Source organism: Crassostrea angulata, chromosome 4, assembly GCF_025612915.1.
Source record: "Crassostrea angulata isolate pt1a10 chromosome 4, ASM2561291v2, whole genome shotgun sequence".
Lineage (NCBI taxonomy): Eukaryota > Metazoa > Mollusca > Bivalvia > Ostreida > Ostreidae > Magallana > Magallana angulata.
This window is the reverse complement of record NC_069114.1, coordinates 27,083,933-27,325,680: the sequence shown is the minus strand read 5'-3', so window position 1 is coordinate 27,325,680 and position 241,748 is coordinate 27,083,933. Positions and strand designations below refer to the sequence as shown.

Here is a 241,748-nt window from a genome sequence, read left to right as displayed (position 1 = left end):
CCTCTCCATGATAAAAGTTATAGAATTTTTCTATAACAGACCTAACATAATGAAAATTGAAGAAAACCGTCCAATTATTTTAAATTGTTCATACCGAAAGCACCTTTTATCTTAGATTTTTCTCAGCTCTTCTATTGTTATATTTAGTTTCAGGGTTTTAAAAACAAGAGCATTAAAAAGGAAACGCAAACACTGTAAAAAAAATGCTCTAGATTCGAACTGATATCCACTCTATATATGTATGACCCCCCTTTTTTAATATATAGGAACAATATTAATAACCTATAGAAAGCCTTAGTATAATAATGTGTATTTGACAGACTCCCGCTGATGCGTGTGTTTCCGTTCCCTCGCTGACGGACCATCTGACGAGCGATTTCGATGAGAGAGTGGAAAAGGTCAAGGCCATTCATCGATGGATCACAACTAATATAAGGTTAGTCAAAATATACCATAGCTATACTATGTACTAGTATGAACTAACATGTAGGTCTGATATATTTTTATTAAATTAATGTCGTGGTTTGAGTTGTTGGTTTTTTTTTTGGCAGGTTTGATGTTCAAGGTTTTCAAACGCGAGAGTTTGGGAAATCCTCCGCAGAAGATGTTCTGAGAAAGAAATGTACTGGTTACCTTGGTTATTGTAACTTATTTGCAGCTATGTGTAGGTGAGTTTCACAAATGCAATACTAGCAACTCAACGAGAAATTGTATAATATTAAGTATGACGTCCAGTAATGTGCATTGTAAAACCCGTAGTATGGTCATTTTTATCCTTATTTTAAAGATCCATTGGAATACCAGTAAGAACTATAGAGGGTTATGGGAAAGATGACACAAATATTGAGGAGGTGGCGTTCGATTTGCAGTCTTCGGAAATCAACCATGCGTGGAATGTGGTTCACATTGGAGACGAGTGGCGTTTCGTGGACTGCACGTGGGATGCAGGCTACATAGACGACACCGGGAAGTTCCAATGGTTATGTAACGACTTCTATTTCTTGACAAATCCGGACTTTTTTGGTGTAAAGCATTTCCCTTACATGAACGACGATTTGGAAACTAGTAAACAATGGCAGCTGGTAGACGAAACGATGGATCTGGAAACATTTTCCAGGAGAGCGATTATTCACGAATATGCCATGGAGAACGGAATTGGTCTAGTCACACACGGAGAGACCCTGATAGAAGTCATCGGCGAAACGACCATTATCATTAGTGGACCGAGTATTCCAATCGAAGACGTTTCGTGTGAAATGGAAGAAATATACCAGTTTGACAACGTAGTTCAAGATCAGTACACGATGGCGGAACGTATGGGGCATGACGGGGTCAAAATAAAACTAAGGCTACCAACTATCGCTACCTACATTCTTCGAATATTTGCCAAAATGTATTCGAAGGATAACGAATTCGGAAAAGTGGCTACGTATATTGTGAAATGTTTGCAAGTGTCCAAAGACATGGAATTGTTTCCTTCTCACGGTATTTGGGGCCCAGAGCTCTATTATCAGGATATAGGTTTCGAGAAAGCAATCGTATACCAGTGGTGGTACGAGGCTGCATGTGGGGAGATAGACCTGTACGTGCCAGTGTGGGAGGCGATGGAGATAGTTCCCAGACTGCAGTCTTCAGAAGACGTAGACGAGGTGGCCAATAGCGTCCTCATCCAAACTGACTCAAGGTCTATCGTTGCCATAGCGCGCTTACCAAAAAGAGGAAATTACAAACTAACTATTTCGAAGAAAATGCCCAATGGGTCTGTCGTTCCAGCCATTCATTATCTTATCACGTGTAAACACGGTTACGTGCCTTTTATGCCATTCCCGATCGCGTTTCCAGTGGTTCAACAGTTCATGATTACTCTCGTGGAGCCCAAGAAACGATTCCTTCCTGCACGAAGTTACGTCAGATTTCGCATTATTTCACCGCTGTTACACAGCCTTCGACTAGGGGAGCAGACATTTTCCAAACGACTAGGAGACAAGTGGGATTTCACTATTGTGACCCCTGGTCCGGATGAGGATCTCTTAATGTACGGGGGTACATCTGACTTCCGGACGAGTATTCTCTGCTTCCGGACTGTTCTATTTGTACCGGAACCACATGTTTGTGAGCGATTAATAAGGACATCACAATCACGGCGGAGCATTAATAAAATCTAAGACGTATATTTGATCTCGTTACATGTACCTTTGTTAATACATTTACAGAAAAATATATAAATGATGGGATAATCTGACTAATTTGTACATGTATAAAATGAAAGATCAAGAACACTAAGCATCATCTGAAGTTTCATTCTGTACTAATTCATTTAGCTTGAATGAAAAAGGTTCTGCTTGATCTGTTTGTCCTGTGTAGATTTGTTTGTTAATGAATTGTAAAAAAAAAAAAACTAGTAAATTTTATATATAATACCCGATATTGAATTACAGCTATGGCTTGATTCTATAATGGTTATCTTTATGAACAAATTTGTGATTTCCGTGATTATAAAACATTAAAATGTGAAAATGGGAACACGGTTCCCACAAAACTTAATAAAGAAGAGGAAGATTACAAAAGTGGCCGGATGCTAAAATAGCTTTGTTATACAACTAATGATTTCTTCTATTACAAGTACATATGCAGTACACTATTCATAATCAGGTATAGTAAATTTCATAATCATAGCAAAAGGGGACAAAATGTTATTTTTACAAACCATCAGTCGGAGACATTTACAAGCGTCAGCTGCTTCTTTCGATCTACATTTAATGATTTAATTTAAAATGAAATACTTATATTATAATTATAAATGTTTGGATTAAAACCATCCCTCTTATCTCAAAATCATGGTTTAAAACAATTTATTTAATGACTATTAAAACAGATTTAATATACTAACACATGTCAAAACCTTAAGTTCAACGTCTGTCATTTTACTGTTTGAGTTCGATTATGTGTTGGCTCATTTCACAAACATCATAATGATTAATTTATCTAAATTGTCAAAAATAGTTTATACACTACAGATTGAGAACTCAGTAAAAAACGGAATCTTTTTAATTAATTATTGTGATAAGATAATAAACTTAAAACTAATATACATCCTTAATTTCATAATTCTAACTGGTGTATGATTTATTAATATGGAAACGTGCATTATTTGGAAGGGGGGGGGGTAATCTCTGCAAACTGATTTTATAATCAGTGCAAAAGATATAAACATCTACGATTATGAAGTGATTTTAAAAAATTGTGCACGCATTTATTAACGGATATACATAGCAAATTACAATGTGGATCTAGGTTCATGGATCACATTCACATTCATGACTAGGAAATCTTCCAATTGGAAACCAGGACAGAACTCATATTGGGGGGAAATCCAGGATTCATGCTTGATGACTAAAAAATCAAAGTACTAAAAAGAACTGAATGGTGTACTTTTGTTTAGTATTATATAACAGCTATTCATATTATTTGTGGTTATAAATTACAATACATCAAAGTGTATGACGTCGACATTCTTTTTACTAATTGTGCATATTCGTTTAAATAGATTAATTCGTTTACAAATTTATTTTTATTATTGACATATATTTTTTGGATTTGTATGAGGTATCTTGATGTTTCTAAAACTGGTTCAGTACAGTTACATGCAAACTCATAATAAGTGATTGGCGGAATCAAGAGGTAAAAACATAAAGGGGAAATATACTAATTTTATCCGTTTGGAACAATTTGGATTTTAAATTGTGGCAAATTTAGACGATACGTTATGTCAAACGAATTCATTCGAAATTTAACTAGGTTTGACAATTTTCAGTTTACAAACTTTGAAGCGAACGTATCAGCTCCATGGATTAAAATTTCGATCAACCGGTACAGTTGCACTTAGTACATGTATATAGTAAATAATGCACGTCTGTTGATTTGTGAGCTCTGTATATCGGTTATAACTCTACAATTAATTTGCATTTAGATCGATATTTAGATTTTAACATAATTTAGCATTGCAAACACGAAAAATAGACTGACAAATCTACGATAGAATTTTTGGATTTTATATAGAAAAAATATGGGTCAGGAAGGATTAGATAAAAAAAATCCTTTAACACTTTTCGTACAGAACTGAAACGATACATCGTGTGAAATTATTGTAGAGACAAGCTTGTACAAACATGAACCCGTTAAAAAGATACCACATGAAGAGTTCAAGTTTTAGCATAAAACAAACAACAGAAGGATTTTTTATTTGATAATTAGAATGTTTGATTTCCAAAAAATGGCATAGAGTTTGACGAATTTTGTCATTCAGTAACATTTTGGGGTCACAAAAAGAACACGATTTGAGGAGAGGCTCCTATTTTGCATAGATTTCTGATGCAATCTTGGCTGAGTGAGAAAATATGGAGAAATCGCATTAAACTAAAAAACTGTCATCATTTGACATCTTCATCAATGGGCCAGAGAAAAAGAGAGACTGTATTTACTACAAAAAAATAAAGTTGATAAGGTATTGGTTCGATATTTATTGTATGAAATTGAATAATTTTCTTTTTGATTATTTTTGTTCCAAAACACCTTTGTCCAGAAAGGGAACACAGTTGGAAGAATTGGTTTTAGATCTTCATAAAATATGGGGGAAATATTCTTTGTAGAATTTGAAATATCATCTGCAAAGTCGTCAGCTTGAAAATTTTGATCGGGTTCGGGCTGTAAAGAAACAAATCGAAACTTGATTTTATTCTTTGAAATGCACTTTTGATTTGATTATCATGGCAACATCAGAGACACCAGAACAGGATTTAAACCCTGAGGTATCCTTATGTTCGATTTGCTTAGAACAATATAAATCACCAGTGAGTTTACATTGTTCACACTCCTTCTGTCAAACGTGTCTATCAACCCACATTAAATCGTCATGTGGAGACTGTGACACGCCCCTCGGATTTCCGTGTCCTCTGTGTCGCGTCTTTATTCCGGCACCAGGAGAAATAAATCAGTATTCTGTTGACGAATGGGCAACGAAATTTCCAGTAAACAAGTTCCTTACATCTGTAGTAGGTGTTCCGGTTATTTTGTGCAAACCTTGCCAAGAAGACGGAGAAGAGGTAAAAGCACATAGCTGGTGCAAGGATTGTTCCGAGGCGCTTTGTGAAGAGTGTACAAAGTGTCACAAAAAATATCGTCCTTCTCGCCAGCATGAAGTGATTTCTATCACCGAATTGTCAGGCATATCTCAAATTCCAGATACGCTGGATATATGCGAGAACCACGGTCGTAAATTTGAATTATTTTGTAGAAAACATTTCCTCCCATGTTGCTCTGTTTGTGTAACCAAAGAGCATAGCAGTTGTACAAGTTTCTGTCAACTCGAGGAAATTGGGAGGGATTTCATAGAACCTGAAAAAGTAAAACTTTTGCAGAGCGGAATGGAGAAATTCGGTTTGAAATTAAAAGGCATTATTGGAGAAGAAAGAACAAACATGAAACGAAATGACGACATAGTTGACACATTTACAAAAGAATTATTGGAATTTACCACAAATATTGTTCAATTCGTAAAAAAACTGGAGGAAGACCATTTGAACGAACTCTCCAAATTATCAAAAGAAAGCAATTCCAAACTTCAAAAGTCTGTGGAATCTTTCGAGCAAAGGTTTCTCTATCTTGAATATTGGAAAGAAATATTGTTAAAGAATCTGTCGAATGAGACAGCATCAGAAACCAAAAGAGTATTATCATACATCAAACTGAAAAACATTCATGAAAATCTACAAAGATTGAAATACACGAAGTTAGAGATTTGTATTAAAACTAAAATATTAGACGATGTAAAAAAGCTAATTGAATTGCCTTGTCTTGCTGATGTGTCTGCGGATGAGATTGTAGATCAAGTTTCTTTAAACATGGAGAATATTGACTATACACGTGCGAAAGGGAATAAAATTTCTGAATTTGAAATAGCAGGAACTCGTATAATGGGTGTGAGTTTCTTGGGTAATGGTAATCTGTTCTTAGCCGATAATATAGGGAAAAGATGCATCCTTTGTGACACAAATGGAGTTATTTTACAGGAAACAAGATTACCGGGATCGCCTTGGGGCATATGTACAAGCGGGGTTGATATTCTCCTGACGCTTCCTACTAAAAAGTCGATTTTTAAGTTTGACTCAACTTCATTTGAAACTATAGAAACTGTTCCTGTTGATTGTCACTGCTACGGGATAGCTGCATCTGGAAACACAATCGTCATTGGTACAGATAGATCTGTTGACATTATAACTGATGGTTTTCTTACTACAAAACGAAAATCACTTTTATCTGGCCTTAGAAGTATGAGTGATGTAGCAATAGACAATGAAAATTATGTGATTTGTAGTACTTACTCTGAACACATTGTCCGAAAACTAGATTTAAGGGGAAATGTGTTGTTCACTTACAATCATGAAAAACTAAGAGCCCCATACAGATTAACTACAGACAGTAAAGGAAATATATTCGTATATGGTGCCGGCAGTAGCAATATCCATATCTTGTCAAGGGATGGCAAACTTTTACAAATTATGGAAGGAATGACAGATGTAGCGTGCCTTAAATTCCAAGATACCACACACAAATTATTTGTCAGCAGTTCAAATGGCAGTGTTACAGTCTTTAAATTCAATGAGAGTTAACATTTGTTTCAGCCAAGTGTGTGAGTGCTTATGATGCTTTTATGTGTCTTAAAACAGTTTGTAAATCTCAATATTTTGTGTCTTTAGTGTTTTTCCTCTTAAGGGTATCACGGTATGGAAAGAGCTAATTGATAATATACAGTCAAAACTGCCGTAGCGGTCACCCCTATTAAGCAGTCACCTTTCGTATGCGGTCATTTTATTTCCACCCGATGAAAAATCCTATATAATTGCCCTCTAAAGAGCGGTCACCTGTCTAACGCGGTCAGCGGTCATCGTATTTTGATCCGAAACTGTACAGTCGACATGCATTAGGCGGCCATTTTGGCCGGTCACATGATTTACACCCGGGGATTTTAAACATGGCTTCCGAATGTCGGGTATAAAATGTAAACAATAATTATACGCTTGAGGCGAGAGAAACCAAATTAATCGATGTATTTATAATACATAATTGGCAGATCAGATACGAATGGGAATCAAGTGAATTGTTTGAACAAGAATTAACAAATGTCCGCGGCGAGGCAAGAGAAAATTGCTTAATTGATTTAATATGAATTTGAGTTCAGATACGGTCGGTTAAAAACGTGATTGTTGATTTGTATTAAAAGTGTTTGTTTTCTATATATACGGTACTCATGAATATAGTGTTAGTGTTACAATTGTGAAAATGTCGGCGACAAGATTTTCACGTAATGACTTTTTTGAATAATTTAAAGAAATATAAAAACTGCATGCACAATGCATTGTAATGTATTTCTACTTATTTGTAAATATAATAGATACTATAAAAACATCAAATCAATTACTTTATCTATCATTTTGATACATTATGCTAAATATTAAGTATATAATTGAAATAAAATTGAATAATTGTTCTAAAAATGGATTTGATGTTGGGAAATTCACAAGTCTCTATTCAAAGGTCACCTCTGTTAAGAGGTCACTTTGGGTGCCTCCCGCAGGTGACTGCTTAATACAAGTTTGACTGTACTTGATTTGGATCAACAGCAATATTGATTGGGGTACTCTTTCGGAAGTTTCAAAATGCATTCTGATAAATTTAAAGGGAATTAGGAAATTTACACCGGTACACCTGCATGTGATAATAAAAGGAACCACAGTTGAAACCGTGTTGGAAGGTTATGGGGGATATATCTTATCTTCTGCTTATATATGCATTGATTTTTGCTCATGAATAATTTGCGTTTGCTCATGTATCCTTTGCGTTTATGTTATATTTTTCATGCAATGATAGAAGCATGTAAACACTGCGACATCAGCTGTCAGCGCTGATAAAATATTAATTCTTGCTTCCTGCTCCAGCCATAGTCTCATAGGGCAGTATAGCCACATTAATAAATATATTTTGTCATGATTTTATTTTCAATCGTAATTAAATGTATCTCAATGTATCTAGTTTGGACAAATCAGTAAACAGAGTTAAAGTGGGTTCAATTCCTACCTGTTTTGGTTAAATTCATCTTTTTTATTTTAGTTTTTAATATCATAATGGCATCTGGCATAATTGTAAAGCTCCAAAACTCATGTCTTGACAAATTAGTTTTCTTATAAGTATCTCCACAATAAGCATACATGTACTACCTTTTATAATAATGGTCTTCATATAAATTCCATTTTCCCGTTAGTTATAAATTGTGTAATCAAAAATATTTGTAAATTATTAATACATTACAGTTGTTATTTCATTTATCAACTAATATAAAAGATGTCTTTTGAGGAAAGAATATCGAATTTAAGTTTCATTGACCTCCTATTTTTTTTTGACGGATATATAGATAAATAATTTTTAAAAAATGATTTCAATCAGGGTATTATAAATCTTAAAACTTAGGCTTAGTTGATAATGATGTGGAATTTAATTTTGAACAAATATATGCAAAGATGGTCTGGTCAACAAATTAATTTTTTAATTTAAAAATATTTCTGAAAAATAAAATTCGTTTATATATTTTCAATCAATGGATAAAATTTAAAAAATAACAAATAGTCATATAAAGCACTCATCATACAAAAATATTTTACTCTGAGTAATTGATATGCATTAAAAGATCAGTAAATGAAAAAATTAACTGCTAAACAACCTGCATGGACATTTTATAAAATTGTCATATATTCCAATTTTATATTGTTTTGTTCGGAATCAGTTAAATTACGATCGGGATCTGTCGAATTTTTAGATTTTCTGATTTTTCTTGCCTTTCACTATTTTGTCTTAATTTCTTGTTGAAATATGATTGTATAGCAATTGTTTAATGAGAATGACAGTTGATTTTCAGATTTTATCCGCAGGTTTAAAATTATCTACAGTTCTTGATTTCCAAAATCATAAAGTTTACTTGGTCGTCTTTGACATGCGTTTATTGATGATTGTATTGTGTATCTATTGATGGCAAATATTTAGCTCTAAAATAGCCTGTTCGCAGCCAAAGCTATGTTTTCTGTTTCTATTTTTAAAAAAAATCATGTCGAATACTTGAAAGCCGACACTGGTCTCATTTATGTAAAATCATATCTCAAGAGTAGTTCTTTATCGATCTATCAAATAATTTAAAGGTGTGTCGAGACACCTTTAAATTAAAATTCGACTTAACGAGGCCGAGTACAGAACGAGTACGCACGCTTTCGCGCAGCGTTTCATTTGTATTGTGACGTCATCTTTTTGCTTTGTTGACGCCATGGCGTGATAGTTTCAAATGCAGATATTCAGCGAAATTTGTTGAAAATAGCTCGATGGATGCGTAAAATTTATATTATATTGTGGAATAAACATAAATATCTCGAAGTATAAGCTATATTTGGGCTCGGTTCGAAGACGTGAAGAGGGTTCAGCAAGCCTAGTATTCCACCATCTTCGCTAGCCAAGGGTTTACGATCCACTCAACGCCAAGGGTTGTGGAGGATCGTTAACCCTTGGTTAGCGAAGATAGCACATGAATTTCAAAGAAATAAACTACTCTCACGACGTTTAAATCATACAGTACCATAGCGGGTTTTAAATCTCCATGGACCCACCAAGCCAAGCATTTCGTTGATTACCTGGTGGTAGTATTAACACAAGAAGACTAATTAACTTTATGTAACTATATAAAAGGCAGATTTATTATAAGAATATAAAAAAAACACCAATCAGGATGATTTAGAGTTATTAAACATGGCTGAGGATCGGAGATCGCTAATTTACATTTTAAATTTTACAATTCATAAGTAAAATTCTTAATCCTACAGAACAATCGTTTGTCATGCAATTGAATTGTTATTGTTATTACCGATATAGTATGTATAATTACAAACAGTTCACACCTCCTAACTTTTTAGCTTGCTTATACAAAATTATGTGTCATCAATTTAATCGAAATGTAAAATAATTAAAATGCTTGTTTATTTGTTTTTGTAAATAAAATAACTGTAAACTATATAAACTTGTTTCAACGTAAACTGTTATTTTTATATAAACTTCTTTTAAGGTAGTAATGGACATCTATCGATATTAATGTAGATTAATGTGCATTATAATAAAATTACTTTCAACGGGTTAGAATTTATAAATTTTACAACATTTGACCAAAAATATGGTTCAATTTTTTTTTTGGGAGGGGGGGGGGGGGGTGGTGAAAATTTAAAAAGCCCCTCTATCGCTTTAGCTTTCAATACACATCCAAAAATAGAAAGTCTACGAAGATTTTGCATTGCATCAGCCATTAATAAGCCCGGATGATTACGTTGAAAAATTGCGCGAGGTATCCCGAGTAATTCCGAATGGAGAAAAGATGTAAACATTTCCCATTATAAATCTCCGTAAGAAATTTATTTTGGTTCCTGTGTACTTTTATGAGTGAAAAATGATAATTGTTCAATGGAGATATCTTGGATATATATTATCTTTTATCGATTTCAACCGTATTTCTTTCACAGGTATGTGTATTGTTATTAAAAAACATCAAACAGTGATTGAAGCAATTACTTGGGACATACTATAGAGAAGGATCTAACCTATTGCGTTATATGATAATTTTGGGAAAGAAAATTCATGTACTTACAAAATTATACTTGATTTTATTGTTTATTTTGATGTGAAGTACTTCACAATATGAAGGTGTCCCATACAACCTTATAATGTAAGGATAATCATTAACATTATTCATATTTTGCAAAACATGCAAAATACTGTTTACTTGCCTTGCGCAAATATTTCTTTATTCAAGCGTCGACGCAACAAAAATTATTATCACTTGATCAGAACATACCTATATTATGATATGTTAACTATCAGAAGTACATGAATGAAGTCTGCTTTGTAAATAGGATAAGAGATCATAAGGAATCAACATAACTATTGTACATTTACTGTAATCAAGAGACGAATAATTTGGTTACTTTAAGTGTAGGTCAATGTGTAAATTTCTCACAGGCATTGTTTAATATTTAAGTATCAGATTTCGTATAAAGACGATTTAAAATCATACAAGTAAAAAGATATGTTTTAAAATTTTACCTGCACTGCGACCCGGTTAACTCATTTACATGATAGATAAATCAACAAATAATAAGTGACAGATTGACGCGTAATGATCTATCCATGAATAATTATTTCACTCATTGCTTGCAGTTCTCATCTTTAATTTGTACAAATATGCAAAAATGCGTAAAATTTCGGCTTCTGAAGTTACAACTCAATAGAAATATCTTTGGAGGCGATGGAGATAGTTCCCAGACTGCATGCAGTCTTCAGAAGACATAGATTAAGTGGCCAATAGCGTCCTCATCCAAAATGACTCAAGGTCTATAGTTGCCAAAGCGCGCTTACCAAAACTAACTAATTAGAAGAAAATGCCCAACGGGTCTTTGGTTCCAGCCATTCATTATCTCATCACGTATAAACAAGGCTACATCCCTTTTATGCCGTTCACGATCACCGCTGTTACAAAGCCTTCAACTTGGGGAGCAGACGTTTTTCAAACGACTAGGAGACAATTGGGATTTCACTATTGTGACCCCTGGTCCGGATGAGGATCTCTTAATAATGTACGGCGGTACATCTGACTTCCAAACGAGCATTTTTTGCTTCCGGACTGTTCTATTTGTACCGGAACCACATTTTTGTGAGAGATTGATACGGACATCACAATCACGGCGGGGCATTTATAAGATCTAAGATGTATATTTGGTCTCATTACTTTCTGTGAATACAGTTACAGAAACAAATAGATACAGGTACATGTATTATATTAATTGAAAATTGATGAAGAGGACACGAGGCACCACCTGGAGTTTACTTATGTACTGATTCATTTAGGTGGTATGAAAAGTTTCCCTTTGGTATTCCTTTCCTGTATAGTTTTATCAAGGAATCGTAAAAAATTAGTAACTTTTATATACATGTATAATACCCGGTATTGAATACCATGGTTTGATTATATATTGGTTATCCTGTTAACAGATTTGTTCATTCCGTGATAGTAAACCATATTAAATATAAACAAGAGGCCCAGGGGCCACATCGCTCACCTGAGCAACAATTGCCTCAATTCTGATCAAATTAGCATTACAGTATCAAAATATCTTGACAACTGAGTACAGTAGATCTTGCTAAAAAAAAAAATTGAAAATCTGCCAATTTTTATCAACCTCTTATTTTTTGGTAAATACCAAGCCCCTTTTGTTGTTGTACCTGTAAGAAGATTTGTCTCTATTCCTATATACCCCCCCCCCTCCCCCCATTTCATGGCCCCATTTTTCTCTAGGGAATCATGGTTTCATCAGACTTAAATCTGCATAACCTTTGCTTTCACACTAAGTACTGAGTTTTGAACCGAACACTTTCCCAGAATAGTTTTAAAGATTTTCTCTTCATATTCCTATGTAAAAATTCAAACCGCCATCACGGTCGCCCTACCACTAGGGACTGTGATTTTGCAAACTTGAATTTACAGTACCCGAGGATGCCTCTACACAAGTTTAAACCCTTTCTGGCCAAAAATTCTTTAAAAAGAAGATTTTTAAAGATTTTCTCTATATATTCCTAAGTAAAAATTCATCCCCCATTGTGGCCTCACCCTACCCCTGGACTATTATTTAAACAAACTTGAATCTATACGATCTGGGGATGCTTCCACTCAAATTTGGGCTTTCCTGGCCTAATAATTTTGAGAAGAAGACTTTTAAAGATTTTCTCTATCTATAAAAATTCGTCCCCCATTGTGACCCCGCCCTACCCCCAGGGACCATGATTTGAACAAACTTGAATCTACACTTCCTAAGGATGGTTACATGCCAATTTGAGATTTCTTGGCCAAATATTTTTGAGAAGAAGATTTTTAAAAGATTTTCTCGATATATTCCTATGTAAAACTTGATCTCCCAATTGTGGCCCCACCCTACCCCCGGGGATCATGATTTGAACAAACTTGAATCTACACTACCTGAGGATGCTTTCATTTCAATTTGAACTTTTCTGGCCTAATAGTTTTTGAGAAGATTTTTAAAGATTTTCTCTATATATTCTTATGTAAAACATGATCCCCCTATTGTGGCCCCACCCTACCCCCGGGAACCATGATTTGAACAAACTTGAATCTACACTATCTGAGGATGCTTCCACTCAAATTTGAGCTTTCCTGGCCTAATAGTTTTTGAGAAGACTTTGGCTCAGGTGAGCTAAAAAAGGTTAAGTTTACAATGCAATAAGTTGTTAAAGTTGGTTTCTGGAAGAAGAGACTTTGAAAATTTTCTTAATAAATATTGAAATTTTTCTTAGTTTTTTAATCTTTAGTTTTTAAGATCTGTGTACAAACATAGAATTGTGAGCAAATCTCTGTATCTTGCTTATAATTCGAAGCTTAACACTCAAATATGGTTAGTAAATAGAAATTGTAAACAATTATATAAAACACAAGAAACATGCACTATAACAAATAAAGAACACAATTTATTTTTTCGAAATGAATCATATATATACATGTACATGTATATACCTACATATTTCCGACAGCGATATCAAACTCTATTTAAACTGAATAAACTCGAGAAAATGCCGAGCATCTCAACAAAACCTATTGCATTAATATACCATTACGCAAAATATAATGCCGAATTACCGATAGAATGAATTGTATTTCAGTACTTTTTTGATACATCAGATTTTGCTTAATTTGCGCAGGTAAACAGTTAACTGTTTGATTTACCGAAGTCTCTGTTTGATTTGATACGTAAAAATCACGAAATACAGACGATAGTTCCCAGATTACAAAGCATAAATAATGAAAACGAAACGAAAATCAGAACAAGCTAACACCAACGTCATGTGTGAAAACTGTCAACGCATTGAAATATTTAGCCTCAATTTACTTCACAAAATCGGCACAAATACATTTTGCATGTTTCAAAACTCTCCCTTCTTTCGCGAACTGTTGCACAACAAGCAAATTCATCATAGTCAGATCGACCCTTTTTCGTATAATGTCATGGCTGCTTTAAACAAAGAACCTCGTTTTAGATGTATGGAATACGAGTCTTGGTAAAATGGGTACGCAAACCTGGGCCGTGGCAAAATAAAAGCCGGGGCAGATCGGCAATCGTCAATTCCAAATACGCATTATTTTGCAGCAATATTTACAGCAAATACAAATATACTGGTCCATCAAATATCCTGAAATTTTAATGAGATTGGCAGATTAATAACTGCCAATCTTTTGTTTTGCCCAGGCCAAGTCTTGTCTACCCATTTTACCGAATGCCGAATCCGAAGCTATTAAACTGATTGAAACACGCCTTTCCTTTATCATTATTTTCGTAATAACTCAGATTTGAAACATAATTAGACCTTAATTTTTGCAATTTATATTTTCCTTCCCATAAGGATAATTTATGCTAAACAACGTTGAATTGGAATCAGTAGTTCTTGAGAAGAAGATTTTTTAAAATGCACCCCCCTTTTTTTACAGTTTCAAGGTTTTCTCCGCTTTGAATACAGATCTGACTTTTATTTCTGCAATTTATATTCGCCCTCCCATAAGGATGCTTTGTGCCAAATTTGGTTGAAATTGGATAAGCGGTTTTAGAGAAGAAGTTCAAAATGTAAAAAGTTTACAGACGGACAGACAGACGGACAGACGGACGGACAGACGGACGGACGGACGGACGACGGACAAAAAGTGATCAGAATAGCTCACTTGAGCTTTCAGCTCAGGTGAGCTAAAAAGCTTGATTTATGTTTTTTACTAGTAATTGCATTCGGTTCCCCCAAAACTTACTAAAGGAAAGTAGGATTACATTTTTTAGAGTGGCCGGATGCTAAGATAAGCCTTTCTTATACTATGTATGATTTTATACCAAGTACTTTGTACACACTAGTATTCATAATCAAGCATAGTAAATTTCTTAAAAGGGGAAAAATGTTGTTTTTACAAACCATCATTCAGAGACATTTACAAGCGCCAGCCGCTTCATTCGCTTCTTATCTTAAGATTTAATTTGGAAAAGAAATACTTATATTATACAGGTTTTGATTAAAATTACCCCTTAATCTCCAAAACATTGCTTAAAACAATTTAATTAATGACTATTATAACAGATTTAATTCACTAACACGTCATAACCCTTTTAAAAGTTCAACGTCAGTCATTTCACTGTTTGAATTCAATTGTGTGTTAGCTCATTTCACAAACATCATAATGATTAATTTATCTAAACTGTCAAAAATATTTTATACCATTAAAAGACAAGTTTTTTGACTTTTCTGCATTTTATGCGGATCGAGGTTCATGGACTACATTCCCATTCATGATTTTGAAATCTCCCCAATGGAAAACAGAACAGAACTCATATTGGGGAAAAATCCAGGATTCATCCTAGATGACTAAAAAAATCAAAGTACTAAAAGAACTGAATGGTGTACCTTTGTTGAATATTATATAGCAGCTATATATATTATTTGTGGTTATATATTACAATACAGCAAAGTGTATGACGTCGACATTCTTTTACTAATTGTGTATATTTGTTTAAATAGATTCATTCGTTTACATCTGATTGCTTTGCAAATTAATGTTTATTAATGACATACATTTTTGGGGATTTGTATGAGGTATCTTGATGATTTTGAAACTAGTTTTGTAACATGCAAAATTGTAAAAACTAATTAGCAGAATCAAGAGGTAAAACATGAAGGGGAAATATTATAATACTAATTTCATCCGTATGGAATACTTTGGGTTTTAAATTGTGGCAAATTTAGACGATATGTAATGTCAAATGAATTCATTCGAAATTAAACTAGGTTTGACAACTTTCAGTTTACAAACTTTGAAGCAAACGTATTGGCTCCATGGAGTAAAATTTCGATCAACCGGTACAGTTGCACTTAGTATATAGTATATAATGCACGTCTGTTGATTTGTGAGCACTGTATATTGGTTAAACCTCTACAATTAAATTGCAAATTTACATGTAGGTTTGATATTTAATATCGTAATTTAGCATTGTAAACAATTAAAAAGAAACCGAAAATAGACTGACAAACCTACGATAGAATTTTTTGGATTTTATATCGAAAAAAATATGGGTCAGGAAGGATAAAAAAAATCTTTTAACACCTTTTTTTACAGAACTGAAATGAAACATCGTGTGAAATTATTGTGGAGACATAATTATAATATATGTTTTTATGCTGGTTTGAACCCGTTAAAAAGATACCACATGAAGAGTTCAAATTTTAGCATAAAATAAACAACAAAAGGATTTTTTATTTGATAATCAGAATGTTTGATTTCCAAAAAATGGCATAGAGTTAAAAGCATTTTGTCATTCAGTAACATTTCGGGGTCACAAAAGGAACACAATTTGATGAGGGGCTATTATTTTGCATAGATTTCTGTTGTTTTTGGCTCAGTGAGAAAATATGGAAAAATCGAATTAAACTTTTGAAAAATGGGCCAGAGAAAAAAAGACACTGTATTTACTACAAAAAAATAAGGTTGATAAGGTATTGGTTCGATATTTCATGTATGAATTGAATAATATTCATTTTGATTATGTTTGTGCCAAAACACCTTTGTCCAGAAAGGGAACACAGTTGGAAGAATTGTTCTTAGATCTTCATAAAATATGGGGGAAACATTCTTTGAAGAATTTGAAATATCATCTGCAAAGAATAGTCAGCTTGAAAATTTTGATCGGGTTCGGGCTGTAAAGAAACAAATCGAAACTTGATTTAATTCTTTGAAATGCACTTTTGATTTGATTATTATGGCAACATCAGAGACACAAGACCGGGATATTACCCCTGAAGAATCCTTATGTTCGATTTGCTTAGAACAATTTAAATCCCCAGTGAGTTTTCATTGTTCACACGCGTTTTGCCAAACGTGTCTGTCAACACATATTATATCGTCATGTAAGGACTATGACCAACCCATTGGATTTCCTTGTCCATTGTGTCGCGTCTTTATTCCGGCACCAGGAGAAATAGGACAGTATTCTGTGGACGAATGGGCAACGAAATTTCCAGTAAACAAGTTCCTTACATCTGTAGTAGGTGTTGAGGTTATTTTGTGCAAACCATGCCAAGAAGACGGAGAAGAGGTAAAAGCACATAGCTGGTGCAAGGATTGTTCCGAGGCGCTTTGTGAAGAGTGTACAAAGTGTCACAATAAACCTCGACCTTCTCGCCATCATGTAGTGATATCTTTCACCGAATGGTCAAGTATTCCTCAAATTCCAGATTCGCTGGAAATATGCGAGGCCCACGGTGGTCGTAAATTTGAACTGTTTTGTAGAAAACATTTCCTCCCATGTTGCTCTGTTTGTGTAATCAAAGAGCATAGCAGTTGTACAAGTTTCTGTGAATTACAGGAAATTGGTAGGGATTTCATGGAACCTGAAAAAGTAACAGTTTTGCAGAGCGGAATGGAGGAATTTAGTACGAAATTAAAAGGCATTATTGGAGAAGAAAGAACAAACATGACGCGTAATGACGACAAAGTTGACAAATTTACAAAAGAATTATTGGAATTTACCACAAATATTATTCAAGTCGTAAAAAAACTGGAGGAAGAACATTTGAATGAACTCTCCAGATTATCAAAAGAAAGCAATTCCAAACTTAAAAAAATCTGTGGAATCTTTTGAGCAAAGGCTTCTTTATCTCGAATATTGGAAAGAAATATTATTAACGAATCTGTCGAATGAGACAGCATCAGAAACCAAAAGGGTCTTATCATACATCAAACTTAAGAACATTCATGAAAATCTACAAAGATTGAAATACACGAAGTTAGATATTTGCATTAAAACAAAACTATTAGAAGATGCGACAGAGCTAATAAAATTGCCTTGTCTTGCGGATGTGTGTGTAGACGAGAGTTTAGATCAAGTTTCTTTTAATATAGAGAATGTAGATTATACATGTGCGAAAGGGAATAAAATTTCTGAATTTACAATAGAAGGTACTGAGATTAGGGGTGTGAGTTTTTTGAGCAATGGTAATCTGTTCTTAGCCGACAATAGAGGGAAAAAATGTATACTGTGTGACACTAATGGAGTTATTTTACAGGAAGCAAAAATACTAGGATCGCCTTGGGGCGTATGTACAAGCGGGATGGATATTCTCATGACGCTTCCTAATGAAAAGTCGATTTTAAAATTTGACTCAACTTCATTTGAAACGATAGAAACTGTTCCTATTGGTTGTGTCTGTTTTGGGATAGTACATCTGGAAACACAATCGTCATTGGTACAAATAAATCTGTTGACATTATAACTGATGGTTTTCTTACTACAAAACAAACAACACTTTTATCTGGCCTTAGTAGTATGAGTGATGTAGTAATTGATAATGAAAATTGTGTGATTTGTAGTACTAATTTTGAACACATTGTCCTAAAACTAGATTTAAGGGGAAATGTGTTGTTTACTTACAACCACGAAAAACTAAAGAACCCGTACAGACTAACCACAGACGGTAGCGGAAATATATTCGTATCTGGTCTTGGCAGTAGAAATATCCATATATTGTCAAGGGATGGCAAACTTTTACAAATTATGGAAGGAATGACAGATGTAATGTGCCTTAAATTCCAAGATACCACAAACAGATTATTTGTCGGCAGTTCAAAGGGAAGTGTTACAGTCTTTGAATTCACAGAGAGTTAAAACCAATAAGGGCACTTGCATGATTAAAACTTCTTGTTAGTAATTTTAATGCGTTTAAATTGGATGTATATAATATGTATACATAAATAAAATTGATCAGCAGATTTTTAAGAATAGACTAGAAACACGTATTACTATATGTTGTAATACAATATCATATTTAATAAGACCCTTGACATTGTAATTTAACGCAAATAACACAATTTTGTATCTCATGTTCATGTGTATTTTAATGGTTTGAGAGAACAAACAAATTGAAATTGAGAAGCATTTTATGGCCAATATTTTACAGAATCAAAAGCCTGAAAATTATGAGTTCTTAATTGTTTATGGACTGTTAGTTGAAAGACATAAGAAATCAAAATGCACAATCTTTAGGTGCAAGTCAACTTTATGGAAAATGACAAAGGAAGATTTTATCTTCATAACTAATGATGTATTGATCATGCATCATACACCATTAAATTTGTGTTTTGTTAATTACATATTCTGTAGATCGGAATTAATCAAAATAATCATAAAACCAAAGAAAATTAAAAAAAAAAAAGAAAGAAAAATGATCCATATGATGTATAATTAAAATTTCAAACGTGATTCTTATAATTACAAAATTTTTACAATACAAAGTTTCAGTTAAGCCAGCTTATATAATTATCTCAATTTATGATGAAAATAGACAAACCATGATATTTGTACCCTAATTAGGGGCATGAATTATAGGGGAATATGTAAAAATTAATTTTTTTCATCTGAATTAATTAAATAAAATAAAGTACTGGGACAGAAGCTCAATTCATATGTTTTCTTCTGTATGCTAACAAATATACATTATTTCTCCTACTTTCATCTGAAAACAGACTATAGCTTACCTTTCATTAAATTCTTTTGTTCTCCACCTGCACCCCATTCCCACTAAGCCAACACAAATCTACCTGTATTCAATCTGTATATCTTCAAAATGTTGGTTAAGTGGGAAGACACCTCTGTGAGTGAGTGCTTGTGATGCCTTTATATGTCTTAGAACAGTTTGTAACATGGTCTTAATTGATGTGGAATACAATATATGCAAAGATGGTTTGATCAAGAAATTGAAGTTGATTAAAAATATTTCTGAAAAATAAAAATGTTATTCGTTTTATCTTTTAAATCAATGAATAAAATTTAAAGAATAACAAATAGTCATATAAAACACTAATAAAAAATAATACGATTACGATTCTTATTTTTCTTGCATTTCACTTTTTGGTGTTATTTTCTTGTTTAAAATATAATTGAATAGCAGTTGTTTAATGTGAGTGACAGTTGTTGTTCAGATTTTATCCATAGGTTTAAAATATCTACAGTTCTTGATTTTTATAATCATAAAGTTTACGTGGTTGTCTTTGATATGAATTTATTGAAGATCATTTTTTGTTAACAATTTCACATTTTTAACATCCTCTTGATTACCAGAAGGCCAATTGTTACTATTTTTGGTTTGAAGCATCTTTAGGTTAAGATGAATAGTAATTAAGAAGTTTATGACCTCATCAACCTAGGGCCTCATTGGCGGAACCAAATATGCAAAAAAAAAAGGCCAAGATGCATGGTTATGATGTTCATGAATACAATCTTGCATGTTAGTACTATCATGTACTAGTTTTCGCTAGCCAAGGGTTCACGATCCACTACGCCCAAGGGTTACGGAGGAGTGAAATGGAATGTTAGGTAGCAAGGGACAGTTTCGGATAAAATACCCGTCAATATTCTTGTAAAATTGAGAGTTGCTGTACATGAAGGCTTATGAGTGTTGTTAAAATTCATGAATGATTTTTAATGATTATCATTAGTTAGAGGGGTGTCTCCTGTTGAAATTGATATGCAATATGTAGGCCCCTTATGTAAGGTACATGAGAATCAGAAGTAAAATGCGAAACCTGCAGCTATGACTGTTGTGTTGACTTTACACAGTGAAATTGCAAGTTACAGACGGGAGGTAAAATAACACGAAAAGTAGGTGAATGGGACATTGTAAACTATACAGCGGTTAGTTTCTGACATGTGATAGTGCAACATGCACGCGGTACGGAAGGTCAACCCTCTGCAGGGAATTAGTTGGGGGAGATCTAAAAAGCTGAAAAATCATGAAAAATTTGCAAAATATGAAAGGGTCAAGATCTCATAAAAACCAGTATGTAGAGAATTTTACAGGTTTTGACTAGTAATTTTCTTCAGAAATTGGTGATTGGCCTTATATAGGGTGAATTAAAGGTATTTGTGCTGAATGTCAACAGAGGAAATTCTAGTTACAGAGTTCCAAAGACATGCATCCCTTGGCTACAATGAATTGCATCAAAAAACTATCCCCTGCCACCTTAACTCTTAGCTAGCGAAGATTGTTCATGTGTTTCAAAGAAATAAACTACTCTCAGGATGACTTTATCATACATTGGCATAATTGTTTGTAAATCTTCATGGACCCACCAAGCCAATCATTTCGTTGATTAACTGGTCGTAGTATTAACACAAGAAGACTAATTAACTTTACGGAACTATATAAAAGGCAGATTTATGGTATTAAGAATATTAAAAAAAAATCCGGATAATTAAGAATTATCGAACATGGCTGAGGATCGGAAATCGTTAAATTTTACAATTTATAAGTAAATTCTTAGTCCTACAAACAATCGTTTATCATACGATTTAATCATTATTGTTATTATCGGTGTTGTATGTATAATGACAAACAGTTCATATCTCTTAACTATTTAGCTTACTTCTACAAAATTGTGTGTCATCAATTTAGTCGAAAGTTAAAAAAAATTAAAAAGCTTGTTTTTGAAAGCTTGTTTTTAAATAAACTGTAACTATATAAACTTGATTCAACGTAAACTGTTATTTTGATATTAACTTCTTTTTAGGTAGTAATGGACGTCTATCGATATTAATATGGATAAATGTACAAAATTTCTTCTATCGGTTAGAATTTTATAATTCTACAATATTTGACCAAAAATATGGTTCGAATTTTTTTGGGGGGATGGTTAAATTATAAAAGCCCTTGTAGGATTCGAACTCATGCCCTACTGATTCCTAGGGAATGATCTAACCTTTTGCGTTATGCGGCAATTTTGTGGAAGAAATCATACTTGATTTTATTGTTTATTTTGATATGAAGTACGTCACAATATGGACGTGTCCCATACCATCTTATTAATGTAGGGATAATCATTAAAATTATTCATATCTTGCGAAACATGCAATATGCTTTTTACTTGTGCAAATATTTCTTTATTCACGCGTTGACCCAACAAAAATTATCAATTGATCCGATCATACCTATATTAGTACCGTCTTCCTTGGAAGACGGTATAAAGAGTTGAAATAATTTACAATCTCCGGGTAATCACTTCCTTTCCTTTGTGATTGGTAGAAAATACATGATGTGAAATTTTACATTTATTTCATTGGTTGAAATACTGTTCGGCGCAAGGGAGATAATTTTCTGATGATCTTTTTCATGTACGACTTAACAAATTTCGTAGATTTCAAATCTTAAAAAGAGAGAAAAAGAAAAAGCAATACAAATTGCTATGAATGAAATTCAGCCTTTGGTTTTCAGGTCCGACTAGTGAAAGTAACATTCTATAATATCTATTGAAACTATCTGGTTTTCTTTTAGCATTGTTTATTCAAATACTTATACAAAATAAAAAAAAATAATGCAGTATGCCTAATATCGGTAAAGTTATTTGCACCTGGTATAACTTTGATTTTATAAAAATAATACGAGTCTACGACCCTACCTAAGATCTCTTTTACCCTTCTCAATTTTAGACACGCAGGCTTAAACGACACATGACATAAAATGTTCCACTCGCCATGCTATGTAGAGGAAGGTGACATTTATATAAAAGAATTAAACTGTCTTTGATAACTAATTGCTGTTTAGGGTTTGTTCTAAAGACGGTAAGCTTTTTAAAAAAAGCTAAACTTGTGATATGTTAACTATCAGAAGTACATGAATGAAGTCTGCTTTGTAAATAGGATAAGAATATAAAGAATTAAACTAACTATTGTACATTTACTGTAATCAAAAGACGAATGATTTGGCTAGTTAAGTGTAGGTCAATGTATAATATTTCTCGAACGCATGGTTGAATATTTATGTGTCAGATTTCGTATAATGATGATTATAAGTAAAAAGATGTGTTATGTTGTTAAATTCTGTATGCACTGCGATCCTGTAAACTCATTTACATGACAGATACATTTAAATCACAAAATAATAAGTGATAGATTGACGCGTAATGGTATATCCATGAATTATCATGTCAATTATTGCTTGCAGGTCTCATCTATAATTTGCACAGATAGTTTAAAAACATTTCGGCTTCTGAAGTTACAACTCAATTGAAATATCTTGAGCATTTTCGACTGCCGGAAAAAATCTTCGATGTTTTTTCCGACATCTACCATAGAAGTCCCTGTAAAGTTGCGATTAGAGGCAACAAGGTTCAGACGCAACATTTAATTTAAAGTCGTTTACATTTAGTTTTACCGTCTTCCCTGTTTTTACCATATCCTTGGTAGACGATATAAAGAGTTGAAATAATATACAGTCACCGGGTTGTGCACTTCCTCTACTTTGTAATTGGTAGAAAATACATGATGTGAATACATGTTTTTATATTTATTCAATAAGTTGAAATACATTTCGATGCAAGGGAGTTAATTTTCTGATGATCATTTTTACGTTTTAACAATTTTCGTAGATTTGAAATCTTAAAAAGTGAGAAAACGGAAAAAAAACGATAAAAATTGCTATGAATGAAATTTACGCTTTAAATTTTCAGTTTAACTAGCTGAAAGCAATTTTCTATAATCTCTGTTAAATTTTTTGCTGTTGGTTTTTTGTATTGTTTATGCAAATACAAAAATTGTGAAAATTTAATAAGGAATGACTAATATCTGTAAACAAGATATGTTTGAATGCTTTGGTATTAATTTGATTTTGTTATAATAATACGACCCTTCCTAAGATTTTTTTTCTAAACTATCGATTTCAACTAACCAGCACGTTTTTTGGCACATATAAAAAAGAAATACGTTTTCTTTGATAACTTATTGCTGTTTAGAGTTTGCTCTTAAGACGGCAAGCTTGTTCTTTTATTTCCTAAACAACCGAATTTTAACAAATGTCATAATATATTTATTCATCTGCTAGAGTCACTAGTAGGGATAGCCATCCTCTAAATTAAACAACAATAATAATGTTACCTTTATGATGTCATGTGTTCAAAGTATTTCGTATCAATTACTTAAATGCGTTCACAAAATTTTTCTGCTAGAAATACGTGTGCAAAAGTTTAATTGCCTTTCATAAGACTTAGGAACATATTTTATAAGCATCAACAAAAGCAGATAAAAATAAGTTCTTGTGTTGATCATCCACCAGTTTTCACACAATTCTGCAAGTTTTTGTCGCTAGAAGTACCACTATGCATAAAAAATAATTTCATTGAAGAAATGTGTAAAAGGAGTGTGTCGCAAACGTGAAGACTTTCTAGTTTTCGTCGCTAGAAGTACCACTATGCATACAAAATAATTTCATTGAAGAAATGTGTAAAAGGAGTGTATCGCAAACGTGAAGACCTTATTTAGAAATTATTAATATCCTGCTTGTACAACAAATGTGTTCTAGAAGGGGCGATACATCAAAGTAAATCAGTTGTGATTCAGTTTTAAGTTTTAATTATGAATTCATTATTGAAGAATTTATATTGTTTACTCTAGTATTTTGTTCTTACAAATCAAAAGTATAATTCGTTTGGGTCATTACAAGTCTGTCTTCCAATTAAATTTTAAAGATCGAATACAGAGCATGTGCAAAACCATGCATGATAGTGAAAAGGATAAAAGAAAATGTTCCATCTTTTAATGTAAAAGCCATCCAGAAAATGTCGATCTTCCTTCTGCAATACTGAATATGTAGTTGATTGCTGTGTGTCGGATTCTGACATACACGTGGTCTCCAGCTACCAAGTCTGCTATAGCTACACCCGTGGCGCTCTGTAATCCATCATCCGCGTGACTGTCAGTGACCCCCGAACTGATGACGTTGCCATTTGCCACTAACTCTGTCGGAATATATCCTCTTGGGTGAGTGTATATGGTCCAAAAGAAGACGTACGTTCCTGGCCGAGGTGCTTCGAATATACCGTTGTCATGGTGGTAGCCATTTCCTTTGTTGATTGGGATTGCATCAAAGGTTATGACGTGATGAGTGCTGAGGTTTGGCGGACTGTTACTGGACAAATAACTGTGAAATATGACAGGTTCCTGCCTTGGTTCTGAGGTTCCTTGTACTGCAACATTGTTTGATAATTATACGACTTATGGATAGAACCAAACTGTAGCTAAATATAATTGGAGAATATTTACATCTACAAAGTATTATTCCCTCTATTTCTTACGGAAACCTAAAGTAAATTCATAACTCTATAGAAACAGCCAGACTGAAATCTACACGTCCCGTTTATCGATTGGTCGAAATCTACAGTCGCTGAACTGATAAGAAACTGACAGGACATATATAGATACGCCCTATTTATCGATTGGTCCAAACCAACAGCGACCTAGAAAAAATCACGGACTGCACGAAATAATCATGACGATGTCAGACTCAAAGCTTAAGTCTCACAGGAGACGATTCGGCTGTTTCTTTGAGCTAACGTACTTATGAACATTGACAGTAATTTAGTGAATTTTACTTACTTTTCATAATTAATTTATCAATTAGCTAAAAGAATGATGTTAATATAAACAATAAAATGCTTTCTTTGGTGATTCATTCGGGTTATGAAGGTAGCAATCAATGCAGAAAAAATTTACATAACCCGCTAACGCGGGTTATGTATTTTTTCTGCAATGTCGCTACCTTCATATCCCGAATGAATCACCGAAGAAAGCATTTTATTGTATAATTAAATATACTAGCATACACTTTATACTATTATATCTCAATGCGATTTTTCTATGTAACACAACATCTGATTGGTCTAGAAAGTCACGGGACAGGGCAAACAAAATTGTCATGTCCCCTCACGGGGAAATGAATGTCATACCGGTATATTCCTCTTCTTCGGAAATCTCGAGACTTTTCATTCCAAAGGAATAAAAACGCTGATGAGAGCATTCAATGTAGAAAAATGATTAAATCAAAATTATTTAATCATTTTAAATCTCTTTGTAACACAAACCCAATTTTACTATTCAATCTAATTATTATTTATGCTAATAAAAAAGAGAGACGATAACATTGAAAATCAAACAACCACGACGTTATTGCTTTCAAAGATTGAAAAAAATGACTGGAAATCGACATAGTTTGTATAATCAGGTGTGGTATAATAATGGTTTATTAAATGAATGCTCGGAAAATATAAAGATTTATTTTCCCAAAAAATTAAAGTCCCATCGGACGAAGCCCTCGGGAAACATGATTTTTCTTAGGTGAATAAATCTTCATTGTTCCCTCACCAACATACAATAAATGTATATTGTACTATCTTATGTCTAAATGGTTGCCAAATATCTATATCTATATATTTTCCTACTTATTCTCTGAACTTTCCGTCCCTCGTTTCTATCGCCATCTGTTCTTCGTTCGAGCAATATAGGATCAGCTCCTTCTTTCTTTAATTCATTTCGATTGTCATCTTTTTTGTGAAGATTACGTAGCTCTTCGTTCTGACATTCAATAATCTCCGACATCTTATTTCTGTCTGCTTCCATCTCTATCACTTTATCTTCTAGACGTCCTACTTTGGTGGAGAGGATTTTATTGGTCTCTCTAATCTCCATGTTTTCTTTTTGAAGGCTTGAAATTTGGTGTTCAATTTCGGCTTTCCATGCGGCTAACTCGTCGGTACTGATATTTATTTCAGCAGAAGTACACAACACCAAGAGACACCCAGTTAACCATCCAATATGAAGAATGAGGCGATTGGGGGGTGACGCCATGATATCTATTTAGGAAAACCCCAAAAAATGTTGATGATACATTATATGATGTGTAAATATATATTTTTAACATTTTGCAAATTTTATTAGCTGTTTAACCAAACGTTAATCATATGATTTAAGCAATATCGTTGATACTGGTATCATAAGCAAAATGACAAACATTTTTATGCGTACTAGCTTTCAAGCTTCGTTTGATGAAATAGTAAGCCTTATTAATTTCGTCAAATAGTGAAGCATATTTTGTTGAATATCTCAACTTAAACTGTAAACAGTATATTTATGTCAAATACTGTGATTTCATAAATATTTGTTGGAATCAACTTTTGCGGTTTAAATGAAAATGAATTGTAAGTAAATGTTAATTGTGGCCAAAGCTTTTACTTTTAAAACTATGGTTTTGATATTGCACTTCAATGAACATAAAATTTCGGGAAAATCTCATCAACAAAAAAGTGTTCAACCAACATTGATGAAATCACAGTAGTAAATTTTGAATGTAGATGTACTTAATTTACAGTATTGTAAATGTATCTATACCCACAAAATAAATATAACATTTACAATATGACATATCTGCTTTTGAAATGGAATGAAAGCTGTTTCAAAAATATGTTTGGCGAAAACTTGAAACTGTATAGTCACTCAGATTTTTCATTTATTTCATGTGTTCAAAAAATATTGAATTTTCAGATGTAAACAATTTAGCGTATTCAACAAATCTATCAATTTATTTTTGTAACTATGAATTGATCAAAACCTACCTATATAATTATGTAAACTTCCAGAAGTACAAGAATTAGGTCTGTTTTATCAATAAGATAAGAACACATACAACCAGTCAAATACACATACTAAGTGTAATCATGCGACGATTTCTTTCTCTAGATAAATATAGGTCAATGTATGATATCCCTGATATGAGTGTTTTAAAAAATGTAATAATGTACATTTATGTATCAGATACGGTATATTTGCACAAAAAAGAATATTTTTCGAGGCTCTTTATGAGTTTGTGTGGAGCGTAAAGTAAGGGAGTGAATATAATCAGCTATATAAACCGTGTCATGCAATCTCAAAAATGATGCATAGATTTATAAAGAATATCCTGATGAAAGAAATATTTTCTAAGACTACATGCATGAAGGGAGCATGAAGACTACACACACATGTAGTCAGCTCTTGATGTTGCTAATGCAAAATTCTGAAAGACATGTTATTTAGAGATCTTGACCAAATTGTGATAAGTGTTTAGTTGATGGGGGTGTATATGACTTTGAGGAGTAGTAGTAAAAGTGTGTATATAAGATGTCACTTGAACGTGTGTTAAAGAGGTGTTCAATTAGATGTGTAACATTGGTGTTAATTTAGCAGGTGCCAAGTCAAAGTAACAAAATGTAAAAATTGCAACCGATAACGACAATCCTGAAACAAAAATGAGTTCACTGGTGTTTTTCGTTTATAATTTGATAATTTGAGTAACTGCATATGATAGTGTCCATTTGGAGGATGGGGAATGCAGGTGTTGGATTGGCATAATTTACATGTGTGTGTGGGGGGGGGGGGGGTGTTAAGGTACTTCAAAGTATATCAATTGTAATCAGTTGTAAATGTGAATTATAAATTCATGATTTGAGAATTTATATTAATTATTTTGTTCTTATAAATGAAAAGTATAATTCATTTAGGCCAAGTCTTTCTTGCAATAAAATTTTCAAGACCCAATAAAGCATATGCATTATCAGGCACAATAAAGAATACGATAGAAAGTGTTTCATCTTTTAATGCAAAAGCCATCCAGAAAATGTCGATCTCCCTTCTGCATTACTGTATATGTAGTTGATTGCTGTGTGTCGGAGTCTGACATACACGTGGTCTCCAGTCACCAAGTCTGCTATAGCTACATTCGTGCCACTCATTATTCCATCATCCGCGTGACTGTCAGTGACCCCAGAACTGATGACGTTGCCATTAACCACTAGTTCTGTTCGAATATATCCTCTAGGGTAAGTGTTTATGGTCCAAAGGAAGACGTAAGTTCCTGGCCGAGGTGCTTCGAATATACCGTTGTCATGGTGGTAACCATTTCCTTTGTTGATCGGAATGGCATCAAAGGCTATGACGTGATGAGTGCCAAGGTTTGGCGGACTGTTACTGGACAAATAACTGTGAAATATGACAGGTTCCTGCAATGATTCCGAGGTCCCTGGTACTGCAATATTGTTGATAAGTATACGACACATGGATGGAACCAAACTGTAGCTTGAATATTAGTGAAATGAAATATACTAGTATAAATATTATAAATTATTATACCTCATTATAAAAATTCCCTATGATATTTTATCTGATTTGTTCTACACAATCACATGTTAGGACAATAAAACTTAATATATTCTTGTAACGTGATATTTTTTTTTATCATATTCATCCCCTATGGTAAGCACATGAATTTTCATTTCATGCGTATGAAAAACCCTGTGGATGAGCATGTAATGTAAAATGGTTAATTCTATAATTTTATAGAATTATATCAACATTTCTTTTCACTCTATATCAAAAAAGTAATTAGGTCGAAAAATTGAAAAATGAGATTAAATTCCCATAGAAAGAAACCGGTTTTAAAATCGATTATAAATCTGAATACCGTTCGTAAACAGGCACCGTCACACAGTTTTATCTAAACCATATGTATTCTTTACACCCGATTGCACGCCTGAAACTCGTGGCGGACGTGTATTGTTCCTTTCATTCTTTTGGGATTTTATGCATCTTTTCTCATCATATGTGCATATTCTGTTTTAAATTAGGCATCGACCTGTTTATAAAGTATATAAATTTTGATTATTGCATAGCGACCGAGTAACACGGCTAGGCAAGATGTACGTCCACTCAGGTGAGACCTCTGCAGCGAAATACTTGGTCTGCGGCTTACATGTATATAGGGGTTGTACGGTAATCGATGATGAAAGAGAAATATGACGGAGTGCCTATATTCATGAGCGGTATTCATCTTCAACCCGATGAATTCTATATTTTCACCTGTCGATGTGTCGTTCGGCGTTAATAAACGATTAACTGAATAATCGTTCGGGAAATATAAAGTGTTACCCCCCCCCCCCCCCCCCGAAAAAATATATTTTCCTCGAGAAATAGGATTTCGCCTGGGGAATAAATCTTTATACCATGTATCCCCCTAACTATCTTGCAATTAATGTATAAATTTACATGTATGTTGTACTGTGAAAGTCAAAATAGTTACCTAATGGCTCTTTCTACATATTTTCTTACTTATTCTAGATATCTGAGCTCCCTGTCCCTCGTTTCTATCATCATTTGTTCGTCGGTCAAGCATTTTAGGATCGTTCTCGTTCTCTTCTTTTTTGACGTCATCTCGATTGTCGACATTTTTGTGAAGATTACGTAGCTCTTCGTTCTGACATTCAATAATCTTCGACATCCTATTTCTGTCTGCTTCCATCTCTTTCATTTTATCTTCCAGACGTCCTACTTTGGTGGAAAAGATTTTATTTGTCTCTCTAATCTCCATGTTTTCTTTTTGAAGGCTTATAATTTGGTGTTCAATTTCGGCTTTCCATGCGGCAAACTCGTCAGTACTGATGTTTATTTCAGCAGAAGTACACAACACCAATAGAGACCCAGTTAACCATAAAACATTAGGCGTAAGGCGACAATATGGAAAGGTATGCATGGTCTCTATTAAGTAATATAGTATTTGATCTTTTAAAGATTGAACGTAATGTATGGTCCAATACATTTTATCATTGACTATATTGCTGACAATTACAGATGTGTAACTAATAAGGAATCATTCTTTGAATATTATGTGTAAAATAGTATTTGATCTTTTGAAGATTGTACGTAATTTATGTTAAAAAACCACTTCAACTATTATACACAATTCAATTATATTAAATAGATGGGAAAATTAACATAGAAAGTCAAATATTCGCAATGTTTTTGCTTTTAAGTTGGAAAACCTATAAGAACTCGGCGTGTTTTGAATAAAATGTTTTATTTCTCCCAAAAATCCTAATTTTTCTCGGGCGATGCCCTCGGTAAATATTATTTTCCTTGAGTGAATGAAATTTTTGTATATCTTCAACATTCATGCAATGTATAGTATCATCAATGTATATTGTCATCAATAGTGTCATCAATATTAAATAGAAAGATAAAAGATGTTAGAAAGTTTACATTATGAACCATAAAAGAATGTTTTTTAAAACTTCTTTCGAAATGAAATGATAATCATGACAACAAATTATTTATTTTCTTGTAAAGACTTAATGTGCAGCTGTTTAGTCGCTCAAATCTTTTTTTGTTTTTTTTGGGAGTTGATTTTAATCAACTCTCCTATGCAGTCACTCAGACAAACCGAAAGTGAAACGGTGTTTGGACCTCAGCACAAACCATCGCTGCTTACAAGACTTAGTTCTTGAAAATGATTGATGAATTCGATGTAATGTATGCTAAAGCATTGTTTTTCAAGGAAACTTATTTATAAATACCTTGAAAATAGTCAGATTTAAAATGGTACGAACAATTTAAATATTTTTTGTAGTCGTATGTATTCCTACGCCAGAGTTCAATATAATCTCGTTCAACTCGACGCTCGGCTGTCTCCGTAAATGCTTGTCGGAGATTTACGGTGTCAGCCGAGCGTATGGTTGAACGAGACTAGAGTTCAACATTGCTTGGATCCATACAATTTTCGAGAAATATTTTGTATTACTGATATATAGTTTAATTGAATTAATTTTACTCTAAATATTATTTACCATGATTCATATGGGGGTTTCTCGACATTCTTGTCGAAAAAGTCCAAAAATTCATATTAATATAAAAATGTGCGTAATTCAAATGCAAATTAGAAACTACATGTACTTGTCATGCAAAATAACATATCATTGATTTTAAGATAAACAAACATCGACAAAATCAACTCCCGTCAGTTCTTCAGTACTTTGATTGTTTTTTTGTTTTTGTTTCTGATTTGTTAATTATAAAAGAGTTTGTATAATTTATATATAATTGATAAATGATTATGCGTCAATGCAACAAATTTGAACATACCTATGATGTTAACTTCCAGAAGTACTAGAATTACACGTATGTGTACAAGATCGATAAGATAAGAACGAGACTAAGTAACATATAATCTGTCAAACATTAACATAACCCATAAGCAAGAGACGATTGCTATGAATATTATATAAGCCAATGTATTTTATTGTATTTCAGTGTGATAATTCAATACAACGCGTCATCCGATTGGTCTAGACAGTCATGTGACGGGCTAAACAAAACGTCAGGTCGCCAGAGGAATAAATAGCATATTCCACTGACTTCTTCCGAAATCTCAGGATTTTTTTATTCAAAAGGTATCAAAAAGGCGATCTTAGCATACACTTGTACGTAAACAAATATGAATAAATCAAAAATACCTACTCATTTTAATTCTCTTAATATAAAAAAACCAATTTAACTATCTATGATTTGAATTTATGAAAGGAAAGAGAGACAATAACAGAAAAATCAAACAATCACAACGTTATTGCTACTGAAAAGTCATTAGAAATCGACGTACTTTGCATAATCATATGTAGTTCAGTATGTTTAAACGATGATTGCAGGAATGTCTGGAAAATATGAAAATTTACTTCCCAAAAAAACAAAACTGTCTATAGGTGATGCCCTAGCTCACTATCATGCGATAAATGTATGATATCTTTTGCATGAGTGGCATTATAAGTTTGTATCAGATTTCATATTATGATAAAGAATAAAATAACGAATAAAATCTTAAGACCATTTGTGTTCAATAATGATGATTGTTTAAAACTATACATGCAGTATGAGAACCCAAATTATAAAAAAAACCTGAAAAAACTGAAATAACATGCTGTCACATCTGAGAATAAAAAGTTCAATCTTTATCCTTAATTTTTTATTTCAAATATTCAATACTATACTACATGTAGTATTTATATCAAAACAGTTCTATCGAACGTATGGTCAGAATATAATGAGCTTAATTTTTTTTTTACAAAAAAAAATCTTAAATTTAGGTTATGGTAGATGTTGACAGAGTATAATTGATCATTTCACTGATTGTTTGTGATAAGTACAACAATGTGTAGACATGGGCCAAAATATTCTGAAATTTCGGTTTCAAACGTTACAGAACTATCGGAAATTCACTGGCCTTCCAACGAACTTGGGGGAAACAATTTGGCGCGTGTTTGGAGCGCTCTGCCGCACAAACCTCCAGGGGTTACGATAGGATTCCATAAAGTTTAGGTTTCAAATGAAATATCTAGTGACAAAAATAAACTGGTTTCATATTTTCATTTACGTCCACGTTCATTCATCGTCTAAACCACATACAGTCCCGAGTCCGCATATAGCTTTCTTTATGGACTCACAAAAAAATAAATGCACGATACATGTAACAGTTCTCATATTTGCATCAATGTCAAGGTCGAAGTTAAAATTAATCTGACCAAAGTTGGCACATGGTACTACTTAAAAGGATTTTTTTTTGTTTTATATATATGATTGTACCAAATTTCAATTTCTTTTGTAAAAGTTTTAGAAACATAATTATTAGTATCAACAAATGCAAATGATAAAAGGGGTTAGAACAAAATCAATCAGTTATTCAGTAGTTATTGTTTATAATGATTATATTCATAATGAAGTTAGTATTGCGTATTTAATATTGATCTTGAGATATAGTTTGTTTGAGTGATTCATGACCAGAATAAATACTGTAAAGAGTCTTTATTATGACAGAATTTATTCTATATACTCAAATTGAATTATTCATCCCTTTATTGTCTTGTTTATCCAATCAAGGTATGCCGATACACGTGTGAACACAGCTGGGTAGCTGCCGGGTTTATCCCGACTGGAAAAAGATGCCACGCCCACTTGGATCCACCGTCCGTCATTGTCCCGACATGTTAGCGGTCCTCCACTGTCACCCTAAGAAAAAACATAACATAAAATCTCTTAACTCGTTCATGTTTTGATGTGTTTTTTGCAATTGAATGGGTTTAGAAACTTACCTTGCAAATGCCCTTGCCGTTATGAAGATATCCAGCACATATTCTTTTGCCTATATCGGAAGTTCCATATATCTGCGCACAGGATTTCCTGTCATAAACAGGAAGTGAAACACTGTGAGCAACAAAGGACAACTTGGCACCTGTAACAAAATGAATCCGATAAGTAAAAGGTATACAATTAATGTTCTGCATTGGTTGTACCAAAATCACCAAATTACCAACAAAAATGATAACATCCAAAGTGTATGTACATGTATATAAGAATATCAATGCGCCATTTTGAGAAAAAAAAGTAAACGGAACTTTAAAAATATGCTACAAATGCATAGAATTCCAAAATGTTCACCTCCAGACTTGCATCCCCAGCCTTTCATGACGCAGTCGTCTCCAATGCCCGGAAATGACACATTGTCGACAGAGGGCAGGATGATGCGCTTTATTTTGTCGTATTTAGGACCAGAGGGCACGCTCCGAGACAAGCGCACCAGTGCTAGGTCATGCTCCCATAAATCTGGAGTTAGAAGAAAAAAATGATTATTATAATTAACTTTCAAAGATACCGACGTTTATATCGCAATTTCTCCTCTTGGAAAAATATTGTTTGGTTTGGCTAAAACATTCATAACTGGATATTTCCCGTCCGAGTAAAATTTCATTAAAAATTGATTGAAGCTCATATTGTTTTACCATGCCAAAAAATGATTGATTTTGGATTAATAAGTCGATTGAATTTTATGTTTTTTGTTAACACATTTGACCTAAAAACTTACAATAAGTTACATACAACTCCCAAGCATAATTGTCAGTTTTTAAAAAAGAAGCATCCTGCATATGATCTTTAGCTGTTAACTATGATATCATAAATATATTTTGGTAAAGAAAAAAACCCCACACAATTTAGCTTAAAAAATTGAATATAATAACTTCTTTTCATCTTCATACAGAACTCTCAAGGAGATCAGTATGGTCTATAAATGGTCACGACCATCCAGCCCTCTTTAGATACTAAAAAAGTAAAAGCTCTTCACTGTTATCGCTGTACTGGGGGTGCAGCACTATCCGGTCAACATCCACCTCCCAGTATCGCCACGATTCCTTGTCAAACAGCTTCCCCAGGAAATTCTTGATCTTTTCCAGGGGATTGGACTTCAAGGACGCGGACGCAAGTTTGGCCTCCCAGTTCGATGGGTTCCTTTTTTCTGATCCACCATTTCTATAAATTAAAGTAGGAACACATTACTTACCAGCAAAAGCTGTAGCAAAGCTAGAATTGTTTGTCAATTCTTGCGATATTTTTTTTTGGTTTGTCTCTTAAAATAAATCATTGTACAAGTATGCTTGCATAAATGTAATATTGAATGTGTTGCATATAACTGTGCAAATTGGGATTTGACCTGTCGTGGAAACAGTGCGCGGCAGTGAGGATCCATCTATCATTCAGCACAGATCCGCCACATACAAAATGCTTGTGGGCGATAGGAATAGGAATAAACCAAAAGAGTTTCTTGGTGACAACTTCTCCATGCAAACTGACCAACCACGGCCATTCTCCATCTCCCGCCATTTTCCCGCCAATCACGCGTTTTTGTCTTGACAGGCCATCGCCTAACACAACACAGGGAGAGATAAAGTCCGATGTTTACATGTGTTCATAATGTTAATACATCATTCAGATGATACAACTGTTAAAAATTTGTTTTTGTCCATGAAATGTGATAGAAGACAGAACTTGGGTTTGTTACCTTGTTGTGCCATCCACAGAGAAAGCAGAGCGAGGATAATCGAATGCTTGAACATCGTGCCCTGTGAATAAGGAGAAAACATCATCTATCATGACTAGTAAAAAAAACGTTTTCTATGTGTAGCAATGGACAAATATTAATGTATTTGTTCCCAAGCAAAGCTGGATTAGAACAATACACCTAAAGTTATTTACATGGACTGTTGTACTACAAATGATTCTCAAGAAAAATGTTATTTAATGTCTTTCTCCCACTGTCTTCTTCCTCGTTATACATTGTAGAAAATGTTAAGATAGGTGAGTGTGCAGCATAATTACCTGATGGGTTATACACAAAGAAACGTGCGTCTTACCTGTAATTATGCTCCCATTATCAGATGATGTAAACGATCGGACTTTGACAGGCGACATGGCAGAGCATCGTATGCGCATCGGGTTTAACCTGCGTGTCGGAGACAGGACGACCTCAACTTTTTTAATCACTAAAATAGGTTACATGTATATTAGGTTGATTTTAAACAGAAATATATATTCAAGTAAACACAAAATGGGCAAGGATCCCAAATCATGTGTATGATAAAAAAAAATATGTGAAAGTACAGCAGTATGAATAGAGGTGGATCCAGCAATATAGAAATATAGATAAGCGATGAGAATCAAAACGCGTAAAATTCAGTGTTAAATAAATAAATAAATAAATAAATTAATAAATAAACCAAAAACTATTTTATCGTTGTCCAAGGGTAAATTGAGCAAACATTTATCTCGTAAAAATCTATTTCAACATCAGGGAGTGCACATGTATGCATTAAGTCATCTCCTGCCATTTTATATTCACCCATTGTTGAGCCTTTTGGTGTTGGTAAGAATGGAGTACATGTAACTACAGCCACTTGGAGGTCTGGCCGTGGAGTAAGTACATGTAACTACAGCCACTTGGAGGTCTGGCCGTGGAGTAAGTACATGTAACTACAGCCACTTGGAGGTCTGGCCGTGGAGTAAGTACATGTAAATACAACCACTTGGATGTCGGGCCGTGGAGTTAGTACATGTAACTACAACCAATTGGAGGTCTGGCCGTGGAGTAAGTACGTGTAACTACAACCAATTGGAGGTCTGGCCGTGGAGTAAGTACACTGTACGTGTAACTACAACCACATGGAGGTCTGGCCGTGGAGTAAGTACATGTAACTACAACCAATTGGAGGTCTGGCCGTGGAGTAAGTACGTGTAACTACAACCAATTGGAGGTCTGGCCGTGGAGTAAGTACGTGTAACTACAACCACTTGGAGGTCTGGCTGTGGAGTAAGTACGTGTAACTACAACCAATTGGAGGTCTGGCCGTGGAGTAAGTACGTGTAACTACAACCACTTGGAGGTCTGGCCGTGGAGTAAGTACATGTAACTACAACCAATTGGAGGTCTGGCCGTGGAGTAAGTACGTGTAACTACAACCACTTGGAGGTCTGGCCGTGGAGTAAGTACGTGTAACTACAACCACTTGGAGGTCTGGCCGTGGAGTAAGTACATGTAACTACAGCCACTTGGAGGTCTGGCCGTGGAGTAAGTACGTGTAACTACAACCACTTGGAGGTCTGGCCGTGGAGTAAGTACATGTAACTACAGCCACTTGGAGGTCTGGCCGTGGAGTAAGTACGTGTAACTACAACCACTTGGAGGTCTGGCCGTGGAGTAAGTACGTGTAACTACAACCACATGAATGTCTGGCCGTGGAGTAAGTACGTGTAACCACAACCACTTGGAGGTCGGGCCTTGGAGTAAGTGCGTGTAACTACAACGACATGGAGGTCTGGCCGTGGAGTAAGTACGTGTAACTACAACCACTTGGAGGTCTGGCCGTGGAGTAAGTACATGTAACTACAACCAATTGGAGGTCTGGCCGTGGAGTAAGTACGTGTAACTACAACCACCTGGAGGTCTAGCCGTGGAGTAAGTACGTGTAACTACAACTACCTGGAGGTCTGGCAGTGGAGTAAGTACATGTAACTACAACCACTTGGAGGTCTGGCCGTGGAGTTAGTACATGTAACTACAACCAATTGGAGGTCTGGCCGTGGAGTAAGTACGTGTAACTACAACCACCTGGAGGTCTAGCCGTGGAGTAAGTACGTGTAACTACAACCACATGGAGGTCTGGCCGTGGAGTAAGTACGTGTAACTACAACCACTTGGAGGTCTGGCCGTGGAGTCGATCGGTGGAATTTTTGCTCTGAATGTAACATGTAGCTTGCAACTGAGTTTTGATCGATCGAGAAATAATCCATACAGAGTCAACAAAAAGCACTAAACATTTGAAAGCAGCTTCTAAGAGTAAAACTAATACGAGTACTCATTTTACTGAATCGGGTAGATTTTTGGCTTGTTCGTTCCAAACTTGCACTACAAGTAGAATCGTTTTTCTTAAGAAATAGAGACGAAAATACCGCGTGGATATGGCGTGTAAAACTTTGCTTTATTAAAAATCTTGTGATGTATATTCAAAATCTTGTTGTGTACGTTCGAAATCTTGTGATGTATATTCAAGATCTTGTAATTTATGTTCAAAATCTTGTGATGTATTTTTGAATTACATGTATTGTGAAGTATATTCTATAATGTTGTAATGTATGTTCAATATCTTATGATGTATATTCTATATCTTGTGATCTATAATCTTGTGATGTATGTTCTATAAATCTTGATACTATCAAGTTTTTTCCGGCAGATCTACTGGGGGTCGTTTACGCATGGGCAAATCCAGGAATTGTTAGAAGGTCCGAAAGATCATTTTATTTGCCCGGAAATGGGGTGGTGGTTCCGATATCTACTTTTGGTAATTTTATAGTCTGAATTTATAAAGTTTGAATTTTCTAGCCCACCCTTCCTTCAAAAACCCTCCTCTAGATTCACGCATTTAAAGTGCATCCCCCAGCAAAACATACAGATGATATTGTTGTTAAAATGACAGGTAAATTTGCATATATATATATTTTTAAATTATGCTTGGAATGATTTGCTTTATTTGTTTCTGGAAAATGTTCTGGACGTTGAACAGTAATATTTTCAAATCGAGAGGAAATTGACTTGGTTTGAACAATGAAATTATAACACATTTTGCCCGATCAAGATCGAACAAGCGGACTAAATCTGACGTCATCAAATTCCTTCAATAACAATTAAATTTTTCACAGGTTTTACCAATTTACATCGCTTTGCTTCGCAGGGGAACACTGTAGTCGTGTTTATGCAAGATAACCCGTTTCTAAATACAGAGGTATCTTAAAAAGCATATTACAATGAATTGCATTTTTCATAATCGGTGACGTCAGAAGAAATTATAAAATGACATAATAAACAAAGCTACATAAGAAGATGGGGGAATAAGCTGGCGCAACTGCCCATCTGGTTAAGTCGTAAAAATACAATCCTTTTATTTCAAATTTAATTTTTTGTTTAATTGAAAATATTTGATATGTTATAATACAAGTTTACAAAAGGGTAATTTCTAACTATATTCAGTCTGAAATATTTTAAAAAGGATAAGAAAAAAAATAAATCCTAAAGTTTTGGTCGTATCGAACCCACAAGTGTTATAATGTTACCTATTGACTGGTGCTCTAACCACTAAGCCATTTCATCCCCAAGACAGTGCGTTGTTTAAATGCTATATGAGACGTTGGCCACGAATTTACGGACTTGCATTATTTTTCTAAAACGTTCAATTGTTGGGCCACAAAATGACATTTTTAAAGGATAGTGGGTCATCTCTCCACATTTTTGTTGAATGAAATCGGTTTAAATTCCATTTAGGCTATGAAAAAAAATATGGAGCTCAGACCTACTCTATAAAAGAAAAGGGATTGAAGTTATAAAAATGACACTATTTGAAGATTTTGACACGCATACCGAGTTTAAATCAACCTATTACACGTATCTAAAATATTTAAGGGTCACAAACCGATGTTACGTTAAATATATATTGTTTTAATTATTAAAGAATTATCAGATTTAGTGAAACCTTAATTCCTCATATGGGCAAGTTACACGCCCTATTCACCCACTTTCTTTTCTTTAAGATATTTTAGGGTTAAAATTGGTACATTCACTAAGCAGTGGCAAGATTCTCTCAAAATAGCACGTATAGCCGTTTTACATCCTTAATTCCTTGCATATTACTCCGATAAAAAACATATTGTCACTTTGCTATGTATACAATGTACATGCGTTTGATATTTGTATTTGGTAATTTCTATGTACATGTCCATGTAATATCTATATAAAACTTGTTCCTATTAGACATCTCATCTCTCTGTTCTTAATCATACATGTATTCCAACTTCTTAAATGCTGCAACAACGTGTTTCATATCATATTATGAACTTATTATATTCTGTACTTATAATTCTTGTATAATTCAAATGTAGCTGATATATCAGTTGTAACTTTGATACTTGGGGAGAGGACTAATATAGGCATAGCCTGATTTCCGATCTTATTATGATTTCATTTGCATAATAAAATATTTGTTAAAATTAAATCTCATCTAATGCATATAGTGTTATTATCAAAAGAGACATATTCTGGAAGCAGTTATTTTTTCTATATAATCCCAGATAAGTATGAATATGTACATGTAACAATCTGTGGTAATCAGTTATGGTCCCATTACATGCGCTGATCTAGAAAAATTTCCAAATTGGGGGGGGGGGGGGGGTGTTGTTTCCAATGGATGATTGTGTTTGCCAAGTAGATCCAATGCCTATAGCTATTTTTTTGGTAAATTTACTACGTTGATTTAATAAGTTTAACGTTTTCGCGGGGGAGGGCGGGGGTCACCTCCTTTCTAGATCCGCGAATCTAATATTTGTTCAGATTGGTCCAATTGAGTTAACATACAATGTATTCCCTTTCAATAAACAAAATATTTAGCGTTTGGTTGCAAACTTTTTTCGGAAACTTTTATTTTAATTATTTAAGATGGGAGAAAGGGAAAATAATTTGGTAAATTTTAGTACAATAAAAAACTAAATTTAAGGAAACCGTATGGATCACTTATTTCAACATGTTTACATCTGACCACTGATGGAAATAATATGCTAATATGCAATCAAGATAAAACCATTTCACAAATTATTAGAACTTTTCATTGCAAATATTGACATATAAGCCTCTAACACATGCAACATTCAGCATACAACTCCATTGCTTATTTTTGTGCAGATTTACTTGGAACCGTATTGCACCAAAACGGGTTTGTATTTTCCAAGCAATGGCCGCAGCAAAATAAATTTCTGTACATTATAGATGACATTTGAAAACTACGCTGGAGATATTTTTCTTCTAAATGTTCTGGATATTGGACAAAATTACGTATATTAATATCTTGAGAAATAAAACAAAACTATTTACTTCGTCATTTGCTTCAATCAAGAGCAAGTATCCTGATAAATGACGTCATCAATGTCCTTAAATAATAATATTTTTCACAGATCTTACCTAATCACATTACTATGCTTTGCAGGGGAGAGTCGGTGTTTATGCAAAATTATCCAAATTTTAAGTACAGGGTTACTTGTGTATATAATTAGAACCAATTAATAGTTTGCATTTCCCAACATCTTCAGAGCAAGTGGTAAAAACCTTTGACTAAGGTGTACTAATCAGTGGCAGGAAAATAACTAAATGTCCAATATTCAACAAAAAACATATATCTATTCAAATCATTTTACTCACATAACTTGCATCAAAAACAGATAAAACCTCAGCTTGTGCTATCACATTAACCCCCGCCCCTTAACTGTTTGATGATTCAAAGAGAGAGAGAGAGAGAGAGAGAGAGAGAGAGAGAGAGAGAGAGAGAGAGAGAGAGAGAGATTTTGTGAATTCACAGGTTTTATGGTAGGCATAAAAAAATAATGTTTAATGACCCCTCTCATCGTATAACCGTCTAAAAAGGAATATGCGTCCATCTTGTACAGTTGGGAATATAAATGTAAACATTTATTAAACTGGCTAAACTAAATAAAATAAAAAAGAGAGCAATAAATATGACGTTCTACGCGTTGTTTTGTATGCAAATTACGCATACAAGTGCAAAGCAATGCCTTTTTCAATCACTTAGAACTGCGCATCTACAGACTTTTAACTTCTAAATTTTACAATCTGAAAAAATATGTAAGGAGGTAATAAATGTCCACTCTCAACCATTTGTTTAGAAAAAGGTCAAAGCTTGATTATTTACGTTGTAAATGTGGCTCAAAAGAGTGTACGCTATTTTTAAGATGGGTCTCAAATACCTTCAATTCGCATCGGATATTTTTGTCTCTGCCCATGGTAGTACATTGAAGTTACATTTTCATTGAAATATATATGTACATGTATATTTTTTATTTAAGACAACTATTTGGACCCCTTCCCTATTCTAAAAAGAATCAAAATAGTTTACACTTATAAAACTTACAAAACAGAACAATGAAACAGGTTTCGAGATGGCTGTCACATTCAACACAGATTGTTTTTAAATGACATGTATGTTTTTCGATGAAAATATAACGCCAATGTGCTTCCATAGACACAGGAGTTTTATGTATAGACTGGAATTTTCTTGTTCTAAAAACAAATCCCATACCGACTGATAAAAATAAGATACCCTATTTTATGGCAAAGTTACTATATTATTGTGCAAGATTTAACCTTTTCTCAACAAATAGCTGTAGACAGGACACCAATGAACTCTTTTTTTTTATTAATTCAGATTTTTAAATCTTAAAAATAAATCTGCGCAGTTCTACAGCTGTTTTATATGATTAAAAAGACAATGTTGTTCTGGTATGAATAACTTGCATACAAAACAACAAGTAGACCCTAATATCCATTGCTTTTTTCATCTTTTGACATCAGTTTTGTATTTGACAGACACAAGCCAGAAATGAATTTTTATTCTGAAATGAACAAGATGGCCGCACAGCCGCTTAAAATTTTTCAAGAGGTAGATGAGAAAAATTGAATCAAACCTTCAATGTTAAAGGAGCTCTGTGCAAATTCTTTTTTTAAAAATCTTATTTAATGGTCCTATCTGCCCTTTTCTAAATCTATAGAGTGCTTGTTGGATAAATAATGGGCAATAATCTTGTAACAAATTTAAGGGGGATGTGTGGACATCTTTTAAATTTAAGGATAAGGATGTAAACATTTCTTGAACTTGCTCGTTTCTGTCCGAAACTGACCAAAACTGTTACCAAAAGATATAAAATCAATGAATATGAGATTCTACATGTTCATTTGTATGATCTTATATTTAACAAAAACAGGACAACGCATTTTAATCACTTTAAACAGCTGTCGAACTGTGCAGCTTACTTATTTTGAAGATTTAAAAATCTGGAAAATATGAAGGGGGTTCATTGGTGTCTTCTCTACATCCATTTGTTGAGAAAAAGGTTGAATTTTGCACATTAATGTAAAAACTTTGCCTCAAAATAGGGCACCCTATTTATATCAGTCAGCATGGGATCATTTGTTAGAACAAGAAAATCCCAGGCTATACTTAGAACTCCCATGTCTATGGAGGCACATTAACGTTATATTTTTATCGATAAGAATAAATGTCAATTCAAAACAATCTGGACTTAATGTGACAGACATCTCTATACCAGTTCCAATTGTATTGTTTATGGGCATAAATTCAGTTAAATTCTTTTTAGAAGTAGGATAGGGGTTAAAAAATATAATTGCCTTAAAGAAAAAAATTACATATATTTTTCAATGAAAATAAAATTCTAATATGTACATCCATAGACAGAGACAAAAATATCTCCTGCAAAATGGTTTTTGAGATTCACTTTATCACTTTAAGAATAGAGTACCCTCTTTTGAGACAAAGTTACAACTTTGATAAGCAAGCTTCGACCTTTTTCTCAACAAAAGTTGTAGAGTGGACACTAATGACTTTTTTTCATATTTTTAAATCTTAGATTTAAGTCTGTAGCTGCGCAGTTCAAAGGGATTTAAAAATGCATTGTTCTGCCCTTGTATACGAAATTTGCATAAAAAACAACATGTTGAACGTCATATTTATTGCTTTTGTATCTTTTGACAACAGTTTTAGCAAGTTTTGGACATTAAGAAATGTTTACATTTTTCTTCTTAAATGTAAAAGATGGCCGCACATGTCCCTTAAGTCAGGTCACTAAGGCTAAAACTACTATAATTAAAATGATAATTATTTTTTGTGAAATTTTTAAAAGCCCGTCTTTTTAAGTAAGTCACCATCTCAACGATGCCTAGTTACATGAAGCTTGACTCGAAATATGATACCTGCCAATTCATACTGCCATAAATGTAAAAAGTGTGATATATATCGTTGAGTTTTGGGAATCGGTCAACTTTCTTTGTCTTTGCATGCAGGTGTATAAAAAGGAACATCTACTTTATAATTAAGTATAACCAGAACAAAGCTTATAAAATTGTAAAAAAAAAAAAAAAAAAAAAAAAAAAAATTGTCTCATCCTGAAAGTCAACACCTTCTTGATTGAAAAAGAAACTTCTCATATTTTTATTTTCTTTATTACAATGCGTAGTATATTTCTCAAGATTACATGTGCTATAAAGAACCGGCCATAGAACACACAGGGGATACTTTCCCCTTAATGACCTTGACCTCAGTCAGTGACATTGCACCTATCCTTGACCTGTCCCTCCACCAATTTTATGCCTCTGACCTCCTGGCTCCGCTGCCCTGTATAATGCTGACTACAAAGTACACTAGTATATGCATATGTAAACCCATTTCTAACTTGGTTTGTATTCTACAGCTGCCACAAATGCTGCTCCCTGACCACTCCCATCTTTTACCATTATCATTGTACACTGCAAATAAAGAGCAAATATTCACAAAAAGCTTCAATGTAGAAAAAACAATTTGAGATTGAAATCATTTTTGAGTAAATCCTATATCTAAGCCTTGCTTTGGCACTGAAATTGGATATTAAATAAAAAAAAAAAAGAACAATGCAAACAATGCTTGCTTCTTTGAATCTTCAGAGAATAATTTGGTTTAGTATGTAAATAAGAAAAATAAAATCATCTTAGCCGTACCTTGGTAGTTGGAACTAGTTTGGCCAAGAGGTCAGCAATGTGGATGCGAAATTTGGGATGTTTTTCATACACAGATCCATCAAAGGCAATGGTGACTTCCGGAAGATTGATGTGTTGTAGAAGAACAGCTAAAGCTACAACACAATACGGGATTAAATTAATAATAAGGTTAGTCATAATTTAATCTGTGTATAAAAGCCACATAGAATTAAAATAACAGTTCTCATGAAAAAAAATTGTATGCAATTGTGTGTGTTTGTTATAATCACATCATCTAGTTTTTTGGGGGACAGAGAATGAATGTCAAACCTCAAATTCAATATCCAATTCAAATTTCAAAAATTTCACACTTTCGTAAATGGCCATGGAAAGTACAACCCTCCTAGTACCCTTCTATTATTGTCAACAACAAAATAAATTTCGCTCCTTTAAAATACTTATAAAAACTACAGGCATGGTTTAGTTTCAATTCTCTCACCAGAGGTCATGTTAGACAAACTTTGCTTACGCCTACGTCAACTGCCGATGAACTGAAATGATGGGCAAAATGTATTCAAAATCAATGTATTTACTTGTTTTATCCAAATATATGCTTATTTGTAATTCAATTTAAATCTTCAATACTTTTATTCATTTTTATTTCAAAGATACCGGGAGAAGGTAAATATTAAAATCTGATCACATGATCTACAGTCAAACTTTTTTATTTCAAACTAGATGGGACTGTTTAAATAGTTCGAGGTATCCGAGTATTCGAGATATCGAGGGTAAAATACTTACAATATAAGTGGTTGCGACTTACAAATAACTTCGACATATCCAACATATTCGAGATATCAGTGTTCGAGATATTGAAGTTTAACTTTAGTGTGACAAATGTTTGAGAGTTGTGAAAAATCAAATTTTTCATGCTCCCGATTCGTTGATTTTAAACAAATCAGCTGCAATGTCATCCCCTGTGATAGTCTCAAACTTGCCCACTAAGTCTTTGCCCATTAATATACTCCCCTCAATCTGATTGTACAGAAAAAACATATCAACAATGCCATGTGCTACACATGCTTGTTTTGATCATGTGACAAACTACTAGTATTTTTCTGGTAAAAGCAAAGCTTGTGTAGCACTACCTCTGGTGAGATAATAGTTTGGTTTTATACTAATCATATCGTCAGATTTTACTGTGCATGACAAGGGCTAGAGAAAGTGAAAGTACATGTGATATTGCTATTTCTTTATTTACCTGCTGCCACTATTTTTGCTCCTCTTTCTGACACAACGGCACAGGTTTCTCTCACAATCGCAACATCTTCTTCTGTGGCAACATCTGCTAAATCGAGTGCCTTCAAGACAGACCAAGTGTTTTTGGATGTGTCTGTATCTCTATAAATTAAAATAAATACCGCTAAATAAATGGAACATTAAACTTTGTCTTTGGAGATTAAAATACCTGTAGTAGATATATCTTAATCTAGTCATAAATACATGAATCTTTATCACTGACTTTAAACATGTAGATGCAGCTTTTAAAATAGTTTTGAAAGAAAACAGAATTTTTTATGTACGTAAGATATTGAGGTAAATTGCATTTTTTTTCAAATGTGCTACATTTATTTCACGTACAGAAGTTGTGTATCACCCGAAATATTTTCTCATAATATGTGAAACCAAAATGCTTAAAAACTTTAAAACTATTTTCAATGCTCAAATTTTTAAACAAGAAATCAACTATTCTTGTTATTCCTTCTACGTGTCCGGTGTGAGAAAATAAATTCCAATCATCGCTCCTTTATTCATTTAGTTTGTACACCCTCAACAGATGTATTTTCTATACACTCTTAAAAGGGCTGGGTCAAGGCGCTGCCATTTTTTGGCTAAATCAACCTCTTTCAAACAGAGAGTTCTGTAGAAAGATTTAGGGAAATGTTCAAAATACCAGTATTAGCTATGATTAAAACTTTAATACTTGTATTTCTAAAACTTTAACTAAAGGTAAATCCAATTACCATTCTGGACTCTTTCTCAGTTATGTGAGTAATTTTAAAGCTCATTGAATCATTAAAGTTGAATGAACTACCCACACCTGCCATATGAAATATATCTATATTGCTAAACTCTGCAGGTGTGTGTAGGAAGATCCTCATAAACTTTTGCTGAACCCAATTAATTCTCTTTATCAAAGTTTACTTTGAGAAATCAATCACACTCCTCAAAAGACTTAAATTGATAATAAGTCTACTCATATGTAGAGCAACTTTTAACAGTACTGAAACTTAATATATGTACTTATATACTACTACTACTACGTATAGGTGGAAATGTCAAATTCACTGGGCCCTTTCTTATTCCAAACCAATGTATTTGATCATAAAAGGTTTATTCATAGTGGGCTTCCTTACTCTTCTATTGAGGTCACATATGATGTGGGGAATTCCCAGCGCTTCTTCAACTCCGGACAGGGGTTTCCTTTGAACAGACACCCTTCATCTACCAGCTTCACCAGAACTAAACGCACTAATTCTCCAAGGTACATTCCTGAAAATGACTTCTCAAATCTACAAACAAACAAACAATTGACAAAACATCATAAGAAGCTCCTAGACAAAAAGACAAAAATGAGTACATCAGCCTACTACAGGTATATATACATGTACTACTAATGTTTTTTTTTCACTTTAACATTTCACCTTTAATTAATTTTTCAAAATGTCTTATAATTGGTCTTAAAAATTGTTGAACAACTCTCTCTCTCCTAGCAAAGAAGCGTTGCATATCATGAAGCAAATGACAATCTGGCGGCCAGTAATGAAAAGATCATGACTGTTTAAACATTAATAAATCATATTTAATGTAACTTTCAAAACCAATTATTCCACAAACAGGTGCCCCTCACTTAAATCTTAAAGTTGCATAATGATGTACATGTAGTTTCTAATTAATCTGCAACTAATGTTGATTTCATTAGGGGGATGTGTTGCCATCTTGTACACTTGAGAATAAAAATGAAACATTTCTTAAACTGAATGATATGTACATACTTTTTTTTTTTACTACAAAACCATTGGAACTGGTAAGAGATGTCTGTCAAATTCAAGTGTTTTCAGTTGACATTTCTTTTCTCAATGACAATATAATGCCAATGTGCCTCCATAGACACAGGAGTTCTAAGCATAGACTGGAATTTTATTGTTCTAAAAATACATTCCATGCCGACTGATAAAAATAGCTAGGGTACCCTATTTTGACAAAGGTACTAAATTAATATGCAAGATTCAATCTTTTACTCAACAAATGGCTGTAGAGAGAACAATAATAAACGGTGCCCCTCTCTTATTATTTCAGTTTTTTAAATCTTCAAAATAAATCTGCAGCTGCACAGTTCTACAGCTGCTCTTAGTGATAATAAACCATTGTTCTGTCATTATAAGTGTATTTTGCATACAAAAACCAACATGAAGAATTGCTTTTTCATCTCTAGACTACAGTTTTGGGAAAAAACAAGTAAGTTCAAGAAACTTTTATTCTCAAATGTACAAGATGGTTGCACATACCCCTTAACCAGTTGTTAACCCTTGTCTAAATAACTCTTAGAATATTGTTTTAACATTTCATTAATTTACCTGATCATATATTTCAAATATTAAGACATTGTTCTAGAAAAACCTATACTATTAAAAAGCAAGTAATGATGTGTTGAAAACTTCCTGATACTTACGTAAAAGAATTGACGTGATTGGAGTATTTGTCAACCTCTCTCTCAAAGTCATTTCTGTAGAAATCACAGCAGCCATTGTCACCAAAGGCACCCCACTCTGTGTTCACGATTATCTACACAGAAATATTTTAAAGAGATTATGAATAACAACTGTTATTCTAGGTGGCAAATTTTTTTTTTTAGAACTTTCTTGAGAGCATTTTGTGGTAACCAATAATATCTCACAGTAAATCAGTACTTTACTGCTCTATATCATATACCTAGTGGTGTATCAGCCCTGATACACATGTTTTGGACTAGGTGAGACAGCAACCGAAAGCTAGGGCCGTATCGCCCTCATGGCCATACATGTCCAAGACCAACTTGGCTGTTGATATCGACCAACTCCTGTGGAATCACTTAAATTCGTGGGGGTCAATTTTCATGGATTGTGAATTTTTTGCTTATTTATGGGAATGTAATTTCGTGGATTCGCCGGTTTTCAATTTCAGTAACAAAGATAACTCTTTCTAAATTTGTTTTCCTTGAGGATGTAAATGTGGGGGAGGGCTACCCACGAATACCACGAAAATTGAGCCACCACAAATTCTAATGATTCTACAGTATGTGTCAATATCGACGATATTGTAAGAACTTGACGATATTGACATACACTGATGAAGTTGCAAAATCAATTATATTGCCGATATCGACTATATCGTACACAAAATGACGATATCGAAATCGATATCAACACTAATTAGTTTCAAGACTAACTATGTATAGGTCATTTTGATGACTTATATGTTACATCTTTTTGTCCTTATAAAGTATTTATCTTCATCCGTGTATATGCATACTTGCCAACCTCCAACATGTTAAAATCTGGTCATGACCAGATTTGGAAAGTAAAAAATCTGGTCATAGCGTGTAACGACATTCACGACATATTTATCATGCATTTCATAGGTATATACAATAGAAATACATGTATGTGTTAAAACTTATGTGTAATACTTTATTGCAAAGAAGCATTTTAACTAACAGTTGCTGATTTTGAATTTTGTAAAGTGATCTGACAGAGAAAATGGTAGGTTGTGTTCAGCTAAAAAAAAAATGCAAAAAGAGTTTCTGCTACATTTACCTTGCTTTTGAACTCTGTAAATGATGGCATGAAAGTTGTAAGTGACTTGGAAGACTTTTGTGTATTAAAAAGCATTCTATACACGAGTGACGACTTAGCGTTTTTTAATGTTTAGTCAGATCATTTTGGGCACAAAATCCAATATTCAAATGTGCGTTACATAGAACGCAAAAGCTTCGTTTTGTACTCGATTACTTTGTTTTACCTATGGGAATTCATTTTCCCAGATATGTTGATAGGTACAAAAATATCATTTTCTTTTTGTTGGTTTTGATTCCGCTGGCCCCAATGACCTTTTCTTATTGGAAGCCATCACACTTAATGATTTAAACCTTCACTTAGTCAAAACAACTCACGATAATAATTACACTTAATGTGTCTGTTATAACCAACCAAATTCACACAAACACGCACACAGGATCACCAGTGGGTGCTGCATGGTAAAAACAATGACTGATCAACACGCTTTTTTAAATTCTGGTTGCATACCTGTTTCGTGTCAGGATCTTTGCCTTCAAACTTGTTGTAGTTTTCAATCCTCTCCACAAAGGCAGCATTGGATCCAGTACCTAATATACACATTAAGAGTAAAACCTGAACTTCTAAAAAAAAAATCAATCTGCTAATATTACAATATTATGAGAGAAAATGCTAGCTGCGCATTAAATGTTACTATTAATTTAATACCAAGAATGACTCCAATACGGCATTTTTTGTCGGCATAATTCCCAGCCATAAGAGCCCCAGTAGTGTCGCTGATTCTTGCCATTACATCAAGCTTCACGGGCATGTCCTGAAAGAGGGGATATCAAACAGATTTATTATTAAAGTAATATTAGTCTGTTGAAAAACCAAAAAATCACTGTATTATCTAGTAGAGTGACTGTCAGTTTCATAATTTGGTATAATTTCTAATATTCTGTACATTACACTTTACATTCTCCCCACATATTGATTGTCGTCAAATTGTCTGTTGAATTAAAATAACATGTATAGTGTGTGTTTTATGTTGAAAATGAAACCATTGTACCCAAAGTATACATCTTAATGTGAAATTATTTTCTCAATCATGGTTTTTTTCATTAATTTTAAGGAATGATTCTGAAACAAATGAATTCAAAAGTTTCCCAGTTTATACAAGTATGAATTGGGTTGGAGCAGTTTATGCTTTATATATAAACATAAAAAAGGTGTAAACTGTCTCAACCCAATTTATATGAATATAAATCAGTTGTAGAATGAAAAGGTCATTTGATCATTAAATTATACAAAATTTTAATGTAAGTCAGAAGGATTAATATATTTTTGACATTAGTTTAACTGTGATAGGCAACATTCTTCCTTTGATATAAACTAAAGTCAGCCAATCAGAAAGTAGGTTACAAACAAATTAAATTATTGTGAAATAGAAGAATCCGGGTGGTTTCGCTCCGATCGCTTGTTCGCGCTGAGTGGTTTCGCTCCGAATACATGTTCGCCCCGGGTGGATTCGCCCGGATAGTACTACAATAAACACTGCTTTTTGCATTTGTTTTTAAATACGTAATTTAAATTATTTCTATCTATACATAAGTGGTAAATTAAATGTGTTAGAAGATAATTTAGTTTAATTAGACAAATTTTATACACATGCACGAACATCGCCTGAGCAGTTTAATTAGTCGGCAATTAATCCACCATCAATGAAACCGTTAAATAAACAGCTTTGACTGCGATCTAATTTGGAGAACTAAATGATGGGTATCTCAAGAATTCGTTAGCACGTTTTTTTGGAACCAGTATTCTGAAAGAGTATACTGAGCAAAGAAATGGTTCGTGAATGCTGCCTCTACTGCCATAAGTTGATGAGTAACTAAAATATAATGCATTATATGATAGATAATAAAATGAATTAAATAATGCCCAAAATTCCATAACATGCTTGCATATACATGTTAAATTAATGAATTATTAAATATATTTTCAATCAGACTTGGAATATTTCCTATTGTGCAAGCTATATAATATTTTTTTATGTCCATTTGGCCAATGCATATATATTATCAATGTCATATTTTGTATACTGTTTTTAATGACGGAAAATTGGCTAAAAATGCCTTCACTTCACAAATGTTTATAAAAGGCATTAATTAAGACAACTCGATTAGGTGAAATCACGATAAATTTAAATTATTTCATAAAACACAACGTTAGCAATTATTTGGGGTTTGCTTAGATCGATAAATACAGGTAATCCTTGATCGTTAATAATATTTATATATTATATTGAAAAGGGGCGAAACCACTCGGCGCGAAACCTCTCAGCGCGAACAAGCGATCGGAGCGAAACCACTCGTTACCAAATAGAATAAGCACTTCCTCATAAAAATTTATCAGCTTTATTCAGCTAATTCTCAACCAGCCCTTCACAAATAAAATCTGGTTTATCCAATTTATAGTTTTTAGTATAATATCAATTAAAGTAAACTTCTAACAAAATGTAAGTGAGTGTCTTTGCTTTGAAGGTTTTAAAACAAAATGCGAAGTCATTTTTCTCTCACACCTTTCTCCTTGCAATGGCTTCCTCCAACATAACACAGGCGTCCTGTCCAACGCCATCAGGACACTTAAATGATTTAGTCCATGTAACCAGAATGCTGTTCTTTAAACTCTTCTGATCAGATGGGAATGAGAAAGTAAAACCTGCACATACATAATAGAAAAGTAAAACATGTCGATTATAACAAAGTGCCAGGGATGAGCAATTTAATTCATTATAAGTAAATGTAGTTTGTTATATCTGATAAGTTTTTTATATACAATTTAGGACCAAGCAATGACAATTTCAATATATCTAAGGATTTAAGATATAAATTAGTTTATATATAAATATAAACAGTAGTTTGGACCTTCTACTCAGATTGATATATCAATGTGATTAGAAATATTGATTTAATTTCAATATCTCAAGAACTGACTGTATTTCTATTGGTCCATTAAAATGGACTTAAAATTCTCGGTTCACATTAAGGAAAAATTCCAGTGGAAAGTCCAAGTGCATGAGCAATGTAGCCTTGCATTTGAGCAAAAATGTTAATTTAACTAGAGGTACTGTGAGCACGCTCACAATTGATACCCCCCCGCTAAGAAAAAAATCATAACGCGTGTATTTTTGCTATTATAGAAAATATTGGATGAATCTATTTCACTGTCCATTTTCTATAAATAACAACTGCTTTATTTTTGAAAACTGTTAATTTTTAGCTTCTAATATTTCCATTAATACAAGACATGACACAGACAGAATTTAGCTTTTTTGAAACAATGACCTTGAACTTTCTCAATTGACCTTGGGCCAAGGTCATGACACACCCTTTCATCATAAGCAATCTTTGTGTGAAATAAGAACTGCCAATGTTTCCCCATAAGAAAGATATGGACCGGACACAAATTTTGCATTTTTTCTGCCAGTGACCTTGACCTTGCCCAAATGACCTTGGGTCAAGGTCATGACACACCCCTAGGTCATAAGCAATCTTTGTGTGAAGTAAGAACTTCCAATGTTTCCCCATAAGAAAGATACGGACCGGACACGAATTTTGCACTTTTTCTGCCAGTGACCTTGACCTTGCCCGAATGACCTTGGGTCAAGGTCATGACACACCCTTAGGTCATAAGCAATCTTTGTGTGAAGTAAGAACTTCCAATGTTTCTCCATAAGAAAGATATGGACCGGACACGAATTTTGCACTTTTTCTGCCAGTGACCTTGACCTTGCCTGAATGACCTTGGGTCAAGGTCATGACACACCCTTAGGTCATAAGCAATCTTTGTGTGAAGTAAGAACTTCCAATGTTTCTCCATAAGAAAGATATGGACCGGACACGATTGCACAGACGGACGGACAGACAGACAGACAGACGGACAGACGGACGGACAGACAAGGTGATTCCTATATACCCCCCCAAACTTTGTTTGCGGGGGGTATAATAATGAATTAATTTTAAAATTATCTATTATTTTCTACAAATACTTGTCTATATATTGTTCTGTGAATGCATGTCTACTGATTCAAGTAATGGCAGTGAATGGTGGGCTAGAAGTATACCCAACATCACAGACTCTATAGAATTAATACCCATGTACCAGCTAGTACAATATGGGACATCTCTCAATAAAATTACTTACCAACTGGTAGACAAGATGCTGTAATGTTTTCTTCTTTAAGAAAACTTTCTAGACTCTCAGCAATATGATCAAATATCTGTCAAAATAACATAAAAAGTTTTAATTATAAGTACATGGTAACCCCATATAGGTGTGTTTAATTTTTTATCTCCTCTTTTGCTTTCCACTAGCTGATCTGCAGATCTGAAGCTGAGCCTACAGGTTGTCATATGGCATGTCAACCTGAAATTCCCCATACTGTAGCTTTACAGATCAGCACCTCATCTTTTTTGCCCACATTTTCAATTGGTAGATTTTACACTGAGCTAAGTTAATTATCATGGCGCCGCAGAGTTGTCCTTCATAACACACAACAAAGTAAGGTAACTGGTCGACAGGTACAGTAATTCATTGAATGATCGAAGTAAAACCCTCAGACATGAAAATTCAAAGAGTGACAACTCTTTCATGAAAAAAACTCATCTGTCAGTTAATTGTTGCATCTATAAGTAGTCCATTCTATTTTGTTGTTTCGATCAATAATTGTCTTGTTGGTGAAAAGTTTCAATGAGTTTATTTTTCAATTAATTGTCATAATGTTGTTGCATGCTGTAGTTGCTCAAAATTTCAACAACTTACATGATGCACAGATTTACTGAGGAATCATAGTCATTTTTATTTGTGGGGGTTAATGTTAGCGGGTTGCCAAAACTTAATATTCCTGGTTTGTAGTGATGTAATTCATTGGTAGCAAGTTCAGGATAGTTTGAATAAATATTAAACAAATGCTTGTACCGGTATATACATTTGTGGGGATGTAAATTCGAGGTTAAGGGTTTACCCATTAAAGCCATGGACATTGATCCCCCAGTGAACAGTGATGATTCTACAGTAAATGTTGACAAGTAGCACAAGTGACTTACATGCTGGCAAGGCCCGGAGAGGATTTTGTCATCCAGATTGTAGTACTTTGTTGTGGTGGTGGCTTCTCCATCTTTCATCACGACCCGAACCACACGGAAGTTTGTGCCTCCAAGGTCAAGGCCAAGATATTCACCATTCTCTATGAAAAATGAAATCGAGACCAAGTTAAGTATAGCATGGTATGATAAATCCACCAATTTTTTAAGGATTCACTTTGAGCAAATGTACAAATGTCTGATCAAGTTTTCATAGATATCATTTATACAAAAACTTAGGAAAGTCCATACTTTTGTTCTTTTTAAAATCACATACTGGATGCCGTTCTCCTAGAGAAGCAATTCAAAAATTTATCCATTTTTTCATTATGGGGACTTTATATTCAGTATTATTTTCATGAACTCTTTTTGTAGATTTTTCACTCGTGTATGTATATGTGGGGGTTTTTAAAGACCACAAAAAGTTTGTGTGTGTGTGTGTTTGTGTGTTTGGGGGGGGGTGTTCCAACCCCCTTTTCCATCCTATAAATCTAGTCAGACCAACTTGACCTTCCGTCCAAGATAGACCAGTTGGTAGAAACCGGCGAGAGATTCAGGTAGACCAGGCCAGGGTTTCAATCACATCAGGTCATCATTATTTTTCCCCCCAAATGATGTTTTAATTCTTTGCTGACTCTTTAATTTGATTACTACATGACGTAAATCTTAAAATTTTTGCATGTGTTAACAATTGACTCATGAAGAAAAAAGGAACATGCATCTCTGCAGTGCCTGTACATGTTTATCACCTGTCAAGATAGATAATGAAGCCCATGCACTCATTATGACACTGGATAGCTTTATAGAGTCCTTGGCTATATACTTTTCGAGTGGGTGCTTATTGAACAGACTGATAATCTTTATCAACACCGTAAACTTAATGCTTGGTAATCTGACTATGCACTTTTAAAAAAAAAATTGCTTATCCTCCATACTGTATGATGTATACTGTATATGATATGATAAGTACTGCTGTATTTGTTTTATTAATCAAATGCTACATCACTATTTTTACCATTCAGGCAAGAAAAAATTCAGAATCTGGCAATATTGCACATTATAAAGTCAATTCTTATTAATCATACATGTACCCAGTATTTGTTTGCTCCAATATTACATGTCAATAAGTGACCCTGTTGTTTTTTTGGGTTTTTTTTTGACAGTACACATGTAGTTTGGAATTTTTCTTGAACCGGATCCAATGTTTCAAACCAAATAGGCAGATTCCATACATTGGCATAGAGGGCACAAGGTAAAAGGCAGCAATTTTGGCCATGTCTCACTCACCAGGAGTCTGCATTTGGAAGCCAAAACTACCCAAAACCAAACCGACAGAAACATGTCAGTTTGTTGATTCATGTAAACTGTTGCCATTGTTGAGGCTTGACCAGTATAAGTATACATGTATATGGAACCCCACATCACTTTCAATTGTTATATTTCTCTGAAATTGCATTTTGGTGAAGCCTCAGGAAGAGCTAGGGCACACCTATTCTTTGTTATAACCTTATATAGCTATGTCATAGCACAACTCATCTATACCCTCTTTGCCAACACCCCCTCACCCTAAGGCTTAAATTCCCCGTACACTCTGCAAAAAACTAATGCAGTACTAAAGAAGTTCCCGAGTACCATCCAAAACAATGGAGTCATAATTACTGTATATCTGATTATTTTCCCATAAATACAACACATAGTAATAATGTGTGGTATTGTTTGCTATCAAAAACTTTTCAAGGTGCAAAAATGATTCAACAATGCTCAATGTCTGACTCTCAAATGTCTCAAATTTTGGGACATGAGGAAAAACCCATGGATATGTGTATGCTCCTTAATCATTATTGATTAATCATAATTGACGAAAGTATAATCTCACCCTTTCCTGTTAACAAATTCCGTACATATGTACATTCCCATAGCAGATTAGACTTTTTCCTTTTCTCTGGGTCCAAAGTATTAGCAAGATTGATCTGGTCCTCAAAGACATCCATAATTTTCTTGATAGTTGCATCATCCAAGACACAAGAATTTAATATTTCTTCTACCTAAAATGAACAGTTTTTTGGGGATAAAATAGAGACAGTATTTATATTTATTGGATCATAATTAAATCTGAAATCAAACGAGACATTTCACTTGCGTGCACAGATCCAAACCCCCTCCCCCTCCATATCCACACTTGACAATACATGGGTGGTAACGTTAACAATTTACTATTGATATGAACATATCATAATTTTTAGGCCGTCATTTATATATGTATTCAACATATCATATTAATATGGTGAAGGAAATGCATTAATGGCAATATCAAATACTACTTGTGACTAGCTACTAATATATGAATTACTATAGCTATATTAATGTGAGCGGATCAATTTAAGGATCGTATTCAAGATAGGACGCTTAAATTATGCCACAGTCACTTTATTTTTTAATCTTAATTGTGATGTCAACTACATTGTATTTGTCCTTAATTTTTTAGATCAATTTAAATATGTTCATCGGCAACTGCATTGATCAATCTTATAGATGGCAAGGTAAAGCTGCGAGATTGATCAACACGATATATTTCTGTTAAATGAGTCGATCAGGAACAAACCTTAAAAGTGTTTTGTTTTCCCAAGGACTATCAAGTGAGACATTTATTCCCAAAAAGCAATGATCTACGCAACCCCATGCACAAGTTGCCTAACATCTCGTCCAATTTAACAACTCATTTAAACTCTTCAAAACTATCAATCTCACCTTTCAATGTACATATAACCAGTTTAAATCATTTTCAACTTACTTTGCAGTCCACATAATATGACACATTTTCAATCTAAGCAAGATTTGTTCAGACCGAGAATTAAATATTTTACAGAAGCCTCTAAATTTTTTTCAGTCTTGCTGAGATTAACACACTCCAAAAAAAGTTCTTTAATTAACACAGAGAGAAGTTATTGTTGAGGTGGTTCATTAGGTAATGAAGGCAGTGGTCATCAGTGTATTGCAATGCTTGCTGCCTTCATAACCACATAAACCACCAAAAAGAGAATTTTATAGTTAATTGGGCACTGATCGCTAGGCCTATAGGTAATTTTAGCTATAATGGTCTACCGTACTGTTTTGGGTGCGTTGCTTTTCGACAAAAAGAATTACCTTCTTTCGTGTGGCTTCGTCCTTAATGTTCCGGACTGCGCTTCGACTACCAGCGGGTTCCATTGTCTGTCAACCTGCAAAAATGCAAAATTTAATGGTGTCACATCCTCATATAGGTCAACAGGTCAAGGGTCGTGTGTCCACTCGTGGCCAAAGGAAGCCCACCGGTGACACTCGAAGCTTGCGCTTGGACATAGGACCGTTGACACATTTTTTTCTTTCTAAGTACGATCTATATTCAATGCACATACAAATCTTAGTGCGGCAAAAATCTGAAGGAGGCCTTACTTCCACACAAAACGTCGGTCGTTGTAATTGATCAATATAAAGTACGGAGCGTCGTTTAGGCTATTAAAGTTACGTTATTTATAAAAAAAAGTACGGAAGCCTGTGTATACCTATGGCCGAGAGTAAATCAAGACATACTATACTGCATACCTAATATACATGTATCAAATTAAAAAATATAATACATAATGTATAATTATAACATAAAAAATCCAATTTAAGCACCCGTGGCGATACAGTCATGTATTATAGACTACAGCATTCATTTTAATTTAGAAAAGCCAGACTGAAATCAACCAAAGAAAGCGCGACAGGGCCTGTCATGCAATATATAAAACTTTATCTTATTTCCGTAATCTAATACCATATGTTTGGTGTATTGTTTTTTATTTGTTTAATTTTTAAATTGACTGCTTCATTTCTCATTGTTTTGAATCTGATGAAGTTCCCGCATATAGAAACAGGGAAGATTTATTTTCGATTGTTACTTGTGTTTAATTAATTCCTTAAGCTATTTTTTAACGACACCTTTAAACTGATAAAAGATACTCTATTTGTATGTGTCAGACGAGATCGCGCGATTTTTATTATCAAAGAAATGAAAAAGGTCGATGAAATATTACGCATGCTACAAAACATGTAAGCAAGAACATTTCTCTCTCAGCTGTCGATTATTTTACATGTATTCTTAATTTAAAAAAAAAAACTAACAATAGAATGGAGGTGTCCGTGCCCAGAGTTTCTGTTAAATTGTCGTGGTTTGTTTATTAAAGGGACTTGGACAAGATTTTATATCAAAATTTTATAATATCCTATTTTTTGTGTATAAAATGGTTAACTTGCACATTTTTAAAGATTGACCAAAATTTGAATGTTAGATGTCGAGTTATAAGAGAGATACAGAGGTGAGAATTCAGTCTTATGTAAACAAAGCTGGAGTCTTACATTTGTTTACAAATAATGTAAAGTGCAGAACTATATACAATTTCTTTGACAAAATGATTTGTGGTAGACAAGGTTAACTGATTAAATGTGTTCTTAATTAATATTATCAACAGAAGAAAGCAACATTTGATTAAAACTAAAAACCAATAAAACGCATTTGCAAACAATAACAAGGCTCGAGCTTTGTTTACAAAGCATAGAATTTCAAACTCTGTATCTTGCTTAAAACTCAATATTTGAATTTTGTCAAAACATTAATTATACCTATACTTACCATTCTACACATTAAGAATAGAAAAATAAAATTTAAAATTTTGAGCTCAAATAAATCGTGTCAAAGTCCCTTTGATTGTTTCTTTTTTTTGAGGGGGTGTTCTTTTTTGTGCACCTTTGATAAAATATATAATCTTTAATGCAATCAAACGCAAATAAATAAATATATCAGAGAGAGAGAGAGAGAGAGAGAGAGAGAGAGAGAGAGAGAGATATTTATGAGCATTCCCAGGTTCACAATTTTAAAATACAGTTGAATTTCGATATCTCAAACACTGATATCTCGAGTACAATGGATATGTCGAAGTAATTTGTAACTCCCAACTACTCATTTTTTTAAAAAAACTTTTGTTACCCTCAATATCTCGAATACTCGGCTATCTCGAGGTTTTTAATCAGTCTTATCTACTTCGAATTAACAAAGTTTGACTGTAGTTGACAATTAACAAGTTGATTAAAAAATTGATGAGGTACGTGGAGTTAATTACGATTTCAATTCAGGATCATACATGTAAGGAGCCACTTTGAAAAAAGCGGTTAAAAGGTGCTGGAGCTCGGCAACGCATCTGTTGAAAAACAAGTTAATTGTGTCTTATATAAACTATACATCGCAGCATGCAATTTAGACACAGGTAGGTTCATGCAAGGATTTAGAGGGACCATCATAGAAAAATTAAACTTACTATAATAAGTCACATAGAAAAGTTACAAAAAATTCGCCTCTACGGACACCCACCCTCACCCCCGGGGAAATTTTTGGATCTGTGCATGAGGTAGGTTGTATATATGCTATCCCCAAAATGACTAGAATTTTATCATAACAAAGGCATAAAAATTAATTTTCGTTCTTTCAATTCATATCAATGGCAAACTCTTTAACAAGTTGTAGAGCACCAGTATTTCAATTTTCCCCTAAATTATGATTATTTACATGTACATGTACAAGTAACTGCTATACAATACCTTATCAATAAATGATAATGATATGTGTTAATTTAAAATATACTACCGTAAATGAAATGCAATAATTAAAAATAAAATTCTATCTTTGGTGATTCATGCAGGATATGAAGGTGAAGGGTAGCGACATTGCAGAAAAAATACAAAACCCACCTTATATATATAGCAGGTTATGTTAATTTTTTCTCCAGTGATCACTACCTTCATAACCCACATGAATCATCAAAAAAAGCATTTTATTGATTATATTTACATCTTTCTTCTATCAAATTGATAAATCGTAAAAGTAAGAAAAATTAACTAAATTATTGTTAATGCACATCAGTATGTTAGAAAAAAGAAACAGCTAAATCTTCTTCTATAGGAATTTGAGTCGGACATCAGCGTAATTATTTTGTGCAGTCCGTGAATTTTCTTAATGGGTTGCTGAAGGTTTCAACTTATCGATAAAAGGGGCATGAAGATTTCAGTCCTGTCAGTTTCCACAGAGCTATGAATGTACAATCATATTTCTGTAAGAAATGGAAGGAATCATACTTCATGGATTTCAATGAAAAAAGACTGCACTGTAAATCAACTAATTCAAGAATAAATGTTTATTTACTAGATTATATATAGTTCATTAAAACATATGTAAATTATTTCTCTAAATTATTAACAGAAATAGGTGATATATCTGGGACATAATATTCATAATCACTCCATAACAAGAACAAAATCTTCAGTAAAATATATATCATATGTAGAATGTTGACTAAAATTATCATCTTCAACAGAAAATGGTCATGCATGGACATGTAAAAATGCAGTTAAGGTATCATTTCACAATTTTACCTATGAAAAACAATTTCATCATTCTATATACAATGCAAATATATAAAAGTTGAATATATTAATATAAACACAGGTAAACAAAACAATACACAAAATAGATATGTCACAAAGGCAAGTTGAAAAAAATGCACAAGGCTATATTTCGGCACAAACCAAAAAACTTTGATTTAAGTGAGCTTCCTTTATCTATTCAATCAATTAATCTTTATTACAAGTGATGATGGCAGAACAATTTAACTTAAGACATCACTCCATACTGTTAAACAAGAGGACTGACAATGATTATGAAAAATCTAAAATATTTACACATTCAACAACATACTGTAAAGATATTATATTTTAACTTGAATGTTCATTGGTGATTTTTAACAATTTTGAAAAGTGTAGATTATGTACTCACCCTATTTCTGAGAGTATTTGAGTTTATGTATACATGTAAATTTTGGGATCTGATTAAATACTGGTAAGTGGAAGTTAATTAGCACTGTCTTTTACCGAAAATCATGCAAAACAGAATATATACATAGCCAAATTTAATACATTTACAGTATATTCTAACGGTATATAATATATCTTCAACACACAAATCATATTGTTAAACATGTATAATGGATCCATTAATTAACAATGAGAAAATATATGAATATATATATCTTCAAAAAAAATATATATCATACCAATTAAAAAGTTCCTCTGAATACAATGTATATATGCTAGTACTCAATATATATTGCAATATTTTCTGTTCACTTAGTACTAGAAATCTTCGCCTCACTAGGAAAACCTCTGGTGAGATTTGGCGTGCTCTAAAGCTTGTCTAGCCCTCTGAACAGCTCCCTGGCATTTCTCTCTCTTCATGAGTTTGTTCCCCTCAAAGTACCCCTCGTTCCGTGGAAGTCCGTGACTGCCGTCAGCAAAAGTCACTAATCCTGTTAAAAAAATATTATTCAATAATTACAATATCAGGTATATGTCTGATAAACAAGTGATGAATCACTTGGGTTTTTAAGGTGATTCATAATCATTTCACCACGGCAATATTGGGTAACAGTTAGCTCGTGCTGGACCAATAAGTAATAAATATTCTAATTTGTTAGTCTGTAGTTTATATAATGAATATACTTTTAAAAAATATGTGGTTTTCTCTAGTATAAGTAAAACTTTTGTCTATTTCAAATTTTATTCCCAGATAACAAAAGATATATTAATATATATATCATTAATGAATATATGATAACAATATTCTTAGTACCATATACTATCACAACTTAATCCTTGAGCCTTTCCAAGAACTATAAGAAAAACAACCTCAAATGTATTAAGTATAGGCATCCATCATCTGTTGAGATGTGAGCTAATTAAACTTCGATATCATTAAATTCAATGATATACAGTAAAACACGGTTAAAGCAAACACACTTATAATGAATTGACACTTACAGCAAAGTGATATTCATTCCTCATACATGTTGTAAATTTGACTGATATAACGAATTACGCTTATAACGAAGCAAAATTGCCCCTCCATGGCGCTTCATTATAACCATGTTTTACTGTATCCTAAATGAACTACAGTTCCTATAGGGCCATCTAGACTAACCTTGAATTGATGGAGAGCAACTCTATGTAGTATAAAATTTTAACATTAGGTGCCGTTATTAACATAAACGTTTAAGGCGTTTATCCGAGCTCTGCCAGAAAGACCTGCGAAGTTGCAATTGAGAACTATATTTACTTTATTCACAAATCACACCCCCCTCCCCTCCTCCCAGCAGCAAATTGGCTGCTTTATAAACTAATGATTAATATAGTGTTATACTATTCAAACCCAGTTTCTATAACTTTCTATGAAATTATTACATGTATAAGCTATGGTGTTTGTATGTATTTGTATATATTTTTTCATTAAAATTTTTATCAATAAGTGCAGCAATTAATATAAAGACAAATCAGGGTCCTGAAATTAAAAAGAGCTTTAAACAAAATGTCATGTGGATTCAATAATACATCATTATCATTGTTACAATATAATAAATAAAATTAAGAAGTTTTCATGATAAATGTAAAATCATACATAATACTCTGAACCAATTAGATATATTTTAAAAGTGTAGTCAAACACAGATAGAAAGATCATTATGATTTCTGCAGTAAAACAATATTTGCTGATTAATTTTTTCATAAATTAATATAAGTATAATAAATTATACATATTTTCTCACCATATCCACATATTTGACCACTTTTAAACTCTCCCTCATACTTCATCCCATCAGATCGAGTGAACACACCATATCCATTGAATTTTCCATTTTGGAATTCACCCTCATACCTGTAAGAAAGAATTATGATTGGTCACTATAGTTAACATAAAAACGTGATTTGTTTCAGGAGGACATGCAGGCAATAACAGATTTTTGTATAAATCTTAATTGACTGAATTAAAATACATGAAATCAAGAAAATTGAATTTTGATCGATTCATTTATAATATTTGTATATACATATATTAGAGACATAATTTATATATTACATGTATTATAAGTGACACAGGACTAAAAATTATATTTTAGTTTTATCAATTAATACAAGCTAGCTCAGAGAAGCGCGGAAAACATTAAAAACAGTTACCTAGACTTGTCGTTAAAAATCATGACCCCTGTTCCTTGACAAAGTCCATTGTCGAATATGCCAAAATACTGGGATCCATCGGGGAACTTCATCACTCCATACCCGTGTCGCTGTCCCTCCATCCAGTCCCCTGTGTATTCACTGCCATCTGGATACCTGTATGCTCCTTTCATTGTTTTCTAAATTCCTTGAATGTACATCTGATATGAGACAAAATAAATATATCTGCGTTATTCTTCTTGTAAAACTAGCTGATCGAGGCTAATTAATACAAGTTACTTTACACATGTTTATAAATGTTATGTTTATATATATTTATATATCTATATATATATAATACATGTAATATACTGTACAGAAGTGTTTAATGTGTGGATGTGTTTTTCTTCTTTCTACATTTCAGGGATATAAAATACAATCTACAAAAAGTTTTAATTCCTCTAAAAATATCTTAAAACACTTCCCCATTCAGACTTTTATGTTAATATTTTATATGTATACATCTATAATCTATAAATAACATACATGTTCGTGTTTATTTTACAGCATATAAAGACACTGGCTGCTATTCAAATAACCGAATCGAAATAGAACCGCCACACCCAAACATATATTTAACCCCATCTGATATCAAACAGATCAAGAACCGGGGAAGGTTTTTCTTTTCCTTGTTTATTTTGAACATCCACAAAGTGAAAGTAAAGCCGGGTGATAAAGAAACCAAAACACAAAAACATTATCTGCCACAATTAGTGTGGGGTATTACATGTACAATTACTACTGCTTCTGCTTTTGTCTCACCTGAGGATACCTGTTTTGTTTTCACCTGTGTACCGACTACGTCACAGTTTCGCTTCCTCAATGCGTACTACGTCACATTATATACAATGAAACATGGTTGACTGTGGGAACTCGAGATGCAGCCAAGAAAGACGGGCTTTTAGAAAAGAACTGCTGTCATGGAGCAAGAAAATACCAATAGCTGTCGGTATGTATAACTTTCTTTGTATTTAGATGTGTTTATGAGTCATACGAACCCCCAGAACCTAAATATACGATAAGACAGAGGTTGCTTCAGTCAAAATTCAGACTCTCCGGCTGTTCCGTGATATGAGCACACCCCTTCCACACGGATACAATTTTGTACATTGATGTTACATATATTCTAATTAAACTTCACCGAAATGCTAAAGTAGATTTCTTTCTCGCGATTTAGTTGCTATTTTGTGAAACAGGGAAAAGGAGATTGAAAAAAGCATGCAATTTAATAGACAGGTAAATCATCTATCGATCGTCTCCCAAAATTCGGCTGATGATGATACTTGTGTGACGTTGACAATGGATGGCATGGACCGAGCTTTTGACAGGGAAGGAAATAAATATTTTTTGTACAAAAAAACCCCCCAAAACTCGAATTTTCTAGACACATTTTTCACAGTTTTAATACTTATTTAATTAAACATCAACAGGTGATAATTTGAATTTACGTTTCACAACGTCTTGATGTGACATTTTTAATTTTGGTTGTGGGGATTATTGATTTTTTTTTCGTTGCTGTGGTGACTCTTGGCATTGAGTCTTATCCTTCTGTTCATATGTTAATTCTGTTCTCAACAGGTTTGGATCCCTGTTATTGATTAGGCAGTGTTGACACTCAAAATCATGTCCTCTAAACTGACATTGAATATTTCCTTCTTTACAAAAAATTCTCTCGAATAGAGACATATCAAAATTGTCTTACCAAAGTCTTTACATATTTTAAATTTCTGTAGTTAAAATGAATTTGTTAAAAAATCTTAAGTGTTAATGAATTAAAAATATTCTCTTAATTACATGTACCTTATTTTAATATCAAGTATTTTAATTTCATTGTTTAATTTCATTAGCATATTTGATGGTATTTCATTTCATACATGCTAAAGATGCTTTAAATAGAAAAAAAAACTTTTGCTCAAACTGCCTAATATAACTTAATTAGATATTTGATTTAAAATTTAGAAAAGAACATTTTTAAGGCTGCTACCAATAATTTTCATGCAAAGCTTCGATATGCAAACATTGGTTGATTTATTTAGCTGAACATAATTTCAAAAAAAAGATAAGTTTTGGCACACCAATGCCTTTCTCTCCAAAAGATTTTTCCATTAAGCGTTAAATTCAACTTTATGGGTGAAGACCATGGAAGAGAGTGCCACTCTCCTGGATTAGATGATCTCCACACCCCCACCCCATGTTTTTTTCATTTGCTTTAAATTAGTTATTTTGTGCGGACATGGGATATTTTCTTAAATCTCTCTCTTTTTTCTTTCTTTTTTACCTCTTTGCATCACAATTCAAGACACAATTAATTATAATTTTTGATATTTGAGATAATGCAACAGCATGATCGAGACATGACTTTTTTTTATTACCTGTTGCATTTGATGCCCAACTTTCTAAACCCATGGTCATAAGATTCCAATACAGAACTAGTAAACTAATTGTTCTCGAACAATCAGAGGTCTTAATTACCATCTTATCATGTTTTATGTTTGCATCATTTCTGTTTCGATAGAATTGATATAATGCTTTCTCTGCATTACTTCATGTAAAAATAATGTCAAAAGATTTTGTATCACTATGGTTTTTAAAAAATGACCTCTACCTTTGACCATAACATCATTTTGATTGACAAAGATCAACTTTTCATTTTCAAGTGGTCCGATGTCGGACATATGGTTCAAAAGTTTTAGGTGCATGTTTTTACAAAATTAAGAAACTTTCAGGGGTAATAACTACTTTAAGGCGACATCAGATCCTTTTGATATGAATAGATTGAAAGATTTTTATCCAGATGAAGTCAACTTAAGACATTGGTAAAAGTTTCAAGTCTCTATCTCTTACAATTTACGAGGAGTAGAGATCACAAGGTTTTTGTACAATAACTCTTTAACTGTATCTTTTATTGACAATAGTTATTAGTACTCCAAAACTCTATAACTGTACCATCAGTGTATACAACATTTTTAGATGGATATTTCTCAAATTGATATGGGCTGGGATATGTTGATTGAATAATTAAGTGCCCGCATACATTTTGTGCATGCATGTATTTGTATTTGAAATTGTCATTTTGTTTTCAACAGGGCTGGAAAGAATTGCAGAGGAATTTGGAGGGAAGGAAAACATCACAGAACTGTTGTTGCCATTTAATTGTAAGAGCCCTGCATTTATACCTACCCTGTATCCCGAACCCTTGCTTCATTAAAAAAATATAGTAATGCATTGAGAATTATGAATCTGTCGACGTGAAAGCAAAAATGTACTCAAAACCATTAAATCCAATAACTGCTGATTACTTTAATTAAGACTAAATATAGCAGCACCTACATGTAGCTATCTGAATACAAGTTTCCAACTGTGTACAAAATACCATGTATAGCCAATCAGTACATAATTTTAGAATAAATCATGAAACATAATCTTATTGACTTTGGGAGTGCTCTTCATGCATTAGCTAATGGTAGCGTTAATTCCTTCAAGCATTGCGTCATAATTGTCTGAGGGTGTGTCTGTAAGGTGTTATTATAAGGAAGGTGTGTCAGTAAGGTGTTATTATAAGGAAGGTGTGTCAGTAAGGTGTTATTATAAGGAAGGTGTGTCAGTAAGGTGTTATTATTAGGAAGGTGTGTCTGTAAGGTGTTATTATAAGGAAAGTGTCAGTAAGTGTTATTATAAGGAAGGTGTGTCTGTAAGGTGTTATTATTAGGAAGGTGTGTCTGTATTAATGTTTTATTATAAGGAAGGTGTGTCTGTAAGGTGTTATTATTAGGAAGGTGTGTCTGTAAGGTGTTATTATAAGGAAAATGTCAGTAAGTGTTATTATAAGGAAGGTGTGTCAGTGAGGTGTTATTATAAGGAAAGTGTCAGTAAGTGTTATTATAAGGAAGGTGTGTCAGTGAGGTGTTATTATAAGGAAGGTGTGTCAGTAAGGGTTATTATAAGGAAGGTGTGTCAGTAAGTGTTATTATAAGGAAGGTGTGTCAGTGAGGTGTTATTATAAGGAAAGTGTGTCAGTAAGTGTTAATATAAGGAAGGTGTGTCAGTAAGGTGCTATTATAAGGAAGGTGTGTCAGTAAGGTGTTGATATTCGGAAGACTTATAATTTTTTAATTACTATTGGTATACAGTGGTATAAATAGCTATTAGTAATTATATTAAGTACTTCCTGTTACCAAAACTGTATAGCTGTCTAAGCTGGCCACTCTTAGTGTTTCATGAACTCAGAAGTCCAATTTCATTCTACTAAATTGGAAAGATTTGAATTATTTCAGCATTAGAAAGCTGTATTTAACCATTTATTTCAGCAAAAGTTACAAAATAATGTAAAGTATTCTTAAATAAGGTATCAGCATTTTTTATTTTAATTATTACTTTTGGTACAGCTCTGGAGGATGGAATAACGAGGGATTGGAAGCAGGAACAGACATGTTTTTTTTGTGAATCTCGGCTGCAGAACTTGTTCGTGAGTAGCCTTTTAAAAAAATGTAACAGTTAAATGTACATAAACAAAGTGCTGATAAATATGTTTTGCAGATGCTTTCATCTAAAGCATGTTTCAAAGCTAAAAGAATTATAATGAAATGATATCAACTATCGCCTAATGCTCACTTGCCTGTTTGAAAGTAGAGGATTAATTACTGTAACAGTGCATGAAGACATTTTACTCTTGTCTACACTCCTAGATTTTAGGTTTGCAGTTCATAAATACTAACTGTTAAAAAGACACTTAAATATGTTTTATGAATACATACAAGGAAATCAATGTCAGGAAATTTTAGGCTTTTAACCAAATTCAGCCATGCACAGTGCGTTCTGTGTAGGTAGATTTTTTCAATCTGATTAAAATCAATATTGAAATATTAATAGTTAAAATTATTTTTTTATCGGCGCTACACGAGGGTGTAGCAATAATTAAAGAAAAAAAGGAGCGGATCAAGGATCTGGTTTTAATCAGATTGGTAGTTTTTCACAAATATGATCTGTTTTTACATCACATGCAAAAAGGAGAAGCCAAATCTTATAATATTGTATTTTTATCAAGCATATGATTGTTGGATAGCTGTAAATAAATTCTGTTATAGACCTTACTATACTCAACATAGAAAATGTATATACCTTACTATGCTAAAAATAGATTTTCATGACAAAAAACTGGTTTTTGTACGCGCAACATATGACGTAACAATAGCAAAATCAACGCCTTTACATTTTGATAAAAATATTTTACTGTTAAACTTTTGAAGAGAATTAGTATGAAAACCATGTATTGACCTCATCAGAAGGCTATAACTATATATAATAATGTTTCTTCTAGTAAATGTTAGTAAACTGAGATAAGAAGGAGTGTACATTTAGAGGCAAATGATGAATCGGATGATGTTTTCATAACCACAATTTATTTCTATGTTTTATTATGTAATAATGGGTCTGACTTAGTCAAAGATGAAAAGCACTATTTACTAGTATTTAATTGCTAACGTAACATCATTGACACTCTTTTTCATATCATAAGTTTGAACACAATTAAATGTAGATGTATCTAACAATTAAGAAATTCCTGAATATATATTTTAGTAAAACAAAATTAATTCGGTAGTTGGTACAAATCAAAGAACTTTAATGTGCCTCATCTACTGTAATTGGATATACCGGTACAAGTAAACATTGTATATTTAAAGTATATGAATTGTATAATTTTAGACTAGGAAATAGTGTTTTTCTCTAATTTTTTAACTAAAATTATTTATTAATATAGATTCTCTCTCTCCCCCCTCTCTCTCTCTCTCTCTCTCTCTCTCTCTCTCTCACACACTCTCTCTTTCTCTCTCTGATTCTACTGCATTGTTCATGTTCATTTTGTTCATTTAATTTGCTAGCTGTCTCATGGGGAAAAAATCAAATAAAAAGTCACATTTGGTACATTTAGGTGTTGAGAAAAAGAAAGATAACTCTAAATGCTACAAAAGAAATGTTCATTTAATAGAATTCAATACATGTATATATTTTTGTCACTTTTAAAAGACAGAAGACTTATTGTTAATGTTGTTATGTGATATTCTTAGAAAAATGTTAGAGAGTTATGTATTCAAAGAACTGCCATCCCAAATTTAGAATGGGTTATATAATCTCTGCATAAGAATTTGATAATACATATGGATTTTTCTCATGAATGTGTTGTTTTTGAAAGGTTAGCAATTATAATTTTTTGCTATTATTATATTTTAATGATGTGAGTGATTTTATTTCATAACAGGAGGCTGTGTCGCAGTTGATGAAAGAAGCAAAAGATGGCAAAAGTTTACAAGACAACCCTAGTAAGTCTGTTCACATGGGAACTATCACATCTGTCCCCCACAAGATTTCTAGCTATGTTCATGTAATCAAAACATTCAAGTATGAATGTTTAATTGTCCCCCGCTGCAACGCGGAGCGGGGACATAGAAATGCCGGGCGTCTGTCCCTGGGTCTGTGTGTCTGTGGGTCCGTGTGTCGGTGCGTCCGTGTGTCCGTCCGCCACACTTTTTTGTAAGCGCTCTCATGCCTACAAATTTCGACGGATTTTCATTAAATTTATACCAAATATTTATACCACTATTACCTTGGTCAAGTTCGAAAATCAGCATTGGTCGATATTTTTTGTTGGAGTTATGGGACTTTTACCACAATAATGACTCCGTTTTATCCAAAAATTGACCTTGTAAGCGCTCTCATGCCTACAAATTTTGACAGATTTTCATTAAATTTATACCAAATGTTTATACCACTAATACCTTGGTCAAGTTTGAAAATCAGCATTGGTCGGTACTTTTTGTTGGAGTTATGGGACTTTGACCACGATAATGACTCCGTTTTATCCAAAAATTGACCTTGTAAGCACTATCATGCCTTCAAATTTTGACGGATTTTCAATAAATTTATACCAAATGTTTATACCACTAATACTTTGGTAAAGTTTCGAAAATCAGCATTGGTCGATACTTTTTGTTGGAGTTATGGGACTTTGACCACAATAATGACTTTGACCACAATAATGACTCAGTTTTATCCAAAAATTGACCTTGTAAGCGCTCTCATGCCTACAAATTTTGACGGATTTTCATTAAATTTATACCAAATGTTTATACCACTAATACCTTGGTCAAGTTCCTAAATCAGCCTTGGTCGATAGACTCGATACTAGTATACTGCTTGACCGGCGGGGGACCCAGGAATTCTATTCTTGGTTATGTTTTGTTTCACTGGCACCAGGCGCACCACATTAAGTCTCCCACACTTATAAATTTCATTTGCCTTTAATATTGAAAAGTGGAATAACTCTGACAGTTTTTCATTTTTTAAATTAGAAAAAATGGAGTTATTTCCCTTTTCAATTTGTGCAGTGAAAACCTGCCTGTTTGAATTTTAAATTGGCCTGGGAAACTTTTTTTTTGTAAATTTTACTAGAAGTGAGGGAGTGTAATATTTATCAAATATTTACAGCAATCTATAATTTAATTACTAGTGTGTACATTTGCATGTTAAACAATTATAATATCCATACTGGCACTGTACCAGTTATCGGCTAAAATTTAATGTTTTCTTTTCGTAATTCCTTATTTCTTGATATTTTTGGATAAAAATTGACATACTTTAAAAAGTGAACTCCTTATTTATCAATCTGTTAGTTTATATCATTATTTAGAACCCAAAACATCTTGTTTTGTGCTTTTAAGCACGCCCCGAATTTGCCGAGTTTTTACGATTTACTGTACCAGTTATCGGCTTCGTGATAGTACATGTAACATAGTAAAAATCTGTGTTCATGTTGATTTTATACTCTGCTAAATGTATTTTGAATTATGCCCCTTGTGAGGTCAGACTCAATTATTCGGGGTGATGATACATTATAAACAAAACTCATAAAATAATTCGTTTATTATCATACGGTAATACACCAAATCGTATACTTTTCAATACATAATTGTGCAATCAGGCATTCAATTGCGCTACAAATCTCTCGGAAATTCGTGAATTCCTTTTTGTTTATACATGTTAAATGTATTGATTTTATATGTCAAATCAAAGAAGGGATATAATAACGTATCACAAAGAGGTAATATTCTATTTTTAACTTATTACTTCACTTCCCCCACTGCTGAAAGTGCAAAGATGTAAAATCAGCGGTAAACAATGATCGTTTAAGCTCATGTATAAAACATATTCAAGAAAGTTTTCAAGCAAACTTACTTTTCTTTATTCGAAAAAGACGACTGAATTAAAAAATCTTGGATTGTCGCGTGCTATAAACCCGAACTCTCAGTTTAGCCGATAACTGGTCTTAGCCGATAACTGGTACAGTACCAGTATGCATGTATCTAGTCTTTGAGTACCCTTTTATAAAATCCTTTTGGCTCTACCATTTGACATGACTATTCCATTGCTGTTGTAAAAATTATATTTTTTTTAAAAGTTCAAACCCAAAATTCAAGCAAAATATTGAATTTTATTTGATTAAGCATTTGTATTGAATGGTTTTGAAATTTCAGTGAATGGATTACCAGTATTCCTAAAGAATGAACTATGACATCATTTTTTCTTCTTTTGTAATAAAAGCTGGTCATAAGCTGAATTGGTTCCAGTCATTTTGTACTGTAACTTCATATCAACATTAACCAATTTATTCCATTTCTGGCACCTTCTCCATCAGATGAATGAAAAGAGTCAAAGTTGCAAAATTTCAAAAGATTGAAGATGGCTCAATCAAATTAAATTAGAACTTCTACTCCCTGGTTTTCAATATGTGGTGACAAATTTTGGATGAAAATAGCTCGACTTCTTTCAGGTTTTAGATATCTCCAGGAGTTGCTACCATACTGCCCCCAGTTTTACACAGACCATGTTGGTAGGGAGCTGCTGGCAGAACTTAGATCCACCACCACTCAGTCGCTGGAAAACATGGAGACGGAGGCTGCTGCAAGTAGAGATGCACAGGACCCCATAGAACTCAAGATCCCACACATAGTGGCTCAGACGTGGTAAGAAGTTAAAGCGGTGTATGCTGCATGATACCAATAGTTTATAATTCTGAGGTAGGAAGAAAGAACTGATTTGAACTAAAATGCCTTAGAACGATGCTCTTTTGATTCACTTTACGAAATGAATTATGTTTTTGAGTTGTTTGATGTTTTATCAAGAATATTTAAATTTCAATAAAGTCATCTATGCATGTATTAAAAGCTTCAGATTTAGGTCTTGACCATTATATTTAACAATTAAAATCTTTGATTTTCGAAAGGCCCTTTGCAAATTATTATTTTTTAAGTCTCATCTTTTTTATTATTTATTGCATTGTACTTATATTGAGTATAAGAAAGAAATTGAATTCCTAATTATCATTATTTTCCATCTTATTTTCAAGCTCAACCCTGCCCAAGAAAAAGGAATCAACAAGTGTCAATTGTAAAAAGTCTTATACAGATGAGGAACTGCTAGCAGCTGTGTCGGAGATTCAGAGCGGAAAACTAGGAACTCGTCGTGCTTCCGTCTTGTACGGAATTCCGAGATCCACGCTTCGTAACAAAATTTTTAAAATGGGCATTGACAAACAAGAACCTGTAGCTCCAGTAAGCTTATTTCTCCTGCTTTTTGCAATAATTCATTCACAGTTAAATTCATGCAAATTGATATGAAAATTAAAATGAAGTAGATAGAAGTTAAATAGAATAATTTGCCTAAAATTTAATTTTGGTATCTTGTGTACATCAGGAATGAATGTTTGTGTTATGAAAGTTAATAGTTTAAATAGATTTTAAAAAGTAAGAAATTTGTTATTTTACCACATATTTAACTAATTTTTAAAAATATTAGGTGAAGAGTGAGTTATAAATATATTTAGACAATACAAGTAAAAGTTTATTCAAATCAAAGCTATAATAATGATGTCACATTGATATGACAGATATCCTCAATGACATTTACTCTAGAAGAAAACAAGCTGTTGGCTTCGAATATATGAAATTTCTTAGTTGATGATTAATTTCTGAAAATGTCCCATGCAATTAACTTTGTCGTTTAATTTGTAGGCAGCTGAGATTGAGGAACCTACAGAACTTGCGTTGAAATGGACAGATCTTATACCTGGGGCCAGCATGGCACTTCTGCCATTTTCTCTACCTTACGCCATAGACTGGAGTGCTGAATTAGAAAATCAATATGAGACTCAAGAGAAGAAGTTAGAATACCTGCGAAAGAAGCATAATCTAAATCGTAGAAAGGAGGAATATTTTGCTCATTACTCCCACGACCTAAAACTACCAATTCTGAAGAATATTATTAAAAAGCTGGCTGAAGAGAGAATAGAGATGGAGCGAAATGCCTTTCGAGTTCGCCAGCAAGATGATTTTGCAGGAAAACGCATACTCTCTCCACGGATGTCCCCAAGAAATGGTAATGTAGAAGTTCCCTCCCCTGAGAGTTCATCAGACATTATAATACCGTCCTTTCAGCCCATGCACCATAAGGTAGAGAGCAAGGTTGAAAATCATTATCAAAGTTCATTAGACAAGATAGAAAATGCAGCTGTTGGAGAAACCTTGAAAGACATCATCGTGAAGACAATCTCAGAGAAAGTCAAATTTAAATCTCAAGCTCTTTCAGAGCTCTGCCAGGGCCTAGCTCGAAGCATGGAGACGGAAAATTTCACTCATTCCAATTCCCCATCACCTGCCAAAAGAATTCGCCATGATGATGGTGACAAGAAAAAATCCACCGATAATCCGACAAAGAAAACTCGCCCAAAACGTGGACAGTACAGAAAATACAACAGTCAGTTGTTGATGGAAGCAGTAAAAGCTGTTCAGAGAGGGGAAATGAGTGTACATAGGGCAGGCAGTTACTATGGGGTGCCACACTCAACATTAGAGTACAAGGTCAAAGAGAGACATCTCCTCAGGCAGAAGAAAATAAAAGAGCAGAGAGAACAGAGAGAAGCTGAGCAAGGCCCATCTTCTACAACTCCTAGTAAGAAGTCCAGTGAACATGGGAAAGCTGGTTCAGAGAAGAAGGAATCTAATTCCAAGAAGCTGGAAGCAAAAGAAGAAAAAGAGAGCAGTAAGAAGACCAGTGTAGGGGGTTCAGGGTGGATTGCCCCATTTCTCCCTGGGGGGCCAGGGCTTGCTGGTCTGGGAGGCCTGTACAACTCTTCTGGGTTTGCTTTAAACACCCCTGCATCAGAGCTTTTGAGAAAGCTGCAACATAAAGTACAGAACAAAGCTGGGAGCGATCAGGAAAGTTTTGAGCAGCTTGTAAAGCCAGGAGCACTCTCAGAGAGATTCCTTTATCTTCATTAAAATAATGAAAATTAGGAAAACAGAAATTACTCATAGATTTAGAAATACAAAAGTTTATTTAGTAAAAAAAGTAGTAGATGGGAATAAACTATTTCCTTAAAGGTTTATATGAAACAAAGTTATTCTCTTGCCATAGTGTTTTTTATCCATATGGTTTAAGTGCCTATCAGAATTTTGACAGCTGTGTGTGATGGCATTCACTAGTTAAGAATAGGAAGGTTCTAGACATTTCTGTGGTTTGATATATTTTTTACTCGACATTCCATATACTTTGATATAATGCCTCACACAATATTCCATTGAAATTGTAAAATGGTTAGAGATGAACTAGTGATAAGTTACATGTACTTTTGGCGTGGTCAGGATTTTGTTTTTCTTAGTGTATTATCTCACATACATGAATGTGTGATAATTTCGTGTGAATATTTTTCTATGATGCTGGACCAATTCAGGTGACACATAATGTGCTTTGGTTAGTTTATAGCAACAGGATAACGTAGTGGAAACATTAGAAGATTTACCGAAACATATACCTCTATTTAAGATGTAGAACATATAAAAATAATCTGGAAACTTGAGTTACTTAAATGAATAATGCTAATTAAATGTATTCCTAATGGTGCTTTTTTGCTGCGAATAATTATTACAGTTTCATTTGTAGTTTAATTGTATCGTTTTAGCTGTTGTCTCGGTTTAGAGCTGTTGATTATGACCTATAAGTCCTATACCTAATTAATGTTATATTGTTCAGAAAAAAAGTCAGCTTCTTTCAATTTATACATTGTTTTTTTTATTGATTTTTTAAAAGTGATTGCTCAACTGTGAATTGTCTACAATTTGATTTGGTTTTTGTAAATGTAAGTTAACTGTAGTAACTGAAACTTTTATACATTAGTGTAGATGTAAGATAAACACTAGCATTTTCTTCAAATGTTTACTGTTACTAAAAAATACAGCTATTTTTAGTGTAAAACTTTGGTCACCAGCAACCACTGGACAAATGTACTATTTTTATTATTTATGAAATTGAATATATGTAACGGGAAACTAACAGTAATTATGAGATCCAGTGCCTTTGAAATTAAGGTTATACTTACGCGAAATATTAACTGTAAACTATTATCTTTCATTATATTTATGACTTTGAAATATCTTTTTCTATATGAGTTTTATCTCGAAGTCTAATTTTCAAAAAGAAAAAAAGAGATATTTTCTAGGGGTATTTTATTATTTGATGTTTTTTTTTGTTTCATAAGTAGATATTTGTTAAGATATTCTTTTTTAACAAAAAAAAAATGTAGTTCTTTTTCCAATAAGTTCTAGTCAGTTTGTTTTTCATTTAAAAGCAGTGCAATATTTTTTTCTGTTATTGTCGTTCATGAGAATTATGTTGTTATTCTTGTTTTGTTTATTTATTTATTGTTTTGATCTGTGTTTTTTGTAAAGTTATTTACAATGTAATTTAATATATAGTTTAATAACTGCATATAGACAAACTGCGTAATGGTTCATTCTTTAGAATTGATGGTTCATTCTTTAGAATTGAATTCAAATTGTGTTCAAATCGGGTTTATATTCAGTAATTTAGATATCTGGAATATTGCTCATCAGCCTGTAGTGTTCTACAACAGTTGTTTAGAGGCTTTTTCAATAGCTTGTTTGTTATCAAAATATTTTCTTTTAAATTTAAGAATAGCTGTATAAATTGGAGAAATTTTCACGCCTAATGATTTTATGTAAAAAGGACTAAATGGGTCCCAAATTAATATCCCCATATTGTGGGATATTTGTGTTAATTTCTTACCTCTTTACTAGCATTGATTAATTCTGCTTATTACTAGTTCCAGTATACTGCCCAAGGGAGAGAAACTAATTTCAATATATTTGTTAATTTAAGTATCGTACCTGGCAAGTATCTATCAGATTCTATTTGTATAATTTTTGAGATTACCAAGTCTTGAACTGAAATTTTTGATTGAAAGGCAATCATGCTAAAAATCCTATGTTTACCACAAGAGAAATCCATTTTTTATCCATCATTGAAATTCCTTTTTACGTATATGACGTGTGCTTCAGCAAGTCTTTAATTGATAACACAACTTCTGTCTCTGGCCCACCCCTCTCATAATTCCGTGATTTTGTTATTATTTTTTGTAAATGTGCCTTTTATTGTTTCATATACATGTCTCGTACATTCCTTACTTCTGTTTGATGTGAAGATATTTAATGAAAGTTTATGTCTCTAATAAAAGAAGAGAAAACTAAACCACAATTGGATTTCTTATTTGATGGGAATGTTTTTTCTTTGATAAAAAGAAAGATACAATGTATTTGTATTTTATTCTTGTACATGTAATGTGTCTTCATTTTATGCAAATATCAGAGGGATGAAGCTTGAAAAGTTAAACAACTGTATTTAAGGTGGAATAACACACCTGGAAAAAGTCATTCAAATTAACAGGAAAATTTTTGATAATGAAAGATATAATGATAAATAAACTGTGCAAATGCCAAATAAGCGAAAAATTTGCAGTTTGGGGACAAACGATGAATAATATAATTATTCCAGTGAGTAACAACAAAAGCTCCTGCAGGATTCGAACTCGGGATGTACGGATCACAAGTCGGACACTTTATCCACTCTGCTATGGAGTAAGTTACATGTTTCAGTCCATAAAATCCTTTTAATAAAACGAAATGTCGTTTCGATCAGCGGTCAACCATTTTGTGATGATGTGTTATTCGACCTTAAAGAGGGAACCCAGATTGACAGTTGTTACAGTGCTTTAATATCGCAAAACATAGTGGAATATATTTTTAATAAAATAAGTTTTATTGAAATACATGGCATTCACAAGTGTATTTATAGTATATTGGCAAATACATAGTTATAAAATGGCGAACAATAAAAGTAGCACATATATTTATGGATATTGATAAACATTATATTTACATTGAATATGAAGAGTAAAACCACCGTGTAAGTGCCCAAACATTCAAGTTCCAAAAGTTTGTTTTCGCCCGCAAAAACAAACAACAACAAAAATACAAATATCAGAACACTCTAAACAAAACAATACAAAAAAAACTCCAAACTATTATAATAAACATGTAATTAAAAATGTATACATACATGAAACAAGCTATACTTATATCAATTGAAACTCAATGCTTGGGGAACCCCATAGCAAATGATATATTGATGAAACTTTTATTAGTTTACTCTGTAAAGTTTAAGGGAAAAAAGGATATTTCCAAAGGATAAATAAATACTAAGATCAGAATGTTATAATTTCTGTTCATATTCATAACACATAAAAAAACATAAATGATTTTTATTTTATTATTTTCTGCTGATCAAAAGTAAATTAATAAAAAATGAACAAATTAATCTGAAAACGCTACACAGTGTACTGTATTATGATATTCCCTAATGAATATTTCAATTTTGAATGTTTTGTGTTTTTAGCATTGGTTTTTGATACAAATCGTACAAGAATTTAACAATGTCTAGGATTTGTCCATAAATAGTATTTACTGTCTTGGCGTGGTTGTCATTTCTTCTGAATCTAAAAGAAAAAATGGATAAAAGAATTCGACGAATAACATATATCTATTCTCTATGGATACCAAAATTCATTTTATTCAAAATTTAATGAACTGAAATTTAGCATATATAATGCGTGTACATTTAACGGATGATATTTTTGAACAAGTTTCTCTGGTTCATATCATATTAAAATAACAGTAGTTTACGAAGTTTTAGGAACAGAACAGTGTACATTAAGCGTACACATAAACATTTAATGACATTACCTGCTTCTTGGCACGTGTGCCCACACCCGTTGAAGCAACATTTCTGATTAACTGTACAGTCGGAGTCCATCTGACATTCCTCTGAGCATATAGCACTAGAATTTCTATCGGGAACAGGACACATTCCACCCTTTAGTTCTGTCAACGAAAACAACACAATCACAACTTTCATATTGCATACATTTGCCAATCTCTTACAAAATAAAACAAGAGGCCCATGGGCCACATCGCTCACCTGAGGAACAATAGGTATGATAAAGTCAGCTTAATGGAGTCATAATACAAGCAATTGGACAATATACAATAATACATGTAGATCTTGTATAAATAAAATCCATTTTTACCCTTGGAACTCGGATAGCCCTGATTGCTGCCAATATTTACAAGAGCAGACTTTAGTCACCGCTTCTGCACATATATAGGGACTCAGCGTTACGCAGGCATGAATGACCGCACACCTACGCAACTCAACAGGTACCAACGTTAACGCAAGCAGGGATTACCGCTCACTTGCGCCAACAGCTCAACCTAACGCAAGCAGGGAGTGCCACACACGCGCTAGAGAGGCCAGAACACCAGCAGGGATGACCATACACTAATGCTCCGCCGCAACCACCACCAATACAAGCACGTATGGCCGCACACTTGTATTAATGGGATACATGGCAGGAATGACCGCACACTCTGTATCGTAGGTTAGAAAACACGAAGATTAAACAGAGCACACACTCAATCTATCCGTAACTGTTCAAGTTTAACCCCAAACAGACGCTCATCGTAATGCAATGGACACTGTCCCTATATATGTGCCGGCCTAAAATAATTCATAGTATCTAAAAATTGGAAATCAAAAATAAACAAACTAATCCTGCCTTACCCAGAACTACTTATGCAGAACAACTTATATACATTGAATATTTATTATTGTATAAAAATAATCATCACAATAATTGGTTAACAGTGGATGCATTAATTAAAATAATCAAAAATCAATAAATCAAGGGCAATAACTCAATACAGTAATACAAAAAGATTCTAATGAAAAAATAGCTGCCTGCTTCAATTTTATAGTCATATCACATGTTGAGTATTGCAGTTCTCAAAAAGATCCTTTACAATTGTTTATACATGTATATGGGATATTTAGCTACATCAAACTCTGAACCTTCTTGTGAGGCCGAAGAATTGTCCTGGAGCCAAAGTCTTTAACAATTATAAAGAATTATCTTGCTGATAATTTCTGAGAAGAAGATTTTTAAAGATTTACTTTATATATTCCTATGTAAAATTTTAACACCCCCCCCCCAATGTGGCCTCACCCTACCCCCAGGGATCATGATTTTCACAACTTTGAATCTACACTACATGAGGATACTTCCACACAAGTTTCAGCTTTCCTGGCTGATTAGTTTCTGAGAAGAAGATTTTTAAAGATTTACTCTATATTTTCCTATGTAAAACTTCGACCCCCCATTGTGGTCCCACCCTACCCAGGGGGTCATGAATTTCACAACTTTGAATCTACACTACCTGAGGATGCTTCCACACAAGTTTCAGCTTTCCTGGCCGATTAGTTTCTGAGAAGAAGATTTTTAAAGATTTACTCAATATATTCCTATGTAAAACTTCGACCCCAATTGTGGCCCCACCCTACCCCCGGGGGTCATGAATTTCACAACTTTCAATCTTCACTACATGAGAATGCTTCCACAAAAGTTTTAGCTTTCCTGGCTGTTTAGTTTCTAAGAAGAAGAATTTTAAATATTTACTCTATATATTCCTATGTAAAACTTCGACCCCCCATTGTGGCCCCACCCTACCCCCCGGGGTCATGAATTTCACAACTTCGAATCTACACTACCTGAGGATGCTTCCACACAAGTTTCAGCTGTCCTGGCTGTTTAGTTTCTGAGAGGATTTTTAAAGATTTACTCAATATATTCCTATGTAAAACTTCGACCCCCCATTGTGGCCCCACCCTACCCCCGGGGGTCATGAATTTCATAACTTTGAATCTACACTACCTGAGGATGCTTCCACATAAGTTTCAGCTTTTCTGGCTTTCTGGTTCTTGAGAAGAAGATTTTTGAAAATTTCTCGAAATTTTTCATTAATTTCTAATTATCTCCCCTTGAAAATGGGTGTGGCCCTTAATTTTCACAACTTTGAATCCCCTTTGTCTAAGGATGATTTGTGCCAAGTTTGGTTGAAATTGGCCTTGTAGTTCTTGAGAAGATGTTGAAAATGTGAAAAGTTTACGGACAGACGGACGGACAGACGGACAGACGGACGACAGACAAAATGTGATCAGAATAGCTCACTTGAGCTTTCAGCTCAGGTGAGCTAAAAAGAAATGAAATATTTTCTGTACCCCCTCTGAACATGAAGTAGTCGTCCACTGGAAGCAAATGAACCAGGCCCGTTTTTGTGGCGTTTCGAACAGCGTCGATGGCGTCAGTAATGGAAATCAAGAGACTATCATATTTAAACTCCATATCTGCATACACACTTCCATTCCTATCAAAACAAATTGGATTCATGTAAAACTCTTTCACAAAACAAGCAGGGTAATAACAACATGCGTAAAAATGTAGAACAGTTGGCACCACTACATATATTACCTGAAATTAGTTACATTCAAGCCAAGGAATCCTGGATAGTGCCCAAAGACGGTAGTAAACTGAAGCAGACAAAGAAGAAAATTAAAAAATAACAGCGGCTTGCATTCAAAAACGTCTAAGGAAAATGGAAATGCCACTGACACTAAACAAATACATGAATCCGCAGATATTTACATATTTGAAAAAGAAGAGGGTATCCCATTTTCAAATAATCATTTTGAAAACTGACATGTGAATATGCATCAAATCGTCCTTGCAATAATCTTTCTTTCAGTCTCCAAAACCATAAATCTTAGACCTATGTTTTTGGAATATTCCAGTCTACTGAACACGTCCCATTTTTGCCTTTTTATAGTTTACCAGAAATGGTCAACATTAAAGCCGATATAAAATATCCACATACATGCAACATAACTATTCCTTAGAATTTGCTAGAACGCCATCGCTTAAACATATAACTCTGGTACATACATTTGTCACGATGGTGTGATTCCAACTCCTGAACATCGCTGATCTGTGATCAGATAATTCTTCAGTCCAGAGCACTGATGCCAGTCGAATGGTGAAGGCTGCTCTCTTGACTACAAATAAAATCAATTCATGAGTTAGATGTTGTAAACCTTACTTGATATATTTCTGACTTTCAACTGTAACCAAAGAGGCCCTAGGTTTTGCAACTCCATTTATAATTTGAAAACTACTTGACTTTTCACATACCCATTCTATCTTTCGATGTGTTGAGGCCTGAAAAGAACAAACATTTCCGAGTTAGGGAATGTTTCAGACGGTCCGGACGATTCAGAAACGTGTATGATGGACTCAAAAAATATTCAATTAGAAGAACGTCAAAACATAAATCAATATATATATATATATATATATATATATATATATATATATATATATATATATATATATATACTCACAAGCCACAGGATCATACAGAACATTCAGCTCCGCTTTAAGATTTGGACCCAAAGCTTTCATAGCTCGTTCAATCTGATCAGATGAACACTTTGCCCCTGTTTCCTTTGTAAGACTTTTCAAGATGCACATGGTGAAGTTGTGTATTACTCTGTAAAGAAAAGACACATCCGGAATAAGCATTTTCTATACAAAATAAAAACAGTTTGGAAATTGTTAGATATTCTTTAATGTTCCTCTTTGAAAAGAAAATGGTCGTGGCGACCAACCTGCAGAACGATCGCGAGTCTGGGGCTGTCGTCAAGTTCATGCCATATATTTTCAGACATTCTTCTCCTTTCTTTTCCAAGTATTCCATATCCTCACAAGGATCCTTTTTGGAGTACACTAATCAAGAAATCAATCAATTGGTGTACATTACGGTAACATCGAAGAGAAGTAGACCACTTCTCCATCCTCTTTTTCAACAAATACACAACTAGATGATTCGATTTTACCTGCTTCTTGGCACGTGTGCCCACACCCGTTGAAGCAACATTTCTGAGTTCCTGTACAGTTAGAGTCCATGTGACACTCCTCCAAGCATATAGCACTAGAATTTCTCTCGGGAACAGGACACATTCCACCCTTTAGTTCTGTAAACAAAATTATAACAATTGCCACTTTCATATTGCATACTAATCTCTTACAAAATAAAAAAAGAAATGAAATGTTTTCTGTACCCCCTCTGAACATGAAGTAGTCGTCCACTGGAAGCAAATGAATCAGGCCCGTTTTCGTGGCGTTTCGAACAGCGTCCATGGCGTCAGTAATGGAAATCAAGAAACTATCATATTTAAACTCCATATCAGCATAAACACTTCCACTCCTGTCAAAACAAATTGAGCTCAAGTAAAAATCTTTCACAAAACAAGCAGGGTAATAACAACATGCGTAAAAATTAAGATCAGTTGTCACCAACTCATATATTACCTGAAATTAGTTACGCTCAAGCCAAGGAATCCTGGATAATGACCAAACACGCTGGTAAACTGAAGCAGACAAAGAAGAAAATTCAAAAATAACAGCGGTTTACATTCAAAAAAGACTAGGGAAAATGGAAATGCCACTGACACTAAACAAATACATGAATCCGCCGCTATTTACATATTTGAAAAAGAAGAGGGTATCCCCTTTTCAAATAATCATTTTGAAAACTGACATGTGAATATGCATCAAATCGTCCTTGCAATAATCTTTCTTTCAGTCTCCAGAACCATAAATCTTAGACCTATGTTTTTGGAATATTCCAGTCAACTGAACACGTCCCATTTTTGCCTGTTTATGATTTATCAGAAATGGTTAACATAAAAGCCGATATAAATTTTTCACATACATGCAACATAACTACTCCTTGGCATTTGTTAGAACGCCACCGCTTAAACATATAACTCTGGTACATACATTTGACACGATGGTGTGATTCCAACTCCTGTACATCGCTGATCTGTGATCAGATAATTCTTCAGTCCAGAGCACTGATGCCAGTCGAATGGTGAAGGCTGCTCTCTTCACTATAAATGAAATTAATTCATGAGTAAGATGTTGTAAACCTTACTTGATATATATCGGACATTCAACTATAACCCAATAGGCACTAGGTTTTGCAACTCCATTTATCATTTGAAAACTACTTGACTCTTCACATACCCATTCTATCTTTCGATGTGTTGAGGCCTGAAAAGAACAAACATTTCCGAGTTAGGGAATGTTCAGACGGTCTGGACGATTCAGAAACGTGTATGATGGACTCAAAAAATATTCAATTAGAAGAACGTCAAATCATAAATCAATATATATATACTCACAAGCAACAGGATCATACGGAACATTCAGCTCCGCTTTAAGATTTGGACCCAAAGCTTTCATAGCTCGTTCAATCTGATCAGATGAACACTTTGCCCCTGTTTCCTTTGTAAGACTTTTCAAGATGCACATGGTGAAGTTGTGTATTACTCTGTAAAGAAAAGACACATCCGGAATAAGCATTTTCTATACAAAATAAAAACAGTTTGGAAATTGTTAGATATTCTTTAATGTTCCTCTTTGAAAAGAAAATGGTCGTGGCGACCAACCTGCAGAACGATCGCGAGTCTGGGGCTGTCGTCAAGTTCATGCCATATATTTTCAGACATTCTTCTCCTTTCTTTTCCAAGTATTCCATATCCTCACAAGGATCCTTTTTGGAGTACACTAATCAAGAAATCAATCAATTGGTGTACATTACGGTAACATCGAAGAGAAGTAGACCACTTCTCCATCCTCTTTTTCAACAAATACACAACTAGATGATTCGATTTTACCTGCTTCTTGGCACGTGTGCCCACACCCGTTGAAGCAACATTTCTGAGTTCCTGTACAGTTAGAGTCCATGTGACACTCCTCCAAGCATATAGCACTAGAATTTCTCTCGGGAACAGGACACATTCCACCCTTTAGTTCTGTAAACAAAATTATAACAATTGCCACTTTCATATTGCATACTAATCTCTTACAAAATAAAAAAAGAAATGAAATGTTTTCTGTACCCCCTCTGAACATGAAGTAGTCGTCCACTGGAAGCAAATGAATCAGGCCCGTTTTCGTGGCGTTTTGAACAGCGTCCATGGCGTCAGTAATGGAAATCAAGAAACTATCATATTTAAACTCCATATCAGCATAAACACTTCCACTCCTGTCAAAACAAATTGAGCTCAAGTAAAAATCTTTCACAAAACAAGCAGGGTAATAACAACATGCGTAAAAATTAAGATCAGTTGTCACCAACTCATATATTACCTGAAATTAGTTACGCTCAAGCCAAGGAATCCTGGATAATGACCAAACACGCTGGTAAACTGAAGCAGACAAAGAAGAAAATTCAAAAATAACAGCGGTTTGCATTCAAAAAAGACTAGGGAAAATGGAAATGCCACTGACACTAAACAAATACATGAATCCGCCGCTATTTACATATTTGAAAAAGAAGAGGGTATCCCCTTTTCAAATAATCATTTTGAAAACTGACATGTGAATATGCATCAAATCGTCCTTGCAATAATCTTTCTTTCAGTCTCCAGAACCATAAATCTTAGACCTATGTTTTTGGAATATTCCAGTCAACTGAACACGTCCCATTTTTGCCTGTTTATGATTTATCAGAAATGGTTTACATAAAAGCCGATATAAATTTTTCACATACATGCAACATAACTACTCCTTGGCATTTGTTAGAACGCCACCGCTTAAACATATAACTCTGGTACATACATTTGACACGATGGTGTGATTCCAACTCCTGTACATCGCTGATCTGTGATCAGATAATTCTTCAGTCCAGAGCACTGATGCCAGTCGAATGGTGAAGGCTGCTCTCTTCACTATAAATGAAATTAATTCATGAGTAAGATGTTGTAAACCTTACTTGATATATATCGGACATTCAACTATAACCCAATAGGCACTAGGTTTTGCAACTCCATTTATCATTTGAAAACTACTTGACTCTTCACATACCCATTCTATCTTTCGATGTGTTGAGGCCTGAAAAGAACAAACATTTCCGAGTTAGGGAATGTTCAGACGGTCTGGATGATTCAGAAACGTGTATGATGGACTCAAAAAATATTCAATTAGAAGAACGTCAAATCATAAATCAATATATATATACTCACAAGCAACAGGATCATACGGAACATTCAGCTCCGCTTTAAGATTTGGACCCAAAGCTTTCATAGCTCGTTCAATCTGATCAGATGAACACTTTGCCCCTGTTTCCTTTGTAAGACTTTTCAAGATGCACATGGTGAAGTTGTGTATTACTCTGTAAAGAAAAGACACATCCGGAATAAGCATTTTCTATACAAAATAAAAACAGTTTGGAAATCGTTAGATATTCTTTAATGTTCCTCTTTGAAAAGAAAATGGTCGTGGCGACCAACCTGCAGAACGATCGCGAGTCTGGGGCTGTCGTCAAGTTCATGCCATACATTTTCAGACATTCTTCTCCTTTCTTTTCCAAGTATTCCATATCCTCACATGGATCCTTTTTGGAGTACACTTATCAAGAAATCAATCAATTGGTGTACATTAAGGAAACATCGAAGAGAAGATAGACTCTTTCTCCATCCTCTTTTTCAACAAATACACAACTAGATGATTCGATTTTACCTGCTTCTTGGCACGTGTGCCCACACCCGTTGAAGCAACATTTCTGAGTTCCTGTACAGTTAGAGTCCACATGACACTCCTCCAAGCATATAGCACTAGAATTTCTCTCGGGAACAGGACACATTCCATCCTTTAGTTCTGTCAACAAAATTATAAAAATCACCACTTTCATATTGCATACATTTGCCAATCTCTTACAAAATAAAAAAAGAAATGGAATATTTTCTGTACCCCCTCTGAACATGAAGTAGTCGTCCACTGGAAGCAAATGAACCAGGCCCGTTTTTGTGGCGTTTCGAACAGCGTCGATGGCGTCAGTAATGGAAATCAAGAGACTATCATATTTAAACTCCATATCTGCATACACACTTCCATTCCTATCAAAACAAATTGGAAACATGTAAAACTCTTGCACCAAACAAGCAGGTTAATAACAGCATGCGTAAAAATGTAGAACAGTTGGCACCACTACATATATTACCTGAAATTAGTTACATTCAAGCTAAGGAATCCTGGATAGTGCCCAAAGACGGTAGTAAACTGAAGCAGAAAAAGAAGAAAATTAAAAAATAACAGCGGCTTGCATTCAAAAACGTCTAGGGAAAATGGAAATGCCACTGACACTAAACAAATACATGAATCCGCCGCTATTTACATATTTGAAAAAGAAGAGGGTATCCCATTTTCAAATAATCATTTTGAAAACTGACATGTGAATATGCATCAAATCGTCCTTGCAATAATCTTTCTTTCAGTCTCCAAAACCATAAATCTTAGACCTATGTTTTTGGAATATTCCAGTCTACTGAACACGTCCCATTTTTGCCTTTTTATAGTTTACCAGAAATGGTCAACATTAAAGCCGATATAAAATATCCACATACATGCAACATAACTATTCCTTAGAATTTGCTAGAACGCCATCGCTTAAACATATAACTCTGGTACATACATTTGTCACGATGGTGTGATTCCAACTCCTGAACATCGCTGATCTGTGATCAGATAATTCTTCAGTCCAGAGCACTGATGCCAGTCGAATGGTGAAGGCTGCTCTCTTGACTACAAATGAAATCAATTCATGAGTTAGATGTTGTAAACCTTACTTGATATATTTCTGACTTTCAACTGTAACCAAAGAGGCCCTAGGTTTTGCAACTCCATTTATAATTTGAAAACTATTTGACTTTTCACATACCCATTTTATCTTTCGATGGGTTGAGGCCTGAAAAGAACAAACATTTCCGAGTTAGGGAATGTTTCAGACGGTCCGGACAATTCAGAAACGTGTATGATGGACTCAAAAAATATTCAATTAGAAGAACGTCAAAACATAAATCAATATATATATATATATATATATATATATATATATATATATATATATATATACTCACAAGCCACAGGGTCATACGGAACATTCAGCTCCGCTTTAAGATTTGGACCCAAAGCTTTCATAGCTCGTTCAATCTGATCAGATGAACACTTTGCCCCTGTTTCCTTTGTAAGACTTTTCAAGATGCACATGGTGAAGTTGTGTATTACTCTGTAAAGAAAAGACACATCCGGAATAAGCATTTTCTATACAAAATAAAAACAGTTTGGAAATTGTTAGATATTCTTTAATGTTCCTCTTTGAAAAGAAAATGGTCGTGGCGACCAACCTGCAGAACGATCGCGAGTCTGGGGCTGTCGTCAAGTTCATGCCATATATTTTCAGACATTCTTCTCCTTTCTTTTCCAAGTATTCCATATCCTCACAAGGATCCTTTTTGGAGTACACTAATCAAGAAATCAATCAATTGGTGTACATTACGGTAACATCGAAGAGAAGTAGACCACTTCTCCATCCTCTTTTTCAACAAATACACAACTAGATGGTTCGATTTTACCTGCTTCTTGGCACGTGTGCCCACACCCGTTGAAGCAACATTTCTGAGTTCCTGTACAGTTAGAGTCCATGTGACACTCCTCCAAGCATATAGCACTAGAATTTCTCTCGGGAACAGGACACATTCCACCCTTTAGTTCTGTAAACAAAATTATAACAATTGCCACTTTCATATTGCATACTAATCTCTTACAAAATAAAAAAAGAAATGGAATGTTTTCTGTACCCCCTCTGAACATGAAGTAGTCGTCCACTGGAAGCAAATGAATCAGGCCCGTTTTCGTGGCGTTTCGAACAGCGTCCATGGCGTCAGTAATGGAAATCAAGAAACTATCATATTTAAACTCCATATCAGCATAAACACTTCCACTCCTGTCAAAACAAATTGAGCTCAAGTAAAAATCTTTCACAAAACAAGCAGGGTAATAACAGCATGCGTAAAAATGTAGAACAGTTGTCACCAACTCATATATTACCTGAAATTAGTTACGCTCAAGCCGAGGAATCCTGGATAATGACCAAACACGCTGGTAAACTGAAGCAGACAAAGAAGAACATAAAAAATAACAGCGGTTTGCATTCAAAAAAGTCTAGGGAAAATGGAAATGCCACTGACACTAAACAAATACATGAATCCGCCGCTATTTACATATTTGAAAAAGAAGAGGGTATCCCCTTTTCAAATAATCATTTTGAAAACTGACATGTGAATATGCATCAAATCGTCCTTGCAATTATCTTTCTTTCAGTCTCCAGAACCATAAATCTTAGACCTATGTTTTTGGAATATTCCAGTCAACTGAACACGTCCCATTTTTGCCTTTTTATGATTTATCAGAAAAGGTTAACATAAAAGCCGATATAAATTTTTCACATACATGCAACATAACTACTCCTTGGCATTTGTTAGAACGCCACCGCTTAAATATATAACTCTGGTACATACATTTGACACGATGGTGTGATTCCAACTCCTGTACATCGCTGATCTGTGATCAGATAATTCTTCAGTCCAGAGCACTGATGCCAGTCGAATGGTGAAGGCTGCTCTCTTCACTATAAATGAAATTAATTCATGAGTAAGATGTAAACCTTACTTGATATATATCGGACATTCAACTGTAACCCAATAGGCACTAGGTTTTGCAACTCCATTTATCATTTGAAAACTACTTGACTCTTCACTTACCCATTCTATCTTTCGATGTGTTGAGGCCTGAAAAGAACAAACATTTCCGAGTTAGGGAATGTTCAGACGGTCTGGACGATTCAGAAACGTCTGTGATGGACCCAAAAAATATTCAATTAGTAGAACGTCAAAACATAAATCAATATATATACTCACAAGCCACAGGGTCATACGGAACATTCAGCTCCGCTTTAAGATTAGGACCAAAAGCTTTCATAGCTCGTTCAATCTGATCAGATGAACACTTTGCCCCTGTTTCCTTTGTAAGACTTTTCAAGATGCACATGGTGAAGTTGTGTATTACTCTGTAAAGAAAAGACACATCCGGAATAAGCATTTTCTACACAAAATAAAACAAATTGGAAATCGTTAGATATTCTTTAATGTTCCTCTTTGAAAAGAAAATAGTCGTGGCGACCAACCTGCAGAACGATCGCGAGTCTGGGGCTGTCGTCAAGTTCATGCCATATATTTTCAGACATTCTTCTCCTTTCTTTTCCAAGTATTCCATATCCTCACAAGGATCCTTTTTGGGGTACACTAATCAAGAAATCAATCAATTGGTGTACATTACGGTAACATCGAAGAGAAGATGGACTCTTTCTCCATCCTCTTTTTCAACAAATACACAACTAGATGATTCGATTTTACCTGTTTCTTGGCACGTGTGCCCACACCCGTTGAAGCAACATTTCTGAGTTCCTGTACAGTTAGAGTCCATGTGACACTCCTCCAAGCATATAGCACTAGAATTTCTCTCGGGAACAGGACACATACCATCCTTTAGTTCTGTAAACAAAATTATAACAATTGCCACTTTCATATTGCATACTAATCTCTTACAAAATAAAAAAAGAAATGAAATGTTTTCTGTACCCCCTCTGAACATGAAGTAGTCGTCCACTGGAAGCAAATGAATCAGGCCCGTTTTCGTGGCGTTTCGAACAGCGTCCATGGCGTCAGTAATGGAAATCAAGAAACTATCATATTTAAACTCCATATCAGCATAAACACTTCCACTCCTGTCAAAACAAATTGAGCTCAAGTAAAAATCTTTCACAAAACAAGCAGGGTAATAACAGCATGCGTAAAAATTAAGATCAGTTGTCACCAACTCATATATTACCTGAAATTAGTTACGCTCAAGCCGAGGAATCCTGGATAATGACCAAAGACGGTAGTAAACTGAAGCAGACAAAGAAGAACATAATAAATAACAGCGGTTTGCATTCAAAAAAGTGTTGGGGGAATGGAAATGCCACTGACACTAAACAAATACATCAATTCGCTGCTATTAACATATTTGAAAAAGAAGAGGGTATCCCCTTTTCAAATAATCATTTTGAAAACTGACATGTGAATATGCATCAAATCGTCCTTGCAATAATCTTTCTTTCAGTCTCTAGAACCATAAATCTTAGACCTATGTTTTTGGAATATTCCAGTCTACTGAACACGTCCCATATTTGCCTTTTATGATTTACCAGAAATGATCAACATTAAAGCCGATATAAAATATCCACATACATGCAACATAACTACTCCTTGGCATTTGTTAGAACGCCACCGCTTAAATATATAACTCTGGTACATACATTTGACACGATGGTGTGATTCCAACTCCTGTACATAGCTGATCTGTGATCAGATAATTCTTCAGTCCAGAGCACTGATGCCAGTCGAATGGTGAAGGCTGCTCTCTTGACTACAAATGAAATCAATTCATGAGTTAGATGTTGTAAACCTTACTTGATTTATATCGAAAATTATGTTCTGACAAATTTGGCACTCTTTTTTTTATGTTCAATCCGTTTACATTTTGAAAACCATTTGACCATACATGTATCTGTCCAGTTCTTTACATACCTGTTGTTCTTTGTGAAACATTGAAGCCTGCAACCAACCAAAATTTTGAGTTATAAAATTTTTAGGACAATTGATTGCATTTATTGATATTTAATGATACGATCGATGCTTTTTCCTTATTCAATATTTTGATATACATAATTCGTAATAGAATTTAATATTTGCTACTTTACTCCTTTATTTTATTCATTATTGGAAAAAGTTTTGAAATAATTCTTCTCTTGAGTACCATGTATTCAACATACCTGATAAACACGTAGAAATCGTTTGACTTTGGCCAGGAAATTTGTCCTCATAAAAGGAAGTTGCATTCAACAGGATTTTATTAACAGATGGTTCTGAACAACTGAAGTAGACTTCTCTGGTAGCATTGTATGCGCATTCCATAAACTGCGTAGCACTGAAAAATAAAGAATGATATTAACCAGAAAGGAGATAAATTTCCATCATTTGTCTAGCAGGTATGAATTTTTTTTTAATTATTTGAATTTTTACATGAAAGTTATCTATTGATACTTACACAGTGCAGAAGTAAGGGATAGCATAAAAGTATTGAAAACATCTTCCATAAACTTGGAGGACAACAGCGTCTTCATCTTCACAAAAAGGCTTTGTGTGTTGCGAAACTGAAATAAAGGATTGATTTATCTATTATTGTTGCTTCTCAGTTCAATTTAATGATTCATGAATTGGGTAAAGGTTTAAATACACATACCTATACATTTATTGTCATAAGGGGTATTCGTTAGATTTGCAAACTCCAAATAAAAACTGATCAACTGTTGTACATCACCAGCTCGACAGTTCGGTAAACTTTTTTCAACACATTTGATGGAATGTTCGTATAATCTGTTGGAGAGAGATAAAACATAAAAATAAACTAGACACGATCTCGTTGCGAGCAACGAGGAGGTCTTCCGTGCGATTGTTTGAAGGTTATATGACCTTGACTTTGATATTTGGCGATTTTTTGAAGGTTATATGACATGGACTTTGATATTTGACCTTTTATCTCCTTATCGGGGCAACAACAAAATTTTCTGATGTTTGAATATTGTCATGAACATCATTCTTAGCATTTTTATTCTATATTGATTTTCAAAATGATGCTTTTTAAAATATTTGTTCTGTTTGAGATATGTTATCAAAGTTTTGGACTTTTGGCCCCTTAAAACCCCTTTAAAACCCTAATTACGGAACACATAATAAAATAATTATAATTTATTGTTAAATAAATGTGAGATGAACATTATTGCTTCATAAACATGTAACAAAATATTTTTCAGTAAAGTGCTATATAAACAGACTTCAGAGCCTTTATAGCCCCTAAAAATAAAAGGATAGGTTTTTTGATATTAAACATATTTTCTTCAACAAGTGTTTAGAAATTCGTTGCCGTTTTTTAGTTATTATGTAAAGACCGTTTTAGGGGCGAACCCCTTATCTCCTTATTGGGGCCATATGACAAAATTTCGATGGTTGAATATTGACACGCGTTTCATTCTAAGCATTTATTATTCAATATTGCTTTTCAAAATATTTCTCAGTAAAGTGCTATGGAAGAAAGACTTTAAAACCCTTTTGACCCCTAATTTGAGGGACCAGCCCCTTTTCTGGACATCAAACGAAATCTCTTGTAAATATAAAAAAAATTATTTGCCCTATATTTTATGTTGAAATTTTTTCAGGAAATGAGATAAAGAACGAAAACCATTCAAAATCACGTCGTTTTTTCAAACTCGATTTTCGGGTCCATGCGAGCTTCGGCGCCCTTGAAGCCAGACAACCATAAATGCCTTTAAGCACATCTACAATCTTTCATTTACAATCCCTGAAAATTTAAATTCAGTATCTTTTTTCGTTTAGGAGGAGATAGCAGGACAAACCGATCCTCTAAAAATCGCTAAAACGTCAATATCCTCCGACCGGAAACGAGGCCATCAAAATAAAAAAGTATATGTAAGGTTTTTATCAATATCTACAAGATCTGAATTTTTCACGAAAATCGGTCGAGTCGTTTTCAAGAAATCGCTTGTACAAACATAGGTAATCACAGATTACAATGCTCACCGAGACAAGACATCACCCTTTTGAGACTTCACCTTTATGAGACCACCTCTATCATATTAAATGAAAATCATACTTTATGATCTTGGATATTCATGGATTCTGTTTTGACACAATATCGTATATCATCTGTTAAAAAATTGTATGATAATCATATGTTCATATGTTCATCAATACAATAATATAAAATTAAATATTGCATTCTATCATTTTTACAACATATATCATATAATACAATAAAATACCATAATAAACAATGATGAGATATGATATTGTAACGTATGATATGACATTGTATTGTGTTATACGTTATTGTATTTGATCACATAATACAGTATCATAATATATAAAACAATATAGTATTATATTACAATATAATATTACATAATGCATCAAAACATTGAAACATATGATATTTTATTGTATAAAATAGTATGATATTGTTTGCTACTGTATCATTTTTGAAACATAAAATGATATTGTATCATATGATACAATATAATTTGATACAACATTGTATCATATCAAATGATACAATATTATGTGATAAAGTAAAATATATAATACAACATTATATTATACATATTGTATCATATGATACAATAATATATTTTACAATATCATACAATACATTTCATGTGATGTGATAATATATCATATTATAAAACCAATTTCATATTATACAATATCGTAGGATACGATATTACATAATATTACAGTATCATATTATACAATTTCATGTGATATAATTCTATATTACAGAAACTAATATCATATTATACAATATCGTATGAAACAATATTGTAGAATATACAATATTGTATCATAGGATACAATATTATATTTTGCAATATCTTATGTAATAGTATCATGTGATAAAATAATAAAATTATTAATACTATTACTTCGCCTCGCCATCTATGAGATTGATCAACCCAATATATTTCCGTAGTGAGTCAGTAACTAACCTTATAAGTGTTTTGTTTTCCCGAGGACTATCAAGCGACATATTCATTCAAAAATACTGCAGTAGCGGTGATCTACGCAAAGCCATGTACAAGATGCCTTACATCCCGTCCAACTCATTTAAACTCTTCAAAATTATCAATACCACCTTTCAAATACGCTTTAAAAAAGCTTTGCTTCACCCATATTACTTACAATGTTTTGTTGCTTTTCAATTTTAAACCTTTGCAGAGATTTGAGCAAATTTAGACGCTGCCATTTTCTTCTGCTCCAGACACAACAATGTGACGTCAATATTCAAAGGGCAACTACTCTAACTAAAAAATAATTCCAAAGGGCCACTACTCTAAATATTTTAATGACTTACTGAACACGATTTTTTGTGTTAAATAATATGAAATATCGAGATGAGTAGGTGAGGCGGCGGCCAATGACGGCCATATTGCCTAATATTAATCCTCACAGAACCTACATAGAGATATATGAGGCAATCACGTGCCATGTTTAATCCAATGAAAATGTGACATTTCAGTCTGAGGGAAAACAAAATATAATATTATACAATATTGTATCAAAATATACAATACTATACATAACGATATCATGTTACAATATCATAACATAAAATATCAAAAAAATTGATACAATATCATATTGTATCATATAACTTTTTATAATATTACATATGATATTATATTGTATCATATTAAACAATATTGTTTTATACCATACATTACTATATCATAGGAATCATGTTAAATCATTTATCAACAAACACATCTATCTATCGAGCAGGTTTGAGTGAGGTAGGAGATTTCTTTAGCATCCTTGATAATGGAGATCAGGCTCTGCATCTGAAGCTTCCTCTGCGTTTCATTTAAAATATAGTTAAATCAACTATGCAAGCTATCTTCTATAAAACATGTGACCTGATCCAAAAAAACTAAACCTCAACCAGCATCCGAAACCTATGGCTCAGATTCAGCATTCAAGCCTGTCAGGTGCATCAGTATACATAAGACGCATCTCCATGCAAGTTTGGTGAAGTTCAGACCAGTATTAACTAAGATATCATCATCAGAGGGCACTAGCAATTGAAACCTTAACCTGCTCCAGCATCCGCAACCTATGGCTCAGATTCAACATCCATGCCTGTCAGGTGCATCTGTATCATAAGACACACCATCCATTCAAGTTTGGTGAAGTTAGGACCTGTAATAACTAAGATATATTTTTTAGCATCCTTGATAATGGAGATCAAGCTCTGCATCTGAAGCTTCCTCTGTGATTCATTCATATTACAGTTTAATCAACTATGCAAGTTTGAAATAGTACTATTATCTATTAAACATGTGACCTGTTCCAAAAAACTTAACCATATCCAGCATCTGAAACCTATGGCTCAGACTCAGCATTCAAGCCCGTCAGGTGCATCAGTATCCATGGAAGTCTGGTGTAGTAAGGACAAGTAATAACTAAGATATAATCATCAGAGGGCACCTGTTACAAAAACTTTAACCAGCTCTAAAAACTTTAACCTCCTCCAGCATCCGAAACCTATGGCTCAGATTCAGCATTCAAGCCTGTCTGGTGCATCAGTATCATAAGATGCACCATCCATGGAAGTTTGTTGAAATACGGACCAGCAGTACTTTAGATATTGCTATCAAAGGGCACCTGCAACAAAAACTTTAACCTGCTCCAAAAACCTTAACCTCCTCCAGCATCCGAAACCTATTGCTCAGATTCAGCACTCAAGCCTGTCGGGTGCATCAGTATCATAAGACACACCATCCATGCAAGTTTGGTGAAGTACAGACCTGCAGTAACTTAGATATTGCTATCAAAGGGCACCTGCAACAAAAACTTTCACCTGGTCCAACAACCATAAACTCCTCCAGCATCTGAAATTTAGGACTCAGATTCAGCATCCAAGTCTTTCAAGTCCACAAGTAGGTCCAGATGCATCATCCATGCAAGTTTGATGAAGATGGGACAATTAATAGCTTAGATACAGGACCTGCAACAAAAACTTTAACCAGGTCCGGACGCCGACGCCGACGCCGAGGGTATAGCATAAGCTCCCCCTGACTTCGTGTCGGTGAGCTAAAAAAGCGTAAGAAAAGAAACAAAGCAATAACAAAAAGGTCTTCCGTTTCCGACGGAAAACCTTAAAAAAATTATATAAAAGATTTTCAAATTTATGTAACTCGTTCGGACCGATAAATCGTTTACTCATAACAAAATATTTCCTTTTTTTCATTTTATTAAATGTTATAAAAACCAAAAAGACTGTTTTACTCAAGTGTGAATCAGAATATGTTATAAAATTCACTTTATAGCAGTCGGTCCAACTTATACGTGTATCAAAAAACAAATGATTAACGAAGGTCAAATAAAAGTTTCCTAAATCATTTCCTTTCTGAAATAATTGTGCACATTGCAAGGTGGTTGCGTTTAATATATATAACAAACGCAATTAAGTTGTTATAAAGTTAGGTCGTGTAAAATAACTTTGGACTTGGTAAAAATTTAGCGAGTTTCCATATCATATTTTTTAACATTTTCTCGTCGTTTTCAAGTTTTGTTTAAACTATACATTTAATTTAAACTGGCTCATATTAACTTTTCTGACCTGTTTTGTCCGTCTCATTGTCTGCTTTGTAAAGCTTTAACAGTTCAAATTTCTCTTTAAAAGCTATGGTAAATTCAGCGATAAACACAACTGTGGCAATGCACTTTGAAAAAGTTACGCACTTTGAACTTTTTTTTCAAAATGCGTTAAATTTGGGACCAAATCAACGCACTTTGAAAAAAAAAATTTAAAGTGTGTTGAATTTGGGACCAAGTAAACATACTTGGAGAGAAAAATTCAAAGTGCGTTATGAAGGTACATCAACATTATTTCGTATCAAGACATTTACTGCACTTTGAAAATAATGTATAAACCACAAATTTTTGAAATAAATTTCTAATTTATTGATAGTATGATGATTTGATAACACTAATGAATATAATTTGCCGTCATTTTTAGAACGGGGATGGAGGTGAAGGTGGGGGTCAACCAAAGATACAGGTAAAATACCTGTACATCATTAAATTAATTAAATGGAGGCCCCCTACCCCTATTTTTTTTCCTTTCATGATATTCAGCAACTTGAAGTAAATGTTTAAGATCAAAAAGAGAAATACACTTTGTTGTAAATTAGATACAGTGACATTGCAAAAAACGAGCTGATCAAACAATAATTTCTCCAATGGTTTGCTAAAAAATCTAGAAATGTTTCAACATAAATCCTCTTTTCAAATTCTAATCAGATCTCTACATTATAAAATAATTAGATATACATTGACAAACATTAAATCATTTTAACTAAAAATTAGCATTAGGGTGAAAGGTTTATTTTTCTTCCATTGATCCCTAACATATCCTTATTTCACATCATGCTTGTTTATAAGCAGATGCAATTAACAAGCTGAAATATGTTATACATTTTCTCCCTAATTAATAAATAAATTAAAACATTTTCGTTTCTGACATAGCCCAATGTACCAGATGAAAAGTAAACTTGCTGCATACACAAAAAAGGAAAATGCAGTTGTTTAGGGATGCAGCATTTGGATAATTTAAATATCCCGAGTTGCCCTTTATGTAAATTGTCAAACTTCATAAGCTTATGAGAAAAGAAAAAAATCTAATCCCGAAACTGTTTATTAAGCTACATGTAGCTGAGAATGCATTGGGTTCTTTTTTAAATGTATCCCAATAAGCTAAACAATGTTAAAACAATCATCTATTTTATATAAAATTATATATTATTTCGACTAAACCCTGAACAATTTTTTTCAAATATCGACGATATCAAAGCACTTTGAATTCTTTTTTCAAAGTGCGTTGACTTGGTCCCAAAATTAACGCACTTTGAAAACATTTTTCAAAATGCATAATTTTTCAAATGCATTGTAACACACCACAACTCACCATTAGCTCATGGGAAGTTCTTCCTATGTTTCACCTCAGGTGCATTAAAGCAAATATTTTGAGAGTTTGTCAAAACGTGAACATACTTGCATGTCTCATAATGCGATGTCATATTCCCAAAAACCAAGATGGAATAGGTTCCAAAACATGTTGAATATTCTGGTGTCGAAAGTGTTGAAAACGAGAGGCATGTTTCATTGACAGGACTGATGGGCTCATCTGAAATTGTAAAGAATGAAATTTTTAAAATAAACCTTCAATATATGGCGGGTTTGAGCTTAAGTTCTAGAAACTTATAAGGGTGTTACACTGACGAACATCTAAACATGCAATTAATCAATGTCGGTATGCGTAAAGTCCCTTTCACAATTGGCTCACGAGCATTTTACAACACTTTGCGATCAGATTTTTTTTTAAATTTTAGATTTGCACGAGGGGCTCTCTCATACGTTGCACGAGCTCTCACATTTGTTTCAGCTCGCATCAAGTCTCCTCAAAATAGTGGACATGCACACAGACGCGACCGAATGCAATCCAAATCATCGCAGTGAAATGCACGAACATTAATACGAAGGTTTTACAACGTTTTGGGTACTCGCAAGAGTGACGCACGATTTTTAAAGGCCGTAAGATGAATCGCTGCTAAATATGGGTGTATGAGACTGTAGCTCAGCATGTCTCATGTAATCTTGCAATTTTTTACTATCATTGCACGACTTATCAGCCTTAATATGTCATGATTTGCCACTGTATTTATCCCCTGTATAAGCATCTCTGTTTTGAGACCACGATTCAACAATATTCATTTATTGCATGGTGGTGAGGGAAAATGTTTTTGGGGGGGAATAAATCTTCATATTCCCTGCACATTAATACAATAAACGTTTTATTATACCAAACAACATATGATTATACAAAATACGTTGATTTCTAAAAAATTCTTTGATTTTTCAATAGCAAGTGATTGTTTGATTTCCTATGTTACTGACTCACTTTTCTTTCATAATTTCGAATCATAGATAGTTAAAAAGTTGGTTTTGTGATATATAGAGTATCATAATGATTAAATATTTTTGATTTAATCATATTTGTCTATATCATATGCTCATATCGGCTTTTCGATTCTATGAAATCGCCTTGTCACGTGACTTTCTAGACTGTTCAAATATAATAGAATAATCATAGTGAGGTATAATAATAAATGCTGCTGCATCTCTGGTTCTTCTTGGGCGGCATGTTCTCTCGCTTTCAATATGTCTACTGTAGAGTGTCGGAAATGGGCGATATATAAATCCCCTCTGACTCGCACGAGCGTTCGTACCATGGAACGCATGATTACACGTTCAATCGCAATGGCGCACGTTCAATCGTCCGATCACCTGGTCTCTCGCGCAATCCTATCGCATTATCTTTTAACAGTCTCTTTCATTGTACAACAGTCACATATAGACGCTAAATCTATCGAAAGATTTAATGCGTTTAGATCGCACAACTCTCGCTTAGATCGTGCGAATTTCGTACGAATACTCTCTCAAATGCGATTATTATGGCAACAGTTTACGTTTCATAATCTACATGTATTTTTTGCGGTAGCACGAACATTTTGTCGCTTCTTCTCGTGCACCAATTGTAAAAAGGGCTCTATAATACCACTCTCACTTTTCTCTGTTTTTTTTTATCAACTTCACCATAAACAAACACAGGGAAAATTGTAACCAGAAAACACTCAAAATATTAGATAAGATTAACTAGCAATTAAAATAAGGTAATATAAACAAGTAATTACCCAGGCATGGACGAAGGTCTCTATCGAATATCTGTGAAATGGTCTCATTGTTCTGTTTGAAGGCCAACATTATTTGATTTTCTGTGCAAGACTCTTTCAATGATGCTCTTATTGTTGATTGTATACAGGGTATTACACCAATTTTCATCAATCTGTAAAATAAAGGCGATTGTTATGAATAACAACCACTTAATTTGGATTATTCATATTATCAAAAACAATTTTCTCTTTGCTTTATTATGTACACGTATATTCCATGATAAATAGTCAATTATACATGAGAGTTCCATTATTGATGTTTCAGTAAGAACTTAAAACTAAAACTAAAATCTTTTAATTTCACGACTAAATCATAAGCATTGATTATCAAAAGTCAAAATCCAAGTAATATGTACACTGATTTACATGTACATGTATGTATCATTAATCTACATAACAAAAACGTCCTACCATGAAAACAGTATGAGCTATTTGGTAGGAAAAAGTACCTACGAAAAACCTGCTGAATACTTGTAATTCAAAAAGGAATTTGTACAATATGTATGGATCAAATGTTGCGCAGTTCAACATATGATAATACAATACTTGTTTACATTGCGTAGAATTATATGAGCTTTTCCTCTTGAATGTAAATCGACGAATAAAGACCGGCACTCAAATTTGATTCTCCATTAGAAAACCACATTTAAACCTTATTTAAAACAATGTGGGCATTAAAAAAAATAACATTGAAAGTTTTTAGCTCAGAGAAGACAAATATGACAAAAATTGTTTTGCAAAACAAACCACATAACGTCCAAAAAGTAAGATTCACTTTACAGACAATTTCAACCTACTGCATGCGCTAGTTTATGATTAATTATATATCTACATCTATAGTATGTAATGTGTCAAACTTGATCTCGTTTATTCGATAAGTACATACATGTATTAAACATATGTATGGTTATGAACACTTATGAAATCATAATGCTTTATAGACTATTTACAGTTTATTATTAAATGATAACATTTACTCCTATCATTATCAATATTATTATTACTATATACCTGTAATTTTGTAATTACGAATAAAAACTTGCGAAAAACTTACGGACAATTATTGGAAACGGAAATGTGTTTGAAGTATTCAAGGCAAGTCAAACCAAAGAGCAACATCACGCTTGGTCTCTGGCAGGTAGAATTGTAGTTAAAATCAGGATCCGAAAGCGGTTTTGTGGCTTAAAACAAAAAGTATAGCTATGGTTGATTGTACATAAAAAAAATTTAACTTTTGCTAAAATGGTATTTACAAAATTTGCAATATAAAGTGTTACTGTTAATCAACAGGATTTTAAAACACCCGACGATTTCATTATACTTACGGGTGCATGAAGATAGCGCTTCCGTTGTCATTTGTTTAATGTTTAAAACATGGAAAAATGATTCTCCCCAAAATTTCAGAAATGATCTGGAACTTTCTGTGATGTCATTTTCAGAGCAAGTTGGATTTTTTCGCTTGGATGTGGCAACAAGACATTCGTATATTGACTCTATCGCTCTGTAAAATAAAGAGTTTATCTTGATTTCATTTTAGTATATTTCATCACAACAAAAATGCCATTCGCTCACATAGCTCACTTGAGCTCACCTGAGCAATTTTACTCAATGATAACCCTCCTGCCAAATAGGTCAAATTCAAAGTTTATCATATGCCAATAATGTTATATAAACACTGTGTTTTTTTTTTATTGCTTGTTTTTATTGTTATGTAAATATTGTGTATATGAATACTGTTTATTCATCTTTTCTGTTAATACCTTATCAAATAGAAGTATTACATGCTTGTCTATTTAAAGAATGGTATTGCTAGGCATCGTGGTAATTTAACATAAATAATTTGATTATTTCCTAAAACTATAATTGTTTAATTCATTACTCAAATGTAATTGTTTGATTTATTACTTACAGACACGTTGCTTTGGGATACATTCTTGCAATCCCTAAACCGGCCAATGAGCATCGCTCCATGATTGTTGGATCACTAAACAATGATGTTTCGCATACGGATTGACCTAAAAGTTTAACAATCAAATTAAAACCATGCTTAATATTCTTTTTTAAAATGTTATCTCAGTTTTAATTTGCTTTCTAAATAATTTAATAGAGTTGATATGATAACGGTATGTAAAATCAGAATGTATCTAATTTAAAATTATAGTTTAAATTTTATAAAGGTAACAATAATACCTGCTTGAAAACGTTTAAAAAGGATTTTAGGACAGTTAAAAATAATAAGCAATGATATTTCATAATCCATATGTGTAGCTTACCGTTACAAACAGAGTCGTTTAGCCTTGCGTCCAATTCAGGCAAAAGAATACTGCGATTGCTTGCAATTATACCTTCAGTGTATCTCGGGTCACAATTACCAAATTGTAGCAGGGCTCTATTGTGGTATTGTGTGCAAAACACTTTATAGTTGTACAAACTGAAAAATAACATCATATTGATATTAATGCAGCACAACAAACTTATCCTGATAATCAAAAAAGCATGCTTTTCTCCATATTTGGTGCTTCTTTCCATCTGTTAGAAAACTCAGTTTCTGATGTAAGATATGGCAGTGAGTAAGAGAGAAATTAAAGAGACACATTTAATTAAGTCTAGTTAAAAAGAAAATCATTCAACAATTATCTTTAATTATGTTTAAAATCGCCTGATATCAAACCTGCATATGTCGTTATCCGAATAGTTAACATAGTCTGTCGTGTTAACAATACAGTTGTATTTCAGTTGATAGGCGTATAATTCCTCATGTCTGCATAGATTATTAAGATCTATCTTTGGAATGTTTGCAATTTCATCTACAAACAAATGTTGTACTTAAGATACTAGTAACTTCAATTTTTATCTTGCGATTTTATTTCAAGGATGTTAAATCGAATAACAGCATCAATGTGTTATTACTGTTATATGGTTAAATAAAACTAGCGTCAGCATTCATCACGCGTGAATTTTTCAAAAGATTACATGTACTTACCAGAACATTGCAACCTATTAAATGTGAACTTCATTTCACCAAATATTTCACGCATATTTTTTCCAACAAGCATTTCAATGTCTTCTGTGGAACATGGATAGCCTCCTACTTGAATGTTGACAGTTGTGCACAGAATAAGATCTCGGTACGTTCTGTTGAAACAACAGAAATAGTGCTTAATGACTTGTAAGTACATTCCAGCACTTAAATATGACTTTAAAGTAATTTTATCAAATTTTACTTAAGGTCACTGGAAGTCAGGCTTTTTTTTGAAAAAAAATTTTCGAAAAGAATCTGGAAAATTCGCATATTTTAAGCCTAAATTACTAAAAGTTTTCTTTACAAAATAATCGTTTATGGCTTTAAATATCAGCCCTAAAAATTTACGGTAGATCTGATGGCGAATTTGTTGACAACCTAGCCTCCTTAAATATCCTTTTATTCTTACCTGCAGTTATCATCAAAAACGCCATTTATAAAGGCATAAAAGGCAGCATTACACTTTGTTGTGATCGTTTCTTTGACGTATGTAACATTGCTACAAATGTTGTATAGATCTACAATGAAAAAAAATAAAGAAAACATGACTTTCATCAAGTCAGCGAACAGACTTTAAAAAAAAAAGATCAAGAGAAAATCGGTAGATTTGTAAAAATGAATTGTTGTATTTATAATACTATTTTACTGGTCATGAGGAACAAAGCAAGTTTTTTGCCCCATTAGAAACAGCAACTGTTTCCTGAGGCTTCGCTCGTTGCTGTTTCAGGGGACAGTAGACTTTTTATCGTCCGAAAAGTCAATAATCAAATATTTTATTATACTAAAGGAAAATTAATTTTGTATGTTATGCAGTAATTATTGTAAAAAGAAAATTTTTGACTTTTTTAAAGCGACTCGGATAACACCAGATGCGCTGCGAAATTTAAAAAGAGCTAGGAAAGTCAACTGTCTAAATGTCTAAAAAATTTAGCATGTAAACAGTTTTTCGCTCGGATGAAAAATTAGTAGCATGTTTAATAGTTGCAATTTAACATTAGGCAAGTCTCAAAGGTATTATCAATAAATCATAATATCATGAGCAGAAAGTCGAACGGATAAAACAATTTGTATTTCAGTCTCTCTTGGTAGCTAAACACAGTTTCGTATAAAATCCAGGGGGGTTTTCTTTGGGGAAAAGCGTGATGGGTAGGGATTTTTGCTGCTATTTTTATGCAGTATACATGAAAATTATTTTTAAATGCTCAATTGCATAATATAGTGGATTATCTTTCGAATACATGAAAAAAGTATGTAACAATTTTTTAAAAACTAATTTTGTGAGACTCTACAATAAAGGGAGGTAACTCCAAAAACATCCGGATTTTAAACACGCAGAATTTCATGAATTTTTTAGCGGGTAACATAACTCTTTAAAAAGCTGGCAAATGTACCCTGAAAATACTATAAAATGATGCATAAGGAATTGTTCTTGAAATTACAGAAATTAAAATGGCTGATTTGGTAGCATTTTGCTTTTAGGGGTGCATGAGTGTACTGCATTTAGAGGCATCCTTTTGTCTATTTTCCGCATGTGTTGAGTGCCAAATAAATTCTAGCACTAAGTTACCTGTGCATTATTATTGAATATTTAAAAAGATTCACGATTTTATCTTTCTGTTGATATATAGATATATATGTAACATGTTTTACAATTTATTTTTATAGGGGTCAGTTTTGCTTGCCCCTAATCTGAAAAGGTCCTTATAACATTACATATAAAACTGTGTTTTGCACCTCTTATAACAAAAAGATATGTTTGCTGTAAACATAATATGGTTACCTATATCATAAACGAAATAGCTTGAGTCTGCAGTGAGTGAATGAATGCTGCCATTTTTTTCTAGCACATCCTTTATTTCGTTTCTCCAGGTGATAACATCAGCAGGCCGTGCAACACTGAGCCAGAAGTCTACTATCAAACTACCGTTTCTAGAATAGACAAGAGAATGATCAAATATACAGTTGTGTGTGTATTTTAACGTGTCCTTTAAAAATATCAATGTGTTAAATTGAATTATTTTTACAAACCTGAATCCAATTATTTTCAAATTACGAATATCGCTTAAGTTTATAAATTGAACGGTCATCTGCAATACAAAGAGAAAAGCAAAATGTATATTGATTTGATTTATCAAACTTTGTTGTTAATAATATATTTCCATGGCAAATTAAAGACACTTACATTTCCCATAACTATCTTTTCCATCATTAAATAATAATCAGAATTTTCATTCAGTAAAGCATCATTCCACTCCAAATCGACGAATTTCAAACTGAACTTAACACCCTCGCCTAAAATACAAAAAGAAATCATGCGAACCATGCAACTCCAAATGAATTAGACGATCGATTACAAACGACATATTGATCATGAATCATCATATATCTTGATGACAATAAATCAATTCAAAATATAACACCCTGTTTACCTAAAAAGACAGAGAACTAAGAAAATACAACAGCCATATTTAAAAGTCTGATAGAGCAAGATGCATTTAAGTAGATATGGAACGATCTGTTAATATTAATGTGAATTAAAGTACATTAAAATACAATACTTTCACTGGTTTAGAATTTTAACATTTTACAATATTTAACCAAAAAATACGTTTTATTTTTTTGAAAGGTAAAAAGTGTAAAAGCCCCAGCTGGATTTGAACTCATGACTTACAGATTCGTATTAAACACTCTAACTAACTGCGTTACGCTGTTTGGCGATAACTTTGGGAAAAAAACTTTTTATTAAATTACACCTTATGTTTTTGTTTATTTCGATAAATAGTACATCACAACATGAAAGTGTCCCATACCAACTAGAAGAAGATTACAAGTAATTCAAGGTAAGTTAGATTTATTGGATGATTGATTCGATCAATTTCATGACAAAAATAATAACTTTAAGATGAAGATGATTGCAAAGATTACCTTTTGTTTCGTTCCCTTCTCTCAAACCTAAGTGAAGAAAAAAACACATTTTGTAATCAAATACTCGATTGCTGCAAACTTATATAATTGTCATAACTTTTTATAATCCTTGATAACATTTTTTTCTTCAGATGAATTTTTTTCATTTTAATCTTATTTATCTTTAAAGTTTAGATTAAATAAAAAAAGATACCAAATGTAAAAAATGTTTTTATTCAGCCTTAATTTACGCTTAGTAAGTAAAACTGAACAGGAAAATAGTTTATGTTATGTTAAAGCACTTCATATCAAATCCATCATCAGTACATCATAAATGCATACACAGAGCTATGAATACGCTTTTAATTGACTAGGAAAATTAAGCCATCAGTATTTTTATGTTAGAACAACTTACAGTCTGCTGGGTTATATGGTAAAGCCAAGCCCCTCTGCATAACTGGACCAAGGTGATGAAGAACTCGCTCCACCTGGGCATCCGAACATCCAGACCCTTTTTCGGTTTGTGCAATTCCGTTCACGCATTCAATCATATCCCTTGTTACTCTAAATACAAGATAATTATATGTTTTAATTTTCGTGTGGTTTCTTCTTGAGTAATACTTGATCACGAGAACATTTTAAATGCTTTTTATCATATCTTTATATAAAACAGCAAAGTAATGGTTATTTCAGTCACTTGTTTACTTTCCTTCAAGATTTAATAAATCAAGTTTCCAAATCGTGAGACACTTACGTGCAAAACTCATTAAGATCTGATGCATTCTGAAATCGGGTCGTCAAGACAGGGATGCATTGTTCTCCCAAATATCCCATGTACGTTAGATTGTTGCAGTGATTAGCTGTTACAAAAAAACATGTAGTCAAATATTACAGTGCTCCCAAATACAGGGAATCAACTTTAAGAGGCCAACATTATCCTATTACCTAAACATCTTAGTTTATGATTCATGTATCATAGTATGAAAGAAGAAAATGCAAAGTTATGATTAAATGTTTTCCCAAATGCTCTAATCTAGATATATCATACAGTATTACACTATAAAGTAGTAGTATATTCAATCATAGGACCTTTGTTTTATATGATACAATTATATTTTATAACTAGATACGATCTCGTTACGAGTAACGAGTAGGTCTTCCGTTCAATTTTTAAACGATACGATTCAAATATCAATGAAATTTCAGAATTCTCCCTTAATCATTCCCATTTCGATAATGTATACGATTGTCAATATCCTTTAAAATGCTTAACAACGAGTTTTGGTTTTTAACATACAGCACATTAAAGATTTAAGATTTTAGTCCCCTAAAATCTCTAAATACGTCATCAATGGGTTTGGAAATGAGTTTTTACAAACTGATATTGCTGCGATCAACAACTTTGTTTCTATAATGCATTACAAAATCTTGATCATTTTTAACGTATGAGTAATAGAGTTTAGGAGTCTATTGGCCCCTAATTTAAGGGGCCAGCCCCTTTTTCTTGATTTAATACGAAAGGTCTCATGAATACTAACATGTTTTGTTGTTACATCCATCTAAAATTGATGATCACTTTTGAGATACAAATGATTGAATATTTTAGGGGCCAGCCCTCTAGATCCTTAATGGGGACAGAAATTCGTGTTTTGATAAGTAAAATCAATTTAAATCATTTAATCAAACATTTTCTCTTCTTTGAAGTCTAACAAAATATGTATACTTCTCTAGTTATTTTTCGTCAAAGTTTAAGTACTTTGGCCCCTAAAAATCCCTAATTACGTAATAAATGGGCGTGGCAATGATTTTTTCAAATAGATATTGGTACGATCAACAATTTTGCTTCTATAATGCATTACAAAATCTTTATCGTTTTTAAGTTATTTGTAATAGAGTTAACGAGTACCTTGGCCCCTAAAAAAAGGGGCAAGCCCCTTTTTTCTTGATTTCTTTGAAAAGGTCTTAAGAATACATACATTTTTTGTTCTTACACCCATGTAAAATTGTTGATCATTTTTTAGATACAAATGATTGAATATTTTAGGGGCCAGCCCTCTAGATCCTTAATGGGGACAGAAATTCGTGTTTTGATAAGTGGAATTGATTTCAATCATTTATTCAAACATTTTCTCTTCTATGATGTCTAACAAAATATGTATACTTTTCTAGTTATTTTTCGTCAAATTTTAAGTACTTTGGCCCCTAAAAATCCCTAATTACGTAACAAATGGGCGTGGCAATAACTTTTTCTAATTAATATTGGTACGATCAACAACTTTGCTTCTATAATGCATTACAAAATCTTTATCGTTTTTAAGTTATTTGTAATAGAGTTTACGAGTGCCTTGGCCCCTAAAAGAAGGGGCCAGCCCCTTTTTCCTGATTTCTTTGGAAATAACTTTTAATTCTCTACCACTTTTGTTATATATATCTTAACAAAATATCAACTGATAAAAAGATACAGATCAAAACGTTTGAAAATTTTGAATGAAAATTCGTACTCAATTTTCGTGCCCAGGCGAGCTCCAAGAAATGGCGCCACTGGCGTAAAACAACATAATAGTGCACAACTTCAAACTATAGACTACCTATCCTGAAAATTTTATACTCATATCTCTGATAGTTTCTGAGATCAGCTCTGCACAAAATAGGTCGTAAAAATGTACAAAATGGCCAATAAATCGGTACCGGAAGAGACGACAGGAAAAATCTCAAAAACGTATGAAGTTTACATCAAGTCCCATCTTCTGTGAAAAAATAGTTGAAATCGGTTAAACAGTTTTCGAGAAATCTCGGGCACAAAATTTGGAAAAAAAAAAAAATAAGAAACAGTACGAAAACTATAAGGTCTTCCGTTGGAAACGGAAGACCTTAATTATACTCAACAGCACATCGTTCAATTATAAAACGATGATGAAATATTAGAGGAAAATGAACTCGTTGAATATATTATATCAACCAAATTTGAGGCAGTTAGGAACAAGTTTTCTTAACATCCTTGATAATTAAGACCATTTAGCTCTGTAGCTGTTTCAAATTCATTGTTACATGAACCATGAACGATGTAGCTGGTTAGAACAAACATTTCATTTAATATTCAGATTTGTTCTGAGTTCGTAGGTAGCCAAAATTTCCCTGGTTCGTGGGGACGTAATTTCGTTGATAGTGTAATCGGAGTTAATTCAAAAAAAAAATTTAAACGTGTGATTTTGAAAAAGCTCGTGGGGATGTAAATTCGTGGGCAAGGGTTACCGACGAAAGCCAAGAACATTGGTCCCCCACGAAACAATGATGATGCTACAGTATGCATGCCTGAATGTCTTAGATTGTAGCACACTCTGAGTTGCGTTAAAAACTTAAACCTCACTAATCATCTAGACAATCAAGTTGTTGCCCTTCATCAAAAGCTAGTTCTGTTTTCATTTACTAGTATATATTTAAATCAACCATGCAAATTTCAATAAGTTGACTCTATCATTTATCTATACACTATAAAGTGGCCTGCTCTAGAAATTTTCACAAGAACCGTTTCCTATGGCTCAGTTTCTAATTCTAAGCCTTTCAAATGCATTACACAAGACATCAGTCACCTGATATTGTATCATAAAACAAAATATTTACACGATCAGCTTTCAACCAAGTTTGGTAATGATAAAGCTATAATTAATCAATTATGGCCATTAAAGAGCACCTGCTCTAAACAATTTAGCCTCTTTAAGCATTTAGACTTTACAGCTCAGATTTGGCATCTAGATGTGTTGTTCAGATATTTTGTACATGACTCCATACAGCTGATTTATCATGGATTTTGTTGCTCAGGTGAGCTATGTAGCACATAGGCCTCTTGTTTTATATCTTTTGCAGTTGTACAATTTATAGAGACACTGGCAAGTCCGACTAAAATCACAGATGATAACTGTTAAGCTTACCTATTGTTTTGTTTCCCGTTTCCAAACCTGAATTAAAATCAAAATATTCTTTTAGATATAAACAACTCAAGAATTTTAAAGGAAATTGTTTTTGATTTTTTTTTTACATGTTTTATCATTAAACATAAAAAAATGAGATATACGTTTGATCAATTAAAATATATTTCAATCAAAAGAACTTCAAAGAATGTACACTCACAAGCCTCAGGATGATATGGAACATTCAGCTCCTCCTTAAGATGTGGACCCAAAGCTTTCAAGGCTCGTTCAATCTGATCAGATGAACACTGTGCTCCTGCGTCATTTTTAAGCGTGTTCAAGGTACACATTGTAAAGTTGTGTATTGTTCTGAAAAGACAATTCTGATAAAAGCTTGTTTGTAATCACAAAATTAAACATGTTTTACAAGAGATGGATAACTGTAGTTGTGAAAGTATGAATTTCTGTTTACATACACATGCGATTGATCTGTTTAGAAATTTAACACTCTCTAAAAAATTTGAAACCTTCGTAAATTGTTTTTTTAAATAGAAATATGCAACAATTATCTTTACTGTTACTTCCTTTACAAATGGTTTTGCTTTAACAAACCTGCAGAACGAGTGATGGTCTGTAGCCGCTGTCAGATTCCTGTAATATGTTTTCAAACAATCTTCACCCATCTTTTTAATGTATTCTGTGTCTTCACATGGTTCATAAATGGAATGCACTAATAAAAAAAATTAAAAAGAAACTCGGTATCAGTACTCCTATACATCTCTTTATCAATATTGCATTTATAGATATTTAATGACACGATCGATGATTTTTCCTTATTCAATATTTTGATATACATAATTCGTAATAGAATTTTAAATTTGCCACTTTACTCTTGTATTTAATTCAGTACTGGAATAAGTTTTGAAATAATTCTTCTATAAAGTATCATGTATTCAACATACTTGATAAACACGTAGAAATTGTTTGACTTTGTCCAGGAAATTTGTCCTCATAAAAGGAAGTTGCATTCAACAGGATTTTATTAACAGATGGTTTCGGACAACTAAAGTATGCCTCTCTGGTAGCATTGTATGCGCATTCCATAAACTGCGTAGCACTGAATAATAAAGAATGATATTAACCAGAAAGGAGATAAATTTCCATCATTTGTCTAGCACGAATGAATTTCCTTTGAAATATTTGATTTTTTATATGACAGTTATCTATTAAATGTAAAACGATGATATATACTTACACAGTGCAGTAGGTTGGGATAGAATACAAATATTGAATACATCTTCCATAAACTTGGAGGACAACAGCCTCTTCATCTTCACAAAAAAGCTTTGTATGTTGCGAAACTGAAATAAAGGATTGATTTATCTATTAATGTTGCTTCTCAATTCAATTTAACGATACATAAATTGGGTAAAGGTTTAGATATACTTACCTTCACATTTATTGTCATAAGGAGTATTCGTTAGATTTGCAAACTCCAAATAAAAACTGATCAACTGTTGTACATCACCAGCTCGACAGTTCGGTAAACTTTTTTCAACACATTTGATGGAATGTTCGTATAATCTGTTGGAGAGAGATAAAATATAATAATAAAAAAATATTAAAAGATTTTAAAATTTATGAAACTCGTTCGCACAGATTAGTCGTTTACTCACTTCAAAATATTTCCTTTTTTCGTTTTATTAAATGTTATAAAAACCAAAGAAACTGTTTTGTTTTAATGGAAATCTTCAAATTGTGGAGATAGAAAAAAAACCGAAAAAATGAAAGATTGGTGGCGTCTGACCTTAAAATTTATTACGGGAAACCGAGCAAATAACCGTATAATTATTTACATATGTCACAATTTCGTAGTCGGTCCAACTTATACGTGTATTAAAAAAACAAATGACCAACTAAGATCGAATAAGAGTTTCCTTTATCATTTTCTTTCTGAAATAATTATGCACTTTGGACGTTGATTGTGTCTAATTTATATAACAAATGCAATTAATTTGTTATAAATTTAAGTTGTATAAAATAACTTTGGACTTTGTAAAAATTTAGCGAGTATCCATATTATATTTTCAAACATTTTCTCGTTGTTTTCAAGTTTTTTTAAACTATACATTAAATTGAAACTGGCTCATATAAACTTTTCTGACCTGTTTTTGTCCGTCTCATTGTCTGTTTTGGAAAGCTTTAACAGTTCAAATTTCGCTTTAAAAGTTATGGTAAATTCAGCGATTAACACCACTGTGGCAACTCACTTTGAAAAAATTACGCCCTTTGAATTTTTTTTCAAATTGCGTTAAAAATCGTGTTTGTTTATAAGCACATGCAATTAAAACCAATTGAAATATGTTATACATTATCTCCCTTATCAATAAATAAATTAAATCATTTTCGTTTTTGGCATAGCCCAATGTACTAGATAAGAAGTAAATTTGCTTCATACACAAAAAAGGAAAATGCAGTTGCTAAGCGATGCAGTTTATGTCATACTTGGATAATTTAAATTTCCTGAGTTGCTCTTTTACAATGTGTATGCAAATTGTCAAACTACATAAGCTTGTGAGAAAAGAAACAATTCTAATCGCGAAACTCTTTATCATGTTAGCTGAGAATGCATTGGCTTCTTTTTTAAATGTATCCCATTAAGCTAAACAAGGTTAAAACAATCAATGGTTGTATATAAAAGTAAATACAATTATTCTATATAAAATTATATATTATATCGACTAAACCCTGGACAATTTTTTCAAAGTGAGTTAATATCGACGATATCAACGCACTTAAAAAAAATTCAAAGTGCGATGACTTGGTTCCAAAATAAACGCACTTTGATAAAAAATTCAAAGTGCGTAATTTTTCAAAATGCGTTGTAATATACCACAACTCAACCTTGGTTTATGGGAAATTCTTCCTATGCTTCACCTTAGGAGCATAAAAACCAAAACATTGAGAGTTTGTCAAAATGTGAACATACCTGCATGTTTCATAATGTGATGTCAGATTCCAAATAGCTAAGATGGCATAGGTTCCAAAACATGTTGAATATTCCGGTGTCGAAAAAGTTGAAAAAGAAAGGCATGTTTCATTGGCAGGACTGATGGGCTCATCTGAAATTGTAAAGACTCTAGTATGAAATTTTTTTAATAACCCTTTAATATATGACGGGTTTGAACTTAAGTTCTAGAAACTTATTAGGGTGTTACACTGACGAACATCTTTGCATGCAATTCATCAATGTCGGTGTGCGTTATAATACCATGTGTGCTTTTCTCTGTCTTTTTTTTTTTAAATTTTACCATTCAGCATAAACAAACACAGAGAAAATTGTAACCAGTAAACACTAAAAATATTAGATAAGATTAACTAGCAATTAAAATTAGGTAATGTAAACATATAATTACCCAGGCATGGACGAAGGTCTCTATCTAATATCTGTGATATGGTCTCATTGTTCTGTTTGAAGGCCAACATTATTTGATTTTCTGTGCAAGACTCTTTCAATAATTCTCTTATTGATGATTGTATACAGGGTATTACACCAATTTTCATCAATCTGTAAAATAAAGGCGATTGTTATGAATAACAACCACTTAATTTGGATTATTCATATTATCAAAAGCAATTTTCTCTCTGCTTTATTATGTAAACGTATATTCAATGATAAATAGTCAATTATACATGAGAGTTCCATGATTGATGTTTCAGTAAGAACTTAAAACTAAAACTATAATCTTTTAATTTCACGACTTAATCATAAGCATTGATTATCAAAAGTCAAAATCCAAGTAATATGTACACTGATATACATGTATGTATCATTAATCTACACAACAAAAACGTTCTACCATGAAAACCGTCTGAGCTATTTGGTAGAAAAAAGTAACTACGAAAAACCTGGTTAATACTTGTAATTAAAAAAGGAATTCGTACAATATGTATGGATCAAATGTTGCGCAGTTCAACATAATACAATACCTGTTTACATTGCATAGAACTATATGAGCTTTTCCTCTCGAAAGTAAATCGACGAATAAAGACCGACACTCATATTTGATTCTCCATCAGAAAACCACATTTAAACCTTATTTAAAACATTGTGGGCATTAAAAAAATAATATTGAAACTTTTTAGCTGAGAGAAGACAAATATGACAAACAATTGTTTAGCATAAGAAATCACATAACGTCGAAAAAATAGGTTTAACTTTACAGACAATTTCAACTTACAGCATGCGCTAGTTTATGATTAATTATACATCTACATATATATACATATATACATCTATATAGTATGTAATATTTCAAACTTGATCTCGTTTACTCGATAAGTACATACATGTATTGAACATATGTATGGTTATGAACACTTACGAAATCATAATGCTTTATAGACTATATACAGTTTATTATTAAATGATAACATTTAATTCTATCATTATCAATATTATTATTAATATATATTTGTAATTTTGTAATTACGAATAAAAACTTGTAAAAAACTTACGGACAATTATTTGAAACGGAAATGTGTTTGAAGTATTCAAAGCAAGTCAAACCAAACAGCAATATCACGCTTGGTCTCTGGCAGGTAGAATTGTAGTTAAAATCAGGATCCGAAAGCGGTTTTGTGGCTTAAAACAAAAAGTATAGCTATGGTTGATTGTACATAATTTTTTGTATCTAAACTTTTGCAAAAATGGTATTTACAAAATTTGCAATATAAAGTGTTACTGTTAATCAACAGTATTAAAAAAACCCGAAGATTTCATCATACTTACGGGTGCATGAAGATAGCGCTTCTGTTGTCAGTTGTTTAATGTTTAAAACATGGAAAAATGATTCTCCCCAAAATTTCAAAAATGATCTGGCACTCTCTGTGATGTCATTTTCAGAGCAAGTTGGATTTTCCCGCTTGGATGTGGCAACAAGACATTCGTATATTGACTCTATCGCTCTGTAAAATATAGAGTTTATATTGATTTCATTTTAGTATATTTCATCACAACAAAAATGGCATTCGCTCAAATAGCTCACTTGAGCTCACCTGAGCAATTGGACTAAACAATAACCTTCCTGCCAAATGGTCAACTTCAAAGTTTATCATATGCCAATAATGTTATATAAACACTGTTTTTTTTCTTATTGTTTGTTTTTATTGTTATGTAATTATTGTGTTTATGTTTACTGTTTATTCATCTTTTCTGTGAATACCTTATCAAATAGAAGTATCACATGCTTGGCTATTTAAAGAATTGTATTGCTAGGCATCGTGGTAATTTTACATAAGTAATTGGATTATTACATAAAAATATAATTGTTTGATTTATTACTTAAAATTTAATGGTTTGATTTATTACTTACAAATGTTATTGTTTGATTTATTACTTACAGACATGTTGCTTTGGGATACATTCTTGCAACCCCTAAACCGGCCAATGAACATCGCTCCATGATTGTTGGATCACTAAACAATGATGTTTCGCATACGGATTGGCCTAGAAGTTTAACAATCAAATTAAAACCATGCTTAATATTTAAAAAAGGTTATCTAATAAGAAACAATGAAATTTATTACAAAGTTTCAATTTGCTTTCTACATAATTTAATAGAGTTGATATGACAACGGTATGTAAAATCAGAATATTTTTAATTTAAAATTATTGTTTATATTATATAAAGGTAACAATAATACCTGCTTGAAAACGTTTAAAATGGATTTTAGGACAGTTAAGAATAATAAGCAATGATATTTCATGATCCATACGTGTAGCTTACCGTTACAAACAGAGTCGTTTAGCCTTGCGTCCAATTCAGGCAAAAGAATACTGCGATTGCTTGCAATTATACCTTCAGTGTATCTCGGGTCACAATTACCAAATTGTAGCAGGGCTCTATTGTGGTATTGTGTGCAAAACACTTTATAGTTGTACAAACTGCAAAAATAACATCATACTGATATTAACGCAGCACAACAAACTTATCCTGATAATCAAAAAAGCATGTTTTTTCTCCATATTTGGTGCTTCTTTCCATCTGTTAGAAAACTCAGTTTCTGATGTAAGATATGGCAGTGAGTAAGAAGGAAATTAAAGAGACATATTTAATTAAGTCTAGGCAAAAAGAAAATCATCCAACAATTATTTTTAATTATGTTTAAAATCGCCTGATATCAAACCTGCATATTTCGTTATCCGAATAGTTAACATAGTCTGTCGTGTTAACAATACAGTTGTATTTCAGTTGATAGGCGTATAATTCCTCATGTCTGCATAGATTATTAAGATCTATCTTTGGAATGTTTGCAATTTCATCTACAAACAAATTTTGTACTTTGAATTACTTCAATTTTTATCTTGCGATTTTATTTCAATGATGTTAAATCAAATAACTGCATCAATGTGTTATTACTGTTATATAGTTATATAAAACTAGCGTCAGCATTCATCACGCGTGAATTTTTCAGATTTAAAAGATTACATGTACTTACCAGAACATTGCAACCTATTAAATGTGATTTTCATTTCACCAAATATTTCACGCATATTTTTTTCAACAAGCATTTCAATGTCTTCTGTAGAACATGGATAGCCTCCTACTTGAATGTTGACAGTTGTGCACAGAATAAGATCTCGGTACGTTCTGTTGAAACAACAAAAATAGTGCTTAATGACTTGTAAGTACTTGACAGCACTTAAATCTGACTTTAAAGTAATTTTGTCAAATTTCACTTAAGGTCGCTGGAAGTCAGGCTTTTTTTTGAAAAAAAAAAATTTCGAAAAGAATCTGGAAAATTCGCATATTTTTATGCCTAAATTATTAAAAGTTTTCTTTACTTAATAATCGTTTATGGCTTTAAATATCAGCCCTCAAAATTTACGGTAGATCTGATGGTGAATTTGTTGACAACCTAGCCTCCTTAAATATCCTTATATTCTTACCTGCAGTTATCATCAAAAACGCCATTTATAAAGGCATAAAAGGCAGCATTACACTTTGTTGTGATCGTTTCTTTGACGTATGTAACATTGCTACAAATGTTGTATAGATCTACAATGAAAAAAACAAATAAAACATGACTTTCATCAAGTCAGCGAACAGACTTTAAAAAAAAGATCAAGAGAAAATAGGTAGATTTGTAAAAATGAATTGTTCTATTAATAATACTATTTTACTGGTCATGAGGAACAAAGCAAGTTTTTTGCCCCATTAGAGACAGCAACTTTATTTCCTGAGGCTTCGCTCGTTGCTGTTTCGGGGGACAATAGACTTTTTATCGTCCGAAAAGTCAATAATCAAATATTTTATTATGCTAAAAGAAAAATTATTTTTGTATGTGATGCAGTAATTATTGTAAAAAGAAAATTAAATTATTTGAGTTTTTTAAAGCGACTCGGATGACACCAGACGCGCTGCGAAATTTAAAAAGAGCTAGGAAAGTCAAATGTCTAAATGTCTAAAAAAAAATCTAGCATATAAACAGTTTTTCGCTCGGATAAAAAATTAGTAGCATGTTTAATAGTTGCAATTTAACATTCAGCAAGTCTCAATGGTATTATCAATAAATCATAATATCATGAGCAGAAAGTTGAACGGATAAAACAATTTGTATTTTCAGTCTCTCTTGGTAGCTAAACACAGTTTCGTATAAAATCCAGGTGGTTTTTCTTTGGGGAAAAGCATGATGTGTAGGGATTTTCCTGCTATTTTTATGCAGTATATATGAAAATTAGTTTTTTAAATTCTCAGTTGCATAATATAGTGGATTATCTTTCAAATACATGAACAAAGTATGTAAAAAAAAAATTTAAAAATTAATTTTGTGAGACTCGAAAATAAAGGGAGGTAACTCCAAAAACACCTGGATTTTACGCACGCAGAATTTCAGGAATTTTTTAGAGGGTAACATAACTCTTTAAAAAGCAGGCGAATGTACCCGGAAAATACTATAAAATGATGCCTAAGGACTTGAAATTACAGAAATTAAAATGGCTGATTTGGTAGCATTTTGCTTTTAGGGGAGCTTAATATGCATGGGTGTATTGCATTAAAAGGCATCCTTTTGTCTATTTTCCGCATGTTTTGAGTGCCAAATAAATTCTAGCACTAAGTTACCTGTGCATTATTTTTAAATATTTAAAAAAAATCACGATTTTATCTTTCTATTGATATATAGATATATATGTAACATGTTTTACAATTTATTTTAATAGGGGTCAGTTTTGCTTGCCCCTAATCTGAAAACGTCCTTATAACATTACATATAAAACTGTGTTTTGCACCCCTTATAACAAAAAGATGTGTTTGCTGTAAACATAATACGGTTACCTGAATCATAAACGAAATAGCTTGGGTCTGCAGTGAGTGAATGAATGCTACCATTTTTCTCTAGCACATCCTTTATTTCATTTCTCCAGGTGACGACATCAGCAGGCCGTGCAACACTGAGCCAGAAGTCTACTATCAAACTACCGTTTCTAGAATAGACAAGAGAATGATCAAATATACAGTTGTGTGTGTATTTAACGTGTCCTATAAATATATCAATGTGTTAAGTTGAATTATTTTTACAAACCTGAATCCTATTATTTTCAAATTACGAATATCGCTTAAGTTTATAAATCGAACAGTCATCTGCAATACAAAGAGAAAAGCAAAAGGTATATTAATTTGATTATCAAACTTTGTTGTTAATAATATATTTCCGTGGCAAATTAAAGAAACTTACATTTCCCATAACTTTCCTTTCCATCATTAAATAATAATCAGAATTTTCATTCAGTAAAGCATCATTCCACTCCAAATCCAGGAATTTCAAACTGAACTTAACATCCTCGCCTAAAATACAAAAAAAATCATGCGAACCATGCAACTCCAAATGAATTAGACGATCGATTACGAACGATATATTGGTCTTGAATCATTATATATCTTGATGACAATAAATCAATTCAAAATACAACACCCTGTGCACCTAAAAAGGCAGAGAACTAAGAAAGTCTGATAGAGCAAGATGCATTTAAGGTGGAATGGGACGATCTCTCGATGTTAATGTGAATTAAAGTACATTACAATACAACACTTTCACCGGTTTAGAATTTAAACATTTTACAATATTTAACCAAAAATTACATTTCAATTTTTTGGGAAAGGTAAAAAGTTTAAAAGCCCCAGCTGGATTTGAACTTATGACTTACAGATTCGTATTAAACACTCTAACTAACTGCGGTACGCTTTTTGGCGATAACTTTGGGGGAAAAAAACTTTTTATTAAATTACACCTGATCTTATTGGTTATATCTATAAATAGTACATCACAACATGAAAGTGTCCCATACCACCTTTAAGAAGATTACGAGTTATTCAAGGTAAGTTAGATTTATTGGATCATTGATTTGATCAATTTCATGACAAAAATAATAACTTTAAGATGAAGATGATTGCAAAGATTACCTTTTGTTTCGTTCCCTACTCTCAAACCTAATGAAGAAAAAAATACATTTTGTAATCAAATACTCGATTGCTGCAAACTTATATAATTGTCATAACTTTTCATAATCCTTCATAACATTTTTTTCTTCAGATGATTTTTTTTTCATTTTAATCTTATTTATCTTTAAAGTTTAGATTAAATAAAAAAAATACCAAATGTACAAAATGTTTTTATTCAGCCTTAATTTACGCTTAGTAAGTAAAACTGAACAGGAAAATATTTCAGGTTATGTAAAAGCACTTCATATCAAATCCATCATCATTACATCATAAATGCGTTCACAGAGCTATGAATACGCTTTTAATTGAATAGGGAAATTAAGTCATCAGTATTTTTATGTTAGAAAAACTTACAGTCTGCTGGGTTATATGGTAAAGCCATGTCCCTCTGCAAAACTGGACCAAAGTGTTGAAGAAGTCGCTCCACCTGGGCATCCGAACATCCAGACCCTTTTTCGGTTTGTGCAATTCTGCTCACGCATTCAACCATATCCCTTGTTACTCTAAAAACAAAATGTCTTTGGTTTCTTTTCTTTTTTTCTGATTGAGAATTGGACATCGAATATTGATATATTGTGAATTCAATTCTTTCACATTTTAGAAATGAAAATTATGGCAATTTGAATCATTTGTTTATAAATCATTGTGCTTTATATTACTATTTTGAAAATATCCTTCATAAACAGACTTACGTGCAGAACTCTTTAAGATCTCGAGCATTCTTAAATCTGGTTTCCAAGGCAGGGATGCATTGTTCTCCCAAATATCCCATATACGTGATATTGTCGCAGTGATATGCTGTTAAAAAACCCATATGCATTCAAAGATTACAATGCTTACTCAGACAGAGAATCACCTTTATGACCCCACCATAATCATATCTGATTTGAAAATCACAGTTTATGATTTATTTAAAAAATAAACAGCAATTTAAGAAGTTCACTGGGATATAAACTTGGTTGGTCACGTGATCAAATCCTGTAAAGCCCGAAGGGCTTCTCAGAACATTTGATCACGTACCAACCAAGTTCATATCCCGGTAAACTTTAACATTCCTGTTTATTACTTATTTACGTTTGAGAATGGCAAACCGTTCAGAATCATTAGTATAACGGTGATTTTTTACGTTTATAAAATTGCAACCGTCAAGCAATAAGCGCGTGCGGTTATCAGTGTGACGTCACGAAAACGTTCATACACAGAATTGAACGTTTTCGGTTTTCTATAGGTTCATATAAGGAAGCATATTTGCAAATGTAAATATATCAGAATATGCTACAAGAAAATGAAAATGCAACGTTATGAAAAAATGATTCCTCATACGCCTAAATCTATAATATTAGTTACATGGTTTGTAGTTGACCTTATATGGTTTATACGTGGTCAATAAATTCCATAAGGGACGAGAACGAAGCACCCATCAATTTTTCACAGTAGCAATTGCAGTTAAGGAGTTTGTTACTTTGTCTTTCGACATTAAAAATTTGTTTCCATTGTGTATTGTGGTTGCCGCAAGATGGGGCAACCTAAAGATCGAAGGAAAATATTAAATTCAAAGAGATTTCATCACAACTATTTGGTTTCACAAAGAAGGGAACAATCGGTTATTTCCCTTCAGACCTTTGCGTTGACCCCGCAAAGGGAAACAATTTTTGCAAAGTGTGGATGGACTATACCAAGATTCTTGCAAGTTTGGTGAAGTGAAAACTGTAACACAACTGGTACAAGGGACCTGTTCCAAAACCTTCAACTGGACGCTGACGCCGAGGATAAAGCATATTAAGTTCTCTCAGCATTGTCACGGTAAGCCAAAAATTCATGTAAGTATTGGCATGTGTAAAAACTCAGTCATTTAAAGAAAAATACGGATTGATGTCTTATGAATGAGCATGATATTTTCAAATCTTTTGAACTTCGAAAAGAGAGATTCAGAATTATGATTTATAAATAACATATTCAAAAATATCATATCTTACCAGGTGATGGGGTAATCGTTGTCAGTTGTGGTGCTTCTAAAATTGGATGAAAAATAAGACATTCTAACAGGCGCAGACTACTGAACTACTGACTACTGGTTGCTGATAGAAAACATTATGTTTAAAAGATTTGAAAAGTTTTCAAAGGTTTTCATCACATTATCCATTAGATTGATTTGAAAAATTGTAGAGCTCGAGATAAGTTTTCCTGCCAGAAACTACATTTTCATTTCATGGCAATTCCATGAGTTCTAGCTTCAATTTCCACTCTTATTGAAATATTTTTCATCACATGAAAACATTCTTTTTTTTACAAGTTAAAATATTTGTAAGTTCATTGGTTTGATCGTCCTTGTAATGATGTAACACCATAAATATATGAATTGAAGGTCGACCAAACAAGCAAATTTAAATTTAATACACAAACTCAACTTTGCAACAATACCGTTATTGATCTATATGCTATATGTAATTTTGATTTGGTATGCTATCAAATAATTAGTACTTAAGCCACAAAAATAACTTACTTGTTGTCATTTGTAAACCTAAAAAAAACAAAAAAAATGTAAATAGACAACTCGTAAATATGTTATTTATCTTAAAGTGAAAAACTGTGACCCAAACTTCGTTAAGATGATTTCGGTATGACTAAGAAAATATAATCATTATGGTATTTCAAAATAAAATCTTAAACTATTGCAAGTCATAACATTTACATGTAGATAACTAATCCACAACATGTAACCTTGAAAACGGAGATGAAATTTTACTTACATTGATATGGGTCAAAAGGTAGCGATAGGCTGTCTTTCAAAACTGGTCCAAAATCCTCAAGAATCGTGTCTATTTGTTTTGGAGAACATTTTGCGTTTGTCTCTTTGTAAACATTTTCATTTACACACTTTATCAAGTCATGTGTGGCCCTTAAAATCAAAAATGAATTCAATTTGATGTTCATCTAGCCGTTAAAACAGAAACTGACGTTAAGGCTCAATTAAGTGCAACTTTTCATCTGCTCAAAATTAGGCGATTAATTACAACTACATGTATTAATTTAGCTAAATTCTGTTTCTTTATTTTTAAATGTGATGAATACCTTATCCTTTTTTTGCAAGTAAATGTTTTTAAATCAAAAAGAGTACATTCAAAATTATCATACTGGCAGAACTCCATTTGGTCCTTTGGAGACATCAGTTTGGCCAACACTGGTGTAGCACACTGAATTCCTATTGCTTCTATTAAAGTGTAGTTTTCACAAGGGTGTACTGTAACAATATAAACAGGTTGACAACACATCTCACGGAATACTATATAGGTAGCATTTTTGTAAAACATATTGTGCCCCACCCAAAACATTGGATATTCTTACGTTCATAATAACGTGTTTGCATTTAGTCCACCGACGTTTAACATAAAACACACAGAAATATGAATATGGATAGTCAAAAACTATTTGTTACACTGTGTTGGAATAATGTTTTCTTACATTCTGGCATTGGGGTTGTTGGGATTGCAGTGGTTGGTGGTTTAGTAGGCGCAATCGTGGTAGGTTTTTCCGGCGCTAAATTAAAATTCAAAATTGAAATATAATCTTCCTATTATGAGAACAATTGTTGCAATTATAATTTTATTGCAAAACTTAAAAGTGATAAGTTTGCACTCACGTGGTAACTGAACGACTTTGATGGACTCTGTGATAATGGAAGAGAAAATACTCGTTTGGGGTCCACTTTGATCGGGAGCTTCCTGTTTCTTCTTTACTTCCTCCCGAAAGACTTGAACTACGACGGACGCGTTCATTTGAAATCTGGTGGTATTTCCACTTTTGTCAGTTACTAGGAGTGTGGTCTCGATGAAGTATGAAATGTAATCCACCTCTATACTGCCGGGCCTGAGAAAGTTATGAAATCATAACTATGTTTCAAATGGTCGAATATCAATCCAATTTGTTCAAATAGTGCCATATCATCTTAAAATTGTCCATCACAATAATATTTTTTTAAATAGGTAATAATTATCTTTGTCGAATAAATGTTAATGTAGTAACTTCGGGTTATTTCCTATCTAAAATTAGATTTGAGAAATGATATTACTGGTAAAAACTATAAAATTGTATACACCATACTTAAATCCCGTGACTTTGCTGTAGTTGTAATTTTCTCCCAAACTGCTGTTTTTGAAAGTAGCGTCCAGCTGAAAAAAAAGACATCGTGAGAAAACAGCTTCCTCTACATGTATTGAATGTTTATTCTGCCTTTCAAATGTGTCCACTAACCTCTGCCTCAATATTGGTGGCCAAGGTCTGGTACTCCGTGGAATTCGTGTTGTTTAGACTTTCATCCCAGGTTTGATTCAGTTTAACTTCACCAACAAAAACCGGGGGAGCTGAAACATTCACTCTTTGTGTTGTTAACTGTTTCCATTAGTTTGTATATGACAATTTGTCAATGCGTCAGAAAAGATAAAAAAAAAGTTCTATTGGCTACATTACTCACCTGGTTCTTCCGTTGTCGTCGGGAGCTGCACTGTTGTTGTTAATTGCTCGGTTGTTGTGGACGTCATCATTTCTTGTGCTGTTGTTGTCAATGGTATCGTTGTAATGGGAATTGTTGTCATGGGGGTTGAGGCTTTCATGGATGGCTCTGTACCACTTACTGCTTGTTCTGTTGGAGTTATTGTACATGTATATATTGTTACTTGAATTTAGTTATAAGCAGTACACTTCTTTTTTTAAACGTAAGCAGTAGCATAGAATGAGCGATCAATTAAAATGCACATACTGTATTATTTACATATTTTAATTCACCTGTTGTTGTTGGTTCTTCTGTTGCTTTCTCTGTTGTCTTTTCCACTGTTGTCGTTAAATGCTCGATTGTTGTGGACGTCATCATTTCTTGTGCTGTTGTTGTCAATGGTATTGTTGTAATGGGAATTGTTGTCATGGGGGTTGAGGCTTTCATGGATGGCTCTGTACCACTTACTGCTTGTTCTGTTGGAGTTATTGTACATGTATATATTGTTACTTGAATTTAGTTATAAGCAGTACACTTCTTTTTTTTTAACGTAAACAATATAGCATAGAATGAGCGATCAATTTAAATGCACATACTGTATTATTTACATATTTTAATTTACCTGTTGTTGTTGGTTCTTCTGTTGCTTTCTCTGTTGTCTTTTCCACTGTTGTCGTTGGCGTTGTTGTTGTTTGTGCTTCAGTTGTCTGTTCTAGTGTGCTTGTTTCTTGTTCCTGCACTGCTGTTGTGGTTTCTGCTTGCGTTGTTTGTTGTGTTGAAGTAGTTGTTGATGCCTGTGTTGCTTGTTGCGTTGTGGCCGTTGTTGGTGCTTGTGTTGCTTGTTGCGTTGTGGTCGTTGTTGGTGCTTGTGTTGTTGAAGGTTCTTGTGTAGTTGTTATTTTAACTGTTGTTTTCTCTATTGTGGTTGTTGTTGTCGCTGCTGTTGTTGTTGGTAAAACTTCAGTTTAAAAAAAAATTTGTTACGTAAAATTTCAACGAGAGAAGTTGAAAATAAGTCTAATTACGTCAATATGCATGCGATTAAAATGTGACTGTACCTCCACCCTCTGCCAGTAATATTGAAGTCTCGTCCGCTTTACCCAACAGGCTGTTGGTGTTACTAGCTTGCTTCTTTGCTTTGATCTCGTCCACAATGACTTTAGTAATTGCCGCCATGTCAATCTGTTTTGGTTGTGTATTACCGTTGCTGTCTGCCACCGACACAGTGTTATGTATAAAGAAAGACCGGAACTGCACCACGACACTTCCGGGTCTGGAACAATAATACGGATAGTTTAAAGATAGTGTCATCGATGTCCATGTTTGATAAAATAATTACGTGTGATAATTAAATCAATGCCCAAAAGTTTACTTACAGAAACCCCGTCACTGTGCTATGGTTGTATATTGCAGACATGTCACTTTTTCTAAAGGTGCTGTCCAGCTTGAAAAGGAAAACAACATCATGCAGTTTGTGTAACTGATTTCATCAGACTGAGGTAATATTCTATCTAAAAGAATTGTAACTTCAACGGATGCAAAAAATAAGCAGAAATTACCTCCTGCTCCATGGAACTGGCCAGATTTTTATACTCTGTGGAAGATGCGTTTGATAGTTCTGGTGTAAAACTTTGCTGAAGCTTAACACTACCCGAGAAAGTGGTAGGCACTGAAATTCAAAACGTGAACAAAATGTTACCCAAAAAAAGGGATTTACTTCATTGCAATGTAGTAGAAATAATTTTAAAATAGATTGGTTATTTGGGGTGATTGTGACGTCATACCGCCAGGTGGGGCTGTTGTTGGTGGCATAGCTGTTGTTTTCATCATTGGGCTTTTGTCTGCAATAAAAATGAAACATAATAGATAGGTAAACCCTGACCGGAAGTTTGTATTGATAATGATATATCAAAAGTTGAATAATTATAATGACACATCTGAGATAAAATATGACTATTTCTTTCATTTTTTTTAATGTTCCATTCACTGTAGAATCGCTTCTGGTTTAATTTTAACCAAAGTCGCATAAGAATTTTCGTCATGTTTTCTAAAAGTCTAAATAAAATTTTTCGTAAGTGTAAAGGCGATCATTAAAAAGATTTTCTGTGTTTCCTTAAATGTGTGATTAATTTTGATGAAGTAGATATATTCCTCTTATTTGAGTCTTAGCTGCCAATCGCTGTATGAAAACATGTGTACCTGAAAAGTAGACTGCGATGCCGACGACCGCCCCAAGCGCCCCCAGGCAGAGGAGAACAGCGGTGACGATGATACACCGGCGGCACCCCCGGGAGGGACCAGATGACCGGCTACTTCCGGAATCGCTTCCTGTTTAAATATTCAAAGCTCAGATGTAAATACAAAGAAATTACAAATAAACTTTGATTTTTCTAAAGAGGACTGGCAGGTTGTGTCCATTTTTAGACTACATAAATCCTGTGTCCTTAATTAAGAGGGCTAAATGGCGGTGGCTATCTTTAGACTAAATTAATCACCTCGATCAAAAGAGCTTTGCATAAAGATAATGGAAACAACTGAAATTCAATGGATTATTATTATTATTATTATTATTATTATTATTATTATTTAGTAATTAATTATATAGGGTTGCAAAAATCCATATCTGATAATTAACGGTAACTCTGTTTGGTGATTTGTTGGGCATTCAGCCACCGTAATAAGACAAACTGTTTTGCTTGGATAGTTTTCAACAAATAAAGCTACATTATTGAGGCATGCGATATCTACATATGTGATGCATTTTCGAAAAAAAAACTTATAAATTATGTGTCTGTTCTCATATTAATATCTTCATTCCAAATTTTCGGTATAAAGCGTCAGCTATTTACATGTATCTGTAAGTCAGATAAATCTGAGTCCGAGCCCCGCTTCGGCTTTTGCACTTTTTTCACCTAAGAGTTTGTGAAGTATTGTTCAATTTAAAATTTAAAAAAAATGGTTATTATTTTTTTTTGGTGGGGGGGGGCATATTTATGATGCACTTTTTTCAACAATAATATCTTAAAGGCCAACACATTATCAGTCAAAACTACATGCAGTACCTTAAATATTTAGATATGAAATAGTTATCCCTAAACAATAATTATGAGTAAAGAAACAAATCAAGATTCTAGCTTCACTTATTTTTTTTTCAATTTTTCATGCAGTCATTTTTAATTAAAATTAAAATTTCTAATTTAAATTAACAAGTAGTTTAAATACGAGGACTCGACGGTCGACGTCGTTTTAAAAGTACGGCAAACTGTAAAACATGCATTGTAAATGATCTGAATTTATTATGACAATAGAATCATTTTACAAAACCTTGGACTTTCGGTAGGACGTTGCTATCTATTTCTTGCTTCAAAACAAGTTAAAAAATGACGCTGGTTTCGAGTGAACTATGCACAGACTGCTTTTAATCTTAGCTCAAAAGCCAGACAAATCTTTTTGATTTCAAAGAGCCATGGCTGAATAGCCTTCAATGAACTAGACAAGCCTACGTCATATTGCTGTTTGACACAACTACCCAAATTCCAAGTTCTTGTTAAAATGGTTCTAAAGTGATCACACCTTTAAGCCTGTACGACGAACTGTGATGGAACTTCCCCCACAGGCTCTGTCCGCTGATGACGGAGTTGTCGTACATGGTGTAATTGTCGTACGCAAGCGCGGGAGGGATACCCCGGTCCATGTACGTAGGGTCGTCAAAGGGATCCCTTTTCCTGTACGACATGATGGGAATCTATCGGACCACACCCAAAAATCTGGTTCTGAAAATAAGAAACAAGTCAATTAAATACCATTTTTCTTATGTTAAATCTCACTGTATTCAGTATTTATCATGAATATAATTTGAAACGGGTATTGTAATGAAATAATATTACCGAATAAGTTAATAAGATTATATAGCCGTACACAAATCTAAAAAGTTTATAAACTGATTAAATGAGATTTAAATCCAAATATATTAAAATTGCTATATTTTAAAGTATTGTGTAATGTTGAGTGTCACGATCAGACTATTTAAAGAGACATCAGTAACCCCAAGGATCGCCTGGCATGTATAGAAAGAATTTTTTAAACAGACATTTTATGAATGAGTGAATTATCTAACCGTTAAGAAGTGTCGTATGAATATATTTCACAGTTCTCTTATTTCGGATACAATGTACAAGCATTTTGCAATAAGGATGAGGTTTCATTGAAGAAAAGAAGTCTTTCCAAAAATATCATAGTCTGCATTTGATGGTGAAGCTTTTGCCTTTACCAAAACAAGAGAATCAGCGGTTGAGAATCGCAAAAATTTACTTTATTTCTACATCTAATGTGTAGCTTATTGACATTTTCCAATCCTACATCTAGGATCGTTCGTGCGAACAAAACAACAACAACACCAATATGGATTCTGTACTGCGGAATTGATTGAATCGCAGTTAAAGCAATATGAGCTGAATTTTTCATGTTGAATTTCTTTTGTACTAAAGTGTTCTTTTCTACTAAAATGACAAAAATATCATGGTTTTTAAATTTCTGTTCTCCATATTTCATGGAAAAGGCCGTTAAGAAGCCTTATTTGGAGCAAAATTGAATTATTGTCGTCCTGTACAAAAATTGGTTTACTTTAAATTCCTTAAAAGAGAAATATTTCCTTTGACAAAAATTAATGATTTTTTCAAATCTTATTTATCATAAAAGTGTCGTGAGGAAAAAGTTATATGCAGACTTATCATACTAGCAGGTTTTTGCAGCAAAATAAAATTCTAAAAAATACAGCTCAAAAGATTATTCAGCAACTATTTGATTCAATATTTTCAACAAATCGTGATTTCTTAATTGTGACGCATAAGCCCTGCATGTCATGTCAAAGGTTGTAATTTTGGTATCCTTACTTTTCGTTCTTACAATAAGAGCTGCACCAATAAGATTTTCATTGTAGATTCTCTAAATACAATGCCATTCATTTCTATACACTCATCAACATCTTCAGCATTTCGTCATCAAGATTTCTCAAGACATATTGCCGTTGTCTAAAATTTTTTATTTTCTACTACTAATATTCCCTTAAAAATGTTCTAAATCTTCGTGTAATTAATTTTTTCAAATTTACTCGGCCACATGGGACATACTGGGGACCGAGTTCTTTATACAAGATATGTTGAATCTCTTCATAAGATAAAAGATTTCTAGAGTGCACCTAGCTTATTGGGTTTTACAGGTAAAAAAAAAATCAGGTTTTTTATTGTATGCAAGTCATCATTGCCCTCGATTTCGCAATATGTACCTGTAAACTCTGGGTGACAATGTCACATTTTCGTTGATTTCATGATCAAGTTTAAAGGAAAATATTATACGGTATATCTCAGTGTGCCTTGGGTATTTCAATACTACATATATCCTTTTCATCACAACTTCTTCCATGTAAAGAATGCACTCTATGTATAAAGGAAGCCATAGACTGGGGGGTCAGCGCCTGAGCACAGATTAAATCTCTGTTCCCTTTTTACACATATATCAATGCCTCTGTTTGTTTTTTAGCTTTAATTCGTGACAAAATTTCAATAGAACGCTCCAGTGACAAATGTATAAGTAGAGAAAGTCTACATTTACCACATGGTTGAAAAAGATAATTTATGAGAGTATACACCCCCCCCCCTTCAAAGTTTTATGGGTGTGTCCAGGGTAAGAGCTTATCCTGTGGGGTTATAAGTACTCTTCGTAAAAGAAACCCAAATCAAACTCGGGTCATATCGGAGACATCGACGCATGGAGTGAAATATTATTTTTGACACTTTTTTATAGGAACGATCATAATACATCGTAGAAACGAATCAGAATTTTTTTTTCTTCAAAATTGTGATTAATGCGCTTATTATTTTATTTCTGATGAATTTGTTTTCACTCACGATTTGAGATCTTGGTAAATGTCCGTTCTTATTGTTGAAATCTAATGTTGTTGCGTTGATCATGCAATGTAAAAAGTCGTTTAATTGCAGCTACCATTTGCAAGTTTACATGCCTAAACCTCAATACAAGTAAAAGGAAACCTTCTCTTTAATAGTTATACTATGTATAAGGAAAGTGGCCTATCTCACATGTCAAATGACAATCGAACGGAAGGCAGAAATTGGTCAATGATCTATTCCAATGCTAGAGCCTATTTAACTGCTTTGTATCATTATTTACTGTATACAGGGTTATTTTCGCCCCGTGTATATTTTCGCCCTTCTACATTTCCAAACAGTTTTGTCCCACCGTCTTGAATTCGCCCAGATACAGCTGTGGTTAAAGAGAGATAATAATAAACATTGGAATTCACCCAGTCTCCTTCATTCACCCGCTCAAAACAAGGGCGAAATGGTCAAAATTAAAACGGAGGTGAATATTTCCCATTATACAGTGGTACAACCTACTTGTTATTCTAGCTAGTCACGGAAAAGCTGCTAAATGCATGAACAACTCGTCGCCGGTTAATGTGGAAAAACTCTATTAGAAATTGTTGTTGATAGTTTATGCAGAAAGAAAGCTTATACTTCTTTACAAAATTTAAATTATGGCATCGATATTGATTTGAGCGTCTGTCGCTTTGAATCATTTGAATGATATATTAAATTCAAATGTTTCCTGATAGCGACGGGTGACAGAGGTATACCTGTTAGGAATTTGGCAAACCTCCCTCTCTCTCTTTTTCTCTCTCTCTCTCTGTCTCATTGACTTTTTTGTAAATTCTCTCTCTCTAATTAAATTATTTTTGTAAATTCTCTCTCTCTCTCTCTAATTAAACTCTTTTGTAAATTCAGCATCTTCGCTAGCCAATGGTTTTCAGTCCACTCCGCTCCCTATATGAGGAGCGGAATGGACCGAAAACCCTTGGCTAGTGTAAACATGATAGCCATGCTATGACCTTGAATTGCTAGTATTACATATTGGTCACTATGATACTTATGTGTACCTATGTACTGCGCACTGAATGGTGTTAATGATAACTAACATTATGAACTATGTGAATCTTGTAGCACTGCGTAGTATTCCTAAATGATGTTATAAAACCAGGTGAAAAATACGGGCATAATAATTTCCAAATTGAGAGTTTAAAAACAAGTGTCATATTTGGCGATTCTGTGTCTGCAACGATAGCTCTGGTACTCAATACTGAGTCATGTATTGTATATTCTATATATTAACCTTTGTAACCTTTTATGCCATGTATGAATGAACGTACATGTATTATGAGTAAGTGATGCCTCATAACTAGGTGGGGGACTCCGAGACTCAGGACTCGGAGACTGAAATCCTGCATCCGTACTCTTTGATTGACAGTTTTGTTACTTTATTTAGAAATCAAATATTAATCTTAATTTAATTTTGAACACTAAATGTTCACTCATGATCGTCGTAAATGGGCCGAACTAGTCAGAACTGTCCATCATAAGTAAAATCTTAATTATATATACCCATGTGAAATGAGGTTGAGCAGATTCTTTGATTTGGGCTGCTTTTAATTGTTGTAATTCTAACTGTACGGTCACAATTGTTAATAAACTATTGGTCAAAGAAGTACTGGACTTCGTAGTTTGAGTATCATCTCCAGAAGATAACAAAGTTTGAAGGCTTACACTAGCGACGATGTACATTCAGTTGCTCAATAAATTCTAGTTAATTTTCACTCTTCATTATCTGAATTTTTGTGATCATATACGCATTAAAGTAAATCGTCGAGACAAATCAATGGCCAAATCCCATGCTGAAATCAGCTGTAATCGTCAACAACATTCCAGCTTCATTTTCTCGTGTTATATGGCGGGATCGGTTGAGATCGCGGGCATACAATGAATTATTCAAATGACGGTTGTGTCCTTAGATTTAATAAATAACACTGGTTTACCACCTATAGATATGAATACTACGCACATATAATCACGATATTTTATATAGTTTCTATATATTGGTATTGTTTCTCGTCAAGATCTCGTAATAAGAGTGAAGATGGAGAAGTTTCAAAATAGTATTATGATATATAAAGTATTAAGAAATAATAGTGTTTTTCTGAAACAGAATAAAACGTGTGCTTTGACATTTAGGAATATCTTGTTTTGAAACTTTTGTTTAATAAAATGAACTTTATAGGGCCTGTTTACTAATTGACATCATGATGATGATCATCGTCAATTATCTTTTGTTTTAATAATCATCCTCTTATATATGATAATCATCATTTTGATTAAACAGTGTATGCATATAAAGAAAACTCAATGGTGGTGGCCATTTTAGACTGTATTTATCTCTGTTTAGAAGAGAAGCTCTAGATAAAAATATAGAAAATACCCAAATTCAAAAGGTAAAATATATAAAGATTTTTTCTTTATCAAATAATAGTTTATAGCTTAACAAATCATGTCTTGAAATATTACATATTTTTGGTGGTTAGTTTGTTGACTATCCAGCCTCTTCAAGTTGCGCTATAAAATTATCTGAACAAATTTATGTCAACAGCTAACTTCGATTACTGGGTTAATCTATATTTCCAAATTCCCCATAAAAAAGAAAAACGTCGATTTTAGGTAACCTCAACGATGTAATTTTCCAGCATATTGGGGAATAAATATCTTATTTCGAGTAGCGTCCTACATATTTAACTCTCTTAGGCTGTTTTAAATAGAATGAATACTACAATGCATTCTTCACGTTTGATGCATCGTTAGTTTTTTGTGCCAAAGGGTCGTCGTTTTGTATGTTTTTCCTTTTTATTCATTAATGAAGACAGTCTACTACAGAACAAATAGGTGGTATTTAGAATATAAAAAAAAAATGATTTTTCGAATAATTCCAGATAGCTGAATTTGAATTTTAAAAAATAAAAATATCTGTGGCTTTAAATTTTTTTCATCAAAAGACTGGGTAAATAAATATTGTCTAAACACGCCTTCTCTTTATCTGATATCATTTATTCGTTTGAGAAAAATATTAAAATCTTAAGTTTGATCTTCGTTCTATTACTTTGCCGATTTAATTTTTTTTTTAAATCCATTGAATATTATTATGCAATAATAATTTTTTTTTTTAAATCTCATTATATTACTTGGAGTTCTACGAGTATATTATTTGCCATGCGTTCATAAACATTTTACAAGAATTGTTTACGATCAGCAGACAAATAAAATAAAATTGGGTAATTATTAGTTTGTGTGAATATCTGATTGCATCTTCGCTAGCCAAGGGTTTTCGGTCCACTTTGCTCCCCATTAACCCTTGGCGGATTTCATTACGAAAACTCGGTGATGTGGTGGCGCTATCTAGCGAGCAACTTGAGTTGCGCCCCTTGCATATTTACATTTTAATCGAATTAAACAACGGGTTATATATACACTACGGCATTAATACAATTTGAAAACATGTTGACTACCGAACATCGGTACATAATTAACGATGCTATTAAATACGAATTAAGTTATAACCTAGGGAAAGCACCAAAATAGGAACTAATAACGGGATAGGCAACTTCTACATTCGCCATGTTTACTTCCCATGCTATCACGCTAGCATAAAAATGACAAGTTTGCAGAACTATGTATAATCCCGGTAAAATATGTAGGTTTTTAAAGCGATCTGGTTAGACCATCGTTGGGGAGGCACTGTACTCGAGAACTTGTGCCTCAACTTGTTAAAAGCACCGAATGTTTTACCAAAGATCACACGTGTTTTCTTTTAAAGTTTATATTTACAAGCACTGCGATTGGATCAGCTACTCGCAGCTGCAGCCAATCATAAAACGGAGCTTGTCACCGAGTTTTCGTAATGAAATCCGCCAAGGGTTTATGGGGAGCAGAGTGGACCGAAAACCCTTGGCTAGCGAAGATGATCTGATTGCAGCTTTCATAAAAAAGATGGGAGGCATGTATGTATATGAACTTTTTGTGGTAACACGAATCATACTGACTGTTCACATTTGTAAATGTATATTGTGTATACGACATAAACTCAAAATCTCGTTCTCTCCAACTGTATTTTTTAAGCAGACTGTGTAGTATTGTATTGTATAGCCTGTTAAGGTGGTATGGGACATCTATCGATATTAATGTGGATTAAAGTACATTATAATTAAAATACTTAAACCGTTTAGAATTTTCAAATTTTACAACATTCATCCAATAAATAAGTTTTTAAAAATTTTGGGAAAATATAAATTTTATTAAAATCCACAGCGGGATTCGAAATAATGATTTACAGGTTCGTAGTGATCCGTCTAACCCACTGCGCCACGCTGTTACATGTAGGTAACAATTGTGGGAAAGAAACTATTTATAAAATTACACATGACTTTATTGTTAATTATACGTCACAAAATGGAGGTGTCCAATATCACCTTAATTAATATTGCAAAGTTGAATGGGGTTGAGGACAACATTATGCTAGCCTCCGAGGGCCGAAATGTCCGACGCGAATAATTATTCTGTAATCTTTCTTTTATTGCTTTCTTTCTTAAAACATTTTATGTCTGTTGGGGTCCACTGATGGAATTTTAACTTATGCAGTGTTTTTATCTAACTAACATTACCAATAGAACATTTTTCCATAACAACTTCGCCAGTATAGAATTTTGAGCTAGACCGTGCTTTAGTAACCTCAACCTCCACGAATATATAATATACTACTAAACTGAGCATAAATAGAACTCTTTTGATGTTTGAAACGAAGAGGTCTGAAAAATAGAGGGACCATGTTTTATCCAGTTTTTAACCACGACAGAGCATCCACGTGGTTTTACCTTAAAAATGAAGCCATGTTCATTAATGGAAGAAGAAGCATAAAAGATGATTCGTCAGATAACATAATGATGGCATAAGATGCCCTACAAAATTGGAAAGGTAGGACTTTGCGCTCTGTAGACACAAAATCGTGTAAAGACTAAATTGCCCATCAAGATTCCTGAGATCAAAAGATTAAACAATTATGAGATTGAGACCCAAAAACTGACGTCGAACACCGTCATAAAGCGGGATCTAAGATTTCATGGTTTTGCATGAGATGCATTAATTTGATCCGGGTTTTTTTCCACCGTCATCTCTTTTATATGACCAGGCAATGACACTCTGACTTTGGGTGCTTCAGACTTCGTGGGCATTACTCATCAGTTTGGAATCCAGGATGGATCACGAACTTTATCTATAGCTAGTATGCAAAATTGGTTATTTTAAATTTAAAAAGATGATAAACCAAATGAAAACATTCACAAGATTTATATCCACAGAGTTTCTTGTTTACGTTTATCCTATGCTGTAGGGGTCGCCATATACAATTATCTTTTTCACCTTAATTCATAAATCCGTGTAATGTGGTCAATGGGTTACAAGGTTGCTTGGTTTTGTATAGCATTCTCGTCGCACTAAAAAGTGAAAGTGTTGCCGGAAAACATCCCGTACATTTCACAATATCTTTAACCGGCAGTTCTTTAGATTATAATAACTAATTAGCATTTCATTTTATGCCATCCGTGCTTAATTCATCGCAAACGAGATATCCGGGTAACATTGGCTTAGACGTTCCTGTCACTGTGATGCACAGATTATCTTACATAGTGGATATGGAACAACAAAACATAATTGTGGCTCACTGACCACAATACCGGGCTAATCCGGGTAATTAAATAAATTTTAAACATAAAAAATGTCAGAGTGTTGAGTGTTACGTCAAAAAAACTCTCTATGGATAGACAAATTATCTTACACCTTTTATATACGTGTAGCTTTAACACAGCTAAATGCTGCTAATGTATGTCATTGACTGACCAAGACTGTTAGACGAATTGGTGCTAGCCATGCAAACGTGTTTGAACGAATTCATCATACCTGTAATGGTGCAACCTCCGATTCCGGTAAATCCGAAATTAAAAAAAATCAATAAACTGAAAAATTGATGTAAACAACCACTGTGTATGTCTGCTTCTGTTCCGACACCACTGGACTCTCTCACAAAAATCTTACACCACTCTTTAAACGTTTAAATGGCCGTTACGAATGATTGCACATTCACGGTATCAAAATAAGTCATTATTGATGTTCCGTGAAACGTAACGTTATTTTGCAATACGGGTATATAAGGTTTTTTTTCTACCAACCTGCTGCAGCGTACAAAGGGATGTGATGTGGATTTCAAACTATCAATATCATTCCATGTAATGGAGAATGCAGTCCTTTTCATTGATTTATTCTAATATTTTTTCCATTTTATGATCATTTCAAAACAAGTAATAAGCAAATAGAAATGAGATAGATCTACAGGTATTGAATAAATATAATTTTATTCACACAACCCAACTGTACGTAAAAAAACAACCTATTTCAACGAATTTGAGTTCTAAATACACTTTCATTAAATAATTGGAGATGGGTGTTTTGTTCCTTGGAATGAAAAAATTAACAATATTACATGTAGCATTGTATAATTTTCATATGACGATATAATTTTACACATTTTTGTTAACTTTATTTGCATTTGAGTTACTTTCATTTGCACTGTATCATATTCCATTGTATTGTATATTTAAATAGTATTTTTAATTTTTCATCCCCTCGATATTGAGAAACATCAATGGATGTCAAAAGAACTATAACTCCTACAAAAAATATGACTTCCAAAAAAACCTCAAACTACACGGTACGTGTGGTATCTGTATGCTATTTTTTTTTTAAAGTCTTTCAAAAATCAAATTCTTGGGTTTTTTATGCAGAATGTCTAGGCACAATTTAACCCCTTCATTTTTGTGGGGAACATATAAAACTAATTGCATGTACAATTTATAAGATAGCAGACCTGCTTAAAGATGCCCCATCAGGATTTTTTTCACGGAAACCTAAAAACATAAAGCTCATAAACCCATTTCCCACTATGCAAGAATCTAAGGAGGGGGTGTCGAGGGAGAGTGTTCCCCCTGGATTTAAATTTTTAAATTCAGAGAGTAAAATTATCGAAAATATGCCTCCCCTTTCCTGGAAAACACAATTTTCTATCGGACCCCCTTCCCACCCCCAGAAAATTTTCTGGATAAGCGCGTGCCCACCTATATATAACAATGTTTCAATCTAACCTGGTGATATGACCCATGGGTCATTCGTTTGTTTGTGAATTAGCATGGGAACATGACATATTTTCCCAGCTCTCTCTCTCTTTCTCTCTCTGTTTAACAGGGTTAATGACATGGCTTACATTGGAGTTTATTTTTATATTCTTAGGACAAACCATAGCCTTCATGTTCTTCACAAGAAAATTTCCAACTAAAAATTTTGTTTTCTATTTATTAGTATGTGGTGAACTTTGAAATTCCTGATATGACCGAAATCTGTACAATGTCAAATTTAAAGTTGTTTTTTTTTAAGTTTTGATACATTTAGTACAGATAAATGGTTCTTCAGAAGAATGCTTTTGCATGTTTTTCCTATTATCAAATGGGGCATCAAGAATGGTATCAAAAAATGCTTTGTGCCAAGCTAGGTTGAAATTGGCCAACTGATCTCATGAAGATGTTAATGAAATGAATATATGCCATTAGAAAACTTTAGTTTTTAGCTCCAGTACGAATATATACATGTAGTTCTTTACTTGGTTTCTAATTAAAGTAAAATAACATCCTCAAAAATAGGTGAAACTGAGCATTTATTTACATTTTTGATAAGAATAACTACAAAAGTTTTATATTTATTTGAAGAACATTTTACAACAAAATGTTGACTTTCAATGAGAACCACAGCACTAGAAATGTTTCACATTTTCACAATCCACCTCAGGAACACATTCAAGGAACTTGAGCTGACATGCAATGTCAGAACTTTGAAAACAAAAATAACATTGTGAGATCTCAATCAAACTATGTTTAGCACATTATTTCGAATGTCAACAAGTAATTTATACTCCACGGCCTCTGATCTTAAAATAGATCATCGTGGAGTTCAGAATGAGGCTGAAGTCCCCGCTCCAGCATGGACTTTTTCTTGCGTTCCTCTTCCTGTTGTTTTTGTATTTGTTCTTCACGCTGCATTTCTAGAATATCGTCAATTGGAACTTCTTCTAGTTGTGGGTTATTTTCATTTTCCAAATCCTAAATAAATTAAAATTTATATTCATTATATTTTAAGCAGATAAGTCAGGGGCTCTATCATTGAGCTACCTAGACTGATATCCACAGTCCATATATCCCTAAACTACTTTATTCCTCCCTGGCTGGAAGATCACCCCAGGTTCTTCCCTGGCAGAAGTAAACCTGTCAGTTCCAGGGGCAGGTCACTGCACTAAATGTAATTATAATAGGAAAAGAAGAATGAGCATATAAATACATGTACATTGAAAACATATGGCTGGACCTGGGATCGAACCCTGGACCCCTGCAACTCTTCCGGCTTCACAGGATTTGATCAAGTAATCAACCAAGTTCATATACCGGTGAACTTTTTACTTGCTGTTTATTTCTTAAATACCGGGTAATCCATTATTTATTTCCATGGTACTTACAGTTTTTGTTTTGAAAAATAATGCTACATGTTTATTCACTTATCTACTGTACGACATTCAGAAAAATCTTTGATAACCAAGAAAAAAAATATAAATTGTTTCTTTCTACAATGTAATTATATACTGGTACTATTCACTTACTATTTCTCCAAGCAAAACTACATTTTCTCCTCTTACAACAAATATTCCTCTTGGTATATCTCCATACTTCTTACCAACATGAATTCTTTCAATAGTCCGGTGTAAAACAAGATTAGCTAAATATAAAGGAAAAACATTTTAAATTTTTCTATTCTTAAGAGAAAAAAATCTTGATGGTGACCAAAAGTGTTTTCATAATACCATATTTACACTAGACCTACATGTATAATCTTGACTTACCAAATTGATCAATGCTTCGGAGGTATCCTATTAGAGTTCTACCATCTCTGAGCACAACAAGAAGTTTTTCTACAATTTGAATGCACATATTGAATTAGAACCAAATTACCTTGTAATAAAGTTTAATTGATCAATAATTGAAAACATTGATAACACTAGTATACATACATCATTTAGCTATCTGATCCAGAATTTGGAAAAGAATATTTGAGCTCTACAAAAGTCTGTCCCAAAACATGGTTTTCACATATTACCGGTATTTACCAAACATTCTGAAAAATCTAAATACTTGTGTCTTAACTACATTCATTAACTAGAATGAAAAAAAGAAGCCAAGGGGCCACATCACTCACCTGAGCAACAATAGCCATAACTGATCAGAAAAGCTTTAGACTTTAGAGTGTTAGAGTTTTAAATACAAAATATAAATACATGTAGTTTAAAAAGATTTTCAATTTTTTCTCAACTTCTTCTAAGATAAACCTTGAGCTCCTTTTGTTGTTTAAGTTTTTGTGAATAAGATTTTAGAAGATCTTTTTCTATTTATTCAAAAGTAGAAATTCACCCCTAATCAATTTTCATTTTTGGCTCCACTTAACCCCAGGGGTCATAATTTGAACAAACTTGAGTCTACACTATCTGAGCCCTCTCTTATTGCTCCATGTTTAATAGCTAAAATCTATGGGGATTTTCCTTGCAAATGTCTTTAATAGTAATAGCAGTGATGAAACCATTGATAATATTGAGATGGTAACACTGAGATAGTAACATTCAAATGATAATATTGAGACGACACGTTATTGATGATGTTGAAAATTGTGCAAGGTGTTTCGAGACTGGATAATGAGTCACTCATTCTAACACTCAGAGTGTCATCAGACAGCTAATCCTGAAAACATTACTATTCTATTATATTTCAATTTTCTTTCCTGAAAGACATGTGAATATATTTTACCAAAAAATGAACAAAAACTTACTACCTGGGACATACATAGATGATGTTTCTTCAAAATTCATTTGATCCAAAAATATAAAATATTTTTTGTGGTGATTGTAAGAGATTATTAATGTCGACAATTATTTTGTTCTTATTTTTGTGTGATATCTCTTTTTTCAATTAAAATAAGCGAAGTTTGGAGGTTTTATGGAATTTTTAATAGTTATAATATAACATTAACTATTTCTACCAGGGTATCAGTGCCACCACCTGATATTAAATATTTTATCAGAGACATAAATAACATATTTATGTCTCTGATTTTATGAACCCCGTGTAATTGACTGGAGAGAAATGAGTGACAAATACTTTGAACACTTATTTGGCACCAACTGATCATTTTCTTGTGCAAGGACGATTTTGGCATACCACTTTGTGCGTTCAAACAATTGACACGCACATAAAAACATGTTGCAAGTTATACATATAACGAAAAACATACTGTCTATCTCTTCTACCAAACTAGCTGTTCCTGGAAGGTAATTCATTATCGAAAATAACGATTTCTCTGGAAATCATGCTAAACTAGCCAAAAGTCGGGGTATTCGGTTTCTGGTAACTCGTACAAATACTACTCGGTTTTGAATCTTTTCTAGTACTTGGCATTAAAATTAAAAATAATGGAAGAGAGTTTAATCAGCATAAGTAATCTTCTTTTTCTATGATTATATATATACCTATTTAATCTTAATCGACAGTAGTTCCATTCAGAATAAAAGAAGAATGATATATCTAAAGAAGAAAGTGATTTGATTGGTCAAAATATTTATGACGTATTTCCGGGAACATACTAAAGACCTGAAATACTAATGACCTGAAAGACCTGAAATTTTATATAAATGATACTTTTATAAGATTTTAGTCAAATGAAATTATTTTGTTGGGGTTTAAATCATATTTCCAGGTATAATTTTGTTTAAAAAAATATCATAATGATCAGTTATTCAAGCAGAAATATGAAAGACCTGAAAATTTGAATTGACCTGAAAATTTCAAATGACCTGAAATTTTATATAATTGATATAATTGATACTTTTATAAGATTTTGGTCAAATGTAATTACTTTGTGGGGGTTATCATATCATATTTCCAATTGTGTTGAAAAATATTATAATGTGCTGTTATTTACGCAGAAATATGAAAGACCTGGAAATTTGAATTGACCAGAAATTTTCAAATGACCTGAAATTTTAAATGATCGATACATTTCTATGTTCTGTGTCAATTCTAATGTCTATTGTTGAGTTTTTATCATATTTCCAGGTATATATGTGTTAAAATATATCAAACCGATCAATTATTTATGCAGGAATACGAAAGACCTGAAAATTTGAATCGCCATGGAACTGAATATTAACTGACCAGAAATTGTATATAATTGATACATGTGTATATTCTGTGTAAATTTTAATGTATATTTGTGCGTTTTTATCATATTTCCAGGTATATATGTGTTGAAATATATCATTAAATAGCACCATTATCGGTTATTTACGCAGAAGTACGATCCCCATCTAAAGTTGGAATTGACCTGAAAATTTTAGATTACCTGAAATTTTTTTGCAAAAGATACTTTGTTCTGAGTCAAATTAGATGACAACAGTTCGTGTCTTTATTTATTTTCACATGTATATACACCTCCTTTCATATCTGTGTCTGATCGAGTTCCTTTGAGGGCTTCTTGGAGGAGATAATGCTGGACATTCGGGGAAGACTGCAATATAACTGTTTATGTTATATGAAGCATTCACCCATTGCACATATGTCCTAACTCCCAGCTAGATATTACAAAGAAGGGAGACTAACATGATAGGCCCCCTGGGAGCTAAAACCGTTAATATATAATGCATTGATTGAAATGTTGCAATATGTACAGTCACTTGAATTTTTGCAAGTTTCCTTTAAATTCAAAATTGCACTTATTTAACAATCACGCCATTATGATTATCTAAGGGATTAAAATACAAAAGTGAAAGAGTTAAAGATATATGGAATATCTTGTTTAATTTTGATTAAGTCATGTGTAATTATACACTGTTTCGGTTCATTAAAGTTGTGTATACACTATACAGGTAAATATGAATGGGGTGTAATACCCTCCTCCCCTCAATTACAGATTAACCCCTTTGTTTGCCACCTAACGGGACTAGCCAATGTGTGTTCTAAATAAACATGTCCAAACTGAAATCACAAATAGAGTCAAGAAAGTTGTAATGAATCATTAAAGTTTATCTATTGTTATTAATTACCTAAATAGTCAGAAAGTAAATGCAATTTCATCTAGAGTATTTTAAGTTGTTAAAAGTGCTCAAGCGTACAATCCAAGACAGATCGCTCGTACGTGCACATGCTGGTATAGAATAAGATATCATGCACTGTGTACAACCAAAGACAGAGTAGGACCCTTTATATTTTAAAAAAAAATTAGTGTTAGAATGTGACTTACCCTGGAAAGGCCTAACTTCAGGCATTTGTGTTTTAAACATGGGCTGTTAGATGACCTACACAACTACACCATCACAAAATTTCAGGTCAGCCCAAATTTTCAGGTCAATTCAAATATTCAGGTTTTTCATATTCCTGTGTAAATAATATATTTTAACACTTATATACCTGGAAATATAATAAAAACTCACAAATAAACATTAAAACTGACACAGAACATAGAAATGTGTCAATAATATATAATTTCAGGTCAGCCCAGATTTTCAGGTCTTTCGTATTCCTGCGTAAATAATTGATCAGTATGATATATTTTAACACTTAAATACAGAACTTAGAAATGTATCAATCATATATAATTTCAGGTCAGCTCAAATTTACAGGTCAATTCAAATTCTAAGGTCTTTCGTATTCCTGCATAAATAATTGATCAGTATGATATATTTTAACACTTATATACCTGGAAATATGATAAAAACTTACAAATATACATTAATATTGACACAGAACATAGAAATGTATCAATCATATAAAATTTCAGGTCATTTGAAAATTTCAGGTCAATTCAAATTTTCAGGTCTTTCATATTTCTGCTTGAATAACTGGTCAATAAGATATTTTTTAAACAAAATTATACCTGGAAATATGATTTTAACCCCCACAAGTAATTTTATTTGATAAAAATCGTAGAAAAGTATCATTTATATAAAATTTCAGGTCTTTCAGGTCTTTCAGGTCATTAGTATTTCAGGTCTTTAGTACGTCCCGTATTTCCGGCACTAATGTCAACAACCGCCGATGCAGGGAAATAGGCCAAGTGTGTAGCCTGTCAGGGAACACACGCGAACCAACATGTTTATACTTACTGATATTTTTACAATGTTGTTGTGAACTCTCTAGTGATATATCATAGTGATATATCATTGCAATGAAGAAAAGGAAAATTGAATATTGTCTTTAACGGAAGAAACCTCCTTTAGAACAGGTCCAACAATCGATTGAAACATAGACGATGGCTGCTAGCAATGCAAGTTCAGCGGAAAATGGAACAGCAAGTAGTACAGTTTCCACGGATAATAACTGTTCCGCAAAGTTGGTGTTTTTGGTGATTTTCATGGTGATTGGACTGTGTGGAAACGTCGTGTTAATCATAACACTGGGCTGCAATAAAAAGCAACGCAAGTCCGCTCTTCAATTGTTTTCACTCAATTTGGCATTTGTCAATTGCTTAGACTGTTTCTTTAACATGTCATTTGCTTTGGCCTCTGCCACTGGATCTGTCTCATGGAGCAGCGAAGACTTCCTTTGTCGCCTCAATTCATTTTTCATGAATCTTATTTGGATTGAAACCATTCTTGGACTGATGTTCATGACTTTGGACCGGATGATGGCTACCCGCCACAGTGATAAATATGAACAATTTCAGAGTATGCCGCGATTCATTATCATGTTGATTTACACTTGGGTACACTCCATTTCATTCAGTGCTCCCTTGCTAGCTGGTGCAATAGATGTCGATGTTTACAAAAATGTGCAAGTGTGCATGATGGCAAATAATGTGTCTATCATTTACACCCTAATAATGGCTCTTGTATGTTTCCTCATTCCCATCATTGTTTCACTCATTTTCTTTACACTTGCAATAAAAGTTTCATGCTCAGAACATTCAATCCATGCTATAAGAAGCCAAAACCAATATTCGAAAGAAGTCGAAGAACCAAAGTTATTGAAGGAACTTAATGGTGCAAAATATACAGGCATTCTTCTTTTTCTTTGGATTATAATGGAAGTACCTTACATTGGTGCTCAGTTGATACGAATGTTTCGATACAGTGATGATTTGAACATTAATAGTAGTTTTCAAATTCCTAACTCATACTCTGTTGATGTCAGTCTGGTCTGGATCAGGTTTGCATTTGTCCTTGTTCTGCCTATTTTGGCACTTCTGTGGAAAAAAGAGCTTTGGCAACTCTTTAAAAATATCATTCTGTGCAGGAAGTCTAATCTCATTGTAGACTTGGAGTTAAAAGTTGAAAACCCCCCAAGTCGTGAAAAGTTGGATCTCAAATATAGTGATGATAAAAAACAAGTGAAAGAAGAAAAAATGAAGGAGGCATTTGTGCATAATTCTGGTTTTCAAGTCCCTGTACTCTTTGCAACGTCTCGAGGAGTACATATCCAAACAGGTTCGGATGAAGAGTCTGATTATGATGAGATTAAAATCCGAGGAAAAAAATGTGATGTATTGGGATCACAGGGTAACCTCCAGGGGTATGAGTATGAAACAAGTGATTATGACTCCAGTAATGAAATGGACCCTTTCTCTGTGTCTCATCCAATCTCAGCCAGGAAATCGGGAGATGTCCATCCAAGTCTTCAGAAGAGAAGCAGTTCACACCCTGAAGTTGGAAAATCCAACAACAAAGTAGGAAAACCAGCCTCAGTGACTGCGACATCAGCTGCAGATTCTGGATTAGACATGAGCAATAATAATTCATCAACAAAAGACACAAGCTCAAGCCAACAAACACTGGAGAAAGAAAATGTACCACTAGCAGAAAAAGAGAACGCTGAAGGACATGATACTGAAATGTCTCCTCAACAACCAGACTCAGAAATTACCAGTGAGTCTATACCTAAACAAAGTGATGAAATCATTAATACCCAAGAAATACTCCCAAAAGAAATTCTCAAGCTTCATAACAATGAAAGTAATGATGAAAAGGATGTGAAAAATTGCTCAAACACAGACAGTCTAAACCTAAAGAGGCCTAATAAACTTGAGCCAATACAGAGTCCATTGAAAACCAAGAACAATTTCCAAGGAGAACCACTGAGTGTGTTAGAAAAAGGGAATGAAATGAGCCAAGTGGCTGGGAGACATCAATTATATGTCAAGTTACCCAGTTTGGGATCTGAGAGTAAAGAAAGCCAAGAATCAGCGAGAGATGAGAGCCAAGAGGTCATGACCCCTAGTGGTTGTAAACTGATAGATGTTCCAGAGGTCATGACCCCTAGTGGTTGTAAACTGATAGATGTTCCCGAGGATTTTCAGATGTCTCAAAAAGAAACACAGTGAAATCATCAAAACTAGGTAAGCTACATGTACTTGTGTATATGCTATAATGAAAAGTGAACTTAATGCATCGTTTTCATATTTTTGACTATAAACTATTTACCGTGAAGAAATTGATACATGTTGTATAATGTTTTGTTAAGGTCATATCGGACATCTGTGGATATTAATGTGGATTAAAGTACATTATAATAAAATGTTTTTCACCGATTTGGAATTTTCAAATTTTACAATATTTACCCCATAACTACCTTTTAAAAACTCTTCGAAAGGTAAATATTTTGAAAGCCCCAGTGGGATTTGAACTCATGAGTTTCAGATCTGAGGTGAATCCACTAATCCACTCTGCTACGCTCTTAGATGGCATTTTTGGGAGAGAAACTATAAAATTATATAAGTCATTTTATTGTTTATTACAATATGTAAATTATACGTCACAACATGGATCGAGGTGTCCCATACTACATTGAACACACTACCGGTATATATAGCTAAAATACATGTATTATGAACTACAGTCAAACCCATTTATCTCAGGTTCAAAGGAAATAAGAAAAATTTCTCATCATATCCGAAGATTTAAGATATATTTACTAGGTCAAAATACTAAATCAAAAAACAGTGATTACCCACTGCTTGTGACTTTCAAGTTGCTTCAACACAATTCATCTATTTTAAGAAATACAGAAGTTTAATTGAACAGTCATGTAAATAATTGATTGAAATGCATTCCATGACATTAAATATTAATACACTCTATTTGATGAAAGTATGTTCATATCAATCGATACTGTTTGTGAAGCTGGTTTATAGGGCACTTAAATCTATGTAATATCATTGTTTTAACAGATAATTAAGGAATGAAACTCATGTTGTCAGACCTGTAAATGATAAATCATGATACTCTTAATTAGGTTTTGCGGTTTTTCATTGAAAGTAGAGTGAACATTTGAAATCAATAAAATCCATATGTTTCTCTCTTATGTAACAGTCAACATTTGCTTTTCAGTCAATTGCTAGAGCAATTGAAATGACTTTTTGCTTGGTGCCTACATGTTTTTACATTATCCATACATTCATTAATATTCTGAGAAATTCTGAGCAATAGTGTCCATTTTATATGGGGGTTGAGGGGTGGGGGTTGGGTCGGTTCTAGATTTATTTCTCATTAGTTAACTTTCAATACATTGTATTTAAGTTTTATAACGTTGCAAATCTTGGGGGGGGGGGGGGGGGGGGCAGGGTATTTACCTCCCCCCACCACCCTCCACTTCAATCTGCATTGAAAAAATTCAGAATTATGTTGAGATGATATAAGCTATATAGCCTTTAAACATTACCAGCAGCCGGTAGTGTGCTTTCTAAACATCACTGGCACTTTCAGCAGAATTACCCATTCAGCGGCCTTCAGTTCACACAAGACTGGAACTTGGCAATCAATAAACCTACCCGTAAATTAAAGGCATTCTTTTTGCAAACATTCGGTGTATGCAGTGTTGGAGTTAATTATATAGAGAGAAGCCGGAGGTGGATTCAAGGTTCAAAGCTCCCAAAGAACTTGAATATATCAGAGCTAGAATTAAATGGACTGCTTGGCTTGTTAGATTATATATATGCATTAGTAATGGAATGCAGTGAGCCAAGATTATTAATTCCAGTGAAAGTATATCAATGCTGTAATGAATAGCAAATTCCCTATTAATACCATTACCGACATCAGTAAGTTATATCTCAAAGAAAATGGGATTTTATTGTACTTCTCTATTCAAGCATGGCCTCTGTTATGACGAAGACTTTAATAAACTTTTAAATTGAATAGATGAAAAATTGGTAAATGTGATGTACGAAGCTAGAACAGTGAACTATATGGTTTTAAGCAAAACCCAATTGGCAGAATTAAAATTTCTAGTTCATTTTACATATATTGCATTAGGATTTTGTATGCACCAAACAACTTTTTTTAATCATCAAATTGAACATACACAATATATCTAAAAAAAATTAATTTTTTTTTCACTTTGTGTCTGTAACTACAGGTCTGTAGCTTAGGCACTTGATGTTATAACCTTTTCTCGTTATAAATCAAAGTACCGAAGAACTGACGGGAGTTGATTTTATCGATGTTTATTTATTTGAAATTCAATGATATGTTATTTTGCATGACAAGTGCAGGAAGTTTCTAATCTGTATTTGAATTACGCACATTTTTATGATATGAATTTTCGGACTTTTTCGACACAAGAATGTTGATAAAACCCCATATGAATCATGTTAAGTAATATTTAAGATAGCATTAATTTAATTCAATCAAACTATGTATCAGTGATAGATATATTTCTGGATCCAAGCCATATTTAACTCTCGTCTCGTTCAACCAAACGCTCGGCTATCGCCGTTAATCTCCGACAAGCAAGAGAGATTCTCTGCTTAATTGTCGGAGATCTACAGAGACAGCCGAGCGTCGAATTGAACGAGACTATATTGAACTCTGGCGTAAGAATACACACGACTACAAAAAATATCAAAATTGTTCGTACCATTTAAAATCTGGCTATTTTCAAGGTATTTATAAATAAGTTTCCTTGAAAAAAAAAAAAGCTTTAGCGTACATTATTTCGAATTTATCAATTATTTTCAAGAACTAGGTTTTGTCAGCGGCTATGATTTGTGCTTTGGTCCAAACACTGTTTCACTTTCGGTTTGTCAGAGTAACTGCATAGGAGAGTTGATTAAAATCAACTCCCAAATATAAATACCCTATATCCAATAATACACCTTGTATAATATTAGGTATTGGGTATTTATTTTTTATTATGAGAAAAAATTATAGCGTCAAATACCTGTGGTCTGTAGTTTTCAGTCTGAAAAAGAAATAATTGTGTGACCCCCCAGGGTTTTCCATCCGAATTTTTTCAGACCGGTAGCTACAGATCTGCAGCAAAAAGTTAATGTGACATAAACTTTATAAGTTTTTAAAGAGACAAATGATCAAATTCATAATCTTTAGTTAATTATTGTTTATTAATGTTATATTTGACTGTATAGTTATATGTTATATATGATTAAGGATTAAAATAATATCAGCATCCAATGTATATAAAATTATAATATTATATTTGGCTATATAGTAATATGTTATATATGAGAAAGGATTAAAAAATAATATCAGCATTCAATTTTTGATAAATTAATTCAAATGATCGGTGACGGACACTGCAAAAATGAAGGAACTAAGTCTATGCCCCATTCCTGGCAGCTGCATACGTGTACTCCTTTTTTTTCTTTTTTTCTTTTTTACAGTCTGCTGTTCTAGACTTAAATAGTCAAATAGAATAATTTCGATTGTACTCAAAAGAATTTCATTTGTTGTTATATCAAATTATAAATGGAATGTGATATGGGGAAAGGAGGTCTTGGTATGGCAATTTGGGGAAAGTGGACTATTCTTAGTTCTATACAGTTTTGAAACCCTCACTGATATTGTCTTTGTCACTGAAACTGAAGTGACCTAAAGGTAAACATTTCTTGTATAAAAACATTTGTTTTACGAACTGTGTCAGACTTCACGCTGACACTTGGAAGCCCCATTTACACTTATGTTGAAGTGTTTTTTAAGGGTTCACACTGTCTTAACTCCTAGTGTATACTTGTTCTAAAAGTTGGCTTGTTTGGTGTGTGATCAAATTCCCCGCAATATATTGCCTCGTTATTTGGTTTTAAAGAGCGCCTAATCACCGTGCTTATTTGAATAAGTATAAATCGGTCAATTTAAAGAGGGTTTAAATTTTTTTGAAGTTTTGCCATTGAATTTTTTAAAAATAGTTGGCATTGGAATGATGCACACCGACGCATGTTCACTCCCTTTAAAACAGGAATATTTCGAGTGAATTGCATTTTGCATAAAAGAAGTAATCCCCGTAATACACTGCCCAAAGTACAATTTGCTAATAATATGCATTGGCATTTATTCATTACTATAATGAATTTTCTACATGTAAACTTGATACTAGGGTGTATAATGTTAAAATTTAATATTTACGTTTGCATGCTCTTTAGAATATTAATTTTATTATTCCTGTTAGTGATTTACATACATTGAAGTTTATGTTAGTCAGAAACGTGGAAAACGCAAAAATGAATCGAACAAACCATTAAAACTATCTAGACTACACTCCTTGTCTCTTTATTTCCAGGGATAATGCCGTATACAGACACCATTCAACTGTACAAGGCATTTAATCACAATTAACCGAGGTCGAAGTCCGAGGCCAATAGTCGTCGTCGTCATCAACGCTACTGTTTCCTTTACATCAGTATATATCCTACATGCTGCCAAAACTACTGTATTATTGCAAGGAACAATCGCAAATAACTTTTTTCTTCTTCTAAAAACCATGTCATATTCATGTATTACACGTTCGTTGTATCGGTTAAAGAATTTCGTTTTTTTCATTTTTCCCCATTCATATTCAGAAAGAATTGGCGTACACGTATTTGTACCAAAGTTCATTTCTTTGTCATAATTTTTTTCCCGTCCATGATTTAAAACCTGGTGCATTGCATTGTTGAAAACCTTTGTTTGTGACAAAGATAATTTACAATTCGTCCATCTATTACAAATTTCAAAATGGTTTTAAGATGATTTTATATGGTCATGCATTTCTGTGATGAATAGATTTAAAAAGGCAAACTTTTTCATGGTAAGAATTGATGGAAAGATTTTGTCCTTTTTTTAACCAGCAAATCGATTAATGCATTCATTCTGATGTCGTGATGCATTTGATGAATTTTCTCCTTCTCAGATTTTAAGTCCATTTGTACTGATAACATAATCCAGTGCTTATTGCTATTTATTTATTTGTTAATTAATTTATTCATTAACATATTTATCGGTTGAAACATATTTTGTCATTCATTTAACCATACTTTCGATGTTTGTTTTCCCAGAGAATAATTCTCTTCTTATTTTGGTGTTGTGTTGTACAGGTTAATATATAGGTACTGTGTTATATAATACTCTATAAAAATCTGTATTGATTTAACAAATTATTCATGTAGAAGATTCTGATCATCAAGGCGATGTCCATCCACTTGATACTTATATCATGTTTCTTGTATATCTCGCATTGATTTTAGTTTCATGTGTGTGCGTGCCATTATTTGCATATTACCTTTCCTTTTACAACTGTAAACCACTCTTTGTATTTTATCAGATGTACACAATTATTGTGAAACCGTCCCATAATTTTTTTTTTACAAAGTTATATTTGGATGTATTAATATTTTTGTAAGCATACTGTTATTATATATGTATGAAGAGCGTATTGCGCGCGCACCTCTTTATGAGTAATTCCGTATTTTTTTGTGGCAGGATCCACATTGCCCTTACTTCACATGTACTCAATTACACAGGGTGTGATTTTTGCTTTTAATTAGTTGTTGTTTTGTTGTGATATTTTTTTTTGGGGGGGGGGGGGGCGGGTGTCTTTTTTTAAGCTAGTAAATTTTAGAAAACGCTATGTATTTTGAATCTTTGACACGAGAAATGGATAAATTTATGTTCCTCAGGAATCATGGTTATACTTGTCAGTATTATATTACCGACCTGAGTTTAAAGTTAAACTCCTAATTTTTTTTTGTACGACCGATTGGTGATTTTAATATAGGACATTTTAATTTAGAATGCGTTTCAAAGTTTTTGTTGTGGGGGGGGGGGGGGGTCTAAATAACAAAGAAAATGATGCTGGTTATTTATGATATGTAAGTTTGTCTTAAAGCTTCTTCTTCTTTTTTTTTTTAACACCGATAATGACAAAAAAAAAACCAAAAAACAAATGATCAGTGTCATTTGAAAAACGCGTTCTAAATAAATAATTTCAGATTGTGTGTAGAGAAATGTGAAATGGTGTGATTCAGACTTAGTATTAACTTCCACCATGTGTAACAGTAAACGTCATAAACTATTGATGACTTCGAAGTGCTCATAGTCTTACCAATACCAAGAAATACAATTTTCTATTCTTCGCTTGTAAATTTATTGAGGATAATACTTTATGTTTTGGAATATTTTATGTTTCCTGTTGAGGGAAAGAACTTGTACGACATCCTATTTGTTGCAAAAATTAAGTTTAATTTCATTTGTATTATTCAGATTCTATATAGATTTTTGTAATAATGTGGGGTAAGCTAGTTATTGTATGTACTGTGGGTGACGTATGCTTGTATATGCCACATGGACGAAATTTTCAATAAAATTATTTTGAAATAAAATTCTATTAGTTGATTTAATCATTGACTCGATTATTTAAAATAACAGGCATTAAAAAAAAGAAAGTTTTACCTTCCCACAATGTTAGAACCATTTTAACAAGAGCTTGGACTTTCAGTAGCATGTAATTGTCAATTTCTTGCGTCAAAACAAGTTAAAATGACACTGGTTTCAAGCGAAATATATACCGATTGTGTATTCTTAGCTCAAAAGCAAGACAAATCCTGCTGATTTCAAAGAGCCATATCTGAGAAACCAGCAATGAAATAAACAAGCCTATGTCACATAGCTGTTTGACACGACTACCCAAAGTCCAAGCTCTTGTTAAAATGGTTCTAGATATTGAGTGGTTTGAAAGAAAAGAGTGTGTATGTGTGTATTGCACAAAACCAGAATTGCACAAAAACGGAACCTAAAGACCTTGTAGTTATCGAATGCCAATGGCCCGACGTATGATGGGAGAAACGATAGCTTTCACCGTCCTTAGAGATCAATACATTTGGACTTTTTATGTCGTCTTGATCAATAACTTTGACCTGAAAAAAAATATATCAAGAGAATGGTTACTAGCTCGTGTTAGATATTTATCTTATTCATGGTTTCATGATTATGAATTCTCGTGCGTACTGAAAAGAATGTCCGCAATGAGTTTTGCAATTAAGGCCGCCCAAAATTAATTTTACGTTTAACGTCACTTCAACATACCAAATCTTCGAAGGATAGCGATAAATTTAAAACAAACAACATTTTCAAACAAATGATTTTTATTCAGTTACAAGAAATACATTGAGTGTTCAAATAATATAGGTTGTCTTTACTGGCGATCTTTCCTGCTAATCCTATTGAGTATCATCTTCGCTAACCAAGGGTTTTGCGGTCCACTTTTCTCCCCATTTATGGGGAGCAAAGTGGACCGAAAAGCCTTGGCTAGCGAAGATGATGGAGTATTTGATTTATAGTCATTTCGAATTTCTATAGATTACAGTATCTTAGTATAACCAAACTTGAAAAAAAAATCAAATTAAAATAGGGGTTTGGGTTTTTTTTAAAACCTGATATTTCCTAAACCCACGTGCGCGGGTCACGTTAAACGTTGAATTAACTTTGGACAGCCTAAAATGGAAAACAAACAAACATACGACCCGCATGGGTTAATAAAATGTCTTATAAAAAGTTATAACAGCTTCAAATCAAACAGAACAACCAAATTCGTTTTTAAAAAGAAATAAGTACATACTACATAAGCAGTATCATAAAAACTGCAATAATAGAACTATTAGATCTCTATAATAATTTGACTTTGACAAATTAATCAATTATATATTTTTTTTTCAATAGTTTAGGTCACTAGTAATCGAGTGATCAATAACTACAATTGCAGACTCCTGCGTATAGCATATGAGTTTACAAAAGAAGAAGGGGGATATACAGAACATAGAGTTCTAGTATATGCATCTTGCTCCCCTCCCACAAAAACCTAATTTCCTATAAACTGGCCCCATAAGGGGGGGGGGGGGGGGTGGAGGTAATATAATATAATATGGAGGTTAATACAGTAAATACTCATATCATCTTTCACTCATTGTTTGTATTTTCTCCGACAAAATGCGGAGGCACTTACTTTCAACATTTATATATATAAAAGGCCCATTAGAATATAAAAAATATTCAAAATGTAAAGCTGGAATGTTTGGGGTCTTTGCATTAGACTTAAAAGCCATATATTTCATAGTGTTAGAGGATCTGATAAGTCTTTATAAATTGGTGATTATCCGGCCTCTTAAATTCAGGTTAATTTTAGATCGAATTATGGTCGACTTTTTATTTTATTTAAAAAATTGGTATCTAAAGGTCGCAGCTTATTTTTGAGTCATGGCTCATCACTCTTAACCGATCGAAGAAGTTGAATTATTGTTCCTTCATAGGGAACCTTCTCTAGTGAAGAGATCACCGGGCTTGCCTCTGCGTATTTACAAGTAATTTGTATGCAAATTTTTAACGTTTTTAACTTCTTCTCAAAAATCCAGAACATCTGGGTGAGTTTCAACCAAACTTGCTACAGAGCATTATTATAGGAATGGTTTTCCAGTTTGTTGAAATAGAGAGCATCGCTCTGTTGAAAGGTGGCGGGAGTTAATTATGAAAAGAATAAAATTAGAGTGGATATATTTAAATTAACTCTTCTTCTGAAGAGTCAATTCACTGAAGTCTGTTACCTTTTCCATCACTTTTGACGAGTTTTAGCTATTATACGCGTACCTGTCAAATATAAAATTGAAATCGAATATTATTTCTTACGGAAATATTATAATGGAAAAATTAAGTTATTAAATTTTAAAAAATTTCATTCGGAAGATTGCTTGAATACCTCGCACAATATTGCAACATTATCATCCAGGTCCTTTCATTTGTTTGCAATGCAAAATGGAAAAATCTCTTTATTTTACATGCAGTTTACAATCTGACAAGATAGAGGGAAAGTTATCTTGTGACTTTTTTTTTTCAAATTTCGAGACCCTTAAAAGAGTAAGCAAAATGTGTTCCAATGATATCTTGATACTTCACTGAACATAACATGACTTTAAACTTTCGCAAACGTTTCTGCAAGAACAAAACTTACGAAAATAATTCTTAAATCGGACACTAGATGTCGATATACAGGGGTTGCTACACTTTTTATACAGTAAATTTTTTTTCTTCGTTAACGATATAAAACAATACAAGTAAATATGCTGGCAATGACTAGGCAACACATCCACTTGATATAACATTGTGAATGCTGCGTACGTACCCAGCTGGACTTCCATACAAGATTTACGCGGGTATTTAAACTACCTGTCGAACACACGGGTTTGGTTCACTGAACACGGGTTCACCTGAGCAGTGTTTTCCAGGCGCCATTAACAGGGATAGCAGACCGTGAGATTGGACATGGCTAATTAAGGCGATTATATCTGTCGTTGCGCATCTTCAGGAACCATTGCAAAAGACAGTCATAATGCTGGGAATCGACAGAGATGAAAAGAAGCGCAGACATTTTACTTTGCTTCACGAGAACATAGAATTCCGTTACCACCATGAGAACCATGGGAAGATCTATTGGGCGTGTAAGGTGGCGGGCTGTCCGGGGATGGTGGAGGAGGATCATTATAAAATGAAGCTGATAAGGAACCACGACCATTCCAGAGGCGTGAAGATTCCACCTTCAAAGGTTTGTGTCATAACGAAGCCAGAAAATCTCGAAATCGTACCCTATATGTATATTATCAATGACATCAAGGACATAATATCATAAACATATTGGTATTGTTGATTTTTACGTGCCTTATTGAATTCGTGGTGTTTTGATTTATATTTCAACTAATTATGCAAAGGTTTCTTCAAATCCCACTGGCGTCAGAAGCAAATTGAAAGTGGGGGGTGGGGGGGGGGGGGGCTAGACTAATCCTCAGATATATTGCGAAAAAAAACTATTTCCCAAAATCATGAAAATCCTAATCCGTGGGGTGGGGGGGGGGGGGGGTATGCCTATCCAAAAAAAATTTTACCTACCCAATTTTTTTTCCCCCAAATCATGAAATTCCTAATCCGGGGGGGGGGGGGGGGGGGGGGCCAGTAGGCCTATTACTCCAACTTTCTCAATCTTTCAAGGTTAATTTAGGAACAACTATACTTCCGGCGATCAAAAGTGGGGGGCTCAACTCTCTCTATAATGCTATGTGCCTAATGGTTAGGTCTACATTTGCAAAAAACAAGTGGGGGGGAGGCTAAGCCCCCCCCTAGCCCCCCTACCCCCCCGGTTCCGACGCCTATGAATCTTATAACACATGTCAGCGGCCCCGTTTATATACAATGAATTGCAGAAAATCCGCCACGATTTTTTGTATAATTATCAAATTAGATTGAAGAAAAGTGACATATCTTGATAAGTGTTGATTGCTTGGATTGTTTTATATTGTAAAATTGACGCATAATCGTTGATTTTACAGACCCAGAAATAGAAACTTTCGTTCTGGGTTGTGACTTTGTCCTTTCAATAAATAAAAATTCATAGACTTTGGGGATGGGGGTTAGTACAATGGAGAAAACGGATATGATGAAATTAAGCAGATCGAACATGGCTTGTTTTAATATCACGTGACATTGTCTATTAGGAAAATCTCAGCAATCGAGGGAAAAGTTATCGATCAGATAACATCAATGAAAATACAACTTACAAATAATGTATTCTATTAAATGAAGGTTAATGGTATATTTAGTTTATAGTCATGTCGAACACGCATACTGAAATGGATTTCACGTGATACGCGTGGTACAGACAAGTTATCTACTGATCTAATGGGGAAGGCTTTTGCATCTTTTAAAAAGTTACATATATGCGCAGTAAAGGTGAAAAATGTATGTACTTGCGCTTGTGCATTATGAAGGCTTACAAATGTAGGGCGGAGCAAAGATTGTGCAAGATTGAATGTAAACAGGGTACCCCTACAATAAATGATAACGCATTTCTTCCATATGATTGTTTTATCTTGAAAAAAGTAATTTTAATGCAAAATGAAAAAGAATTTGCGAAATTTACTTTTTGGTTCATTAACGGAGGGGGGGGGCGCACTTCACATCTCCCTCTTTCTTTCTCTGTCTGTCTGTCTGTCCGTCTGTCTGTCTGTCTGTCCGTCTGTCTGTCTCTCTCTCTGTCTCTGTCTCTCTCTCTCTCTCTCTCTCTCTCTCTCTCTCTCTCTCTCCATAAATATATAAATAAGTTATTTGTTCTGTGTTCGTTTGTAGAGATGGCAGAGCAATCCCTGGTACCACAATGACACCACAGATAACTATAAATACGACCCAACAGAAGCCTACAATATCAACAACAGTATAAAGACAACGAAACCCCCTAAGCCGGCTCCTATACCGCCATCATGGCATTCAAAGGGAGATAATCGGACTCCTAGATTCTATTATTTTGACATGCCGCCCAGTAAAAGTCAAACAAAATCGTTACCCGCCTCTGTTGTTCGTGGATATCCTCCAGGCGGACTAAAGAGAAACTATCATGACTCTGATCCTAACATGTCAGGTATTTTTCATATATTTAAGAGTATCTTTTACAAAGGAATTACAAAAAGTGCCGTTTTACCCCATAAAAAAACAAAAACAAAAAACAACTGTTTTGATCTATTTGTAAGTTTTTTTTTAATTTAATCGCAGAAGCGTACTTAAAACATATTTTTTAAAATTCATGAGTACATGTACCAGTTGTTTACATGATTATGGAATGTTTTCAGAATTTACACACTCTCTTAATAATTGTTTAAACGTACTTATCATATAATTTTATTATACTTCATACGTACACTTTATATTTCCGTAATGTTCTTTACTAGCGTTGTAGACTTTTTTTCTTACCTCAGATGGGACGGAGAGCCTGCGGTCAATGATGGAGTGTAACACCTACAGACAGCAGAGGTTCTGGATCGTGATGGGGATACTGGGACTGGTGGCGCTCTCCATTGTAGCCATAGCACTCTCCTTCTACTTCATTGGTGAGCGATGAAATACTTCTCCAATCCGTAAACATTTCAAATAAAGAATGTAATCGTTGTGGCGATAGCACTCTTGTTCTTTATTGGTGAGTCATGAAATGTTTTCAGCGATCGGTAATTAAAATTAGAAAAAAATAGATGGTCAAAATTACTTATGATTTTTTGGTGAGTGGTAAAATAGTACTTTAAATCTGTAAGCAATACAGCAAAAAATATCAATGGTAATTTTATCTCTGCCTTATGGCCATATTTTGAAGTATCGATGGCAAGGCCTACCCTGAAATATTTCGACAATAAGCCAATAAAGAAAAAAAAATCACACAAATCACACAAAGAAGACTAACTTTGAGAAACCTTGAATTCTTGAACCGTGTGTGTTTATGTTTGGGGTGGGGGAGGGTTTTTTTCCTCACAAAAAATAAATCAACGGAATATATTGACACACACACGTTATTATTTTAAGATTCAAGTAACAGAGGAATTTATTGTATCCGGTTCTGTATTTTTTTTTCGGGGGTAAGGGGGGGGGGGGGGGGGTTGCAACGCGTTTGTGCAATCCGACAAGGTCCCCTCAATTCAAATGTAAAATGCGTTGTCTCTGTCTGCAGCTCAATTGATGATATTTCATTTATAATCAGTAGTTGCTATTATTTTCAGACAAGTCCAGGTTTAATAATCACATGGTAAAACATAACAACGGGGTAATGCATCAAAATGCTTCCGTTGAACCATTCACACCCACGACGGAGAGTACATCACAGGCTACGTCACAGCAGCAAGACACCACGACGCGTGTACAAACTGACCGAAACACTTTGACGACACAGCAGACGTCAACTCAAACAAAGGCGGCAGGAGCTTCAACGGAGGCAACATCGACGTCACCAACGTTACCACCAACGCAGACGACACCGCCGCCGTCTGCTTCTTTATCAACAGGTACTTTTAGGGACTGAAAACCAATGTTAAAAAGTGTACAGGGATATAAATTTATTTGGTCATGTAACCAAATCCTTTGTGACCCACAAGATTTGATTAAGTAAAAACCAAGTTCATGTCCAAGTGAACTTTTTAACATTGTTGTTCATTTCTTGTGTTTTATTTCATACATTTTGATACATCACTCAAGCCAAAGTTTATGACATCCCCTTAGTTAAAGCATTCAGAAAAAAATCGTTTTTGTTCTAGAGTAGGTTAAAATTTAGAAAAGAGATGCCAAGACCAACGATACCATACCGTTTGTAGATCTTCCACTTAATTTATTTGTAGCTCCAATTGTATTTTCTGGATCCTTGAAATTAAACAAATCTTGGACACCTGACCTCAACGATTCAGCATCCTCTGAATATCAAGTGTTCTCCAAAGCTATTGTATATGAGGTATGGCAAACTCCATTTGACTATACATGTATGCTGATGTGTTGCTGCTGGAAGGAAACCTGTCGTTATATGTTGCGATTTACCTACAAGAGAATAGAATCTTGCTAAAGGTATTTTCTTTTTTTATAGATAGATACTGCATTTCTCACTAGTCCTATGAAACATATCTTCAACAATAGTAAAGTCACAGGTTACAGGTAATTTACAATTTATTATCATTCTTTCCTCCCCATTCTTAAATTTTACGAATGTCGGCAATCTTGCACGTATACATATGCAAGATTCGCTGTCCTCTTTTTCTTTAAAATTTGATCAAAATGATGATGCATGAACGCTTTAAATATTTTTGACAGTCCAGGCAGTGTCAAAGTTTTCTTCAAGATCACTTTTTATACCGTTGTGAAAGAGGATGGACAGGTCGATATGTTGAGTGTAAACGTCACGGACGTGCAGCAGACGATTGAGCGCGAGGTGACGAGACAGCAGACGACACGAACCAATGGCTTCCTCGGTGCAGTTATGGCGGAGAGCATAACAATCAAGTTGGTGAATGGTAAACGACGAGTGAACAGAGACGTTTTCAATTTAAAGAAGTTTTTACAATGTAGGGAAATAACGGTTATAATAAACTAATAACTCTCTTTTGTTTTTGAGTGTTTTGATTGAAAGCTCTCGTAACATTTTATTCGAAATTTCTCAAAAAGTGTTAAATTCGGTTTTTAAGATATATCCGCTCATTAATGAGAGGAAACTCTTTATTTGGAAAAGAGTCGGATAATATTTGTTTCCGTGAAATCACGTAAGTTTTTTTTTTTGGTATTTTACTTTTTCAAGATCAGATTTGGTAAAATAAAATGTTACAGAGTTAAATGAATCAAAACACTCAGGCTCTAACAGCGGAAACATATTAATAGGACTGCTGATATAGCTTCAAAACCGAATATAGCATAGACATATATCTCATGGAAAAAAAACTATGATCTGTCCCATGTTTCCGTTTCCATAATTTTTTGTCGAATTCTATTATGAATGCTTAATCATTTCAGCGAAGAAAAGTTAAAACACTTGAAATATATATGAAGGAAAAAGTCCAAAAATTTCATATGAAACCACTTTTAAATTTATAAGAATGACAATAAATATTTTACTGGATTTGATAGTAGGGAAATCTGTCATCTTCTATTCATTAATTCAGTTCTCAGAATACATCGTAAATTTTTCAACAATTTTTAAAACCCGGTACTTTCATGTCTTCATGAAAAAAATTCCATAAACATGTTTTTTTTAGAGGGGGGGGGGGGGGGCAAAGTTTTCCAACCTGACGCGTTTATAAAGCATCCTTGATAGAAAATTTTTCATTGATATGGAATTCCATCTGATCGGAGCGTCGAAATCATTCGACCATGCATGCTCGTTGGTCACAGGAAATGGGTTTGATTTTAAAATTCTCCATCTTTTCATAATCGATTCTCAATGACTGCGAGTCTTTCCATTTATGTTTTTCCGTATATTCGATTAAGTTCTAATACCTTTTTCCCCTAATGGTTCATGAGCAACACTGCAAAGTCCTATTGACAACATCCCAAAATACTCGTGTTTTCTTAGATATTTTTATAGTAGTGCGTGATCAAAATGAAATGGAGCTATATCAATGTCGGAGTGTGTTTTAGTTTTGTTGTTTTATATCTAAATGCTCATATTTTGTGCCTAACACCGTAAAGTCGAAAGTTTTGAAATTTAGTACGTCCATGACGTTGATATCTTGAAATTCTTATCATATACATACACAAATGACTAGCAGTCTCGATTTTTATGCATATCTACCCCAAAACAAAACAAAATCAAAACAAAACAAAAACAAACAAAATAGTTGATTTGAATTTTTTATATCGTGAATCAAAATAAGTGTCAAAATTTCAAGCAGGTGTTTGGGTGATGCAGTGATTAGAATTGTAATAAGTAAAGTAGAATTAGTAGGTTTGAATATGATCGTTTGAACCATTCATTGCAAGCTTCTTCAATCATCTTTAAAGAGTACTCGTAGAGAAGTTACATTCTTCTTTTGGGCGCAGATTGCGCCATGTTGATGTTTTGTTTTACACTAGCCCCTGTTGTGTTCATCGGCGATCTCTCCCTTAACGAGGCGTGGAACGACGCTCTCAGCGATCCTACGTCACCAGTTTTCCAGAATCTCACGTCCCGTCTGAAAGAAGAGGTAAGTGAAACATGAGGCCTATTCAAAAGAGTGGGCGCTCGCGAGCGCTAGCGAACATTTGTATAAGAGGGAAAGAAGATTTTGGCGAGCGCTCGCGAGCACCCGCAAAGCTGAGTGGTAACCTGGTAAGCGCAAAACTTTTTAAGGTGTATCGCATAATACACTTCCATCTTGTGACGTACAATTTATCGAAATAAACAATAAAATCAAGTTTAATTTTATAAATAGTCTCTTTCCCTTAATGGTCACGTAGCAGTGGGTTAGAGGGTTCACTACTAATCTGTAAGTCACGAATACCTATGGGAATTTTAAATTTTTTACCTTTCCAAAAAATTTTAAAACGTATTTTTGTTACAATACTGTAAAATTTGAAAATTCTAAATCGGTGATAGTATTTTGATTATAATTCACTTTAATACACATTTTTCCTTCTAAGTTTCTTTTAGCATTTGCAATGCACAAATGATTATTTGTAATAAGGAATATTCTTTAAGTTTTGAAAATGAAAGTGGTTTATATTTGATTTACAAATATCATTGATCAACCGACCTTTTTGATTAAGTTTGCAAAATTGTGTAGTTAGTTGGAATTAAAGCCACACTTCAATGCAACTTTTGTAAGAAATGTGGAAAAGCTGATTTCAGGAAGTAGCCAGTTTCGCCATGACTAGCCCTATTAAAGAAGAAAAGTTTTCCATACCACGAAAAATATTTCACATTTTAATTACAGCTATTGGCCTCCTTGATGAATTCTATTCAAAATGAGTTCCTCGATGTGCAAATTATGGGATTCCGGTAAGTCAACAAAGTTGAAATTCTACATCTGAAATCGTTTACGTACATTGAAAAATATCCAAATTAACAAAATTTTCTATGCCTTTGTTTTAGGAAAGGCAGTATAAATGTCATATTCAAAATCATTATGACGGTCAATACAACTCAAGACACGCCATTAATTGAGGTATCATCGGTTATCCAAGCCATTCAAAGTGAAGCCAACCGCCAACTTCAAGAAGCCGTGACTGGACTACTACAGAAATTGATATCGCTGTCAGTGGAAAATCAGACTATAGGTATGAAGAAATACAAAACGTCATCCGCTTATCAGGTTTATTATGTATCATTCTATCATTTTATCATGTAAAAGGGGCAAGGTCACGATTTTGATCGAAAATTATTTTTCCAATTTTAATATTTACAATGTTTCAGTAAGACATCTTTGACCGGCAATCGAGTGTCATTTGTTGAGTTATAAACGAGTTACAGAGTTTGACATTCTTTGCTATGTAAACAAAGCGTTTGTTTACATTTTGAATGCTGAAGTTAAAATTCCAGTTTTAGACCTAAAATGAATGCGTAAAACGCTAGGAACTGTTTATTTATGCTTAAAATGAATAAAAGTTAGACAAAAACAAATTAGCTTGAAAAAGTTTTTTTTACTGGTATATTGAACCTTTGTAAACAGAAACAGGGCACGAGCCTTGTTTACATTACAAAGTATTATGAGCCCTGTATCTTGCTAATCATTTGATCACCAGAAATCCATTTCTATTAAAGCTTTGTTCATAATAACACAGGAAAAAAAATTGACCAAAATTGTGACCATACCCTTTTAAAACTCTTGTTATAGCGAACGCAACTACGTCAGCTCCAGTTACAACATCACAGGAAACACGGACGACCCAGCCAACGACTACAACACTGCCAACAACTACATCAACAATGCCCACAACTAAAACAACACAGCCAACAACGACAACAACACAACCAACAACCACAACTACCCAGCCAACAACTACAACAACACAGTCAACAACGACCACAACCCAGCCAACAACGACAACAACACTGCCAACTACCACAACAACACAGCCAATAACGACCACAAGACAGCCAACAACCACAACAACACTGCCAACAACGACCACAAGCCAGCCAACAACCACAACAACACAGCCAACTACCACATCAACACTGCCAATTACCACAACAACACAGCCAACAACGACCACAACACAGCCAACAACCGTGATTACCCAGCCAACAACCACAACAACACTGCCAACAACGACCACAACCCAACCAACTACCACAACAACACAGCCAACAACGACCACAACCCAGCCAACAACGACCACAACCAAGCCAACAACAACAACAACACAGCCAACAACGACCACAACCCAGCCAACAACGACGACAGCACTGCCAACTACCACAACAACACAGCGAACAACTACAACAACCCAGCCAACAACGACCACAAGACAACCAACAACAACAACTACCCAGCCAACAACGACCACAACCCAGCCAACAACGACCACAACACTGCCAACTACCACAACAATACAGCGAACAACTACAACAACCCAGCCAACAACGACCACAAAACAACCAACAACAACAACTACCCAGCCAACAACAACAACACAGCCAACAACGACCACAACCCAGCCAACAACGACGACAACACTGCCAACAACCACAACAAAACAGCCAACAACTACAACAACCCAGCCAACAATGACCACAACCCAGCCAACAACCACGACTACCCAGCAAACAACGACGACAACACTGCCAACTACCACAACAACACAGCCAACAACGACCACAACCCAACTAACAACCACAACTACCCAGCCAACAACGACGACAACACTGCCAACTACCACAACAACACAGCCAACAACGACCATTACTCAGCCAACAACCACAACTACCCAGCCAACAACGACCACAACACAGCCAACAACGACCGCAACCCAACCAACAACCACAACTACCCAGCCAACAACGACGACAACACTGCCAACAACAACAACAACACAGCCAACAACGACCACAAGCCAGCCAACAACTATAACAACCCAGCCAACAACGACGACAACACTGCCAACTACCACAACAACACAGCTAACAACGACCACAACCCAGCCAACAACCACGACTACCCAGCCAACAACCACAACAACACAGTCAACAACCACAACAACATTGCCAACAACCACAACAACACAGCCAACAACCACAACTACCCAGCCAACAACCACAACAACACAGCCGACAACCACAACAACCCAACCAACAATCACGACAACCCAGCCAACAACGACCACAAAACAGTCTACAACTACAACAATACAGCCTACAACCACATCAACTCTGCCAACAACGACTCAACTTTTAATTCGTTCTACTTCAATAATAACACCTGCTGCCCAACCTCCGGTTTGTCAGGAGAAAATGTCAATATCAACAAAAGGGTGGTTTTGTGCTCTTCCATATTACACTGATTTAACAACAAAATTATCTTCTAGTGAGTTTTGCAGGTAAGTGTTTGCAAAAATAGATAGTTTTTTGATCTACATTTCTATAAAATTACATATCAATTTACACAGCCAAATGCAAAACCTTAACATTAATGACTTAATGTAAGAGGGCTAGTACATATGGACATGTGACAAAGTACATAGCCAGTCTTAAACAGCTGTTCTTTTGATAAAAGACGATTTAACAAAATAAGCACATCTTTGATTTTATTTTATTCCTGTTTCTAGGATTATGAGAGACATATTCACATGCATCGTAAATAACGTTGAAACGGACTATAACGTCACGTGTCTCCCTGAAACTGTGGAAACGGTGGCCGGTATTTACGGACCGACTTTGCAGAGCACGTTTGAGATGCCTTACTCCTTAAAACAATGTAAGAGCTATTAATTAACTGTAATTAACACCGGTGTTGTTGATTACTATTCGAAACTTCTCTTGTCTTTTCCACATGCAAAATACAACTTTAAATGTATAATGTGTTTTAATAAGCTCTATGGTAAAGGTCAGGAAATGTGAGACTTGTCGTTTTTTAAAGAAGTAAACTTAAATTGATTCATGTTCATTGTAGGTGATTTCCGACCTGTTGTCGAGACAACTGTACAGTCAACTCTTAGCTCAACGCCAGATTCCACTACGATGTCATATCAAGGTATGCTTATGACTAAAAACATTTTTAAAATGGGGCTTTTTTAAACATCTATACAAATAAAACGACTTTTACCAACAAAATCTTTATTCTAAAGTTGAAATGTTGATATATCTGCGCACCCTCTTTGATGGAGACAAGAAGCATAATATTTATAGAAATTAGGATTGCATAACCAACTAGTTGTGATTCCAATTTCATCTTAGATATGCACAAAAGCATGCAATATATGTCAGTATATTGAATTTTTGAAAATTATGTATGAAACATCAAAAATATATTCTAATATTGGACTTGGGAAAATTTCATATATGTTTTCGATATGATAGGAGAGTTTGGTTGCAATGAAAAATTATGAGAAATTTAGAAAGGGAAACAGAAATGAACTAAAATGAGAACTGTTAGTCAGGTGAACAATGAGAACCATGGGCTTCTTGTTCCATATTGTAATATTTACATTCGGTGTATATTCCTCGTAATGTTTGCACAGGGAACCGGTAACATTCAGTTTTCAATAACACACGTCTAAATCTGACGATGGCGTTTTGAATTGGCTTTAAATCGAAGATTAAATGAAACGTTCAAACTTAAATAACCAATTTGATATATACTTTTGAATGATAATCGTTAAATCATATTAATTTGATATCAAGAAAGAGTTTTCCCGGTTTATAACATGTTTTATGGTTGTTATATCTATAATTATTTTTATACCTTACAAAGACCTATATAATGGCTTAAAACGGTGATACAAAAATAAGTCATACAAATAAACATCAAAATAAATGTAAATATAAACATTGAATGCTTATTTCTGTCGGTCCTTTAACACACAAATATAGTAGCGCGGTATTACATTTGTCTGCACGGTCTGGTGTGTTATAGGATCGACGATTTAAAAAAAAAAAAAGCATATAGTGCTTAAACATGCTTAATGGAAACATTAAAACATATAGACTACAAGAATAATCGGTTTATCAATTTCTTCAGAAAGTTTCATAGTTTCATTAAATAAAATAGTGGAACGCTAAGACACTTTACAGCCGTTGTTGTTATCTGCAGAAACCACTTCAACGACTCAGTCCACTTTACAAACTCAGACAACAACAACAATTTCCAGGACATCACCAATGACAACAACCTCCTTGACAACACCAGTGACAACATCTCTACCTCGAAGTAAATGTAGGGAGAGCAATATAATCATCACCAAGGGTTGGAACTGCGTTGTGCCTCAAGTTATGAATATTACTAAAGCTCTTGATTTCGACAAATTTTGCAGGTAAAGTTAGAGAATGCTAAAAATGCGATGCAAAAGACATGTAACAATTTTAGTCATCACGAGTTTTAAGTATTTTCTTTAACTGACCACAAGAAATTATTTTTATCGCATTTCTTTCTTTAAACATGTATATACCAATTTACCTTATGTTTTTGTCCTCCACATTAGGTTTGTTACTTTAATTAGTTACTGTTATTGAAATTTCTCGGGTTGTTAACATACAATGAATATAATGCTCGGCTTTGCATGCCTTCCATTAACGTTACCGATACTACGGTCTATAGATAAATTTCCATAGAAAGCCAAACGAGTAAAAAACCTAATAAATAATAGTGACAAAACTTCTCAAATAACTATGTCAGTACAAATGCGACATTTATATACCACTTGTAGCGCGGTTTCCAAACTATTGAATTCTACTAAATAGTTTTTTTTTTTAGAAATTTTACATCTTTTAATGCATTGTTTTAAATGATTAAGTTTTAATTGTCTTACAGTATCGTCAAAGATGTGTTTGATTGTATAATGGATGGGATAGAAAAGCAATTCAATGTGTCGTGTGACCAAAACGATACAACTATTGCTATAGAATTATTCAGCCCCATGTTAACGAATGCGTTCAGCCTTAAGAACAATCCAGCAGATTGTGAGTATTCTTGAGATTTGAAAGTTCTATGATTAATTTATCAAAATCTAAAAGTTGTAGAAACTATATGAATTATCTTTTTTACTATAACTTCCTAATTGTAAATGTTTAACACATTGTGTGAACGTTCGTAAAAGTAACCAATTGATGTATACAACGCATTTCTTTATATCATAGGTTATATTGTTACCACTACTCAGAGAATGACCACTACTGTGAAGTCAACGCCTGAAATGACGTCATCAAATCCACCATCCTCGACTCATATATCTACTTTGTCAGAAACGGTTTCAACCATTACCACCAGTTTGACCCCTAATCCATTACTCGCTAAATGTAAAGATAGTGGAGTTTTTCTTGATAAGAGCCTACAATGTGTTTTACCTTATTTTGAACAAATCTCAACAGCAAAAGATAATGAAACATTCTGCAGGTAAGAAAAAATAGTCGATTTAGTTACTATTTTCATTACTCTATACATGTATATCATAAAAAAGGACCGAATATCAAAATACATGTATGCAATAGTATGTAAGTATTTGATTGACATTTTTTGGCAATATTTTAGAGTTGTGGATCAGATTTTCCAGTGCATCATCGACAAAATAGAATCAGAGTTTGGGGTCACTTGTAGCGAAAAAGACAAAGAACTTGCTATTTTGTCCTACGGACCAACGTTGCAATCTAGCCTAAGCCTGAGCTTTGCACCCACGAAATGTAGGTTGTATCAAATATTTCAACGACTTCTTCTTGAATAGAATACCTTTTACAAATAAATGTTTTCGAACTTTGGTATATATAGGCGAGTTTGAAACAACTACCATTACAACACCATACATACCAAGTTCAGCAGTGCCTGAGTCGAAGACAACCTCCACATCCACATCGACAACATGGACTACTGGTCAAAGCACAACAACACTACCCCCATCTTCTCAAATGACTGTACCAATAACCACACCCGTGTCTTCAACCACTACGCTGTCCCCTTCGCAGCTAAAATGTCATAACGAGGCAGAAATCATGGCTAGAGGATGGCAGTGTGCTCTGCCTTTGTATAGCAACCTCACAACGTCATCCGACCTACCGGAATTCTGTCTGTAAGTATCAGCGAGTGCGTTATGATAGCGAGGCTAGGGGCGTGGATATTTTCAGTGATATATTTATCTCTTTATAAAGATTTCTTCGACAAAATTCAACTAAAAGACCTGATCAATTAACTATCAAAATACAGGATATATATATATATATATATATATATATATATATATATATATATATATATATATATATATATATATATATATCAGTACTCATTTAATAGTAAATAATATTATTTGGTTTGAAAATGTTGCAGAACCATTGACAAGGTTTCCGTCTTTTGTAAATGAATAGTATTACTTTTTGAATTTTTTTTTTATTGAACAGAGCTGTGGGCGGGGTAATTGAATGTATCTTGAGTGATATTGAATACAATTATGGCGTAAACTGCAGCAGAAGTGATCAACAAAACGCGCTTTCGTTTTACGGTCCAACTCTACAGTCATCACTTCCACTGGGCTTTAATCCCACAAACTGTGAGTGCTCATCAATGCATGATTTTGAAAATTGTTGAAAATTTGAATTTTTAAATTTAAAATTTGAAATTAGATTTTGAAATTTGAAATTAAATTTTGTAACTCACAAAGGCTCCTTAGGCAGCGATGGAATATCTGTTGTTCCCGTGACCATTGAGCCTGGGACGCCATCTCGGGTGACGTCATTTCCTGTTACAATTACTTCACCGGTATTACCATCTACAGAATCTTTATCACTGTCTGTCTGTAAGGATACTGCATTAATCCTTTCCAAAGGCTGGGTCTGTGCTCTTCCTAAGTACATGGATATTTCTACAACAAATGATGTGACTGCATTTTGTAGGTAAGTGAAAGTGAAAACTTTTTTCTGATTTCATCGTGCATGAAAATGCATCTATTATTTTTCTCTTTTTTAAAAATCCTTGGTCTTTTTTCTACAAAGAGCGACAGAATCCGTGTTTACCTGTATTCTGGACAGCATCAGTTCTGAGCACGGTGTGACTTGCACAGCCAGTTACAAGGATACTGTGATTGAAACTTACAGCCCAAACCTCCGCTCTATTTCCACTGCTTCCCTAGATCCCCGACAGTGTAAGATGCTGACTTGTGTGTTAATTCTCATTCATAACTAAAACTATATGTATTTACTCAGTTGTTTATAGACTACCATAAATTTGCAAAATTCAATTATAATAATATGGCGTGAATTTTAAGATTATGAGTGGTAATGTTTATGTTTTAGGTTATATAACAACTACCACTCCTACCACTACCACTGAATCTCCACTTTTGGCTAAATGCCAGGACAGCGCCACTATAACGTCAGCAGCATACTTCTGTTTCCTTCCTCTCTATATCAATATGACGACTGCCACTGATAAATTAGAATTCTGCAGGTACTAATAATTCAAATGTGCTACATTCATATCATATGAAAATTGTGGTGGAGAAATTGTTCAATGACATAAATGTATGGTATACGACCACCGTCCTTCATAGGTTTGTATTGAAAAAGTCAAAATGGGCTCTGGTTGAAAAAAACATACATAAATAAAAATAACTCATTTAAATATGAAGATTGGTTTTAATTTTACATGTTGTTAAGGTTAAAAGTAAATTTTGAATTGCTAAAGACCATGTTTTCGCATAAAATGAATTCTGAAATTATACAATTTTTAATCTTATGCCTCAAAAGGACATAATGATAACCAAGTAAAGAAAGTTCTAAAATGTGTGTTATTTGAAACTGTTTCTGAATACCAATCCGCTTAATTTCTCTTATTTTATGCATTTCATATTTTAGTGTAATAGAGGTGGCCTTTTCTTGTATTGTGAAGAAGATAGAAGCCGATTACAGCATCCGGTGTAGAGAGGGTGACAAGGAGAAGATGATTAGCAATTACGGGGCGGATCTTACCACTTCTCTCAAACTCAAATTTGACCCCCTTAATGATTGTAAGATTTTCTGGGGTTTTGTTCTGACTAGAAATTGTCCAATAAAACAAATTGATTTTCAGTGATATAAATGAATGCTTTTAATGGGCTGTTGTTGTTTTTTTTTACAGTAGATTATGCATGCACGATTATTATGTTTTAATTCCGTAAATATTCATATCTGTTGATATTATTGCTATCTAATTTAAGGTTATAACATGTCAGAAAAACATATACGAATTGCAAGATTTGCTGGAATAGCGCGATACTCACCTTGTCAGGACAGAATGGAACTATTGGCAAAGGGATTGTATTGTTTAGATCTCTTCCATCAAAATGTAAGCCAGTTACTCAAGGAAGCATCTTTTGAAAGATTTTGCAGGTATGTGGTTTAGTTTCAATTGCTGTTCTCATTTCTCCCTGACCTTCATACCATTCTTCAATGTTTCTGTCAGTTTTTCAAACTTTGCTTGGAGACATGCATTTATTCTCACTTGGTGATATGTATCTTCATATCTTATTTTGAACAAATATTAATGGTAGCATTGCCATATCTCCCTTTTTTATAAACTTTGTTTATTGATTGTGAATGTATATTTATTTATTAAGTTAAATGTATTAATTTGTTTGGCGCTTAAAGACATTCGCAAATTTATCTGGGTGTACTATTGCTTATATTGATAGTTGGTTCGAACTGAAAGACATTCCTTAATTTATCTGCATGTAATTTTGGAAATATTGTTATTTGTTCCGAACAGAAAATATCATAATTTATCTCTAAATAATATAGGATGTATTTTTTTTATGCCGCTCCAAATTGCTGTTTGATGGTTAAACATTTTCTTCATTTCTCCTTTCTTTCATAATATTCTTAGTGGTATTGAGATTTTCTCTTCCTGCGTCATGACCGAAATGGGGAAAAAACTCAAGGGTTCGTGCAATGAAGTGGAACAAGAAATTTTCATATCAAACCACAGTATCAGCTTGGAAAAGACATTTAGCCTCGCTTTCAAACCCGCAGACTGTTTCATGGCGTCAACCACAACAGTGGAAACTACCACTACATCACCACCAAGTCTCTGTCTTGATTCAGAACTTATATATGTCAAATTGATGCTATGTGCTGGTCCTGTTTTTTCATCATTGAAATCGGAGAAAAAATTCACATCATTTTGCGGGTATGAGTAATTTCTGCTAATACTTGACGTTAAATCATATTTTACTTTATTTAAATCAGAAATGAATATAAAAAAATACACAGAAAAATCACTTTGAGAAGTTATAATTTTATATTCAGGTTTAATTAAATCAAATAATTTTAATACTCAGGATTATCATTTTGAAAAATTATGATTTTTTATTTTCAAATCGAATAATTCTTTTTTAGGGTTTTCTTTAAAGTTTTCGGGTGCATCATAGATAGAATAGAATCCTCAGAAAATATCACATGTTCCAAATCAGATGATGCCAGTATCGCTCAGCTTCACGGTTCAGAGATCCACCGGAGATTGGCTCTTCCGTTTAACCCCGCGGATTGTTAGTACAGTTATTTTTTCTTGTTTATTGTGTGTTTTAAATAAAGAAATGAGATATAAATACACTACGATGTGTAGTTATCTAGAAATGAAGTTTTCTTTAAGAAATCCTACCTTTTCCACGTAAAATTATTATAAATTATATAGATATTTTCGGTATATGTTTTTATATGTTCAATACTGTAGGTTATCAACCAGCAAGCACTACAACCGAACCCATTACTCAACCCTCAAGTACTACATTAAGTACTTTAGCAGAGACTAGTACCCAGCCCTCAACTAGTACTACAACCACGACCAGTACTCTATCCTCAATCGATTCCTCTTCAACAAAACATACCACGATATCAATTTCGACCGAAACTACATCGAACCCGACGACAATAGAACCCGGCCCGTGTCGGGATCTAAACAAAGTTAATATGTTCATCCTGCCCTGCATTGGTCCAGTCTTTTCATTCATTTCGTCAACCAAGAATTCAACTAATTTTTGTGGGTGTGTATATTAATTACAAATATTTATTCTAGATCAATTTTGCATATTATTGGTGAGAAAACTATCCGAAATATTTTTTCTTCTAAATTGGTTCTTTTCAGGCTTATGATGAGAGTGTTCGACTGCATCGTTAACAAAACCGAGAACGATGGAAACGTAACATGTTCTTTGGACGATAAAAAAGAACTAATGGAAGCAATCGGACTGCAGATGAACAAAACACTGCCATTACCGTTCAGTCCAGAACTCTGTGAGTGATTTTATGAGTTTTTACTAAAAATGAAATCATTATAATCTTTGTGATTATGTACTGGAACTAGTTTAATATAAAATTCACGATGTAAATGTAAAGAAAAATACCTACCAACTCAATGTTACATTCTACGATAATAATTTATTGTATGTGATCCTTGAAAGATATTCAGATAGCGAATTTTGGCTTTTAATAAATACCCATCCAGAAAACAGGGAGTTATGAATAAAGATGACAATCTAGGAAATATGTTAAACTTTTATTATTGAGGCATTCTTCTATGTTTTGGATTTTTGTTTTATATTCTTGTTTAGGCACAGTTCTTCTGGAAAAGCCTTTGGTAGAATCCACACCAGCCTCCGTCACTAATATCACAACGCCTGTAGATTCCATTTCACTATTAATGACTACGGCCAGCACAACCCCTGTGACAACAGATCCAAGCCCTTGTCAAGATGTTAACAAAATGAACATGTTTATACTGCCCTGCATTGGACCTTTGTTTTTCACTATTTCATCAGCGAAAAACGCAACCGCATTTTGTGGGTACGTTCATATGACCTAATACAGTAATTCGTCATAATTGTAATGGATTTAGTCAAAGCTAGCATTTGTGAAATAAGTTTTACATTAGCGAGACTGCAGGTGCTCATGGATACATGCATTTAATATGCTTGGTATATGACTGATATCTTTTATTTTGCAGATATATCGTGGAAGTGTTTGATTGCATCATCAATAAAACAGAAGTTGAGGCAAACAGAACGTGTTCCCAGAAGGATGCCAGAAAGCTTGTGCAGACAATCGGGCTCCAGATGAACAAAACACTGCCATTTAACATAAATCCAATGTTATGTAAGAAGTAGAGTTAACGTAGTGCAAAGAATTATTTCAAACTTGTCAGAAATGAAAGAGGGCAAAAAGTAAATCTACTGCTTTTGAAATTGTTATAGAAAAAAAAACGTTTTGCCAAAAATAAATATTGAACCAAAAATAAACCAAGACATACATGAAAAGAACTAAAATGTTTGTAAACTTTCAAAAATTACGGGGTTTAAAACACATATTTTATTCACAGCGTGAATGAAGTCTTATATATAATAAACATATAATGAGCATGTTTCAAAATGTATGGAAACTGTATAGAGGAAAATATTCGCCCCCGTTTTATATTCGCCCCTTTCGCCCTCGTTGCTCGCCTGGGCGAATCCCAATGTCTCAAGTAATCTCTCTTTAAATACAATTGTGTCAGGGTGAATTCAAACCGGAGCGAAACTCTATACAAGTGTAGAAGGGCGAAAATTACACGGGGCGAAAATAACCCAGTATACAGTATATAAAAAGCAGTCATGACAACCTTAATATTCATGTACATGTACAACAAAATTGGTTATCATTTATGAATGTTCAAAGACTTTGAATTTATCTGAAATAAATTTCTTTATTTAATGAAATATATGAGAAGATATAAAAATCTATAATATATTCATTATGAAAGTATAATTGTACGACACTTTTTTACATATGATTGTCAAAAGTCCTACATATGATTTAGTATATTTGATATTGAGTTTTCTTCTGGAATATTCTTGCCTTATTTATTAGTGACATTTTCATGTAATGCAAAAACTGGATCATTTTCATTTTAAATATTTTTGTTCAGAAAATAACATTGTTTGAGGCCGTTTTTCTGACACATGCATAATTTTTTTCTTGTTTTGAATTGATATGCATTGTTTTTAAGGCTCTGAGCGATATGGTTATTTTGAAACAACAACAACAACAACATCCGAGTTCACAACCATAAGTTTAAAGGGTGTGTATCTCAATGGTACAGTTTAAACAATTCAATTGTTATGAAACATGATTACATATTTTGATTTTGAATTTTAGTATTTTTGCATATATAATCTATTATCTTTTCAAGAAACCACATATATGAAAATAAAAGTCCGTTGAGAAATCATTGAATTTATAATCTATTTTCACAGATTCAAAATGTAAAAGTAAGTCGGAGATATTTTCTCAAGGAATTCATTGCATTGGACCGTATTACAAGTTTTTAATGACGGCAACCCAATATGGAGCAGTTTGCAGGTAAAGATGAATTGGTTTTTGTTAATGTGATTCGATGATTTATTTAAACAAAATTTTGAAATCTGACAGATTTTTTGCAATATCTTTTAAACCGATAATTTTTTTTAATTTATATCTGTTTAAAGTCATAAACTTGAACACAACTCCAGGCATTTTCATATCCTTTTAGACCAAGTTCGATGTAAAAAAGAAAAAAAAGCAATGTTGTATTCACATGAAAGGTCGCATGAATTAAACCTTTTTATGTTTTCCAAAATGTTGGATATTATCCAATCAAGAGCTTGGAAGTAGTCAAGCATAATAAAGGAATAAGTTTGCTTCCGTAAATCTTTATGAACCTCTGTTTCTAAAATAAAATTTGGTCTTTAATTGATTTCGCACAGAAATACATCAGTTTTAAATCGATATTGCTTAATTTGTTCTGAATAAATTAATTAGAGGTTGAATAAAATGGCGATCATAGTTAATCATAATACTTTTCTATTCTTTGTCACTATTGTAGATAGTTTTTGCAAGTTGCATTGCCTAATTAAACATATAAAAAAAATAGCTTTTGTAACTTCGGGTTAACAAAAGATTAGTAAAAAAAAGTTTACATTCTATTTTTTTTGGCCTCTTTTTCAGCTTTTTGCAATTAACGTTTAATTGCATTTTTGAGCGAATTGAAAAACAACACAACGTTACTTGTCCTTCTTTAGTTCGGAATGAAGCTAAAGCAATGTATGCAGTTGATGTTTACAAGGGTCTTCCACTGAAATTCCAACCAGATAGCTGTACGTTATTTGATTAATAACCATGTTCTGATAATTTTCAACCAGTATTGTATACAATATCATGTACATCGCATTTGGATGATGACGACTAAAAATCATCAAAAATAAATAATACAATATAGTCGAATATGGGTAATCTGACATTGTACGCAGTATGAAGAATAGTTTTCTGAATATAATTAGATACTCCAGGAGGAAATTTGTAAAATGAAATGTTTATATAGTTTTACTTAGAAAAGCTTTTAATAGTTACACAAAACAAAAAAAAACAACCTGTTTTTTTTTATAATTGTTTTGCATAAAGGTATACTTAAGTGTACCTACCTAGCACTTGAAGTTCATTTAACATTTCAGGTCCTGGCAATATAAGTTGCTTTATAGAGGTTGGAAGTCCAGAATACAGAGAGTGTTTTGAAACGTTCTTTATTTTCGAAAAGTACAATGGCTCAATCTACAATCTGAAGTTGTCTGAAAACGAAATATGCAGGTAAGGATAAATGAAATAAAACGATGCATTATCATAATTATGTTGGTTATGATCACTCGGCAAATAGTCTATGTATAGCGGTTCTACACCATTGCTTGTTTGCACAGTGACTTCGTTTTCTAGCATTTGGGTATTTCAACTATTGAGGACAATATCCACGTTATTGACAAAAAGATTGCTATTTGTATTAAGTATTTCTAAAAAGCAAAAAGTTAAAACGATCAGCCGAATTATGTGAAACAAATTTTTTGTAGAAATCATTGATGAAAAATTTATCATTTTATGAATATTTTAGTGTCGATTCTTTATTTTACATTTTCAGTGCCTACTGGGGAATGATAATGTGTTTGCAGAACCGTGATATTAACTGTGGCATCGAAGACACTCACAAAATACTTAGCCAGTATCTATTGGATTCCAACGCCTCTATTACAATCCCAACAGCTTGTTCAAGTATGGATCTTACTCATAATGATATACACGAATTTAGGCTGTGATATAGTTTATGACTTTATATTATTTTCTTTTTTGTCCAGAAAATACAACTCTTGGTAGAACTCTCTGTGCGGATGACGATTTTCCTCTTCTTACGATTCAAGCAAAGTGTGGATTTTATCCCATCCTTATCCCTTTTGATTGTGATAGGTAGATTTTATTTTTCTAAATTTGAGAGGTCTGGATAATCTTGGCCATTTTTTATAGTATATCGGTCTCCTAAATTAGAAGAGCGTGGTATGAACATTGGAAAATATTCAAAACAGAAAGCTTATATATACATGTACATATGTACATATATATATTTTTTCTTTTAAATAATTGCTGGCAGCTAATAAAAATTAAAATCATTTTTATAATTTTAAGAAGGTACGATGATTTTAAAAACTTAGCCTCCTTTAAATCAAAATACGCTTGATGTAAACACTCCTTTTAAATCTACAGTATATTTGTACATGTTTATCATTTTTTTCGCTGTTGCAGACATGGATGGGAATACATAAAATGCGCTGCAGAGAGCCTTGATCCTCTCAAATGTAATGCTGACAGCATATACGGTGTTGTCACTGTATTGATACAAGCTAATCGAAGCTTCTTTGACAGAATAAACCCGGGTAGAGGAGAGGAAGTTTATTCATGCATCAATAGTAAGTCAACCATTCTTAATACCTATCTCAGGGTTTGGGATTTTTAAAAAAAATTGTTTGTTTAGAATTTATTTGTTTGTTGCTTGGGGTTGTTGGTTTTTTGTGGGTTTTTTTTTTTTTTGGGGGGGGGGGGGTGTTAATTTATGGTGTTATCTAATTTTGCAGAGATTATGACATAACGAATGTAGATTCTTTTATGAATAAATTTATTTTTTACAGAGACAACATTTAACTGGATAGCTACATATAAGCCAAATGAGGATGAAAATAATCAGCCACCTAGGCCTTTACCGGAAGGTACAAATGTACAAACTTATTTTTGTTGTGCCTACCTAATTTTTTAATGATGTTGCATGTTTCTCGAGATGGAAAACATAAATTAATTACAAGTATTTTGCAATACATCATGTTAAATAACTGCCTAGCTATCGTTTTAATGATGTTTGCATGATTGAGCCTTTGAAATATTGTTAGTTATAACCTTAACTATTGTTTAGCTTTGTAAAGTAACTACATATTCATCTATTTTGTACCATGTTGCAAACAATTGTTGTTTGTGTCTAGATAACGTTATCATTTGTCACTAGGTTTATTGAGACATCCAATACCTGCTCTGGTACAAAAGTTGCAGTAATATTTATCTAATTGATATCTTGGCACTTTCAAAATAATTAGTAATCTCGCAGTAACCTATCAAAGACTGGCAGTGATAATAGATGAAATAACTTGTATTCTCGTGTATTGCTTTTTACGCTTTTGAGAAATGATTTATTGTTTTCAAACTATTTCAACCACAACGGCGCATGTGTGTTAAAAATGAGTATTTATGCAATCAAAAGGGTATTTTTATTCTTTATATTTTGAATTATCATTATTATTTATTTTCTAAACACTTGTGGACATTAGCACATCTTTATAATAAATGGGAAATAAAAATTGTTTCTATTTTGCGTAGTTATAAAGACGGGGCTTTCTATCACGATCTCCGATGTTGTGTGGACTTCAGATCTTCTTGATCCGAGCTCCGGTCACTATCGCAGTGTCGCCAGTTATGTCATGAATAATGTAAGTAAACAAATTGCCTGGTAAAAAAGTTTACCACTAAATACGGACTCCATTTAGAATCATTTTAAACTCTGTATTATTTCAGCTAACTATAGCGTTTGGGTCTGAACCAGAAATTCTACAGATAGAAATTGTATCGTTCAGGTAAGAACCGTGTTTTTTTTAATAAGTTTTATTTACTTTGCTTAATCATAACCCATCTCTATAAACTCTAAATACAGAATTTGATTTATTGAGGATATACAACTTTGGACTACTAGTAAAAAAAAACCCTACATCACTTATGCAATAAATGGAACTGTTTGTTTTATATCCTTTGTCGAGCTGGTCACCATGAAAATCGTGTTAAATATATGATATATATATATCGTCAATTACAGATAGATTGGAATGATATCAACAAAATTATCTATAACTTTGGCTGCTGCAGGGCACGCCAGTAAACGTTATATTCAAAAATTCATTTTTCTAGTATACAATTATTGCTGTTTTAGAGGTCAATACGATGATGGATCGATGAATCTTATACTTCGCGGGTAGCTAAATCATCGTATTGATCGAAAAATACTATCAATAACTGATACGTGAAATCATTCAGCAAATTAATACAAACATGCCAAATTGAGTGTTATCAAGCAAAGAAAACTCCACGCTTTGAAGTTCGAAGACATGGCCAAACAAATTGAGAAACGTGATATTTTATTGGATGTCATAAACAATGATTACCAGTTGTCGAATTTTGGAAATCCCCAATCAAATTTCCAATGTAGAAATAAATAAATGTTATATTGACCCCCCTAGGTCACGTGCATATTTTGGATATTAGCCAATGAGAGAGCTAGGAATCAATCATAAGTATAAATATTCACTTTAACATTTCATCCGATTTTTTTTATTTGGCTCACCGAGGTCAAACTGTCTTCAAAAGTGTTATGAATAAAACTTTCAGTTGTCTGTCATTGTTCTTACATTCTAATATCTTTATTATTTCCCATATTACAAAACAAAAATCAAACTTTCAACAAACTTGAAACAAATGGTTATTCAATTTATAATAAAATAACGGAAGGGGTTAAAATTTGTAAACCAAAAATGAGAATAGAATTTCTTTAAATTTACTTTCAAAGAACAATGCTGTTAAAATTTAATATATATCAAAGAAAGCATTGTTATGTAGTCTTTGTAAAAATGAATGAACAAGATTTCGGGGTGTTCTTTTTTTCATTTTGTTTTTCCATGTATTTTGTTACAGGTTACCAGGATAACAATATTTATTTTCCCATTTGTGTTGATTAAAGGGAGCTTCTTTATATTTTTTGGAATTTACTCCTGTATGAAGTAAACAAACTGTTGTCTGGTTTTGTACCTTATTTATTTTTTTATTTTGATAATTTTAATCATACCGAAAACATTTATGTTTTCAATCTTATCTGAAAGAAATGTATATTGTACTTTTTTAAATGCTAAAATTTATTATTTTCATGTTTTCATATTTGAATCATGTCAATTTAATAGCTAGGAAAACTATTTTTTTTAAATAATGAACTTTTCTGAAAATATATTGATATTTGCTTCTAATTTTGTCTTCAGAAGAACCATTACAGAGAATGTTACGACGGTTGACCTTGAAGTCACATTCAACACGACATCTCTTAGTTCTATAGACCTTCTACCTGAAAATGATACCGATCCCGACCTTTTCTACAACTTGAACGTTGTATCAGTTTCGGAATTTTCTATGAGTATGTATATTGTCGGTCAATTGTATTAGTGTCATGTTGTAAATTTGAATTTACTGGGTGGGTGTAAATACAAAATTTACATTATGACACTAGTCAAACAAACTTTAAAATATCAAAGAAATTGTCAATGTTTTTATTAAATAAAGTAAAGTGCTAGAAATTAAAATAAGGATGCTTTAACTCTTGAGTAATTTTTTTAAAAATGAAACTCTATTCTATTGCATTTGTGTTTAGGTAAAGTTTCTACAGATCTCAGAATTCTAAGTTACGATTTGAAAAATTTAATTTTACTTCTTTCAATAGATCAAAAAATAACTGTTGGTTAATTTGATTTTCTGAAACAAAGTTATTCAGCCATTTGACGTGAAACATTTTTTATAACCCGCCATTTTGTGAAGCTTGATGAGTGGAATTATCTTGCTTTGCTCAATAAAATTGCAATTATATTCTTTACTCTTAATGATACAAATACACAACAGTTATATTTAAAGCTTTCAAAATAGGTTTTAATGTTAGATTTTAATGTTAGATTAGTTTGTAAAATGATTTTATTTTAGATATCAATAATTAATTACATGTATGTTATTGCGATTGAAGGTGGTATGGAACACCTGTCTATATCAATGTTAATAAAAGTTCATTATAATCAAAATACTTTCACAGGTTAAGAATTTTTAATTTTACAATATTTGACCAAAAGTACGTTTTAAAAATGTTTGTTTAATTAAGAATAATAAGGAATGTGTTTATTATCATTTTTATTAACCAACACTTATGCCTCTATGGTATATTTTATATAACCCCCTACTAAGTTATATTAATCAAGTCTATGTAAAAAGAAAATCGAAATTTGGCGTTTTCGCAATCATTGTGACGTCAATTAAAAGTTCACTTAAGAAATGAACAGCAATTTAAAAAGTTCACATGGATATGAATCTGGTTGGTTACGTGAATTTTGTGAAGCCCAAAGGGCTTCTCGGAAGATTTTAACGTACCAACGAAGTGCATATCACTGTGATTTTTTTTTAAAGATTGCTGTTTATTACTTAAGTGAACTTTTAAGTGACGTTACAATGATTGCGAAAGCGTTAAATTTTGATTTTCTTTACGTTTGAGAATGGCAAATCATTTAGAATCATTACTAAAACGATGTTTTTACGTTTAAATATTTCAACCGTCAAACGATAAATCATTGTGACGTCATAAAGAAGTTCACACAGAATTGAACGTTTTCACTTTTGTATAGGTTCATACCAGGAAGCATATTTGAAAATGTAAATATACATAATTGAACGTTTCGCTATTCTATACATGTAGATTCGTATGAGGAAGAATATTTCCGGGTGAATTTTATATATATATATATATATATATATATATATATATATATTCCTCATCAGTATAATACATAAATTGTTTTTGGCGTCATGAATTTATAATGTTTGCTTTCATAAAACAGGAAATTGCTTTGGAAATCATTGAAGAAGTATGTGCATAACATCGATTATAATATACGCTTCCTTCATTTAAACCTTTATGGAACCAGAATGATGAGTATTGTAGTTTTTAGAATTAATAAATTTTGAATGATGCAGCAGTTGAATTACAGGGTATTGATCTTATTTATTAAGTATAAGAGTATGAGGATGTTTCCTATGAATGGGTTTTTCTGCATTCTTTGCAGATACGAGAAATTCCAGCTGCCCAGCAGTGACGTCAGAGTCCATGTTCTGCAATGACACGTGTAAAGACGACTTTTACTGTCAGTCGTTCGAGAAGTGTTGTTCCACCGGATGTGGGCGGACCTGTCAGAATAGCACTGGTCTCCGTTTTGTAACAAGAACGCAAAAAACACATTTAAGACACGCTTGTACCAAAATAAGAAATGTGATAAATAAAAGCATACTAGTGAAACGAAAGAGATTTGTTAAACACGCCTGCAAAAATATATATATATATATTCAAACATTCTATTGAAAAATTTACGGGTTAAAAAAACTATGATGTTAATAATACTTTTTTGCTTCTTTGTAACAAGGCCGACAAGGATTTGGTCTTCGATAGACAAATGATATATGTACTTGCAATATTATGAATTTATGAGTGATATGTTTTTACGCCTGCTTCTGTTATTTTCAGATTTTCGGACTAACTATACGGATTACTTGAGTTACCCGATTTCTCGAGTCCTGCCAAAGAATGGTAAGACCATAGGTTTTAACCGAATGAAAACTTAAAGAATTAAAATTTTTTAGAATACTTGATGATATCATTTGAATAAAATCATATTAATATATATTACTTTTACATTAACAAATGGATCAGGCAAATTTGTGTTATTGAAGGTTCAATTTGAGTGAATGAAATCTTGTTATTAATGTACACGTCGTCTTTTGTATTTATTTCAACTTAATTACATTCAAAACATGTATAGCATATCTAGAGAAACACATGCAAGTTTCTTTCTTATTCTTGCATACAATTTTTTTTTTTTGGGGGGGGGGGGGTTTCTCGTGCGCATAAGAATGTAAGGTACAAGAAATTTTCGCAAAAAAAATAGTGGAAATAACATAGACAATAATGTACTTTCAATGTGCAGCTGGCTTAGAAAACAATGCAAGTACCGTATATTTACCTATATCGAAGAATCGAGTAAGCAGCTTTGATGGCACTTTGTTTGTCATCCACACTACTGTAAATGATTCACATATTCGACTTCTTCTCTTAAACCAATTTGAATAGACATTTTGAACTAAGGACAAAGTTCTTTAACAGGGTAGTTTTTTAAAGTCTGAAATTAGAGCGATTGTCAATAGGGGTAGAGCGCACTTAGTATTCAATTTTGCCTTTAAAAAAGGGCGTTATTAAAAACATTAGAATTTTTTTAATTCTATACAATAGTTAAAGCGTATTTAAAGATACACAACTAACACCTGTTTTACATGTATTTTAGTACATGTTTACATTTAAATAATTTTGATTTAACGCTGTCTTTGCCCTGAAATTTGAAAGAATCTAATGAGTTACTTTTCTCAAACGTTTATTAATGCATATATTCAAATATATTGAAAAGGCAATCAGTAATATATTGTTTTGTTTGCATGGCCTAGTGGTAATACATAGGTCCTTTTGATATTGCGGTCGCTGAATCGATTGCATGATAAGAATAGAAGTTTCAATTGCATGTTTCTATTCCGCTGGATATTTTTTTTTCAAATCCTTTTGTATAATTCTGATTATGAGCAAACCCAATATAAACAGATATTTTCAATAAAGCTACACTTTGTTTACACTTGCATTCTTTTCATGTTTTTGAAAGTACTTCGGTTCAGAGTAACAACTGACTTTATATACAGAGCCCTATATATTTCTTCATGGAGGTTTCCGGAATGTGTGCCAATCAACAGTGGTTATCGACACCATTATCAAATAAGTACCTAGTTTCAAAAATTATACGTGCATCTATTATTAGTCAACAGTGCTTTCCGTTTAAGGTGGCTCTATACACCCACAGTTTATTCCAATTTTCAATAGAAGACCACAAAACATATACTCATCAAATATTAAAATGATGATAGGGATACTATAGGTATTTTTAAAGAATTTTTAAATGTTTTTTCGTGTTTTTGTAAAATATTTTTTTTAAAAAATAGCTATTAACAAATTGAGAGAAATAGTTTTGTCATATGATGGATATTTCCTTCGGACACATAAAAAAATATAACACTATTTAACATTCAAAAATGTTATCATTGCATTTTTTTTTAGTATTTCCCCAAAACGTAATTTTTCAAATTTTCTTACTCTGTTGACAAATCATCTGAAAAATTTGCTTGATGTTATAAGAAAATGTATTTTAATAAATATGACATAAAAAATTGAATGAAAATTATTGCAAATAAACACAAAAAATATTTTAAATTTTATTTGGTATGAAAGTTCTTCAGGTAAGGGTTATCGTTCCTAAGTCCCAAGGCCCAAACACCTTGGGGACTTTTCATTGCCGAGTTGAAGAAAATTTCCTAAATATACTAGTAATGTTAGAATGATAAATACATACGTATTTCATTATAGGCCTGAATAAGTGAATATATTCGCTTTAATGCAAAACTATGTAAAATAAATAAAGCGGAAAATTGACTAGGCTAATAGGATTTATGTATCCCAATCTGAGAGAAATTCAAAGCAATCCTTCCATCCCCTTAAGGTGGTAAAGAAAATCTGTCGATATTAATGTGCATTAAAGTATATTATAAATGAAATACTTCCACTGGTTTAGAATTTTCTTTCACAGTATTCAACCAAAAATTACGTTTTAGAAAATTTTGAAAGTTAAAAAATTTATTGTTCTCAACGGGAATCGAACTCATGACCTACAGGTTTGAAGTGAACCCACTAACCTACCGCGCTACGGTGTAACATATCAAAGTTGGGAAAGAAACTATTTAAAAACTTATACTTGATTTTATTGTTTATTTCGATAAATAATACCACACAACGTGAAGGTGTCACAAACCACATTACTTGTAAGTAATGAATTTTCCAATCATCAAATTAAATCTATTCATTTAACAATTTTTTCAAAAGAGCGGTCCCCATACAATTTGCCTCAGTTTAAATCAGCCAGTACTGGAATAACATGCTTCCAGATTTACTTTTTTGCGCACTACGTCATCAAAAAGTGGTGTATAGAGCCACCTTAATCATGTACATGTGCGAAATGATAGGAAAATGCTCTATCCTTATTGACCAGAAATGTAAATTCTCACAAAGAAATTTTTATTTTGTGAAAAAAAAAACATGACTCCGTTTAAAAATGGTGCCTCGGGAGAAATGAAAGGATCTTCGTAGGCATATTTTGAAAAAAAGTGTTCTTGAAGCTACGAAGCCTATATTGTTTGTAGTTACGAAGCAACATTTTGATAAGTCATTATGAAAGTATCCTGATATAGTTTCAATTCGAATTTGTTTAAACGAACATTGATCCCAGGCCCCCTAATGGGATTCAAAAGGTTGCTAAGTTCAACAAAAGAATATTTTTTCAAGTTTTGCAGTGTAAAATTTGTAATATTATCGTTTAAAATGATTAATAGAATATTTAAATAATTAATAGAATATTTGTCAACTTATGTTAGTTCCCTTGTCAGTATACTTACAAAAAAACTTACAACTAGAAAAGCAAACAATTCCACAAGTAAGATTCTTCGATTACTAGTATTTAGATTGTTCCATTGTCTGTTAATCGGTCAAGTTATCTAAATTACCGAGTAACCTTTAAATTATTGCCAACGCTTTGTTTGCATTTTATGAATAAGTAATCATTATAGAATACGGTCGTGTCAATTTGATTAAATGCATTAATGATTTTTTTGGTTGGGGTATATTTCTATTTGAAGAGTTTGCCCCTTCGTTTGTTCAAAGAACATTTTTGATTGAATATATACGTTTTTTTTAAATATCCTTTTCTTAAAAATATTTATGAATTTTTCTCTTAGAAAAGTTTGCACATTCTAAGCACAAATAGTTCTAGCTAGACTTAACTGCATCAATTTATGAGATTGAAGACATATATAGAAATATAATACAATATTTAACTTCTGAATGGAGAAAAAAATATTTTTAAATGTTACAAAAAATATTTAATCATTATCGTTATTTCTATTCCAAAATTCACATTTACGTTCACATAGACTATTGACATTGACTATTTTCAATAATCAAATCAATGAACAAAAAATGTCCAAATTTTAAATTAACGTTCGATTTTTTGATTATCATTTTGTTTTAATTAGCTGCCCAGTTGCTTTTTTCGGTGACCCTACCTGACTTTGATTGGACAAACGCGTTGTTAGATCCATGGTCACGATACTATAAAGAAATACATGCAGGAATTATTAGAAATGTAAGTATTTTTTAAATGTTATTTCAGAAAGTGGTTTTTTTTTTTAGCTCTCTATTATATATTTTACATCTTTGTCATTCTATTTCAGTTTAAACAACAGATGCAGAATTCACAGGAATTTCTTTACTACGATGTGCTGTCATTTAGGTTTGTAATTAAATCTGTCAATACAGGTAACATCCACTATGGAAACAAATCATTTTTATCTTTTAGGTTTTTTTTAAATTGTTTAAAGCTCAGGTTCATTATCAGTCCGGCGTCCGTCTGCTATCCTTTAATAAATTTAAGTTTGTTCAAATCATGATATTTGGGGGTATATTGGGGCCACAATGGGAGTCAAATTAAAAAAACAATTTTTTAAAATTGTAGATTCAAGTTTGTTGAAATAGTTTAAAAAACATTTGGCCAAAAAATGCGTGGGAGCTTCATCGGGAATGGTAAATTCAAATTTGTTCAAACCATGATCTCATGGGTTAGGATGACCACAACGGGTGTCAAATTTTTACATAAGAAAATATATAGAGAAAATATTTTAAAATGTTCCTCCACAAAACAAACAGCTAAGAAAGCTGTAACTTTGGAAAAAGCAATCTCGTATAGTGAAGATTCAAGTTTGTTAAATCATGATCTTCAGGGGTAGGGTTGGGTCACATTAAGGGGTCCAATTTACATAGAATTTTTTTTTAATGATTTTCAAAAACTTTAATGATACGGTATATATGTATGGTATTACTTAAATACAAGCCTCATGACAAATTGCTGATTCTTAATTGTTTAGACTGTGATCCTTGACAATTCTTGGGCACCACAAGGGGGTTCAAAGTTTGATGTAAGTTTATATGTTTAAGTGTTCAATATGCGATATGACTGTGATATCATCCTGTTACAAAGAGGCGAGGTATAATATTTAACATTAGAATATCCGAAAATATTTTTATACAGAATCTTTTCTATAACATTGTCCGGATATTATGACTTCATAAAAGCTTATTTTATCATGGCTATTATCGATTAGGTGAGCGATGTTGCCCATTTGCCTCTTGTTTAACTCATGATATTTTTCTTATTCCTTTATTGATATTTTTTGTAGGGAAGGGCGATTTGTGATTGCAGACATCATTTTGACATATGATAAATATTTGATCACTTCTTCATCTGTGGTCAATAATTTATACATGCTTCACAGACATGGCTTCATCCAAAATCTGAAAATCCAAGGAGACGTCAGTTATGACAAATGTATGTTTTTAAAATTATTATTTTTTTTAATTCACATTCAATTTACATACAATTCTTATGGAAAAGATTAATTAAGAAGGCATGTGATCAACAAACCAATCAGATATGCCTCCTTAAACCTTAATTACGATACTATTGCCATAAACAAGCCTAAAGATGGCCAAGACTATCCGGCTATTCTTTGTTTACAATTCAAACCGAGTTGAATATATTTTGTATTGCAGTGGTAAAACCTGGAAGCTGTCCATATCCGTCTCTAGCTATATTGAGATCCTGTTCTGACACGTGCACAGGAGATACAGCTTGTTCGAGAAATCTGAAGTGTTGTTTCAATGGTTGCGCACGCACCTGTGTCACTCCAGGTATACTTATCTGGACCAACACGATTTCCCCCTTTATTGTTTGATCATTAAGGATTTGTGATTATAAGGAATCCATTTTGCTTTTTAAATTGTTTTTTTAATATCTCAATCAATAATGCCTAATGGAATTCTCTCATGCCATTTTACCTATATAGATAATCCATATGATATTTAATTTATCTTTGTATTAAAAAAAAATGGTACACCAACAAAAATTAATTGCCATATGGATTATCGTTAGGTGAAGTGCTATATATATATATATATATATATATATATATATATATATATATATATATATATATATATATATATATATATATATATATATATCTGAGGTAAACATTTTCTATTTTCTTTACATTTTTGGTAAAAGTTATAATTAAACTATTCTCTCTACTAAGTACCAGAAAGTTTTTCATGTATGGTTGAAAGCACAGTAGAGCGTATTGCTTGTAAAAAAAATTGGTGTTAACTTTCACCTAGCCTTTTACTTACCTTCATCTAGTAAATGGTTTATTTACCATTAGTATTATTATGTTGTTTTATATTTTTAAACGCAAAGTTCTTATATTGTTTAGGATATGTATATGCACTGCAATTAACAACAACCGAAGAAACATTCTCTTCAACACCAGGTAAGGACATATGGTCGCAATAATTTTATAAAAACAACTGTCATTAAAGAACTTTTTGATACCATGATTCTTCAACCTGTTTTTATTTTTCAATTGCAATCCAAGTTAACATTAAATTTAATTTTAAAACTAATTATTGACACTACATGTAGTAAAGAATGTGCATCAATTCCTGATTCAAAAAAAAAAATAAAAGTTATGTAAATAGGACTAGGAAACAGTCTTTTACAATTCCCAAATGTTGACTTAGATTTATTAAAAATTGTTTCCCCGTTGATACCGGTATTTGGGTTTTTTCAAGCTCTTCATTAATAAATTCCTTCCTTAATCCAGTGGTATGAATGAAGGGTATGTACGACTTGGATAAACCTTTAAAAACCTCTTATATTGCCATTGATAGTTTGTACTTCATTTCTTTTTTAGCTTCGGGAAATACGTTGCAACCATCTTCCAGTCCATCTAAAGGTTAAAGGAACATACACAATTCTCTACTAAATACCAAAAACAAAAAAGTTAGATAGCTAATATATTTAAGACACAAGCAGTGCACAAATGTACACGTTTTGTCATGGCTTTTTCGAATATTTGCAATAAGATACTATTGATATTATATTGATAGATATATTCTAAAATTGAAATTACCTAGACATTACGCATAGGTGTATTTACCATATAATCTCTATTTTAGTGCTACGGATGTCATTTGTCTTAAAGTTAGTAGATTACACATGGTCCAGCGACTTATTACAATCAAGCTCGGACTATTATCAAAAACTTAAGTCTACTGTGATCCAAAACGTAAGTAAAAATTTTCAATTTAAAAACCTTAAATCCTTGCATGTAGCATGTTATTTCAGACAAGTGTATGTATATAAAAAGCGACATAGCCAATTTATCGGGTATACTCTGTTGAAAAAAAGGTCTTTTCATATGTTTTCTTGCTTTGAATACCAACTATAATATATATTTTATGATATTATATTTTATAATATGCAAAAGTTTTAACACTTTTTCTTTCATTATTAACAGTTCAATGTACAGTTTAGTGGAATGCCTGGTTACTTAGGAGTGGAAGTTGTATCTTTTAGGTGGGTCATATGAAATATTATAAACAAAAAGGTATACACATTTTTGTCTTTTGAAATCACCTAAAGTGAAATCTGAAGTGAAGACTTCGGATCAAAATATCAGATCATGAGTTGGAATCCACCCGCAGCTTTCGTTCATATTTACATAATCATTTTTAAATCATCATTTTTTATCCAAAATTGCTTATTTTTCGCCTATTTGACATATATTTCTAATGCATTATGCAATGTATCATAATAAAATAAGTTTCCGCTGATTTGAGAAACTATTCCAAGGTGTAGTGAGCCACCTTAATATTTCAAATATTTCAATAGAGCCATTTTAAATTGGTACTAATATGAGAACACGTACTTTAAATGTGCGTAGTTACTTGCATGATATATTCATCGCTATCCTTTATCCTACATCAAAAACTGTCATAGGAAGGAAATCATTGAGAAAAAATAAGGGAAATAGATAACACACAGATTGATTTAAACTTTTTTTTACTTTAATGAGTCGGGATAGTGTTATTTTGCTTTTGCATCTCCTCAATTTTATCTTTAAATTAAAAAAAATGGTTTATCAATAAAACAAGCAATGTTCTTTTCCCAAATGTATCGTTTTATTACTTGTCAACTGAAAGCATCAAGATACAATCATTCAACGTTTAATTTGCATTTTGACGAGTTTTAAACAATTTAAGAATCCATTTGAGTACATCATGGTGACTTTAACAGGGTTGGCGGACCTTTTGTTGATCTAGTAATCACATACGCCCCTCCTGCTACGGATTATGCAACTGTACTGAACACCGTCTTCCTCCTGACCAAGCACGGATATATCCACTACTTACACGTACATAACTACCTTCGTTTTGATCACGGTAAGATTTGTATGACATTCATGAGTAGTAAAAATTGTCATCCTTGTCTGCCTGTGATTGACAAGTTGTCGTCCGCAGCAGATGTAAAGATTTTTTGGTGAGCTATTAGATATTGGATTTATTGCAACCACGTTTTGTTATATTTGTTGTTTATCAACTTCCGTATGATATATGATTGTGTATGTCTAGGGCGTACATTTTTGTTCAAAGTTTATTTTGTTGATCGTGTTTTATTGCTTAAATACCATTATTTAAGCATAAGATTTCTTATAGTAACATTTTGTCAGTTATTATTTACAGAACGGGGTGATTTTAGAACTGTCTTAAGTTCATCCCACATGAGTATTATGTCCCTGGGAGAAAAATGATGTCCTGTTATTCGTTTCGCAAAAAATCGTCCATTAATCTTTCCTTTGTTTCTTGCTGGATCAAAGCCTGGAAGGTGAATGGCTTCTGCTCCAATTCTTTCACGGCATATTCCATTCAAGTACACATCTTCTATAAACAATGAAGGCACATAAAGTGTTGAATTGTATAATGGTGATATGATATCCCCAGTTATAACATAGGCTGTCCCACTTATGTATATTGGGTACTTGTCCTTTGGATATTGTTCCCTGGACACATACCACTTTGATCCTTTGTCCCGAAACGGGACTGAGTGTGAATTTTTCACTCCTAGAATGGCGTTTTTTGGTTTAGTTTTTCTCAAGACATTAACTAGGTTTTGAATGTTTATAAACATATCATCGTCCGACTTCAAAACGTATCTAACGCCGGGACAGTTCAAATGAGCCCATTTTAACAATGCTATTGACTTTTTAGTTAAATTATCATACGATTCTGTAATGTTTACCTTTACGATATCTTGAAATTGTCCTTGTTCATCCGTAAACATTTGTTGAAATGTTTCATTTGAAAGTGATGTTCCCGTAAAAAACAACAGCCGTGTTTCTGCATCAGAACTATCCTTGTTTCCCCAGGTTTTTCTGATGGCCTCCCTATGCCTAAAATTCCACATCGAACTTGGAACTAATATGAGTAATTCTAGGTCATTTTCACATCTGCCTGGGTAATTTTCCGTTTTTTCACTGCCATCAACACCATTCTGAATTTTTTTCATCTTAAAGTAGAAATTGGTTGAATCTTCGTGGAAAGCCGGCAAGTTTGTCCCAGGTTGAATGTACATATATAAAATGATAAACACAAGCGCATTTGTTAACAACAGACACAGACAGCATTCACGTCGCATCATCATGCAATAATATGAACCAAGTCGTGTATGTCCCTTACATCCTGAGCAAGGCGGAACAAGCACTTTGTCGTAATTCTATATCAACCAACAAACATTTCAAATGCAGGGTGTAAGAAAGTTTAAAAATCTTACTAATTGCCTGTCTCAAATATAAAAAAAACGTGACATTTGGTGTATGTAAATTTTCTCTTCTAATCCAAATGAGCGGAGTTAGAAAGAACGAGTAATTTATCCCGTACACAGGCATTCCTGTTGAGTTTGTTTACTTTATGACCTTTGAGGCAGTACATTTAATGAATATTTGCACTCTTTGATAAATCCGACTCACAAAACCGATTCACAGAAACTTTAATAATTTTCAGAAAATTGAACAGCATATCCAGCGTTAAAACTTGTTTACTATCACAGTTTTCAGCAGAATGACATCAATAGAACTGTTTTAATTCTTTTCCAGCTCTGGCATATATCTTGTTTATGAATATTTTCTATAATATCTGTCCACTTTATGACTCTTCCGCATTTACATGTTAATCCAACAAAGCGTTGAAGTGTATTGCGTCATGTTGCTTCATTGAATATTGTACATGCTCTGTTACGGTAAACTTTTTTGCGCCGTTAAAACAATTCACAATCATAGTGTATCATATTGATTCATTAACAACCATTGTCCTTTTATCACGTTTTTCGAAAAAAGGTATGAACCATTTATTGTGAAAGAAGTTTGCGTTTTGGGACTCATTTTAAAGCAATCGATTTAAATTGTTAAAACATTGACCATGATGTAAAAAAAAAATTATTTGCACTCATGCTTGCTACGATTTTCAACTTGAGATTTATAAAGCACAGTAAATTCTATACTCTTTTCTGACACTGGCCTATCCATGCTCTGGTGGGCACAAAACGGGGATTAAATCAATAACTGTGCTCTATTTCTTGTACATACTCTGCTTAGTTCTTTAAATTTACTTGCAAATTCCGCTGTTTAGCTTCCAATTCAGTAGAGTTCAATTCTATTCATCATAGCTGGTGTTCTATTTCTTTCATATTTACTCGGTGTATTTCTTTAAATTTGCTTGCAAGTTGAGTTCAGCTGTTCAGTTCAGTGAAGTTGAATTTTATTCATCGGAACACTGGTGAAGAGTTTATGAGTACATAATAAGCCCAAAGACAAAGAATGGTCAGAAATACGCGTTGATAACACCAATCCTTAAAATTAGAACGCTAACGAGTATGATCTTAAATAATTAGGTGATATATTTACTTTTGGAAAGTAATATATATCTCATTGGAAAATAATCATTCCTGATGGTAAACATTTTTCCTATAGAGTTTTTTCTCAAGAAAAGTTCTGTAGGATTTTCCTAAAATTTGATAAGACATTTTATTCAGTAGTATATCGTTTTCCACAGGAATCTAACTCAGACATATAATTTTAAATCCGTAATCGAAATTAATTGTCTATAGAATTTTCAATAACCTTTAAATATTTATTTCCAATTCTATTGGAATTACATTTTATATATAATTTGGTATAGTTCAATTGGGAATTTTCTACCTATGTCATATTGAAAAATGGCTTTCCCAAAGAAATAATTAATTTTCCTTAGGAAAATATTTTATAAAAAGGGAAAATATTTACAACAAAAGCGGTTATGTAATTTAAATATCCAATTGTTTATCATCCTGCAACTCAGACGGGTGTAAAAAAAAAACACCTTTGCAAGTCCATAATTATCCGACAGTGTTGTAGACTAATGCTAAATATTTTTAGATATGGATGATTCACAGGAACAATTGTCAGTGAAAAATGTAAAAAATTATCAAATACAAACATACCCTGAGTTATCTCAAACTATGAACTTATAACTTTAAAGCGTGACTCGACCTCGACAAACATCAAACATCGGATTATCTGACACCGTATAGATGGTTTATTTGGTGGGGATATTATTTTGGCCTAATTTGGCAACTTTTGAAATTTTACCTAAATTAAAATCATTATTTACCTAATCTAATTACATCTATATAGATTTTGTTGACAAACATATAGTTTCGGGTCTTATTTTTTATGCTTCTTTGAAAGTCTGTGTGCATGATAAAAAAAAACAGGGCAATTGTTGCATACACGTAGATACAAAAAAGTGGACGCACAAGATTGCAGGAATCATCGACAAGAATAAATAGGATTTAAATGTCTATTATCTTGAAATGGTACAGGTTCGAACAAAAATTGATTCCTCAAATATTGCAAGCTATATTATGTTGAGAGTTGAAGTACATGTCAATTTCGACCATATAAAAATCCTACAATCATTCTAAAGAGGGCAATGAGGGGTTAATCGATAATAGTTATTATAAACTAGCAATAAAAATAGAGAATATGTGTATATGGCAGCAATCAATAACGACAAATTAAATTAAAAATTTAAAGTGGCATTTTTTTGTTGAAATATGTCATATTTATCCCTGCGAATGTGTTCGGAATGTTTTCATTATCGTCGCTAAGTATGTTATATATTCAGAGGTGCTCGAATGAAAGTTCACGAGACTTCCCTGAAAGTTTAGTTCCTGTGAAATTTTGAGCGGATGTATGATTTTTTGGATAATATTATCAAAATATGTAGGTACTAGTCGATTTTTAAATTATTTCTTGATATATGTTAAAAAAAAATCTTTTAAGATGTATGCCTTATTTCATCACCTAGCGGTTAGTTAAACTAAACGATGATATTCAGAACAGAGATATTGTTCGTGTTCAACATTTCTACACGTGTTTGAAAATATAAATATTGGGTTGCTTGATAAAATCAGAGCCATGTTTGATGCCTTTGGTTTGCAGGGAACGTTCTGCATAAAATGGGATAGCACTGTCTGTTTCACTATTGATGCTATTACTCGGTCAGGCGCAGATCGAAAAAATAATCCTTAGGGGTGATCGCTACTAAGCATGTTACTTGTTGCAGCAGCAGCAGAAAAAAACCTATATTTTATAATGTTACATTAATTACTAGCACTTATTTTCTCCATCAATTATTGAAGATAAAGTTTAAAATCAATAAACGTCTAGATTTCATATTTGAATCTAAGTACCTATATTCTAGGAAATAGACTAAAAACACGAGGCACGATTTTTACTGCGAAACTAAAAAGGTCAAATAGAACCACGTGGTCTAGAATTGAATGAAAATAACATTCGCGGGTGTGATCTTTACCCGTAGATCAGAGATCCAGATCCAGAGACAACAAAATCATTTTAAAAACCGCTGAAAATAAGTAGGATTTTGCATAAATTACGTTGTTTTGCTACCTTTACCCCCATATAATTATACACTTTTCTGCATTTCAAACATTTTTTTTACCGATTCCACGCTCATGTAAACCGCCCTTTAAAGATTGATCTTTTATATAATTAGGCATCTTGCAGGCATACTGAGCACATACTAATTTTACACAAGTGGGCATGTCATAAATAAGAGGCCCATGGACCACATCTCTCACCAGAGCAACAATTAAAATCCATTTTCCCTTTTGATATTTGTACGGTTATAAACATGCTCCTTTTCTAACAGGATGATTTTAATTTTGTAGTCATATCACATGTTGAGCACTGCAGTTCTCAACAAGATTCTAAGCAATTATTTATATATGGGATGTAAACCTGCATCAAACGCTGAACCCCTCATGAGGCCTAATAATAGTCCAGGGGCTTTAGCCTAAACAATTTTAAACAATCAGCAATTTGTTTTCCTTTTTAAAATTGGATCATTAAAGTGGACCCACCCTATTTCTCAAGATTTTGATTCTAACGAATTTTAATTTGCATTACCTAAAGTTACTTTCACTAAAGTTACATGGTTTTTTGGCAAATGGTTTATTAGAAGATTTATAAAGATTTTTTTCTCCATATAAATTGCTATGTAAAAATTTGTGCCCCCCCCCCCCGTTATGACCCCATCCTAACCCCAGGGATTAAACAGACTAGAATATACCGAGTCCCTACATGGGAATGCTTCCATACAAGTTTCAGCTTTTCTTGCCAATGATTCCACACAAGTTTCAGCTTTCCTGTTTGATGGTATATGAAGAATATTTCTAATGATTTACCTTATATATTTCTTTGTAAAAATTCAACCCCCAAATGTGGCCTCACCCTACCACCAGGGGTCATATCTTCACAACTTTGAATCTACTCTAGCTTAAGATGTTTCCACATAAATTTTAGCTTTTCTAATTAATTGCTTCTTGAGAGGAAGTTTTTTGAAAATTTCCTAACTTTTTGAATTAATTCCCAACTGCCTCCATGTAAAAAAGGCGTTATCTTTACTTTCCAGAACTGTGAAATTTCCTTTACTTAACGGTGCGTTGTGTCAAGTTCGGTTGAAATTGGCCCAGTGGTGCTGGAGAAGATGTTGAAAATGTGATGTTGACATACGGACGGACGACATACAACGTGATCAAAAAAGCTCACTTGAGCTTTCAGCTCAGGTGAGCTAAAATAAGAAATTCAATACCCTTTTGTGTTGAATTTTACGAATGTGCATTTACTCCTTCAAAAATCTTGTCTTTAATCGGGAAACAAGCAAGCAATATGATGGGTTATTAAAACGAATTTAAATTTTGAATTTCATATCAAAAGAGGGTTTTTGTCTCGATTCTAAATCATCCATCGTTACAGTTATTGCATAGCTAAAATTTGAAATTGTTTACAAAGTTCATTTCAGCTTGAGTGACCATAAAACTCTTGGGCATCTTGTTGAACACAAATTTATTTGTGATAAGATATAAAAATGTTCTTTAGCAATATCGTAACTTGTCTTAAATGACACTTCTTTTTTTAAAAGTAAGTTATAACTTATCTACTGAAAACACTTCGCCCCAGAAATTTTTGTACTGAGACATTTGTCATTATTTTTCACTAAATGTGTGAATGAAACAACCCATGCGAGATCTTTCGCATTTCACTAAATTGAGATACATTCAATCTCTTTAAATTAACGTCCGACGTAAAACTTACCAAATTGTTATAAATATTACATATTGTTTGATATAGTGACCCGGGAAAAGGGGGTGGGGTGAGAGAGGCCGTTCAGTTTATTAAGTGACTTTTCTTTATTTTAGTTGTCAAGACTGGAACCTGTCCGCCGGTGCTAGGGCTTGGTCCCTGTAATATGAACTGTACGGGCGACAGCAAGTGTCCGGGGAAGCAAAAGTGCTGCTCTAATGGGTGTGGTCTGACCTGCAGTGGTAAGCGATTCTTCGAAACAAGTAAACGTTGATCTCTTTGATAACTACGAGTTCTTTTCTTTTTGAAGACCAGTGCCTATTCAAAGAGACATTAACAAATGTGTTTAAAAAATTGGTTAATTTTATTTTCAAAATCGGATTGTAGAGTTGTTTTTTAGTTTTGTTTTTAGGAAAAATTAATGAAGTTGCTCTTCGTTTTTGTCGTGCGTCGTGCGACGTGCGTCATCCGTCGTCCGTCGTACGCTAACAGTTTTACATTTTTAACTTCTTAAAAACTACAAGGCTAATTGTTTTATTATTATTCATTTTTTATACAGATAACAATTATTCATAAACAATACAGGGATAAGTTAGGAAAACATAAATCTAGATTTGACAATTAATTCATAGATATCCTGTATATTAAGTCGAATATATTTTGTGTCAAACTAATTAAGTTTTTATAAAAGAATTGGCATTTTTTACCGTTTAGGCATGACACCCCTGTTGCGAAATTTCATTTCATTTCATTTTTAATGTTCAAATGTTTAACATTTGTAAAATCATATTTTTTGCACAACGGTTTTATAACTGATAATAAAGTTTTATATTCACAAAGCCAATCAGACTTTCTCTTAATAATAGTGGAAAGCACTTGTAGTGTTTTTATATTCCCGTTATCATCTATTAAGTCTTTAAGTAAAGTATATTACTGTTAACCCAGTTTTTAAAAAAATAATGTTTCTCCTTTTATTTTGATATTGTCATTATTCCAAATGGGTTGTTTTATAATATCATTAGGTGATATGTTATCGAAGTTGCACCTTTTTTTACATTCGTTAACAAGGCTAATTGTTACCATTTTTGGTGTGAGGTATCTCTTTGGAAAGAGGGATCTAAATTGTGAAATTCGTGGTTCTACCACCCCCGGGGCACCACAAGTGGGGCCAAATATGCAAAAAAAGGCCAAATTTTCAAAAATCTTCTTCTCTACACATATATATTTGTTAAAAACTAAATATATGATTATGATGTCCATGAAACCCTCTACCAAAATTGTGAAATTCATGACCCCTGTGTCAGGGGTTCAGGCTCCAGGGTGGGGCTAATATTGCCATATAGTAAAAATGTATTAAATATTAAAAAATCTTCTTTACTCCCAAACGTGTGGGCAAAAATTGAATACATGGTTATGATGTCCACTAACTCCTCTACCTAAATTGTGAAATTCATGGCCCCTGGGTCAGGGGTTCAGGACATGGGGGGGGGGCAATATGGCAATATAGTGTTAATGCATATAATGTTTTAAAATCCTCTTCTCTATTCTCACACAACTGTATGAAAAACTGACTTCATAATTATGTTTACCAGGAAGTCCTATACTAAAATTTTAAATTTCATGTCCCCTGGAGTCCCCTGGAGTATAGGTTTTGACTCTAGGGCAGATGAACGTTAAGGTCTATTGGCCTCTTGTCTTTTTTGTATTTTTATCATCAAAAACGCATATCAATTTTTTGGCACACAAGATATGATTATAACCTCGCCACGAACAACAAATCCCCCGACAACAAAACCAACTACAAGACCGGCAACCATTCCAACAACAACAACTCCATCAACAACACTGACAACTAATCCAACAACAATTCCGACAACTGTTCCGATACCAATACAACCAGAGACTGGTATGTTTTTCATTATTTTTGGACACAGTTGTCAAATGTGGTCGTATAGTGTTTCGATTCGCTTTTCCCTAAGCGATGTGTTGAAATAAACTTACATATATCTATTTATTATAAGCAACATCGGGTTGTTCGTCTCGTTCAATATTCTAGTGAGCCTGCTGTCCGTTACGATTGAGTTACAGGAAAACACGTGGAATACATCATTACTGGATTCACGATCTTTTTACTACCAGTCTCTGTATAGTACAATCAAAACGAACGTGAGTATTGGTTGAGCTTTTCGAGCAGTATTTTTAATTCCCGGTAAATCGTGATTTCAGCTAGTCAATTACAGCAAGTAAAACAGGTAAGATCAAATATAATTTATAATAGTATTTTTTCTAGACAAGTTGAAGACACAGTCCACTTCCCCTATTACAATATCAAGTTTACAGGTTGATGACTCTACCTGAGCTAATCGTATGATCTCTTATCAACATGTTGTTTTGTTTCAGATTTTGCAGTTGTTTAGACTAAAGCCGGGAATTACTGACGTTTTCATACAATCCTTCCGGTATACTTTCTCGCATTATCAAATTTTTTTCATGTCATTAATTTTTAACAGGATCCTCTGATATGATGAAGTTTAATAAATTATGTATTTCCGTAGGTCGCGTAACCGGGTGGATTTAATACTATATTACAACACGGAATCCATCGCTCTTATCGACATCATCACCACGTTGATAGCAGCACGTTCATCCGGAGCAATCCATGATCTTAAAATCCACCACTACATGACATTTGACACTCGTAAGAATTTACATACGACAGAAAAATGTTGTTTCATCAATGTTCAGTACTGTCCATTGACAATTAATTTATTCTATTAACAGAAATGAAACCCGGTGATTGTCCAGCAGTCTTGGTCAGTAGCGGTGCATGTCTAGAGAGCTGTTTGGGCGACGGGACTTGTCCAGGTGTAGAAAAATGCTGCTCCACGGGGTGTGGGCGAGTGTGTACCTCGGTCTATCAGCCTGTCTGACCACTACAAATCTACGGGTAACCAATCATTTTGAAATTCTTCTTAAGACAGCGGGTTTTAAAATGTTGATAGACTACTCGAATTCATGAGCTTCGAGAATTAATTTATAAAACAAAATCAATTGGATCAATTTAAAACTCGGAAGCCATAAAGAAGCCATGGGGAAGTCATCGGGACCTGAAATTTTAAATCTGTATAACCGATATTATTGTAAAAATAAGTGGCTTCTGTATAACAGAGATTTCATTTATCTTTGTTCCTTGCAAACGGATTTTACTGCTTATATCTGACTGATATTAAATCCAGAATTAAAATTTTGAAAATATACGTAATTGTTAAGAAGAGTAATTAAAACAAAAGTTTGGTGAATAAAATATCTGTCGCCGTTCATTTTGCACGTGAAAGTTGATTGAGCGGGATCGTTAATGCTTAATAAAAGGCATTTTACAGCAATATATTTTGCATGTGAATAGCAGAGCAATGGTTTAAAACGGACCAAACTGTAAATTTGACCATAATGCTTATAATTCTGTATATTATTTTGTTCGTTTTGTAGTCTGTAACTTTGTGCTTCTTTTTTTTAGGCTGGTGCTATGGTATGCACACTAATTGGACCAACTGATTTGTTTGAGGTTCCCCGGGATTATTGGTTCTAGGTTCCTCAAGGAGTTGTTCTAGATGACACCTTCTCTCTCTTCCTTTATTATCGCTTATTAAACTCTTTATTTTTCTACTGTTCTTTACGGTTGTTATTATTATTATTGTAAAAAAAAAAATTTGTCAACATATTTATTTTTGTTACGATTGTTGATTTAAATATAGATTTTTATACTTATAAATTTGTTTTGTTATTTTTGCATGCTAATATATCTATGTTGACATGGTCAGGATAAGCAGTAGTACCTCTATCAAAATTATTAATTCATTACCTCTTGAAATAAAGTTAAAAGTGCATTCCTTTTCATGACAAAACTCCAATCTTTAAGAAATTGTTTTCTCAACTTGTTGATCTATCTGAGAAAAAAGGGATGCAACTGATGATAGGAAAGAGTGTGATATGCTAAAAATGGGAAGTAAAAGGAGATTAAAACCACTACGATGCGATTACTTACCTCAACTGATAAGGGGTTTCTACATTCCTGTGCTTTTTATGATGAAATCTAGACCCATTTGTATTGAAAGGAAAGAGGAATACAAGGCGTTACATGTATGTATATTTATATAAAAATGTTGTTTGAGCATTGGACTTATTCTTTGTGTTTATTCATCCCCGATACCGAGAAAAGGGATTTATATATATATATATATATATATATATATATATATATATATATATATATATATATATATATATATATATATATATATATATTTCAAATCTTGCTAAAATATTTATTTTTGGATTGTATACATTTGTTTACTCTATAAAACATGCTTTTATGCTTTCGTACTTTCATGCTGATGCTGTAAACACGAGGAATTTACAGGTTTTTAAAATAAGAAACACGACTTTTTATTTAATTAAAAAAAGGATTAGGCCTAAAAAATTATCCTTTGGATAATTTTTTGATCCTTTTTTAATTAAATATTGATTTTATAAAGTCGATTATAGACCCAGTATGGATCAAAATTTGTGGTTTTCATTAAAAATTCGAATTTCATTCAAAATTGTCAAACTTTAAGTTTTTCACAGATAGTGATATGTGTCATTGTAGCTCGATGTGAAAGATGGAGGATTGTAGATATTTCCTTTCAGCTAAGAAGGTGTTCAAATCATAGTGGGCGTTCTCTTTTTAATTTCTACGCTTTATCTTCCTTTAAATAAAACATTCTTTTTTCAGTTTTAAAATAACATTGATTTTTTTAGGAAATACTTAATGTTTTTGCACAATATAGATAACATCAAATAACAATTATAGCGCTAGCAGTCAGATATTTTTTGTGTTAAGTATAAATGTGTGTTAATTAATGATCAGAGGCTGCAGTTCAATATCATATATTTACATGTACTAATGCAAACATTTAAATGTAAGATTTCTTTATAGAAGCGTCATACATAAGTCGTTTAAATATCCTAGATTCGGGGGATTTGACAAGTGTTGTAAGCACTTTGCCTTTATCTATTTTAAATGTAGCACAGTAAACGGTCAAGATTTAAGCATATAAAACACTGTGTTACTTAATTTGGACACATGTACTTGTCATGTTTACAGAATAATAGCAAGCTTTAAGATTTGTATCTTGAAATATATACAATAAACAATGTACTAGTATACAAGCAAAAAAGAATAATCTTACTACATTTGAAAATCGTTACTCTCCATTTATTCAAGTGGGGATATCTAACGCGTTTTACGCTCCAGTCCTACAATAATATTTCAAGTGCATTTCATTACCCTAAATTGTTTCATACTTCACACTTACCTTGCTTGTAGGTACAGGAGTGTTAAGGTGGATTGTCCCTCTGATAAGAGATATAACTTCTGTAGAAAATAATATCACTTTGTTTCTGTAAACTCACAATTATTAAGGCATGTAACAACAAGGGAGGTGGTGCTGGGTCCTAATTTATGTTGTAAGGCGATACACTTATTTAAATTTAAATATAGAAAAAAAATTGACCGGAACGAATTAAACCCCAGGGCTTTATGAAGCAGGGGGCAAAAAAGTAAAGAAAACTTTTACAAAATATTACAAGAAATGTATCATAATGATAAAGTATACATGTATCTACATGACTATTCCTCCCCCTACCAATCCCGGTGGATTAATTCTTTTTTTTAAATATAACAAAATTTTATGTACTTGTTCAGGACATGTACAGTTGATGTTTAATGTTTTAGGCCAGAGAATATTTGGATGGAATGTTTTTATTTCTCTATCTATAGCTCGTTCACGGAGCTGAATGAATTATAATTGGGGAAAATGTGACTAAGACAATTACAAACTCTATACTTAGTTATGATCGTTTAAAACTTATAACATTTCAAATGTTTAAAATTTAATAAGGCTTTTCTATTCTAAGGGAGCAGATATGGGAAAACAAAATTAAAAAATCCAATATCTCATTTGATTCAAGACAATAAATCCCTATATTAATATTATACCAATTACTGGAAGATTATTCGCTTCATCCTATTGTTGTGTTACAACAAAATATATGCTCTGGTTTAAATTTTTAGGATTTCTTAATATATGGATCCATTTACTATTACCTTATTCAATTTGAAAACAGAAAACCTTTTTCTGAAAATTTAGAAACTGTGGCAATTTATCATGCAGTGTATGTAAAACATGTATGTAAAACCTTTAAAAGTATATGATAAAGAAAGATAACTCTTGCAGATTGAAGCAATTTTTGTTGCAAACCTATACAACAAAGTGCTATTCTGAACTAAAATGCAGCGCTTTAATATGTTTTGTAATATGATATGAAAATGTATATAACTATATATTATTTTCATATTCATTTTGGATTTTTAATTTTATGCTGCGATGGTAAAATTTTGCTTTTTCTAATCACTATGTCTAGTTTTCTTCATATCATGATTAGACACATTATCAATTTTTGAAAAATCTAGCAGCGCTTCATCACTTCATTTTTTGTTTCATATGAATCGATTGATATTGACTTTGATGAAAATCAATATGAATATTTTAAAAAAATATATGGCAAAATTAATAGCAGAGGGATATTACACCTTAAATCGGAAAGAATCAGGGTGAAGGACAATGCAAAGTCGAGCCCTGTAAGAGATGCCTTGATTATTTGTTTATGCGAAATGCATAAAATATAATTAGTGAACAGTGTCAAAATCATTAGACAATTCATTGTAGTCCGAAGGACAGGGCTGCTCTAGACATACATATTTGTGTTCATGTGTGCGATTTGATGACGGGGGTTTGTTATTAATTGAAAGTTAAACGCATCTTTTAATATTAATATGAATTTTACATGAGTGCGATGAGTTATCTTTTTTCTCCCTTATAGGCAGTTACTAATAGTATGAATTCCTGATCTGAATAAGCTAGTTTATCTATTATAAGGCTTAATACAAAATGACTCGTCTCTTTTTTCTGAACGTCATGTTTTAAAAGGCAAATCTTCCTTTTATATTGTCGGTATATCGAATCAAAAATATGAGTCATATTGTGAAGTGCAAATTTGTTTCGTACAACTAAAATTATTACAATTAAAATGGCTCGTTTTGCATGGTTCGCATTTAATAACACCAAAGATATGAAAAAGGACATTTACTAAACATTTCCCTATGTGACAATGGAGACATTTACTAAACATTTCCCTATGTGACAATGGAGGACCCGTCAAAGTTTCAGGGTGAAAAAAGTGGGGGACAGGGATAGGTAGATAAAATTCCTTCATATATAAAAATTTGTCCATACCCCCTATCAAAATAAAGCCAACAGATCTGTACACCAGACCCTCCCACACGTGTTCCATTTCAGGTTGATATGCGACATGCATCTGTCGATGTTGATGTTGATTAAAGTACATCATAATTAAGTTATTTTCACCGGTTTCGAATTTTCAAATTTTACAATATTTAACCAAAAATACTTTTTAAATAAATTTTGGAAGGTAAAATATATTTTTTTTAAAACAAGCGGGAATCGAACTCATAACTTACAGATTCGTAATGAACTCTCTTTTTTATCTTTTATTGATCAACTATTAATTATCATAATCATTACATTAAACATCACAATCACAGTCAACATGTCAACACTTCATATAATAATAATTTTTAAAAATAAACAATAGTACACCTTCTGTTTCCTTTAAAAGTGGATTTTTCTTCAAAAACTTTTTTGAATTTTTTTTTTCTGTTGTCTTGTACTATACACATGTAATGAAAGTCGTAATAAATAAAATGTCTAAGTATTTATTTGCAAAACCGTCATCAAAATTTCATCAATATCTAATACATTGTATACAATATGTTCACAGTCCTTCAATAGCGATTCTAGATGATATATTATAAAACCTTTCTTTATTTCCTGCAACTCTTTACATTTTACAAACATATGCAATAAACCTTCGAATTCTGTTTTACGTAATGAAAAATTGAATCTGTTTTACAAATCGTTAACACTTCTTCATATGTAAAAAGCTCATTATGAAATTTTTTTAAATCAAGTTCTACAACATCTGCAGGTTTACCAACGCCTCCTAATATAATCCATCTATTATTAAGTATAGATGTATTATCTATTTGCAATTTTCTTTTCCAGTTTTCATTTGATATTGGAGGGTTTAACAACCTTTGTACTGACATTTTGTAAAAATAAATCTTTACTGTACCTGAAAAAACCCATATTTGTTATTTTCTACACAAAGCGAAAAATTTGGAAGCAATGCTTCTTTTATGAACAGAATTTTGACCAATATTTTTCCAAACTTCTGGTATAACAGATAATAATGTTGCATAATCGTTTAACTTTAATTTCTGAATCATTTGCATGTATCAGTTCTATAATACAAGATACGGGCAAAAAATCCTGGCATTAATTCATATAAAATGTCTCTGATATGGGTGATACATGCTTTTATGAAATATATCAATAATAGTGTTTTGTTCTTATTAACAATTTTAGGATTTAAAAACAAGCAGTAATTGAACACATCGTTTCTATTTTCACTGTAATCAACATTATCCTTCACAGCATACCATGATCCCTCTAACCCACTGCACTACGCTGCTAGGTGACAAACTTGGGGAAGAAAATATTTAGAAACCTGCACTCAATTTTATGGTTTTATTGTTTATTTAAATGAATAGTGCGTCACAATACTGAGGTGGTCCATACCACCTTAATTTACGATGTGGATTCAGGTTTGTATTGGGGTTGGGTTTTTTTTTTTGCTCAATGTTTCTGTGAATTAAAATTGATCGCTTAATTCTAAGAAAAATTAGAAAAAGTTTTAAGAACTAATGGATTTTTTTTTCAGAGTTTGATTCAAGAAGTGTCACTCTGGAAGGAACATCCTTTATCCAGGGTCATGAATTTCTATCATGGCATACAGCTCCCTTTTTTCAAAAGGCCAAACATTTGCTTCAGAGTTACAATGCACACTTTTAAATCAAGAAAATGTGTTCCTGATGGATGAAAAATGGAAAAGCTCCAGGATTCAAATTGTCACCAAACATCAAAATCGCTCGAGATACGTTACATGCCCATCTCGTAAATTTATTTAATGCAATCATCGATGCAAAATGTTATCTACACCAATTTAAATGAGGAGCCACCATGACACTCTTTAAAGGTGATAAGGACCAGCTAGATATAATAGCTATTGTGACGTTACTCATATTTGTCCAGCAAAAACTCTGAGAGAATACCCAACATAGATTGCAGAACTACAGTCCTGAAATATAGTTCCCGTAGCATCTATAGCAAGGGTGCTGAAGCATAAAGACTGTGTTTTTTTACCTGAAACTGTTCATCAATATCTAGAAAGAGACGCATAAGTTTATGTAGCTTTTCTAGAAAACGATGTTGCCTTCAAAAGCGCGGGTCCCTCTGGTTAATTCTACAAACTCTTTTGCATTGGGATAAATGGAAAAAGCTTGCTCCTTGAATCATTTCAGAACTCTGTATTATTTTTGAATGGAAAATGTCTAGTTAGTAAACCTTGAGACAAGGAGTTGGACAAGTCATACTCTTTCTTTGTGTTATTTTCGTCGACGACACCCAATAATTCTTACAAAAATCTATATTGTTAACGCAATTAAATATCGTAGTATATAATGCGTCCAAAATACAACCCTTTGTTGTTTCACCGTATTCTTTACGTCAAACGCAATCATAGAAAACCTGCTACCGAGAGCATCTTCCTCTCCGGAAACAATGTTCGCCTATCGATATCACAGACGAAAACGTCTACGCACGCGAAGGTGACAAATCATTAACAAGCTTTAATGTGAAAGTGCCATTTTGCGTTCATTCTCCAAAGGACAAAAGAAAATGAACTCTTTTATGAAAACCCAATCTTGAGCTGCAAAATACGGAAAATTTGTCGTATTAGCAGCAGTCCTTCATAGATGTGAACTTTGTACAGATATTTTATCAAATATTTGGAAAACCCTGAAATTTTACAGAAATTTGCGACTCGTAGGATTCAAGATTTTGATGAAAAATATCTCTCTGCATGCACTATTTATTTACTAGATCTTATAAAAATGAAAAAGAAGGTTCAAGAACTGTAACTACAAAAATTATTTATTGTAAGATTGTTGTACATACACTTTGTGCTGTCAGTTTCAGAAGGCATCACAGTGATGCTATAGGACATGCAAACATTGTTGTAATGTCATTTTGTTTATCAAAACATTTGATTCAAAATGAAAATTTTATGATATATGAACATTGTTTGTGTTCCGTATTTCAGAAATTGTACATAAGTGTTCATGATAATATTATATTTGAAATTTAAGCACCTTAATTGTAAACACGTTTCACCAAATAATTGTTTGATGGAATTGATCTCAAACTCATAAAGGAAATAAAAATGTCAGCCTGTCTGTCCTTTGAGAAAAAGTCATCTTTTTGTTTAAAATCATTTTCAGAAGCATCAACGTGTATTTGCCAATCTAAATCAAATGTTCACGTTTTCCTTTTTACAAAAATGAAAAATTTAGTTTAGGATAATTAAGAAACAATATCAACTTGTGAAAAAAAAATTATTATGGTGATTACAGTTTGACATTTCTGATTTTCAGTATATATTCGAAGAGATAATTTTCTACACTGTCAATAAAAAATTTAGTTAAAACAAGTTAAAACAAAAAACAACACACTGTTCATGATTTAAGCAATTCAATGTATGTTTACTTGATGTCAGCAGTCATCGTCTCTATTTTGTCAATAGTGAATAGGGTGATGCTATGGTCTTTCTTCACACTAGGTAATTTTAGTCTAACCTAAATATGTTTGAATTTTATACTGAAAATCACCAACACATATCAAAAAGGTTTCTACTTTTATAGCAGGCAGTAGTTCTGAAGAAAAAAATATTTCGAAAATTACTCCGGTATTTTTACTACCAAAATACCAACAACAAAAAATACCAAAAAAAATACAAAAATGTACATTTTGACAAAAGTGTACATTAAAATGTACAAAATGTATACATTTCCATGTTTAAAATTTATTGATCCGCCTCTCTCTACACAAATAATGCGTCAAAATTTACAGTATGACGTCACATCGACAAGTGCACCGCGATCAGTCAGTTGTTAATATTTATCGTTGTTAGATTTATCTGAATACAAAGCTGCACACATAGGCAATTTTTAATGTAGTTGAATGTTTTCGTACCCATAACAATCGGAAATTATTTATAAGCATTGTTGACGACTTAATGTTTGAATTATGACATGGTTAACATTTCCCGTACTTTCTGGTCGGCGCGACCACAAAATAAAACTTAACAGTGCTGCGCAGCTGGAAAAAGCCAATACCAACATTGCAACTCAGTGGCAATATATAAGTGCGATGTAGCGTGGCACTTGTGAAGACGTTTTTGGAAGAAGACAGACTCAGTACAAAGAGTATATGCATACACTTTGAAGAAACTAGATATGAGGAAGGAAAAGAAAGTGGTATTTAACCACAGCCAGACAAGAGCAGCAAAAGCAAAAGCTCGGGAGAACTTCAGAGCCACGGACAAAGTACATGTAGTTAAGAAAAGCATCAGGAAATATAAACGTGATCATATTAACAATCTAGCCAAACGAGCTTAAGAAGCACAGGACAGGGAAACCTGATAGACCTCCGGACATACAGCCAGCCAATACTGACTTCCCGATCAACTGTGACATACCAACAAAGACAGAGATCGGAAAAGTGACAGGACCTGATGTGATACCAGCAGAAGCCATCAAAGATGATATTAAAACATATGTTACCATTCTACATAACCTCTTCAAAAAGATCTGGGGAGAAAAGATCATTCCGGATGAATGAAAAATAGGCATATATATCTAGCCGCCAAAGAAAGGAGATTTAAAGTAGTGTAACTACCTAGGAATTAAGCTCTTGTCATGCAAGGCAAGGTTCTCAACATGATTCTTCTTGAGAGAATAATAAAGGGAGTTGACCCAAAACTCCGTAATCAGCAGGCTCGATTTAGAAGCAACAGATCGTGTACTTACCAGATAGCTTGCCTGTGTATCATCATTAATTGACCAATCATTGGAGTGGAAGTCCCCACTTTATGTCACCTTATGAGAAAGCGTTTGACAGTGTTGACAAAGAGACTCTCTGGAAGATACTGAGGCACTATGGAGTACCTGAGAAACTTGTTTCCCTAATTCGTAACACATACCTCTGCATGAAATGCAGTTACTAATGCTGGCAAGATGTCTGACAGTTTCGAAGTCAAAACAACAGGATTTCGACAATGATGCTTGCTGTGGTCATTTCTCTTCCTCCTGGTTATTAATTGGATGCTGAAGACTATCACATAATGCAGGAGTAATGGAATAAAGTAGACACTCCTGAAACACCTTGACCTAGACTTTACTGGTGACTTCGATCTCCTTTTACAAAACCACAATCAGATGTAGGACAAGACAACTCGCCTGGCAATTACATCAGCACGAATTGGACTCACGATCAACCTGAATGAAGCAGAATATCCATCACCACTGTCCAGACACCAATTTCAGTTGATGATAAGTCCATCAAAGAAGTTGAGTTCTTCATTTACCTTGGGAGTGTGGTAGACAGACTTGGTGACACAGACTCTGACATCAAGTTGAGAATTGGCAAGGCAAGAACTGCATTTCCCATGCTTAAAAACATATGGATTTCTAAGAACATCCGCATTACCACAAAGCTGCAGATCCTTAACTCCAACATTTAAGTTCTTCCTACTGTATGGAGCAGAGACCTAAAGCACTATGCAAACATCCCTGCAGATGATCCAGACCTTCTAAACCAACTGTATTTTCAACATCAGATTGTCTGAAAGGATCTCAAATGAAGACTTGTGGTGGAAAGCATGACAAGAACCAATGGAGATGCATATAAGACGTCGGAAGTGGGGCTGGATACGACACACCTTATAGAAAACCACCATCCAGCATTACAAACAGGCCCTTACCTAGAACCCCCAGTGAAAGAGGAAGAAGGGACGTCCAAGAAACTCCTTGAGGTAGGATGCAGAAGCAGAGCTACAGTCACTAGATATGACCCGGAACAGTGTTCCCAGAGCAGCCCAGACCCGTGTTCGTTTGATGATTGATGTTACCTCACGGTACGACAGGCTCAAGTTAGTAAGTAAGTAAGTAACAATGAGTATGAAAACGTCAATCAGTATTCGACTTAGCAAAAGATTCTATTTGCTGACAATGTCATTGTATCGACCAGAAAACTTAAGAAATGGTTACTTCAAGCAGAATGTTGATAATCTTTTTTTTATCAACTTGCTTGCCAATAGCTTGCCACGTTTTAGAAAATGTTCAAACGTAGAACATGCCTTTGCGTATCAAATCAAATGAGAGACAAAAACTTCATATGCAGGTATTGAAGATATATTGCTACTTAAGTAAAGAAAGATGACTATAGAAAAATTGAAGTCATAACGTTAATCATAAAGTTATGTTGTTAGGTTACTATCAATGTCCCTTTTCAGTAAAATATCTTAATAATGAAACAGATGACCCAAACTCTGATATGAACGTAAGTAACAATTGTTAATTAACAATAGATAGTCGGTATACTTTAATGCCGAGTTGAAAGTCACAGCAAGTGATTTTGTTTTCATGTACGAGTCTTTAAATAAATTCTGCTTCATATGAATATAGAAATAGATAGGTCTACTAGCAATGGAGCGCAATTGGTATCCATAGAAGTTCCAACAGATTGTTGCAATTTAATACTGAAATTCAAATATGATTCAGGATTAAATCGAAAATAAATGCGGTATATTAAGATTTTTAAATAAAACTCAAAAAAATTACCAAAGGCTAAAATAAAAAATAACTCCATATGATACCATGTCATTGTTTGATAAGTACTTTATGTGGCTATTTGTTAGTCTTTAGATTTTATCCATGGATTGCAAAGATATAAAAAAAAACCCGCCAATTTTAATTTTTAGAAACCTTTCTTAAGCAAAGAAACAAAAACTTGACCAGATCATCTTCGGTATATATTTATTTATAATTTTATTACACATCAACTGAGATCAAGTTTTAAGCTCTAAAACACCCTGTTTGCAGTCAAAGCAAATGTTCTCAGTTCACTGACGATAAAAACAAACAAAAAATTCAATTAAAATGCACATGATTGAAAGCCGATATTGGTCTCTGCTTTTTGTGAAATGATATTTCAAAAAAGATTCTTTTATCGATCCATCAAATAGAATGTTGGAGTGTGGAGGAACCTTAAGTAAATGGCGGATATAGTCTTTTATGTCCGTAGGAAATACTGTCACCAGTTTTGCATCACTAGCAAACAGTGTACTCATCCTTAATCATAGTCTACACGAGTGCGATCAGAAATACGGTGTAGGTGTTGCTTAATCATTCCGTCATTCAAAAAAAAAGAAAAAACACACTTATACACAATAAACAATAAATAATTAATGGAGATTATGTGATTACAAACCAACTATTATCATGACAGTAATATATTTATTTCTTAATATACACAAAATTCATTAGTGAAAAAATTGTCAATTGAAGAATGACCTATATTTTCGTGAAAAAGACTGAGGAGGCAGCTAGCGTAGGAAATGCTTCACATTTAAATTTCTTGGGGAAAAGTGCTTTTTAAATTTAATTTTACGTAAATTTATTTTCAAACACGTATTACATGATACATCGATACTCTCAAATGTGTTGTAATGTATCTGCTGATTATGACTAGAACTACATTTTTCAGCGCAGTTGTGTAAATATTACACGACTACAGAGATTCATCAAGTAAGCATTCATCGAGTAAGCATTGATCGAATATGTTAAAATTGTCAGCCTTGTTTGTCTGAGATTGGCAAGTTGTCCTCTGCAGATGCAGAGATAACCATGAAATCGCTTTTTTATGAGCTATCAGATATTGGATTTGTTTCAACCACGTTTGTTTTTTGTTGTTGTTTATCAACTTTCGTATGAAATATGATAGTGTATGCCCAGGGCTTACTTTGTTTATATACATAATCTGCACTTACGTTTTGTGCAATCTCGTTTAAATGTTAAAATACCTGTGTTTAAGTATCTGATTTCTGGTTGCAGAATTACATCATTGTGTATCTACAGAACGGGATGGTTTTGAACTGTCTTAAGTTCATCCCACATGAGTATAATATCCTTTGGAGAAAAATGATGTCCTGTTATTCGTTTCTCAAATGATCGTCCATTAATCTTTCCTCTGCTTCTTGCTGTATCAAATCCTGAAAGATGAATGGCTTTTGCGCCAATTCTTTCACGGCATATTCCATTCAAATACACATCTTCTATAAACAATGAAGGCACGTAAAGTGTTGAATTGTATAATGTTGATATGATATCCCCAGTTATAACATAGGCTGTCCCACTTATGTATATTGGGAACTTGTCCTTTGGATATTGTTCCCTGGAGACATACCACTTTGATCCTTTGTCCCGAAACGGGACTGAGTGTGAATTTTTCACCCCTAGAATGGCGTTTTTTGGTTTAGTTTTCCTTAACACATTAACTAGGTTTTGAATGTTTATAAACATATCATCGTCCGACTTTAAAACGTATCTAACACCGGGACAGTTCAGATGGGCCCATTTTAAGAACGCTACCGACTTTTTAGTTAAACTATCATAAGATTCTGTTATATTTACCTGTACGATATCTTGAAATTGTCCTTGTTCATCCTTAAACATTTGTTGAAATGTTTCATTTGAAAGTGATGTTCCCGTGAAAAACAACAACCGTGTTTTTGCATCAGAGCTATTTTTGTTTCCCCAGGTTTTTCTGATGGCCTCTCTATGCTTAAAATTCCACATCGAACTTGGAACTAATATGAGTAATTCTAGATCATTTTCACATCTGCCTGGATAATTTTCCTTTTTAATCCTGTCATCCATATCATTCAGTATATTTTTCATCCGAAAGAAGAAGTTTGTTGAATCTTCCTGGAAAACCATTGAAGTTGTTCCCAGTTGAGTGTTCATGTATAATACAATAAATACAAGCACATTTGCTAACAACAGAAACAGACAACATTTACGTCGCATCCTGGTGCAGTAATATTAATCAATTTGTGTGTGCCCTCTACATCCAGAGCAGCGCGGAACAAGGTGCACAGTATTACCAGTCATTGTCGATACATTTTCTATAATACCGGTATCTGTCAACCATATAACTCTTCCGCAATAAACATGTCTAATTCAACAAGGCGTTGAAGTGTATTACGCCAGGTTGCTTCACTGAATATTGTTACGGTAAACTCTTTTGCCCAGTTAAAACGATTCTTTATTGAAGTGTATCATATTGATTTATCAACAATCATTGTGTTTGGAATGAACCTTATATTGTGGAAGAAGTTTGCGTTTGAGGCTCGTTATAAGCAATCGATTTTAATTCTTAAAACATTGGCTATGATGTTAAAAAAAACATTTTAGTGCACTCTTGCTTGTTACGATTCTTAACTTGGGATTTATCAAGGTCAGGAAACTCTACACTCTTTTCTGACAGTGATTGCCTATCCTTGCTCTGGTGAGCACAAAAAGGGAAGAAAGTCAATAGTTTGTGCTCTATTTATTAAATTATCTAGTCGGCGTATTTCTTTAAATTTGCTTGCAAGTTCCACTGTTAAGCTTTCAATGCAGTTTTATAAGTTTAAGTCATCCGAACACTGCCGAATAGATCATAAGAACTCAATACTCAGTAAGCCAAAAGACAAAGAATGGCCAGAAGTACGCAATGGTAACATCAATCATAAAGCTGATTTTATTCTTATTAGAACATTGTGCAAATAATTATGTCAGTTCCAAGGTATAGTTGCCCTCGTCTAAAGAACATGTTCCTAAAATAACTTCAAATGCGTTTGATCAAAAATAATATGACAACCACTGCGCTGATTAGGAATATCCAATGAAAGACAGAAGAAAACAGACAGATATCCAGGTACAACATATTTCAAACATAGGTAATCACAGATTACAAAGCTCACCGAGACGAGACATCACCCTTATGAGACTTCACCTTTATGAGACCACCTTTATCATATTAAATGAAAATCATACTTTATGATCTTGGATATTCATGGATTCTGTTTTGACACAATATCGTATATCATCTGTTAAAAAATTGTATGACAATCATATGTTCATATGTAAATCAATACAATAATATAAAATTAAATATTGCATCCTATCATATTTACAACATATATCATATAATACAATAAAATACCACAATAAACAATGATGAGATATGATATTGTTACGTATCATATGACATTGTATTGTGTTATACGTTATTGTATTTGATCACATAATACAATATCATAACATATAAAACAATATAGTATTATATTACAATATCATATTACATAATAACGTTGAAACATATGATATTTTATTGTATAATATAGTATGATATTGTATGATGCTGTATCATTTTTGAAACATAATATGATATTGTATCATATGATACGATATAATTTGATACAACATTGTATCATATCAAATGATACAATATTATGTGATAAAGTAAAATATATAATACAACAATATACATATTGTATCATGTACAATAGCATACAATACATTTCATGTGATGTGACTATATATCATATTATAAACCAATATCATATTATACAATATCGTATGATACGATATTATATAATATTACAGTATCATATTATACAATTTCATGTGTCTATATAACAGAAACTTATATTGTATTATACAATATCGTATGATACAATATTATAGAATATACAATATTGTATCATAGGATACAATATTATAATTTGCAATATCTTATGTAATAGTATCATGTGATAAAATAATAAATTAATAATACAATATAATATTATACAATATTGTATCATAATATACAATACTATACATAACAAAATCATGTTACAATATCATAACATAAAATAAATATCAAAAAAATTGATACAATATCATATTGAATTATATAACTTTTTATAATATTACATATGATATCATATTGTATCATATTAAACAATATTGTTTCATACCATACAATACTATATCATAGGAATCATGTTATATCATTTATCAACAAACACATCTATCTATTGAGCAGGTTTGAGTGAGGTAGGATATTTCTATCGCATCCTTGATAATGGAGATCAGGCTCTGCATCTGAAGCAACCTCTGCCTTTCATTTATAATATAGTTAAATCAACTATGCAAGCTATCATCTATAAAACATGTGACCTGTTCCAAAAAAACTAAACCTCATCCAGCATCCGAAACCTATGGCTCAGATTCAGCATTCAAGTCTGTCAGGTGCATCAGTATACATAAGACGCATCTCCATGCAAGTTTGGTGAAGTTCAGACCAGTAATAACTAAGATATCATCATCAGAGGGCACTAGCAATTAAAACCTAAACCTGCTCCAGCATCCGCAACCTATGGCTCAGATTCAACATCCATGCCTGTCATGTGCATCTGTATCATAAGACACACCATCCATTCAAGTTTTGTGAAGTTAGGACCTGTAATAACTAAGATATATTTTTTAACATCCTTGATAATGGAGATCAAGCTCTGCATCTGAAGCTTCCTCTGTGATTCATTCATATTACAGTTTAATTAACTATGCAAGTTTGAAATAGTACCGGTACTATTATCTATTAAACATGTGACCTGTTCCAAAAAACTTAACCATATCCAGCATCTGAAACCTATGGCTCAGACTCAGCATTCAAGCCCGTCAGGTGCATCAGTATCATAAGACGCACCATCCATGGAAGTCTGGTGTAGTTAGGACAAGTAACGACTAAGATAAAATTATCAGAGGGCACCTGTTTCAAAAACTTTAACCAGCTCTAAAAACCTTAACCTCCTCCAGCATCCAAAACCTATAGCTCAGATTCAGCATTCAAGCCTGTCTGGTGCATCAGTATCATAAGACGCACCATCCATGGAAGTCTGGTGAAGTTAGGACAAGTAGTAACTAAGATATAATCATCAGAGGGCACCTGCAACAAAAACTTAAACCAGCTCTAAAAACCTTAACCACCTTCAGCATCTGTAACCTATAGCTCAGATTCAGCATCCAAGCCTGCCTGGTGCATCAGTATCATAAGACACACCATCAATGCAAGTTTGGTGTAGTACGGACCAGCAGTAACTTAGATATTGCTATCAAAGGGCACCTGCAACAAAAACTTTAACCTGACCCAAAAACCTTAACCTCCTCCAGCATCCGAAACCTATTGCTCAGATTCAGCACTCAAGCCTGTCTTGTGCATCAGTATCATAAGACACATCATCCATGCAAGTTTGGTGAAGTACAGACCTGCAGTAACTTAGATATTGCTATCAAAGGGCACCTGCAACAAAAACTTTAACCTGGTCCAACAACCTTAACCTCCTCCAGCATCTGAAATTTAGGACTCAGATTCAGCATCCAAGTCTTTCAAGTCCATAAGTAGGTCCAGATGCATCATCCATGCAAGTTTGGTGAAGATAGGACAAGTAATAGCTTAGATACAGGACCTGCAACAAAAACTTTAACCAGGTCCGGACGCCGACGCCGACGCCGACACCGACGCCGACGCCGAGGGTATAGCATAAGCTCCCCCTGACTTCGTCTCGGTGAGCTAAAAACCCACTATCATTGTAGAACGTACTGTTATAACATCGCATATGAACAAACCACAAACTGTAGTAGATCGTGCAGTAACAGCATGCAGGCACGTAGCATCGGGGGGGGGGGGGGGGGGGGGGCAGGGGGCCTGCCCCTCCCCCCATTTTTTGCACAGAAAAGATTTTTCTTAAATTTACGTACAAAAAATTGAATTAACATGGAGTTGCCCCCCCCCCCCCACTTTTCTGTGACCATGTAAAAATTGAATTAAAAATAAGAAAATAAACAGTGAATTGAATTGAAAAGTATACCCCCCGCCCCCATGGGCATGGACTTATAACACGACTTTATGGTCTTACTTTCTTCGATTTACCATCACTTAATTATTGTGTTGGCTTTAGAACGGCCAATGTCGACTCTAAGATGCAGAAAAGTTGCACTCTGTATGAACAACACACGTTTTCGATGAGCAGACGAAGTAAGGCGGTGCTATCTATGCAAGATAATGCTGGTACTTTAAAAATACTTTCAAAGAATATTTAAAACCTTCTTTTATGTTTTATTGATTGTAGTTTCTTAAGTCTATTCTTTTTTACAAACATATTATTATAATGTGTTGTTTGTACGTGCAACCTGAATGCCCTGATCGGAAAGTAACCGACCGCAAGTTTCTCGGCCGGTATATATATATATATATATATACAAACATATTATTATAATGTGTTGTTTGTACGTGCAACCTGAATGCCCTGATATATATATATATATATATATATATATATATATATATATATATATATATATATATATATATATATATATATATATATATATATATATATATATATATATATATATATATATATACTGTAGAAGTACTTTTGTCCGCGTGGTATTCATTTACGCTATGAACGCGGGCACAAATTTTCCGCGGAATTTTTTCCCAGTGTACTTAAAGTGCATTTTGGAATTGCATTATGTGAATAAGGATACTATTAATCGGAAGTTACTACTTTTTAGAACACTTGCATATACGTGTACCCAATGTATATCGTTTTTATCTATGCAAACTGTCAAACAAATTTGTATTGAGAATTCACATAATAAATAATTTAATCTCCTAAAGATTTGAATTTTCTGTAAATTTACTTACATCAAATTTAAACTTCTCCAAGCTTGAGATAACGGCACGTGTCAGACGACAAATAGCCCCAAGCGGGTCTGTCTTTCAATGACCCAATTAACTACACGCCAAGACCCGTGTTTTTACTGCAATTTTTAGATCCCTTTGTGCTCTGATTTTTAATTGATTAAAATGATCAACTCATAATTTAAACGACATGAGAACCAATAAATTGACAGTTAATAAAGATTAAATGGTGTTTCAGACGATTTTAGCCAGCGTCGTAACATCTTGACGGCTAACTAATGACTACCGACCAGTGCACAACCGATAATTACTGTTCAATGTGAACAGTTCTTACAATTCAAGTCCAAAGTTTGACAAATTCTAGGTAATGAAAATCGCTCAGAACTATATCATCGTCGGAAACCCACGGCCAGTCTCGCGTAAGCGTATGCGAGACTGGCCGTGGGTTTCCGACGATGGAACTATAATTAATAGTTATTCAAATGATTTTTTTTTTCGTTCAAAGAATCCGCGTAAATATTTACCCACGGATTAAATTGATATTGTGGTTCCGCGGAATTATGACCCCGTGGAAAAAAATACGTCTACAGTATATATATATATATATATATATATATATATATATATATATATATATATATATATATATATATATATATATATATATATATATATATATATATATATATATATATATATATATATATATATATATATACACACACACCAGTGGGAGTTGAGAAGCGATCGAAACTAATATGCCGACCAAATTCTCTTATGAAGTTTTGTCAGCTGAAGAGTTATTATAATAGGAGTAGGAAGCATTCACAATTATGTTGAAATTCTTGACCTGGTGTAAGGGGGGGGGGGGGGAGTTCTTTGATCAAATTGTTAGTATATATAGTGTATAATATACGTTACAGTAATTCTATTAAGATCTCCTCTACTACTAGGCATCTAGCAGGCAAATCGAGTGCATTGGTTATTATGGGGAAAAGGGGGGGGGGGGGCTTCTACCAAGGGGATCAATTTTGAGTAACAGACCTAGAAAAAAAAATTTGATTTAGCTTTGAAATGTCATTTTCCTACTTGAATGTTCATCAGTCATTGTATAAATTCGAATTCGAATTGAATTTCATAGCAAGAGACCCAGTTTTTAGCTCACCTGAGCTGAAAGCTCAAGTGAGCTATTCTGATCACATTTTGTCCGTCGTCCGTCTGTCCGTCTGTCCGTCTGTCTGTCTGTCCGTCTGTAAACTTTTTACATTTTGAACTTCTTCTCTAAAACCGCTTATCCAATTTCAACCAAATTTGGCACAAAGCATCTTTATGTGAGGGCGAATATAAATTGCAAAAATAAAAGTCCGATCTGTATTCAAAGCGGAGAAAACCTTGAAACTGTAGAAAAAGGGGGGTGCATTTTTAAAAATCTTCTTCTCAAGAACTAGTGATTCCAATTCAACGTAGTTTAGCATAAATTATCCTTATGGGAAGGAAAATATAAATTGCAAAAATTAAGTGCTAATTCTGTGTCGAATTTGAGTTATTACGAAAATAATAATAAAGGAAATGCGTGTTTCAATCAGTTTAATAGCTTCGGGTTCGGCATCCGGTAATCCGGCATCCGGTAAAATGGGTAGGCAAGACTTGGTCTGGGCAAAACAAAGATTGGCAGATATTAATCTGCCAATCTCATTAAAATATCAGGATATTTGATGGACTAGTATATTTGTATTCGCTGTAAATATTGCTGCAAAATAATGCGTATTTGGAATTGACGATTGTCGATCTGCCTTGGCTTTTATTTTGCCACGGCCCGGGTTTGCATACCCATTTTACCTAGACTCGTATTCCATACTTCTAAAACGAGGTTCTTTGTTTAAAGCAGCCATGACATTATTTAAGAAAAAGGGTCGATCTGACTATGATGAATTTGCTTGTTGTGCAACAGTTCGCGTATGAAGGGAAATTTTTGAAACATGCAAAATATATCGTTGCCGATTTTGTGAAGTAAATTGAGGCTAAATAGTTCAATGCGTTGACAGTTTTCACACATGACGTTGGTGTTAGCTTGTTCCGATTTTCGTTTCGTTTTCATTATTTCTGCTTGTAACCTGGGAACACTCGTCTGTATTATTTCGTGATTTTTACGTATCAAATCAAACAGAGACTTTGGTAAATCAAACAATTAACTGTTTACCTGCGCAAATTAAGCAAAATCTGATGTATCAAAAAATAATGAAATACAATTCATTCTACCGGTAATTCGATCGGCATTATCTTTTGCGTAATGGTAGATTAATGCAATAGGTTTTGTTGCGATGCTCGGCATTTTCTCGAGTTTATTCAATTTAAATAAAGTTTGACATTGCTGACGGAAATATGTAGGTATATACATGTATCTATATGATTCATTTCGAAAAAATAAATTGTGTTCTTTTTTTGTTATAGTGAATGTTTCTTGTGTTTAATTGTTTTCAATTTCTATTTACTAACCATATTTGAGTGTTAAGCTTCAAATTATAAGCAAGATACAGAGATTTGCTCACAATTCTATGTTTGTACACAGATCTTAAAAACTAAAGATTAAAAAAGTAAAAAATTTGTCAATATTTATTGAGAAAATTTTCAAAGTCTGTTCGTTCAGAAACCAACTTTAACATCTTATTGTATTGTAAACTTAACATTTTTTCGTCATTATTACTCCTACTGTACATGTGATCCTTCACTGTGTTTGTGTACATTTGTATAAACTGATTTTGAACCTCAAATACCAGTGAACTGGTATTGAGTGAATAAAAGAATATAAAATCTTAGGCCATTCTTTTTTTCCATTTTAAATGCTGAATAGGAAATACCAAGTTAAAAATCATAAGCTGAATGTAATAAACTCATGTGAACAAAATATGAATCAAACCTAGGCGAACTGTGAGCTCTGTATCTTGCTTATAATTCTACAATTGACGCTGAAATTTTGGTTGAACATTAGAAAATCTCTATGAATTAGAGTATGTTAAATACTTGTACAAACAAAATAAAAGAATGATACTGTGAAATCATTAGATTTCGTGGTGGCTCATTTTTCGTGGAATTCTTGGGTACCTCTCATCCATGAAATAACATCCTTCACGAATTGATGAATTAGGGTAATAAAGTCATATTCCCTTTTGTAGATATATATGAAAACACGAAATTACGTCCCCACGAATCTGTAAAATTTAAGTCATCCACGAAAATTGGCCCCCACGAAATTTAATGATTCCACAGTATTCTGTATATATCTACTCTCCCTCTCTTTATACAATAAATAATGTGAAATCTACATCAATTTTGATAGTTTTTCAGACACGAGTAAATAAAAACGACATCTTTAAAACAGTTTCCATATTTCTGACACATTTCTGTTGCGGGGATAAAGTAATTATCGCTATTCCTAAGAATATCACAGCGGAAAATTATCCTGGTTTGTACGCGAAGTAAATAACAGTCATTTAATTATAATGGAGAAGACAAATAAAATTTTTGAATGTTTTTAATTTGAGGAATTGAGCACATTGAGGTACAATTTTCTTCTTCACATCTATACATGTAGGGTTTTTAAAATAAAAAACAATAACTATTATTTTTTTTTTTAAAACAATAACTAGTAAGTACTGAGTAGTTGATGAAAAAAATGTACCTATATGCACTCATATATTTTGATCGCTTTACAAAGTGGGGGGGGGGGGGGGGGGCAGAACGAAAATATAGGGATTTGGAAGTTAACAACTTAACAGTATACCTCTACCAAATGTTTAGTTTTATATCTTGCGTAGAATTTTCTTATTCTGGTAAAAAATAGTATTTCATGAAGGTACAATGTCAAAGATTACATGTATACAAAAAAAAGTGTAAAATCCGAATACTTTACAATATTTATTTTTTGGTTTTTCTACCGAGGGACCATATGGCACAATATCTTTTGAACGCCCATTGTTGCTCAGGTGAGCGATGTGGCCCCATGGGCCTCTTGTTTTGTATTGATTTTCAAACGGTACAGGTATTAAACATCTAATCTTTGATTTTTTTTAACAGAGTTGATTTAAACTTGAATGACCATGCATTTAAGCTCTTATGCCTTCTGTTGAACACACATTTATTAGTTATTTGATAAAGATTTCTTTGGCAATAACGTAACTTGTCCTCAATGAAACTTCTAAAAAAAACGTAAGTTAGCTACAGGAGAAAAAATCGCTCCAGGTTTTGCCTAAACACCTTGAAAACGTACGTAAACTCTTGCCCTAGTGTCCTTTCTGATATATTTTATTTTATCAAATAAAATATACAACATGACTACTAGTCATGTATATTTTATTTGATAAAATGAAATATATCAGAAAGGACACTAGCTAAGCTAGTGGTTGTGTGAGTTGTAATACGCTTAAAGACTATCTTGGTTATTACCGCCAATGGTTCATAACTTAGGTGTAACAGACTTGAATGCGTGAGTCATAAACTTTCAATGTAAGAAGTGGATAAATGAGGAAATCGTACAAGCCATCGTTCGAGTTTATTTATGCATGATTATGTCGTTTTTTTTTTCATCATAGGCACATCGATTTCACAAATTTTCTAAAAGTTTTCATAATGACATAGGATAACAATCACCATTTTACATTTGACCCCTATTAAAAGTCTTTCCTTTTGGTACCTGTTTAATGCAACTTGAACGGTATGGGAGTATATGGGGCTTTATATTATCCCAATTCAGAGCAATGCATGTAAAAGTTTCCCAAATGTGCATGGTAAAAATGTTGGGTTATACATTAGCTTTAAAGCCCATATACATTGGACTACTGAGTATTGATTTTACATTTTGCAAATCATTTTTGTACCTCTGCTTTCTTAACATAATGTCAACAGATTTACGATTCAAATCTTAGCAACACGGCTTTTCTTAAATATCGATCATCAAGTGTGCCTATATATAGTGTGAATAGTTTTTAAAATCGCTCTAAATAAATTTTTCTGGTACGATGGAAGAGAAGTTTTGAAATTGAATGAATAAAAGTATATTTGGTCATAACATCTCACTATTATAAATCAATTAAGAAATTTGTCTTGCTACTTCCATAATATTTGAAGGTTTTACCACAATAAGATCGGTATGAAAAATATTATGAAGGCATTTATTCTTTTTGTACTAATTTCTGAATAATAGTACTAAAATAGGTGATAATAAATCCAAAAAAGTAACAATGGTAAGTAACAAGGCAAATACAATAAACGTGTTGCTTTCTTCAGTTTATGCCGACCCTGCACAATCTAATACATAAACAAAGATAAAACATTTCCGATGATATCAACAGCCAATTATAAACTTATTATTTATAGTTTAAGCAATTCCATTACACTTATTGCTACACACCAGCTGGTATATGATCCGAAAACAAAAGTACTAAAATGACTAAAATATGTTGCATAGCTTATTTACCTCTGAGGGAATGGCAGACGTGTTCTAAGTGCTCGCCCAATTAATTAAATAACACTTTCTATAAAAAAAAAAGAAGATTCCTATCAGCAGAACATACAGTTTTTAACCTTTACAACTTCATTTAACTCGTTGATGCACCTGTCTTTTCCACTAGTCTATAGGTGCCTGCAGTGTAAAAGCAACTGTAAAAAAAAAATAAAGAGTGAGCCCAAATGTAACTTCGTTGCAACATTAGAGAGGGAAACTAGTGTTGTAGCGAGACATTTGTCATCATTTTTCAACAAATCTGGAGGATGAGACAGACTTTGAGCGCCCCTTTGCAGTTTCTCACAAGCGGATTTTACTGTTAAAATGTGATTGATAATAAAATCCAGAATTAAAAACTTAAAAATATACAGAATTTGTTAGAAGTATAATTATTTAATTTATTAAACTTCTCCTTTGTAACTTTGTACTTCTTTTTCTTCCAGACTGGCGCCATGGTATGCACACTAATTGGACAGGGTGATTGGTTTGAGGTTCTCCATGATCATTGGTTTTAGGTTCCCTAAGGAGTTGATCTAGATGACACCTTATCCTTCCTTTATTATCACTTATTAAACTCTCTATTTTTCTATTCTTTAGGGTTATCATCAATGTTAAGGCTTCTTTTTTTTCCTTTGTCAACATACAATATGTACATGTATTTATTTTTGTTACGATTGTTGATTGAAATGAAGATTTTTATACTTTTAAATTTGTTTTGTTATTTTTGTATGCGAATATATTTATGTTTACATGGTCAATATAAACAGTATACGTAGTACCTCTATCAAAATTGTCAATTTATGACCTCTTGGATAAAGTTACTTGAGCATTTCTTTTTATGAAAATTCTTCAATTATTAAAAAATCGTTTTCTCAACTTGTGGGTCTATATATATAGGAAAAAAGGGATGCAGCTGATGATAGGAAAGAATGTGATATGTTAAAACAAAGTTAGGGTCTCTATTAATTATCATAATGCATTAATACTTATAAATTTCTAATTTGAAGATTTCATGTTGCAATTACCAACTTTATATAGATTTGGGGCATATCCTTGCTATCCTTTTCTTCTTTTAGTCGTTATCTGTGTGGTTTTAAACATTTCCAATGATAATCTTTACTTGGAAACAGTTTTACTAAAAAAGGAAGTAAACGCACAGACATTAAAACGAAAAGAACCACTACGATTCGAGGACTCTCAGCCGACAAGGGGTTTATACAAGCCTCCGCTTATCTCGTACGCTGAGATACGTTAACATCACATTACAAAAATATTGAAAAAACTTTTATAATATTAAAGCTATTAATAAAGATAAAAAACGTTCTATTAAAAACCATTAATATTTTTCCACTAAACCTAGTCTAGATTCCATTTTAAGAAACCAATAATTAACAAAAAATGAATGAAAACTTATCGAGCTTAATTCATATAAAAGTACTTTTAGGATGAAGTCTAGACCAATTCATATCAAAAGGACAAGGGCGTACAAGGCGTTATATATCCCCCATTTGGAGCAATAAAATAAAACTTTTTTTTCAAATTTGCTAAAATATTTATTTCTGCTTTGTGTATTTTAATTGTTTATTCTATACATTTCACTTTCATTCTGTAAACAAAAGGGGTATAATTCCAAATTAAGAACGAGACATTTAATGTCTTAATCTTGACCATTAACTATTCTAAATTGTTAAAATTTGGTATGGATGGGTCTTGACTCCATCCTAAAAGTACTTTAGTTTATCTGATAAATTTCCATTCTGTTTTATTATTGATTTATTAAAGTGGAGTCTGGACCTAGTATGGATCAAAATTTGTGGTTTTCACAAAAAACTTCTTACTCCATCTATAATTGTCAAACTGTTAAAGTTATTCACTGAGACTGTTATGTGTCATCGTAGCTTAGTGTGATAGGCAAATTGCAGATGCTTCCTCTTAGCTGAGAGGGTGTTCTTAAAAAGTGTCTTTTTAATTTCTGCACTTTAACTTCCTTTTAGATAAAACACTCTTTTATTTGTTAGCCCAAGTGAGCTTTTCTGATCACTTTTTGTCCGGTGTCCGTCCGTCCATATTCCTGTCTGTAAACTTTTTACATTTTCGACTTCTTCTCCAGAACCACTCGGCCAATTTCAGCCAAACTTGGAACAAAGCATTATTGGGTGAAGATGATTCAGGTTTGTGAAAATGAAGGGCCATGCTCTCGTTCAAGGGGAGATAATTAGGGCTTATTGTAAATTTGTTGATATTTTTCAAAAATCTTCTTAGAAACCATTTGGCCAGAAAAGCTGAAACTTGTGTGAATCATCTTCAGATAGTGCAGATTCAAGTTTTTTTCTTCAAATCATTGTCCCCGGGGGTAAAGTGGGGCCACAATGTGGGGGTCAAAGTTTTACATAGAATATATAGAGTAAATCTTAAAAATCTTCTTCTCAAAAACCAATCAGCCAGTAAAGCTGAAACTTGTGTGGAAACTTCCTCATGTAGTGTAGATTTAAAGTTGTGAAAATCATGACCTCCAGGGATAGGGTGGGGCCACAATAGGGGTCGTAATTTAACATAGGAATATACAGTGTAAATCTTTTGAAATGTTCTTCTCAAAAACTACTTGATCAGAAAAGCTGAAACTTGTGTGGAAGCACCCTCAAAGGGTGTAGATTAAAGTTTATTCAAATCATGGTCTCCGGGGGTAAGGTTGGGTCACAATGGGAGGATAGGATCAAAGTTGTACATTGGAATATATAGAGTAAAAATTTAAAAATCTTCTCAGAAATAATCAGCCAGGAAAGCTGAAACTTATGTGGAAGATCCTTATGTAATGTAGATAAAAATTTGAAAAAATAATGGCCCCGGGGGTAGGATGGAGTTACAATTGAGGGGGGTCGAACTTTTACTTAGGAATATATAGAGTAAATCTTTTAAAATCTTCTCGGAAACTAATCAGCCAGGAAAGCTGAAATTGTGTGAAAGCATCCTCAGGTAGGATAGATTCAAGTTTGTTCAAATCATGGTCCCGGGAGGGGAGGGGGGGGGGAGGGGTCACAACATTGGGAGGATGACAAAAATTTACATAGGAATATAAAAATAGAAAAAAAAATTAAAATATCTTTTTCTTTAAACCACTTGCCTAGAATGTAGCTGTAATTTTACTGGAAGCAACGTCAGATAATGTAGAGTTAAATTCTTTCAAATCAAAATTTTGTAGGGTGGGGCCACAATGGGATTCCAATTTTACAAAGGAAAATATTTGAATTATTAAAAAAATGAAATGTTATTATATATGGTGTTCCTTATATGCAAGCATATTGACATATTGCTGATTCTTTCAAATTGTTTAGACTTTGGCCCTGGACGATTCTTCGGCCTCACAAAGGGTTCAGAGTTTGATGTAGGTTTATATCCCATACATAAACAAATGTTTAGAATCTTTTTGAAAACTGCAATGCTCAACAAGTGATATGACTATAAAATCATCCTTTTAGAAAAGGGACTTGATTATAAACATAAGAATATCCAAGGTAAAAAAAATGGACTTTTATTTATACAAGATCTACATTTATTATACTACATTGTCCAGTTAGTTTGAATTATGACTCTGTTAAGCGATGTGGCCCATGGGCCTCTTGTTTTTTTAATTCAATAGTATTATTTTGGAAATATTTTTCTTTAAATCTTCAAATTACGATCCAAAATACATAATGTTCCTGCCCAGTACAAATAATTTCAAATAACAATTATTATAACATCGCTAACACAGTCAGATATTGTAAAAAGTACAGAGTAAATGTATGTTTGTTAATGGTTAGATGATATCATGCATGTACTGATGCACATCTTAAAATGTAATATGTCTGTATTTAAGAGATGTACGTATATATGTCGTTTAAAAATATCCTATATTCGGTGGAATAGGTATTGTCCGCTTGTACTTAAGCGATTAAGCACAGTGAATGGTCAAGATTTAGGCGTATGTGGGACTTAATTTGGAAACATGTCATCTTTACAGAATAAAAGCACGCTTTTAGATTTGTATCTTGAAATATATACAACAAACAATGTACTAGTATACAAACCAACAGGAATAATTTTACATTTATTCATTCATCCGAGTGAGGGATATCTAACGCATTGTGCGCTCCAATCCTATAATAATATGAATAATGCTTCATGGGCACTCCATTACCATTTTAGTCTAAATTGATTCATACTTTACACTTACTTTGCTACTACATGTAGGTACAGGGACTCAAGGGTTTAACTTCATTACACCAGACTAGCGCTACGCCGGTTAGTTCGAATATTTGCGTTTCATTGTTTTAAAGTGCATCTTTACTTCCGACTAAAGTTACATGTAGCCAAAATTTTACGTCCACTCATTGGTGGGCGAAAGTTCGGGTGTAAACGTAAGTAAGCATATATATTATGAAACGACGGTTGTTATTTTACCACAACTGCGAATTAAGTTGCATGTATTGAGTAAATGTGAGAGAGAGAGAGAGAGAGAGAGAGAGAGAGAGAGAGAGAGAGAGAGAGAAATATTAGTTAAGCCGCTTTATGAAATGCAAAATACGCCCAACTACGTTTTGGTAAAAGTCCTCGGACTAGACCAAAGTTAGACCCAAAATTTAGGCCTCTTAATTTATGAAAGGAGCCCCAGAAACTTATACACATGCGTGCCATTTATATTTTCCACGTGGACTCAGTTCTCCATGCTCAATGCTACTGTAACATAAACTTGACTGCTAAATGCCAAGGAAAGTAAGAAAAGTTAGTAAAAAACAAGAGGCCCAGGGGCCACATCGCTCACCTGAGCAACAATTGCCTTAATTCTGATCATATTAGCATTACAGTATCAAAATATCTTGACAACTAAGTACAGTAGATCTTGCTAAAAAAAATAGAAAATCTGCCAATTTTTATCCACCTCTTTTTTGGGGTAAATACCAAGCCCCTTTTGTTGTTGTACCTGTAAGAAGATTTTTCTCTATTCCAATTTACCCCCCCCCCCTCCATTTTGTGGCCCCCTTTTCTCTAGGGAATCATGGTTTCATCAAACTTAAATCTGCATAACCTGTGCTTTCACACTAAGTACTGAGTTTTGGACCGAAAACTTTCCCAGAATATTTTAAAAGATTTTTCTCTATATATTCCTATGTAAAAATTCAAACCGCCATCACGGCCCAGCCCTATCACTAGGGACTGTGATTTTGCAAACTTGAATTTACACTATCTGAGGATGCCTCTACACAAGTTTAGGCTTTTCTGGCCAAATAGTCTTTAAAAAGAAGATATTAAAAATTTTCTCTATATATTCCTATGTAAAAATTCATCCCCCATTGTGGCCTCACCATACCCCATGACTATTATTTAAACACACTTGAATCTTTACAATCTTGGGATGCTTCCACTTAAATTTGGGCTTTCCTGGCCTTATAGTTTTGAGAAGAAGATTTTTAAAGATTTTCTCTATATATAAAAATTTATCCCCCATTGTGGCCCCGCCCTACCCCCAGGGACCATGATTTGAACAAACTTGAATCTACATTATCTGAGGATGGTTACAATTTGAGCTTTCTTGGCCATAAAGTTTTGAAAAGAATTTTTTTTAAAGATTTTCTCTATATATTCCTGTATAAAAATTTATCCCCTAATTGTGGCCCCAGCCTACCCCTGGGGACCATGATTTGAACAAACTTGAATCTACACTATCTGAGGATGCTTCCACTCAAATTTAAGCTTTTCTGGCCTTATAGTTTTTGAGAAGAAGATTTTTAAAAAAATTTTCGATATATTCCTATGTAAAACATGACCCCCCTCTTGTGGCCCCACCCTACCCCCGGGGACCATAATTTGAACAAACTTGAATCTACACTACCTGAGGATGCTTCCATTTTAATTTGAGCTTTTCTGGCCTGATAGTTTTTTAGAAGAACATTTTAAAGATTTTTTCTATATATTTCTATGTAAAACTTGACCCCCTCTTGTGGCCCCACCCTACCCCCGGGGACCATAATTTGAACAAACTTGAATCTACACTACCTGAGGATGCTTCCATTTTAATTTGAGCTTTTCTGGCCTGATAGTTTTTTAGAAGAAGATTTTTAAAGATTTTGTCTATATATTCCTATGTAAAACTTGATCCCCTAATTGTGGCCCCACCCTACCCCTGGGGACCATAATTTGAACAAACTTGAATCTACACTACCTGAGGATGTCTCCACTCAAATTTAAGCTTTTCTGACCTTATAGTTTTTGAGAAGAAGATTTTTAAAAAAAATTTCAATATATTCCTATGTAAAACATGACCCCCCTCTTGTGGCCCCACCCTACCCCGAGGACCATAATTTGAACAAACTTGAATCTACACTACCTGAGGATGCTTCCATTTTAATTTGAGCTTTTCTGGCCTATAATACAATGATCTTTTTTAGAAGATGATTTTTAAAGATTTTGTCTATATATTTCTATGTAAAACTTGATCCCCTTATTGTGGCCCCACCCTAGCCCCGGAGACCATGATTTGAACAAACTTGAATCTACACTACCTGAGGAAGCTTCAACTTTGGTTTGAGCTTCTCTGGCCAAATAATTTTTTAGAAGAAGATTTTTAAAGATTTTCTCTATATATTCCTATGTAAAACTTGATCCCCCCATTGTGGCCCCACCCTACCCCCGGGGACCATGATTTGAACAAACTTGAATCTACACTATCTGAGGAGGCTCCCATTTTAATTTGAGCTTTTCTGGCCTGATAGTTTTTTAGAAGAAGATTTTTAAGGATTTTGTCTATATATTTCTTTGTAAAACTTGATCCACCCACCACTCCCTACCCCTGGGGACCATGATTTGAACAAACTTGAATCTACACTACCTGAGGATGCCTCCACACAAGTTTGAGCTTTTCAGGCCGAATAGTTTTTGAGAAGAAGATTTTTGAAAAATACCAACAAATTTTCAATAATTCTCAATTATCTCCCCTTTAAAGAGGGCGTGACCCTTCATTTGAACAAACTTGAATCCCCGTCACCTAGTGGTGCTTTGTGCCAAATTTGGTTGAAATCTGCCCAGTGGTTCTTGAGAAGAAGATGAAAATGTGAAAAGTTTACAACGCCGACGCCGACAACGACAACGACGACAGACAACGGACAAATTGTGATCAGAAAAGCTCACTTGAGCCTTTGGCTCAGGTGAGCTAATAATGGGGTTTTTGTTTAGAGTCTAATACAATAAATGTAACTCTTGCACTAACATCCCTTATCCAGAGGTCATGAATTTCTGATGGCATTAGGCTCTAATGAGTCACTTAATTGACTTTTTAAAAAAGGCAAAACATTTGCTTACAAAGTTAAATTGCACACTTTGAAATAAAAAGTATTACATTTGACAAGTGTAACTGATGTTGGATGGTACTTCCCTGGATCATATAGTGATTGTATGTATATGTATTGATCTATTTTAAAATCATCAAAACCTCATCAAAATATATCCTGGTATATTCAAACAACATGCACAATATTTTTCATATTCAAGTACATTTTGCAACAAAAATATTGAAAAAAAAACATTTTCATATTGCAATTTTCCTGTTTGAAGGATAATTAGCAAAGAAATATTTTACCTTTTTATTAATTAAAATTCAAATAATGAATTCATTAAAATCATGAATTTCATGATTTTAATCCAACAATCACAGCAAACTATTAGAGAATGCACCATCTGACAAAAATGATGTTCTGCAACAGATAGTCACTTCAAGTCTGCAACTTAAAGCATGAATACACTTCTCGAATTTTAATTTCTACACCGGTCATGAATTTTGCCCTCATCTTTTGTTTTCTATCTGATGGTGTAGAGAGAGTGCTTCTTTCAGAGAGTCACATATAATGCCAGTGACCCCGATTTCTCTGTAGGAACAGCCCCCCAGCCTCAGTGGAAGCTGGTGTTCGTCGATGTAGGAGTAGATGTGCTTCAGCAACTGACTGTGTCCCACAGTATGCTGGGGTATACAGTCCTGAAATCAGCATAAATTTTTCTTTTAAAATTGTATGAATTTGCTGTTTACAGAACAGAATATGGTAGAACTGAATTATGATAATACTGTATACAGTGTTATTTTTGCCATTGTAATTTTCGCCCTTGAACACTTAAATTGTTTAGCCCTGTCTGGAATTTGTCCAGACACAGTTTTGTTAAAAGAGAGATAATCTGACACTTAAATTCGCCCGCTGACAAGGGCGAAAATGAAATGGGGCGAATATTTCCCTGTATACAGTATAAATTCAACAGATACAGAATGGACCATTTTGTACTAGTTAAATGCTCTTTTCACTGATCGCTGTTTACTGGAAAATTCTAGTAAGTTAAATGATGGATAATATCTATGAATTTAACCCCTTAAAAAGAGTTGCCAATGGAAAACTTTATACTGTAAATAAATCAATTTAAATATAAGACAATAATTATTAGTCAATCCAAATGTTAAAAGTCACAGACGGTATCATTTACCAGACATACTTTTTATTCAAAATCGCAACTAAGGTATTTTTTCTTTTTTTTTTTCTTTTTTTTTTACAAATTTAAGTAAGAGATGAAAATGATGAAATGATGAGGGTAAATAGGTAAGCCATTTAATGAACAGTAAATTTGTTTAAGAATTTACCATTTGATAATGAACTTTGGTATGGACAGGTGAGGCTGTAATGTTCATTTGTTTGTGTAGGGTTTCCTTTGTTAGATTTAGCACAGACTCGTCGTTTAAGCTGCCTACTCTCTCCACTAGTTCCTTCATCCAGGCACCTCCTAACATCACCTGTAAATATATGAGAAGCAACATAACCAGAAAAAAACACTCAAGGATGAACAAAGAAAGGCTACTCTATTCAAAGCAACCAACACACATGAGCATGTATATAATATGTGTGTCATAAAACTGAAAATGCACAACATTCAGCCATGTAATATTTTTAACATTTTTGGGTTAAATCCACTTCCGCTAAAACAAGTACTGGTACATCACTTAATGCCATTTAAGTGTAAGAATAGACATATTCAAAAACAGGCTAATTGAAAATTCATGCTATCTTGTTGAAAAATGATTTTCTGCCAAATACATGTATAGTAAATGCTGAAACTATAATGCATATACATTTATATATGTTGCTTACATTTTAAACATTCCACCATCATTTAGTTTTTTATTAACGAAGATACATTATACGAAGGCATTGCCTGCATTTATAAGCAGTAATCAAGAGATTAATTCTATTAAATTCTGTTAAACAACTTTTATTAAGGACGACTTTTTTTGTGCGGTTAACCAGGAAATAAACTGGTTTGTGAAGACTAATTTTTATGATCAAGATAAAGATTATTTTTAATATATAAGGCCTATCAGAGACATTAAATAGCTAGTTCGCAGCGAGAAATATTCACATTTTTTAGGCTCTCACAAACCTCAAAAAAAATTTTAGCTTACAGTAGTGAAAATTTTTTAATCTTTTTTTTTTCTCACCGTCAAGCGTGTGGTGTTTACAGGACCTTGCTCTGGAAAGACCCGAGAGTCATACACCACCCCCAGTATTGGGGGGTCCTCTGAAGAAGGAAGCAGGTGCCCAAATCCCTGTAAAGAATTACACAAAGGTTACTCACTTAAGACCAAACAGAACAAACAACCACAACTGTATATCTAGCATCACAGAATCTAGACCTTGATCTATGAATGTGTTGGGTTTTGCACAAAACAAAACTTTCTAAAGGAACTGTATTAAATGAAATTTTGGTATAATTAGTATGTCTTCAGACGCCCATGTCAATGAAGAAGATTATGAAACTCCATTAAATTACACTAAATCAGTTGGAAAGGACAATATGTAAAATAGATGTCAGTTTGAGCAGGCATCTCTGTACATTACTGTGGTTTCATTAATATTCAAGGGTATCAATTTTCGTGGATAAAGCGAAAATCACAGTTTCAAGGATATGTAAATTCGTGGCCAATGACCCAGTCAATAAAAAATGTTAATAGAAATTTCATTTCAGTGAACATTTAATTTCGTGGATCAACTTAAAAAAAACGAAATCCACGAAAACTGATATTTCAACGAATATTGATGAAACCACAGTAGTTGATTTGAATTTCCAGAATGTTATATATTCTGATCTTGCCTGTGGAACTTCCTCCAAGTCCTGGTCATAAACCAAGTTAACCACCACCACCGAGACCGTGGGTATGCTACTCAAGAACCCGCCTAACTCTTGGTGCTGGGCAGGGAGAATGGAGGACAGATCTGAAACCACAAAAAGCCAGGTAACATTTGAAAAGGGATAATTCTGGTGGCAAGAATAATTTTTCTTATTCGGTGTTTTTTAAACTGTAATCTTAATTCATATTTTTTTTTACGAAAGTAAAATTTTCCAACAGACTACCAAATAAAAGATGCTCTAAGAAAGGTTTGGCATTGTTTTGTTTTTTAATTTTTTTTTTCATTCATTAGGTAAGCCAACCTTTCTGCTGTGCCAAATTTACCAAAGATACAGTATTTTTTATAAAAAGAAAAAAAATATATGGAATTTCAACACAGAAGTTCAAATATAGAGAAAAAATAATTCATAGTCATAAATCACCAAAAAAGCAAAATAAAACTTAATTACAACAATGAAACTTACTTTTTGAGAGCACTGTGCTCATTACATGGTCTGCTTGAATTATTTCTTTTTCTTTACTTCGTAACTACAAATAAAGTTTAATTGTTCAAATCAACACATAAAAAAAAAAATTCCGGTAAAATCTGGCTTAAAATGGAAACACTAATTTAATAATGATATCTGAATTAGAACGTCAGAAAGTACATTAATTAAATGACATGAAAAATCCCACAGAAGCAAGTGACGAGTTCAAATCCATCGAATCAATCGGTGTGTTTGTCAATATCTCCACTTTGCTGTTTTGCTCTAAGGCTTCCACCAGGCCATCAACTATTTGCCCTGTCCCCTTCCTCAACCCGTAGATTTCCCAATTCTCCTTAGCGGCTTGCCGCACCAACTCGGAATCCGAGTTCAACAGCTCTGTATGAAATCAATTAATACATAATTACGATAAGAACTTCATTCATAAGTACCCGGTACATGATTGCAATACTGTAAAAGTAGGTATTTACATATGGGGGAAAACACTAGTTATGCAGTTAGCTTAAATCCGCATAAAATATCCCCGCGCATACGGTAAAAAACTCAAAACTTTAGTGTGGTGAATCATGCATCCTCATATCTAATACCCACATGTTTTGTTTAATCATAGAAAACTTTAACTAACAGAGTAAATAACCAATTTTACATTGGTTTTGAAGTCAATGCTCTCAGTTTTCCACTTTGCTAAGAAAGAAATTAAAGAGCAAATCTATACCACAATTAAATGGTTCAATACTTATTTCCTCATTAGAGGGGAGGGGTTCAAAGCTACCTTTGGTTCATAACAACACAAACAACCTTTCACTAAACTCTGTTAAAAACTAATCTACCTTTCTTAGCCTCAGCCATTTTCTGGGTGAGATGGATCAAGGATTTACTTTCTGATTTTCCTAACATTGAGAACTTATGGCTGATGTTGTCATAGCTGCTGGCATATATTCCTCGAAACATGGATTCTACAAATGCCATAATCTGTCAAAATTGAAAGAAGAATCAATCAGTAAAATGAATCTAGTGTTGCTTGTGTTTTACACATGTTGTAAAAGAACAGTTTCAACAGACAGCTGTATTGTAGTGTGTTGTATCTGTGGATATGACAATAGAAAAGTCCCAGAAGTTCCTGCTAAAGAAAGTCTTCATTGTCTTAAAACTTTGTTTACCTTATAAGGTATGCATGCACACTTGTGAATTCTTTCATGTGTTTTTTCTTTAATTAATTTTTACTTTGCTTGTTACTTTCCCTGACAACATAATACTACCTGCATTTTTTTTTTTTAAAGTATTCAAAATTAATGATAAATCAATTTAAAATAAACATGATTCTCTCAAAGCTGAATATCATTAGCCAACCACGAGTGAAGTTGTATTTTCTACATAAAACAGCTCTTTTCCTACATATTACTGCTGTATATTTGCACATATTACCATTGTACCATCTACATACATAAGTAATATGTTTTACGGTGCGACCGTTGGGGCGAGCGCAGCATTTGATCAAATAATGAATTATAATAAATCAATAAAAATAAAAGTATCAACGTAACGTAAATGAATTTGAATGCAAAATAAAATATAAACATGCCTATTTTTTCTTGTAAATTTTCATAATTCATAATTTATAAGATTGTTTATTTATTTAAATAGAATTTATCTCAGTTTTTACAATGTTGTTGAATAATAACGATTTTAACATAATGTTTATTGCAGTTTATTTCCTCTTTTCTTGCAGCAGACATTTTTCTTAAACTTACATATAAAAAATTGACCTATCATATAGAGCCCCCCCCCCCCCCCCCCCCCCCGGTTTAAAAAAAAATATATAATTTACGTATTAAAAAAAATAATTGCTGATCATATAAGAAAATCGGTTATAAACACCCCCCCCCCCCCCCCCCACCGGGAGGATGTAATAAATGTGAAAATAAAGATACCATTGAGCAGTTAAAGAGCTAAATGCATACTACGCACTCACCATTCCTCACCCGGATTAGAATTTCATTTTATATACTTGTAAATATTTTTTGAATGATGCTGCCGCGCCCCCTTTTAAAAAACATTCCTGGAAATTAATTACTGTAAATATATAGTGAATAAAATAAATGTGAGCATTCATCCAAATGAGAGCAAGTTACAACTGTTTCCTATTAAAAAAAAAAGATGTCCCCATTCTTTAGCTTTGCAAGATTTTGAGAGGATTTTGGTATTTATATTCCAGCAGATTTACAATGACTACTTAGAGTAATTTCCCCTTATTGTGACGTCAAAGTTGACGTCGGTCAAGTGTCATCTGTCTCTTTGAAAAACCCTGGGGAAAAAAACTAAGTGAAATATACTCTTTTGTTTACTTAAAAAGCATGATATTCATGAAATTACACAATTTCTCTGTTTCTCAAAAGTTTTACTTTGATTCTCGCGAGAAGAAATCAAGTCTAGTGAGATCGTCCGACATTGATAAATTGCATTGTGGGTCGAAATTTACTGACTCCGAAAAAGTATGTGGGATCAATGTGCAAGAAATCCATTGTGACGTCACTCGAAGGAACGACAACTCTGTTAGTCTTATGTAATGGAATTATTTTATTTACAATGCATGATGTACATACTCTTTTATTTTGTTCTCGTGAGAGTGTGAAATGGGAAACCATATTTACAGGGAATTACTGGGACGATTAAAACAAGGCATTACTGGTCCGATTTACTGACGCCAAAAAAATCCGTTGAATGAATGTGCAACTAGTCCGAATTTTCTATTCACACACGCCTTGCCGGTAGAGCTCGCTTCGCGCCGGCGCTGCGCGCCGGCAAGCTGCGCTCGCTATTACCACTGTATTTCTTATATATAATAATTGCCACTGTATTTCCTATCTATAATTACCGCTGTATTTCCTACAACATTACCTCAGGACTGCTTCCAAAGCGTTTCTCAATGAAGGATTTCACCGACTCATCTTCCTTTCTTGTTAACATCCATCGATCTTTCATCACGCCTTTAAAGGTAGTGGTTGCAAGAGTCCACTTATCAAAATCTGTAAAAAAAATTAAAAAAAAAAAAAAAAAAAAAAAAAAAATTACTTCATGCACTGCTTATTCAGAAAAATATAAGGTCAAAGTAATCCTGTTGTCTGCACCATGAACAGGAAAAATGTTGTTGCCTTGTAGAATGAGTTTAAATGATCTTTATCTGAATGAAACCATGTGTCATTGCTATCAATATTGATGTGGTATGTAATAAATATGCTATCATTCATTTTAATACATTTCAACACTGATGTTTATTCCATTTTAAATCAACGATATAAAAAATTGAAAGGAATAGCTGAACATATTTTCAACAAACGATGAGTGAAAGAGTGTTATTTTCTCATATAAGGATCTTAATGAAGTCAATTGTAATTCATTTTAAATCTCCATAACCAGAGCATTTAAGCATAGTCTACAGAAACAGAACCAGGTCTGAATTTATACCTGTAGGGAAAACCTTCAATTTTCCTCCATAATAGAGTCTTCGTACCATTTTCTCTCTTGGTACTGAATGTACATCATTTTGAAGACCCAGCATTTCTATCTGTGAATATTGAAATGGAATAGAAGTTCAATTGTTCATACCATCATATCAGTATGTATTACATTGTCATTCAAAAACATTACATTTGGTAAGAAATGGTTTTCTGCTTCTGCAAAATGAGTATATATGACTTTGAAATATTGAAAAATATGATTTTGCAATACATTTTGTACTGAAAAAATTGATTATTTTCAACTATAAATTCTGTAATACTTGTACTGATCAGATGTTAATCAAGTTATTTTTATATTGAGAAAGAGTCAGCATAAAAAGTAACTATATTATTCAGGTGGAGATAATTTCATGATTCTCTTTATGCTTTCATTACAAAAACCATTGAATCTTTTTTCTTGTAATATTGAATCATTTTTAAAAGGGGCATGGTCACAATTTTATTCAAATTTTATTTATCTGTTTTTTATTATTTACAATGCTTTAGGAATGCATTTCTAATGATCAAATAAAATTTGAGAGTCATTCGTAGAGTTATAAGCAAGATACAGTGCTCACAATTCTTTGTTATGTAAACAAGCCTCTTGCCCTGTTTTTGTTTACATAGGTTCAATATACCAGTAAAAAAACTTTTTCAAGCAAAAATGTCTTTTTTCTTATTCATTTTAAGCATAAATAAACAATTCCTAACATTTAACACATTCTTTTTAGGTCTATAACTGGGATTTTCACTTCAACATTCACAATGTAGACAAAAGCTTTGTTTACATAGCAAAGAATTTTAAGCTCTGCAACTTGCTTATATAAACGCAACGAATGACACTCAAATTTTGGTTGCCTATTAAAAATGCCTTACTAAAGCATCGTAAACATTAAAATCGGAAAAATAATTTTTGACAAAAATTGTGACCATGCCCCTTTAAAGGCTGTATTTATATTTCAAAAATCATTAGAATATGATTATGTGTACCTATCTAAGTAAATCAGAACCAAAAAAAAGGACTGCGAACGATAGCATTGTCTAGCCGCCTAACTAAAAGTCATTTTTTGAAAGTTGTCTAATTAAAGTTAATTTTTTATAATAATGTAAACATTTATGTATATTTTCATTTAATATATTTTCCCAAAGGGTTTGTTGTTTCACGGGGGGTAACATATGTCTACAAACCGCAATACATTCCAAAAAAAGAATTTTGCTTTGTATTTTTTTGAAAACTAATTAACAGATATAAATTAATATGAAATATTACTTTAATATAAATCGTAAATATGTTATTATTAAGTTTTTATGCACATATTGGCCGCTAAATAATATTTTCCTCACTCATAGAGACCGATTTCAATGAATTTTTTTTAGACCCCGTGTTAGCAAAACTTTTGTTAAAAAATTAATAATTTGATTACAAATTTTATTTTGATATAAATTGATTAGGATTTGATTATACTTTTTAGTAGAAAACTTAGTTTTTGAATATCTGACAGGAATTCCGAAATATTTGGATGTAAAAAGTAGGCGGGAAACGGGCGTTAGCGATCGCAGTTCTTTTCTTGTTTGTCTTTATATGAACTAGGAAGCAGCTGTTGCTTGTGTTGCTCTTTATATACTGTTGCTCTTTATATGGGCAGGTAATTGAGTGTTGCTTACAAGTTCTAGAGTTTTGGCCTCCACTTTCCCCCCAAAGCGGAAGCTCCGCGGTCCTCCCTCCAAAACCGTGCCATCCTGCAGCCTTTCTGACTGAATCCATCCTCCCAGGCGATTGCTCCCCTCAATGACAACAATCTGTTTAAAAAAAATATTAGTTATTAAAGTGCTCTTCCTCCAGTACATACATATTGGGGTTCATAAGGCTGATTTCTGTGGTGCTGGGCAGATTGGAGTAAAATATGCTCTTCGTTTGGATAATTGTAAGAGGAAGTTTTGACTAGGACTACTTGTAAATCGATGATAAGTCAAGGTCATCAATAGCAACAGAATTTATCATCAAATACATTAATATAAAACCTATACACAAAATTAATTCCATCTGCACATCTTATTCCCTCTAAAGAAGATTTGTTTATCATATCCTTTCGCAATTTTATTGGTTAATGTCTTAAACGACGAAAATTTACTGAAACAACATAAGTTACTTAACTATCAAATTTATCCACTGTTGTACACCTGTCTGTAAAATTAAAGCTTTCTACCTTGGAGATATTTGTCAGTGGCAGTTTTGAGAGAAAGTAGGCAGAAGACAGTCCGGCAATGCCCCCTCCAAGCACTGCAACGGTGCTCATCTGTTTCTTTCAATTAATTACAACTTTTAAAACATATGATAAAAATAACTCTTGAGCAACCAACCTACATGTGTAAAAATCAAGCGTTTTATTGATGAAGTCACTGTTGTCTAATTTTAAAACCAATATCTGAGAGATAGATTGTCCGGAAAAGACCAGACGCATACTTTCACAAATAAAAATAAGACTTACGGTATTTTGAATCAGTTTTATTTAGATCTAGTTTATATCGATTATTAAGGACGTTGTTTACTCAGGGTTTGAGCTCTCAAATCCGGATTGTTAAAAAGTTCAATTTAATGAGTAAAATTTGTTTTAAATACAAAAAGTATTTATGAAATGAACTATTATTGACATAACAATCGATGTTTTTACTAAATTATGGAATTAGGCTCTGACAAAGTTTTACTTTTAGCAAAGCAGAGGAAATTCGGATTAAATTTTTCAGATTTTGTTTTCCACTGAAATATTTTTGATAGTACTATAATATTTAAAGTTAAGATTTTATTTGTTAGTCAACTTAATTTTGCATAATTTCTGTTGGTTTAATCTTGCTTTTTGTTTAGATAATCGTATGGCACACACTACAAAAATATTGAAAAATGCTTAAAAATGATAAAAGACACTATATCTCAAAATTTTGATCATTGACCTCATATAAATTTTATGCCAGGAGAAAAGGGTTATTATACTTAGTTTAATCCTATAAATGTTTTAGCATTATCATCATTCAGTTTTTAGTTATATTGTATCAAAAATGGGTAGTAATTTGAAAACTATTAGAGGAAATTCGGACTAGAATACCCTAAAAAATTGTGAATGAAAACTCAATTCTTTGTATCTATTCAATGTCACTACCATTCATAAACTGTATTTCATTTGTCAAAGAATTAAGCAATTTGTATTATTTTCACAATTAAGAAAATTTCGATCATAGAGTAAATCTTTTATGGATTTTTCTTCAATTTTCAAAAAATATTCAATGGCCATTAACTCAAAAAGTAGGTCATTGACCTACTTATTTGAAAGTGAAGAATAACACTACCATGTAAGGTCTCCAACACACAGTAGTTGGTTTTTCATTATCATCAGTGGAATTTTTTTTCATTCTGAGTAAACGTCATCCTTAAGTGCATCCTAATGGTTGAAAAGGGGAGAAATTAGGTCATAAAAAGCATCACTAAAAACGAAGGAAAAATGTCAGGAAACACGACGGAGTGCAATGGAGCCAAAAGGCAAATGTCTCACATTTGAAACGATCAATTTTTCAACAAAGTTTTTTTATGTCAGAGTTATGAGGACAAGACTCAAAAATTTAAAGTCATGAAAAAATTAAATTACAGAAAATATGTACATGTACACAGTATAATATCTTAAAAATGACAACATGGTACTAGTATTCAGCCTTGATCCATATTAAACCCACCGATTCTCAACATAATGTTCAGTCTTTAACAAACCTTACAGTTGATGAGATAAATGCAATTGTCTGTGTGACTGCTCTGTGTTACTTAATATTTTGATTTGTACATGTAGGTGCATGTAGGTTCCATTCTGAAACTAGTAAATCTGTCCGTGTCAGTGATATACTTGCACAAACTTTCGTTATAATATAAAGATGGGAAAGATTATTTCTTGGGTTTTTTTTTTCCTTTCTATATACACACACTATTCAGACGCGACCAAATGTGATCCAAGTTATCGCAATGCAACGCACGAACATATTAGTACGAGCGTCTTGAGACCTTTTCACAATTGGCGAAAGAACACTTTACAACACTTTGCGTTCGGAATTTTTTGCCTTCGCACAAGTTCTCGCATTTGTTGCACGAGCTCGATCTCTCATTCGTTGCATGCATTTTAAGGTCGCATCAAGTCTCCTCAAAATAGTGGACATGCACACTATTCAGATGCGACCGAATGCGATCCAAATTATTGCAATGCAACGCACGAACATTATAATACAAACGTTTTTTTTGTACTCGCAAGAGCAATGTAAGATTTTTAAAGATCGTAAGATAAATTGCTGCTGTTTATGCGTGTGTTGAACGACCATGAGACTGTTGCTCAACGTGTCTCATGTAATCTTGGAACGTTTTACTTTCATTGCACGATTTGTCGGTTTTAGTGTCCATGCGTTGTCACTAGCATATACTGGATACTGGGTTATTTTCGCCCCAATGTATTTTCTTTCCTACTTACGGTTTTGTCTCGTCTTGAATTTCGCTCCAACAATGTTGTAATCAAAAAGAGATAATGTGAAACATTGGAACTCGCCAAGTCTTAATGCTTACTGACAAAGAGAGCGAAGTATGAGCGGACGGGGACGAATAGTTCCCCTATACAGTATACACTGTATATGTATATCTGTTTCAAGGCCACGACTGACCTTGATTTTGGCTGTTGCTTTTGTCATCGTGTTGAGTGGTATCATCTTTTGCAACTATTTCTACTGAAGAGCGTCTGAAACGGTCGGTATATATATATATATATATATATATATATATATATATATATATATATATATATATATATATATATATATATATATATATATATATATATATATATAATCCCCCGAATTCGTACGATGAAACGCAGGATCGGACGGGCGACACTCATTCTATCGCATTGCCGCACGTGCAGTCGTCCAATCATCTGGTCTTTCATGCGATCCTATCGCATTATCTTAATCTTTATCAATACTCGCAGTCGCATATAGACGCAATATATAATGCAGGATTTAATGCGTTTGCATCGCACAACGGTCGCTGGTAGCTTTAGATCGTTCAAATTTCGTATGAATACCTCTTCCTATATTTGCAATTACTAGTATTTCGTTAACAGTTTATGATAAAAATCTAAATTTTTCGGTCGCACGAATATTCTGTCGCTTCTGCTCGTGCACCAATT

The 241,748-nt window shown here is 33.2% G+C and overlaps 16 protein-coding genes and 1 pseudogene across 20 annotated transcripts in view; 7 read left to right on the top strand and 10 right to left on the bottom strand.

Annotated features, from left to right (window-relative positions):
* Positions 1 to 2,570, top strand: part of LOC128180566 (kyphoscoliosis peptidase-like) — a 5,283-nt gene extending 2,713 nt beyond the window's left edge. The window contains exons 4-6 of the mRNA XM_052848684.1: positions 321 to 436; positions 552 to 668; positions 788 to 2,570. Coding sequence (XP_052704644.1) covers positions 321 to 436; positions 552 to 668; positions 788 to 2,165 — 1,611 coding nt within the window. The 3' untranslated portion in view covers positions 2,166 to 2,570. The remainder of the gene's footprint in view (positions 1 to 320; positions 437 to 551; positions 669 to 787) is intronic.
* A 2,059-nt stretch (positions 2,571 to 4,629) lies between these two features.
* LOC128179372 (probable E3 ubiquitin-protein ligase MID2) lies at positions 4,630 to 6,741 on the top strand. The gene has a single exon (XM_052846785.1). The coding sequence runs from the start codon at positions 4,767 to 4,769 to the stop codon at positions 6,666 to 6,668; it is 1,902 nt and encodes a 633-aa protein (XP_052702745.1). The 5' UTR covers positions 4,630 to 4,766; the 3' UTR covers positions 6,669 to 6,741.
* A 10,874-nt stretch (positions 6,742 to 17,615) lies between these two features.
* Positions 17,616 to 19,907, top strand: LOC128181374 (uncharacterized; annotated as a pseudogene).
* Positions 19,908 to 24,739: 4,832 nt separating this feature from the next.
* LOC128181517 (uncharacterized) lies at positions 24,740 to 27,717 on the bottom strand. Its single transcript, XM_052849943.1, has 3 exons — positions 27,608 to 27,717; positions 26,438 to 26,848; positions 24,740 to 25,186 (listed from the first exon to the last, which is right to left on the bottom strand). Exons 2-3 carry the CDS (start codon positions 26,841 to 26,843, stop codon positions 24,756 to 24,758), a joined length of 837 nt encoding a protein of 278 aa, XP_052705903.1. The 5' UTR covers positions 26,844 to 26,848; positions 27,608 to 27,717; the 3' UTR covers positions 24,740 to 24,755.
* Positions 27,718 to 28,609: 892 nt separating this feature from the next.
* LOC128181700 (uncharacterized) lies at positions 28,610 to 32,131 on the bottom strand. The gene is made up of 3 exons (XM_052850190.1): positions 31,941 to 32,131; positions 30,135 to 30,560; positions 28,610 to 29,055 (listed from the first exon to the last, which is right to left on the bottom strand). Exons 2-3 carry the CDS (start codon positions 30,553 to 30,555, stop codon positions 28,625 to 28,627), a joined length of 852 nt encoding a protein of 283 aa, XP_052706150.1. The 5' UTR covers positions 30,556 to 30,560; positions 31,941 to 32,131; the 3' UTR covers positions 28,610 to 28,624.
* A 1,338-nt stretch (positions 32,132 to 33,469) lies between these two features.
* On the bottom strand, positions 33,470 to 36,118 carry LOC128181144 (transmembrane protease serine 9-like). Of its 2 annotated transcripts, none has more exons than XM_052849432.1 (7): positions 36,032 to 36,118; positions 35,680 to 35,740; positions 35,332 to 35,542; positions 34,966 to 35,150; positions 34,284 to 34,448; positions 33,938 to 34,077; positions 33,470 to 33,854 (listed from the first exon to the last, which is right to left on the bottom strand). In XM_052849432.1, exons 2-7 carry the CDS (start codon positions 35,732 to 35,734, stop codon positions 33,693 to 33,695), a joined length of 918 nt encoding a protein of 305 aa, XP_052705392.1. In that variant the 5' UTR covers positions 35,735 to 35,740; positions 36,032 to 36,118; the 3' UTR covers positions 33,470 to 33,692. The 2 variants fall into 2 exon arrangements, with proteins under 2 accessions (XP_052705392.1, XP_052705393.1); XM_052849433.1 differs by lacking the exon at positions 36,032 to 36,118 and adding an exon at positions 35,997 to 36,018.
* An 8,110-nt stretch (positions 36,119 to 44,228) lies between these two features.
* On the bottom strand, positions 44,229 to 58,239 carry LOC128182016 (hexokinase-1-like). 2 transcript variants are annotated; one of them, XM_052850606.1, is made up of 13 exons: positions 58,111 to 58,239; positions 57,860 to 57,933; positions 56,592 to 56,760; positions 54,680 to 54,819; positions 53,778 to 53,853; positions 52,153 to 52,292; positions 50,298 to 50,403; positions 50,100 to 50,179; positions 48,488 to 48,600; positions 47,172 to 47,327; positions 46,016 to 46,155; positions 44,776 to 44,909; positions 44,229 to 44,547 (listed from the first exon to the last, which is right to left on the bottom strand). In XM_052850606.1, the coding sequence occupies exons 2-13, from the start codon at positions 57,920 to 57,922 to the stop codon at positions 44,470 to 44,472; spliced, it is 1,395 nt and encodes a 464-aa protein (XP_052706566.1). In that variant the 5' UTR covers positions 57,923 to 57,933; positions 58,111 to 58,239; the 3' UTR covers positions 44,229 to 44,469. The 2 variants fall into 2 exon arrangements, with proteins under 2 accessions (XP_052706566.1, XP_052706568.1); XM_052850608.1 differs by having other exon boundaries at positions 58,148 to 58,200.
* Positions 58,240 to 60,906: 2,667 nt separating this feature from the next.
* On the bottom strand, positions 60,907 to 64,731 carry LOC128182015 (MORN repeat-containing protein 4-like). The gene is made up of 4 exons (XM_052850605.1): positions 64,592 to 64,731; positions 63,791 to 63,990; positions 63,382 to 63,491; positions 60,907 to 62,088 (listed from the first exon to the last, which is right to left on the bottom strand). The coding sequence occupies exons 2-4, from the start codon at positions 63,961 to 63,963 to the stop codon at positions 61,934 to 61,936; spliced, it is 438 nt and encodes a 145-aa protein (XP_052706565.1). The 5' UTR covers positions 63,964 to 63,990; positions 64,592 to 64,731; the 3' UTR covers positions 60,907 to 61,933.
* LOC128182014 (ligand-dependent nuclear receptor corepressor-like protein) lies at positions 64,657 to 77,425 on the top strand. The gene is made up of 7 exons (XM_052850604.1): positions 64,657 to 64,778; positions 66,916 to 66,984; positions 68,215 to 68,294; positions 70,086 to 70,146; positions 72,654 to 72,846; positions 73,230 to 73,434; positions 73,894 to 77,425. Exons 1-7 carry the CDS (start codon positions 64,685 to 64,687, stop codon positions 75,157 to 75,159), a joined length of 1,968 nt encoding a protein of 655 aa, XP_052706564.1. The 5' UTR covers positions 64,657 to 64,684; the 3' UTR covers positions 75,160 to 77,425.
* A 536-nt stretch (positions 77,426 to 77,961) lies between these two features.
* LOC128182012 (uncharacterized) lies at positions 77,962 to 136,317 on the bottom strand. 3 transcript variants are annotated; one of them, XM_052850601.1, is made up of 98 exons: positions 136,167 to 136,317; positions 127,894 to 128,093; positions 126,520 to 126,648; positions 126,105 to 126,161; positions 125,880 to 125,989; positions 125,697 to 125,764; positions 125,379 to 125,593; positions 124,943 to 125,278; positions 124,614 to 124,796; positions 124,303 to 124,470; positions 124,083 to 124,192; positions 123,933 to 124,000; positions 123,472 to 123,698; positions 123,294 to 123,368; positions 122,967 to 123,072; positions 122,582 to 122,730; positions 122,335 to 122,352; positions 121,808 to 121,843; positions 120,524 to 120,629; positions 120,186 to 120,334; positions 119,793 to 119,819; positions 119,068 to 119,177; positions 118,915 to 118,973; positions 118,668 to 118,816; positions 117,281 to 117,389; positions 116,830 to 116,981; positions 116,518 to 116,653; positions 116,118 to 116,275; positions 115,732 to 115,837; positions 115,121 to 115,296; positions 114,847 to 114,973; positions 113,745 to 113,896; positions 113,318 to 113,450; positions 111,779 to 111,912; positions 111,584 to 111,689; positions 111,291 to 111,445; positions 110,941 to 111,058; positions 110,549 to 110,697; positions 110,350 to 110,376; positions 107,175 to 107,280; positions 106,836 to 106,984; positions 106,442 to 106,468; positions 105,699 to 105,808; positions 105,545 to 105,603; positions 105,297 to 105,445; positions 103,926 to 104,034; positions 103,478 to 103,629; positions 103,166 to 103,301; positions 102,768 to 102,925; positions 102,404 to 102,509; positions 101,820 to 101,995; positions 101,549 to 101,675; positions 100,456 to 100,607; positions 98,756 to 98,888; positions 92,370 to 92,503; positions 92,175 to 92,280; positions 91,900 to 92,054; positions 91,655 to 91,681; positions 91,384 to 91,493; positions 90,915 to 90,973; positions 90,665 to 90,810; positions 90,440 to 90,577; positions 90,211 to 90,328; positions 89,945 to 90,093; positions 89,789 to 89,815; positions 89,546 to 89,655; positions 89,076 to 89,134; positions 88,826 to 88,971; positions 88,601 to 88,738; positions 88,373 to 88,490; positions 88,106 to 88,254; positions 87,907 to 87,933; positions 87,661 to 87,770; positions 87,190 to 87,248; positions 86,940 to 87,085; positions 86,709 to 86,846; positions 86,480 to 86,597; positions 86,213 to 86,361; positions 86,055 to 86,081; positions 85,809 to 85,918; positions 85,338 to 85,396; positions 85,088 to 85,233; positions 84,863 to 85,000; positions 84,635 to 84,752; positions 84,368 to 84,516; positions 84,210 to 84,236; positions 83,964 to 84,073; positions 83,493 to 83,551; positions 83,243 to 83,388; positions 83,018 to 83,155; positions 82,790 to 82,907; positions 82,523 to 82,671; positions 82,314 to 82,340; positions 82,068 to 82,177; positions 81,597 to 81,655; positions 81,347 to 81,492; positions 78,976 to 79,113; positions 77,962 to 78,728 (listed from the first exon to the last, which is right to left on the bottom strand). In XM_052850601.1, the coding sequence occupies exons 2-98, from the start codon at positions 128,054 to 128,056 to the stop codon at positions 78,694 to 78,696; spliced, it is 11,250 nt and encodes a 3,749-aa protein (XP_052706561.1). In that variant the 5' UTR covers positions 128,057 to 128,093; positions 136,167 to 136,317; the 3' UTR covers positions 77,962 to 78,693. The 3 variants fall into 3 exon arrangements, with proteins under 3 accessions (XP_052706561.1, XP_052706562.1, XP_052706563.1); XM_052850602.1 differs by lacking the exons at positions 87,661 to 87,770; positions 87,907 to 87,933; positions 88,106 to 88,254; ... (2 more) ...; positions 88,826 to 88,971; positions 89,076 to 89,134; XM_052850603.1 differs by lacking the exons at positions 85,338 to 85,396; positions 85,809 to 85,918; positions 86,055 to 86,081; ... (9 more) ...; positions 88,826 to 88,971; positions 89,076 to 89,134.
* Positions 136,318 to 137,953: 1,636 nt separating this feature from the next.
* LOC128180936 (U6 snRNA-associated Sm-like protein LSm1) lies at positions 137,954 to 140,791 on the bottom strand. Its single transcript, XM_052849141.1, has 4 exons — positions 140,643 to 140,791; positions 139,204 to 139,272; positions 138,964 to 139,079; positions 137,954 to 138,412 (listed from the first exon to the last, which is right to left on the bottom strand). Exons 1-4 carry the CDS (start codon positions 140,686 to 140,688, stop codon positions 138,242 to 138,244), a joined length of 402 nt encoding a protein of 133 aa, XP_052705101.1. The 5' UTR covers positions 140,689 to 140,791; the 3' UTR covers positions 137,954 to 138,241.
* Positions 140,792 to 143,421: 2,630 nt separating this feature from the next.
* LOC128181288 (uncharacterized) lies at positions 143,422 to 151,059 on the top strand. The gene is made up of 2 exons (XM_052849641.1): positions 143,422 to 145,736; positions 149,912 to 151,059. Exon 1 carries the CDS (start codon positions 143,655 to 143,657, stop codon positions 145,719 to 145,721), a length of 2,067 nt encoding a protein of 688 aa, XP_052705601.1. The 5' UTR covers positions 143,422 to 143,654; the 3' UTR covers positions 145,722 to 145,736; positions 149,912 to 151,059.
* A 3,778-nt stretch (positions 151,060 to 154,837) lies between these two features.
* On the top strand, positions 154,838 to 157,537 carry LOC128182194 (uncharacterized). The gene is made up of 3 exons (XM_052850798.1): positions 154,838 to 155,197; positions 156,772 to 157,060; positions 157,395 to 157,537. Exons 1-3 carry the CDS (start codon positions 154,985 to 154,987, stop codon positions 157,535 to 157,537), a joined length of 645 nt encoding a protein of 214 aa, XP_052706758.1. The 5' UTR covers positions 154,838 to 154,984.
* Positions 157,538 to 158,188: 651 nt separating this feature from the next.
* LOC128180744 (mucin-5AC-like) lies at positions 158,189 to 199,656 on the top strand. Its single transcript, XM_052848894.1, has 56 exons — positions 158,189 to 158,465; positions 158,796 to 158,905; positions 159,035 to 159,102; positions 159,259 to 159,458; positions 161,011 to 161,120; positions 161,850 to 161,914; positions 162,008 to 162,192; positions 162,750 to 164,454; positions 164,683 to 164,831; positions 165,027 to 165,107; positions 166,167 to 166,386; positions 166,884 to 167,032; positions 167,210 to 167,465; positions 167,601 to 167,749; positions 167,835 to 168,132; positions 168,461 to 168,609; positions 168,721 to 168,952; positions 169,052 to 169,200; positions 169,352 to 169,505; positions 169,913 to 170,064; positions 170,254 to 170,425; positions 170,919 to 171,221; positions 171,431 to 171,579; positions 171,765 to 172,074; positions 172,176 to 172,324; positions 172,642 to 172,873; positions 173,034 to 173,182; positions 174,072 to 174,143; positions 174,319 to 174,424; positions 175,049 to 175,197; positions 175,552 to 175,684; positions 176,007 to 176,137; positions 176,221 to 176,329; positions 176,663 to 176,826; positions 177,046 to 177,123; positions 177,782 to 177,891; positions 177,977 to 178,035; positions 179,482 to 179,633; positions 181,318 to 181,455; positions 181,773 to 181,835; positions 185,426 to 185,535; positions 185,624 to 185,682; positions 186,626 to 186,774; positions 186,999 to 187,136; positions 187,718 to 187,774; positions 188,198 to 188,239; positions 188,463 to 188,572; positions 188,804 to 188,862; positions 189,583 to 189,728; positions 196,102 to 196,227; positions 197,733 to 197,891; positions 198,042 to 198,151; positions 198,386 to 198,444; positions 198,541 to 198,683; positions 198,767 to 198,932; positions 199,500 to 199,656. Exons 1-55 carry the CDS (start codon positions 158,207 to 158,209, stop codon positions 198,913 to 198,915), a joined length of 9,384 nt encoding a protein of 3,127 aa, XP_052704854.1. The 5' UTR covers positions 158,189 to 158,206; the 3' UTR covers positions 198,916 to 198,932; positions 199,500 to 199,656.
* On the bottom strand, positions 189,845 to 192,124 carry LOC128180745 (beta-1,3-galactosyltransferase 5-like). Its single transcript, XM_052848895.1, has one exon. It carries the CDS (start codon positions 190,984 to 190,986, stop codon positions 190,012 to 190,014), a length of 975 nt encoding a protein of 324 aa, XP_052704855.1. The 5' UTR covers positions 190,987 to 192,124; the 3' UTR covers positions 189,845 to 190,011.
* Positions 199,657 to 210,091: 10,435 nt separating the features above from the next.
* On the bottom strand, positions 210,092 to 212,235 carry LOC128180746 (beta-1,3-galactosyltransferase 1-like). The gene has a single exon (XM_052848896.1). It carries the CDS (start codon positions 212,148 to 212,150, stop codon positions 211,194 to 211,196), a length of 957 nt encoding a protein of 318 aa, XP_052704856.1. The 5' UTR covers positions 212,151 to 212,235; the 3' UTR covers positions 210,092 to 211,193.
* A 17,732-nt stretch (positions 212,236 to 229,967) lies between these two features.
* LOC128182552 (protoporphyrinogen oxidase-like) lies at positions 229,968 to 238,927 on the bottom strand. Its single transcript, XM_052851268.1, has 11 exons — positions 238,746 to 238,927; positions 238,204 to 238,338; positions 236,507 to 236,606; positions 235,940 to 236,067; positions 233,872 to 234,013; positions 233,232 to 233,419; positions 233,021 to 233,084; positions 232,520 to 232,641; positions 231,867 to 231,974; positions 231,015 to 231,164; positions 229,968 to 230,366 (listed from the first exon to the last, which is right to left on the bottom strand). The coding sequence occupies exons 1-11, from the start codon at positions 238,833 to 238,835 to the stop codon at positions 230,178 to 230,180; spliced, it is 1,416 nt and encodes a 471-aa protein (XP_052707228.1). The 5' UTR covers positions 238,836 to 238,927; the 3' UTR covers positions 229,968 to 230,177.
* Positions 238,928 to 241,748: the final 2,821 nt, after the last annotated feature.

Excerpts from the sequence above, each read along its gene's own strand:
- LOC128179372 (XM_052846785.1), top strand. The coding sequence starts at position 4,767 with ATGGCAACATCAGAGACACCAGAACAGGATTTAAACCCTGAGGTATCC.
- LOC128181517 (XM_052849943.1), bottom strand. The coding sequence starts at position 26,843 with ATGGCGTCACCCCCCAATCGCCTCATTCTTCATATTGGATGGTTAACT. Across the intron at positions 25,187-26,437 it reads ACGGAAAGTTCAGAGAATAA|TACAAGGAACCTCAGAACCA; the intron begins GTAGGAAAATAT and ends ACAATGTTGCAG.
- LOC128181700 (XM_052850190.1), bottom strand. The coding sequence starts at position 30,555 with ATGCATACCTTTCCATATTGTCGCCTTACGCCTAATGTTTTATGGTTA. Across the intron at positions 29,056-30,134 it reads AGCTCAGATATCTAGAATAA|TACCAGGGACCTCGGAATCA; the intron begins GTAAGAAAATAT and ends ACAATATTGCAG.
- LOC128181144 (XM_052849432.1), bottom strand. The coding sequence starts at position 35,734 with ATGTTCAAGCATTCGATTATCCTCGCTCTGCTTTCTCTGTGGATGGCA. Across the intron at positions 35,151-35,331 it reads GCGCACTGTTTCCACGACAG|AAATGGTGGATCAGAAAAAA; the intron begins GTCAAATCCCAA and ends TTTAATTTATAG. Across the intron at positions 33,855-33,937 it reads ACGGCAAGGGCATTTGCAAG|GGTGACAGTGGAGGACCGCT; the intron begins GTAAGTTTCTAA and ends GTTTTTTCTTAG.
- LOC128182016 (XM_052850606.1), bottom strand. The coding sequence starts at position 57,922 with ATGGAACCCGCTGGTAGTCGAAGCGCAGTCCGGAACATTAAGGACGAA. Across the intron at positions 50,404-52,152 it reads AAGCCATTGCAAGGAGAAAG|GACATGCCCGTGAAGCTTGA; the intron begins GTGTGAGAGAAA and ends CCCCTCTTTCAG. Across the intron at positions 50,180-50,297 it reads CCGTATTGGAGTCATTCTTG|GTACTGGATCCAATGCTGCC; the intron begins GTATTAAATTAA and ends TGTGTATATTAG.
- LOC128182015 (XM_052850605.1), bottom strand. The coding sequence starts at position 63,963 with ATGAAAGGAGCATACAGGTATCCAGATGGCAGTGAATACACAGGGGAC. Across the intron at positions 63,492-63,790 it reads ATTTTTAACGACAAGTCTAG|GTATGAGGGTGAATTCCAAA; the intron begins GTAACTGTTTTT and ends TCTTTCTTACAG. Across the intron at positions 62,089-63,381 it reads TGGTCAAATATGTGGATATG|GATTAGTGACTTTTGCTGAC; the intron begins GTGAGAAAATAT and ends TTTTTTTAACAG.
- LOC128182014 (XM_052850604.1), top strand. The coding sequence starts at position 64,685 with ATGGTTGACTGTGGGAACTCGAGATGCAGCCAAGAAAGACGGGCTTTT. Across the intron at positions 66,985-68,214 it reads ACTGTTGTTGCCATTTAATT|CTCTGGAGGATGGAATAACG; the intron begins GTAAGAGCCCTG and ends CTTTTGGTACAG. Across the intron at positions 72,847-73,229 it reads CACATAGTGGCTCAGACGTG|CTCAACCCTGCCCAAGAAAA; the intron begins GTAAGAAGTTAA and ends CTTATTTTCAAG.
- LOC128182012 (XM_052850601.1), bottom strand. The coding sequence starts at position 128,056 with ATGTCGTACAGGAAAAGGGATCCCTTTGACGACCCTACGTACATGGAC. Across the intron at positions 91,494-91,654 it reads TGTTTCACAAAGAACAACAG|TCAAGAGAGCAGCCTTCACC; the intron begins GTATGTAAAGAA and ends TTTCATTTGTAG. Across the intron at positions 85,919-86,054 it reads CACATCGAAAGATAGAATGG|TGAAGAGAGCAGCCTTCACC; the intron begins GTATGTGAAGAG and ends TTTCATTTATAG.
- LOC128180936 (XM_052849141.1), bottom strand. The coding sequence starts at position 140,688 with ATGAATTACCTTCCAGGAACAGCTAGTTTGGTAGAAGAGATAGACA. Across the intron at positions 139,080-139,203 it reads CCGAAGCATTGATCAATTTG|CTAATCTTGTTTTACACCGG; the intron begins GTAAGTCAAGAT and ends CTTTATATTTAG. Across the intron at positions 138,413-138,963 it reads TAGTTTTGCTTGGAGAAATA|GATTTGGAAAATGAAAATAA; the intron begins GTAAGTGAATAG and ends TAATTTATTTAG.
- LOC128181288 (XM_052849641.1), top strand. The coding sequence starts at position 143,655 with ATGGCTGCTAGCAATGCAAGTTCAGCGGAAAATGGAACAGCAAGTAGT.
- LOC128182194 (XM_052850798.1), top strand. The coding sequence starts at position 154,985 with ATGCTGGGAATCGACAGAGATGAAAAGAAGCGCAGACATTTTACTTTG. Across the intron at positions 155,198-156,771 it reads TGAAGATTCCACCTTCAAAG|AGATGGCAGAGCAATCCCTG; the intron begins GTTTGTGTCATA and ends GTTCGTTTGTAG. Across the intron at positions 157,061-157,394 it reads CTCTGATCCTAACATGTCAG|ATGGGACGGAGAGCCTGCGG; the intron begins GTATTTTTCATA and ends TTCTTACCTCAG.
- LOC128180744 (XM_052848894.1), top strand. The coding sequence starts at position 158,207 with ATGGTAAAACATAACAACGGGGTAATGCATCAAAATGCTTCCGTTGAA. Across the intron at positions 179,634-181,317 it reads AGTTTCGGAATTTTCTATGA|ATACGAGAAATTCCAGCTGC; the intron begins GTATGTATATTG and ends CATTCTTTGCAG. Across the intron at positions 188,863-189,582 it reads GTGGAAGTTGTATCTTTTAG|GGTTGGCGGACCTTTTGTTG; the intron begins GTGGGTCATATG and ends TGACTTTAACAG.
- LOC128180745 (XM_052848895.1), bottom strand. The coding sequence starts at position 190,986 with ATGATGATGCGACGTGAATGCTGTCTGTGTCTGTTGTTAACAAATGCG.
- LOC128180746 (XM_052848896.1), bottom strand. The coding sequence starts at position 212,150 with ATGCGACGTAAATGTTGTCTGTTTCTGTTGTTAGCAAATGTGCTTGTA.
- LOC128182552 (XM_052851268.1), bottom strand. The coding sequence starts at position 238,835 with ATGAGCACCGTTGCAGTGCTTGGAGGGGGCATTGCCGGACTGTCTTCT. Across the intron at positions 236,607-238,203 it reads AGGCCAAAACTCTAGAACTT|ATAGAAATGCTGGGTCTTCA; the intron begins GTAAGCAACACT and ends CAATATTCACAG. Across the intron at positions 232,642-233,020 it reads GAGCACAGTGCTCTCAAAAA|ATCTGTCCTCCATTCTCCCT; the intron begins GTAAGTTTCATT and ends TTGTGGTTTCAG.